The following is a 256,040-nucleotide window of genomic DNA, read 5'->3' as shown; positions in this document are numbered from 1 at the left end:
TCATAGGTCCAGCTTACCGCTCAGCTTAGTGTTTAGATTTGACACATCTCCCCAGCATCCTGTTTTCAGGCTGCCTTCTCCAGCCATCCCCCTACCCCGCCCCTCCCTGCTCTACATACACATCCAGACATCCCCAGGGGTGATGGTGTCAACTCACCTGCTGCTTCTCAGTGTAACTGTGGGGCCCCAGCTTTATCCCAGCTTTGCCTCCTGGGAGCCACCTGGCTGTCATCTGGCTCAGCAAGTTCTAACCCCAAGTCCAGGAAGATACTCCTTGTTGGACGCATGTGTGTCCTCGTCAGGACTCTTCACAAGACGTATTTGGGCCCTGCCTCAGGACGTTGTGGTTTATAAACCCCTTCATGGCCAGCTTGAAATTCTGGTGACCTTGAATTTGGGGAGGGAATCTGCTAGTTAGTGAACACCTATGCATTTATGCCCATATAAAGAACTAGATAAGCTGACCAAAAGAAACCTTTTTCCATCCTCATATAGCTCTAAAAGATGATGAAACCCTTCTTGAGGGTTGAATGCATCAACCTCATCCTAATGGAACACTTCAATTTTTGCAGCCTTGAGCTACTAACAAAAGTGACAGACTTCAGACCCTACTGGGGGGCCCGCAGAGTTGTAGCTGCTGCTGTTACTGCTGCTATAGTTGCCTCTCAGATGTACCTCCAAGGTTCCTTCTAGCCATAAAGTTAGAAGTATATGCTTTCACTTCTACTTCTGGCCAAGATGTAGTAATTGGTACTAGACTAACCTTCCTGCCATAAACAAGAATAAAACTAGACAAAATATATGTGGCAACTGTCTTCAGGCCTTTAACAACAGACAGTATGAGATTGTGATCCTTGAGGACAAGGAAACTCAAGGGGTAAGTGCCATTTGCCCTTTGACTTTGGGCAAATTGTACCTGGGGACGGTTTCTTTGGCCTCATGATATAGAACCCAGACAGAACATGGAAGTCCCTCTGAGCTGAGGAAGCAGAGATCAGAGTTAGGGGCTGCTGACATAGCTTGAATCCATGGGCTGGGGGACAAGATACTGGAGAAGAGGGAGCAGTGCGGACATCTTGATACTATGGGACGTGTAAATCAATGGGACGGAGTGGAGAGCCCAGAAATATACCCACACATATATGATTAGTTGATTTTTGACAAAAAGGCCAAAATAATTAAATGAGGAAAGGATAGTCTATTTCATTGTAAATATCCATATTGAAAAAAGAACTTTGACCTTATTTCATAACATACACAAAAAGTAACTCAAAATAGGTCATGGACCTAAGTGTAAAAGATAAAATTTTCTAGAAGAAAACACGGGAGAAAAATCTTTGAAACCTTGTGTTAAGCAAGATTTCTTAGGACCCAGAAAGCACAAAACATAAAAGAAAAACACGATAAACTGAACTTCATCAAAATTAGAATTTCTCCTCTTTGAAAGACCCCATTAAGAAAATGAAATGACAAGCCACATAATGGGAGAAAATAGTCTCAATGCACATGTCTGTCAAAGGACACTTCCCCAGAATATACAAGAAATTCTTACAACTCAATAATCATGAGACGAACAACCCAGTTAAAGATGGGCTAAAGACTTTGACAGATACTTCACACAAGAAAGTATACAAATGGCCAACAGCGTGAGAAGATGCTTACCATAAATCATCGGACAATACCAAGTGTTCTCAAATACGTGGATCAACTGGACCTCTCATACGGTGCTGGCAGGAGTGTAAAATGGTCTAACCACTTTGGAAAAGAGTTTGGCAATTTTTTATAAAGGTAAACGTACAGTAAACAAATGACCCGGCAATTCTATCGCTAGATATTTATTTGCCAAAGGTAAATGAAAACACATGATCAAAAAAGACTTATGAATGTTCACAGCAGGTTTATTCATAATAGCCAGATCAGGAAACAGCCCAAATATTCATCAACAGGTGAAGGGATGGCTGGGGTAGGACATTCTGTGTACCTGGATACAGAGGAGAGGCCGAGCTCTATAAGACTGAGATTTCTTTGGGACAGGGCTGGGCAGTTAAATCCAGGCTAACTTGCCTTAAAATGGGCTCATTTGACCCAGCAAGGTATTAGAAAAACTTGTCGCTCTTGGATTCACATGTGGTGTTTCATTTCGATAAGGTTTTCTGCCCTCTTTGTCTATGACAGTTTGCCTGGCAACTTGAGCCTGCCCTGCCCACAATTTGGCCCTCTGCCACTTACCTTATGATGACTATCTCAATAACAACGCCTGTCTGAACCTACCACCCCCTCCCATATGCGCACCGGTTTAATCACACCTGACCAGCCAAGCCAGCATGGTCTTCTGCAGAACCTCTCGCCGTGATGGCTCCTGCCTGCCAAAGGTTCTTCTGTTGGAGCCTCCAGAAGTAGGGGCCCTCCAGACCGAGTAGTTCTCTGCTGGCACCCGTGAGAAGCTGGAAGAATTTTGGACATTAAACTTATCCGAGCTCCTAATCTGAAGTATTAGAGCTGCCTCCCATCACCCCCAAGGGATTTCAGTCCAAGATAAGAACTGCAGATGCATTATCCTGAAGTTAAGCTCAGGGTTAGATGAAACTGGGTTTGATACAACTTGGGCAATACAATGCTTTGTTTGTCTTCTTAGCTCCTCTCTTAGAGAAGCCTTTCTGTCTGCAAGACTTCTATTTTGACTTTTGATTCCATATGTTCCTTTTTCGTTGGATTTTGGCTCTTTGGATTTTTTTCAAGTTAACTTAAAAACAGTCAGTGATGACAATATGTAGAACATTCAACTTGTCCCTTTAGGTGATTAGTTTAGTTGTAGAGTGTGGGCTTTGGCTGTAAGCAGAGCTAGATTTGACTGTCGTCTGTGTTATTTATTGGCTGTCTGACTTGGGGTAAGACCCCCTGCTCTAGTCACTCTGGCTTTCCTTTTGCTTATTAAACATGCCAGGCTCACGTCTCCCTCAGGGTTTTTGCATGTGCTCTTTCCTCTGCCTGGGACCCTCTTCATCCAGATCTTCTGAGGATAGTTTCTTCTGGTCATCCAGATCTCAGTTCAGATATCATCTCTTCAGACAGAACTTTCCTGACCACCATTTCTAAAGTACCTACCCCACTCCAGTCACTGTTACATCGTCTTATTTTAACTTCTTCACAGCACTTGTCCTATTTACTTGTTTACCATCTGCATCCTCTATTAAAACAAAAACTTCTAGGCAGCAGAGCAGGACCTTATCCATCTTCTTCACCGCTATATCCCTAGAGCTTAGAATTGTACCTGCACATACATAATACACTCTTAGTAAATACTTATTGAATGAATTAATGAGTTAGCATCTCTAAGCCTTAGTTTCTCCATCTGTAAAATGGAGATTTCAGTACCTCCTTATACTGTTAGTGCAGATCATACAAGAAAAGGTTTGTAAAGGGCTTAGCATGGTGTGGGCATGGTGCTATAAATGGTGGGCCTAGTATTATTATTTCTGCCTGTATTTCCTCCTTCCTCAGTTTCTAAGCTTGTCAAGGGCCCAGATCAAGTCTTACTTGTATATTTCATATTGCTATGCACATAGTAGACACTCAATAAAACTTTATTTATTTATTGGCCACGGCGTGCAGCATGCGGGATCTCAGTTCCCTGACTAGGGATCAAACCCGTGTCTCCTGCATTAGGAGTGCAGTCTTTATTTATTTATTTATTTATTTTTGGCTGCCTTGGGTCTTCATTGCTGCACGCAGGCTTTCTTTAGTTGCATCAAGCAGAGGCTACTCTTCGTTGCAGTGTGTGGGCTTCTCATTGCGGTGGCTTCTCTTGTTGTGGAGCACGGGCTCTAGGCACACGGGTATCAGTAGTTGTGGCACATGGGCTTAGTTGCTCTGCGGCATGTGGGATCTTCCTGGACCAGGGATCGAACCCGTGTCCCCTGCCTTGGCAGGAGGATTCTTAACCACTGTGCCACCAGGGAAGTGCAGGAGTGCAGAGTCTTAACCACTGGACCACCAGGGAAGTCCCAAAACTTAGTTTAAATGAAATTAAATTTCCTTTTAGTTAACCAGGGCTTCAGGTAAATGAAATAGAAAATACACTCACTTGGGACTTCCCTGGTGGCCCAGTGGTTAAGAATCCGCCTTCCAATGCAGGGGACATGGGTTGGATCCCTGCTCGGGGAACTAAGATCCCACATGCCACAGGTCAACTAGGCCCTCATGCCACAACTACTGAGCCTGCACGCCATAACTAGAGAGCAGCCCACACGTGGCAACCGAAGATCCCGCATGTTGCAGCTAAGACCCGATGCAGCCAAAAAGAAAAGAAAAAAATAATAATAATTAATTAATTTTTTAAAAAAGAAAATACACCCACTTCAGGTAAGCTCGCCTTTTTTTTGATGGGGGGGTGGTAAACTCATCTTTTAGACTCTGCTCCTGAGCCCTCCTCCCAATGAGGGTTTTCCAGATTGTCCCAACCTGGGGAGGGTCAGGGGATTAGGTAACAGTTCCCCATGCGGACTTCAACTAGAGCACCTGTACTTGTCATTTCATGCTTGCACTCATAAGGACGTTTTTCCTCTACTAGGCTGCATGTGCTCTGAACCTTACTTATCTTTATATCCTCACTGGCTGGTCCTGTGCCTCCAGGCATTTGGTGTAGAAGTGTTGAAGGAAAGGAGAGCACAAATAAAGTGGCATATGGGGAGTTCCCTGGTGGCCTAGTGGTTAGGACTCCAGGCTTTCACTGCTGTGGCCCTTGGTTCAATCCCTGGCTGGGGAACTGAAATCCTGCAAGCTGTGGGGCCTGGCCAAAAAAAACTACCTGGGCTCAAATCCTAGCTTCTGCCACTCACCCACTGCGGGCCTTCAGACAAGTTACTTAACCTCCCTGTGCCTCAGGCCCCTCATTTGTAAGACAGAATAACAAAAGTACCAACCTCACAATTATTGTAGCAATCAACAGATTCCCTACACATAGGGGAAATCTAAAAAGAGTGCCTTCGGATTTCCCTGGTGGCCCAGTGGTGAAGAATCCAACTGCCAAGGCAGAGGACATGGGTTCCATCCCTGGTCCGGGAAGATCCCGCATGCCGCAGAGCAACTAAGCCCGTGTGCCACAACTACTGAAGCCCGCGTGCCACAACTACTGAAGCCTGCGCGCCTAGAGCCCGTGCTCCGCAACAAGAGAAGCCACCACAATGAGAAACCCACGCACCACAAGGAAGAGTAGTCCCTGCTCGCCACAACTAGAGAAAGCCTGCGCACAGCAACGAAGACCCAACACAGCCAAAAATAAATAAATAAAAATAAATCAAAAGAGTGCCTTCAATTCTATATGTGTACCTCATTTCACATAGATATGCCCCAGACAGTTCTTGGTTCATAGTAGACATTCAGTAGTATTTATTGAATTAAACAGAAAAGCTGTGTGTAAATTGAAATTTAAGGGTAAATAAAAGTATATGTAAATGGACCAGAAGAACTTGCTATAGTCAGTCCCATTAGCATGCCTTAATCGATTGGCTTTTTTTCAATTGCATATTTATTCTATTAGATGCAACAAATGTGAAGTATATTTGAGATGAGATTTATACTTTTCTCCCAAATCAATTTACAAACACTTTCAAAGAGCAAATTACTTTAAGTAAAAACAAACAAACCAACTTCAGTGGTTACAGCTTGGGGACTCATTAATTTGAAGTGAAAATTCTCTCCAACCAGATTATACTCTCCATTTTCAGTTTTATAGTCTTCTAAGTTTACCTTCTCTGTGGATCTTTCTTAAGCTTCCTCTGGGCCTTAACTAGAACAGTAAAAACTGAGTTCAGCTAAGACTTTTAGAAATGTTAGAAATGAGTGTTCTCAGCTGTCAGTTAATAACTAACTTGAGTGTCACACATAATTGTTACTGGAAGTGAGTTATGGACTCCACATAAATGGGTTTTAAATGACAGTATCGAAAATCTGATTTGTTTCTCCTTTTCTAATTGCTTACCTTTAGCTATTGGGGGGGGGGGATATGTAGTAGCAACATGATTGCATTTATGTAATACTTAATTGATAATGAAACATTGTGTGCTCAGCTAAAAGGAATATCAAGAACTTTAAGAATTGGTCCTTTCCCCAAAGGAACTTTGGCCATGTATCAGTAAAACCGCAGTGTTTTTCATAGGCACCGTTTTTTTTTGTTTTTTTTTTTTCTTTTTTTGGGCTACTTTGGGTCTTCGTGGCTGCACATGGGCTTCCTCTAGGTGTGGCGAGTGGGGGCTACTCTTCATTGTGGTGCGGGGGCTTCTCATTGTGGTGGCTTCTTTTGTTGCGGAGCATGGGCCCTAGGTACGCGGGCTTCAGTAGTTGCGGCACGTGGGCTCAGTAGTTGTGGCTCGCAGGCTCTGGAGCGCAGGCTCAGCAGCCGTGGCACACGGGCCTGCTTGCTCTACGGCATGTGGGATCTTCCTGGACCAGGGATCGAACCCGTGTCCCCTGCACTGGCAGGAGGATTCCTAACCACTGCGCCACCAGGGAAGTCCCTTCACAGGCACTCTTGAAAAATATTTGAATAAAGCCCAGGTTTAAAAACGGTTTTAAATGGTTTTGAACTGCCTAGAACTCAGTTCATTCTGATCTAACATGGTGTATTTTAACAGAGACCAGGAGGAAATACATGTATATTCCTCCCAGTGAAATAAAAATCCCTTCACATTGGGGAGAACAAAGCCACAGCAGGCTCTGTTGATGGCCAATGGCCTTTGTGACACCTCGGCACTTGAAAGTGTCCATTTTCAGTATTTCAGGCTAGACTTCTCTTGCTTGCTAACAGTGAAGCCTCAGTTTAACTTTCTGAAGTAACATCAGGTAGACTGTCTTTCTTTTCAAATGCTGTGTAGTAATTATCAATATAGTCCTTTATGGATGATGACATCATAGACCAATCAGCAGAAGGGCAAGCACATTAGGTCTGTTTTCCAGCAACAGGTTTTTGTTCCATACATCCTTTCACCCTCATTCAACCAAAACCTCTTATAGGCATTTATGAGATGGCTTTTTGGGGTGATGAGTATAATTTATGGCCATAGGATTGGGAAAATGTGCAAATGATGGCTGTTGTGGACTGAATTGTGTCCCCCACAAATTTATGTTGAAGCACTACCCTCTGCCCCCACCCCCACCCCTGCCAGTGTGATGGTATTTGAGGGTGGGGCTTTTGAAAGATAATAAAGTTTAGATGAGGTCTTGAAGGCCCTCATGATGGGATTCTCGCCCTTATAGGAAGAGACACCAGAGAGCTTTCTTCCTCTTTCTCTCTCTGCCATGTGGGGATAAATGCTAAGACAGTAGCCTGTAAGCCAGGAAGAGAGCCCTTGCTGGGGAACCAAACTGGCTGGTATCTTGGTCTTGGACTTCCCAGCCTCCAGAACTGCGAAAAACGTAAATTCCTGTAGTTTAAGCCACATAGTCTATGATATTTTGTTATGGCAGCCTGAGCTGACTAATACACTGGCTTTAATCACATGCGTTACAGGCACATGAACAACTCATTCATTATTCACTCTTTGGTTCATTCAGTTATTCATTCTACTACTATGTACCAGGCCCCATTTTAGGTACTGAAGAATCAGTGGTAAACAAGGATGAGCTGAAGTCGATACCCTACAGTTTAAAGTCTCGTGGGAGAGAGAGGCATGAATTGAATAACACTAGCAACACAGTTCATCTAAATATTCATGGCATAAAGGTGAGGTCCTCAGAGCCATGCTGCAGTATGTCCTGGAAGAAGCACGGAGGGCGAAAGGGTCTGAAAAAGGATGGTGTGGCTGAGTCTCGGGAGGGAGGGGACTATACCTGGTAAAGATAGAGAATGGGCAGGGACGGACATTCAGGGCTTGGAGGCAATGTTAAGGAGAGACTTTAAGTAGGGTTGTCTACAATCAGACGAGCGAGAGATGATAGTGGCTTCAGCAGAGTGGTGGCGGTGATGGAAAATGGGGATTTTGAAGAAATGTTTAAGAAACAGAATGAACACAGCTTGATGATTGAATAGCTGTTGGAGATGAGGAAGAAATAAAGTCAAGCATGATTCCTGGGTTCTTGGCTTGAGAAAATGGATGAACACTTGTGCCATACACAGAGACAGGACATACTGGGGAGAAAGATTACATGTGTGGTTTTAGACAAGTTGAGTTTGCAATACTTTGAGACAGCCAAGAGGAAATGACTAACAGGCAGCTGGATATGACTGGATATGGATATGCAGCACTGTTCAGTGGAACTTTCTGTGATGATGTAAGTATTCTGTATCTACACTGTCTACCACTACTGTCCACTTACATTTAAATGAATTAAAATTAAAATTTTAGTTTCTCAGTTGCACTAGCCACATTTCAAATGCTCAATAGCTGTATAGGGTACGTGACTTTCTCATTGGACAGCTCAGTTCTAGAGCCCAGAGAAGAAGTCTGGTTTGGAAATATAAAAATTCATAGCATGTGTAGATGAGGTTTAAGGCTGGGGATAAGACTGTCGAGGAAGAAAGTAGTCAGTGAAAAAAGGAAATAGTTAGGATTGAGCCTTGAGGACCTTCAACATGTAGAGGCTGGTGAGGAGGAATGAGCTTCAAAAGACACAGAGAAGAAGCAGTGAGAGAGGTAGGAGGAAAACCATGAGAGCATTGTCCTAAAAAAGTCAAGGGAAACGGGTGTTTTGAGAGGGAGAGAATGAGCCACAGTTGAGTGCTGGTGAAAGGTCAAGCAAGAGGAAGGCTGAAAATGTTTATTGCATCAATGAAATAGAGGTCACCAGTGACTTCATCAAGAGCTATTTCAGAGGGGGGATGGGGCTGGAAGGCAGACTGGATGAGGGAGGGGAAGGTGAAGTATGGAGAGAGAATTGACAACAGAAGCTGAGGAACCAGGAGCCCCTGGTTCCATGACTTGCAGTAAGCAGGGACTTATTTAAACCAAATCAACATACAGTCCGTAGCCAGACAGATGTCTTCAAAGCACTGAGTTTATTCTGCAAAGTTACCAATTTCGAATCATTTTTTCATGAATTTGGGGAGGTAATTACTGTTCCTCTTTCCTACCCTGTCTCGGAGAGTAGGTATGAGCTAGACCAAGCAAAGCCTTGGAGGCCACGTATGGAGTATTCTTTACCCTAACAGCAATAGAAGGCAATGGAAGGGTTTTCTTTTTTCTTTAAAAAAATTTTTTTATTATCGAGAATTTAAACACAAGAAGACAGAAAAGTATGATTAACTTCTATGTACATTTATCACCTGCCCCCAATGTCCTTCAGACCTCAGTTCTACCCCATCTATATGCCCATCCACTTTGATTAAAGACCTTCAAGTATGGGAGTGACATGGTTACACTTTTGCTAAAAAGATCATTCTTGTTGCTCTTAGAGCAGGAGTGGCAAACTTCCTCTTTAAAGGGCCAGGTAGTAAATATTTCAGGCTTTGCCGGACATACAGTCTCTACCACAACTACTCAACTCCCCTGTTGTAGTGTAAAAGCAGCCACAGACAACATGTAAACAAATTTGTGTGGCTGTATTCCAATAAAACTTTCCTTAAGGACACAGAAATTTGAATTTCATATAATTTTCTTGTGTCACAACATATTCTTTTTTTGATTCCTCCCCTCTCCCTCGAGCATTAAAAAATGTAAAAGCCGTTATTTGCTCACAGGCAATACAAAAACTGGTGGAGGGCAGATTTGGCCTGTTGTTTTGCCAACTCCTAGGGTGAAGAATGGATTGGAGGAACGGGGCAGGAAGACCTGCCTGAGGCTATTGCAGGAATCAGGAACAAAACCTCACTATACCCAGCAAAGAGAAAAGAGAGCGTGGTAAACACTGATTAAGTACCATCAGTTCTACGTTTATTGAGTACCTACCACGCCCAGGCACAACGGTTAGGGCTGAAGATACACAAATAAATGAATAAACAAATAGCAAATAAATGAATAAACAAGTAGCTTTTGCCACTGAGTCTAGATGGGGAGACGTGGTGTTTTTCTATATCATATGGTAAGTACCATAATAAATAAATAATTTATATATATATATATAAATGGCTATGGAATATTGATGAGATATTGATTACTTCTGTTTGAGAAACATCAAACGTGACTTCCAAGAATGACGTTTAGGTAGGCACTTAAAACATGGGGCTTCCCTGGTGGCCCAGTGGTTGAGAGTCCGCCTGCCGATGCAGGGGACGCGGGTTCGTGCCCCGGTCCGGGAAGATCCCACATGCCGCGGAGAGGCTGGGCCCGTGAGCCGTGGCCGCTGAACCTGCGCGTCCGGAGCCTGTGCTCCGCAATGGGAGAGGCCACAACAGTGAGAGGTCCGCGTACCGCAAAAAAAAAAAAAAAAAAAAAAATGCTGAGCAGAAGTAGGGTGAGGGGGAAGCTATTCAAGGCAAAGAGCAAAGTGTGGATGGAGGCAAGGAGGTTTGAAACTCAAAATTCTGCCCCATCTCTGTCTTTTGGTTACTGCTAATTTGAAGGGAGTGTAGGAGAGAACCAAATAAACTTGTAGGCGAAGAAACCTGAAAAATGGAGTACCTGAGATTTCAAGAGCGAGCATAATGGGTGAAACGCACGGTCCCACGACATTGGCCTTCTTCCACCTCCCTGACCTCTCTTCTTGTTCACTCAGCGCCAGGCACACTGGTCCTTTCTGCTGGTTTTTCTTTTGGCTGCACCCTGTGGCTCGCAGGATCTGAGTTCCCCTACCAGGGATTGAACCCAGGCCCTCACAGTGAAAGCGCAGAGTCCTATCCACTGGCCCGCCAGGGAATTCCCTGCTGTTTCTTTAAGATGCCAGGCGCACTCCTGCCTCAGGCTCTTTGCCCTTGCTGTTCTCATTGCCTAGAGCCCCTTTCCCTCCCTCACTTCATCCCTCAGAGGACTTCTCTGACCACCCTATCCAAAACAGACACTACTCTCTTTGGTTTACCTAGTTGCTTTCCCCGCCCCACAAAGCATTTATTATAATCTCATTCATTTATTGTCTAACTCCCCGACTAGAATCCAAGCTTCATGGAGGCAGAGTCTTTGTTTTGCAGGCTGTTGTATCTCTAGAGTCTAGAATGGTGGCTGGCAAAATTCAGGCACACAGAGTGAAATGAAGAAGAGGAAGGAAGCGGAGAAGGCTGCATGATGGGTTGGAAGTGGAGGGAAGGCTATTGCAGGTGTGTAATGTAAGCTCCAATAGCCTCTATTTTATTGGGTAAGGAAACTGGGAGCTCATCTTCTGAGCCGGGGAGGGATGCAAGGTTTGGAACACCTGAGGGAAATGGGAAAGAAAGTAACATGGGGAGGAAGTTGGGAACTCGAACATTTGAACTCAAGCCAAACAAGTGATTAATCGTACAGTGCCTGGGGGTGAGGTGAGATCCAAAGAGAAGACAGCTCCTCCGCGCCCAGCTGGTGGTGATTTGATTTATGTTTCTCGGAGCTGAATATAGAATTATAGAGTCGGGAGAAAGGAGGACAGGCTCTCAGCAGAATAAGCAGGTGAGAGTGGGAATGAAGAAATAGGTGGAACTTTGGAAGGGAGAATACAACCCACCTGAGAGCTATATGTGATGGCACAGAATCTGAAGGAATGAAACCGAAGCATAGACAGGGTTTCATTGGTTTCATGCTCAACCCTAAAAAAGAAAAAAAAAAAAAAAAAAGGAAAGAAAGAAAACAAAACAAAACCCTCAACAGAAACATGCCTGCTGTTTGGCAGCAGGGAATTCTCAATTGACTGGAAGTGAGTTTGGGGACAAATCGCCAGCTGCTGTCCCCTTTTCTTCCCCTCCTCAGGAGAAACAGGCAGTAAAACAAACTGTTTGTGAGAACAGGCAGGAAAGAAATAGACCTGGGCCATCTTATTCCAATAATTCTCTCCTTTCTTCTACCGCTGTTATTATTTTTATTAATAATCCAGGGCTGCCGATGCTCCCTCTAAATATAATTTACTATTGTGTGTGACCAGTTTTGGGATGGCACAGAGGGATGTTTTCTCATTGTTGAGGATGGGAGGTTTAGTGACCGACATCCAGAATTCTTTTCCTGGATGACCTGGATCATGGCATCTTATAGTTGTTTCTGAGATTTCTTTGTTTGCCAGAAAATAATGAAAACCAGCGGAATATGAAGTCGGTTTTTTTGTGTTACATAGTCCCTGCCGGTTGCCGAAAGGGAGTCTTGCTTTCCACAAATGTGCTAAATTCCAGGATTAGGGTTTCTCTTATTTTTATTAAGATTCTCAAATTTAACATGATCGCCTCTTCCCTGCAACTTGCCACTCAGGATCTTCTCCGTCTCAGTTGGTAGCAGCTTCCATCCTTCAGGACAAAAACCTTGAACTCACCCTTGACTTTTTACTCTGCTATTCCATATCTATCCTATCAGGAGATTCTATGGGTTCGGCCTTCAAAACACACTTGATTTATTTATTCATTTATTTTTAAAGGTTTTTTTGATGTGGACCATTTTTAAAAATCTTTATTGAATTTGTCACAATATTGCTTCTGTTTTATGTTTTGGTTTTTTGGCCCTGAGGCACGTGGGATCTTAGCTCCCAGGCCAGGGATCAAACCCACACCCCCTGCACTGGAAGCGGAAGTTTCAACCACTGGACCACCAGGGAAGTCCCTGGACCACTTGATTTAAAATTGCACCTGTATGCCTCATCCCCTTAGTCCCTTTAATTTTTTTCTTATAACTAGATTTGGTAACTTAAGTATTAATTATTAATATACTCAGCTACTGATTTTGTTGTCCACCCATTTTTGTTTTCTTCATTAATGTAATGTATCCCAGCACTTAGAATACCCAGCACGTAGTAGGTATTGGATAAAAATTTACTGAATAAAGGGATGAATTCCCTTTACTTGACTTAGGACAACCCTCTTAAAAAAGCTAGACTTCAGATTTTTGGAGACATTTTAATACTAATCAAATTAGCCATAGTTTAATATTTAATATTTCCAGATATGTACCTGGGAGAGTAGGATAGGACTTTGATGGAGATTCTGGTAAGGGATATATTCGACAACGAAAGAATTGTCCATTCTTGAGGCTATAGATAAATCCAGGTGCTTCACTCCACTTAAGCTCGCTCACACGGACAATTTTGCCAAACTAAGGCTTCCTGGAGTTAGGGTTCCCGGAATCTGTCTCCCTGGAAGGTGGAAGAGGGTGCCTGAACCAGCTCTGCTCCTCTTTCGAAATGAGCCTCTGCAATTCTCCTAGGCCTTCGCTTAGCTCCCTGCAAAGGGAGCAGTGTGTGGTCACATCCGAGACTGTCCTGAGGGTGTAACAAGCACCCTTCAGAGAGGAAATCCAGGACATTCTTGAGCAACAGAAAAGCAGCGCCTCAGAAAGCTGCTTTGCGCATTTCAAACTTTTTTGGTTTTATTTACTTATTTTTATTGTGGTAAAACAGACAAAATTGACCATTTTAGTCATTTTTAAATGTTTGGGTTTTTTGTTTGTTTTTAGTTACAGAAAGTCACACGTGAGTTCTAAATCAGAATTTGGACGATGGCAAATGAGACGAAAGGTGACAGCCCGAGGACTCCACCAGGAACTCTCGGAATGCGCTGCGGGCTGAGACGGCCCCGCCGATCTCCATCTTGCTGGGACGAGGCAGTCGCCGGGCCTCCAGGGACATCGGCCGTTCCAGCCGTGCGGCCGGGTCCTCCCATGAGGTCCGGTCGCCTGGCCCCGGCCGAGGCGGGGAGGACCCGTGCAGGTGCCGAGTCTCGGCCCAAGGTTCAGCCTCCCGGCCCAGTTCGAAACTGTGGGGAGGTGACGGCCGCAGCCCCCGGGCTCCTCCGGCACCTTTCATTATTCCGTCTTTCAGAGGCGGCCTTACAGTCCCCGGCCTCGCCTACAGGCGCGCGCTCCGCTCGCTCCGCCGCGCGCCACCGGCGACGCGTCGTCCGAAGGCAAATAAAGAAAAGGTGACCCGGCGCCCGCCACCCCGGGCGCGAGCCAGCGGCCTCGCCTCCCTCCCGCCGCGGGCCCGCGCAGGCGCGCGCGGCTCAGTCCCCGCGGCCTCCCCTCCCCCAGCCAGCCTCGCGCGCCGCGGGCGGGGCTCCGCGCGGGGGGCGGAGCCGGCGCGGGCTCGGCGGGGGCCAGGCCCCGGGATTAGTTGGTTTCGGAGCAAAGGGGGGAGTCCGGGCAGTCGCGAGCGCTGAGGAGACAAAGCCGCGTCCGGGGGCCCGGTCGGAGGTGGGCCCGGGGCTCGGTGGCGCCCCAGACCACGGGGAGAACTCTGTGGACCCGCACGCCGCCCCGCCACCCGCCGTCGCTTTGCAACAGGTCCGCCGCCTCCCGGGCGGCCTCCCTCTGCGCTCCCCTCCCCCGCACCGCGCGACCCCCGCGGCGCCTCCACTCGGCTCCGAGCCGCGGTCTGGCCACCCGCTTCGATGCGGTTCGGGTCCAAAATGATGCCGGTAAGCGGGCTGGCGGGTAGGGGCCGGGGCCGGAAGTGTGCGGGTCGCGGGTGGGGGTCTGGTGCGCGCCTTCGTGCAGGTCCCGAGAGGAGCCCGGGGGCCTGAGTCCGCGTCGCGGGTGGTCTTTGCGTTGCAAACCTCGGGAGAGCTGCTGCGGTTCCATCCTCAGGGCTCTCCACCCCAAGCTCCTGCGTGCGGGAGCGGGGAAACCCTCAGCGAGGGGAGGGGTTCCAGCAACTGCTCCAGAGTCGGTGAGGCAGCCACTCGAACTTTTCTTTTTATCTCTGGTTGGGTGCTGACTTTTTGCAGTTCTTGAAGGTCAAGAACAAGGGAACTGGGAATCTTGTTATTTGCGTTGGCTTTAAACAAACAACTTTAAGTGCGAGTGAAATATACCTACTGAAAAGAGAACCCTTGCTTTATTTTTAGTCGAATTTCGATCTTGATAGCTGTGATGGCAGCCAAGCCACTCTGTCTCTTTCTGGAAACTGGTTTTAATAAATGCAACCTCAAAGTTTTTGATCGCAGTAAACGCATTTGCCTGGTTCCTGCTGTTTCCCACAACTTGTTTAGCGAGACCTCTGAGATTAGTGAGTTCTTTATAGGCCCTGTAGGCTTTTGACGTGGCCACCAGGACACAGGTGAACAGCAGGTTTGAGACATTTGAAATGCCCCTTTCCTTCAACGGTCGCAGAACCTGGAGGGTTGCAGTGGCTTATGCAGACTTCAGTAGTGTGTTTCCTTGAGGAAGTTGTACTCACACCTCTCCCACTGAAGCGGGATCATCTTGCAGTCATCCGATGTTTTCCTATGGCTTCATTTGTCAAAACAAAGAAACAACTTTTACTTTTATACAGTCTGTGGAATGAGTGGCGACAAATTTTGTTTATATGCAGTCACAGATGCAGAATATAATATTCTGTCCCCAGGCCCCCTAGCTTGTGTTTAAGGAGGGCGTCCTAAACTTTCACATACTGGACACACTTAATTTATTGGATTTGATAATTAAGTTTAGATGGTTTGGGATAGTTTGTCCTGCCAGGATTCAGGGAGTTTGGAAGTGTTAATAGCATTATGCATCCTATTTTAGTTTAATACCTGGTTATGAAGTTAGGTTTGTGATGTGAATGCCCAATATTAAAATACGGACATTGGATAAGGGTGAGGGATTTTGCTGTTAAAATTTTTTATTCCTTGGATTTACATTTCTTTGCCGTAAAATAACTTTTGCAAGTTGTCTGTGAATTCTTCTTAAAAATAGGAGCAAGACAACAAGTGTGAGCTGTTGCGATATGATTTCTTCCTTGAAGAAGGAAGGTATTCTTTGGGCTTTCTTAATGCTTATGAAAGTTTTCTTTCTCCCAACTACATACCAGATCATCACAATCTATAAAAATTTATGTAGCTCTTTAGACTATATCTAATTTGGCAGCATGTTTCTTCTGATTGCCTTTCCTAATGTTAATGAGACTGTGTGGTGTGATGGCATGCGCAGTATTTGCTCAGCTCCTACCTTTGTGACTGTAGCCTTTTTTCTTTTTTACTGATTGGATCCTCAATTTCACCATCTGCAAAATGGGAATGATAGTAACTCTTAGGGTGGTTGTGAGGATTAGAGTTACTGTTTATGAAGCAGTTAGTGCCTCATTGCCTCGCTTAGAATAGTTGCTAGATAAGAACTTCTCCTGAATTTGCAATATTGGTTAAACTGGAGATTCTTATACTTGCGACACACAGAAATATGAAACAAATTTTCATTTAGTAACCTCATGTTATATGTGTCTTTATCCTGTAATGTTTGGGGTACTTGAAAATAAGACTTTTCTTAAATATATTCTCCTCTTTAGCTTTTAATATGGATTTTTATTCCACCAAGTGAGGTTTTGAATTTATTACTTTGAAAAATTCTAATTTATCAGGAAGAGCATTATGCTTAATATGGAAAAATGGATAGTCTCAGAAAGTAGATAGTTGCCTTGATATGCTTTCTTGTTGGGGTAAAATGTACGTAACATACAAATGACCATTTTAACCGTTTTTAAGTGTATAGTTCTGTGGCATTAAGAGTACAGTTTTTTGATCTGCTTTTAAAAGCATGCTAAAAATAATTTGCTGTTGATATTTAGACTGCATTATATTAAAAATGTGCAAATAAATTGTGTTCATGTGTTTTCTCACCAAATGTTAGAGAATCAAGTTATTTTCTTCCATGTGGGACATGAAGTGCTACTTGGACCCCAAACCAGAAGGGGATGATGCATTTTAGTAGGCTAACTAAAAATAAGTAGACAAGCGCTGAGAATCACAATAGAGGTAATGATAGGGTACTGCAGAAAAGGGGGTAATAATTACACTCATTTTCAGATACCTGCCATAGTTAGTATGTCTGGTTCTGTGATATTTCCACAACTTGGTGAGGAGAAACTGATTTTTCTTTCATACTTGACACCTTATTTTTTCTTCATTAAAGAAACAGTCATTTGTAGTTTGACAGTATGGCTTTTTAGTGAGCCATTCTTACATGGTATTTACTTATCAAATAAAGGGAAATCATCATTAAAAGCAAAATTTCTCTGCCATTTAAAATTTTATCAGATATCTTTTTCATTACTTTCATTTTGTGAAGTGTTGTATTCAAAGAAGAATATTTTTATGAAGGAGCTTAGGCAGCTCTAAAAGCATTCACTGTTCTTTTTAGATAGAGTTTTATAAAAATTTTTGTTTGTACTTGCTGCTGAAACGTAAGTTAACAAAATGTACACACAAAACCACACACAGTATTCTGCAGTGCCACATGGAAGGCCAGAGGACTTGAATTTGCCTGTCTCAGTGGTTGATGTCACGTATTTGGCATTTATATCCAACTGTGATGGAAATGAACTGTATCTGTGCTGTCCAGTGTGGTAGCCACCAGCCACCTGCAGCCACTGCACTTGAAATGGGACTAGTGCGACCAAGGAATTGAATTTTTTAAAAAAATATATTTAATTTTAATTACATGGAAATAGTCACGTGTGCCTGGTGGCCACTGACTGTATTGACAGTGCAGTCAGTTTGACGAAGTGGCACAAAGGATAATTTTACATTTGAATCCCATATTGCAGCTTCACATTTACATTAATAGTGTAAATGAAATAGTGACGGCCTGTTTGTCCCTAATGACTTGGAGAATGGTTTTTCTGATTATTTAATTTAGTGTTCTGCTTAAACAAATTTTATCATGTAGCCCTAATACGGATAATATTTTCGAGAAAATAATAGCTTATTTTAAAGAGCTCAGTTGAACTAATCATGATTTATTTTTAGGTTTATGGCTTCTTATCTTTTGGTGCTTCAGTGGTATCGTAATTATTTCTAGTTATCCCATGATGCTGTGAAATAATATCTGATTATTTGAGCTTCTAGTCTGGGGAGTCTGGGACCAAAAAAATGGGATATTGTAGTAGCTCTTTTAGAAGTTTGATACCTGGTCAGTCGGATTGATATATTTCTAAAGGCAACTAGGTGCAGCTTCTTCAGCTGTACAGCCCAAGAGCTTAACTTCTGCTGAAATACTTGTATTATTTTCATGTAGAAGTGCTGGTTTTATTTGCACATATTTTCCCAAACTGAAATTGTGTTTTGAAATTACAAACCTTTCAAGTTATAGCATTGGAACATTGTATTATTATGATTATACTATGTCCTGAAATAATTTCTTTTTGTTGTTGAGTAGTAATGTAGTGAGTTAGTTTAGGTTTTCTTCCAGAAGAAAGTTTAAGGTAGGTTCTCTATAGAATTGTAATTCTCAAAGGTTGTTAAACAAATCATCTATTTTAAAAAATGTGCGAAGTATCTCACATTTCATGTACTGTAGTGAAATTTGTTGCCTTGTGACTTCTGCTACACTAATTAAAAGCTGAAAAGCATTTAATAATTTCTGTATTTTTATCTGTTTCAGAGAAACCAGATTTAGACTTTATAAAGAAACGTAGCACAAACGTATTCCTGCTTTTATTTAAAAAATTAACTTAGAACTTCTTTATCTGGGAGGGACACGGAGGGTCATTTATTCATACACTGCTTCTAGGAAGAAGTGTTTTCTCTCCCTCTTCACATTCCCTGCCCCCCAGCAGCAGACAGTAAAAACAAGAAAACAAAACCTCTCTTTTCTGGAGCTTTTAAGGAATACTGTAGACCTTTATCTCTTGGTAATCTACCATAGTGTGTGAGACTCCTTAAAACGTCTTTCTAAAGCTAACTTAACACTGAGCCGTTCTTGCAGCTCATGTGAGGTCCAGCCTCTCTCCAGCTCAAATAGGGTAACTGCGTACCAATACATGTTGGTATGATTTGCCATCATGTATTGTAAACCTCTCACCACCCTTCTCTACTAACAAGTGTCACAAAGAATATGAAGGATGGGGTATAAGAATTCAGGAATGCAGGGTGTTCTTTTCAGCTCATGCCATGTAGTCAAGTCAAACATTATTTAAATACTTCTTTTTTTTGACGGTGTGCTAGGTACTGAACAGAACATTTTCCTTAATCAGATGTCATTGCGAAAAGCAAACAGAGATGACAGACCATGTGAGAGGTATACTTATGCTGGAGTGGTAGGTGAGACAGTAAAATTTTTCATCTTGTTGGGGAGAGCCAAGAAGTCTTAGTCATTAGGAGATCCTTTAGGAGCACTGAGCATTAAGGAGGATTCTTAAAACGTTCTGCATACTGCCTTATCAAAAGAAAACTATCTTATCGAAGAAATGCAAATTCTCAACATATTTAGATCATGTGCAAGAAAAGTAGCTTCGCAGACTCAGCCACTGTGACCATTTTTAGCTCTTTTCTACATAAAATTTATTCAAAAGACAAATGATTTATTTGGTTAATGGGACCAGATTTTCATTGAAAATGTTTATGGGGCCAGGAAATACTGAACTTTCCCTTTTGAAATTCACATTTCAGTGGTTTTTCTAAAAACAGATTTATAACTTAGTACTATTTATTTAAATTTGAAACATTTCTACCAGAAATCCCTAAGGCGCAAGTTTAGGAAAGTTGTAGAATACCAGTTTAAACTGCTGGCGGTCAAAATAAAACATGGTCAAGGCAGTGTATTGGTCTTCCACAGTGGAATGAACAGTTTCTCTGTAAACCAGCATGGGTGAAAGCCCTGGGCTCTCATTTCCCACCCAGGATGGAGAGGGAGCTTCTCCTGGAGCCCCTCGTGCGCCCAACACCTGCCCTGACGTTAGGCTGCTCATCCCAGATAATCCCCTTACGACCCTGTGAAGCAAGGCTACCCCATTCTCATACAACAGATAAGGAATTTCAAGCTCAGAGGGTTTCGGTAATTTACTGCAGGTCACTTGGCAGAAATGAAGTGAAAACGAGGCCTACCTGTGAAGAAATGTTCTAGAATGGTTTTTTGTTGTTTTGTTTTTTTTTTTGGCTGAGCCACATGGCATGTGGGATCTTAGTTTCCCCGACCAGGGATTGAACCCATGCCCCCTGCAGTGGAAACGCAGAGTCCTAACCACTGGACCGCCAGGGAAGTCCCTCTAGAATGTTTTTTTATATACTGGGCAGGACAGTAGTCATGATGTTCTTTTGGCTCATGATAAACTTCAAATATTGCTTTTCAGAACATAACTATAATTATTTTTGGCGTAGAAAAGGGAAAACAGAGGTATCTTCCCATATTTAAATCCAAACTGGATTAGAAGATTGGTAAATGTTTCTTATCAAGTTTCGAGTCACGTGGAGCTGACCTCACCCTGTGCAGAGTAAACATCTCAGTGACTGTTATTTTTTTCTATGTCTAATACTTCCATAGAGATCTTAGTTCTTCCACATCAGCAGGGAAAGAGAAGGGGTGTAATGATTACCTTTTTTTTCCCTCTTCTTTTTAAAAAAATGTTTACCTTTTGTATGAGGGGTGTTGGATAATCTTTCTTTCCACGGTATCTTTAAACAGGGTGTGAAGGTGATGAGGTAGAAAAGAAAGGGCAGAGTAGAGTAGGCGTGTTGGGAGCCGTGGAGGGCAAGGAAAGTGTGGCGTCTGCTGAGAGATTGCCATCGTCATTGTGCAGTCATTTCCAGTGGCTTGAGAGGCACAGCAGTGACCTGAAGGAATGCCCGCTGCTGGTGGGACCTCCGGATGGGGGCAGGGTGACAGCATCTCCCCTTGCTGCCCCAGGGTTTGTATAGTGAGGAATAGTGATTCAGTTTAATCAGATGAATTTATCGGAAATAAACTAGGGACTGATGTCAAACGAAATCACATTAAATCATCGCTGTTCATTCTTCCTCATTAACGTGCTGGTTGCTTTTGGAGACAACATCTGTTCAACAGGTATTTAGTGAACATCCACTATATTCCAGCCACTGTTCTAAGTGCCGTGGACACGGGAAAGAAGAAGAGAGTTTTCAGGGAGCTTACCTTTCAAGAAGTTTAGTGTGGGGCTTGGAGGGGGGCGGATATGGAATGTAAAAAAAAACAAAGCATGAGAGTTCTGTAGGATTTAAATAGCATCATGTGACTGGGATGGCTGCTTTCGATTGGATGGTCAGGGAAGTGACATTTCGGCTGAGAGCTGAATGACGAGAAGGGGCTGGTCCTGTGAAGATTTGTGGGAGGGGCATATCAAATAGGCAGAATTCCCAGGGGCTGGTGCAGAGGACCGGAGGAGGCAATGGGGATGGTGAGGCTGGAGATTGGCAGGTGGGGGGCGAGTGGCAGGGGCGCCGTGTAGGCTTTCCTGGGCTGGGGCAAAGATTTTAGGTGGCAGGGGAGGGGATGTGTCAGCCACTGGAAGAGTTCTAAGCAGTAAAAGAGACATAATCTGAGAGATTAGAAAAGATCCCTCCGTTGCTGTGTGAGAATGGGTAATGGCGGTGCCAGAGCGAAAGAGCTGGGAAAGGTGCGAGAGACTGATAACCCACGTCATAGGAAGACTACAGAAAACCACCTAAGATGGATAAAAGCGTTATCACACCGAGGGCCCAGCTGTTAGTGCGAACTGGCTGTGAACTCGGTCCACGCAGTGTGTGACTTGCTCTAGGCGTTCAGAAGCTTCAAGGGTGAGAGAAGAAACAGTAACACCTGCCCGGGGTTGGGATTAAGACCAGGACAGGGATGGGGAGGGTAACATGTCCACAAGCTCCTCCTGTGGGACTAAAGAGAAAGCAGACTTTTTATATAATTAGAGAGCTCTGCAGAGCTTAAGAGAAAGCCGCCTTCTGTCCCTGTGATTCTTTAAAAAGGAGCGGGGCACGTCAGGTTTCTTACAGGAGCCGTAACCCTGCAAGTGTTTTACAACAACTGTGCCTTTGACCATGTGACCACGCCACCTTGGAAGCTTCTGATACTTTCACCTACAAGTTCCTTGACCTCCTCTTTTTTTTTTTTTAGCGCTGTGATAATCTTCATTTTATTGACAGATACAAATCAGCCAGCGATCTAGGAAATTCAAGTCAGAGGTGACTTGAATTCTAGAAAGGGTCTCCTCGTGCCAGTGTTTTTCTGCACCACAACAATATCTGGTTGCTAACTGATAGCTGGTTTGTGATGTGTAGGTCGGTTTTTTTGTAATTTATTGATCTCCTGGAAAGGGGAGCTATTTTGGATAACACTTTTATTTTAAAGGTAGATAGAATCCTTTCTCTGGTAGGTTTTGCTTGCTCCTTTCAGTGGTTGGGAGACCTGGGCGTTATCCTGCTTTCCTTCCGTTCTTCTGTTTTCTCCCATAATGGTTTCATCACTGTCACGGACCCCTCCTCTCCAGCCCCTGTGCTCCTCTTCTGCATTACCCCTCGCCTGCCCGGACTGGGGTGATCCTCTCCTTATTTATCTTCTTACCCTTACTGTTCTTCATGCTTTCAATCCATCTATACACTACTTCGTGGTGGTCTTTCTTACACTACTTCGTGGTGGTCTTTCTTTTTGAAAAAAAATTAATTAATTGATTTATTTTTGGCTGTGTTGGTCTTTGTTGCTGCACGCAGGCTTTCTCTAGTTGCAGCAAGGGGGGCTGCTCTTCGTTGAGGTGCGTGGGCTTCTCATTGCGGTGGCTTCTCTTGTTGCGTAGCACGGGCTCTAGGTGCGCAGACTTCAGTAGTTGTGGCATGCGGGCTTCAGTAGTTGTGGTGTGCAGGCTCAGCAGTTGTGGCTCACGGGCTTAGTTGCTCCGCAGCATGTGGGATCTTTCCGGACCAGGGCTCGAACCCGTGTCCCCTGCCTTGGCAGGTGGATTCCTAACCACTGTGCCACCAGGGAAGACCCCGTGGTGGTCTTTCTGAGACAGCAGTCTGTCTCTTCCCCCTCCAGAATTCTTCCAGACTGACTTGTATTACTTACAGACTATGATATAAACTCCTTAGCTAGATACAAAGTTTCTTTATTGTCTAGCCCAGTGGATTTCGATTTCAGCCTTTTTGTGTCAAGATAGACTTCCAGAATATTTTGCCTCTCAGTGGGCAGTGGAAGTGATTGAAAGACTCAAAACACAGAACAAGTCAGCATTTCAAACCCAGCACCCACCGTGGAGGGGGAGTAAATCGTGTGTTTGCTTTGTGCTGAATGGAAGAGCAGCCACCTCCTCACTGCTCAGCCGGCCTTCCGGGCAGTTCTGGATCTGCTCACCACCTCGCACGTGCTCCCAGGGACCCTGCGTTGGGACTGTTTGTGGGGCCTGATTTGTTTTCCTTTCGCTCATGGTAAGTTGCACCTTCTTGTACGTTGCCCGTCCACCACCTGCTCTGCACCATCTGACTTTGCCACAATTCTCTGTGTGTGTAAAACGAGGTTTTTTTGTTTGTTTGTTTGTTTTCTGCGGTACGCGGGCCTCTCACTGGTGTGGCCTCTCCCGTTGAGGAGCACAGGCTCCGGATGCGCAGGCTCAGCGGCCATGGCTCACGGGCCCACCTGCTCCGCGGCATGTGGGATCTTCCCGGACCGGGGCACGAACCCGTGTCCCCTGCATCAGCAGGCGGACTCTCAACCACTGCGCCACCAGGGAAGCCCATAAAACAAGTTTTGTACGTTGTAGGTTTCTACAGCACAGCTGCGGCCCACGGGTTGAAAAGTGACCTGACTCTCCTGTTTGTCCTCCCACCTTCCTGTTTCAGCAGTTCCAGGATTGCAGTGATGATAGCATGCTGGCTTTCTTCACGCCTTTATATGTAATGTTTTTCTGCCTGGATGGCTCTCTTCCTGCTTGTCTTACTCATCCTGCAGTTTTCGCTTCAGTAGTACCCCTTGAAAGGAGTGCTTTTTTTCCCTGTTCTCACTGCATGTCATCTGAACCTCCACCAGGAAGGTCTCCCGTTGTCACGTGTTTGCTGTGCCCCTGTGTTGCTCTGTGTGCTGCTTGGGTGTGCGGCCGGTCCTCTCGTCTTTGTGTTTCTAACACTGAGCACAGTGTTTGACACACTTTGGGCATTTAATAAATGTTGTTTGGGTGGTGAATGTTCTTACTTTGGATTTTCTTTGGTGAGGGTAGTTCTTGCCTATTTAAGTTTGTGTCCATAGTTGGGTTTTAAGCTTTCCCAGAGAATTTTACAGAGGTGAAATCTTTGAAAATGGAGGACCACTTCCATAGCAAAATGCGACGTAGAAAGGAAAGAAGTAGAAGCAGGGGGTTGCTTGTACTCATGGCATCATGGATGGATCTTAAAAATACACTGCTTACAGGGAGCTCTACTCAATACTCTGTAATGACCTATATGGGAAAAGAATCTAAAAAAAGAGTTGGCTATAGGGCTTCCCTGGTGGCACAGTGGTTGAGAATCCGCCTGCCAGTGCAGGGGACATGGGTTCGAGCCCTGGTCCGGGAGGATCCCACATGCCACGGAGCAGCTAAGCCCATGCACCACAACTACTGAGCCTGTGCTCTAGAGCCCGTGTGCCACAACTACTGAGCCGCGTGCCGCAGCTACTAAAGCCCGTACGCCTAGAGCCGGTGCTCCGCAATGAGAAGCCACCACAGTGAGAAGCCCACGCGCTGCAACAAAGAGTAGCCCCCGCTCGCCGCAACTAGAGAAAGCCCACGCACAGCAGCAAAGACCCAACACAGTCAAAAATAAATAAATAAAATAAATAAATTTTTAAAAAAAGAGTGGATATGTGTATATGTATAATTGATTCTCTTTGCAGTACAGCAAGAAACTAACACAACGTTGCAAATCAACTCTACTCCAATAAAAACTATTAAAAAAGACGGTGCTTAGTGAATAAAAGCAAAAGATAGAATGAGGTCTGTAACAGTATCTTTATGTAAAACAAGACACATGCCTACAAGACAGCAGTACTCAGTTTAGAAGAACGCATACTAACTAATGTTAAGCTTAAAGAATGGTTGAGATGGTGAGATGGAGAATGAACTAGTTGAATATGTATTTTTTAGTTCTTTTACTTTGTTGTTTTTCTATGACAGACATTTAAAGCAGAGTAGCCTAATGCTTTGGTGGAATTTGAAATCTGTCTAAATCAGGCTTCAGGCATAGTTGAAAAGGAGCGAAAAGATTTCTTAGGTTATCCCGAAGTTAGCAGACTACTTTGTTTTCTTCACTTGAGACACTGTCTGGCTCTGAGAAAGCTCACTTTGAAGTTATACCATGGGTTCGCATATAAACGCTTCTTACGCCTGATGACGTGAACATACTCTCTTCATGTCTGTCTCCTGTTCACCTTCCCATCTTCTGGGGAACTTTGAGTCTTTGAACCACGGTATCATCAGTTCAGTTGAACAAACACGTATACTGATTTGCCATGTGTAGTATTTTGCGGGGGGCTGAGAAAAATTGGGAGGAGGAAGCATTTAAGGGCCAAATCCCCTGTCCCAGAGGAATTTATAGATCAGTAAGACAGATAAGACAGGGATCCAAACAGCTATGATGTGAGTGGTTGTGTGAGAAGCAAAGAGAAAGTTTACTTCTGGCTGGAGGTGTATATGTGTGGGAGGGACGGGGTTGGAGGCAGTTTTATGGCTTTGAATTAGTCGAGAAGGATAGGGATGACTTGGACACTTGAGGAACAGGGTGGAGGAAACGTGAGCTATGCTAGGGAGGGAAGTGAGGAAGAGTGGGTTTTCTAGATTTCTCATTTGGTGATTTGAGGCCCTAACTGTGGGGCAGATAATTTAAAATGCATTTTGGGTCTTAGTATTTCTTTTTTTTAAAAAAAATAAATTTATTTATTTAATTTTGGCTGCATTGGGTCCTTGTTGCTGTGCGCGGGCTGGCTTTCTTTTAGTTGTGGTGAGCGGGGGCTACTCTTCGTTGCAGTGTGCAGGCTTCTCATTGCGGTGGCTTCTCTTGTGGAGCACGGGCTCTAGGCGCGCAGGCTCAGTAGTTGTGGCACACAGGCTTAGTTACTCCGCAGCACGTGGGATCTTCCTGGACCAGGGCTCGAACCTGTGTCCCCTGCATTGGCAGGCGATTCTTTTTTTTTTTTTTTTTTTTTTGCGGTACGCAGGCCTCTCACTGTTGTGGCCTCTCCCGTTGCGGAGCACAGGCTCGGGACGCGCAGGCCCAGCGGCCATGGCTCTCGGGCTCAGCCGCTCCACGGCACGTGGGATCTTCCCGGACCGGGGCACGAACCCGTGTCCCCCGCATCAGCAGGCGGACTCTCAACCACTGCGCCACCAGGGAAGCCCCTGGGTCTTAGTATTTCTTGAAATTGACCAGAAATTCCTTGAAATTCAAAATATACAAAGACAAATACCATTGTATATGAATCTGATTTTTAAAATTGAAGTATAATTGATGTTCCATATTATGTAAGTTACAGGTATAAAAGTCTGTGATGTTTTGACATTGTCACTGGGTTAACCATTGGCATTATAGTAGTTAATATACACTATACAGATTAAGGTGCACTGCTGTTATCTGTTGGTGAAACAACTAATGCTTTACTTTATTTACAGCACGTTACCCAGAAACTTAGCTTCATGTTACATCCCTGCTTATAACCCCCTAAGGCAGTGGTTCTCAAACTTCAGCAGGATCGCTGAGCCCCACCCCAAGGTATTCTGAGTCAGGAGGTCTAGGCAGGGGCCGAGACTTTCTGTTTCTGGCAAGTTCCCGGGTGATGCTGATATTTTTGGTCTGGGGACCACACCTTGAGAGCTACTCTAGTGACTTACCCTCATTCTTCAGCCCACAACCCTTATTCTTGACCTACAAGGCCCTGCATCAGCTGTTTACCTCTCTGCCCTCGTTCACACATGCCCGTATTCCTGATATACTGGCCTTCTTTGTGGTTGTGCAACAGGCCAAGCCCGTCCTGTCTCAGGGCCGTTGCATGGAATGCTGTCCCCGGATGTTTGGAGTGGCCGGCTCCTTCAGCCTCAGTTCAGCTGCCCCTCCCCAGATGCCTCCCCCAACCATGACTGGCCGCCTCCTCTCATCATCTGCATCACTTTCTGTCACATGACCTTATACACCGTGCTCTTTTGTCTATCATCAGTCTCTTCTTCCCGCCCCAAAGAGCGCAGGCTTTCTCGTCGCTGTGTTCCCGGTGTGACATTGGTTCTCAGTAAACCCTAATGGATGAGTGAATGAAAGATGTTGAAGTCAACAAGGAGTTGGGATTGAGAGGAAACTGAACCAGGAACTTCTTTAGAGTGACTGACGTTGATGGGATAAGAATCTTAGTCTCAGGGGAGGTAACTGTTCTGTTTACGTAGATGAAGTGGTTATGTAATCAGATAGCTAAGACCAGCTCCTTTTCAGTATGTAATGAATTCCCCCCCCCCCCCCCCCCCCCCGCAATTAAAGTAACCACTTCATATTTGCTGTGTCATTTTCCCCAGAATGGTAATTATCTCAGAAAATGATTGTGTACCCTAGGTGACACTGAATGGATGGCTAGGATATCCCATATGAGATGAACTTTTTTTTTTTTTTTTTTTTTTTTTTTTGTGGTACGCGGGCCTCTCACTGTTGCGGCCTCTCCCGTTGCGGAGCGCAGGCTCTGGATGCGCAGACTCAGCGGCCATGGCTCACGGGCCCAGCCGCTCCGCGGCATGTGGGATCTTCCCGGACCGGGGCACGAACCCATGTCCCCTGCATCGGCAGGCGGACTCTCAACCACTGCGCCACCAGGGAAGCCCGTGATGAACTTTTTTAACAGTACTGTTAAAATTGGTATTGAGACGAATGTGTCATTGATTTCTAGATTCTACTCACTTGCTGTTGTGACCAAAGAAATAGCTTATGATGTAAAAAAAAAAAAAAATCCATTGAATATGATTTTATAATTAAAAAAAAATAACTCAGATGTCTAATAGAAACTGATGGACTGATGTTTAAAAGATTCCATGCTAAAAAGGCAGCACATGTGGTGTATGAGTGGTACACTTAGTGTAGAAGTAGGTTTAAATATCATTGATCTTTAATACAACATCAGTAGATGTAACTCATGGTAATTGATGAAGATTTAATAAAGCAGTTTAATGGCCTCAAGAGTAAACTCTAGGCAGGAGAGATGGCTCAGAAGTCATAATAGGCCTCTGTAAGCAGTGATCATATGATAACTGTGATAAGGTTGGACTGATCACTGATCATCAGGGAGGCTGGAGAGTATCTCTTTGAGGGAAAGGACTCAAAGGTGTAGTGTCCCCGCTGCTCCTGAGGGAGGCTCCACAGAGACCTCTGTTGGGTTGCCCGCTGAGGTGGGGGAGAGGCCGAAGGGCCGACCAGGCTGGGATAACTGGGGTAATGGGACAGCACACTTCCTACAGAAGGCCAGCAGCCCAGCCCACCGCTAGGACGGAGTGTGTCCAAGATAGGGAGCCAAGTGGGCCACCGAGTGTTTCGGTACACGTTCCCCGCCAGCAGAGTGACCACGGGAGCAGACCGCCGGGACTCCGTGGAGCAGGACGCCGAAAATCCCGAAAGATGGGAACTGTCTGCATCTCATTTCTAACCCCCTTCCTGGTTGTAAGCCCTAGTTGGGCTGAATGGCTCTGTGCGTTTGAGAGATTGAAAGAAGCTTTGGTTGTTGTTGCTATGTCTTAATCAAATCCCCTTTCTGTCTGTATGAGTGTTAAGACAGGTGTTTTTCTTGACTAGTTATAGGAAGCCTAGTAGCAGCATCCTCTTCTAGAGGAGGTCTGGGGGCTTCCTTCATTCATTACATTCTTTCTCCACAGAGGAATTATTAAATACAAAACCCATCTCACTACTAGCATTATTACCTGGCTGTCCCTATGGTGAGTTGTAAGATTGGGGAGGATTTATGTCACTCTTTTTACAGATTGTTCATTTTTCTCTAAAGGACAATTTTTTTCTCCTCTTAATTCTCCCCCCCCTTAGGTAAACATAAGCAATTTGAGTTTTTGTAAATCAAAGCTCTGAAGGTGTTATTGCAAAGCTTAGTTTCCTTTCTCTGACAGGGAACGTCTTAAACTCTTAATTCTTTTTTTCTTTCTGTGGAAATTCACATGGTGTTTTTCAATCAAAGGAATAAACTTTGGCCTCTGACACAAGTAAATTTCTTGTAAATGTACTGGCCAGTTTTTTTTTTTTTAATTTCCTCTTGGAAAAGTCTTCCAAATTTTAATCTGAAATAATTCCTCTTTGAAATGAGTCATTCTTGTGTTAATAGCATAACATTATAGTTACAGTGAATACATGTCCTGTAAAAATGGAACTCTTAAAAATAAATCTTTGATCTATTCTTTTTAATTGAAAATGGTCTGTGACTTTGGATGTTTGGAAAGGCAAACCTTCCTTCAGACATGGCGGGTGTGAATTACTGTGCACAGCTTGTGGGGAGGTGTTGCCTCGCCCAACTTAACATAGTGTTTGATCTTTCCCTGAATCTTCTTTCTCTTCAGATTGATCACTTTAAGAATCGAACCACATTTACTATTTTTACTGAAATATATTCACATTCTTTTATCACAGTTTGTATTGTTATGTGTACTTTTAAATTGTAAATTACTGTAAAAATATATTAACATTGAGATTTAAACAAATTTAAAGTGACATCTATACCCGATCTCCTAATACCACGGATTTCACTTACGTATTCCATACAAGTCAGTTCCTGTGTTCGTATGTTTTAGAATTTTTTTTTTAAATTTATTTTTGGCTGCGTTTGGTCTTTGTTGCTGTGCGCGGGCTTTCTCTAGTTGCGGCGAGCGGAGGCTACTCTTCGTTGCGGTGCGCGGGCTTCTCATTGCCGTGGATTCTCTTGTTGCGGAGCACAGACTCTAGGCGTGCGGGCTTCAGTAGTTGTGGCTCGTGGGCTTCAGTAGTTGTGGCTCACGGGCTTAGTTGCTCCACTGCATGTGGGATCTTCCCAGACCTGGGCTCGAACCCGTGTCCCCTGCATTGGCAAATGGATTCTTAACCACTGCACCACCAGGGAAGTCCCCAGATGTTTTAAATGGTTACAATCTACAACTTAATATTACTGTTTTATAACTTTATCTTACCATTTTTCTAATGCTATACTTACAATAGTTGGTAGCTGGGTTATAGTCCTTCCAGCAGTTGTATTTTAACTTACTTTTCCATGCTTAACTTACTGGATATTTAGTTTTCTATCTTGCTGTTTATTGATCTAGCACCGTAGTGGAAATCTTCAGGCATTTAGAGTTTTTCTTCATTTTATTTATTTCTCTAGGGATAATTTATTAGGTATATATATAAATTTATGGTTTTTGATACATGATTCATTTTACTTTCCAAATGGGATTTTGAACAATTTTTAGTACCATCATTATGTCTGAATGAATCACTTTCCCACAACCTCATCTCTGTTAGATCTTTTAATAGAAGACTAATTTAATAGTTGTAAGTGATGCCTTGTTGTTTTAATTTAATTTATCCTCCCACCCCCAAGTTTTACCATTTGTATTGCCCTATGTGATTTGTCTGTTATAGCCTCTGCTCTTAAGTATACTCTAGATTTGACTCTTGTTTATTGGGTAATCTATTCTCTTTGTGGCTCATACTATAAAAAAATGAAGTTCTTTTTTTTTTTTTTTTTTTTTTTTTTTTGCGGTACGCGGGCCTCTCACTGTTGTGGCCTCTCCCGCTGCGGAGCACAGGCTCCGGACGCGCAGGCTCAGCGGCCATGGCTCACGGGCCCAGCCACTCCGCGGCATGTGGGATCCTCCCGGACCGGGGCACGAACCTGTGTCCCCTGCATCGGCAGGCGAACTCTCAACCGCTGCACCACCAGGGGAGCCCTGACCAGCTTTTAAGGGAAGAAAAGCCATCTCCTCTGTTCCATCCAAGCTAGACGTTGTGAGCATTTTCAGATGCCCCAGCAATTTATTGTCCTCATAGCCGCAGGTACAGCCGTAAAGGCTCATGTGTTGTTTTGATCTGATTATTGCTGCACTCTTTATGATGAAATTAATTTACGTCACAAGTTCCCAGGAACACATTTGTGAGTCAGTGAGAATAACTGGGTTTCTCACGGCAGCCTCCCAGGGGATTTAACTCTAGGGAACTCCATTTTCCTTGCTTCCATATGGGAAAGAAGCTAAGGAAGTCACCTCTATTTTCTTGAGAATATGGTGTTTTAAAAAATCTGAAGTGTCAGGAGGAGATGGCATTTTGGAAGTAAGGTTACTATAGATTATTATTTTTCTGTTATTTCTTTTTGCTGTCCATTAATTTATGCCTCTTTGTTGAAACCTCAGTCTACCTCGGATCACATTCACCTTTCTCCTTTCTGAATTTCCATTTTACCTACAGCCTAACTGATGTAATTTGGTACTAAATTGTTCTCTAATCTTTTCATGAGTAAATTTTATTTCTTTTAAGAGATTTTTATACTTCTCACATAGTAAGTATGTAGTAGGCATTTTTAATTGTGATATAATTCACATACCATAAAATTCACCCTACAGAGTATATAATTCAGTAGGGTTTTTTTTTTTTTTAGTATATTCACAAGGTTATCACCACTAATTCCAGAACATTTTCATCACCCCAGAGAGAAACTCCATCCTCCAGAGTCACTCCCTATTCCGCCTCCCCCCAGCCGCTGCTAAACATTAATCTAGTTTTTGTCCCTATGGATTTGAATATTCTGGATGTTTCTTTTTGTGTCTGGCTTCTGTCACTTAGCATAATGTTCTCAAAGTTCATCTATGTGTAGTATGCATCAGTATTTCATTCCTTTTATGGCTGAATAATATTCCATTCTAATGGACATTTAAGATATATTTCTTGATTGTTTATTTTTAGTCCCCGGCTAAAGTTAAGGCAGTATGGTAACCCTAGAAAAGCATTGTCAGACAGATATTTGCCTTACATATCTCACAGCAAGGGCCCAGGGAATAAAAATGGTACTTTATGTTTATCTTACTAATTTCATTATTGATTCCTTAAAAAATCAATTTTATTATCCACGTGATGTTTAATCATTCTAGAAAACTTAAGCACACATAAACTCCCCCAAATTTATTTCATAATCTTATCACCAAGGCATAACTACTGTTAATTTGGTGAATTTAATTCCAGGCCTTTTTTTTTTTTTTTTTTTTTTGCATGTATTACATGTATGTATGCACATATATTTTTCCATTTGTATAGTAAGATATGGTGAGTACTGTTTTGTAATGAAACAATACATAACTGACACATTTTTGAAAGTTTTGCTCTTTGTGCTTTTTCCTTCTAAAATGTTTTGGTATCAGATGCTGAAAACTTCTGAGATTTAGCAGTTTTATTTTTTATCATCAAAGATCATGAATTCTTGGCCACAGTTGTTTTCAGAAGGACTTAGTTGATAGAATAGGCTAAAGTTTCTTTTGTAAGTTTTCAACATGCTGATAAAACTGCTTCATCAAAACGAAATAAAAACAGCTTCATCTTGATTTTGTTTTATTTTTTAGGTAATTAAATTACATTTTGAAGAATTCTTTTATCTTTTGTAGCACAGTACACTTATGAAACAAAGATGAAAGGAAAGTAGCAATATAAAGAGCATGTGTGCCTACTTTTTCTCAGGTTAACATGATAGATTAGTTTAACCAGCCCTCTGTTTTGACCCTCTTCTCTTTTTTCTTTACATTCTTCTTTTATTTTTTAAAAATATTCTTTTCTATTACGGTTTATCCCAGGAGATTGGATGTAGTTCCCTGTGCTGTACATAGGACCTTGTTGTTTATCCATTCTAAGTGTAATAGCTTGCATCTACTAACCCCAAACTTCCGGTCCATCCCTCCCCCACCCCACCACGTGACAACCACATCTTTTTTCTTTTTTGTTCCTTTTCCAAGTAAAGTTAAGAAGAAGAGAATTGATACTTATTGAGAAAATGCCTGTTTCACTTCCTCTATAAAATTTGAAATAGTTATAAATTATCAGTAAAGCCCATAATTGTGGGCAGATTATAATGAAAAGATTTAAAATTGTAAGTGATATATAAATGCAAGTGATAGTTAACCTTTAGAACTTGGGGACACACTTAAAGTCTATAAATTTAAAGATGGGTGAAGTGAGTTTTGAGGGTTGATTTCAAATGGTGTGATGCTTTGTGTTCTAATCAGAATTTTCTAGGGGCAAGTGTAGCAGTTGTAGGTATTATAGCCATCAGGAACAGCTGGACCCGGTGGGTGGTCCCTCTCCCCCACCCCTTCTCTGGTGTGGACGGGAAGACACTTGCCCTCAGCTGCACATGAACTGTCGTACTGTCATGGCTCAGACACCTTCTTCCAGCTATCTCGTTGTCACCGTGCTGTGGTGTCCGATTAAGACGTCTTCAAAATAAAGATAAACTGTCTTTGTAACTTAGAAAGTAAAATAATCACTACAACAAAGAAAATCAGTGAGAATGGGACTGTGCTGCTTTGGCCAAGCCTGGCACGAAGTGTTTGTGGGTTCTCTGGGCGCAGACCACCGCTGGGCAGTCTAGGGAGAGGGCAGCGGCTAGAGGTGCAGATTCAGCAGCATCAACATCATTTCCTCTCTTGACTGGGTCATTCCATCCATTCAAGCGTCCTGTAAAAACTCCATGTTGAAATGAAGAAGAAACAAAGCACCCCCTTTACTCTGTCTTCTTCCATCTGTGTCTCCATGTTGTCTGTCTTTCTGTTCTGAGTCTCTGCATCCTTCCCTCGGGTTCTCAGCCTGTCTCAACCAGGCCTTCAGCCTCGTTCCCCAGACCGCGCTGGTCAAGGCGCCCAGCGGCCTCCGTCTTGCCGAGCCTGGGGACCGGTCCTCAGCTGTCATTTCCGAGATCTCTCAGCTTCATCTGAAGCACTGTCCTTACCTGGTCTCTGGCACTCCACACTCCTTTGGGTTTCTTTCTATTTTTTTGTGGATGGATCTTTCCCGGTCCTTTGCTGGATCCTTGTTCTCTGTGGGACTTCTGGACGAGACCCCTGACTTGTGGGCCCTACCCCAGCCTGTTCCTCCTTCCTACCCAGAGGGATTTTTAAAAAAAAGACATAAAAACGACTTCAATACCCTGTTCAGAATCCTCCAATGACTTCTTTTTTTAAAAATAAGTTGAGATATGAGGTACGTACCACCATTCTGAAGTATCCAATTCAGTGGTTTTTAGTGTGTTTACAAGATGGTACAACCATCACCACTAATTCCAGAACATTCTCATCACCCCCAAAAGGAGCCCTGTACCTCTGAGCAGTCACTCCCCCAGCCCTGGCAACCACTAATCTACTTTTTGTCTCTTAATGATTGGCCTCCAATGGTCTCTTAGATTAAAGTCCAAATTCCTCGCTCTGGCCTTTGAACAGTGGTTCTCAGCTTGTGGTTTCCAGAGCAGCAGTATTAGCATCACGTGGCAGCTCGTTAGAAATGCAGCATCTCAGTCCCCACCCTGGATCTACGGAATCAGAAACTCTGAAGGTGGGACCTAGCTGTCCATAGTTAAAGACCCTCTGTCCGCACCACATCTTGAGGACCGGTGTCCTCTCAGGTCTTGCATCTCTGGCCTCTTTGAATTGATCTCCTATAATCCTTTCCTCTTTGCTCTCTCTACAATGACCTTCCTCTTCCACAAATGTGACAAACTTGATTCCTCCTCAGGGCCTTTACATTTGCTGTTCCCTCTGCTTGGGATATTCTTTTCCTGTATCTTGTGTTCTCATTCTGTTTGGATTGTGGCTCAAGGACCCTCTCTAACCACAGAGAGGTTGAGTGGAGAGGAGGACCGGCTTTTGCTGGCCTGTCTCTACCCTGCTTTATGCCCCAGGAGGTTGACTTGTATAGACCACATGAATGGCCTCCCTTGCCGTCCGACTTCCAGTTGGGTTTGTCCAGTTGGGAGCGGTAGGATGGATGATATAAGAAGGAGGGAGCCAGGTTGGGGTATTTATTCCTCTGGGCTGGCTGAGTCCTCTCCACACAGTGTGCTCTCTCTCTCTTGAATTTTGTGCTGTGTGCTGTAATAACTATTTAGTAAAGATGATTTCTCCTTTAGAACTTAAACCATAAAATAGATGGCCTACAGGGAATTCCCTGGTGGTCCAGTGGTTAGGGCTCAGTGCTCTCACTGCCAAGGCCCCGTGTTTGATCCCTGGTTGGGGAACTAAAATCCCACAAGCTGGGCAGTGTGGCAAAAAGAAAAAAAAAACAAAAATAGATGGCCTGTATATCTTTCATGAATGAAAAGAACGTTGAAACAGAAGTAGGACGTAGCATGATGTAAACTTGAAGAAATGAGGAGAGGAAACTAATTTCTGTCAGTGCGTGTAGCTGTGCTGTATACTATCTGCGCTACCATCTGTCGATACCCGAGGGAACGCTTACTCTGAAAATAAATCAGGTGAATCTGTCAAGTGCAGTAACAGCTACTGGACGTATTCATTCATAAACACATACTTATTGTGTGCTTGTCACAGACCAGGCACAGATCAAGGGGCCGAGGATATTGTATGGAACAGAAAAAACCCTGGACTTCGTGGAGCTTATGTTCTAGCAGGGAAGACAGATATTAAAAGCAAGTGAAATAAATATAATATATGGTATGATGGTCACTGTGCCAAGGAGAGAGAGCAGAGAAGCACGTGTGAGCGCGGTGGTGGGATTTTAGGCAGGATGGCCAGGGAAGGCCTCTCTGGGAAGGCAGTGTTGGAATATAAAGACCCGGGGAGATGAGGGGGCAGGCCGTGCTGGCACACAGGGAAGAACATTTGTCAGGGAAGGTCATCAAGAAGGCGTGACCGTAGGTTTGACCTGCAAGCTGGACCCTGGCTTGGAGGCTGTACACCCGCTTTCCTGTCCTTGGAATGTGCACTCCGCCTGCCTTCCCCCGAGCTCGAAGCTGCCCAAGGACGCAGCCTGGAGACTGAACCCAGTTAAAGCCTATCCATAAGCTTTTTTTTTTTTTTTTTTTTTTAATTTATTTTATTTATTTATTTTTGGCTGCATTGGGTCTTCGTTGCTGCGCACGGGCTTTTCTCTGGTTGCTGCAAGTGGGGGCTACTCTTCGTTGCGGTGTGCAGGCTTCTCATTGCGGTTGCTTCTCTTGTTGCGGAGCACAGGCTCTAGGCACACCGGCTTCAGTAGTTGTGGCACATGGGCTCAGTAGTTGTGGCTCGTGGGCTCTAGAGCATAGGCTCAGTAGTTGTGGCGCACGAGCTTAGTTGCTCTGTGGCATGTGGGATCTTCCCAGACCAGGGCTCGCACCCGTGTCCCCTGCATTGGCAGGCGGATTCTTAGTCACTGTGCCACCAGGGAAATCCCCCCTCATTAGCTTTTTTTTTTTTTCTTCAGTACGCGGGCCCCTCACCACCGCGGCCCCCACCCCCGCTGCAGAGCACAGGTCCCGGATGCGCTGGCCCAGGGGCCATGGCCCACAGGCCCAGCCGCTCCGCGGCATGTGGGATCCTCCCGGACCGGGGCACGAACCCACGTTCCCCGCATCGGCAGGCGGACCCCCAACCACTGCGCCACCAGGGAAGCCCCTCATTAGCTTTTAATGCTCTTAAATTTAAACACCTTCATCCAGATTTTTTTTTTTTTTTGGCCTTAGTGGGAGGATCCTTTGAATAAGGTGCTGTTGTCTTATGTAATAGCCTTTTATTTGTTGATACAGTATGTTTCGTATATATACTGTGTATTAAATATTTCTGTAGTTTAATAAATGCCTCTAGGTCTCATATTTACAAAGAAAACAGTTACTATGTTTGAAGTGTTGAACTTCAAAGGAAGTATTGGTGTGGGTAGGGAATACTGAGGAGGAGTACTGCTTAATACTAAAGTGTAAATTATTTATCTCTCTCGTTAAATGCACTGTATATGTATCCAGAGCAGCAGCAGGGTGGAAACCTGTGTTCACTTTGTGTAACAGTTTGAAAGTGTTGACTAAGTTGAGGCCTAGAACTATGTATCTATCTTTATGTAGCACAGTTTATCAGAATGTGAAGAACCTGATAACAACATGAAAACTTCTGAGCTCATCCTGGCAAATTCTAGTTTGGTTTTTATATATTTTACTGTTTCAACGTTATCCACTTAAACATTTTTTCTGGGTTACCCTCTAGCTGTAATGGGTACCCGTCTCATGTTTTCTAGTTTTGGGGGTTACTTTCTATGCTACACATGTTTATGCGAGTTAAAGAGTTTTGGTTGCAGGAAGTGGGACTTGGCTTACCTTAAGAAATCACGGTTTTAGCGCAGGGAGGAGGTGGGAAGCCCCCGGGGTCTGAGCCTGTTGGCGCAGAGGGCCGTCTTCTCTCGCGCGTGTCGTCTTCTCCCCTTACTTGGACCGGATCCTTGAGGCACCCAGTCTGCTGTTTTAGCTAGTTTCCATCATAGTTTCCATGAGGCACTGCCTTCCCCCTCCTTCCCCCCCCTCCCCGCAAGAAAAAAGGAGAGCCTAATGCATCTGTCTCACTTCTGGGGTAATGGGCAGAGAGGTTTAAGCTGGGTGGGAAGCGCTGTGGCTGACTGTTGGCAGGTGCTACAGCTGTCGTACGATGTCCTTGTGTCAGTGTGATCACACGGCAGAGCCTATTCATTCTGCTTTGTTAGAGCCTTAAAACCCCTGTTTCCCCCAGTGTTTGGCATAGTCTCATTAATTATTTTTACAGAATGTATAATGGCCCATCAAATTCATGTTTCACAGGCTTTGTATTCTCTTTGATTAGAATTATTTTCACAGGATAAATTCTCACAGTGGGATTACGCTTTCAAGTTGTCTGGTTTTTCTGTTTGTTTATTGTTTTGTTTTATCCTGCTGCACACTGATCTTCCTGGCATAGGTCCTCACTGAGGGAATGAGCACGGGAGTGTGCTGACTTGCATTGCCGCCATCAATTTGTTTGTTGATTCACTCCGTTTCTTCAGTACTGGGAGTTAACAACGGTTTTTTTGTTTGGGTTATTTTTGGTTATTTAATAGGTATGAAAACTTGTATTCCTTTTTTTAATTGTCATGCTTTTTTTTTTTTTTTTTTTTTTAGATGTTGGGGGTAGGAGTTTATTAATTTATTTATTTTTGCTGTGTTGGGTCTTCGTTTGTGTGCGAGGGCTATCTCTAGTTGTGGCAAGCGGGGGGCCACTCTTCATCGCGGTGCGTGGGCCTCTCACTATTGCGGCCTCTCTTGTTGCGGAGCCCAGGCTCCAGACGCGCAGGCTCAGTAGTTGTGGCTCACGGGCCTAGTTGCTCCGCCACACGTGGGATCCTCTCGGACCGGGGCTCGAACCCATGTCCCCTGCCTGCATTAGCAGGCAGATTCTCAACCATTGCGCCACCAGGGAAGCCCTGTCATGCATTTTTATTTATTTTTTTAAAACTTGAATTCTTTAGTAGCAGCGTCTTTAAGATGCAGTATCGGGCTTCCCTGGTGGCACACTAGAGCCCATGCTCCGCAACAAGAGACGCCACGACAATGAGAAGCCCGTGCACCACAACGAAGAGTAGCCCCCAACTAGCGAAAGCCCGTGCACAGCAACGAAGACCCCAAAATAAATAAATTTATATAAATAATTGAATAAAACTCAATAGCAGTCTTTTTCCCAGTAAAAGTAGATACTGCATCTTTTCTTTTTTTATAAAAATAGACATCCCCGCTGTTAGAAGCAACACGTTTTGTTCTTGTGTATCCTTTCCAAAAGAGGCTTTGCATAAATGTGTGTGTGTGTGTGTGTGTGTGTGTGTGTGTGTGTGTGTGTGTGAGATCATCATCCCCTGATCATCTTCACAGGATTGATAAGAAGATCTATTTGTACTATGGGTCTGGCACATCATACTAAGAACTACATAAGTATTTGGTAAACAAATAACATGAATAAAATGTCAGAGGAAGATTTTTTTTTTTGGCCAAACCACAGGGCATGTGGGATCCCTGAAGCCGGCATTGAGCAGGCATCGAACCCACGCCCCCTGCAATGGAAGCACGTAGTCTTAACCACTTGACTGCCAGGGGATTCCCAGAGGAAAATTTAATACGACCTTTTGTGTGCACTGATTTGACTGTGCTCCGGGGATCCCCAGGGGCTCTGCAGGCGCTGCCAGGAGAGGGGGGCAGGTGTCCATCGGCCAAGCTCCAGGTACCTCCCTTCCTCAGGCCAGGGAACAGCCAGACGGTCCTGTTGTGCATTTGCACTTCGACTGAGACCATCTGGGGAAAGGAATCTGAGGCGAGTAAAAAGTGACCAGCACCAGTGTAGACAGTACTGATAACTGTTGTGTTTCTCCTTTTGTTTCCAGATGTTTCTTACCGTGTACCTCAGCAACAATGAGCAGCACTTCACGGAAGTCCCCGTTACTCCGGAAACCATCTGCAGAGATGTGGTGGATCTTTGCAAAGAACCTGGCGAGAGCGATTGCCACCTGGCTGAAGTGTGGTGCGGCTCTGGTATGCGTGCTTCGGTCGTGCCGTCTGTCATTATCATTGGTTTTAGAGGAGGCACCGTGTGCCGCACGCGTTCGTCCAGGGAGAAACTGCAGGATAGCGTGTCCATCAGATACAGTGTTCTCAGTCCAGTTCTGTTGCGACCTACAAAGTCTTTTTGCTGTTTTCTTTTTCTGCAAGATACCGTAGACACTACAGTATAAAAGGTCAAAAGATAGGCAGCTGATACACAGGGTGGAAGCTTCTGGGGTGTTACGGTAAAATGTACAGCGCTCACAAGTGTTTCTTGTACGCTTAAGCTGCACTTAACTAGGAATTTGAGGCGTCCTGATTATTTTGCCCTCTCTGAGGTTTTGTAGGTTTTTCGGGAAAGCTCTTCCGTGTTGAGTTACTGTGGTGACCGGAGACATAGGCATTATTTTAAGCCTTGACATCAACCCCCTTCCTTAGTTCTTTGGCGCCCTGAAATTGGACAGCCTGGTTTCTTTTTGGCCCCTCAGGAGTTTGTAGCTGCGGGAACAATTTTTCATGATTTTTGCTTTGTTTCTGTACAGCCTGGGTGAGCTCCCACTGTCTCCTTTTTCTCCCCGGGGGGTGCAGTGTCCCAGCACAAGTTTCCCACTGTGTTCGTTGCATTCACCCCGTTCACGGTATGTGAGTCCAGCTGAGCGTCCGCTGCTTCCCAGGCCAGCCCTCTTTACTCATCTTCCGTTGACTTCCCTACGGCTGCGTGTTCAGGAAGGTCTTCTACACTCTCCCCGAATTGCTTACTTCACATAGGAGCTAGATTAGACCATTCCCATAAAGAAACCCAAGTGATCCTTTTTAAATAAAAGTCTGATAGTTGAACTTTCCTGTTTAAACTCTTTGATGGCTTTCTCTTCTACTTAGACTAGAATCCAAAGTCTTGATCTGAGATTGTGAGGTCTTTGAGGTCATCTGGTACCATTTTCCTCCTTGCCTGCCTCCTGCAGCTTTTTTATATTCCTGGATAAACAACGCTCTTTCCCGCCTTAGAGCCAGTGGCACCAGCTGTCCCCTCTGCCTCTATTGCTCTCCCTCCAGATTTTGTCATTGCTGGTTCCTTCTGGTCATTTGGATTGCGACTAAAATATTGCCTCCTCAGAGATGCTTCCCCCGAGCTTCCTACTAAAGCAGGCATGAGGTTCTCTGTTATACAATTCCATCCTGATTTGATCCTCTGCATGAGATGTGTTTGTTTTTTTGTGGGTGTTTATTAGTTTATTGCCTCTTTAATCCCCGTAGCCTCACACGCACGCACGAGAATGTAAACTCCCTGAGAGCAGAGACCTGCTTGTCTTGTTCCTTGCTGCACCCCAGCTCAGAGGGAGTGCTCAATAAATATTTACTGAATGAATAAATGAGCTGCTAGTTGCTCTGGTGGCCTCCTTGCATTCTTCACATTACTTTCCCAAGGTGATTGACACCATGCATTGTGAGCTTCCTCAGTTTCCTTCCTCGGGACTTACTCAGGTTTCTCTGCATGTGTGCCTACTCTTCTGGCTGATTTTCTTAGAGTAAGAACTGTTCTTTCTCTTTGCCAAGGCTCACTCTCTGAGTTGAAACTTTTTTTTTTTTTTTCTGGGAGCCTGGCATGGTCTCCTTGTTTTTGATTATTGATGAAATTCTTATATTTATTTTAATAAATTTATTTATTTATTTATTTGTGGCTGCATTGGGTCTTCGTTGCTGTGCTCAGGCTTTCTCTAGTTGCGGTGAGTGGGGGCTGCTCTTCATCGTGGTGCGCAGACTTCTCATTGCGGTGGCTTCTCTTGTGGAGCATGGGCTCTAGGCACGTGGGCTTCAGTAGTTGTGGCACACAGGCTCAGTAGTTGTGGCTCACAGGCTTTAGAGCGCAGGCTTAGTTGTGGCGCACAGTTGCTCCGCGGCACGTGAGATCTTCCCAGCCCAGGGCTTGAACCCGTGTCCTTTGCATTGGCAGGCGGATTCTTAACCACTGGGCCACCAGGGAAATCCCGTGAATTTTTTAAAAATTATTTATTTATTTATTTATTTGGTTGCGCCAGTCTCAGTTGCGGCAGGCGGGCTCCTTCGTTGCAGCACGTGGACTCCTTAGTTGTGGCTCGCCAGCTCCTTAGTTGTGCCACGTGAATTCTTAGTTGCGGCGTGCATGTGGGATATAGTTCTCTGACCAGGGATTGAACCCGGGCCCCCTGCGTTGGGAGTGCGAAGTCTTACCCACTGCACCACCAGAGAAGTCCCCCGCAAATTTTTTTAAAGTGTCATATTGAACAGCTGTTTTTTTCCTTACTGATGTGAAATGTCACTTTGAATTCTTGTTATATCTCATATGAAGTTATGTTTCTATAAGCTTTAGTCAGTTACTTTTATTGTTTTCTTCTAGTTTTATGATAGGACCAAATAGTTTTAATTACTATAGTTTTATAAAAGGTTTGGTATTGTAAGGCAAGTGCTTATTTCATTGTTATCCTGTAGTACTCTTGTGTATTTTCTTTTTCAGATGTGTTTTAGAATTACCTTGAAACGTTCCATGAAAAATTCTTTGGGGCTTTTGATTGCTTACAGTGAATTCATAATTCATTTGAGCGTTGTTTGTATGGTGTGATTAAGATCAAGGTCTTAGGTATCTAAATCTTGTCTCTTTCATTTACTAGCTTTATAACTTCAGACAAGGTACTTAATCTTGCTAGTCCTCAAGTGTTTTCCCTGCAGAATTGGGATAATAACTGAATCTATTGCATAGGATTGTGTGAGGGTCTCAAGAGCTGACATTTGAAGGGGGTTTAGCATAACCCCTGTTAGCATAACATTTAATGTTAGCTCTCAGCAAGTAATAGCTGTTATGTTTTCAACTCCTCCTTTTTTGCTGTAAATTGTTCAAGGTGCCCCATTTAAAAAATAGTACATTTGGACTTCCCTGGTGGCACAGTGGTTAAGAATCCGCCTGCCAGTGCAGGGGACATGGGTTTGATCCCTGGTCCGGGAAGATCCCACATGCCATGGAGCAGCTAAGCCCGTGCACCACAACTACTGAGCCGGCGCTCTAGAGTCCATGAGCCACAACTACTGAGCCTGTGTGCCACAACTACTGAAGCCTGCGTGCCTAGAGCCTGTGCTCCGCAACAAGAGAAGCCACTGCGGTGAGAAGCCCGTGCACCGCAGTGAAGAGTAGCCCCCGCTCGCTGCAACTAGAGAAAGCCTGCGTGCAGCAATAAAGACCCAGTGCAGCCAAAAATAAATAAGTGAATAAATAAAATTTTAAAAATAAAAAAATAAGAATAGTAAATTTGTTGCTTCCACTTTGTTAGTTTCTCGATTTTCCCATTTCCTTTAACTGACAGTCTTTCAAAATATGTAGCTTTTATTTGCCATCTCCATTTCCTTACTCCCCACTCATTTGTTTGCTAAGAGAACATTTCTTGGATTCCTATAATGTACTAGGAACTGTGCTTGATTTTGAGGACTAAAGAGATGAAAGTGTCCTGCCTTCAAGTAAAAGCAGGAATCAGCAGACATTTATCATACAGTGCGATGACTGCAGGAATAGATGGATGGATGTGCTCCACCTGCAGAAGGAGAAGAGGGTGCTGGGGACAGTTCTCAATGCTAGGAGTGGCTTGTTCAAAGTCATATAGGCACGGATGCCAGGACAAGGGGATTGGTGTGGTCAGAGCATGGGGTGAATGGGCGGCTTTGAGACCCTTTGAAGTGTATTTCAGCGTTTGCTGGCCTAAGCCTGATTTTTTGTCGTCATAGGCCATCAGGACCTTAGCTCCTAGACCTTGTAAGACGGTCCAACCCAGCGTGGACTGGAAGTTACTCCACTTCCTTTGAATTCCCTCTTTGCTTATGGAACCTGGGACTTTCACTTCTTTTGAAATAAAGTGTGTGTATGTGTGTGTGTGTGGTTTTAGTTTTTTTGTGAGGAGGTGCAGGGTCTGCTGAGAGTTTCTTTTGGGAGGGTGTCTACTCAGCTATGGGTGTTTCCTTTTGCGGGGGGGTGGGGGTCTTAGTTAGAATTTCCCCAGTTTAGAGGAGAGGGGTATCTGTGTCAACTCAGTATGTCAAGAACCAGAGCTGTACTTTGTTGCAACCCAGCAGATTAAGTTCAGGGGTTAGTTCACAGAATTGGCTGCTGAACCCTTGGCTGCTCCATTCCCTGCCCGTGTTGTTTATTTCAGGTACTCAGATAGTGTCTTTGATTACTGACAAGTGCATTGAGTTTTCTTAGGCTGTTTCAACTTTCTTATATTAAGAATTATATCGATGTTACCGAAGTTCTTTGGTTTTAAACAGTTGCATCCTCAGACAGTATATTTGGTTTTTATATCCAGATCCCTTAAGATTGCAAGATTTGTTGAGGGGAGCTTAAGATATCTGGTTTCTCCTAAAGTTCCCATTTATTAGGGTATTTAGCTATGCCCTTCTTTTTGTCTCTAGAAAAGTTCTGACAGTTGACAGTCTCACTGGAAGAAGGGCCAAAGAAGCATATTTTCAGGGCAGTAAAGAGGCTTTTGTTTGGAAATGCATGTGTCTGATTTTTTTTTTAATGTAGTTTATAAAATTGTAATTAAAAAAAACCCGATAGACAGTAAGACTACACTATTTAGAAAGCTGTTTTTTAATGTTTCATTTGTATACTTAGAGAATCATAGAACCATTAGAGTTAGAAGGGACCTCAGAGACTGTCCTATGGAATGGATGACAGGAGCTTTGGAACCCGCAGAGCTTCCCAGCCTGCCTATGGCTAGTGAGGGGCCACTGAACTAGACTCCTGAGCTCCTGCTAGTGGCCCGGATCCAGTCCTCCCCCCAGTACTCCACCCACGTTTGACCCTGATTATATGGGTGGAAAGTTTCTAAGGGTTCTTTGAAAAAAAAAAAAGATGTAAGATGCTAAGTAACTTCTGCATTCATAATGCATAATTTGCGTGAAGGATAGACAGTAAATGATATGTTCGTCTTTCTTTTTACCTGCAGATAACATGATTTGTACCTCATTTATTCGTTTCTTTTAGAACGTCCAGTTGCCGATAATGAGCGAATGTTTGATGTCCTGCAACGGTTTGGAAGTCAGAGGAGTGAAGTTCGGTTCTTCCTTCGCCATGAACGCCCCCCTGGCAGGGACATTGGTAGGTAGCATCCTATCAATCATAACAAAGATCTGAAGTTTTATTTCATGCTTGGGTGTAGCACGTAATCAGGAGCCAGGTAATTTGGGGGGTAAGTGAGAGGTAAGGAAGTGGGAACAGTGAGGATAGACGGCTCTTCTAAGACCTGACTGGGGGGTGGGGAGAAAGGGGTGTGGTTCTGTTTGTTCTGTTTTCTTGGAAGATGGGGAAAGTTTGAGGACAGTTTTTAATGTGGGCGGGAAGGAAAGAGTCAGTAGAGCAGCGGGTTGAAATACAAAGGAGGGGATGCTCGATGGGCGAGTCAGCCAGTGGGAGGTGGGGGGGGAAGGGTCTCTCTTCCATTATTTTTTTATTTTTATTTTTAAAATTTATTTTTAACATCTTTATTGGAGTATAATTGCTCTGCAATGGTGTGTTAGTTTCTGCTTTATAACCAAGTGAATCAGCCATACATATACATATATCCCCGTATCTCCTCCCTCTTGCATCTCCCTATCCCACCCCTCTAGGTGGACACAAAGCACCTAGCTGATCTCCCTGTGCTATGCGGCTGCTTCCCACTAGCTCTCCACCCTATGTTTGGTCGTGTATATATGTCCGCGCCGCTCTCGCACTTCGTCCCAGCTTCCCCTTCCCCTGCTCCCCCGCCATGTCCTCAAGTCCGTTCTCTAAGTCTGCGTCTTTATTCTCTCTTCCATTTTAACTGGGTGGAAGGGAAACCTTGCAGAGGCAGGTAAATGTGTGCTCCCTCTGGGAGCGGTGGGAGGGGCTTCTCCTCTGAGAACATCTGTTTTCTCTGAGACAGGAGGCACAGCCATGTGAAATGATGGTTGGAGCCGTGGTGGGTACAGGAGAGAGTGCTGCTAGGGGACCAGGGTCCCCTGGAGGCCAGTTGAGACTAGAGACCAGGAGACCATGGGTGATTTTTCCCTAGTGATGCTCTGCAGCCCGGAAGGTCGCAAGAGGAGATGGCTGGATTGACCCAAGGTTGGGGTTTGGCCAGACCAGTTCAGTGGAGTCAGTGGGACAGGGAAGAAGAGGATGTTGGTGAGATGACGTCTAAGCTGGGTGGGGACGAAGTGAAGGCAGAGGGGCTGCAGGGCAAGAGCAGACCAGTGCTAAGAAACTGCACATCTCAGATTCATGCACAGGTGCAGTGAGAGGAAATTATGGTCAAAAAGTAGAAAGTCTGAATTTAAGATTTCAGGAGTAGAGCACTTCTAGGTGACGTGGTCCTGCACCGGGCCATGAAATGATCCTGAATTAGAGAGGAGGTAGGAGGCCACGGATCCGAGAGGTGAGCTTTCGGATGGTGAGGTCATCCAGCATGAAGGCAGGACTTGGCGTGGGGAGAACAGGGGGGTCAGGTGGTCTCATCTGCAGTGACTGAGGGTTGTGACCAGAGTTTATAGATGACAGCGAGGAGAGGGTAGAAGGTAGTATGTGAAGGTGGAGAAATAGTGGGCTGAAAGCAGCCCTAGACAACGGGACGCAGCCATCCCTGTGACCCTGGAGGTCTCATAGGACATGGGAGAAAAGGCAGTTTCAGGTCTGAGATCTGTGGGGAAGCTTTGTTCTCAGTGGGAAACCACTGGTTGGAGCAGGATTACTAGGTGTTTCTAAAAATGTTGGAACTTTTAAAATGGAAGGTTTGTGACTTCAGTATATATAATTCTTGGGAGTAAGAATGTCGGTAACAGAGGTTAATTATTAGCTATCACAGAATCTCAGTTTTATTCCTTTAGTACGCATGTCCACATGGTACCCAGCAATTAGACATTCAGACTGTGGGGGACCCCAGAATTGACTTTGTCTGGCCTCTTACTCTACAGATGAGAAAGGCTGATACTCAGGGGTTAAATGACTTGTCAGAGGCCACGTCCCTAGAGGCAGAGGCAGGAGTGGAACCCGAGTCACCTCAGCCAGGCTGGCTCACGGGCCTTTCAGTGTCTCTGGTGTCTGTAATTTTATTTTAAATAAGCATGCATTTTTTTTTTCTTCCCTAAAGCAGCCTTCTTTTTTTGTGGTTTTAAGTTGGCATCTGCATCTTATTTTTATTTTGTTCTTTATTTACATTACTGCATACATCTTCTTTTAGTAAATTAGATGAATTTTCCCCATTCATCTACTAGTTCAAATATCTTTATCGTACCGGGTAAATTATTAAACAGCCTCTCAACGGTGCAGTACGCAGTTTCAGTGTGTCTGTAATGTGAGAAATATAATCTGAAGATAAAGATGCTGTTTTCACATTGTCGCAAAACACCAGTGCCACATAGTGTCTAAACTGGGATAAAACAGGATTGCTGTTCTGTGTCAGCCTTTGTGGTGTAGACTTCTAGATTACAGATTAGGAGACTGTTACTGTATTCTTTTTCCAGTTTAACTAGGACCTGTGACCCAGAATGTATATGACATTAATTTTAAAGCTCTTGCTTTTTACTCTGATTATGTAACTCAACGTGCCAAGGAGAAACTGGCGGAGTGCTCGTTCTTTGAGGCAGCAAAGAAAGCAGTTATTCCTAAAGGATAGATTTTTTTTTTGTCTTCTACAGAAATACTGTCACAGGTTATCTGAGCTGTTTTGTCAGAGAGTTGAACAGTATTTAAAAGTAAAGCTAACTCATTGGAGTTAGATGTAAGCATGATACGTGGCCCTGAGGATAGACATTTATTTACTAGAAATTTGTGCTAAGCTTCCAGGCAGGTACAATAGAGATTTGATTCAAAAGAAATTTTAATCTAAAACCTCTTGGGAGATAATTTAATAAATTTTCTAACTTCTGGGAAGTACAGGTCTAAGCTTAATTTCACATATCTAAGAAATTCTCTTTGATATTGTTTCTTATAATTTATCAGTTTAAGACTATTTTCCCTTCATGATGCTTTAAGTGGTACTGAGAGATCCATATATTTGGGCTTGAAAAATTCTTTTTAGCCAGAAAAGCAGAATGCACAGTGTTTTCCAATTAGTACTTTCCCAAGCTAAGAAAATGGGAATTTTTTTACTTAAATAAATGGGGAAGTACTTGATAATACTTCGGAATTACCGCAAAATGACCAAATGTTCGAAATGCCACTTGTTCCGTTTTCAGTTGCTTCCTCCCCGTGTAAGGTACAAACTCTTTAACGAGTACAAGGATGGGTTGATTTAATTTTCACTTTTATTTCTTTCAATGAAACTATTCCCAGTTTCACTGCTGAATAGCTAAATAGAGAAGTGGGAGGAGCCACTTAAGCAAACGGTGTGAATGACTCGTAATCAGAAGTACATATGTTTTCTTAACTTTGCCTCCTGTGATATCTGACGCATGGGAATAGTTAGCATGTGACATTTTCTAGTGCTGACTATTTATTCACCGTTCCAAGTGAGGTTTTCCAGAACAGGCTGAATTACCAGACCTTAACTTCATTGCTACTAGAATGCATTTTAAGTATATTTTCAACTTAAAATATCAGAGAGCATTACAACAGAACTGAGAAATGAACTGGGACTTAAAATATCTGTCAACTCTAGTGTTAATGCCTGCTTTCTGAATTTTGTGTTTAGTGAGTGGACCAAGGTCTCAGGATCCAAGTTTAAAAAGAAATGGTGTAAAAGTTCCGGGTGAACATCGAAGAAAGGAGAATGGCGTAAGTGATCATTGTTACCCACGCCGTGTATGGTCCACAGTGATACTGCTTTTTTAACCTTTAAATCTCATTCACTGTTACTTTTTTTTTTCAGTGGGTTATTAAGGATGGCCCTTTTAAAAAGGCTTATTTTAAATTTATTTCTTCAAAATGATTAATTTTAATCTCCATGTCGAAAGACTTCAAATGCTGAATATACCATAAATTCAGAACAAAACAAATGCTGAGCAGGTTTGAGGAAGTGTCTGTTTTTTTGGTGATGTTATTTGTTGCCGTCATCGTTTTTAGCGATTAATGATATATCAATGCTCTTGCTACTGTGCATGAATTTTAGCAGGTATCCTTGGGATTCCTTGTAGGCATTTTCTTTTCAGAGCTTAGAATTTTTAATACTGTTAAGGATTAGCTAAATTACCTCTTTCCAACCTACATTTGCTTCTACTCTGCCTTTCCCCAAATTCTTTGTCCCCCCCCCCCCCAAATTCTTCCTGTTTCTCTTCTCTGATCTCATATTTATCTTACGGTGAAGAAAGGTTGATATGACGATAACAAAAATAGTCTCAACCATTAACAGGATTTTAGTGCATCTTGACCAATGTATCTTTCCCTGTCACTGGGTTTTTTATTTTTTATTTATTTTTTCGGCCACGCAGCATGTGGGATCGTAGTTCCCCAACCAAGGATCGAACCCATGCCCCCTGCACTGGAAACGCAGAGTCTTAACCACTGGACTACCAGGGAAGTCCCATCACTGGGTTTTTAAAAAACATCTCGATAGAAGTATAATTGTCATATAATAAACTGCACATATTTCAGGTATACAATTTGATAAGTTTTGACATGTGTGTACACCTGTGAAGCCATTACTATAATCAAGATAATGAACATATCCATATCCCCCCCCCCCCCCCGCAAACAAAAAAAGTTTCCTTATGTCCTTCTGTAATCCTTTCCTTCTTGCCTCCCTCCCCATCCTCAGGGAACTGCTAGCAAGTCTCCTTTCTGTCACTACAAATTAGTTACATTTTCTAGAATCTAGGATAAATGGAGCCATCCAGTATGTACTCTTTTTGTCTGAATTTACTCAGGATAATTATTTTGAGATTCATCCATTTTGCTGTGTGTATCAATAGTTGATTCCTTTTTATTGCTGAGAGATACTTCATTGTCTGGTTACAGCACTCCTTATCCATTCATCTGTTGATGGACATTTGGGTTGTTTCCAGTTACTCCGTATCAAGCTACAATGAATATTTGGGTACCCATCTTTGTATGGACATATACTTTTATTTCTCTTGAGTGAATACTTAGGAGTGGAATGGTTGGGTCATTTGGTAGATGTATGTTAACTTTTTTTTTTTTTTTTTAACATCTTTATTGGAGTATAATTGCTTTACAATGCTTTACAGCTTTTAAAAAGCTGCCAGTGTTTTCCAAAGTGATTGTTCTATTTTACATTCCCCGCCAGAGAGTTCTAGTTTTTCCACCTCCTTGCCAGCATTTGGTATGGTCAGTCCTTTTCATTTTGGCTGTCTAATAGGTGTGAAGTGGTATTACTTTGTGGTTTTAATTTGTATTTCTCTAATGGCTAATGATGTTGTGCATCTATCGTGCTTATTTGCCATTTGTGTATTGTCTTTGGTGAAGTATTTGTTCACCTCTTTTGCTTAATTTTTTCTTTATGGGGTTGTTTACTTTCTTTTTTTTTTTTTTTTTTTTTTGCGGTACGCGGGCCTCTCACTGCCGTGGCCTCTCCCGCCGCGGAGCACAGGCTCCGGACGCGCAGGCCCAGCGGCCACGGCTCACGGGCCCAGCCGCTCCGCGGCACGCGGGATCCTCCCGGACCGGGGCACGAACCCGTGACCCCTGCATCGGCAGGCGGACTCCCAACCACTGCGCCACCAGGGAAGCCCGGGTTGTTTACTTTCTTATTACTGAGTTTAAAGGCTTCTTTATATATTCTGGATCCAAGTTTTTAGTTAGATCGATGATTCGCAAATATTTTCCCCAGTCTCTGACTTGTTCTTAATTTTAATACAGTATAATTGATCAGTTTAGAAGTTTTGTAGTTTTAGATTTTACATCTAAGTTTATGATCCATTTTGCAGTAACATTTGCATATGGTGTGAGAGCTAAAGTTCGTTTTGTTTTTCGTATATGGATAGCAGTTGTACAAGCAGTATTTGTTGAAAACACTAAACTTTCTCCGCTCAATTGCCTTTTTTTCTAAAATCAAGTACCCCATGTATGTGTGGGTCTATTTCTGCACTCTGTATCCTGTACAATTGATCTATTTATCTAGCATGTCAGCAACACACTGTATTGGTTACTGAAACATGGTAAGTCTTGAAGTCAGGTAGTGTATGTTTTCAACTTCATTCTTTTCAAAGTTTTGGCTATTGAATGTCCTTTGCACTTCCATATGGAATTTTAGAATTTGGTTGTCAATTTATACAAAGATTGCCTGCTGGGATTTTGGTTGGGAGGCTGTTGACTCTGTAGATCAGTTTGGGAAGAATTGCTGTCTTGACAATATTGAGCTTTTCGGTTCATGAGCACCAGCTCGCCGTTTATTTAAGTCTTCTCTCAGCCGCGTTTTGAAGTTTTCAGTGTGCAGATCTGGCACATCCTCTGTTACATTTATTCCTAAGTGCTTCATGTTTTTCATGCTATTGTTAATGGTATTAAAAATTTTTTTTTTTCAGTTTCTGGTTGTTGCTAATATATAGAAATATAATTGATTTTGGCATATTGATGTTTTATCCTGCATTCTTGCTAAATAAATTATTCTGGTAGCTTTTTTGTAGATTCCATAGGATTTTCTTCATAGATGATTGTGTTGTCTTTTTCTTTTTTTTTTTTTTGTGGTACGCGGGCCTCTCACTGCTGTGGCCCCTCCCGTTGCGGAGCACAGGCTCCGGACGCGCAGGCTCAGCGGCCATGGCTCACGGGCCCAGCCGCTCTGCGGCATGTGGGATCCTCCCGGACCGGGGCACAAACCCGCGTCCCCTGCATCGGCAGGCGGATTCTCAACCACTGCGCCACCAGGGAAGCCTGATTGTGTTGTCTTCGTGGAAAGACAGAAAAGAAACTTTTTCCTTTTCAATCTGGATACAGTTTATTTCTACTTTTTTGTTCTATGGCACTGGTTAAACCTCTTAGGACCATGTCTAATGGATGTTTAGAGAGTGGACATCTTGCTTTGTCCCTGATGACCCAATGTAGCTTGAATTTTAAAAATTCTAGTGTCATAGTTTTAAAGGGTGTTTTGATGACTGTATTCTAGGTTTGCTGCCAGTGTCCCAGTATCGTGTTTAATATGGTCAAACACTGCCTTCCTAATTTAAATTAGCTGTAGAACGAGGTAATTCGAAATTGTTCCACCTGTGTCGCTGACTATTGAAACTAGTTAATTTAAATTTACAACTTAGAAGAGTGTTGGTCTGTATGTTAGTATGTTTTATATGTTAATAAGTGAATGTGGGGTATTAATATAAAAGTTAATGGTTTCTTGAATATTATGGAAGAAAAATGGCTGAATAATTTTGTCATGATTGTTCAGGTGACGCTTATAAATAGGCCTTTGAGGGAGGAATCTCTGAGATCATTTTGTACTAAGTTGGCTTGTTTGCATTGTTTTTTTTTTGGTAGGTTAATAGTCCTAGGATGGACCTGACACTTGCTGAACTTCAGGAAATGGCATCTCGCCAGCAACAACAGATTGAGGCCCAGCAACAAATGCTGGCCACTAAGGTAATATCGTGTTTTCAAAGACCTAACAGGCCACTCCTGTTAATGTGTATGTAAAGCAGTTTACGTTCCATCCTCACTAGTAAACCATAGATACGTGTTGATACCATCAAGCGGGAAGGTACCTGCTTTCTTCTCTTCACTGCAGCATTTTGTAGAAACCTTAAATCATCCAGTTGTTCCAGATCTTCCTGACCACCATCTGATCAGACTTAACCATGCTATGCTGAGTATCAGTAAAACAGGAACAGCGGGAAGAACCCTTCAGCTTTGCTTGTAGGCGCTACTCTGGGCTAACCTTGTCCTGAATCGTTACTGCAGCAAGAGGAGCTTGCTGCTCATGCAGACCTGTCCCCAGCTGCTGCTTGGCACGGGTAACAGGCTGCTTGCCTTTATCTGGGGACGTTCTTCACCCACCACCTAATTCTCATCCAGTCCTCGGACAAAGAAAACATGGGAGGCCTCTCCATTTCTATCAAAACCAGTCTCCCTGCCTCTGCTCCTGCCAGCCGTGGGCTTCTAGTCTAAACCAGATGTTGTCAGACTTTGTCTGTAAAGGGCTGAGATATTTCAGGCTTTGCAGGCGGTGCTGTCTCAGCTCTGCAGCTGTAGCAGGAAAGCGGCCATAGACGAATGGGTGTGGCAGTGTGCCGAGAAGACTTTACTTACAACACGGATAGCAAGCTGGATTTTGCCGCACTGCAGGTCTGCCAGCACCTGGTCTAAATACCCAGTCTCTGCCGCGTACCAGTCTTTGAGGGACTGTAAGTTCACTTGGGGTGAACAACTTGAGGGTTTGAGTAGCAAGGTCCCCAGCAGGGCTTTGAAGTGGTGGCCAGGGATTCTTTAAGGTGGTTCTCAGCATGCACGGTGGCCTTCCCTGTCATACTTCCTAGGGTTCCGATGCATCCTTTCTACTTTTGATGCCAGACACCGGCTTTTTCAAAATCATGGGTATCACTGCTTCTCAAACTTTAATACGAATACAGATCACCTAGGGATCTTGTTAAAAATGCATATTTTGATTCAGTAGGTGTGGGTTGGGGTCTCACATTTTGCATTTGTAACAAGGTCCCATGTGATGCTGACGCAGCATTCCTTAAGTTGCAAGGACATGAATTCAAAGAAAAAGGTTGATTGGTAACAGAATAACTTTCTACCCTCAGGGTCTTATTTTGAAACTATTTCTGTGTTATTTGTATGTTTTAGCCATACTAATCTGTGAAGTTTACCCTTGATTATAGATTGTGTGGCTAAATTACTCAGTTAAAAATTTTAATATAATAGAAATAAAACTGTAAGTTGCATCATTGCAGTTTTCTAAAGGCACTAAGTAGTTCTTTAGCTCTTTTCTAAGTGTATTGAGTGTGTACTAACTATGTACGATACTGTTCCCAGAGATTTACATTTCACATTGCATTTAATCCTCACTGTAGCCCTAGGAGGACTAGTGATCATCTCATTTTATAGGTGAAGACACAGACTTGTGGATTTGGTGAGATTATGTAATTTGCCCAAAGTCTCACACCTAATAAGTGGCAGAGCTTGGGTTTGAATCCAAATTGGACTTCGGAGGGTATCATTTAACAGCTTTCTTTTACTGGCTCCCCCTCTACAAGAGCTCCTTCTTAAAATTATAGCTGCAGCTCGTGAAAACTAGTTCAAGGATCACTGCTTGCTTGCTGCACAAGGACCACTTGGTTAAAAATACTGATTCCTGCATCTTACCCCCTAAGAGGTAGATTCTAGGCTTGGGCCCGGGAGAGTCTGTTTTTCACAAACTCCCCAGGTGGTTCTCATAGCAGCGTGTAGGACAGATGGTGAGACCAGAGCAACGCCACCTGTGTACCTCAGCCTGGGCACCTCAGGGCGTGGTTAGATTAATTGTGGGTTAGTGGTCTGCCGTTTAAAATGACATGTCTGATGGTGGCTTATATCTTCAGGAACAGCGCTTAAAGTTTTTGAAACAGCAAGATCAGCGTCAACAGCAACAAGCTGCTGAGCAGGAGAAGCTTAAGAGGCTCAGAGAAATAGCCGAGAATCAAGAAGCTAAGCTGAAAAAAGTGAGGGCACTTAAAGGCCACGTGGAACAGAAGAGGATGAGCAACGGGAAACTTGGTGAGTTGCTCCCATTTGGTTTACCTCAGTGCTAAATGCTACACTGGTAAAGTGTTTGCGTGTAAGAAAACACATTGGTATAAGAGAACACGTTGGTGTAGGAAGTTTATATAAATTTGCAGTAAGTAGGAAGAATAAGATGAGACTCTGTATGTAGATCAACTTAAAAGGATTTTTGGGGAAAAGTATAATTCACTGCAGTTTCGATGCTGCTGGTTCCCCCTGAATTGAATTCAGCTGTTGAATGTTTTAGACCAAGGTTTCCAAGTTCCCTTTGGAAAACGTAGTAGTAATAGTAGTTTCCAACCCCCCCCGTTTATTTATTTATTTGGTTGCACCAGGTCTTAGTTGCAGCTGGCGGGCTCCTTAGTTGCGACTCCAGGGCTCCTTAGTTGTGGCATGCGAACTCTTAGTTGCGGCATGCATGTGGGATCTAGTTCCCTGACCAAGGATCGAACCCAGGCCCCCTGCATTGAAGTCCTTTTTCCTTCTCTCTTATTTTTTGACTGAATATCTGATGAAGGTAGGGATTTTTATGCATATAATGGCTCCATCTATAACAATATCATTTTAATGAAACCTTTAGTGATTTGATTTAGAGATGTCTGATTTAGAGATGCTTATAAAGGAATAGGTTGATTCTAGGACATTTCTGAAAATTTTCTCTACTTTTTATGGGAAAGGTTATGGTACATTCTGGTTGCCCGGAAAGCAGTCCATTCTCATTTTTCTTTTCCACTACTGTTGCTTTTCTCATCCTTACTTTAGTGGAGGAAATTGAACAGATGAATAGTTTGTTCCAGCAAAAGCAGAGGGAGCTCGTTCTGGCTGTGTCAAAAGTAGAGGAACTTACAAGACAGCTAGAGATGCTCAAGAACGGCAGGATTGATGGTCACCATGACAACCAGTCCGCGGTGGCTGAGCTTGATCGGCTGTATAAGGAGCTGCAGGTAAACTGTGGGCGCCTGTGACCTTCAGTGGCACATCCTCTCTAGGACGACAGCATTGTCCACATAAGGGGCAGGAAGTCCTGGATTTCGGCCTCTTTTCCTTAAAGCGGGGAGGGGGAGGAAGACCTAAACCCTGCAGAATCCAGAATAAACTTTACAATACCTCAAACAGGAAATCGGAGGTGTTCCTTATGACCACAGCTGGGAGTCCAACACTTAATTTTAAACCATGAGACGAGAAGTGTGGAGGGACCTTACATTTTTAGATATTGTATAAAATAGCGGACCATGTGATGATCTGTTGGAGAAATTTTTCTTCCTACTCCTTGGCTACCTTTTATTCCCTTAATTTTGTTCAGTTAAGAAACAAACTGAACCAGGAGCAGAATGCCAAGCTGCAACAACAGAGGGAGTGCTTGAATAAGCGCAATTCAGAAGTGGCGGTCATGGACAAGCGTGTTAATGAGCTCAGGGACCGGCTGTGGAAGAAGAAGGCGGCCCTGCAGCAGAAAGAGAACCTTCCAGTAAGTGCGCCGTTGGCAGGGGTCGGGAGGAGGGGACGATGACCATCCCAGTGAGGTCAGCACTTGCAGCGGCATCTCCAGAATCATTGCTCGGTGCGTCCTCCGGAAAGGGACGGGACCTGTGACTTCTTGAAAGAGAATCCACTGTTTTTATACTTCTAATATCATCACCTACGTAGCTCTGCTCTTTTTTCTAATTCTTGTAATGAAGTGTGGGTGAGAGTTCACCATGGGGTGTTTTTGTTTGGGGACATCTCTTGTAGATTTGATGGCTAGATCCTGAAAATGCCGATTTTTAACAAAATTATGAACACGTCACGGGCTTTTCTGAGTCAGATCCAGCCTGACTTGCAGTACTAAAGGCTCTGTGCTCTCTCCTAAGGTTTCGTCTGATGGACACCTGCCCCAGCCGGGGGCGTCGGGGCCGAGTCGAGTGGCTGCGGTCGGTCCCTATATCCAGTCGTCGACTATGCCCCGGATTCCCTCGAGGCCGGAGCTTCTGGTGAAGCCAGCCCTGCCCGATGGGCTTGGGGCCATGCAGGCTTCCGAGGGGTCCATGAAGGTCCAGACACTGCCCAACATGAGATCTGGGGCCGCTTCACAAGTGAAAGGTAAAACCAGGCGTTTCCAAGTCCTTCCAGGGTTCAGCTGCTCCCGTGCTCACTATGATTTTCCCCCAAGTTTGAGTTAGTTATTTATTTGTTTGTTTGTTTTTGTATACCTTTCATTTATTTGTGTTTCACAGCAAGTCTTTTTTTTTTTTTTTAGATTTTTTTTTTTTTTCCTCCAAGTTTGAGTTTAAAAAGATGTCTTCCTATCCCTTGTTCATCTGGCAATTCTAAGAATCTCCTTGTGTTCTTTGGGGTTAAGAAATGATAATTTTCTTAACCCTAAGTAATATAGGGTTCTGTTCAGGAAACAAAATAAAACATCAGGTTCTTAAACACCTGGAAATTGTTTTGAATTCCTTCTCGTTAATAAGGAAATGTTGATCTGACGTTAATAACTTGAGAACTCTCCTTGTGGTATAAAAACTCCTGGTGTGTTAGTGGTTTTGTCTCCACAGAATGCGAGACAGTGGGTCCATTCTGTTGATGTTTGCTATTCGTATATGTTTCTGTGTGAGAATTTGCCTGATGATAATTTTTAGAATAAAGGTAAACGTATTGGGAGATAAAAGTGAAAGTAACAGAAGCTCCCTGTGTCAGTGGTCTTTGCATTCGGTATGTAGTCCTCAGATGCTTGGCGGGGGGCGGGGGGCAGGTACAAGCCAGACTTTTATAATAGGAGGAAAAAATGAAGGGAGAGTTTTAGGAAAAGCATTAGGGCAAAAAACATCCCTTAATGAGCTTATTAAACTGACCCCTGGAGAAAAAATAATAGAATCGTCTCTTTTCCCTAACCACTATCATGTGTAAATAATAGCTAACTTAAAAATTATTTATTATTTTGCAGTAATTACCACTGTGAAGCAGCAGTGCTGCGTAGTCTGGGTTTTATTGTAGAAAGAGTTAGTTTTGTTTTTTTAAGGAAAAATAAAAGCTATGGCTTTGAAACTTAAATGCCAGTGTAGAAAAAACCCTGAATACTCTGATTTACCCAAGACTGTGGTCAGAGTCATGGGCTGGAAGTCCATGTTTTTGCTTTTGTTGTGTGTGTGTGTCACTTGTGGTGGTTATGTAAGACACAACAGAGAGCCCTTGGTCTGCTAGGTTGAAGTCGTTTTCTGGGTGGGATGGTGACGTTTTCTTACCTGGTGAGGGGTAATGCGTCCTTGCTGCTTCAAACAGACTTTCTGTTGATCGTGATTAATTTGTTTGAGTCAGCAGGAAAACTCTTAAATTACAAGTATAAAATCTGATGTTTTCTAAGTAAGTTTACTGGGGTTTTTGTGAGTCTGAGATTTAAACCCATTTTTTTAGAGATTTAACTTCTTATCAGTAAAGTGAACCATTAAACATCTCCTTAGAATGCCGGGTTATTGCAGTTGCTTTTCTGTGTTCTAGGCTCTAAAATCCATCTGCTTGGCCCTGATTGGACTCCTCCGAATGCAGATCTTTTCTCGAGCCAACAGGCCTCTGCTTCTGTGTCCAAAAGCTCTGGGAACGCTTCAGACCAAGGTGAGGTTTACTTGTGCTGTTCCTGAATATTCTGTTTTGGCCATCTAAAGGTTCTGTGTATTCTTTTTTCGATAGCTTATTTTCTAGTGTGTTAAGACCAGGGACTGTGTTTATTTCCTGAACAGCTTCATTTAGCCAGGGAATTAAGGTACTAGCATTGTAGTGTTGGGTTATCCTTTAATCAACTTAATTTAAAAATAGAAGAGCATTTAGTGGGTATGCGTTTGAGGAGAGAGAAACATGTGTGAATAAGAAATTTTATTACAAGCAGTTTGATTATCAGTGTGATTCTTTTTTTCTCCTGTCTTCTTCAGCTGATGATGGGGAGGTTCCGCTGAGGGAGAAGGAGAAGAAAGTGCGTCCCTTTTCAATGTTTGACACCGTGGACCAGTCTGCTGCCCCACCCGCCTTTGGTACCCTGAGGAAGAACCAGAGCAGTGAAGATATCTTGCGGGATGCTCAGGTACTTGAGAATATCCCAGTTTTAAGATTTGGTGGTAATTCTATATACATTTTTTTTTTTTTTTTTTTTTAGAAGAGAGAAAGTATTATGTAAAGGAGAGAAAAAAACCAAAATCTATCTGGAAGATTAGAAAATACAACAGCATGCTGTTACTTTCAATTCTGTTGCTTGAGTATATTTGTGGTCTCACATTGTACTGGAACATGACTAACATGCTTGCTTCTGGGTCACGTTTTGTATGATTCTCTAAAAAAATACTGGTGCATTGAAGTGCATTGAAGTGCATTGAAGAACACTTCATGTGTGCTGCTCAGTTACCTTGTTGCTTCAAAATTTGGAGCTTAGGTTACGTCAAGCAATCTGATGATGGATCTTCCATAACTGTTAGCATCCCAGCCTTTGATAACCAGTCCATGGCTGCATGCTCCAAGCGAGGAGTTTTTTTTAACCACGTGGCCCAGATTGTGTGAAGTTCCAATGAACGAGAATGGTTCTCAGTTACTGATGCCATCCGTGAATATGTAAAATGGCAGTTAAAAGTTTTCAAGTGGCCACTTAAAGTTGCCCAAACAGGAAGGGGCAATGCGGAGGAAATCGTACGGGGCAGGAATTGTATTGCATCACTGAAGTCCCTTTTACGTGGGATTTAGTTGAGAGATTTAAAAGTTTTTAATGATTTTTAAATGTAGAGCTAGTCTTTTCAGTCTGTACTTACCATTTGTGAAGTTTAGGTCGTCTGCAACATCCTGTGTACCCAGTTACACAGTATTTTAATCGGCTCTTGTGTGTGTTTACAGGCTGCAAATAAGAGTGTAGCTAAGGTACCACCTCCTGTTCCATCAAAACCAAAACAGATCAATTTGCCTTATTTTGGACAAACGAATCAGTCGCCCCCAGACATTAAGCCAGATGGAAACCCTCAGCAGTTGTCAGCGGCTGTTGCATCCATGGGAAGCAAACCCAAAGCAGCAGGGCAGCAGCAGAGGGCCCTGCTGGCTGCCAGCATGCCTTCAGTTGGCCAAGCAGACCAGACCCTTCCTCCAGGTTCCAAGCAAGAAAGTCCCCCTGCTGCTGCTGTCCGGCCCTTCACGCCTCAGCCTTCCAAGGACACCCTCCTTCCGCCCTTCAGAAAACCCCAGACCGTGGCTGCCAGCTCCATATACTCCATGTATACCCAGCACCAGGCTCCCGGCAAAAACTTCCAGCAGGCCGTGCAGAGCGCGTTGACCAAGTCCCACTCCCGAGGGCCCCACTTTCCGAGCGGTAAGATTCTTGGTCTCATCTTCACCTGCGTGGATGTGTTTCCATCCTACACCACAGCTGCCATCGATCAGTAAACAGCACAGTGACTTGTACCTCTTCTGACTGCTGCTTTTGTCCTAAGAGATTTGTTTCATTATGGCTTCTGTCCTTCTTGGGGAGTTTAAAAGAGTTTGTGCTAAATGTCAGCTACTGTAGTAGCTGAAGACGGTAGGTGAATACAATGAAATGTGAGTAAAATGAAATAAATACGAAAATTGATGAATGAAACCTATAGCGGTGACATAGCCTTCTGTGTTGAATTTCCTGTGTGCGTTTGTTTCCTGCTCACGGCCGAGCTCCCCGGTGAGTGGGGAAAGGTGCCTGCAGGGGATCGCTGCGCAGGGGGATGTGTCTTCACTCTAGGTCTGACCAGATGTCCTTGGTGCATAGAGGATTAGACAACTGCCTCTGTATATGTATTTTTTTTAAATGTTCTCTACTATATTTTAAGTTGTTCTAATGAGGACACAGTTACTAGTTAAATATAAAACACAAAAAGATTACTTTGTGTTCAACATACATAATTTGGTAACTTGTTGGGTACTTTCTAAGAGTCATTAGTTTATGGGACTGGAATAAAATTCACTATGTTTTAATGGAATGAAAATGGCTTTCTAGTTATGAAATAAGCTGTAATTGTGGCCCAAAATGTCATGAAAGTAATTACACAGCAGAGAATTAGTATATATGCTACATCTTACTCTTTTCTCATGAGTCTGGTGAAAACTGCTAATATACTAATTCGGGAATTAGATAATGATGATGTAATCACAATGTTTAAGGAGAATAGTTTTGGTAAACAGAAGTGGTTATTAATAATTTTGTAAGCCAAATGATTTCTCACACTTTTGAAAATTGTGAAAGATGGGATAGTGCATGTTTAGTTTTAATCTGGACACGTGAAAGGATCACCAGTTTTCACTGATTCTAAATTCTTATCACATTTTGACATTTTATTTATTTATTTTTATTTTTATTTTTACATTTTGACATTTTAAATTTGGATACTACGGTCTGTGATTTCTTACAGTTATAATTGACAGCATTTTCTTTCATATCGGTACATAAAATAATGGTACCTCTTTACAATCAATGAGGGTTTTGATTCTGTAATAAGTTTATTATGCAACAATGGAAACCTTGCTTTATCGTTTGCTATGTTTAAAAATTAGTTGTATTGAAGGGTGTTGTGTAATAACTGAAATTAAAAGAGGCTTTAATTATTGTCAGCTATGTCTGCTATTTGCTCGTTTGGTTTAATTAATACTAATCAGGGCTTTTTTTCCCCATTTCCAATTAGTTTATGGCAAGCCTGTGATTCCTACTGCCCAGAACCCACAGCAGCTCCAAGAGAACATTTATTCCAATACCCAGGGCAAACCTGGCAGCCCGGAACCTGACACAGAGCCCATTTCTTCAGTTCAGGAGACCCATGAAAACGAAAGAATTCCTAGGCCACTGAGCCCAACCAAATTACTGCCTTTCTTATCTAATCCTTACCGAAACCAGAGCGATGCTGACCTAGAAGCCCTGCGAAAGAAACTGTCGAACGCACCACGGCCACTAAAGAAACGCAGCTCTATTACAGAGCCAGAGGGTCCTAATGGGCCGAATATTCAGAAACTTCTGTATCAGAGGACCACCATCGCCGCCATGGAGACCATCTCCGTCCCGGCACACCCATCCAAGTCCACTTCTGGGACTGCCAGCCTGGAAAGCCCGATGGAGATCCAGAATCCATATTTGCACATGGAGCCAGAGAAGGAGGCGCTCCCCGTGGCCCCTGAGCCGGTGTCCCCGGGGGAAGGAGGGAGCGCCAGTACAGAGAGCAGTGACCTGCCCGCTCCTTCTCCGGGCCTTGAGTATGAGCCTGAAGGAGTCCCAGACAGCAGTCCAGGTTTCCAGAACAACGTGGAAGAGCCAAACCCAGAGGCTCCCCCTCTGCTTGAAGTGTACCTCGAGGAGTACCCCCCCTACCCACCCCCGCCGTACCCGTCTGGGGAGCCAGAAGGCCCAGGAGAAGACCCCGCGAGCCTGCGTCCGCCTGAGATCACCGGGCAGGTTGCTCTGCCTCCTGTAAGTACTGTGGTGTCTTGTGGTCACTGCAGAAACCTTGTGTCTGTCTGGTCACAGCTTTCTAGGTGGCTAGTTGTCACTACTCAGTGAAACACCAGTGAGTGCTTACAGCCGGCCATTCATAAAAGATGGTCTGTGTTTAAACTGCCTATTGTAGCAAATGTGTTCTACAGCTTGCCCTTTATTTTACAGTTCCCTCGGCACAGAGTGGATCTTATAAATGTTATCAAAACGCAATATATTCAGCATCGCAAACGTTTTAATTTGGGGGGAAGAAACCCCTTTCTTTATGAAGGAAACAGTTTTGCTCTAATACCTATAAACACCGTGTTCGCTGTTTCTTTAGCTGGTGTCACATATTATGGAAGGCAACACTGGGAATGAAAAGACCTGGATTTGAGAGTTTCGATCACTAGTTTAACTCTGTGAAATCGGGCAGATGGTTTAACTTCTCTCATTGGTGACATCACTCTTTCAAACTTCTCCTTTTCTAGCAGTGAAATTTATTTTCAATGTCATAGTTAGGTGGAACCTCAAACTTCCAATGCTGATAAAATTGGAAGGGTTCTGGATGAATGGGGGCTGGGGGAGGTAACTGAGCAGAGAGTGGGGTGGACCCTCTTTAGCCTCTTCCTCTCCTTCAGCCGGGTTTGAAGTCTCTGGGTATCGTGGCGATCCCTCAGGTTTCCTTGTGCTCTGACATTAAGTTATTCTATTTCAGTACTTGTAACTGGTCCGTTCATATTTTCTATCTCTTCCTGGTTCAGTCTTGGAAGATTGTACCTTTCTAAGAATTGGTCCGTTTCTTCTAGTGTGGACAGTCATTTTATTGGCATGTAGTTGCCTGTACTAGTCTCTTATGGTCCTTTGTATATCTGCGGTGTCGGTTGTAACTTCTCCTTTTTTATTTCTAATTTTGTTGATTTGGGCCCTCTCCCTTTTTTTCTTGATGAGTCTGGCTAAAGGTGTATCAGTTTTGTTTATCTTTTCAAAGAGCCAGCTTTTAGTTTCATTGATCTTTTCTGTTGTTTTCTTCTTCTCTAGTTCATTTATTTCTGCTCTGATCTTTATGATTTCTTTTCTTCTTCTAACTTTGGGTTTTGTTTATTTTTCCATCTCTAGTTGCTTTAGATATAAGGTTAGGTTGTTTGAGGTTTTTCTTGTTTCCTGAGGTAAGTTTGTATCACCGTAAACTTCCCTCTTAGAACTGCTTTTGCCACGTCCCATAGGTTTTGGATGATGCTAAGTTATTCTAAAGCTTTGTATGTTTTGACTTGGCGTGTCTTCTGCACTCCTTCCAAATATTAAGCTTTTCTTTGGAAGTTTATTATGTCACTTTGAAATAGGTGAGAGAAGATCAGAATCCCAAAATGTCTTTAAAGTTGGTTTTTTTCAGAGTTTAGTTTGAAGTCATTTTGTTTCAGTAGGATGCCAAGCTATGAATTTTTAAAACCTGGGCAAAAGCACGATAACATATTGTAAGGATTTTTTTTTAAGTGCTTTATATGTTTGATCCCTTATTACGTCTTTTAGATGTGGTAGAAGTCAAAGATAATGATTATCCAAAGTTGCATCAACTACTAGTTTACAGTCGACGTTTGTTTAAAAATTGTATATGGTGAACATTGAATTCTAGTGAACAAAATTTTAAAATAGAGGTTAACACTTTTTTAACAATTCTGTGCTTCTCCGTCCTGAGGCGTGATTCTCTTTGAGTTAAACATGCGAGATTCTGTTAGTCTCTTCCTGGGAAAGTGATCTATAAACTTTTTCCTTCTTGGTTCAAGTAAAATAGAAGCCACTATCTTGTACTGTTGTTTGAAAGTGGGTATGATTGTACTGTTTATGACTTGTATTATCTCAGCCATGTAATATTTACTCTTGTTTTCTTTTTTTCAAGAGACAGAAACATTTTAGCCATTGTACATTTATGAAATATATTCATTGCTACCTAACGTTTTTCAAAACTCAGTAGTTTTCCACATCTGAAATAAAATAAAGAGAAGTATGTGCAGCATATCATATCCTAGGAAATGTTTCCACTCCATTGGTTGTGTTTAAGAAACCTATCTTATAGGATGTTAGATCTAGTTTTAACATTTGCCTTATTTTTTTTTTTTTTTTCGGTATGCGGGCCTCTCACTGTTGTGGCCTCTCCCTTTGCGGAGCACAGGCTCCGGACGCGCAGGCTCAGCGGCCATGGCTCACGGGCCCAGCCGCTCCGCGGCATGTGGGATCTTCCCGGACCGGGGCACGAACCCGTGTCCCCTGCATTGGCAGGCGGACTCTCAACCACTGCGCCACCAGGGAAGCCCCTGCCTTATTTTTTTAAGCCTGACGTATTAAAATGTAGAAAAGATAGTTAATTTACCCATGTGTCTTGGAGTACGGTTAAATTTTTAAATATAAAATAGTGATAGCATTTTAAGACTTGTAGGATTCCTCCCTGGTATGTCTAAGACAGACTAATAATCTCTATTTTTTACCTTCATAATATGCTCCACTCCCCTTCCCCCTGGAGGCATTATGTTGGATATGGTTAAAAGGAGGGGCTTTGAAGAAGCCAGATTCCTTGGATTTGATTTCCAGCTCTGATGTTTTCTGGCTGTGTGCCTCAACTTCCTTATCTGTAAAATGGGATAATAGGGTTTTCGAGAGGGATAAATGAATAACCGTTCAATAAATGTCAGCTCTCACAATTCTCAGTCTGTGCTCTTGCCCAGTTTAATAATGTGGGGTTAGTGCTACTGGGTTAGGTAATTAAAGACCAGTCTTGGCTAATTTTGATCCTTGATGGAGAACCAGCCTACTTCCAACTGCAGATTATATTCTTCACGTGTGTTACCCAAACCTAGTTTTCACTAGGCTTTAAAGAGTTATTAGGTTCTTCCTACTTAGGTACGTGGGTTTATTCATTAAGCGCTAAATATATATATATATATATGTATATGTATTTTCAAAGTTCCTTTTACTATCTCAGCTGAGGTATTATTCCTCCCTTTTTGTTGTTTTTTGGTCTCTTGCTTAGACCGGGATCCTTAACCTTCCATGCATTTCTTTTGCAGGGCAAAAGGACAAACTTGCGTAAAACTGGTTCAGAGCGGATTGCTCATGGAATGAGGGTGAAATTCAACCCCCTTGCTTTACTTCTAGATTCCTCTTTGGAGGGAGAATTTGACCTCGTACAGAGAATTATATATGAGGTACGGTTGAATTAGTACATTTCTTATATACCACCTTGTATTTTGTTTTAAAGCTCTAATCAGAAGGCTACTGTAGGGAAACTGTACTTTTGCATTGTTTTCTCTTCTGGGAGGTGGGGTTGTTGAGAGGAACTCTTGAGCTTGCTCCAAAACCAGCTTCTCTGTTTTAAAGGTGTGGCTGTAACACTTTCAATAAATAGTGTGGAAGTTCAGTTATTCACTGGGGGTACTTTCCTTAGGGACATCATGACCCTCCTTTAAAAAGTTGCTCAAGTATGGATTTGTACTCTGCAGTGTTAAATTACAGATGTGGTCCCTACTTTTCAGAAACCTGCTATTTAAAATATTTTTAGTTGACCTTTCTTCCCTTCCATGGCAAATGTGACTTCTCCTTAGACGCTAATCTGTGGTGGGAAGTTGGAGGATAAATAAACAAAAATGACTGTAAGGATATATAGTTTCTGAGACTTCTTCAGTTTTTAAAAACTTTTTTTGATAGGGAGTGCCTACTTAATGTCGTATTTCTAGAACTGTTCTTGGTATAGTTTTCTTGGCTCCTGAAGGTTTTAATTATGTTTAAAAAAAAGAAAAAGACTACAAGAGTCTCTTTCAATTCTCTTGATCCTAGAGCCAGTTAATAGTTGACAGTTAAGGTGACAAAAAATTTGAGTGATGATCACCCTTCTTCTTACTGATGTTACAGGTTGATGACCCAAGCCTGCCTAATGATGAAGGTATCACAGCTCTTCACAACGCCGTGTGTGCAGGACACACAGAAATTGTTAAATTCCTGGTACAGTTTGGTGTAAATGTCAATGCCGCTGACAGTGATGGATGGTAAGATTTTCTTTTAAACTCCACTCAGACTTCAGACTTCACTTGTATCTGCTGCGTAGGCAACGAGTGAGCAGTGTTTAGACGCTGTTTAGAAGGGAAGAAGTATGTCAGTGCGTGTCCTCATGCTGCTTAATCTAGAAGGAGAGACGTGGGAGACATTTTTAAGGAATTAATATGTCTTCATGTAATAGTCATCTCACTCCCGTTCTGGAAGCAGATAGAGTTTTATTTTATTTTTTTATATAAAAAATTTTTCTTCGGCCGCACTGCATGGCTTATGGGATCATAGTTCCCCGACCAGTAATTGAACTTGGGCCCTTGGCAGTGAGAGTTGAGAGTCCTAACCACTGGACTGCCAGGGAATTCCCCAGATGGAGTTTCAGAAGTTTAGAAGTTAAATAATAAAAATAAGAAATGTCCCAAAGTGGTACACAGTTCATTGGCATGCTTCAGTGAATATGAGAAATGCTGATTTAAGCAGGGTCCCCCCACCTCCCTGAAACTACTGTGTGTCTGAGAGGGGATTATAATTTGTAAACTTCTCCCAATATTTTTGACCGTGGAATCCATTTTTCATGGAGCATCTTGTGGAACTGGTTGGTGTGTGGCTAAAACCCAGGAGATATTATTGTAAATGATGAATATTATTATTCCTAGGATAATGATTTAATGATTATGATTATTAATTAAATTATGATTTAATGATTAATAATGATTCCTAGGAAAGATTTACTTCTTTCTATATGAAAAAAATTTTTAAAGTTATAATCACACTATATTTACTCAACTATTTTAATTTTACAGCCTGTATTCTCTCAATATGGAAATAATTATAATATCAAATTTACATGTGTACACATATAAGTTGCAGACACCCATATGCATAGATTTGAAAAAGCCTCGTCTCTTACCACATGGCTGTGACTCATTCATTGTGGCTGTCTCCTTCTTGCTAGACGTTTAGATTGCTTTCCAATTCTTTGTTTGTTATAAATAATTCTTGGAGAAGCATTTTTGGTTGCACATTTAAAAAATTATATTTATAAAAGTAATGTTGAGCCCATTGTGGAAAACGTGCAAAATAGAGAAATTAGAGGAAAACAAGCCATTTGTATCCTACATTCTAGAAGTAAACACCATCAGTATTTTAATATATTTCCTTCAAGCTCATTTATATATATGTATAATTTTTTATGCCTATATATACTTTTTAGTTTAGCTCTCAATAGATTTTTTTTTTTAACTGAGGTATAGGTGAGTTACAATATACTAGTTTCAGGTGTATAACACAGGGTCAAAATTTTTATAGATTATACTCCATTTAAAGTTATTAAAATGTCGGCTAAATTCCCTGTGCTGTACAAAACATCTTTGTAGCTTATTTATTTTATACATAATAGTTTGTACCTCTTAGTCCCCGATCACTGTCTTGATCTCTTCCTCGCTTGGCTTTCCCCACTGGTAGTAACCACTGATTTGTTCTCTGCATCTGTGAGTCTGCATGTTTTGTTCTCTTCATTCGTTTTATTTTTCAGATTCTACATATAAGTGATAACAAACAGTATTTGCCTTTTTTTATGCCTGCTTTTTTAGTTTACCTTCACAGCATAAGCAGAACAAATTCTTAATGTGTCACAATGTCTTTGTTTCCTAATACTGGGAGTTCAGATTATGTATAATTTTTTGCTATTAAAAAAATTAAAAAGCCATGCAGTTAAAAAGTCCGTAGTAATATTCACCAAATTATTAGTGATAGTGTTTGGGGTGGGGGTGGGTGGGAAATAAATTCCTTTTGTGAAAGACCCAAGTGGAATAACATGAAAAGGGGAGGGAAGAAAAGGGTAAAGAAATCTCGTGTGCTTCAGGGCCTGATTAACGTCCTCCAGCCCATCTTCTGAGTTTGGGCAGTGGTCCCGGCTCTTCCACCTTTACCGTGAATCTGGAGTCATTTGTATAATACATTATAAAACATTTGAGATGGTGGAGAAGATTCTTCATCATGGTATTCCTAAGTTCCTGCCAACCAGTTGCTAATATAGATTGAAATGTGTATTTTCCAGTCATTTTTCTGGTCTGAATTGAATTGGCAGTTTTTTTTCCAATTAAAATTGAATTAGGATTAAAAAAATATTGGGTAAAGGTAGTTCTTTTTATGTGCAACTTAATTCCTTCAAAATTGGTGGTGATAAAGGGACATTTACAGGCATGTGTTTTGAGGGGAGGCCTATCATTTAATGATGTTATGTCCTCCATCCTGGCGGAAATAATCAGGCTGGATGCTCCAGAACGTGGAACTAAAATATATTCTATCCTGCTTTAGATCAGTATACAAATTGCATGTCCTTTCACTCATGTCCTTGATCTCTCTCACCCACGGTGCTGCCCTGGCCCCAGTGCCGTCCCGACATTTTTCTTTGTGGCTGGAATTCTCGGATGGGCTCAAGCATCTACGTTTAACTCATTTTTTAAAATCTGTGAGAGCGGTTTTCAGGAGAAAGGTCCTGGCGGGTGACAGGCTGGAGAGCTCTCCCTGCGGATGCTGTGTTGCAGCAGGTGTCACCCCCAGCCCTTGCTGTGCCCTTGTCCGCAGGACCCCGCTGCATTGCGCTGCGTCCTGTAACAGCGTCCAGGTGTGTAAGTTTTTGGTGGAGTCCGGAGCCGCTGTGTTTGCCATGACCTACAGTGACATGCAGACGGCTGCTGATAAATGTGAGGAGACGGAGGAAGGCTACACCCAGTGCTCGCAGTTTCTTTACGGTACGGAACAGTTCGATTTACGCGCACTGATTACTGCGTTCATTTATCCTTTATCTCCAGGGCATCGTTCCAAAGGTTTTTTATTATTTGGGAAAGCATTTTGTGTTGTACATAGTCCTGGGCATTGAAGACAGGGCAGCCTCGATCACAGACATGAATGCAGCTTTTGTGTGTGCCTAGAAGCGGCTGTTATCAGGGACATCTTCAAAGACAAAAGACAGTGATGCAGCCTTGGACCTAGCGGGCTTAATAGCTTTTGACCATCGAAAGATCCTCTAGTAAGACTTCAGTACTTAGCGAGTGATGCTGTATCTGTGCAAATAAGTAAACACCGCCCCCCCCCCCCCCCGCAAGATGATCAAGAGAAATGCAGGATTGGAATAGGAATCCACAGATCCAAGTTTTCCTGCTAAATCAAACTTGTCGCAGAGGAAAAGAAAGGCAACGCCATATTTTAGAACTGATTTTTTTGACTCTTTTGTTCTCTTGTTTTTGAGTTTATGATTCTGATGCATCCCATCAGCTCTGTCCCTAGAGAAAAAAGGACTTGAAGTTTTAGACAGATATATGTTGGTTGGCACTGTTATTTACAAGGAAAATTTTTTTTACTTACAAGTCTTAGAAGTTGAGGTTAATGTTTCTTTTTAGTCTGGCTTGAGAGAAATGGAGAAGGGGAAAAGACAGAGGCGAATGAGGAGGTAGGTCCCAGGACCCCAGACCACTCAAGCATCAGGCATGGAAAGATGCCTGAGGTGAATTGTCTTCTCTGTTTGACTGTTTTCTGAGTCTCGCTAGGCCTGTTTTCAGGCTCTCGGAGAGAAGGGAGAGGGTTCAGAGGGAGAACCACAGGCCACAGGCTCTCTTCTTCATCTCTCAGCTCTTAGTTTTTGTCGTTGATATTTATGATCGCTCTCTGTTTATGTTCTGAACTCTATGTCAAAGAATAATTTTGACATATGAACACATTTTGAAACCAGTATGTTACATTAATATGTATTTTGTTACATTAAACTTATTGGTGATCGAGCTATATGTAAGTATGGGATATGATTTTTTAAAAAAACATTTAGGGACATTTGATCAGAGATTTTTTAAATTTATGAAATATATCGTGGATACCGAGGCGTTTCTGACATAGATGTGCAGTTTAAGTAATGATGATACTAGATTAACACAGTGAAACATCCAAGTATCCAGCTTGGGAAACAGAACGTGAGCTCTGTCTGCCGTCAGCAGGGGCCCTGCCCTGATGTAGCTCCTCTCACCTCTGTGGTGTCTGCCCTCTTGAATTTATAAAAATAGGTATATCACCTCTGTATGAATCCTACAACTGATATTGTTTAGTTCTGCCCGTTTTTGACCTTCATATAAAATAAACCATACTGGTGATTCTGTGGCTTGCTTTTTTTCATTCACCATAGTTTTTGAGATGCATCTGTGCTGTTGCATGTAACTGTTATTTTTTTTCCACTGTGCTCCTGTTCCATTTGGGGACTCTACTACAATATATCTTCCATTCTACTTTTGGCAGATGTTGGGTTATTTGTTTATTCATTCATTCGTGCATTCAATTGTAAACATGGCTTCGGCCACCATTTTTGTCCTCGTCTTCTGGTGTCTTCTCTAGAAGTAGAATAGCCAGCTCACAGGAATGCACATCGAGCAGAGTACGTTTTGCTCTGTGTTCTCTTTGACCTTTGGTGGATTTGGAATCCCGTCTCACTGCGCCTTTCGTTTGCATTTCCCAAACTGCCAGTGAGATGGAGCGTGTTTTTAGGGCCCTCAGAAACTTTTGAAAACTGTTGATTCATAACTCTTAGTTGGGTAAATAGCAAAGTAATGAGAAATTGTCTTCCACGCCTAATGGTTTCCTGGAAATGGGACTCAAGTTGTTATGTTGAGTGCACCATTCTGAACCCAAACAGATAACGAGTCTGGCGTGCTTTAAAACTTGGTGGAATTACAGTTATATCAAGTATAACTTGAAAGTTGGAAATTTACTTGTCCCCATGACTAGAAACCTGACCATTTAGATAGTTAGAGCCTTCTTTTGGAAAAGAACGATTTAATTTCTTGTTTTGCCCAGAGTGAGAGGTAGTGTGTGCTACGTAATATTAATTGACACAGGAAAAATAAGTTCATAATAATTTAGGTTCGCGTAAGTTGAGAAACCCAACTGTTCACAGGCGAGCAGGTATTTTCCTGGCTTTTCTAAAAAGGTGACAATGAAAATGACCTCTGACTTGCTCAGGACGTTGTTGTCTAATTCTTCCTCCCCTTCCCCGTGTTGCCTGCCTGTTGATGATTTGTGACTCTTTATTAGCGTTGCCTTATAGGATAGGAAGGTTATAAATGGAGAAAGGTAAAACCTAAAGTCGTAGTTCATTCGCAGATCTGTTATTAACTCTGGTAAGAAGTGGACATTTGGGGATTCTTTTTCCTTCCCCAGTTTGTGGATTTCAATATCTTTTAGAATTCTGATGCTCATCATTTTAGAGTTGACTATAGGTGGACTTTTATATCCTGTCTAATATACCTGGCCATAGTTCGATATTCTGACATTTTATAATTTTTTTTCTTCTATCTTTCCCTATTTGGAAATTGATAGAGGCCACTTTAATAGGCACGGCACCCTGGTCATTTTTCTCTGTCTGCTTTAAGTTTTAGGTAAAGAACAAAAATGATTCCAGAGTTCCTTGGTCGTTACGCTTAGTGAAGAGGCTAAAATTGGACAGATGTTTCATTAACTTTTTTAATATCCTAGACTGGAACAGTTCTTTTTTTTATTCCTGGGTTTGTAATCGTTTTGTATTCTGAGTAAAGAGAAGTTTTGAGAGCTGCTTATAAGGTGTTGGTTGGTTTTTAGAGCTGGTTCAGAGCTGATAGCATATGTTAACTTGTCTTTTATAGGTTCCCTCTGCACGGCTGGCCTTCCTCTGCTCCCCAGGCCCCGGGAAGCTTATTTATTGCGTGTTTAATGTAGTCCTTCTACGCTTCCAGCAGGTCCCCATTTCTTCTCATTTGGTTTTAATAGAGTGACAGGTTCTGAGCGTGGTATCCTCTGGGCTCCACAGATTCTGTTCTGTCTCTTACGTGCTTTCAGGCGTTCAGGAGAAGATGGGAATAATGAACAAAGGGGTCATTTACGCCCTCTGGGACTATGAACCTCAGAATGACGACGAGCTGCCCATGAAGGAGGGAGACTGCATGACCGTCATCCGCCGGGAAGACGAAGAGGAGGTCGAATGGTGGTGGGCCCGCCTGAGTGACAGGGAGGGATACGTGCCGCGCAATTTGCTGGGAGTAAGTGAAGGAGGTTTTTTGAAAAACAATTTTTATTTCTTTAATGTTGTATCTGTTTTATGTTACTTATTTGTTTATCTTTGGCTGCATTGGGTCTTCCTTGCTGCGCGCGGGCTTTTCTCTAGTTGGGGCGAGCGGGGGCTGCTCTTCGTCGCGGTGCGCGGGCTTCTCATCGAGGTCGCTTCTCTCGTTGCCGAGCGCGGGCTCTAGGCGCGCGAGCTTCAGTAGCTGTGGCTCGCGGGCTCTAGAACACAGGCTCAGTAGTTGTGGCGCACGGGCCTAGTTGCTCTGCGGCATGTGGGATCTTCCCGGACCAGGGCTCAAGCGAGGGCCCTGCATTGGCAGGCGGATTCTTAACCACTGCGTCGCCAGGGAAGTCCCTGGGTTTGTTTAAGTCAGGATTTCCGAATCTGCTAGGGAGCTTGAACAGGACACCAGAGACAAGATTCTTTGTTCTTCCTCTGCCGTCGGATTTTAAGTTTCATGAAAGCCAAGAAAATAATCAAATCATATCAGCACATGTAATCCAATCACATGTCTATATTAGTCTGAAGGGACTGCTGTCAGTGGGCAGACATTCTTGGTGGGGGGTGGTATTTTCAGGGAAAGCCTATTGTAGTTGGACAGAGTCTAATATACAACAAATGGGAGATATTTTCGCTGTATTTTCATCAGCTGTCAGACAGACATGGTCTGTGCCCGCAGAGAGCTTCTGTCCCACTCGAGGCCCTGAACCAGGGCTCTGTCTGGGATCGTCCTGCTGTCTGGACATTACTGTCTGTGGAGCTTGTTAAAATGACCCCGGTGTTGGGACCTGGAGCTTGTATTCTGGCCCGTATCTCCTCCTCCTGACTCTTCTCCTTTGTGGTGTGATGTGCAGTATAAGTGACATCATATATCCTGACTGCTGTCTTCCTGGTAGCAAAATTTACTACTAAATAAGCATTTGGGGTTTGGACAATATTCATTCGTGTGATCATACTATAAATGATAAAGAGTAGTGAAAATGAAAATAACAGTTAAGCCATGGAGCCCGTTAAAAAAATCTTTCCAATGACCGGACGAAAGTAGAAATGTAAAGGGAGTTCTCTTTCGAGCCCTCCTGTTTGCTTCTACAAAGTCTTTAGCGCCAGAGAAGCAGAATCTCTTGCGTGCAGCCACTTTCCTTCTTTAATGAACATCAAGAGCAAACAGGCACGCACTTTTACTTTTTGTAGTTTCCTATCTGGGAAAAGCTCTACCTCTTAGAAGTAGCGGCTTATTTGAGTCTTAACTTTAATTTTCTGACAAAGAGGTCCAGTGGTGAATGAAACATGGGGAGAATGATTTGTTCCCAAGTGTGGAAGCAGCTGGTCAGAGACCAAGCTCTGCCTCCTGTGTGACTTTCAGAGGTTCTGTAATCAGTGGACTGGATTGAAGATTTTCATTTTAATCGGACATTTAAATATTCTCGGTTCTTTGGAAATCTTTCCTGGGTAGAAGTGGCCTTTACACAACTTCCTTGGGTTCCTTTTGAGGTTTTTTTTAAAAAAGGAAATTGCATAAATGTTTTAGTCAGAGGCTCACATACAAGTGTAGAAAATTATATTGGCTAAAATATCTTTCCTCACAGCGAAAAACAATCCTTGAAATAACATTGATCCCTCAGTTAACTTTTCAGTTTTGGCTGGAAGTCTGACTTGACTTTCTTTCAGTAAACCTTTTTTTCCCTTTGTCTAGGGGGAGGCGCAGGACGAGGAGGAGGGTTTTTGTTTTGTTTGCCAGTTGACTGACTAGTTTGACTTGCTCTTGGCTTCATCAACACTCTCCTTGCCGGTTCTTGTTATGGAAAACACAAAACCACCAAATCCTAAAACAAAAAACCCCCCTTATCCTTGCTCAAATCTGTAGACTTTTAGTCTGTGGCATTTGGTTCCTGATTGTCTCAAGTCCCATGACACCGTGTGACGTCCATTGTGAATAAAGTTGAAATAGAGACCTTTTAACCTCTTATCTTTTCCCTTGGAATGGAAGCTCCCAGCATTGGCGCTTATAGCGTATAGCACATCACCTCTAGTCCTTTGTGGTCCTTGCTGGACTTGATTTACAGTTCAATAGGCTGTGTAGATGGAGCTAACGCTCAGAGCATCCTGGATTTTATACCACTGCGCCATGGCGTTGTCCCTGTTGAGGGAACCCCTGTGACCTCTGAAAGTCCTTTGCACAAGAGTTGGTAAAAATGAATCTTTGGGCAGCTCTGGGTTTTTCACGTGGCAGAGAGTTCTTTCTTTGGTTTAATTTCTTTCCTGTGACATCAGCACCCGTCCCTACCCCCCCATATTTCTTGAAAATGTGTTATACTCCCACGTCTGTGCGGTATGTAAATATTTAAAAAATTATTTTTTACAGCTATACCCAAGAATTAAACCAAGACAAAGGAGCTTGGCTTGAAACTTTGCACACTTTTAGTTCATGAAGAATTAATCTGTTACCAATAAGAAGAAATAATATGATCGTTTGTGGCAAAAATTTCGTAAGACTTCTTTTAATGACAAACTAACTTGAAAGCAGTGAAGCACGGCTCTGGAAGCAAATGAAGGCTCGGAGCAGCCCCTGCAAGTTGGTGGGGGACGCTCAGCGCGACGGAACGAACGGAGCTCGCCAGGAAGCCGACCACTCCGCGCCGGATGCAGCTACTCACCGTGTCACGCTCCGAAAGGTACACGGTGACCGTCCTGTTCTCTGCAAGAAACGGGACCACTTATTGGGCTACTGGGAGGTCAGCTTCACGGCCTGCTTAAGTGGGCGTTTCTCCAGTGCCTGCCCCTGTCCCTCCCTGTCCTCCCACCAGAAGGGGCAGTGCCATCGTGGTGCCATCTCAGATTGTCCCCCAGCACCAGCAGGCCCGTGGGGGACTCACATGGAGGCTCGTCCGTGAAGAACGGACGAGCCTCCATGTTGGTTGGTTGTCGGTGAGCAATAACTCTGTGGTATGAGTTCTTGTAGCGTCACGTATTCAAAATATTGAAACCACACTACACTACAGGTAATTAGATTGAGACTCTTGTTTTTTAGGCTGAAGTTTGAATCTATATTTATTGTCTTTTGTATCTTGGAAATTAGAGACTTGCTATATAGACTTACCCATGATATTTGTCAAGATCATAGCTGACTTTAAAAACAATTGTAATAAAGTTAAACTTTTTGACTCTAAGCTTTTTACTGGCTTTAGTTTTTCATGTCATGTTAACAGCCTTGTTTAACTAAGTTCCTGAGCCATTGGAATATCGTACCCTGCTGAAAAATAATAAGAATTTTTTTTTTTTACCAGCCATGTGATTAAACATAAGTATTGCTTTGCTCCGTTTTGCAATTTGTGAGTTTTGTGGCGGTCTTTGTTATAGAATTAAGACATCTTTTAAAGATCCTAGAAGCCATGGTGCTAGAAACTTGTACCTTTACCTAGAGCTTCTGATAGGCTGTTTCAGTGTCCTTATTTTATTTCAGATTCTTCATGGAGTTATAGACATTTATGGGACGAAAACTTATGTAGACACCGTCTGCACGTCGTTTTATTAATATGTTACCAAGTTGGTGAATTTTGGGTGAACTCATTTTGCTTAGTGAAACTGTTTCATTTCATAGAAGATACAGGTGAAAAAAAACCAATGGTCACTTTTCCTTATACATTTTTATGAGTAGCTAACTTCTAGCAAAAAAGGAAGATAGATGAATGACGGAACATACGATGCCTTTCAGAGTAATGCAGAAGTGGTGACGACGTGGCTGAAACATCAGAAGACCTGTGTGGTAGACAGAATTCTAACGATGCCCCTCCAGCCCCTCATATTCCTGTCCCGTGGTGCTAGCGACTGAATGTTTGTGTCCCCCTAAAATTCATGTTGAAGCGCTAACCCCCAGTTTGATAGTATTTGGAGGTGGCGCCTCTGGGAGGTGATTAGGTTTAGATGAGGTCCTGGATTAGTGTCCTTGTAAGAGTCTAGTGCACTATGTGAGGATACCCCAAGAAGGCTGCCATTCTCACCAGACACTGCATCTGCTGGCACCCTGGTCCTGGACTTCCCAGCCTCCAGAATCATGAGAACTAAATGTTATTTAAGCCACACAGCCTGTGGTATTTTGTTACAGCAGCTTGAGCGGACCGAGACACCTGGTTATTTAACCAAGCACTCATCCAGGTACTGCCGTGAAGGATTTTTCAGATTTAAATTAAATTTACTAACCAACTGACCTGACAGTAGGGGGATTATCCTGGGCCCATCCCAGGTGGGCGCAACTTGAGGCCTTCAAAGCAGGAGAGAAGAGGCCGAAGGGGAGGTCAGCGAGATTTGAAGTGAAGGGATTGACCTGCCATTGCTGGCTTTGAAGGTGAAGGGGTCATGAGCCAGGGAAGGTGGAAGCTGGGGAAACCCCTGGCTGGCAGCCAGCAAGGAAACGGGGACCGCGGTTTTACAACAACATGGACCTGAATTCCGCCAACCTGAGTGGGCCCGGAAACAGATCCTCCTCCAGTCTCCAGCAAGAATGCGTCACCCGATAAGGGAGGTGTTGGACTTTAACCTACAGAACTGGGAGACGGTGGGTGTTCTCCGAGCCACCGAGTTTGCGCTAACACGTTACAGCAGCACAGGAGCCAAAAACATAATGGATTCTCGTCCTGGGCTGGTGCACTTACTCATCGACCCTGTGACCTTGCCCGGGACCCTCAGCCTTGTGTGTGTAATCTGAGATGGGGTCGAGGGAAACCATACTAAGGACTATACGTGAAGGTACCTGGAAACCCGCAACAAATTGCACCAATGTATGAAAAGGGAAGATGGGAAAATTGGGAAAACGTGACCATCTCACTTTTATTTCCTTAGTCCGAAACTTAGAGCATCATTTGTTTTTATTCTCCCTTTGGGGTTTTTTTTACTTGCTTGTTTTACTATCAGAATATCCGTATATTAAAGTTCCCCATAGGGAATTCCCTGGCAGTCCGGCGATTAGGACTCTGTGCGGCACAGCCGGGGGGGAAAAAAAATAAAGCTCCTTAAAAGTATAAAGAAAGGTTATGAAGCTAGGGGGGAAAAGACCACTCTGGAGGCAACCATAACTAACATTCGGGCCGCTTTCTTTCTAGTCTTGCCTATGATTTTCTCTTCACATAGCTGAGGGCACACTGTTTAAGTAATTCTGTATTGTCCTGTTTTATGCTTCACGTTGCATCACAAGCATGATTTTTAATGGCCGCGTCGTATCCCACCACGTCATTCATCCAGTCGTTTGTGTTGAATGTGTGGCTGCCTTTCGCTTGTGTTATCGTCGATGCCGCGCTCACGTCTTTGTGGGAGCAGAAGTTTTAGATTGTTAAAAAAATAAGTGGGGGTAAAGCAACTGGAGGATGGGTCCTGCCAAGGAGGGTAGGGTGTAAACTCTAGCTGTGCTCGGAGTCTAAAGGCAGCGGAGCCACCGAGGGGTTTCAACCAGGGGAGTACGGGAGTCAGCCAGGGAGGCAGGCGAGCAGGACGCCAGCCAGAGCGAGTGTCCGAGAGGGAGAGGAACGGCAGGGACGGCAGCACAAAGTCGGGGAGGGTGACGGCAGATCCGTGTGCATGGCTTTTGGCGCTGGGAGGTAAGTGGGGATCATCAAAAGCAGTTTTAGGAGATTGGTCAGGCCCATTAGCCAGATGGTAGAAGGTAAAGGAGTCACTGAAAGATGCGGGGGCGTAGCTGCTGGGGAGGCCTGGCTCTGGAGGAAGGAGGGGAGGCGGGGAGGGGGCGGGTGGTCTGTGTGTTACCAGGTGGCAGGCCTAAGGCACCTGAAAGAGAGTGTGAAGATAGAGAGGGGCCAGCTGATAGGCTGGGACTGCAGTTCAGAGCAGAGGTGGGGAGGGCTTTGCTTTTGGACCGGAGGGAAGGGAGCAATGGGGGTTTAGATGAGGGTGACTTCCTCGGGGCAGAGGTCTGGGGGGGGGATTTTCCTTATCATCTGGTTCTTTTCCCCTCCCGTGAAATCTCTCCCCTTCTCTTTTAAATCTTTTCTAAATTTGCTATGATAAGCATATACCATATCTTTTTTTTTTAAGCATTATTTCTTATCCTGTGACTAAAAGTGAAGTTGTGAACTCCAGCTTCTGGCGGCGCGCAGGTCAGAGTGCACCAGGAGGGGCAGAGCACCGGAACGGTGGGAAAGGTTTGGAGCGGCCTGGGTGGGGCCTGGGTGGCTCGGGAGAAGCCTGCCTGCCCTTCCCCGCCCAGTTCCTACCACTCCTGTATTTCAACCGCCTTAGCGCCCTCCTCTCCCCTGCCAGTGCTCAGCCTACCCTCCCCCCGCCCCTCCCATCGCAATCCCGTGTCACTGGGAGCTTCCAGCCCCCCCAAACCCGGTTCTACTGAATGGAGATCACACACAGACCCCGCCCCCCCCACAGACACCCACGCGTACACACACACACACCCGGGAAGTGCTGCCTGAGTACACACACACACACACACACACACACCTGGGAAGTGCTGCCTGAGTACACACACACACACACACACACACACCCGGGAAGTGCTGCCTGAGTGTACACACACACACACACACACACCCGGGAAGTGCTGCCTGTTCACACACACACACACACACACACACACACACACCCCCGGGAAGTGCTGCCTGTTCACACACACACACACACCCAGGAAGTGCTGCCTGTTCACACACACACACACCCGGGAAGTGCTGCCTGTACACACACACACACCCGGGAAGTGCTGCCTGTACACACACACACACCCGGGAAGTGCTGCCTGTGTGTACACACACACACACACACACACACACACACACACCCCTGCCTGTGTACACACACACACACACACACACACACACACACACACACACACACACACACACACACACACACACACACACACACACACACACACACACACACACACACACACACACACACACACACACACACACACACACACACACACACACACCCTGCCTGTTCTTGGTTCCCGCTTCCTCTGGGCCCTGAGATGCAGGAAAACTTAAAACACCTGCGAGTGGATTGGGGCAATCCACCTTCCTCGCTTTTCATGAGATAGTAGGCTGGCGTTTGCCTCTCTCTAGTCATCTGACATCATCTTTCCCTTCTACGACTCCGCAAGGGTCCCCAGCAGCCGAGCAGTGGTTTAGCTGCACGTCTTCTTCCTGGCTCTCTCTCGTCTCCTCCACCAAAGTGACAGGCGGGTGGCGGGCAAAGCACAAAGAGACCAAGCAGCAGCAGAAATTGGAGCTGACTTTATGGTCAATCATCAAAGCTCCTGAACTGGGTCTTGAAAAAGCTTTATAGTCCCACATTGAAATGGAGGTCAGCTGCCCTTTCCTGTCAATGCGGGCATTTACGGAGGGAGGAGGGAGGGAGCGCGCGCGCCTGGCTAGAGCGGGACGGGATGTAATTGGTGCCCACCGCCGGGCCCTCCAGGAAGAGCAGCACCCACGTGGGATTGCCTGGGCGACTCTTTATTGGGCAGCGCGTCGGGAAGATGAGGCAACCAGGCAGTATTTGTGCCGTGTCGCTAGCATCTACCCAGGGTGAAGCCAGGAAACACGCTCGTGTGGCTCCCACGGACGCCTCCCCAGTCCATGCACCAACGCTAGCGGTGAAGCCTGGGGAAGGTTCGAGGCGGGCAGCGAACAGCTGTGCTGTCTTCCATCACCACGGGCTTGCAGACGGGACCCCTGGGTTGGGTCATCACTTCAGCTGAGCAAGAGGGGCGTCCCTTCAGTACCGTCACGCTCAGTTTACAAGAGCAGACGTGCTCAAGGACTTGGGTTAAGACAGACTGTTAACCGATCAATTTTATATAAAAATCTCTTATTTAACCCAAATGACAGAGATGTGCTTCTCACCTGGCCTCTTCAGATGCCTTCGTGATGCACCATATGTTTCCATTTTACTCAAGGGAAATGGATTTTACCATTTAATCCCTGGACAGCTGTTTGGTACATGTCACAACTGTATTTTTAAACTCAGAGTTGCTTTAACTGTTGCCGGCAAGGACCTTATGTCCTTTAAGGTTGACTGAATGTTAAATTAAGCTCAGCTGTTAAATAGCTCCCTGCATTTTTTTTCCTGATTTAATATTTTTATAAACCGGAAAGTGTGTAAAAGTGAAGTGTATACTATGTACAGATTGAAGGTTTCCTCTAAGTTTTTCAAGGGTTAAGTGACTCACTTGCATTTAGTACGATTATACTAAAATAATATACTTTGATATCTGAAAGTTCTGCTTTCTCAAGTAGATAGTATCATCATTTTCAGCTCTAATCATCAGTTTAAGTAAATGTTCCCATAATTTCAAGATCCAGATAAAAAGTTTCTCTGTGGAGGCTTAGTCCTTGGCTGATTTTCTTTCATGAGAAGTCTTCAGGCAGATTAGTTATAACTTCAAAGTACTGAAAAACACAGCCACTGTGGGGAAGGAAAAAAAAACAAATAAGTTCAGTGAGCATTCTTAAAATAAAAAGGCTATCTAAGTACCTATCGATTGTTCTGAAAGATTGACTGTTGTACGAGAAACGCTGATCAAGGGTTATGATATCAGAGTATTAACTCACATTTTTTTCTACCTGATTTCTAGAGTCTAGCTTTTTACAGGGTCGTAAAAAGCTGTTATCTGAATCAGGTGGTCATGAATAGTATTACAGGGTTGACTGAAACACATGAAACGTGAAACCTGGAAAACATGAATTAGCATTTCTGTATCCCTGCCTCAGCGTCACATCAGAGGTTCGTTGGGACAGCCCTTAAACTCGTGGTTTTCAGCCTCGGTTCTCTACTGGAGTCATCTGGGAACTTTAAATCAGACTCTAATGAGATTAGCCTGGGATGGGCCTGGACATCAGGACTTTCGCGAAGCTCCCCAGGACTGCAGCCTGCAGGCGAGGCTGACACTCCCCGCAAACCGAAGGAGGGGTCTTCTTCTGTTGCAGCCTCAGCGAAAAGAGGGTTGAGTGTGGGAACTCCAGGGACCTGCGAAAGGCGGGGCTTAGAAAAGGCGGGAAAGCCAGCAGGTAAGATGTTTCTCAGAGGAAATGGGAGGGTGGTCTGAGTAGGCCGGCCGCATAAAATAGTGGGAGCCGGGGAGGAAGAAGATTTCCAGCGAGAAGGATAAAGGGGGCTACAGTTCCCCAAACTTCACACGTGGCATGGCTAGGTCCTCATTGTACTGCCTCTACCTTATTAGGCTGCAGTCTCAGGGGAGGATTATTTCCTGAGCTACATAGAGTTTTAAGCAAGTTAGTGTTCTTTGGAACCAGCTAAAATGTATTTTGCAGTTAGCTCACGTTACTTTAAAATGCATAATACCAGAGTGAAAGAGCTATTTAGTTGCTGGCTTCCTCCAGAGTCCAAAATTCAATGGAAGGAGGTGCCTGCCGGTCCCTTACCCTTGACCTTCTTACCACTCTGCTCCTCTCTGGTCCCTGGGACTTGGTCATTCCTACCTAGCACTGGCCACCCAACCCCAGTCTCTGTAGCCTGTGTTGCTCCAAGCTCAGTTCCCCCTTGGACAGAGGAAATGCAAGCTGGAGACGGGCGAGGGTGAAAAGTAACCCCAGCTGGCTTCCTTCTTTGAAGTGAGAGAACTTTCTGTCTTCGGATGACAAGAGAACATTTTGCGCTCTGCTTTCTGTGGAATTGGCATACCAAGTGAATTTCGATTGATGATCGTTTCAGAGGCGGCCAGTGCTGGGGTTCCAGACACATGAGCACAATCATTATATATGGTAAGCTTATCTACTATGGTTATTGTATTTTTAAAGGTGGAGGAAGTAGAGAAAAGTAATTTGTGCAGAAAGTATTTTAAGTAGATCTAAGAATGACATCTTCCAAAGACCCACTTAAATTTCATCCAAAGGGTTTCTCTGCATAATAAGCATCTTCTCCCATGCATGCTAATTAGCAGGTCGGTCATTTTTCTAAGAGGGATTCTGCAGCCACCCTCTTCTTATTTTAACCTTGTGCTATTCTCAAGGCAAAGCCTCTGGGAGGAGTGACCAGGTGTGTTTTCTTGGACTCGAGAATCAGTGGGCAGTTGGGAAATGACTGCCAAGAGGTGCACTGTGGGATCTTACAACAATTTACAGCCCGACCCCGACAGACCAAAAGCCACAGATCTCTGTCGCCCAAGTAACAGCCCTTCTCCCCCGCCCGTCCCCTAGGAGCAGGGGCCGGGAAGCTGCTGACTTACAGAGATAAGGTCAAGCTGGATCATACCAGTATCCTCGGGGTCCAGCTGCTTAAATATCCCTGTGGAGGCAGAAACGGGATGTCGTGTAAGTGAGCTGCAACAGAGGTCACATTATCATTTTCCCCAGCCTGGCAGCTGATTTCACTGAATGTCACAAGTTATGACTTCTTCCCTCTGTCCCCAAATTAAAGAAGGATTTTCATTCTCAACTGGACAGACACGTCTCTGGCTCAGGTGGTTTCACACGTGGGGAAAGGCAGGCTGCTTTCGTACCGACAGAACTGAAATGGGCCTTTACCCAAATGGGCACTTACTGAATAGGGTTTCCAGTCGAACCAAACACCTAACAAAATTGTCAAAATCGATGATGAGCTGGTCGTCTGCAAACCGAGCAACGATGACCTGGTGGAGCTGACAGGGCATCTTGAAACCTGCAGTTAAAGGAACGTGCAGACCGATCGCCAAGTGTTCGATTGCACCCTGGGGCTCTGTTCATGGGCTCTGGACCCGGCAGATGACAGTTATAATTGCTTTGGTCCCCTGGCTGCTCTGCTGTGAGACTGTTTTTATTTTGCAAAGCCAGTGCTTTCTGCCATTGCTTCTGTTTCCAGACTGTTCGCCTCCACCCTGCCTCTCTCCTTTTCGGTTTTTTGGATTTTTTTTTTTGCATTTTATTATTTATTTAGGCTGCGCCGGGTCTTAGTTGTGGCATGCGTGTGAGATCTGGTTCCCCGACCAGGGATCGAACCCAGACCCCCTGCATTGGGAGCGCGGAGTCTTACCTACTGGACCACCAGGGAGGTCCCGTCTCCTTACTAACATGTAAGACTTTCCTTGCCTGTTCCTACTTTCATGGTCAGGCTATTTCACGCTATCGATCCTATCTCCGTTTCTGTTGTCTCACTCTGAATCGCCTTGGAGACTCGATTCCTCCTGGATGTATGTGGCAGAAACTGTTCATGCTAAACTAATACTGATTCTCCCTTTTTCCATAGTTGTGGAATTTTTAACAGGCCGTGGCTGCCTAGAATCAAGACTGCATTTCCCAGCTTCCCTGGCAGCCCTCTGAAGCCTTGTGACTAAGTCCTGGCACTGGGATTTGTGTACAGAGTGACATGTGCCCTTAAAGGCAAGGAGCCCCTCTTTCCCTCCTTCTGTCAGCCCATTGCTAGAACGTGGTTGTGGTGACGAGCCGTCCCCATCCTGCAGATACGGGTGATGATCTAAGGGCTGGTGACACAGTATGATAGGAGCCTGGGTCCCTGACAGTAGGAGACACCATCTGGCCTTGGACGGCTTGAGCTTGAATCGCTATGTGAGAGGAAGGTGTATCTTGTTTAAACCACTTACTTGGGGTCTCTGCTGCAGCATTACATCCCAACGAATGGACAACCTCGTATTGTCATATTTGTCCCCTAAGCACACCAGTCTCCCACTCTGCTGGTCTCCCACAGCTGGTGTCCCTTTTACTGAGATCACGTGCTGCTAAGGACTCACCCAAGGGTGGAGCTGGACATCCACTTCTGCCCGACCAGCCCTGCACCTGAGCGGACGAGGGCAGGGTGTGTGGGTCTGCTGAAGACTGGCTTTGCCTGCGACCCGCTGGGGCCCTTGGAGGGAACCTGAGATTCCAGAAGGCTTAGAGGGCAGAGCGTCCTGGACTCCATTTCATTTTACCAATTAGTCTTGAAAAGGCGAATGAAAAGGATGTGTTTGTACTGAACCAGCACCTACTCTATCTCATAGCTTACCAAACTTTGTATCGTATGGAATAAGTTTTCACATATTCTACAGATAAAAGAAAGAAAATACAGTTAGGGAGTGTTACCTGCTTCTTCTAATGCTTTCCGCATCTCATAGGAGTTCATGGTTCCGGACCTGTCCACGTCAATTTCCCGGTAAATTTTCTGGAACATGCAAAATAGTTAGAAAACCATGACCCAAAAGGTGGCAAGTTACCTCTCTGTGCTGTGTGCTAAGTGGGGCTGAAGTTCTTCCAGCTCCATGCCTCTAGTGTGGCCTTGGAAGCATCACCCATGTTTCTTGCCTTAAAGAGTATTTTGCCTCTCTCCATGAGCTAGTTTATAAATATGCCCATCAAATCACGTAGCCAACTGCATGAGCCCCTGTTATTATCTTCTGTAATTTTTGTACTTTAGCTGTCAAAAACCCAAACTACAAGGGGGCTACCTGGCCTTTTCAGGACACTTGACGGTGGCTTTTAGATGACCCCGTTTCCGGTCAGTAAGGCAGGGAGTAAACCACTTAACTTGCAAAGTCTTTGTTTTTCCTGTTTGCATTTGCCCAGCCCTGTCTTCACCCAATCTGAGCTCCGTTATGACTACAGTCCCCACTGCTTGGAGATGCTCCTCCACCGTCCTAAAGAGCTGCTGCGTCCAAAAGTACGTGCATGGCGTGTTGCCCACACAGAACCACCGCCCCTGCCGCCCGGCCCTCCTGGGCTCTTACTTGGTATTTCTGAATCTTGGTCCAAAGAATGTAGAACTCCTTCAGACCCAGCTTGCCACTCCCATCCGACTGCCTGCAGTTAAGGAAAGCTCCCAGAGTCTGGGTTCACGTGGGCTGTGGCACCTGGTTTGTCCTCTCCCCTGGAGAGTCTGGTAACCACAGCTCGATCACAAGGAGCTCTTGCAGAAGGACCCTTTTCCTGCTCTTCACACTGGCTAGACCTCCATCTAAGGGTTGGTGGAAGGGCCCAACAGAGACCTGCCGGTCCCCCGACTCTGTGTGCTGATGGGTCTGGGCGTGCTATGCAGCAGGCCCCAATTCCTGCCAAGGAGCTGTTGGAGGATATGCAAAGGCTTCAGATGGCTTCTAATGGCTGCGCCCTCGCCAATTGAGGGAGTATCATTATTTCTAAGAGGCCTTTTTGTGAGGGGAGCTACACAGCAGGTGCCATGAGCCTACCAGATGAAACTTCATAGAAGCTTAAGCCATCCAGGCCATCCTTGCCCAGCACCTCTCAGAAAGCAGCAGGGACAGCAGGTGGATGATGAGTCTGGCCTCAGGGCCGGGTGGTGGCCTGGGAAGGAGCCAGAGCAACGAGGAAGGAGAGTGCTCTCGGAGGGTGGGCCCCTATCTTATGAATCAGGAAGAAAATCGTGACTGGGGAAAGCATTCACATCAGAAGTATCACGGTAGGGACTTCTCTGGTGGCGCAGTGGTTAAGAATCCATCTGCCAATGCAGGGGACACGGGTTCGAACCCCGGTCTGGGAAGATCCCACGTGCCGCGGAGCAACTAAGCCCGTGCGCCACAACTACCGAGCCCGTGCACCTAGAGCCTGCAAGCCACAACTACTGAGCCCACATGCCACAACTACTGAAGCCTGTGCGCCTACAGCCCAGAGGAACCACCACGATGAGAAGCCCGCGCACTGCAATGCAGAGTAGCTCCCGCTCGCCGCAACTAGAGAAAGCCCGCGCGCAGCAACGAAGACCCAACGCAGCCAAAAATAAATAAATATTTTTTAAAAAAAGGAGAAAAAGAAAGGCGTATCATGGTTTAGGGACTATTTCCCTAGAGGTAACACATCCAAGCTGCCCTGGGCAGAGAACGGCAGGCATGCTGTCGGGTATTTCCTGCAGGAACCCCTCAGCCTGTGGCATCTCACGTTCCCCAGCTGGAGTCCCTCGAATTTCCCTACCAAGGGAGGTCAGCGCTGACAACAGTCCTGCACCTCAGCCAGCAGGGACAGCTGGCCGCTGTGAAGGGGAGGAGGCCTGTGTTTGTATCTTCCTGGGGTGAAGTTTCAAACTCTCCCAGCCTCTGTCCTGCGGGGCCCATTAAAGGATACGTCAAGCATGTCAACCATGATTTTGCAGGTCTCTATGCTGAAGCCGTCTGACTTGATATCTTGGCCTAGGAGACAAAGTAAGTGTGACAGGAACATCTTCTAGAGCAGTACTTGTCCAATACAACCTTCTACGATCGCAGAATATTCCGTATCTGCACCCTCCAATATGGGAGCCACTCAAATTGTTTTAAATAGCCACACGAGGCAGGTGGCCACCATACTGGGGCAGTGCAGAGGCTGTGTCACATTTGCCTGACTTCTCTGTGTATTGGCCACGGGCATACGAGGTTATGATAAGTGCTTTTTAAATAAATAAGAGAATGGTAAGAGCCTGGGCCTTGAAGTGCTCTTAAGATGCAAAGTCACCCACGGAGATAGCGGGGGCCCCGCGTGTTAATTCTAGGCAGGGCCCTGAGAGAGGAAGAGGTTTGCTTAACTGCCCGTCTGCAGGCATTTAGGGGGCCTCTGTGTCCCCAGCTGGGTTAGCCTGAGGGCCAGAGCCCGTCCGCAGCCTGTGCTCTCCTAGGCGAGTCACTCACTGGTTGAGTCCCGTCCGGTTGGTGGTCGACAGGTGGCGTGAGAGCCTTGTCACAGATGTGAGTCTGTTCCCACAGCCTTCAGGGGAGCCCACCCTCTTCAGCACGTCCTCGTGACCGGTTAGGACGTAACCTGTCTCAAAGCTGCTGTTCTGGGCTCTGACCCCTTCTCGGGTGTGGGCTGTGCCTGGGGCCCTTGGGCAGGAGTCGTCACCGGGTGGGGCGCGGGGAAGGGCACTGAGCTCCGGGGCCGGGCCCCCAACAAGCAGCAGCTGAATCCGAGCGAGCCGTGGCCGATCCCTCCCCTCCCCCTCTCCCTCCCCGCATCTGTGCAGAAACAATGGGGCTCAGTGTCCCTGGGTTCATGACAACCACACAGCTTAACAGCCTGTGACCTCACTCGTGCCTGGTGGCCTCGAGGTTAAACACTATCTTCTCGTCACCCCCAGACTGGAGGAGGGGTGCCGAGGACCAGGGTCCGCCTTGGGGAAGCCCTACCCTGGTCGCTGGACCCCCTGGCTGCAGCTCTGCGAAGCAGCTCAAATGCAGCCATTTGTTTAGAGGCCACCGGGCACGGATCGGTCACGTGTGGCTCCTGTGAGGGACCACGCGCGTGTCGTTCACGTTCACTGTGACGGAAGAGCCCACTGGCCTGGATCCTTCTTTGGCTTCAGGAGGAGGATTTTTCTCTCTTGGGGTTGGGCCAGAGTGAAGTCCACGGGACTTCTGGAGACAATCCGAGGCTGGCGCTCAGACCTGACGACATATGCTCTCGTTTCGGATCCGGGCTGAGAACTCCTGACACCGTACAGACCCCTGCTCAGTGGACTGCTGTCTTAGCAAAGCAGCACGGTTCCGGTGGTAACTTGAGGGGGAGAATAGCAGTGGGGGGGGTGTTCCCCCCACCCGCTGCGGCGGTGATCAACACCGGGGAGGTGCACAATCCACCCTTTGATACTTTTTGCTTAAGAAGCAGTTTAACCTGAAGAGGTGCGTGAGGACCACGGCCCTCCAGCTCCTTCTCAAGTCTCCACCCAGTGCTGTCCGTGCTTTATAGACGCCCATCCGCCTGGGCTGAGAGCAGGCATTTCTGGAGCCTTGAAGCCACTTGCCTGGCCCACTGGCTCAGCTGAAGTGACAGCTCTCCCATCAAGACCTGGCTCGACCAGGCTCCCTTAAACACACATTTGGGAGATGAACCTTTCCATGCCATCCCCTTAGCTGGAGCGGAAGACAGACCACGTATTTTTCCATTCTGGCTCATCAGTGGGCTGTCGTCACTGTCAGTGGTTCCCCACTAAATACAGCCGGGAATCCAGGGACGGGGGTGCCTTCTGGCTCCCATCACGCTTTTTCTTAGCGATTAATCATCCTAAGAGTCAACTGTACACAGAGGAGCCCAGGCTTTGTGCTAGGCAATTCCTACACGTCATCTCATCTAAGACTTTCAACCACTCTGAAGAGGTTAAGTAATAATATGCCTATTTTGCAGATAAGGAAACAAGAGTCAGGGAGATTATCTAGCTCGGTTTAGATCACAGAGCTAGTAAGTCGTGGAAACCTGGATGTGATCTTTGACCTCTAGACTCCAGAAACCTTCGCCCTTTTTTATCACATGAGAGAACCTCCTTCGTCCGGTTCTTTGGTGGTGATGGTGGTATTTAAGCAGGAGTGGGAGTGACGGTTCAGCCACAGCCGCTGAGCCGGGGAAGGGGAAGGATCCCCGTGTCCCCTCACATTGCAGAAGGAGTAGGATGAGGGATGTGCGAGGAGTGGGTACTTACGCTTTGCCAGAACTCTTCTCAGGATTGTCTGCAACTCAAAGGCGGAGATCTCTGCATCCTGTGGACATGCAACCACAGCGTCGTTATTGGCTCCCTTGGGGCTGCGTGAAGCATGGAGCAGCTGACGTGTAACGGGTGTCTGCTCTGGCTGAGCCCACGAGGTGCATGAGAGCTGGGGCGGGGAGGGGTCTGTGGATGTGCGTTTCTAACAAGCCCCCAGGATATGCTGCTGCTGCCCCCAGACATTACAAGGAGCACAGCCACAGCCCAAGTTTTTGATAGTGTTTTAACGCACACTGTGCTCCAGGCAGGGCTCATTCGCCATCGCTCTGCTGTAGAGAATATAAAGAATAAATTCTCCATTCTACCCATGTTTGTGGTCTTTTGACTCAGTTCTCTATACCCTTCCTTGCGCCCAGCGTGCCTTCCTCTCCCTTTAAAACCCAGATCTGGCTTCCTGCCAAGCTGGTTGGGACCGGCTGTCTCCAAGAACTGGCCCAGCACCTTTTCTGTGGCCCTAGATGCCAGGGCTCCTCAGAAGTGGTGTGGGTACCTCTGTTCACTTACACATATTGTGTAACTGGGGGACAAGCCCCATTATTTAAGACCAAGACTGACATTGTGCGTTCCTGGTGTGTGTGTGTGTGTGTGTGTGTGTGTGTGTGTGTGTGTGTGTGTGTGTGTGTGTGTGTGTGTTTCAATCAGTGGTGAACTGTGTCTCTATGATGCCCCTTCCTGGGTGTGTGTGTGTGTGTGTGTGTGTGTGTGTGTGTGTGTTTCAATCAGTGGCAAAATGTGTCTCTATGATGCCCCTTCCTGGTGTGTGTGTGTGTGTGTGTGTGTGTGTGTGTGTGTGTGTGTGTGTTTCAATCAGTGGCGAAATGTGTCTCTATGATGTCCCTTCCTGGGGTGTGTGTGTGTGTGTGTGTGTGTGTGTGTGTGTTTCAATCAGTGGTGAACTGTGTCTCTATGATGCCCCTTCCTGGGTGTGTGTGTGTGTGTGTGTGTGTGTGTGTTTCAATCAGTGGCAAAATGTGTCTCTATGATGCCCCTTCCTGGGGTGTGTGTGTGTGTGTGTGTGTGTGTGTGTGTGTGTGTGTGTGTGTTTCAATCAGTGGCGAAATGTGTCTCTATGATGTCCCTTCCTGGGGTGTGTGTGTGTGTGTGTGTGTGTGTGTGTGTGTGTGTGTGTGTGTTTCAATCAGTGGCGAAATGTGTCTCTATGATGTCCCTTCCTGGTGTGTGTGTGTGTGTGTGTGTGTGTGTGTGTGTGTTTCAATCAGTGGTGAAATGTGTCTCTATGATGCCCCTTCCCTTAGAAACCAGGAGGGAGGGAGGCAGACAGGCAGGCGGAGGCGTGAGCTGGTGGTGCCGGCTTTAACTGTGATGAGCAGGCCCAGGTAAGCCGATGGTGGACACTTGAGAGAGCTAGTGTCCTCCGTATATGGAGGAGAATGACTTTGTTTGGAGTCGCTGGAAGAAGAGGCCTGCTAACTTTGTAGCGGGCGGAAGCCTAGATGCCTGAGGGATTTCTTTTTTAAGCACAGGGAAGGCTGACACTCTGTTGCTTGCACCCTTGAGACTGAAAACCCTCCATGTCCCCAAATATTTTTGTGGCAATCAAAGAGAAGGGGCTGAGTTCCATGTCTCAGTTGCAGTGGCTCAGAGCAAACAAAACAGCCACAAGGAGAGGCCCAGAGTCCTCAGGCAGGAGGATCACAGCCAGAGCCAACCCCCGACAGCAGAAGCCCCCGGTGACTGACGTGCAGAGGCCCTGGGGAGGCCTTGGGCAAGGAATCTGAGCGGAAATCCCAGTTACGTTTGTAATTCCTCTTTGCTTTTTGTTCAGTTTGTTTCCTCTCCCCCCTTAGACCGCAGTCTCCTTGAGGACAAAGACGGTCTCTTTGCGTCAAGCAGGGCGCACAGCACAGAGGTTTGGGGAACACTTACCTCCCCTGCCAGCTGGGCAAACAGTCTCCTGAACCCGTCATCGATGTCGTCCTCGCTGACATCAATCTGGAAGGCGAGGCACAGAAGTGAGACGCGGTGACCAGCAGGCGCCTGCCCTCCCTTCTGGGGCGGCCTCCCGTCCCCACCCAGTTACCCTCTCTCCCTCTCTCAGGTCTGAATTCTAAGGTTACCGGGATGGAGACAAAGGACAGTGTGACGAATTCAGGAGATTTTTTTCCAGTTAAAACACATGAGAGGGACTAGAAAGTACGTGGCAAGGAGTTACACTCTAATTTCTCACATAGGCATCTTCTCCAACATTCCACCAAAACGGCCTTTTATGATCTAAGTAATGGGGACTCAGAAGTGGAAAGACTAGCTGCCGCGGTCTGCAACGACCCTGAACGTGGCGAGAGCACGGCCGTGAGCCCCTTGGAAGTTGTTCCATGTCTCACTGAGGACACAGAGCTTCAGCAGCTGAGGAATAGCAATCCTCAGGCCGCTGCGGGCACCAGGACAGAGGGAACCGCGCTCCTTCCCACTGGTGTGCTTTCCTTCCTCGACTCTGGACTCTTAGGTTGGGTCTGGAATTCCTGGGTGGTAGTCCTCAAAGCCCTCAGGATCTACCACTGAATCACAACTCCCAGAACTCTAGGGAACCTGAAAAATCTTGTCATGCAACGTTTCCATTTTGTTGATGAGAAAACTGAGGTCCAGGAAGGGGAGGGACAAGAGCGCCCCCTGCTCAGAGCAGCCTGGTGTCCCATCCTCCGGGCACCCCGTGCGTGCGGGCTACATCCAGGGGACCGTCCAGCCCCACGCAGAGGCCACAGTCGGTGCAGGAGGCGCTCTCGGACTCCCAGGCCAGGGCTGCACCCTAGTTTCAAGCTGTGCTCGTGAAATCCTAGGGGCCTCCTAAACCCTCGGGGTTATTTGCTGCTCCGCTGCTCCTGGGTTGTTCAGGACAGAGCGGGTGGAGCTCAAGCAGTACGGTACCTCTTCAAGGTTGGCCTCGATTTCATCGTCGACAACTCTGGAAACAGAAGGAAACTGTGTGTTACTGAAAAGGGAGTGTTGCAGAAATCCCGGCTAAAATGGAACTGCGCCGTTAAACCCAGCATGGGGTGGGCACGAGGAGGGCCGAACGACCTACTGGTAGTCAGCTTTCTTCTCGGAAAAGACCCGGATGCAGAAGTCGCCGTCCTTGTTGGGCTCGAAGGTGGACGGCACCAGGACGTACTCCCCGGGGGGCAGCTTGAAGCGGTTGAGCACCTCCCGCAGGTTGATGAAGGTGTCCGACCGCTCCCTCGCCCGGTGCGTCAGGAAGAAGCTCTTGCTGAGGTGGATGTTGGTCTGTCCCGTCAACTGGGGAAGAAACACGAGCAGGTGGGAGCGGGGGGCGGAAAGGGCTCCAAGCACCGTCCCCTCCACTCATCGAGACAAGAGGCTCACGGCAACAACTCCGCATCATCTCACGAGAAAAGCTAACCTTCCACCCCAAACGGGAACTCAGAGGCACACACAGCAGGGGACCCACATTCACCCCAGCTTCAGATGCCCCACCTCTCCACTCGGACAGAGGTCCTCAGCCTTCCCCTTACGCCTCAGGGACGCTAAAGTGCCCTCGGCCGGGATCCACTCAGTGCCGCGTGGTACAGACAGACACACTGACACAGGCAGCCAGGACTGCGGCCAGGAGGGGGCCCAGCTCTCAAACGTGGGGTGTCAGTCTGACCACGGCATCCACAGAGGCCCAGCGTGCCACGAACTGCCCTGTCCCGTGTGTCGACTTGAAGAGCTGTGGCCTTTAAAAATACACACTGCGACCGTGTGTCTCACCAGCTCAGTTAAGCCTAACTGTGGGCCTACTAAGTGCTCTCACACATCACAGTGCATCCCAATAGTCTGGCGAGGTGGGTGGTTGACCAGTTTTACTGACGAAGACACTGAAGTCCAGAGAGGACAGGTTAATTGCCCAAGGTCACACAGCCTGCAAACGGCAGAGCCGGGAATGGGGTCCAGGCCTCCTGTGCTCCCCCATCTTCTCATAATACCACCGCAGGGCTCATCACTTCCCTTTAGGCCTGTTTTAAGAGCACTACAGGACTCCGGGAAGAGTCTCCTGCAGCCCCAGGACCACGGACCCTCCACCCGGGCCTAAATGTGTGCAGCGGCTTTGCCAGGTCTGGGGAGACAGCACGCCCCGTGGCGACTGCCCCGGCTGCCTCAACCTGTGCTTAGACCCTGGGATCTAGGACCTGAGCAACCTCACCGGGGCCCAGAGGGGCTGGGGACTCATCCTTCACCGCCACCAGTCCCTGCCCAGGCTTCACAAGACCCCCGAGCCAGCACTCTAAGCCTTCTCCTTGTTGGTGAACCTGAGTCCCCAGGGACGGCGGCTGACGTGAGCCAGACGTACCTCCTCGGGAATCTGCAAATAAAGGAGAACACGCTGAATTCAGAAAATTCTGGAAAAGCTCCAGAAAGAAATGTCACCACTGAGATGGTCTCCTTTGCTACTACCCCCCTTTCTCTGTAGCTTTAGCAATAGGAACTAAGTCAACCCGGTAATTATTTCCCAAGGAACTCAACGTATTCCCACATTAAAAAAAAAAAAAATCTTATGAGCCGGCGATAATGTGCATGAGCCCTTAGCACCGTTCTTAACTTATAGAGCAAGAAACCAAGGCCTGGAGCTGTGAAGTGACCTGGCTGACCTGGCTGAGGCCACCCAGCTGCCTGCAGCAAAGCCCACACCCCACCCTCGCCGCCAGGGAGAGCAGGGCTGGAGGAAGCAGCACAGGGGCACAGCTGCGCTCGGGGCCGGGAGCCAGCAGGTGCTGGTTCTGAGCTTCTGCCGGCCACATCCGTCTGTACTTCCTCAAGCAAGTCATTTCCCTTCTCTGGCCTCAGCCCACGGCTGGATTTCCAAGTCTGGGCTGTGTGTCACAATTCAGTCTGCATTTTCTTGCAGCTATTCTGTCCCAGATCCAAAGTCCCCAGCTCCTACTTCGGAGACTGAGCAGCTTGGAATCACGTGCAGTTTTACTAGTGACGGTGCTCGCCCAGCTCCACCAGTTGGTGGGTGAGCAGGCAGACCGTCGCCCCAGGGGCGGCAGCCGCGTTTCCCTGTTGAGTGAAGTGAGCAGACAGCCCTCTCCCGGACACTGTGTCTGACTCCTCGGTGCCGTGCTGGGAGCCCGGCCCTCAGGGTTCGGTGGGAGACCTGATGTGCAGGATTTGCTGATTCCCCCGCCATGGCTGTCTGCAGGCTGCCCACGTGACCTCACTGAATGTGGGGCTGGGAAGAGAGGGCCAGCTCCAGCACATCATGCGGCCCACCCGGCACAGCAACGTGCGCCCCACTTGAGCGGCGGCTCTGAAGCCTCCCTTGCACCCCGCGTCTCCCACCGCTCGCCCCAGGCCAGGGGCGGCTCTTCTCTGTGCCGGAGAAGGGAGAGGGGAGGGGCCCCGGCCCGGCGTGCTGGGGCAGTTGGGTCGGAATGAAAGGACATGGGGGCAGTGAGAGCGCCAGTGTTGGGTGCGGGGCTCCAGCCGGCCGAGCCCTGGCGGGAGCACAGGACCAACCGCTCCCCAGCCCTGGGCACGGGCTCCGCCCAGTGGGACGGGACCTGCTGGCTCAGTTCCCGCCCTCACAGTGGTTCCTGACACGGTCCGGCATACTCTGTCCTCGTCTTACATCTGTTCTGTACTTCGGAGACTGGTGGCCAACCAGAGTCCCAGGCCTGGGGCAAGTGAGAAGGGACACGGAGACCATCTGAAAGAACGGGACTCGCCGCAAGCCGGCTGCTGGGGAAGGGGGGCTCCTGGTGACCCAGACCTACTGCAGGGACCTCCCTGCGTGAGTCCCTTAAGACTGGCCTGGCCCGTGGCTTGGCTTTTCCTTGGCCAAGCTTCCGGCCTGGGGTCCCATCTCCAGGTCTGCCTCTGGGGTTGGCCTTCGTCGCAGGGGCTGACACGAGCCAAGGAGGAAGGGAAGGAGGAGCCCCAGGCCTGTGGACGCCCCCCCGTACCTCATAGATGCCGAAGCCTATCGTGTGCATGTCCTCGCCCATCTTCCTCTGCCGCCGCCGGTGCTTCTGGATGAGACCCACCAGGAAGGTGCAGCCGTTCTCCCCGTCCTCCTCGTCCTCGTCCTCCTCCTCCAACTTGACCAGGTACTGAGGGTTCATCCAGAAGGTATCTGTAGCCAGAGGGGGCGGGGCTCGGTCACTCAGAACACCGGAGCCCAGCGTGAACAGGTGTGAACGGGCGGACGAGGGGACGAGGCCGCGGCGGTCGCAGGGCTTGGAGGCTGCTGGGAGGGGGGTGAGGATGGGCGGGGTGGGGGCTGGCAGAGCAGAGGAACCAGAGACCTGGGCCGGCTGGCAGCCCGTCCGGTGGGAACAGGCCACGAGCAGCGTAGGGCTGGGGGTTTGTCTGGACCTCAGGGGAACCTAAATTAGAAACTCCCCTTTGCAGTTCTCTCTCGCTCGCCCCCAGGCTGGCCGGGCTTGGGAGGCACTCCTCATCCTGGAACAGGGTGGTCAGAGCTGAGGCCCAGATTTCCCTTGGCTCAGCTGTGATATCTCCCCGTGGTATCTTCCCCTCACCAGGCTCTAACTCAAGGGGTCAGAGATGGCCCAGCTGGCCTGGCTGGGGGGACTTGGGGACTAGGTCTGCACCCCCCTCAATGAACCCGGGGGCCAGGAACGTCCTGTGCCAGTCTCAGCCTCTTGTTCTGGGTCCCCGTCCTCCTGGGCCTGTCCCCTTTTGCCCACTCGTGGTGTCTCTGCCCTCCCCACTTTCAAAACCTATTTGCAGGAAGGAGCTGAGATTCATTCATTTTAAGGATAATTAATGTGATCTCCTTCCTTTACCTAATAACATTCTACTTGTGGAAAGAAAGGTATCTAGTGTAGGGTTTGGCAAACTACGGCTCTAGGGGCTGCTGGCTGCCTGTTTTTACAAATAAAGTTTTATTAGAACACAGCCATGTCTAGTCATTGAAGTATGGCTGCCTTCGGGCTACAGCAACAGCTGAATAGTTGCCACAGAGACTAGATGGCCCACAGAGCCAAAAGTGTCAACTATCTGGCCCTTAAGAGAGAGTCTGCCAACCCCTGATCTAGTGGGTAGGAGACATAGTCTTATCTGAGGCAGAGGACCATCCCAGCACCCCTGGAACTTGCTTGGTGGCTGCATACATGAGGTGAAGGATTAAAAGCACCAGAGCTGGGCTTCCCTGGTGGGCGCAGTGGATAAGAATCTGCCTGCCAATTCAGGGGACACAGGTTCGATCCCTGGTCCGGGAAGATCCCACATGCCACAGAGCAACTAAGCCCGTGTGCCACAACTACTGAGCCTGTGCTCTAGAGCCCCAACTACTGAAGCCTGTGTGCCTAGAGCCCATGCTCTGCAACGAGAGAAGCCACCGCAATGAGAAGCCTGCGCACCTCAATGAAGAGTAGCCCCCGCTTGCCGCAACTAGAGCCTGCACACGGTGCTGTGCTGCACACAGCAACAAAGACCCAATGAAGCCAAAAATAAATAAATTTTTAAAAAAAAGCACCAGAGCTAGAGGCACCAATCCGCTAGTCCCGGTCTGACTACTTGCTCTGTGGCCCAGGTATGCCACTGAGAGCCTCGGTTTCCTCATCTGTAACAAGAGAATCAATATATGACCATGACTTGCCACTGCAGTACTTAAACACTGACTCCACAGTCAGCCTGCCTGGGTTCAAATCCCAGGCACAGTCAAGGCTGTGAGGCCTTGGGCAAGTCACTTAACCTCTCCAAGCCTCAGTCCCCTCATCTTAAAGATGGAGATGATAATAAAGTGCCTGCCTCAAAAGGCTGTTGTGAGGATTAAATGGAGTAATATATTAATAAATCACTTAGCACAGTTCCTAGCACCCAATGTATGTTCCATAATTGGCAGATGTCTTCACGATGGGACAATTTCTGAGTGGGAGAGGGCAGGGGAGGACTGGGCCATCAAGGCAGAAGAGTCAGGGGAATAAACAAAGGATAAACCAGAGGAGGAATCCTTGCCGCCGTCTGAGCAGGACCCCATCAACATCTGCTGAGTGAACTGGGCACAAGAGGCCTGCCAGGCAACCAGCAGGGCCCAGTGGGTGAGACCCCCCTGCTGGGCTAGGCTGTGTGGGCTGCGTGTGGATAAAGTAGCCCATGGGTGTGAAGTGGGACGAACGCTGCGCTGCCTCCGTGGGCGTGGGCGAGGCCGTGGCCTCAGGGAATCTAGGGCCTGGGGAGGAATCACAGAGATGGCACGCCTTGGGCTCTGCGTGGGCAGGGAGGCAAGTGAGCGCGGAAGGCAAGGGGCGAGGGGACAAGAGGCGTGCTGAGGTGGAGACTCCGGGAGAAGAGGCAGAGGGTCCCGGCGGGTAGGAGCGGCCGGGATGGGGCGCGGCACACCGGGGGGCAGGGGGGGGGGCGGGGGGGGTGCTCACTCGGGTAGTTCCTGCAGCCGCCCGCGGTGGAGCCCCGCCTCCAGTTCCCATCCATCTTGGTGAGTTTCCACTTCTTGTAGGTGTCACTGGTCAGCGTGTCCGGGGTCAGGTTGCAGATCTCCAGGCGGGAATAGTGCCTCAGGAAGTCGCTGAAAGACATCCTGCCAAAGCAGGGACGCAGCCCCCACGTGACCGGAGGACACACTGATGAGCCTGGACCTTCCGCCCGAGGCCAGACTAGGGCCCAGCGAGGGCCAGGCAAAGCTGCCAGGAGACGGCACCTCGGGGCCACGTGGCCACCGGGCCCGCCCCGGGGAGGTGCCAATTCTAGTCCTGGTGCTACCTACCACCTTCTAGCCAGGTGACCTTGAGCAAGTTACTTAAGCCTCTGTGAAACTCAGAACTCTCATCTGTAAAAGTGGGGGCCACGTATATCAGATGAGACAAAATACGGCTGCTCACTTGGTAAGATGCCAGCACTGTACGGACGTAGGTGGCCCCAGAGTAGCAGAGACACAGCCGCGTGGGCCCGCTGCTACTATCCAGGGGACCCATTTCTTGGGGCCTCGGGATGAACCTCTGGGAGCTGGTTGGGAGAAAGGCCCATCTTTCCCCTCTTTTCTCTTGGGTGGACCTGAACATGCCTGCAGGAATTCTTAGGCTTCTCTGCTGAGCTGCTCAGCTTTGAACGCCTACTGCTGAGATGGACAGATTGAAGAGGTTCAAGAATTTTTTTTGTTCAAGGTCTTATAGTGAATTTAAAACAACGACAAAACCAGGATTCCCACGCTCCTGGCTCCCTCAACACGATAACGTCACTCGTTTTCTAGTAAAGATCAGACGCCTCTTGCCCTAAAGCCTAAGACTCTTACCAGAATTCCCCATCTTCATGCCGTCTGGTCAGCCTTTCCCTCACCTCTGGGTCAATAGTGGTCCAGTTTGGGCAGCTGGAAAACCAAGCAATGGGAGAGGCATTAGAAACTAGTGTGGGACGACGACCTCTCCCCAGGATGCCCCAAGCTGAGGACCGGGGACATGCTCTCCCACCTGAGGGCCCAGACCCCAGCAAGGGAGGGGAGTGACACACAGGTAGGTGGCTGAGAGGTGCAGGGCAGCCAGGTGAAGAGGACACATTATCCTGGAAGATGGTGGCAAGGAGGATTCCAGAACATGAACACAGCCCATCAGAGACCTGAAGTAGCATCAGTGGCCCAAACTGAGATGGGCCTGTCAGCTCTTTTAAGGGGCGGCTGGAAATTCGATGTAGGGGAGTGGCGCTCATCTTGGCCTCTGCAGCTGACCTGCAGGCCCCGGCAGGCGTCTCTATGCCATGGCAGAGGCTGCCAGGGAAAAGGTGAAGAACTGTGGGTGCTGGGCTGCGGAGGAGGACGGGGAGACGGGAGCGGGGGAAGACCATGAGAGGGGCTCACAGAGTTCACCCCAGAGAGTCGAAGGTCTAACAGGCCTACCAGGAACCCTGGACACCAACAGAAGGACTTCTCTCTGGTCACAGGCACAAAGTTTACATCCTTGGGATAGAACGAGTGCTTGGGGGAGGAAGGGTGTATTTTTTCCCTGAAGATCCAATAGCAAGGTGACGCCGAGCTCGGGAAGGGAGGAACCACGAGGTGATCAAAGGATGAGCATCCCAGGAGCCCCGGGCCTTGTAAAGGCACCCAGATGGCTGGAGTGCACTGGTTAAGAGCCTAGAGGGCCACCAGCCCCAGGGGTCCCACTCGGGGTGGCCTGTGCTCTCGGGGCTTTGTTCTCAGCACGGCGACCGTCCTGTCCCCGTCCCCACCCCCCAGCTCCTCAGCGGCCCCTGGAAAGAGTGCCCCTACCCCGGCTCCTGACCCAGCCCTCCTCACTTGTCGTTCCACTGCCCGGTCCACTCCACCTCTCCCCAGGGGTTCCGGATACGGATCAGCTTCTGCAGGCTTCCTCTGCTTTCCACCTGCAGGAGGGGCGGGTGAAGGAGAGGAGAGAGATGTTGAGTTCAAGCCAGGCCTGGAGGTTCTCCGGCCCAAAGCCCCTTTTCTCCATGAGCCAGGGGAGGGAGGCGTCAAGTCCACGTAATAAGGGGGATCACAAAAGGGAGAGGGCCTTGACTCCCAGACCCTCGCGGCTGCTCAGCTTTGGCAGCTCCCAGGGTCTGGCCCTTGGAGGACCAGGGCTCTTTAACCTCTATCCTGAGTCTGAGGCATAAATGTGCTTGTTCTAGACTCTGCATTGGCACGTCACCTCTGAACCTTAGTTTAACTAACTATAATAGGATGCACTTTCGTCACAGGAGCTCCATCAAATGAACACTGGTGCTGACAAGCAAATGCAGTGCATGAATCTTGATTAAACCCTGGGCTGGGGGCATTGAGGGTTTATAAAGGACATTTTGGAGCAACTGGGAAAATGTTTACATGGACTATATATTAGATCATGTTACTGAATTAATGTTTATTTCTTCAGCATGAAAATAGTACTAGGATTACATAAGAGAGTGTCCTTATGGGTAGGAGATAAATACTGAAGTATTCAGGAGCCAAGCGTCTGTTGTGACATCTGCAATTTACTTCCAAATGGCTCAGAAAGAAAGTACACATACATAGAGACAAAACAGATGTGGAAAATTTCAACCATTGTTGAATCTGGAAAAATAGCATATGGATGTTTATTATACTGTTCTATCAACTTTTCTGTAGAATTGAAATTTTTCAAAATAAAAAGATATATGCGGGGGTGTTAAATAAAACAAAGATTCATGGTTAAAAAAGAGAGAGAGAGAGCACTGCCCATGTCAGAAGACCTGGGATCTAGTCCGGGTTTTCTAATTAACAGTGGATGGTGGCTACCTAACAGTATTTATAGTATATATTAAAAGAAAAAGAAACAGCAAAGTCCAGGACAGCGACCTGCTTAGACCCAATGTGTCAGGTACAGTCTGAGCGCTTTACATATATTAACTTGTTTGAATCACCTCAACAATCTGCAATGGATTTTTTAAAAATTAATTAATTAATTTTAATTAATTTTTGGCTGCATTGGGTCTTCGTTGCTGTGCACGGGCTTCTCATTGCGGTGGCTTCTCTTGTTGTGGAGCACGGGCTCTAGGTGCGCAGGCTTCGGTAGTTGTGGCACGTGGGCTCAGTAGTTGTGGCTCACGGGCTCAGTTGCTCTGCAGCATGTGGGATCTTCCCGGACCAGGGCTCGAACCCGTGTCCCCTGCATTGGCAGGCGGATTCTTAACCACTGCGCCACCAGGGAAGTCCCTACCATGGATATTATTATTACTGTTTCTAATTTAAATTTGAGGAAACTGGGGGGGTGGGCAGAAGAGAGTTTAAATAACTGCCCAAGGCCACATAGCTGGCAAGAGGCAGAGTCAGATTTGACCACTACAGTAATTGGGGCACCAATGCTTCTGTGAGATCAAATGTGAAAGCACTTTGAAGAGGATGGAACACTACACAGATGCAGTGTTGTATTATCTTAGCTGGTCCAGAAGAGCGAGACAATTCTGGAACTCAGTGGCACAGAGGGCCTGGACCGACCCGCGGCCAGCAGAGGGCAGCACACGGCCGGCAGGGGCTGGGGAGGGCCGGCCCATCCCCTTGGCCCCGAATTTCAGCGAGGACTGGGGAACGCGGGCCCCACCCTCAGCAAGCAGCAAAAATGGCTTTCACCATCATGTGAGCAAGAGAAAGACCCCCGAGAATGCCTGCCGGGCGTTACCTCCTCGGCGCCGGTGACCGAGTACGCGTGCCCCTTCACCAGCTTCTGGAAGGTGATGGCCTCCGAGTCTGCAGCACTGGTGATCTGGAAATGCGGGAGAATCAGTCCCAGCCCAGCCCGCCGCATCCCGCCTCCTCCCTCCCTCCCTCCGTCCGTTGCTCAGGGCTCAGCAGGGCCTTGGCCCGGGTGGAGGGCTCCCGCTCCTGCCTGGAGGCCCTCCTACTACTTCTTTGAGGCGCTGACCGGCTATTCACCACCAGAGAAGAGGCTGAGGGCAGCCCTCTGGGAGAGCGGCACTTGCACTCACGTGTGTGCCCGGCGCGGTCACAAACTCCCGCAGGAAAGGGCACGCCGTGGAGGGGACTCAGGACACACACCTGGACGGCGCCCGCGGCCCAGGCGCGCGGAGTCCCCTGAAACCGCGAGGCTGCCCCGCCCGCTGCAGGGTTTACACTAGGACAGTCCTTCGTTTCTGCCTGACTTCAGAATTGGCTTCTGTTCTACTAGAACTTCCCCAGTCATTCCTTCCTCCATCTGTTCTGATGGAGGTTGTTATTTTTGTCTGGGTCAATGAGAAGGGCTGCGTGGGAGTAGAAAGGGTCTCTGCCATGCAAACATGGTTTGCAGAGAAAGCCTGAGAATCCCTGCCTAGGGTCAGACAGACTTGGGCCCCCAGAGCCAGACTTCCTACCCCTGTCCCCACAGGGACCAGAGCTAGGACAGGGCTCCAATGCCGGGCACAGGCAAAGCCTGGAGGCTCCTTGGGGACAGGGGTTGTGCCCACCCCCCCCTTCCTCTGGCGACGTTTGCCAGCAAGGCTGGCACGTGGGAATGGTTCCTTCCTGTGCCTTCTGAAGTCTTCCCCCGGGCCCCTCAACCCTGCAGCAGTGGAGGCAAGGCTGCTGGGCTCCCTCCGGTCATAGGCCCTGCACGTGGGGCAGAAGGTGTCTGGAATGGTCCTGCCTCGGGCCCAGCAGAGGGCAGGGGACTCTCAGGGAAGCTGTGGTCCCGGGTGGTGAGTCAAAGGAGGCTGAGGGTTGTAAGTAGGCTGGAGAAGGAAAGGTTGGAGTCACCATCGCCCCAGCAGTTGTACCCCAGCCAGCCTGGGGGTTGCCTAGCCAGCCAGGGCTCCAGGTGACGTGCAGTGTGGTGGACAAAGGATGTGCTAAGCATGGGGGGAATGAGGGCAGTGGGTTTCTTTGGTCGCTGTTGGAGGAGGCTCACTTCAGCTAGAGCAGGCGGGGGTGCGGCCAGGGAGGGAGGCCCGGACTTACATCGATGGAGCAGCCAAGGAGAGAGCCTTTCTGCAGAGCCTTCTGGATGATCTTGAACAGGTTGGGAGGGGCCTTCCTTAACTCATACCACTCGGCGATGCCTCCGGTGAAGTCCTCGAAGCCCTCAGTGGTGGCACCCCCAGAGAGGGCTTCGTAACACCCATTGATCCTGCAGGAAGGGGACAGACGCCGCTGCCGGCCGCTGCTGACGCCTTCTGATTCTCGAGGTGCCCCTCCCCCCACGCCTCTTCTGTTGGATGCTCCAGGGACCCCCTGCTCAGTCTTTCCCTGGTTTGTCTCCACCTCGGGGTGCCCACGAGGGCAAGTGACCGTCCCCACAGCTACCACTTCCTGGTACTTTGTGAAGTTTTTGGAAAAACCTCACAGAACCTTAGGGTTGGAAGGACCTCGGTGTTTATCTGTCCCAACCTCCTGTATTGATTCTTTCTACATCCTGGCAGGAAAGGGGAGGTCTGCTAAATTGGCTGTTTGGCACTTATAGCTTAAAAGAAAACAGTTCAGTAATGAAAGCAGCTTCCCTGGGCTGTGTTAGGAGGGGCTGGTCTCTCCCCATGGCGATGTTGGCGCCCTGTGGCTTCCCTAACTCTACTATTAGCGCATAAGACTTAGTAGCCTCTCAGGCCCCAGGTTCTCACAGCTGGGTGTGTGACTCCTCGCCCTCCTCCCCGGCAGGGGCTGGAAGGAACAGAAATCCTCCTGATGCCTGAGAGCCGGTCATTTTCCTGGAGGGAGCCCAGGCAGTAGGGCCAGGACCAGGCCACTCTGGAGGCGGGCCGACGTAAGCGTCCCGCTGAGAATGGGCAGTGCTGAGCGCTGGGTGGGGCTGGGGCCCGGCTGGGAGGGCTAGGGAAGCCAGTTTTACTCAGCGTATTATGTACTGTGGGCAAGTCTGCGTCATTTTCGTACCCCTGCAATGGATAGTTTTGCCCACGGGCAGCAACTCTTTGCTGTACTTAGCTGACAAGAATGTTAACATGACCTGCCAAGGAAGCAGAGGTCCTTCTCAAGGCCAGCACCATCAGCCCCATGACTTGCTCCTGTGCATTTGGTTAAAAACGGCAAAAGCTGGGTGTGTTATCTCCTAGAACTGAGAGCCCAATTTTGTCGAGCAGTCCTTCTGTACAGTAGGACTTCTCTTCAGGACAGCCCTTGACTAAATGACTCCCGTGTTGCTTCCCAGAATGCAGGGCAGCCGGGGGCAGGCTGCGGGGGGGGGCGGGCACGGCAGGCACTTACTTGGCGTAGGCCTTCTCCAGCAGCGCGCTCCAGAACTCGCTGCCCTCTGCCGAGTGCACGAAGAGCAGCTCCCCGTCCTTGGAGGGCAGCCTGTCGTCCACCACCACCTCCACCCACTCGCCGTACTGCCAGAACTGCGGGGGGAGGCGGAGGTGGCAGCGTGCGGGGCCCGAGCCTCAGCTGCAGCTGGCTCCTCCCTACCCGGCCCCCCAAGCCCGTCGCATCCCCGAGGAGACGCTCCCCTCCAGCCCTCCTCCTGCAGGTACCACCCGCTGAGAAACGAGCGCAGAGGCACCTGCCCTTCCCTCCCAGGCCACACCTGCCCCTCCAGCACTCCGCCCTGTGCCTTATGCTTTTCAAAATAGTATTCCTCCTTTACGGGCGTAAAAGGAGGACAGGGAGTAGTACTTTAACATTTTGTCTCAGACCCCAAATAATCAACTTTCTTTAAAAAATGTGGGCACTACTTCCTGAGTACCGTGCCCTACCGCCCTCCTCCCCACCGCTGTCCTTACAGGTTCCCGGGGCGACGACGGGCCAGGCAGCTTCCTGCTGTCTCTCGGTGTCCTGCGTAGCAGAGTACTGTCCCTGGCCCCCGGCACCTGCTCCTAGCCCTCAGGATCTGTTCAGGAGAAGCTCGAGCCCACTCTTAAGTTACCTGGAAGTGGAAGATCCCCGCGTAGTTCTCCTGGAAGCTCTGGTCCAAAGGGACGACTCGAGCCAGGATTTCTTCATTCAAGGTGAGGGAGGCAATGGCTGCCAGTAGCCAGCAGTCACCTGTGGACACGGTGTAAGGAGCTCTCATCAGAGAGGCCTCAGTGCCGGGAGGATGTTAAACCTCTTGTTCCCACCTCTGGCACTTGAGGCCTAGGGCGAGCCCGGCACAGATGTTCCCCCCACCCCGTCCTCACATGAGGGCTGTGGAGGAGGGCTGGGGTGATGCTTTGAGGGAACGCTGAGGGAGAAATGTTTTTGCTGTGATAGTCGAGATGGGAGAATTCATTCCCCGAAGGGCCCAGACCCCTGTGATGGCTGGACCGTGTCCTCACAGCCGGCTCCGTGCCTGGTCCACCGAAGGTGCACGGCAGCGAGCGTGTGTGGAGCGAGGGCTCCAACTCAGCAGCAGAGGCTTCTGACAACACAGGGTCTGAAAGTGGGCGAGTCTGAGGGAGAGGAAGAAGACACCGGCAGGCAGCCCCACGGACACAAACGCAAGGGCTGAGTCTGAGAAGGCACCCTGGGCCGTCTCCCTGAGGACGGGCGGGGAACACCGCTGGGCGGGTGTGTGGGTACCACACGTGGGAGTCAGGGATGGGGACGGTCAGATGGTCGGCTGTCTGGCGGCCTGGCCTCCCCTTAGCCTCGGTGCCCTCCTCTGCGACATGTGAGTAACTGGGGGGCATTGACAACAGGGGGTCAGAAGAAAGCTGGCAGCAGGGAAGGCTCATGTTTACCATGAGATAAAAGGCCCAACTGATGGGGGCGTTCTGGGAGGAGGATGAGGAAGTTTACTCCATTCTTAAGGAATGTGCACTTAACTTGCCTACAGTTTCCCATGACAAGATAGGAAATCGCCTCAGATGAGTTTGGTTTCCATGGCTGGGTTTATTTTTATTAATTGGCAGGTCTATTAAAAGTGTTACTTAAGGACTTCCCTGGGGGCGCAGTGGTTAGGAATCTGCCTGCCAACGCGGGGGACAAAGGTTCGAGCCCCAGTCCAGGAAGATCCCGCATGCCGCGGAGCAACTAAGCCCGTGCGCCACAACTGCTGAGCCCGCGCTCTGGAGCCTGCGAGCCACAACTACTGAGCCTGTGTGCCACAACTACTGGAGCCCGTGCTCCGCAACAAGAGAAGCCTCTGCAATGAGAAGCCCGCGCACCGCAACGAAGAGTCGCCCCCGCTCGCCGCAACTAGAGAAAGCCCGCGCGCATCAACGAAGACCCAACGCAGCCAAAAATAAATAAATGAAAATAAATAAGTAAAAAAAAATTTTTCTAATGTCAACTCTTTCTAAAGAGTGTTACTGAAATTCACCGCAATCTTTGAATTCTGCGGACTAGTTGGTGTCCTGAGAGTTGCTGAACCGACTGACCTGCTAACACTTACCAATGATGGGGGAACAGCTCTGAGGCCTCTAGGTGCTCAAGCCGGCCCCGTGGGAAGTGGAGGCACACCCGTCCCTAACCAGCCAGTCAGTAGCCAAAGGAAGTTACATCCCTTTGCTCCTTAAGTTGGGCGGCCGCTGTGGGTTCATCGCAGTTTTCCACTCAGCGGCCATCTCTTCCCTCCTGGCGCCACCAGTGACCCTCCGGGAAGCAAGCCTCCCTGCCTCCTCCCTGCCTGAGAGGTTTGGGTGGCGCTGGCCCTGCCCGCAGTTCCAGAGGTGGATCTGCGGCAAGCTAGGCTGCACGTTCTCTGGCTTCAGTGGTTCGCTTGGGGAAGGTTCTGTAACCCAGCCAGAGCCAGGGAGGTATGAGACCACCACTCCTGGGGCTTCAGAGAGAGTGGACAGGTGCCCTCGTTGACTGCATTGGTTCTACAATGAGGGGCGGCCTAGTGCTGAAGCCGTCTTGCAGCCAACTCGGAGGAAGAGGGGCTGACAGCTGGAGAGAGAGAAACCATGTCCTGGTGTCATCACTTGAGTCCCTGTATCAAGCTGTACCTGAAGCCACACCTGCCTTGGACTTCTCAGTTCCAAGAACTGCTCACGTCCCTATTTCCTGACCCATTAGCCAGGGCTACCAGTTCCTGCCTCTTGACTGCTAGGGGAGCTTGGGCAATAGCCATTACTGATGAGGCCTTCTTATGTGCCAGCCACCGTTCTAGGAGCTGCAGGTTCCTCATTTCATTTATTTCTCACAACAGCTCTATGAGGATGGTGCTACGACCATCTCCGTGTTAAAGCCGAGGACGACAAGGCTTAGGAGGTTAAGTGCGCTGCCAATGGCAGAACACTGCAAGGTAAAAGGTGTGGTGTTTGTCAGATCTCAAGAGACAACCTTTTGGGTCAACTAGATCTTTATATAAACCACACTAGAGACTCTTTGACACACTGAGAATAGGAGCTTGCAGAGAAACTTGGCAGTGAGGGTTTTAAGCACTGGCCCTGGGGAAGGAGCCCCTGGTTGGTGAGGATGGAAATCTATGTAGAGGAGCTTTTCCCGGCTTGATTCCATACGCCACCTTGCGGGAGCCAGACCGTCATTGAAACAGACGACATTCAGGCCTTTTCTGAGCACCCGCCCCTCTCTCACTTAGACCTTATCATACTCTCCGCCCTGGAGGATGACTACACCAAGGGACAGCTGCTCCTCAAGCCATGAGATCCTCCTTTTCAATCTACTCCCCTTCCTCCAACTTCAGATCTTCGCCTGACTTTAGTCCTTCTTTGAGAACCTGGAGATGACTGTGATTCCTATTTTTCTTGAGGTTATTTGAGATTTTCTAGGAATCTTGGAAAATGACTTGGGTCTGTCAATACATGGAGGCAGACAGGCCTGTGGATAAAGTGGGCCCAAGTGTAGGAACTTCAGCGACATTTGTCCTGAAACCAGTTATTCCCATGGTTCCTGTAGCTCTTCTGTCCAATCCTCAGAAGAGCTGCCCCAGTCTCTCTGACTCTGGGGGGGCCATTCTAACGCCCTCCTGGCTCCGTTTCCCTTGGTTCCAAGAGTCGATGCCTTTACCTTGTGCATGTGTGTAGGCATCACGCGAGTGTGTGTCTGCAGGACCTGTCGATTGCTTTTTAATGTCGGAGGTCACAGCTGACTGTGCTGCTATTCGTGGGACAGTGACTGAATTCAGGTAGTGATGACCTTTCATTTTTTTTCTTTTTGTGGGTCATACATCTAGGTCAGTGCTGACCGTACATGTGTCTCAGATTACCGCTCACCACCAGACCTGGTCGTTCTTGCGACATCCCAGAAATCGGTGGCCACGTTTCACGGCTCCCTGTTTTTTTCCTTCATGCCCCAGAAGTATTTTTCCTGGTCACCCTGGGAGGAGCAAGGCCTCATCTGCCCCTGCCCTTCAGAGAGGATTGCTTTCTGCATCCCTTCCTATTCCAGTCTAACACGTTTCCTCTGAAAGGATTCATAATCCTAGAATGTCTCCTAGACGACAAAATTGTACCTTTTAGAGATTACGTTACAAAAAAAGGGGGAATTCCCTGGTGGTCCAGTGGTCAGGGCTCTGCACTTTCACTGCTGGGGCCCAGGTTCAATCCCTGGTCAGAGAATTAAGATCGTGCCAGCTGCACAGTGTGGCCAACCAAAAAAAAAAAAAAAAAAAAGAGAGAGAGAGAGAAATAGAGATAAAGTTACTTTCTTGAGTTCACAGGTTCCTGGAAAGGCAGAGCAGGGACAGGAATCTAGACTCTTGACTTCTGGTCTGTGCTCCTTCCACCAGAAGGAATGAAAGAAGTAACAAGTAGTTAACATTGTATATAATACTCTGCAATTTACAAAGAACATGGTCCACATTTTATTTGATCCTTACAGAAATCTTATGAGATGATTATCCTAATTATTATCACCTTTTTTGGATGAAGCTCAGGAAGTCTATGTTCTACACAGTTAGCAGGTCTTACATGTAAATCCTCTGAATCCAAATCCTGGGTTTTGTTTAAAAACCATACCTTGCTGAAGATTTCCTTTGGTTAAGAGTATCTGATTCTTCTAACTAGGGAAAGACCCCACTTCTAACTAGGAAAATCCAACTGCAATTCAAATTTAAAACTAAGGGGTAACAAGCTGGCAGCTTCCTGAAATCCTATATTGTATCTTAATACCCCAATATCCTTGGCTCAGAAATATTAAAACATATCACCCATTCAGTGCAATGCAATTCCTTACAGCAACAGGAGGATGGCCTGTCACTGCACAGCCAAGACTCTGGCACTAAGATCACAGCACAAGCAGGAAGAAACGAGAGTTAGATGCATTTTACAGTCAAAGGTTCAAAGTTTTTTTTATCAGGTCTCCAAATTCTGGAGTTGAGGGAGACTTAGAGCCACTTAGAAGAACATCTTGATTTCTAATAAGGTGGAAGCATTTGAAATCCTATTTTATTATTCTGATTTCTTGACTTTCTCCCTCACCCCATGCAGCAAAATATTTTTAACTAAGTAGGGAAGCTCTCTTATGTAGAGCCCTTTTTTTTTTTTTGCGGAACGCGGGCCTCTCACTGTTGTGGCCTCTCCCATCGCGGAACACAGGCTCCGGACGCGCAGGCTCAGCGGCCATGGCTCACGGGCCCAGCCGCTCCGCGGCACGTGGGATCTTCCCGGACCGGGGCACGAACCCATGTCCCCTGCATCGGCAGGCGGATTCTCAACCACTGCGCCACCAGGGAAGCCCTAGAGCCCATTTTTAAAGTTTATTTAGTATCTGCTCATACAAGCTTTCTCCGTAACAAGATGTGAAGACAACGGTTATCGCAGTTTACACTCACGGAGACTTACTGTGTGCCAGGCCCTGTGCTAAAGTGCTTTACATGCATTGCAAACAACAACAACAAAATGCTGCCTGTCATTCCAGGAAACAACCATGTTGCTGCCATCAAGCCGTCAGCCACCGTAGCCACCCAAACAGCGCACCCTGCGGGGATTCAGGCTGGAGAAAAACGGGTCCTAGATGGTTAAGATGCAGATCTAGGGAAAAATTTCAATGAGCCCAGACTCTTGGATCCTCCCATACAGAGAAAAACACTAAAATCATTAACTTGAGATGTCTGTTTTTTTGTGATTAGCAGTAATCTTTTGATGTCCACTACATAATTTTTTTCAGTGAAAACTCCTATATATCTTGCTCCTCCCTTACCACTCTGGAACAGGCCCTCAGAGCTACCAGGGAGGCTGTCCTCCCAGGCTATAGTCCTCAGTTGGGTCCCCGAATAAAACGTAACTTGCAACTTTTAGGTTGTGCGTTTTTTTCAGTCGAAAGCATCACGAAGTCATCTCATTTCCTCGCCACAAAGCAGTCTGGGGTAGGTGGGTACTATTACCGCCCTCCGCAAGGAGACCGGGTGGCTCATCCCGAGGTCCCAGCTAGTGAGTGGCTGTCAGATCTGCCTGAGCAAAGCACGTGCTTTTAATGTATATTCTGAACAGTCTCCTCTACAAGCAGGTGTCAATTTCTAACTCACCCCGTTCACAAAACGTGGTCTTGGGGGCTTTTGTCCTTGAGAGGCGACTCCATTATGTTGCAGTGCTTGGGCTGCACAGTGTTTCCTCTCCAGCTTCCTGCTCGCTCCGCCTGGATGGCCAAGTCCGCCTGAGGGTTTTCTCCCCACGTGCAAACCCGGTCTACACCCTCATTAGCTGTAGCCTCACACAGTACCACTCCTCCGGGCTGAGGGTTCTCCCTACCAAGGTCAGAATCTCCTCTCCCTCAGATGATTTATGAAAACCCGTCTCCTCTGGGTAATCCCATGGTGATCTGCTTCTGCAGAGGTGACCTGGTGGGAGAAGTCACTGGAGTCTCCTCCTGGCACAGCCTGTTCGGGTCAGTCACGTCCCGGTCTGGATAAAACCAGGCCAGCTGGTACGGGCCAGGCAAGACAACCCGTTGACCTCTGAGGCTCCAGACCACTTGTGGTGCAAACTGGTTTGAGAGGGTGCCTGCCAGTGACCGAGGCCTTTCCTGGAATGTTGCCACCTGGATGGGGCTTGAAAAAGAAAGATCCGGCATCTAGTTTTCTAGGGTGTTTAAATCATGCATCTGTAAGGGACTCCGGACTTCAGCAAGCATTTCTTCCTTGTGTTGTTTGTCTGTCTGGCTCTGCTCTCCAGCCACACAAGAAGATATTTTGGCAGGGTTGAGGGTGGCCGCCGAGACGGCTCGGGGGATGTGTCACTGAACACTGCACCACGAAACTCCTGCCTTCCCTTCCTGGTGGGTTTCCCAGTTGTTACATGATTTTAGCCTTCCTGCCCGGGTACGAAGTCCTTTTAGAAGGAGCAGACGGGGGTGATAGCCTTCTCATCTTTATTTACTCCATTTATCTCAGAGCAGCAACAACTGTCTTGGGGGCCTGAGTGCCGGACTGTGGGAGCTGGAGGTGCGGATGGGTACCTTCTGGTTGCCTCCCCACATCCAGCCTACACCCTTTTCCATCCTGCCCTCTGCGCCAGAGCTGACCTCAGTGGATGAAACTGTGGGCTCCCGGGGCCTCTGGCTGCTGGGAGGGTTTGGCCAGCGGGGAAGCCCTAAAGACCAGAGGGAGGGAGGAAAGTGAGACTAGTGTATTTCTTCCCTGGCTCCTTCTTTGTGAGCTTGGCTCGAGCTATGTCCCTTGGCTGCAGGCACTGTTCCTTCAAGGTGGCATCTGTACACGACCCGGTTCTAGAATCCTGACAACTGCCTCCGACTCACATCAGGGCTCTCTTGAGCTGGGAGGGATGGTTATGCTTCCTCATTTGATTACAGAGGTTTCCAGCCACGCCGTTTATGTCCAACAGTGTTCAAGACTTCTCTGACTCGTGTGGTCTGTCCTCCACCGGCTGTTCACCCTTACAGCTAACTCCAAGGACACCATCCTGCCTGGAGAGGCGTAGACAATCATTTACTCCATTTAAAAGGCGGCCCGCATTCTTGGCTAGAAAGATTCATCATAAAATTGGCACTTCCTCTTAAGTCAGTCTATAAATTTAATGCAATCCCAATAAAAATAGCAAGAGGATTTTTAAAAAATTGGAACGTAGCTGATCCTAAAATTTACAAGGAAAAAGTAAACATAAAGCCTAGCCAGAAAAAAATCTAAAGGGAGCAGAGTCTAGCTCTATTAGCTATTAAAACACATATAGAGCTAAAATATTTAAAATAGTACAGAACTTGTGCAAGAGTATACAGAGATACATAAATGGCACAAAAGAGAAAGCCCAGAAATAGTTCCAAACATAGGAATTTAGTAAAGATAAATTATTCACAACTGGAACTGGAACAACTGAGTAGCCATCTAGAAAAAAATCAAGTTCTAGCTCATCTTGTCATGGGGATAAATTCTAAATGGAATAATATTTACATAAACATAACATTATATATCTTAACAATGTACTTTATATTATTTATATGTTATGTATAAATATAAATCTAGCCATTTGTATTATTTACATATTTATTATTTATATATTTATATGATATACTATATTTTAATATGTTCCCATTATAAATATAATATATTTACAAGTCTATATATCCTAGAAGAGGCAATGGGAGAATTCTATTATAATCTTAGTGGTGATAGGCTATCAGATTGTACCCTAGAAGCCATAAAAATTTTAAATGATAAACTTTAAAGTAAAAAAAATTTGCATGGTAAAAAAAAAAAAATCACAATAAGCAAGGTCAAACTAAAAATTAATAGGGAAAAATATCTGTTATTCAGATCCCAGACCACAAGTGACATATAAATCTTCCTAGTATTTAAAAGGAAAAAAATTAAAGCTCAATAGAAAAATGGGCAAAGATATAAACAGAGTTAATGGAAAAAGGAAAAATTAATGTCTCTTACACATATTAAAAGGCATTTATCCCCACTCATCATAAAAGAAACATAAAGTAAAACTATACTAAGATACCATTTTTCACCTTTCGGATTGCAAAGGTCAAAGCATGATCATTTGGAGAGGCCGTGGGAGAACGCACACGCTCAGTCCTGACAAAGGCAATTTGAGGATATCGTCAATATGCTCCAGCAATTCCACGTGTAGTAATCTTCCTACAGACCTACTCACGTGTGAAAATAATGTATGTGTAAGGTTATTTATTGCAGCATTGGTTGCAACAGAAAAGACTAAAAGGTAAATGTTCATCCATAGAGAACAGGTGAAACAAACTATGTTCCCTCTACGACAATATTCTGTGCAGCCCTAAAACGAAACGAAGATGGTTTCTGTTGATACAGAACAATCTCCAAGATGTGTTAAGTGAAACAAAGCAAGGTACAGAACAGCAATAACAAAAAGGGGGAAATAGAAAAAAGAAGAAATGGGCAAACATAGTATTGGCTCCCCTTTTGTAATTCATATCTTCACAATCTGAAGTTATTTTTGGATGATTTATTATACAGAACATGTGTCCGTCTATGTGCTTAAATTGTAGTTTTATTACCAGAAACTCTAGTTTATTGCCTTCGATAATTGGTTATGTCAGTATTTGCAGTAAAAAAAAAAAAAAGTAGCTTAAATATCAGGTCTTCTAAATGAAAATGATTATTTTTTGGTAAAGTCTTCCATAATAATTGGTCTCTAGTCAGTAAGAACAAACAACCAATCAAGTCACTTATTTCTGTGTCCCCTAAAGTGTGTTGTGTAGAAACTAGTTCCTTGGGGTTAACAGATGCTCCTTGAGAAAAGGGTTCTGTGGTCAAGTAAGTTTGGGAAATACAAAGCTAACCAGGTCAAGTGTGGAGACACCTCAGAGCCTTTCAATAATTACACACTGTGACCTTCCCAAGGGTAAGGGGAGTGGGGTATAATATGAATGTTACCCAAATTTATTTGACCCCAGAACCCTTGCTGTTGACATCTCACACAGGCAGGGACCATGGAGCTCGCTGGAGATGCTGGCTTACCTCGTGAGGGCACAGGAGCCGCTGGCTCACCCTGGGAGGTTCTCCAGGAGCTGGGCTGCTTAGAACCAGATCTTCCCTGGGGGCCCAGTGAGCGGCTGTCAGGCATCAACGCTAGTTGCAGGGCCCACCTCTAGTGGCTGAGGTCCTTCTGACAGCACCCATGTGCTTTTTCCTCTCTCCAGGTTTTGACATCCTCTTCTTTCTGGATTGTCTATACTTTATTTATTAATTTAATTTATTTTTGGCTGCTTTGGGTCTTCGTTGCTGCGTGCGGGCTTTCTCTAGTTGCGGCGAGCGGGGGCTACTCTTCGTTGCGGTGCGCAGGCTTCTCATTGCGGTGGCTTCTCTTGTTGCGGAGCACGGGCTCCAGGCGCGCGGGCTTCAGTAGTTGTGGCTCGAGGGCTCTAGAACGCAGGCTCAGTAGTTGTGGCACGCAGGCTCAGTAGTTGTGGCGCACGGGCTCTAGAGCGCAGGCTCAGCAGTTGTGGCACGCAGGCTCTAGAGTGCAGGCTCAGTAGTTGTGGCGCACGGGCTTAGCTGTTCCATGGCCTGTGGGACCTTCCCGGACCAGGGCTCGAACCCGTGTCCCCTGCATTGGCAGGCGGATTCTTAACCACTGCACCACCAGGGAAGTCCTGTCTATAGAATTGATTATTTTTCTTTATAATATATGGTTTCATTGTATGCCTTTTCTTGGGGGGGGGGGGTGGTTAGGCCAAAAAAATTTCTGAGGAATGAGGCGAGGCATATCTAAACACTTAACACCTTCTGACTCACCACCCGTCATCTGCCTTTCTCATTCTGGGAGCCTGATACCTGCCTTGGTCTGTCCAGAGCCCTGCACACAAGCAGGGACAAGTATCAGAGCTGGGTCACTAGAGGTCCTTGACCACCCTGGCTCCCTGCGACATTTCCTTTCAGCAGGTGGCTGCTGGCCCCGTCCATCACTGAGGCAGCACACAGGGCCCTGCTCAGAGGTTCCTGAACCACCCTGAAGGCCTGCCAGCAGGCTCGACAGGCTGACCGCCCCCACATCCGGGCTCCCCCGACACCCAGCTAAACTTCTGCCCCTCCTTTCTGTCCTGGGAGACACTCGGCCAGTACAGGCCTGTGAGGCTGGGGAGGGAGGCTGGGGGGTCTTCTGCCCTGCTGCCTATCCTAGAAGCCCACCTGGGTGCCCCTCCCTCTGCACCACGTGCGGACGAAACTCCCGGGACAGAACAGTCCTCACCCTGCACTGAGGTGGGACCTCGAACGCCAAGTACCGAGGGAAAGGGAACTGGGAATTTACATGCCCTAACGTGAAAATGACCGAGAGCAGGTTAGTGGGGAAAAGGGAGAGGTAGGGTTCTGGGAGTCTGGAGCCGGGGTAGGGGTGGAGCAAATAAAAAGCACGAGAGAAAGGAAACCAGCGGAGGCCGGGGAGGGGGGCGGTCCATGACCTCACGCCAGACCTGCCCCTTGAACTTGGACTTAGGTGGGCGCAGAGGTTCCCTGCCCTCCCCAGTGGGGACCTCTGGATCCCTATAAAAGGCGTGTCTCGCTGGAGGCTGTGTTCCTGCCCGTTCCCGTAAAGAACTGCCCTCACTGGCTCCTCATCTTGCTTTGCACCTCTTCCCATGCACCTTTCTGCCTCCTGGCACCAGCAGGTCCCTGCACCAACTCCACTCTCTCGGGGTTCCTCAGATGCTGGCTCTCGGCTGCCCTGTCAGCCCCCTTTGGCCGGGTTTGTCCCTCCAGCGCAGGCCCTAGGGATCACCCTTCCTGCACAGGCCCCTCTACAAGTCCACTCCACGGTGTCCCGGGGCTCTCTCTGCCAGCACTGAGCTAGGAGGAGGTGCACAAGCCCGCTGCAGGGTGCCTGCCCACGGTGAGTGCTGGCCCGCTGGATGAGAACCTGGGTGCCGTCGGCCTGGGTGCTGACGGGTCCCAAGTAAGGCTGCGGCTGGGCTGATGTGCTAACCCACCACGGAGGTCGGAGGGGGAGGAGCGCCTTGGCTGGCCTTCCCAGATCCCAGGCACAGGGCAGGGGCTCCGCAGGAACCCACAGCCCCGCGGGGCCTCCAAACCAGAAGGGAAAGATCCCCTGGATAGAGCTAGGAGGACTGACCTGCATTTGAATCCTGATCCCGCCACTTAAGATTGTGTGATCTTGGACACATTTCTTAATTTCCCTGAGCCCATGTTTTCTCAGCTGTGGAAGGCGGATATCCTCAAAGGGTTGTTAGGATCAGATGAAAAAGGGAAACTGGGGGTCCTGGATGGACTTCAGAGATCTGGAACCCGAAAACACTGTGTGCACATTTTGCATGTATGCAAATATATGCATTTTCTAGGGAGAAGTCAGGTTTCCCTCCCACTCACAGCCCCCAAATTAAGAAACAACAGAGCAAGAACATGGAGTTCAAATTCCGGCTCTGACTCAGGGCAAACTACTCTCTTTGTGCTCATTTCCTCATATATACAATGGGTTTCATGATAGGAAATGGCCTCACAGAGTTGAGAATTAAACGGGAGGAAAAAAAAGTCAAGCATTTAGAACACTGCCTCTGTGGGTTTGCTCTTTTTATCTTCTAAGTTTATAAGGGAGAAAACTGAGGCCCAGAAGAGGTGAAGTCTCCACCGAGGATGAGCTACGCCCTGTTTCGGAAAGGGTGACAGCTCAGGATGCGGGTGTGGGTAGGTGGGAAGGAGGAGGGAGTGAGACGGGGGAGGATTGTGACCTGCTGAGTGCATTTGGGGCCTGTCTCATCATCTTGAGCCCCTGCGAATCTTCAGAAGCAAGCAGGGGGCAGGGGGGACGGTAAATAAAGGTAAAGGATGTGCACTGATGAGGATGTAGACACGAAGGAACGCATTTACTCAAAACCCAAGAATGGCCCCTGCAGTGACGGAGCCCCTCACCTTTACCCCTGCCCGTGCCTCACCTGGGACTGTGGCCATTGCCCCCTAAGCCCACCCCCACCCCAGCGCAGGACCAGGGGCCCGATACCCGCCCCCTGGGCTGAGGATGGCTTCGGAGGCTCTTCTCTGCTGTGTCCCCTCACAGAAGACAAGGCAAGAGGTTCCTTTGACAACCAAACTGCCTCCCCCCCCCCCTGCAGTTTGATACTCACTTTCTCTCCCCGCACGCCTTTCCTGTGGGTTTTCGCACAAAATTTTACTGTTTTTGTGCCTACGGCAGAAGAGTATTCATGCATTAATTTTGAACTTGTTCACTTGTTCAATGACTATTTAGTGTCATTCTCTCTGGCCCACCCTTGGGCACCTGCTGGATCACTTAAGCCACTTTTCTCAAGGGACCTCAGGGAATCCCCTCCTAGTTCAGACCTCCTCCTCCCCTTCTGATTTGCTTGGGGAACGGAGGCTTGAGTAGGATCTTGGCTTGTTCGTTAAGCACAGCTGCCTCACCCTCCTGGACTCGGGCACCCAGGCTGCCGGGATAAAGGTTTAGCTGTCCCCAGCTGGGCTGTCCTTGTCCGGCTCCTCTGCAGCCTCCCTGTGACCGTGACCGTGTCCACACAGGCTTCCCTCCACTGCATGCACCAGGCATACCCAGATCCCCACCCTCTGAGCACACAGCACCCACGGGCAGACCTCGTGAATAGCTCCTTTAAGCTCCAGAGCCCTCTGCTAAAAAGACAAATTCATGCAGAGCCACGTGGGTAAATTGCCAGAGCTGTGCTCCCCGGGCCTCTGTGTCCAGTCCCGAGGGTCAGCGCTGAGCACAGGCCGAGGACGCCCGGGGCCCACTGTAGTGGGGAGGGGTGGAATGGGGCTGGAATGGTGATGAGGGTTACACCCGTGGCTGCCGGAAGCTCTCCCAAGAGGGGAGCGTCACATTTGCTGTGTGCGTTCTGTGCCTTCCCCTCCCACCATCACTGTGTTTCCTCCACCACCGGGAAGTGGAGCAAGAACCCAGGAGCTGCCGGCTCCCGGCCCACCTGTCCCGCCGCAGCTCCATCACTCTGGGGCGCGGTGCCTGCTGGCAGCCCCAGGAGGATGGCAGCTCTGGGAGGGCAGGGACCCTGTCAATGTGGAGCACGTGCTCCATGAAGCAACACAGGCTGAGGAAGCTCTTCATCTCGGAGGAGAAAGAGCGGACAGGACATGAAGCCCGGGGCCAGCCTTGCAGGGCTCTATACCCCCAGCCCGGCCTCAGCACCCCTCGCTGCTGCCTCCCGTGGCTCCTTGGGCACACCAGCCGCCCCGAGAGCCTCTGAGCACCTGACTGGCGTACGTGCTTCTCCTGCCTCCCATCTGGTCTCAGACGTCCCTCCTGAGCCAGGTCTAGAGAAACATGCTTCTCACTCTCGAGCTCACCGGCCGGCGTGGGGAGCAATGTGGAAACGCGGTCAGAGAAGACACTGGTGAGCGCCAGGGGTCAGGTCCAAACAGGGCGCACGGGCTGTAAGGGCATGGGCTTCGAAGAGGGGGGCCCCGGACTGGTCCTGAGAGCAAGGTGGAGGAGCGGTGGGAAGCGCTTGCAAGGGAGACAGAAGGTCAAGTGCGGGCACCGGAAGGTATGGGGGGCGGCGTGGCACCGTCCAGGAGGGTGGGGAGCAGGGCAGAGGGGGCGCGAGGACGCCGGGGGTCAAGGGGGGGCAGAGTCCGGAGATGGGTTACACTCCCGGCAGAGTCTGAACGGACCCCGGGGGAATTTAAACGAAGGCTCCCCTTTCACCCTTTCTTCTTCTGCACAGACCCTGCAGGCACAAGAACATACCACTTGCACTCTCCAGAGCGGGCTCCTTCCTGCTGGGGGAGCACCCGCTCTGCTCTGCTTCCTCCGTCCCACACCTTCCCGCCACCTCTCTCCCTAGCCGTCCTTGGGGACTGTCCCATCCCTTGCCGTCCCCCTCCTGTGTGTTCACACTGCATCCCGGCTGACCCCTACTATGGCGTGATCAGAACTTATATTTAATTTGTCCATTTAACCGCTTCCCCCACTGGCCGAGTTCCCTGATGACAGGGCCTCGGCAGTAACGTCAGAACGGACCGGGGACAGGCAGGCACCCAGAGCAGGAATCCAGGTGAGAACTCAGGCCCACCGCGGAGTAACGGGGGGTTGGTAGGTGGAGAGGCTTGGAGAGGTGTGAGGAGGGACTGAGGACCCAGAACGCAGAGGGCCAGACGGATGTGGGGCGAGGAGCTGGAGACAGGAGAGTCTGGTGCAGAGAAAGGACCGCGGTGTTTTCAGTTGTTGTTGTTTGTCTCCTTCTGCCTAAAGTCACAGCCCGCTGCCCTGCGGGTCCCAGGCACCCAATAAAGCCGGCCGCGTGGAAGCAAAGGGCCTCGGGGCCCAGCAGGGTGTCTCAGGAAAGCTCAGCAGCTGCAGGGGGTCCTGACGCTGGCAGCACCAGCCCAGCCCGCTGAGTGCCCCTCCGCCCTGCATACTGGGAAGCCCCGGAGAACACAGAACACACCTGCCCCGACCACGATGGGCTGGCGTCCGAGCGGCCTTGGGTCACCGCCGGTGAAGGACAAGGCCATTATTCAAAGGGGAGGAACCGTGGCATCTTCCCAAAATGGCAGCCACGATATTTCTGGTTTCACATGCTCTTCTAGAACCTTGCCCTTCCCCACCAGGGGGTGGAATCTACAATCCCTCCCCTGAACCTGGTGGGCCTCTTGTCTGTCTCAGTGAACACATATGGCAGAAGTGATGCTCCGTGACTTCTGACGCGCTCTCTCTATAACGTCTGTGTAAGAAGCTGAGCTCCCTTAAAGCCTCCATGGAAGAGACCACACAGGATGCAGGAAGACCCCGGGGATTCAGCTGACTAGCCTCCAGCCCAGGCACCAAACACATGAGTGGGGGGCCTTCGGGTGACCTGAGCCCGTCCCCATCTGACTGCAACCCCACGAGGGACCCTGAGAGAGTCCCCACCGCCAAGCCCAGTTAGCTGTCCTTCAGAACCACAGGAGAGAAGGAGAAAATGATTGCTGTTGTTTCAAGCCTTTGACGGTGGGGCAGATTGCTACGCAGTAGATACAGGTGCAAGGAGACCGGGACCTTCCCGAAATCTGTGCCTGGCCAGGGGCAGTAAGAGGCACCTGCCAGCTGACAGAGTCTGCCCCTGGCGGGGGATGTGCCAGCAAGAGAGCAGTCAACACGGAGAGATGCCGGTGCCAGGACGCCGTGCCCAGACACCCAGTCACTCTGCGGTCCCTGCCAGTGCCAGGACGCCGTGCCCAGACACCCAGTCACTCTGCGGTCCCAGGGGCACCCCAGGACCTGAGGTGCAGCGCACATGCCTGCTCCGGGAAGCTGATGAGACAGACGGCCCGCCAAGGGGAGCATCCCGAGACGCAGAGAGGGCGGATCTCCTCCTCTGCTGCAGCAGCTCCCCGGGGAGAGGGGGAGCTCCTCTCCATGGGGTCAAACACCCCAGCCCTGCCGCCCTGACGGCAGGGCAGCTCGATGTTTCCTCCTTCCCCAGGACGACGCGTACTCCTAACTGTGCATCTAATGGGCGGAGGCTGGGAACGCTGCCACGTATCCCGCAGCACTCAGGACAGCCCCAGGATGGAGATGAGCCGCCGCAGCCACCCGCAGGCCCGCAGCCACCCGCAGGGCCGAGGTCTGGAAACCCTGCTCCCTCTCAAGTCCTGCTTGTCCTGTGTTTCATCCCTGCAGGGCTTTGTGCCTTTGCTTTCCAGGGTGACAGCTAGATAAATGATAAAGGGACCGAGATACTGAGGCTGCTTCTGGCTAAATTTGACCTTTCCCGAGACACTGGTATTTAACAGTCTCCAGCAGACCTGAGACCCTGCTGACAGAATAACTCTCTCCTGGCCCAGGCAGCCGGGGCATCTCAGCTTTGGAAGGAAGTCCTTGGGGGCCAACAGGCACTCCCCCAACCCCGGAGCTGCTGGTGTTCCCCAGAGGAAGCGCACACCCTGCCAGTGCCCGGCCCTGCGCGATGGTGGCCCGCGATGGTGGCCGATGAGTCCCACAGGGCCGTCCCTGGAGCAGCCCAGAGAAGGGTACCCCCGAAGCGGAATGACCACCCCCCACACAGTCACGTCTCATCATATGGGCTCTGTCAGGGGGAGGGGGAGGTGCTCCCTTCTGCTCACATCCCAACCCTGGTAAACATGGGGCTTCAGCCTCCTTCCGCGAGCTGCAAGCAGAACTGCAGCAAGAACAAATGATCCAAACCACATGGGTGCCCTCTCCCTCCCTTCCCCCCCGCTGCTCCTGAGGACGGGGGCCCTGAAAGGGAGAAGGAGAAGGGAGGATGGAGGGGGACGAGGACGCCGAGGCCTCAGGGTCACACTGTCGCACACCGAACTTGCATGGCCCAACCAGACTCTCGGAAGGGAGGCCCTGCCCCGAGCCGCCCTTGGCTGCCCTGGACCAGGAGGACGCAGGCTCCCGGTTGTAGGTGTGGACTCTGCCCCCGAGCTCCCTGCGGCCGTGGACGCCGCGGTCACTACCAGATAGCAGAGTGACCAGCCAGCTCTCCGTGGCCCTGCGTCTTGCTGCCATCCACGTCCACGTCCTCGCCTTCCTCCCCAACCCCTCCGTGCCCAGCGGCCCCAGCAGGCGAGGACGTGGAGCCAACCCCATCTTCGATTCCTAGTCCTCAGAATTCCTTCCTCACCTCCCGGAGGAACCAGAGGGTGAGGAGCTACTTTCCCGGTTTCCCGGGGGCCTTCACAGTGTTGAACTAAAGGCAAAGTCTCACTGCAGCTGGGGCGGCAAAACACAGCGGGGAGATCACGTCGGGCATTGCAATAAGAATGAACGTCAGAGGTTTTCTCACTCTGGTCCTGATCCCCAGAGAGAGAGACACCATCAGTCACACGGCCTTAAGGTTCTCCGCCTCATGGGAAAAGGGAAGGACAGACATGTCACCTTGTTCCCATTTCACAGGTGGGTAAGTAGAGGCCTGAGACTGGAAACAGCAGGCGCGCTACAGGCAGAGCGAGTGCTGGGAGAGGAGAGGGCCCAGGCGCGGTGGCAGTGAGCAGCCTCCTGGCCTTTTGGGAAACGTCAGGGAGCAACGGCCATTGCACGGGCCCTGAAAGTCGGAGCAGGAGACTCCACCCAGTTTCTTGACCTTTCCTCCAAACACCAGCGCCTTGGTCGCCTCCTAATGCCAAGTGCTAGGGACGGACCCCATTGGTTGCTCAAGACACAGCAGGGCATGCTCCACCTCCCCTCCCCAGCCTCATTTCCACACTCCCCTCAAGCCACACTCTCCCCAAAGGCAACTTGCAATTTGCAGTTACTAAACCCTTACTAAGTGTCAGCCTCCGGCACTCTGAGCTTTCCATGCATTATTTAATTTCATCCTCACAGCCCTCTGAGGTACATACTACTATCCTCCCTGTGTTATGGATGAGGAAACTGAGGCTTAACGAGGACGGTGATTTACCCCATGTGGTAGAGCCAGGAAGTGGCAGAACCAAGAGGCCAGCCTCTAACTGATGGACACCCAAGTCCTCACTCTGGACCCTGCCATTTACAGATGTTTACTGATGTACGTGCCTTGCTTGGCTCTGTGTGGACACCGTCCCAGCCCGGAGAGTCAAGGATGGGAGGCGCACTCCCAGCACTGCAGTGGCCATAACGCACATGTGGCTTTTCATGTTCCAACTGAGGAAGATTAGAAGTTCCTTGGTTGCATTAGTCACACTTCAAATGCTCCACACGTGGCGTGCGGCCGCCACACCGGGAGTGTAGAATGTTCGCATCACTGCTAAAGGTGCTGGTGGACAGTGCTGGTCCAGAGCCTGCCCCACTGCACACAGGCCACCCCACGCTGGCCCAGCCAGAGCAGACTGCCCTCCTCGTGGGGCGTCCTCGCCCCACTCTTGCTGCCCAGGACCCCACGGGACCTCACAGAACACACGGCCCTTCATTTCTGAAGTCCCCTGGATGGGGGCCTGTCTGCGGCTGATCCCGTGGGGGACGACCTGAGCAGGGGTCTCAGACCCTGGGGTGCAGATGTTATTGCTCAACAAACACGGTCTGCAGCCTGGTGCCGGCGGGGTGCGGTGGGGACTGCCGGTGGAAGTCACAGAATGTCAGAAGTAGTGAGACCTCACGGAACTAGGAGCCAATCCCCTCCACTCAGAAGCAGACCAGAGGCCACACAGGGATGTGGCCCGGTCCCGGCTCAGGGAGCACCCGAACAAGCGCAAAGTCACACTCTGATCCACAGGCCCACGGGGCGCCAAGGAACCGCGCAAACTCTCTGGAAGTTTCCTCTGGCTTCAGAGGAACATGTACGTGACGATGGGGGGGGTTCTTTGGGGAGGATTCCCACTGACTCTCCTCCCTGGGGAGAGGAGGTCAGGGACAGCCAAGGAGAGATGTGCCCAGCTTTAGGCCTCGGATGAGGCAGGAACCCTGCTCTGCGACTGCCAAGGCTGGGGCAGCCAGGGCAGGACGGGGCCTCCGGGAGATTCGTCCCTGGCCCGTTTATGGGCCTGTCTCAGGTGCAGCCCGAAAGGAAGCTGGCAGCACAGCCAGCAGCCACAGGGGAGAAAAGCTGTGAAAAAGCATTTATAACCAGAAGAGCTGCCGGGGAGAGGACAGGAGGACTCGCAGTCCGCACACATCTGCCCCAGGAGCTGGGAGAAGCCACTGGGGTCGGGGGCGGTGAGGGCAGTGTCGGGGCTGGCGGTGAAGCCACTATTTTAAGAAAGAAGAAAAAATATATTTATTTTCCCCACCAAATCAGCCAACACTTATTTTCTAGTTTTTTTTTTTTTTTTTTTTTTTTTTTTTTAACTACAAGCACTCTTTTTTTAAAAGGCACCTACAAATTCCAATAGAGGGGCGTCCTACAAAATCCTGGACCAGTACTCCTGAAAAGTGACAAAAGGTCATCCAAAACAGGCTGAGAAACTGTCACAGCCAAGAAGAGCCTTAGGAGACGTGACAACTAAATGTAATGTGGTGTCCTGGATGGGATCCTGTGACAGAAAAAGGACCTTAAGTAAAAATTAAAGAAAGCTAAAGTATGGACTTTAGTTAATGATAATGTATCAATACTGGTTCATTAACTGTAGCAAATGTCCCACACTTAATAATGTAAGAAGTTACCAGTAGGGGAAACTGGGCTGGTGTGTATGGAATTCTCCGTACCATCATCTCAATTTTTCTGTAAACCGAAAACTGTTCTAACAAAGTCTGTTAAAATGTTTAAAAGGCACCTATTAAAATGGCTTTTTTTTTTTTTTTTTTAACCCCATTACGCGGGCCTCTCACTGTCGTGGCCTCTCCCGTTGCGGAGCACAGGCTCCGGACGCGCAGGCCCAGCGGCCATGGCTCACGGGCTCAGCCGCTCCGCGGCACGTGGGATCTTCCCGGACCGGGGCACGAACCCGCGTCCCCCGCATCGGCAGGCGGACTCTCAACCACTGCGCCACCGGGGAAGCCCCTAAAATGGCTTTTAAAAACTATAATTTAAGGGGGTTAGACCCAGGGCTGAGGCAGGCACCCCTCAACCCCCGTCTCAGTGGGTCATGCCCAGGGTGGCAGCGGGGGGCGAGTGACGGGGCAGTGCCCGCGCAGGAGGCCATGCGGTTTCCAGTTACAACGCAGGGATCACAGCAGACGTAGCCGCCACAGAAGCAGTATGGCATTACCTCTCCCATCAGCTTAGCAGCCCCCAAGGAGACTGACTGCCTACTTACACAGAAATTAATTGAGACCCTGAAGCCCTTTGGCGTTTTTGAAGAGGAAGAGGAACTGCAGCGCAGGATTTTAATTTGGGGAAAATTAAATAACCTGGTAAAAGAGTGGATATGAGAAGTCAGTGAAAGCGAGAATCTTCCACAATCTGTAACTGAAAATGTTGGTGGAAAAAGTTCTACGTTTCGATCTTAGAGATTAGGTGTTCATACAAAAGGTGCCGATATTGACGCGTTGTGTGTCGCACCAAGACATGTTGATCGAAGTGATTTTTTCACCTCGTTCTATGATAAGCTGAAATTACAGGAAGAAGTAAAAGAGCTGTTGAAGAGGCATTTGTACCAGTTATCAAACTGTGTTTTGATGGGATAGAGATTGATATTTTGTTTGCAGGATTAGCACTGCAGACTATCCCAGGAGGCTTGAGCTTAAGAGATGACAGTCTGCTTAAAAATTTAAATATAAGATGCGTAAAAAGTCTTAATGGTTGCAGGGTAACCGATGAAATTGTACATCTAGTACCAAACACTGACAACTTCAGGTTAACCCTGAGAGCTATCAAACTGTGGGCCAAACACCACAACATCTCTTCCAATATATTAGGTTTCCTCGGTGGTGTTTCCTGGGCTATGCTAGTAGCAAGAACTTGCCCGCTTTATCCTAATGCAACAGCATCAACTCTTGTACATAAACTTTTCTTGGTATTTTCTAAATGGTATGTGTTTAGATTATATTAAAATAAAATGGATTGTAGACACTGAAAAAAAATTATAATTTAAGAATCATTTAAAAAGTTATTTACAGTATTTAAAAATGGGAAAATAGGAAGAGGTTGAATTTGTTCAGGATTCTACAATTTGCCAATGTGTTTGCCTATATTAATCGCATTTTTCATCACAGCCCTGGGAAAGGAGTATTATCATTATTCCCATTTTATAGAAGAGGAAACTGAGGCTCAGAGAGCTTGGGTAACCGGCCCAAAGTCACCCAGGCTCGTAAGCAGGGGAGGAAGCAGGAACTGGAAACCTCCTTCCTGCACGCTTTTCCCACTGGCCCTGCCCTTCCCCACTCTCTGCTGAGCCGGGCTGTGGGGAGGGGCACCCTGTAGCCAAACATCTCCCAGTGTTTGGGGGCCCACGTGACTTTTAGGGGTAGAGGCAAGGTGATCCACCTCTGAGGGGCCAGGTTACAAAGACAGGGGGCTGTGCGGTTTCAACAGCTCTGACAGCGTTGGTAGCCTCGAGCCTTCCCCCAGGAAGCCGAGGGCCGATGGGGGCACCTGGCCAGGGCAGCTACCTCCCTCTGAGAGCTTTGAAGGCTGTGGGGCCCATGGGGGGCTATGAGGGGGCAGTGGTTAAAGCCCAGCAGTGGCCCAGTGAAAACCAAAGGTAGGAGGAGCTCAGCTCTGGGATCTCCTGGGCTCCTGGGGCCACTCCATGGCCATCACCTGTAAGAAGAGGCTGAGAGCAGCAACTCCAGAGCCATATTTAGCTGTAGGGCCAGCCTGGCCGAGGCTCAGCCTGGGTCTCCAGCCCTTCCTCCAGATGGGCAGATTTTTCTTCACTGACTCAATGGTGAGCACAACCAAGGCCTGCAAAGCAGATGGCTCACGTCGGAGCAGTTCTGCAAACGTGGTTGGAATTACTCTGGTGAGGCTTCCAGCTGACTCTCTGGGAAAGTGGGTGGGAGCTGGTGGATTAACCATTGCCGGGCAGCCCTGTGAAGTGAGGCAGGAGGCTGAGAAACATACAAGTCCCAGGATGGGCCCCACCCAGGTTCACTGGTGAACTGAGTGAGTCTCAGGGTAGAAAGTACAGGCAGGAAAATAAATTTTGCTTTGAGAGTTTTTCCTCCATAATCCCTCAACATAGCCTCATGGCCACTCGTGATGGGAGTGAGAAGGGCGTGGAAAGCTTTAAAATCAGATCAGGGTTCTCTCCTTTGGCAATTTTTAGCTTTGTGGCCTTGCATGGGCTCCCCCACCCCCGTCTCAGTTTTCTTATCTGCAGAGAGGGGATGAAAATATTTACTTGGATGATTACATGAGACAATGCAGTGAAAATGCTCCATGAGTTGCATACTGTTACACAGTGATAGGGGCTGTTATCATTCCTGCTCTGAGATAAGAGATCTGCCCTGGTGCTTTGATTCTCTAGCACAAGATTTACCCTCAGTGTCAGCTGTGAGGAAGGACTCTAGAATGGCTGGCTGCCCCATCGCAGGGGATCTCTGAGGTCACCCCGTTGACTCCCCCCCTCCCTCCCATCTTCAGGAGAGACTGAGGTTCCAAGTGATGACATGCGCACGGTCCGCCAACTAAGAGCTGAGCCTTGACTCACATCTCTGCTCGTGTGGCCAGGTGTCGCTGCCGCGGCTCCCCTGTTCCTGATGCTCCTGAACCTGCCGGGACCTGGTGACAGTCACCACCCCACGCCCACCCTGTGTCCGGATGCCAGAAACGGAGTGAGAGTTCAGTCCACCACGTTTCACAGGTCGTAATCAAACCCAGATCCTCCAAAGTAAAAGGCCAAGAAACAGAGTGGCCAGCGTGGTGTAAGAAAAACCCTAGAAATTACAGACCTTTTAAAGGACTTACACTTAACCTTGTTTCTATTTGATTTGGCGCACATCATGGGGACTTTTACCCCAGGACCGTAAGCTTTGCGAGTCTCCTCTTCAAACGGCTTGACAGTATTATTTATTTATTTATTTATTTATTTATTTTTGTGGTACGCGGGCCTCTCACTGTTGTGGCCTCTCCCGTTGCGGAGCGCAGGCTCCGGACGCGCAGGCTCAGCGGCCACGGCTCACGGGCCCAGCCGCTCCGCGGCACGTGGGATCTTCCCGGGGCACGAACCCGCGTCCCCTGCATCGGCAGGCGGACTCTCAACCGCTGCGCCACCAGGGAAGCCCGGCTTGACAGTATTTAACCAGGACTTAAATCTTGCAATGTTGGCCCTTAAGATATCATTAAACTTTAAAGTAGATGTTTAGTCTAGGTGTGGAATTTAGCCCAGGTATGACAGTTGTCATTTTTGTTTCCAGATTTCCTAAAGCCCCCATGGTTGGTCCAAGTCTCCATCAACTCCCAGCCCTGTTAACTTCCATTTTCTCTAACCAATGGATTTTCCTGGAGCACGCACCTAGGTGCCCTAGGCCCCCTGGGCATCTCTCTTTTGTGGGGGAGAGAAAGTGGGAGGTGGGAGGTATGTTTTCTGTGGGTAAGCATGTGCTCTGGCATCTCAGGAATCTGCACACAGAGGCTGAGCTCAGAGGGCGGTGTTTGCACGCCCAGCCCTGGGTCATGCTCTTGGAGACCCATGTCACAAGGGGCTCCCAGTGTGCCTGTCCTAACGATGCACACAAATGCCCCAACATCCCTCAGAGACTGAAAGCTTTCCCCGCCCCTTCTGGGGAGCCTAGCTCAGGGTTTAAACACACAGACTGCCTGCATCTGCATTCCAGGCCCGCACTTCAGCTGCTGGATGACCTCAAACAAGGCATTCCCAGGACAGAACCTCTGCTGGGTGGGCCCAGAAAGAAGGTACAATTCAAGATGATTAATTTTGTTACTGATAGACTAGTCTGGAAAGCAAGTTGAAGCTGATGGCTCGAAACAAGTTTTTGGTTATTCACAGCAAATAGTCTGCTCCAGAGATCATAGGCCCCTATCTATTATGAGTAAAAAAAAAATGAGCGTGGATTCTATGAGAATCTTAAATAGTGGTCTCAGGCCCCATCGTTAAGACTTCTTTGCAGAAACCTCGGGTCCTGTACAGCAATAAACAAGGTCCTATTGTATAGCACAGGGAACTATATTCAATATCTTATGATAAACCATAATGGAAAAGAATATGAAAAAGAATATATGTATAACTGAATCACTTTGCTGTACAGCAGAAATTAACACAACACTGCAAATCAACTTTACTTCAATAAAATAAATTAAAGAAAAAAAAAGAAAACTTGGGGGCTTTCATGCCAAAGCTGGAGCAGGTTCCAATCTCAGCAGGCACTATGTCCAGAAAATCAGAGCTCAGCTACAGAGAGCAAAGTTTCAGACCCTCACGATTCAGCTACTCCAGTTAAACTTACTTAAATGAACATTTCAGTTGCCTCTGTGACAGTAAGCACCACGTTCGCTGTTGTGATACCATGGTGAGCTCGTCCCGCAAACACTGAGAATGCCCTGGTACGTTAACTTCCTCCCAGCAGTAGTGTCAGGGTTTCCTCTTCCTCCACACACTGAGTCACCATCCCACCACTGAACCCCAGAGAACTGATGTCTCAGTGCCGCAACCGGGCCTGGGCTAGTCCTCCCACCCGGCCCTCAGCCCAGAGCCTGACTGTTCCATGGGCCACTAGCAACACTGGCCCCGGGACGTACAGGCACCAAGGGTGGCTAAGATCCAGAAGCTCCTCCGTCTTCTAGTGGGAGTGTCTTTGTAACTTCAGCAACTAACTCGCCCAGTGCAGGGGACACAGGAGGCCTCACTGCACATCTGTGCATTTGTCTGCTGCAGCACGGGGTCCTCAGGGGATAAGACATTCCAGGAAGCTTCTAGAACTGGAAATTGCCAAACTCTTTGGCAAGGGAGCGGAGCCATAGATCATCCCTCACCCCTTCCATCCACCGCCTTTCAGACAAGCCCCCGTAGCCTGTTTGAGATGCCATCACTTACCCAGGGCTCCTTGGCAGATGTCTGTGCGAGTGGCTCCTCCGATAATAAATTGGGGATCATCGCAGATCTCCTGGAAGTGAGACCCACAAAGTGCTGTCAACCCACCTGACACGTGCGTCTGTGGTCAGGACACCTCAGTTCCCAGAAGGTGCATCGGACCCCCTCCGCCCCTTCCCCTCCCCTCTAGGGAAAGCTATGCAGTGACACTTAGACTGCCATGGGACCCCGACTGCTCCACTGGACCCCAACACCCCACACTGCCTACAGCCCACTTCATCACGCCACTTCCTAGGGCCAGGGCAGCGCCAAGTCCAGCCTCCTCTGGGGGCCTTGAGACGGTCCACGCTCTGCAGCTGCCCTGCCCTCCATGCTGGTCCCTCTCCTGTGTGCCTGCATGGAATTCCTCCCTCTCCCACCCTCTTCTCTCCTTTTCCACGTCTTACCGTATCTCAAGACCCACCGCCACCAACTCCACGAAGCCCTCCTTCACAGTCCAGCCCTCACCCATCCTTTTGATCCTGAATCCCAGAGTATGTGTACCCTGCAATTTAGCAGCTAGTCGTGTGCTATGTGGTGGTGCTGGGTACCAGTCTGTCTTCCTAACACTCACACGCTTCTTGAGGGCAGGGGAAGGTATCTAGCCTTCTGGATTCGTCTGCAGGCCATGACACTTGGGGGTCCACGTACCCGTGAGCCTGCTGTGTGTCAATACTGTGTGTGGCATTTTACCTCAGGCAGCCCTTTCGGGAACACAGATGGACACCGACACCACTTCACAGGTGGGGAAACAGGCTAAGAGATAAAGCCACATGTCCCAAGATACCCTGCTCGTAAGCTGTAGATGGCACTGGGACTTGAACTCACCAGTGTAAACCATATATTCTTTCCCTCCTGCCCTGCCCCTAACGGATTACTAACAAGTCTGCAAGGGCTGTCCCACAAGTCGCCTGCTGGAACCCAACCTTGAACAGTGCTGGCCCTTCTGCAGCCCTCTCCGAGTATGTATGCTTCCTGATGCTGAAGAGCCCCACCCCAAAACCACAGAGGAAGTCAGGGCATAAATCTGGGCTTCCCTTGGCCTGGACCCCTCGGTTCGTAAGAGCTCCACCCCATCGCGCCCAGCCCCCTGCACCCATCCCCCACCCCCCTCCCGGTCAAGCAGAAGCTTTTCTTGGGTGAGGCCTGGATCTAGGCCCTGGCCATCCCGGCTTAGGCCGTAGAGGCTCTTTTGGAATCCGCAGCAGGACACACTCCTTCATGCCTCTGCATTGTCCCTCCCCCGTTCAGGCTGGTCTGTTTGGGGGAATGACAGGGACAGTGAGGATGCTTTTCTGCTGAGGCAAATGAAGCCAGCTTTGCCCAAGGCCTGCCAGCCAAACACTTATCCTGCTGATGGAAGAGACTGGGTTTGGTGCTGGGAGCCCAGAAATCGTGCTGATAATCCTCAGTGTCCCAGGCTCTTTACCCCAGAAGGATTTTTCCATTGTGTTTGAGAAACTTCCTCACACCTTTGGCACCCTCTCCAAAGAAGGCAAAGTTTAGAGTGGCCCTTAGAGATGCTTCAGGAAATTGAAACTTGTACACAACATGAAGGGCACGGAATTAAATACAGAACTTAACAGTCCCAGGAAAGGGGTTGAGGGCTTGGGCTTTGGAGTCAGACAACCTGGGTTTGAATTCTGGCTCTGTCACTTCTTATATGGGTTCTATGACCCTGGCAAGTTACTTCACCTCTTTAAGGCCTCAGTTTCCTCATCTGTATAATGGGGATGGCGCTGACAAGTGTACCTACCACATCAGGTTGTTCTGAGGGTTAAATGAGATGACTGTGTACACGTGCCTTGGTAAGCGCTCTATAAAAGTCACCTGCTATTAATTATTACTGGAGGAGTTGATCATAATCACTGAACTTGAGGCAGGAGATGCAGGTTTGAGGCTGAGTTCCGCCAGCTGAGTGTAAACAAATCATAAAACACTCAGAGGCCTTAGATGTCTCAGGGTAAGGTGGGGACTCACACACCTGCCCTCGCTCCCACCTGACTGGTGTCACCCTCGGATGGTGCCGGCTTTTTCCTCGCTGTGCCTCTGCGTCAGCCCACAGTGACTTCGGCCACGTGCTCTTCAGCCTCCTTCCCAGCCCCTAGCCCTCCGTGGTCAGTGCCGGGAAGCACCCTCTGAGGAAGAGCAGCCCCTGCTCCAGGGCTGGCCTGCTCCCCTGCCTCCCTCCTGCAACCCTACTCTCACTTCCTTGTGGCTCCGTGTCACCGTCTCCCCCCTGCTTTTCTCTCTGGGGCTTGACATATAACACATTCCAATTGCTCTCATCTGAAAACCAGCCTGTCAAGCCCCAGGTCCCACTCTCCCTGACACTTCTCCTCCTCTCCTTTCACAGGCACCCTTCTGGAATTAGCTGGGCACGCTCTTCATTTCCAGTTCCTTACTTTGGGGTCTACAGCCATCTGGCTTCTACCGCACTGCAATTCTAAGCCATTGCAATTGCTCTGTTACAGTTACCAGTGACTTGCTTCCGTCTAGATCCAGTGGACAGGTGTCTGTTCGCCTTGCCTGACCCGAACCCCAGCTGTGTTTGAGAAGGCAGAGAGGGCGGCTGTGAGCTGTGGCTCTCGACACCCATAGGCTGGACACAGTCCTGGCTCCACCCCAGACACCTGTATGAGCGAATAGTCAACCTTCCCCAGCCTCAATTTCTTCAGCTGCTGAATGGGACAAGAACAGCTACCCTGCCCCTTGGTTGTGCAGTGCACACCCTGTCCCGCCCTAATCTGGGGCCCTAAAATGGCCTAGGATCTCTATTTCCCCATCTGGAAGTCCTACAGGCATTTCCAACTGTTGGGTGACCTGTCCGTGTCCCCTCACTAGCCCCTAAAGCCTTCAGAGGCTGAAACCATATGCACTGTGCCTGGCATACAGTAGGTGTTCAAGATACGCTTATAGAGTGAATGAAAGAATAAGCAAAGAAGGATGTAAATTCACTCTCTAAACTGTAAAGTGCTATACAAATGTAAGGCGAATACACTTTCGTTTATCACTTTCACAGCTGTAATTCTGTTTGAGGCTAATTACAGTCTTGCATTCACTCATTCACTCAATCCACAAAGAGTCACAGTCTTTGTTCCCAGATGTATCCCAAGCATTTAAGACACTGCCTGACATATAACAGGCACTCGGTAAGTATTGTGCAATGAATGAATGAACGAATAAATGCATACTCTGAATGCACTGGGGATAGACTAGTGCACAATACACACATGGTCCCTGCAGTTCATTAGGAAGGACAAACAAATATATGTAATTGTATTTATAAGTTGTGAAAATGCTATGAAGGAAATTAGCAGGGTTCGGTGATAAAGAATAACAAGATGAGAAGGGGGCTGCTAAGGATGATCAGGAAAGATCTCTTTGGGGAGGTGACATCTAACTAAAGTCCCAAAGAGTAAGTGAGCCAGACTCCAGAAAACCAGGAAAGAGCATCCCTGCCAGATGAGGCAGGAAAGAGCTGGGTGCCCTTGAGAAACTAAAAGGTACTGGGCCTGGTGCGCCAGTGGGGAGAGGGAACTATTTAGGGATCACCTCTTCTTTTAGACGAAGAAACGGAGGCAGGGAAGTTAAACGGCTCACGCAGGTTAGCAAGAAACGAACCCAAGTGCTCCAGGCCAAGGACACGTCCTACTGAACTTGCTGCCTACGGGCTGGGTCTGGGGTAACAGAAGGTGACTAGCGGGTGGGGGTGAGGGGCTCAGAGGAGTGGAAGCAGGGCAGGAATGTTTATTTCCCTAACAGGAATCTAGAGGCTGTATTTCCCAGGAAGCCTCCTTGAGGTTTGGTGGGGGAAGATCGGTGAGGCGTCCCATAGGACATGGGGCCAGGAGGGGTTCCAGGGGGAACAGGAGGGACAAACTGATCAGGAAGGAAACGGTTCCAAGGCCTGCCAGGGCAAGGAGGACAGACAACCAGCGGGGCGGGATAAGGGAACACCGAGGGTCCCCTGAGATGCCGGGGTGAGGATTCCAGGAGGGTGAGTAAGGAGCAGGAACGGGCTCCTGGCTGCATCTCCCCTGTCCTTTTGATAATCACCAGGGTAAATGCTACGGGGAGGTCGGCCCCCATTTGGAAAAATAAACAGGAAACTCCGACTGGATAAATCTAACCGTCGCTGCATGAGACAAAGTCACAAAGGACCAGGCCAGGCGTGGACTTTCTCCATTCCTGAAGCAGCCTAACCGAGTTAAGAGACCGACTTTTCTCGGTTAGATAATGTCCCACTCACCCCCACCCCCGGCACCCCGCCTCCCTTCTCTGCAGACTCTCTCCCCACCGGAGTCCAACAAGTTTTCTCCAGGTCCCCCTATATCAACCGAGTTTTTATAAGTTTTTGCTGGCGGGCCTGCTAGTGGGATTTACGGGCAGCAGGCACTTCGGCCCGTCCTGCGGGCGCCGTGGGTGGCAGAGGGGACACGGGCGACGGCGGAGCTTCCCCCGACCCCGCGCCTGCAGAGTCCCCGGCTGGGCAGCGCGGGGACGGGGCTCCCGGCTGCGGGGCTCGGCTCTGCGCGCTCCCCGGGCTCCCAGCGCGCTGGGCCTCGTTCTCGGCTGCCGCGAGGCCCGGTCTCCGCGCCCCGCCCGCCCCGCATCCCGCCGCGGGCCCGCCGCCTACCGTGGGCCGCTTCCACTCGATGCCCCGGGTCTTGCTGGAGTAGGGTCCCAACTCCTTGAAGCCCAGGGAAGACGGGAGGGCCGGGAAGGACGGGTCCTGGAAGAGCGTCCCGGCCTCCAGGCACTCGTCCCGCAGCGCCGCGTAGTCCTGGTTGAGGTACTTGACGGCCCTCTCGTGCGAGCCCAGCCCCTCGGCCGCCTCCCGGTCCCTCGCCAGCTTGACCGCGATGCCCGCCATGGTCGCCCCGGTGCCCGCGCTGCCGCCCAACGAGCGAGTGAGGGTCTCGGCGGCTGCTCAGCGCGGCGCGGCGCTCCGCAAGGGCGCGGCCAGAGTTCGGCGCGCGGCCAGAGTTCGGCGCGCGGCCGCCGCGGGCGATGATTCACCCGGCAGGGCAGCGTCCTCCGCGCGTTGGGGCGTGGCCTGGCCGCTCCCGGCCGGCTCGGCGCCCCGCCCTGGACCCTGCCGGCCCGCTGCCAGCTGCGGCCGGCGCCTGGGATGGCCGAGCCGGCCCGCGCCGCGCACCTGGGCGTCCTGGTGGAAAAGTGGGGACTCAAACCCAACCCCGACAGACGACTTCCCACCAGTTGGGGAGGCATGCTGGGCGAAAGCCGAGGCTGGGGCTGTCCTGACTCTCCAGGACACACCCTGTGAGTCAGAAGATTGGGGAGAGAGCTCCAGGGGACTAAATTAGCTCTGTGAGAAGGTTGTCCCTCCGCTATAGGCCCCCATTTGACAGATGGGAAAACTGAGCATCAGAGAGGTTCAATGACATCATCCAATGTCGCACAACTAGAGGCGAAAGAGGGATTCTAAGTCACCAGAGGCGTGTTACAGTCATGATGCTTCACACTACTACTGGTTAGCTATATGATCACAGATGGGGTGGCCAGATTTGGCAAATAAAAATACATCCACCTGTAATAGGGAAGAACAAATCTGACTCCATATTAGGTCTCTTTTGTTGCCTGTGTTTAGTCATGCTGGCTCTGAACCTTTTGTAAAAGAATGTTATCTACAGCCTGAAATATACAGGCTAGCCTATTCTCAGGGCTCTGACCTTTAAGAGTACATTCATAAAGAGATAAAAAGTTGCAGAACAGAGAATAACTTTTGTTTCATTGGAGGTTTACAGGAACATCTTGACCTGAGCAACATGAACAGCTACAAGAAGGAAGGATTCCAACACCAAGAAGTTTTCAACAACTAACCACGCCCCTCCCTCATCTTGCCTTTAAAAGTGCTTTGCTGAACTCCTTGGAGAAGTTTGGGGCACTTTAAGCATGAGACAGCCTTCTTGCATAGCCCTGCAATAAACCTTTCTCTGCTCCAAACTCTGATGTTTCGGTTTGTTTGGGCTCACTGTGTGTCAGGCACATGAACTTGCGTTTGGTAACACACCCAGTTAAATTTGATTTTCAGGTAAACACTAATGATTTTTAGTATAAATATATCCCAAGTATTGCACGGGGGCATACTTAAACTAAAAAATTATTTCCTACGTAGGGGAACAACATTTGCCATCCCAAAATGTCTCTCTGGCATGCAGTTTATTTTGAGCTGAAAACAGTCAAGGCCCAAAAGACTCAGGAAGAAGTTTTGACTTTCCCGGTAACTGCCTAAAGAATTTAGATAAAGGGCCTGTTTCCAGAAGAGAGCCATCACCAGAGATATGTGCAAAGAATATGGGCTCAGTGTGGTGGGGAAAACTGCAGGGCCTAGAAACCAGATTCCTCTCTGTGTCCCATTGTCTCCACCTGGCCCAGCAAACATCTATTTACCAAATATTTGCTTTTCCATCTCCAAGTCAATTGTCTTCGAAGTCCCAAACCCCTACCAACAACATCCTCATTTGTCTTTAGCTGAAGATGGTGTTTAAGGAGAGGGCTTCAGCCAGTTTGGTGAGTTACTCAGTTTTTCTGGATCTCTCCCATGTATACATGGTATTAAACTTTTATTTGATTTTCTTTTGTTAACCTGCCTCATGTCAATTTAATTTTTAGACCAGCCGGAAGAACATAGAAGGGTGGAGGAAAATTTCTTCTTCTCTAATTGCTATTTATCTGAAACTCACTTTTAACTGGGAGGACGGGAGTCCATATTGGTAAAGCCTTTAGAACACTGCCTGTGTTAGGGGCCACTGTGACCATTTTGCTCGTTGAAGAGGTAGCGTGAGATTCTTGGCTCATACACAGGAATGGGTGTGTGCCAAGGAGAGCGGCTGTCCCTTCCTCTCCATCTCTGCGCTAACATGGAAGAATTCGTGTTGCAGTGGAAATCTATGCATTGTTTAGAGCAGTATTTCTTTTTTAAAAAATTTATTTATTTATTTTTGGCTGCGTTGTGTCCTGGTTGCTGTGCGTGGCATTTCTCTAGTTGTGGCGAGCAGGGGCTACTCTTCATCGCGGTGTGCGGGCTTCTCTTGTTGCGGAGCACAGGCTCTAGGCGTGCGGGCTTCAGCAGTTGTGACATGAGGCTTAGTAGTTGTGGCTCGCGGGCTCTAGAGCGCAGGCTCAGTGGTTGTGGTGCACGGGCTTAGTTGCTCCATGGCATGTGGGATCTTCCCAGACCAGGGCTCGAACCCACGTCCCCTGCATTGGCGGGCGGATTCTTAACCACTGTGCCACCAGGGAAGCCCTAGAGCAGTATTTCTTAACTGGGGGTGAATTTGCCCCTCCTCCCGGCCTTGGGGGACATTTGGCAATGTCTGGAAATAATTTTTGTTATGATGGGGTGCTTTAGCCAGGAATGCTGCTAAACATCTTGGATGTCTAGGAGAGCTCCCCACAAAACAAAGAATTATGTGGTCCATGTCGAGTGTAAAAAAGAAAGAAAAAAACACAACGTGAGAGCTGTGAGTTAAGATTTTGGGGGGCAAAATGAGAATTATAGCCTGGGAGACAGCCTCTCAGCTCTGAGGAACTCTCTGAAGAAGTAGGGAGGAGGATACATGGACAGTATACGTGTGATTTTGGTGACGGGGGATACATACAGCCAAGCTCACATCTTGGCAGAAGGTTGCAGCTAGTCACAAGGAGCAGATGTCTCCATTAATGATTTTAGTGCTTTCCTAGATGTGAGAAGATGCAAGAAATTGGGCTCATAAAATCTTCTCCTGAAAATATCTAACTGTCTGAAGGCCTGTTCTGCCAGTTTGTTCCAGAGCGCAGAGCGCCTCATTCCTGATCTCTGCCCTGAACTCCTTTCAGGGGGTGTTGAAGGTCAGGAACTGCAGTGGCTTAGTGAGAACCAGATGGGAAGTGACAATTGTTAGTCGAAGTCCAAAATGTCAGTAACGCCGAGGCTGAGAAAGTCTGGTTTACAGCACCTCCTCCCAGGTTATCTGATTCCAGCCTTTCACTGTTTTTGAGTCATTTTACAACCCAAAGTTGAAGATAACAGTAGCAGTGCAAAATAATTTTTCTCTATATGCAAATTAATTCTGTTCAGTGCGGGGGCGGGGGATCTCTCTCCCCACCGTGGAGAAGCCAGTTGAGTCCATTTGCACATTCATTTCAATATTCTTTATTCTTTATTTCATATAAATCTGTGCCTCTTTGACTATTCCTTTGAATCAGTCATCATGTATGCTTAGTTGCCTCATTTAATGAATAAGTTAAATAAAATCTTTAAAACTTGTTCATTTTATATCCATCTGTGAGTCATGATTTTACCTTTTTTTTTTTTTATTAAATTATCTTTTAGTCTGCGGAGGACCAGATAAAGTGGCATTTTAGTCAATCTTGACGGACAGTTTGAGATTTGAATATTCAGGATTTTTTAGTGAAACAATGATCTGTCAGGAAAAACTGAAAAGTCTTTGGAATTAAAAAGTATTCCTGGTGTTCTATGGAATTAGATGAGGCCTAGTCACCCTGCCAGGGGTCAGATCTGCAGCGGTCTGTGCCTTTCATAGTCTTCAGGATATTTTACTACTCTGTGCATTGTAGAAATTGATAGTAATGCAAATAATTATTGTCCATGTGTATGCAAATGAACTTCTTTGGGTAGACGTACAATCAAACGGATTCCCTCCCTCGGTTTTGCATCTACTAACAAATGCCATTCAGCATTCCTAATTGTTCTTTTGGATTCTCCTTTAAACTTTTTTTTTTTTTTTTAATATCTACTGGTTCCCTCATTTATTCATGAGTTAAATCAAATCTTTGCCATGTAGTTATTTTATATTTGTATGAGAGTCATTATTTACTCTTTTAACAGACACTTTGTGGACAGGCTCTGTTATGTCATGTGCATATTATCGGCTCTTAATAAATGATGGAGAAATAAATAAAATGGGTGAGAAATAGTCAAGTAAAATAGAGGCATTTTTCTTGGATAAGAGATGGATATTGGGCGCTCAATGCTCTAACCTCAAGTGTTTACAGGATTGTCCTGGAGAAGAGGAAGTGTGTTCATTCTGTGTTGCTCCAGAGGGAGAAGTGGAACTGGTGATGGACTTAAAGGGGCACAGATTTTAATTCAACATAAAAACTAATTAAAGAGTGGCTTGTGACGCGGAGATTCCAGCAGCACTGGCTGTGTTCAAGGGGTCAGGGGTTCCCCAACTTGGTTGAGTATCAGAATCACTTGGGGTCACAGTGTTTGGTCTTTAATGATTGAGGGCTAGCCAGATGGGGGTCCTTCTGCTGGAGGGGCCTGCAGACATAGGGGCTGGTGACCTATGGGGTCCTTTCATAGCCAAAGATTCCATGGCCTGAAGGTTTGCTGGCAGGTGGTATGAGCGAGCCCTGTAGGTACTTTTCCATCATCCTCAGGGGGCCAGCTTCCTCTTAGCTTTAAAGTCAGCACTGGCCTTGTTCTTGAGGGCCACACACCCATTCTGTAAGTGGGGGAGAGTGGTTTGCAAATGAAGGAGCTACTCTGCCCCTCAGAATCTTTGGGGGATTGCCATTACTCCCCACTTTCTAAATTAACCAGATAGGAGGAGGAGTCATAGGATTTTCAAACTGCATTGGCTGCCATGAGTATTTATTCACATTTAAGAACTGAGCCCTTTGCACCAAGAGCTTCAGGAGTGGAATTCCCAGGCACCCCCTTTCCATGGAATCAGCCTCCATTTGTGTCTGGTTTTGTATTCACCAATTTTATTCCTCCTCCCCCAATCTATCTTGTCCTTGACCAGGTGTTCACGTGTCCGTTTCTTAGACTCTGCTTGACCAAACTTTAGTCAGGTTTCTCTCTTGCCTCCAAGTCTGAGCAAACACAGAAAAAGTGGACCAGGTCCCGCTTATCAGCTTCTCCTGGGAAACCGCCTGACCTTTTCCTATCAGACCCCATTCTTTTCCCCTTGTTTGTCCAGCTTCCCCTCCAAAGATTCTGCTTATCTCTGTTGCCCCTCCTTTACCCTATTAAATAACAAACTGTTTTTTTTTTTTTTTTTTTGATTTTGAGATCCTTGCAGCTTTCTGAGACCTGAGAGTTCCGCCTGTTGCAACAGTCCTATCTGATTAAAGTCTTCCCCATCTAAGTCTGGACGTGTTTTTACCTGACATCCTGCATCTCCAGTTTGCACTGCCCGATGGACAGGTACTACTGCCACCACCAGGCTCTGCTTTCTGTACCCTTGGATGAAATGGGGGACACAGGCATTCATTCCTAACTCAGAGGTTTGTGGTGCAAGTGTTTTATGAAACCATCCCAGTTGAGAGCGGAGGAAAGAGACAACCCTTCCTGGAAGCTGTTAATTTCCTTCACTGTCCGATTTCCCCTGGGCCACTGAGCCCTGGGCTCTTGGGAGAAAGCTTGTCCACCAGTCCAGCAGCAGAGTGGGCAGATTTCTCCTCCAGCCGGTCTGCTGGAGGACAGCCCATCCTGGGAAAACACCTCCTCCCAGGCGGGTGGCCGAGGTTCCCCTTCCCTGGCCTTTCAGCAGCAAAGGCAAACCAGCCCTAACAGACGCTTCCTGCAGCCCTTCACAGAGGAACCCCCTCGTCACCTGGGAGCACCGCCCTCTGGCCTGGGCCACACCCTCTTCTCTGCAGTCCTAGCAGATGATTCATCAGCCTTCAGGGCCTCTGCACACAGGACTCTGCTCACAAAGGAACTTGGCGGTCCTGAGCGACTCATATTTACTTGTAGTTACCCATGATGATGACCACACCCGCCACTGGACAAGGTCCAGTTTTGTTTTTTTTTTTTTTTGTGGTACGCGGGCCTCTCACTGTTGTGGCCTCTCCCGCTGCGGAGCACAGGCTCCGGACGCGCAGGCTCAGCGGCCATGGCTCACGGGCCCAGCCGCTCCGCGGCATGTGGGATCTTCCCGGACCGGGGCACGAACCCGTGTCCCCTGAATCGTCAGGCGGACTCTCAACCACTGTGCCACCAGGGAAGCCCAAGGTCCAGTTTTTGAAACCTGAATAAACACTCCTCTGTACTTTTCAAAGTCTCTCACGTGATTCTACCTCTCTGGATCCAGCAAAATCTCATCTCTCTCTGACGGCACAATCCCTTCCACAGGAACTCACCGGTGCAGACAGACAGACATACTTCCCATCAGCCTCACTGATGCAGTGAGTCACCCAGCCCTGAGAGCAGGGGTGAGTCAGAGCAGCCGGGATTACCCACAGCTGCCTGGGGGCCACAGGCCTGTGTGCCACTAGGGGTGTGTGTGCGCGTGCATGTGTGCGTGTGTGCGTGTGTGCGTGCGCGCGCGTGTGTGTGTGTGTGTGTGTGAGAGAGAGAGAGAGGGAGAGAAGGGGGGGAGAGAGAGAGAGAGAGAAAGTGTGTGTGTCTCAGAGGACCAGAGCAAAGGAATCTCTTTTTGTAGATTTTTCTTTTTGTTTCTTTTTCTTTTTTCTTGGCCAATATTGTGTTTTTATTGGAGTAGAGTTGATTTACAATGTTGTGTTAATTTCTGCTGTACAGCAAAGTGATTCAGTTATACCTATATATACATTCTTTTTTTTTTTTTTTTGCGGTATGCGGGCCTCTCACTGTTGTGGCCTCTCCCGTTGCGGAGCACAGGCTCCGGATGCGCAGGCCTAGCGGCCATGGCTCACGGGCTTAGTTGCTCCGCGGCATGTGGGATCTTCCCGGACCAGGGCACGAACCCGTGTCTCCTGCATTGGCAGGCGGATTCTCAACCACTGCGCCACCAGGGAAGCCCTACATTCTTTTTTAAAATATTCTTTTCCATTATTGTTTTTTCATAGATACTGAATATAGTTCTCTGTGCTATATATTCTTCTTTTTGAAGAATTTTTTCTTTAGGTTATTTTCTCCAAGTGAAAAGAAGAGAAAATAAAGGATCTAGGTCATACCAAGTCCATAGCCTGGATGCTTAAGAGGTGTTAGGGGCACAGTCTGCAGGTCCCAGGGATACTATTCCAAGCCACCTTCTTAATTGAGCCCCTCCACGTGCATTATACACATTTACACATTTAATCTTCTCCATTGGTCAAGAAAAATCTTATTTCCTCATATTATAGATGAGGAAATGGAGACCCAGGAAAAGGGCAGCTAATATGTGATAGAGCCAGAGTCTTGTCCAGTCTCTTTGCCTGGCTTAGGAGAGCAGAGGGGCTGATAGGGGGCCACCTCTTTCCTAGGGCTGAGGCTGAGGAAAAGCCAGTTCTGTCTTCTCCTCCGTCTTTCAGGTCTGTGATCAGAATCCAAAAGAGAGCAAGGAGAATATGAATTCCACAGTGTTATAACATACGGTTTTGTTTAAAGATGTCTCCCTGGCTGGAGCTGTTACAAGCCTTAGTCTTTCCTTATGACTGTAGAGTGAAGGTTGGATAGGCCTGTTGGATTCCATCAATGGGATGGGGTGTCCTGCGTGTTTCCAAGGACTGATGGGATGGGCTGTCCTTGGTGCTGCAAAAGCTGGGAGGTGCTAAGAGTAGGAGGACGGAGGAAAACTCCAGAAAGAAAGCTTCAAAAAGCCCAGACAGTTTCCTGGGCCCCGTGGTGATTTTACTTATCGGCTGGAGCTCAGGATATTATACCTGACCCTCGCCAAGAGGCCAGAGAGACAGGGCAGCTGCTGCTTACCCACCAAATACCATCTCTGGGAGGAGTTTCCATAGAAGGGGTCCCCTGGTGATAGCTTTGCTAATAATAAGTTATATCTTGTGTTTGTGGGGTCCTTTGCAATTTTCGAAACACTAACCATCAATTCTCTCATATCTTCAAATGGGGAGAAAATATCTACTCTGCAGAGTTCACAGAGTTGTTTGTAAGCATTGAAATCACGACGTGTGTGAAATTGCTGGAACTGGACCACCTCGGGTGCTGTCACTGTTCTCATCAGCAGCCGCATACCTTTCTCCTAAAGACCCTTGAGTCCCGGACACGTGGGGAGCAATTCCTCTATTTTCACGCTGCCTGCTGCAGGGAAGGAGTGTAGGGTAGTGTGTTCTCTCTGTAGGAAGTGATAAGCTCCAGTGTCTGCACCAGGGGTGTTGGGAGAGGCGCTGGCCTCACCCATCATTTCCATCAGCAGAACCCCCAAGTGCCCCAAATAAATACATTGAGCCAGAACAGGGGGCTTACTAGGCAAAAAACCTCAGGACGAACCCCAATGCACCCTGCTTCATCTACCATCCACATTTTCATCCCCAAGTCCTCCCCACCTAGAAATTGTAGAACTGCCCCATATATGCTCCAGCTCACACGATGAGAAGGTGGAAGTGGCCCCCTCCGCCCTCCTGTGTCTGCAGGCTTGGTGGTCGCGGTGCAATTCTCCCTACTATGCCAGCTGTGGCAGAAACCAATTTCCCAGTAATGTTTACGGCTGTTCAAAAAAATGGTAAACATCACCGGTGCTTGTTTGTTTACACTGTGATTCAGGTAACCACATTTTGAGAAGCGTGGCTCTATCTGGACTCTTGGATTCATTACTTCTCTCAATTCTGTTCTTTTCTTCAGCCAATCAGTTAACAGGCTTGTTACCAAGAAATGAAATGGAAAATGGTTAATAACCACTGTGGCCCGATTTACCCACCCATTGGAAGGGAAAGTGATGCCAGCACTGGTGTAGGAAACCTCTGCTGAGTTAGGTGCATGGATTGGAGCGGTGGCGGGGGGGGATCTGGGGATCGCAGAGAAAGGGCTGGGGGATAAGGGGGGCTAGAACAATGGGGGCAGGGAAGGAACCGATCCTGTTGTCATAAAGGACAGCCACCCACCCCTATCTCCTAATCCCTTTGGATCTCCACATTTCCCGCACTCTGTTACATTTGTTGTTTGGCAGTTTCGACATATTTCAGCATTTTTTCTCCTCTGTGCAAAGTTGTATTCCAACCTGGGCTCAGACACAGCTCTCTTGCTGTTACTTTTTATCTCTTCCCTCCTTCGGGCACAGGGCTCGGCCTAGTGACGGCTGGTTTTTGCTGTCATCCAACTTATTCCTGGAACCTAGATTCCAGGAACCCTTCCTTTCCCTTCCCCTTTAGGCCTTCCATCAATGCAGCATCTCAGACTGACCACGACTCAGTGCCAACACCAGGAACTCGAGTGTGGATCTGAGGCAAGCATCTTAACCTTCCTGCGTCTCAGTTATTCCATCTGTAAAATAGGGATGATGACATTGGTGGTATTAACAAAGTGCTATGTGCCAAGATGGGAGGAGACTCATAAATGTAGCTTGGGTTGTTGATATAAATCAAGTGAGGCCTTGGGACTTGCTTTCTGTACAATGAGGCCCTGGATGCACTATAATTATTGAAGTGTTTCACATTTTGAGATCCATGTGACAGAATCCAGGGTTGGATGGATCTTGAGAGGTCTTCTTGTTTAGTGTTTACAAAACTTTACTTAGGGGAATTCCCTGGAGGTCCAGTGAATTAGGACTTGGTGCTTTCACTGCAGGGGCCTGGGTTCAATCCCTGGTCAGGGAACTAAGATACTACAAGCTGCAAGGCATGGCCAAAAACAAATAAATACATAATAAATAAAGATTGAACCAATGACAGCAGCCTTACCTTGAAAAATATTTTTTAAAAAAACACCGGCTCTGGGGCTTCCCTGGTGGCGCAGTGGTTGAGAGTCCGCCTGCCGATGCAGGGGACGTGGGTTCGTGCCCCGGTCCGGGAAGATCCCACATGCCATGGAGCGGCTGGGCCCGTGAGCCGTGGCCGCTGAGCCTGGGCGTCCGGAGCCTGTGCTCCGCAACGGGAGAGGCCACAACAGTGAGAGGCCCGCGTACCGCAAAACAAAACAAAACAAAACAAAACAAAAAAACCACCGGCTCTTCTTAAGTTAGTGGTGGAACGTGGAAGAGCTGTGTCCTCCGAAGCGGTAAACCAGCACCTCTGTTTGTTGGTTCGCTTTGCCTCAGTTCCACCACTCCAAAGCCACCCACCGAGGACTCTGAATCTGTCCACCCCGGGCGAAGCGAGACTTTCCGGCTGGGTCCCCCGGATTCGGGCCAACTCTGCGCCTCCAAACAACCTTAGCATGATGTCTTATCTTAAGCAACTGCCTTACGCCGTCAATGGGCCGAGTCTGACCACTTCAGGCATGGACTTGCTGCACCCCTCGGTGGGCTACCCGGCCACCCCTCAGAAGCAGCGGCGGGAGAGGACGACGTTCACCTGGGCGCAGCTAGATGTGCGGGAAGCATTATTTGCTAAGACCCGATACCCAGATATCTTCACGCGGGAGGAGGTGGCGCTGAAAATCAACTTGCCCGAGTCCAGGCTACAGGTGCGGTTTCAGACTCGAAGAGCTAAGTGCCACCAACAGCAGAATGGAGGTCAGAACAAAGTGAGACCTGCCAAAAGGAAGACGTCTCCTGCTCGGGAAGTGAGCTCAGAGGGTGGAACAAGTGGCCAGTTCACTCCCCCCTCGAGCACCTCAGGCCCAGCCACTTCCAGCAGCAGCATCTCCCCACTGTCCACCTCCTCTTCCTGCATGCAGAGGTCCTACCCCCTGACCTATACTCCGGCTTCAGGTTATCGTCAAGGAGATGCTGGCTCAACTTCCTACTTTGGGGGCATGGATTGTGGCTCTTATTGGACCCCTATGCATCACCAGTTGCTGGACCAGGGACCACACTCAGTCCCATGTGTACCAATGCAGTCCCCAGCTTCTCTTTCCACCCAGGGATATGGAGCTTCAAGCTCGGGTCTTAACTCAACCACTGACTGCTTTGATTATAAAGATCAGACATCTTCGTGGAAATTCCAGGTTTTGTGAAGACCTGCAGAACCTCTTTTTCTGGGTGATTTTTAAATACACTGGGCTGGACGTTCCAGTTTTAGCCAGGCATTGGTTAAAAGGGTTAGATGGTGTGACTCTGAGACTCGTCTTCTGATCAGTGTCCTGGGAGGCATAGAAAGAAAAATGAAAGGCCTTGTAGGGGCCTGTCAGCCAGCTACGTGAAATGGACAGACCAATACACTTAAGATCCTATCCTAGCTTTAGATCATTGGTTTTCCTGATTCGCAAAGTGATCGAAAGCATTCTAGCCACGTGCAACCAAATACCACCAAAAGATAAACAAACAAAACGAAATTGTGAGGGAAAAGAGGGAAAGACATAGCCTTCTTAAGTAGAGGTGTTCCAATGTCTTAGCCAATCCTTGGATGAATCTTAGGAATGGGCAGGGTCTCAGGCTCACTCACGTTTCATGACCAACTGGTAGTTGGCACTGAAAACTTTTCAGGCCGTGTGAATTATGCAACTGATTGTCCTAGATGCACTACTTTATTTAAAAAATAATGTTCATAAGGAGTCAATATGTAGTTTAAGAGAAAATCAGTGTGTGTCTTATATAAATGGTACATCTGTGGTTTTTAATCTGTGCTAGACTTCAAAACTGTGATCTCCTGTTATTGTATGCAACCTTGAACTCCACCTCTGCAGGGTTTCTTCTATGATTAAAGACCTTATAATCATAAGTAAATTCAGAGCAACTGAGTACTTATCTAAAAAGATTACCCTTGGCTGGAGGTGAGCTGCACTGAAACTTTACAACAAAATGTCTCTGGACAAGGAGAGTGAGAGAAGAGAAACAAAAGGACACTAATTCATCTGTAATTTGCTGTTGGTAAGCCTAGCAGTAAAGAGACGTTGGTCAATTGCTCTGACTCTGATGAATTTATAAACTGAGATCTTCCTTGTTTATGCTTGCAGATGTTAACTGGAAAAGTTATATATGCATAAACCTTTCTTCCTGGATTTGGCAGATATGTATAATTATATTAAAATGGTTCTAGCACAAAAAAAGAAAAGAAAAGCAAACAAAACAAAACAAAACAAAAAAACCAAAACTTTACTTAGCAGATCATAAGTTCCATGAGATGTTAATGGATGTTCTATGGTATTGTGGCTGTGTGTGGATGTTAGCTTTTAGTGATCAAATAAATTTGGGAAACACTTCAAATTATGTTCCTCTCTTGAGAACCATAATGTATATTCTTACATTAAAGGCTCAGGCAAGTCCTGTAGCAAAGAATTCTGTTTTACCTAGTTTGTCAGTTTGGGTCCTCCAGGAAGCAAAATGCCAACACAAAGTTAGACGTGCAAGAGATTGATTGGGAGTGATGCCCGTGAAAGAGAAAGGGGGGAGGGAGAAGAGGAGGTAGGGGAGCCTTCGGACCACGGTGCAAGCCTGACACCCGTGGAAAGAGAGAGAGAGGGAAAAACAGTGGGGTTGGTGGGCCAGCAGTGCCGCCCGAGAAAGCCCCAGCCAACCCACTGGGGACTCCTGAGCAAAGCAGGCCTCTTAGAAGTCAGCAGTGGGCAGAGATGGCCAGCCCAGTGCCTCTGCTGTATTGTCAGTGTCTGGAGCAGCCTGGGGAGAGCTCGTCTTCATCTTGAATGCTCTACACATATTTTTTCATTTCATTGATGGGTCTTGTCATTTTTTCCACATTTACAGATGAGGAAACCGAGGCACCATGAGTTTCAGTGGAGTCGGAATTTGAACACAAAGCTGCATTTGGGAAGCCCTGCCCTAGACACGGGGCAGTGTGGTTTGCAGAGCGAATGGGGAGAAAAATGAACATTCTGACCCTTATTTATCAGCATGCTGCAAACTGCAATGTCCACAGTCACTGATGGCTTCCAGATCCTCAGTCAAGGATCTAGTTCCTCCTCAAGGGCTAGAGATAACATTTTGAGCCATACTCTTGGAGCTGTTTTTCAGATACCAAGCCTTCCCTGTTTTCACCTTAGGTACGGTGCGCTGGCTTTTCCTGCCCCAGAACCTGCCTGGTCCGTCATCTCCTCTGTTTCCAACTTCCAATCACAGGGGCCACTTGTAAATGCAGCCAGCACTGGGGGTAGAATAACCAGGATATTTCCACTGCCTGAGGCTGCTTCCTCCTCGGTTGTTTGTTTGTTTTCTTTTACACGCACGCACGCACGCACGCACGCACGCACGACTTTTCAACAGACTTAGAGATATTTACTTTCTAGAACATTAATTTGGGCTTCCAGGCACCATGAAGCATAATGGTGCCCAAGGCATTCTCCATAAAATTTATAACTTAAATTTCCACATGATTTAAAGCTTGGAGAGACATTCCTTTTTTAATTCTTTTTTTTTTTCCCCCCCGACCAGGGCTCGAACCATCACGCCCTTCAGTGGAAGCGTGGAGCCTTAACCACTGGAACGCCAGGGAAGTCCCCGGAAAGACATTCCTTAGCCTCAGTCTCTTCTGAGGATGAGGCGGTCAGCTACAGAGCCCATGCCAGGCTGTCACTGCCTGGGTGTTGGGTGCCCACGTTCTTCCTCGGCCCAGAGAGAGGCTCTGCCCAGCACCTCCCAAGAGAGACCCTGCCTGGGGCCAAACAAGGGAATTACAAAAGGAGCCTCAGAGCCCTGTCTGGGTCTGAGTCACCTCTTAGTGATGTGGTCACACAGCATCTGACTCAGCACGGAGATTCTTCAGCTCCTAATGGCAAGGGTGAGAATCACAAAGGCGACAGGCTTAGAGGTGGAGAAGAGGGCAGGACCATTTCTTCTCATCTAATCGCTGCAGATGTGAAGCCGGGGCCAGGGAAGGGCTGTGACAGCTGAAAGGTCAGCAGTCGTAGGGGAGGGCTGGAGCCAGCACTGGGGCCTCTGCCTCACGGGGGGGTGGGTTTCCCATCTTGCTGCCCGCTCCCCAGGCTGTGCCCAGCCTCTGGTTGTTGGAACATGTAGTGAAGGCCAGTCACCCCACCTCTGACCGGGTTATGCCTGGGAGGCCTCGGCTTCCTGACTCATACTCAGAAGGGAGTGTTTTGGAGGAATTTCTTTCCACCCAAGCAGTCTAGGTGTTAGGGGAAACTGGCTGAAACCGCCCGCCGGGGCCAGGCAAAGATGGCAACAATTTGCATGAGTTATTTAACAACACGAGGTTCTGGTTAGAAACACGGAACCAACAAGCCACCGCCAACCAGAAGAATACGGGAAAGGTCCAAAGGAGAGAGGAGACACCTGTCCACATGTCTTACCAGGCTCCCAGAATCCTCCTCGCTGGAATCCATCTTGGCTGAGCGGTTGTGTGCACCACCAGAAAGGGCCCTGAGTCAAAGTGATTGGCCAGAGACAACCCCAAACTAATCCCATCACCATGAAACCCAAGGCTGCGAGCCGCTTGACAGAGCGGTTCTCTCAGTTTGTCAGCACGAGTGTCTCCTCGGACAATTCATTTCCAAGCGTTAGACAAGAGCCCACTGTCAGGCCCTGGAAGGGGTCCCCCTTCCTGCAACATAGGCACTGATCAAAAATGTAAGTCACGTGAAGACATAAGTGCTCTGTAATGTATACTCTGTGAATGTGGCTTTGAATGCAAATCAAAAAACACAATAATGGATAATCAGAGCTATTACCTTAGCACTTTTTGTGTCACTTCTTTTACGGTGCTTATAACCAGGTGCGACAAATACTAATGGGTCTGATTCCCTGCTAGCCTGTAAGTTCCTGAACTGGAGAACTGTGTCTTTCTTATTCACCCTGTGATCCTGGCACAGTGTCTGGCACCTGGTGGGTCCCTGGTGAAGGTCTGTTGACTGAAGGAACATAGACACAAAGCTTACCCTAGTCAAAGCTTGCTGGTATCTCCCATGGCTGTGTCACCTATACAGGGTGGGGGAAATGCTGCTCAGGGCCCTGTGTCCTGCTAAAGGGGTCCCTGAATTGAGAGTTTTTAGGAGCCCAGGCTTAACAGCCATGAGGGTTGTGTCTTGTGTCTATCGTGGGGTGGGGTGTAACATCCCTCTCTACAAGAGATCCAGAAGATCTCTGTCCCAGGGTGGGGCGGCTGTGATGTCTACACTGGGAGAAACATGAGAAGGTTCTTGGTCAAGGTCTTGCAAGCATTTCCTGCTGACTCTCTCCTCCCCTCACTCTCCTTGGCTGGACTGGTCCATCCTTCAGATGTGGGTGCTGATGCTGGCCTATGGGGTTGGGGAGCCCCGAGAGTCTTCAGGGAGTCTGCCCGGGACCAGACTGGCCATTACACAGCCCAGTCTCTCCATCCCATTTCCACCCACTGGGGTGTGCAAATGCCCTGGGGCATTCAGGGCTGATTACAAAGTACTGCAAACCAGGAGCCTGCCTCTGCAGGGCCTTGTAAGGGCCTTGAGGGAGTCATCAAAGGGTTAAGGAGGTGAGGGTGAGTAAGGCTGGGCGGGGGAGGGGGCGGGATCTGGGTGTGGGGGCCCCTGAGCCCCATCACAGGAAATGCCAGGAGCACTGACGGCTCCTTCCAGAAGCAGGACTCTGGCCAGGATTGCAGAGCCCCACCTCTCAGTCCCCAGGGCCTGCTCAGCCCTCAGAGGCGGGCCCTGAGGAAGGAGTACCCAGCTTTTCTGAAGACAGCAATTCCCCAAGGTTTCTCCTCGTTCACAGTGGAGCAGCCTTCTCACTTATTAGCACAATAGGCTGACACGCTTTCGTGGGAGAGGAAATAACCCTCTCCACCCTTTTGTGGAGCTGGGATGATTTCTCTGAGTCTCAGAGAGTTGTAAATATTGCCAAGATTTCCCGAACAATGAAGACAAGCCCCTAGTAAAGTCTTTACACCACAATAATGCTGTCCACTGTCAACAAAGGTAGGTGGTATCACCCCCAGTCTGATGATGGGGGCGAAATGGCGCCTCTGAAGGCCTCTTTGGTGTCGTGCTGGCGCCACCACGTGGCAAAACATAGTACTGTTACTTCAAAGCCATAAACTCCCAACCTAGCCGTGGAAAAGGAAATCTCTACCTCAAAGGCCTTTGATACTTTTCGGCCATCATGAGTAAAACTGACAAAGTGTATTGCTATGGATCTCAGGAAGTCATGAGTCCAGATTCCAAAACCCTCTGGAATTTATACTGAGTTGTTTGTTCGTTTACCTATTCTCTATCATCTGTCTATCTATCTATCTACGTATCATCTATCTAATCATATTTCTATCATCTATCACCTATTATCAATCAATTATTTATCTATTGATCCTTCTGTCCATCTATCCATATCTCTAGCATTATGTGTGGCCAGGTGTAATGTGCCAGGTATAATGACAAGCACTGAGGCTTCAACCATGAACAAGACACAGTACTGTCCTCAAGAGGATAAAGACAAATAAACAGGAAATTATAGTTCACCATGGCAAATATTATGCTGGGAAGTGCATTACTGGAGCTCCTCAACCAGACTTGGTGAATCTTGGAGATTTTCACAGAGGAAGTAGTAAACAAGCCACGCGGGAGAGCTGAATGCAATTCACGTTAAGGGGGAGTGGGTGGGTGGGAGAAGCACGTGGAAGAGGAAGGGTAGGAAGGGGAGAGCCTTCCAAACTGATGGGGAGGATATTGGGTTGGAGGAAGTGAGGGAAGTTTGAGGGGCTGGCATGTAGGGTGCAAGAGGGGAGAGCCAGTAGGAGATGAGGCCAGAGAGGAGAGCAGGGGCCAGAACCCACAGGGCTTCGTGAGTTATCTGGAGGAGTTCAGACTCAGGTTAAAGTGCTCACCCACGGCGTTTAACCTCAGTGTGACACGTGGCCTAGAGGGGGGGAGAGGACAGCTAGGAGGCTGTTGCAGTGATCCAAGGAGAGGTGGGGTCAACGGACTGCCGGGGGTGGTGGTGAATGGAGTTGGTAGAAGCAGACGGGTTTGAGGGAGAGTTAGGAGGCAGAAAAGATGGGACTCAGTGACTGAGTGACAGTGATGGTCAGGGTCCCGTCTTGAGAACAGGATATTTTCTGAGGTAGAGAAGCCTGGAGCAGGAGTACGGCAGAGTAAACAGGAAGACAGTGGGATCTGTTTGGGACATGTTGAGCTTGAGGTGCCGCTGGGTGCAGGTACCCAAAGGGCAGGTGGAAATGTGGAGACGACTTAGAAGAGCAGGAGATGAGGGTGGGAGATTCTTCAGCATGAGGTGGTCATGGAAGCTGCGAGCGTAGATGAACCTGATGTGGGCGAGATCAGAACCCTGAATGTCACATGCACGAAAGAAGTAGGCAGAGAAAGAAGAGCTGGGGAAGAGATGGAAAGGCAGAAGGAAAAACCAGGAGAGCCAAGCCAGTGGACGTGGAGGGAAGAGATGTTTTCATGGAGACAAAGTCAACAGCAGATCAGAGATCACCAAGGAAGATGACCGGGGAGGGGTCGCTGGACTCGGTCACTGCTGCTTCATTGAAGTGGTGGAATTGGAGGCCAGAAGGTTCAGGGCCTCCCTATTCTCTCAGCAAATCACATTCCCTGTGTCTTTAGCAGCCGTTTCCAAACCTCGTCACCTTCCAAGCACCAAGCTCCTTCATTTCTTTTATATGCATATAAAATGCATATAAACGAATATATGCATATATCATTATGTATGCATACATATATATATAAAATACATGAATGTATTTTTTCTGAACCACTTGGGAATCAGTCGCAGACATTGTGTCTATTTGCCCCTAAATACTTTAAGGAGTAACAAAGTCAGAATATTTAACATTGATACATTGCGATGATCTAACTATCCAATGAAAGTCCTTCAATTTGGGTTTGTCTGATGTTTCTTCATGATCAGATTCAGGTTATGCATTTTGGCAATAATATTACAGAAATGATGTTGTGTCCTTCTTAGGACATCAGGAGGCACATGATATTGATTTGTCCCATTACTGGAAATGTTCATTTTGATTACTTAGTGAAGGTGGTGCCTGTCAGCATCTCCGTTGTAAAGTTACTATTTTTTCCTCTGTAATTAATCAATCTTTTGATAGGAAATATTTTGACACTGTATAAATATCCTGTTCCTTATCAAACTTTCATCCACTAGTAGCATTCATTGATATGTCTTGCCTGAATCAACCATTACTATGAGTATTACAAAATAGTGTTTTTTCTCATTTTATTATTTCTTCTACCTTTATTGGCTGGCATTCCACTGTTAGGAAGAACTTTCCCTTCTCCTCCAGTTATTTATATAAAGACACACAAATTCTTATTTTGCTCAATGGATTCTAATCCTTTACTATCATTATTTATTTCAATGTTTAAATTGCCCCAGATTTGGTCAGTTGGAGTCCCTTCAAGCAGGCTCCTGTGTCCTTTTAACATGCCCTCACCATTCTTTGAGCACTCCTTTACTTTCTGGCACATAACTACATTCCAGATCTCTCTTATACGTTTTCTGCCCTAGCTCTGTAATTAACTATTACTTCATGGAGTGATGGAGAATGGTGTTTAGAAACCAAGATCCTGGTGCTTGCTTATTGCTACTGAAGTAGCAATGTTTCCTGGCCCTCATGGCAGACATATCTTGTCCTCTCTATAAAGGACACTGTCCATTTTGCAGCTAAAGGCCCATTCAAGGTTTTTTTTTTTTTTTTTTTTTTTTTAGGGAAATGTACTTTTGTTTGATTTGTTATTCACCATTGAATAGAGCCTAGACTGTGTAAGGTTACATGTTAACATGCAGATTTTTGTCTGGTACTGATATAAATCATTTCTTTCAGGTAAAAAATAAAACAACAAAAACCAAAGAAATCAGAAACAAAATCCCCGGGACTTCCCTTGTGGCACAGTGGTTGGGAGTCTGTCTGCCAATGCAGGGGACACGGGTTTGATCCCTGGTCCAGAAAGATCTCACATGGCGTGGAGCAACTAAGCCCGTGCACCACTACTGAGCCTGCACTCTAGAGCCCATGAGCCACAACTACTGAGCCTGAGCTCTAGAGCCCGTGCTCCGCAACAAGAGAAGCCACTGCAATGAGAAGCCTGCGTACCACAATGAAGAGTTTTCCACACTCGACACAACCAGAGAAAGCACGTGAGCAGCAGTGAAGACCCAACACAGCCAAAAATAAATAAATAAATTAAAAAAAAAAAAAAAGAAAGAAACAAAATCCCCAGATTCCAAAGGTCACAGCTTCCTTGCCCTTTATGACATTAACCAGTTTTGTATCTAACTCAGAAGTCCTATTCTTTATTCCGTGCCTATAATATTATAAATTTTTTTTATTGAAGTATAGTTGATTTACAATATTGTGCCAATCTCTGCTGTACAGCAAAGTGACTCATACATGTATATGCATTCTGTTTTGTTTTGTTTTATTAATTAATTTATTTATCCATTTATTTTTTTCTGTGTTGGGTCTTTATTTCTGTGCGAGGGCTTTCTCTAGTTGTGGCAAGCAGGGGCCACTCTTCATCACAGTGCACGGGCCTCTCACTATGGAGGCCTCTCTTGTTGCAGAGCACACGCTCCAGACGCGCAGGCTCAGTAGTTGTGGCTCACGGGCCTAGTTGCTCCGCGGCATGTGGGATCTTCCCAGACCAGGGCTCGAACCCGTGTCCCCTGCATTAGCAGGAAGATTCTCAACCACTGTGCCACCAGGGAAGCCCTGCATTCTTTTTTTATTTTTTATTTTTGGCGGTACGCAGGCCTCTCACTGTTGTGGCCTCTCCCATTGCGGAGCACAGGCTCCGGACGCGCAGGGTCAGCGGCCATGGCTCACGGGCCCAGCCGCTCCGCGGCATGTGGGATCTTCCCGGACCAGGGCACGAACCCGCGTCCCCTGCATCGGCAGGCGGACTCTCAACCACTGCGCCACCAGGGAAGCCCCTGCATTCTTTTTTTAATATTCTTTTCCAATATAGTTTATCACAGGATATTGAATATAGTTCCCTGTGCTGTCCCTAGAACCTTGTTGTTTATTCATTCTAAATGTAAGAGTTTGCATCTACCAACCCCAAACTCCCAGTCCATCCCTCTTCCTCCCCCTCTCCCTTGGCAGCCACAAGTCTGTTCTCTATGTCTGTGAGTCTGTTTCTGTTTTGTAGATGGGATTCATCTGTGCCATATTTTAGATTCCACATATAAGTGATATCACATGGTATTTGTCTTTCTCTTTCTGACTCACTGCACTTAGAATGATCATCTCTATTTGCATCCATGTTGCTGCAAATGGCATTATTTCATTCTTTTTTTATGGTTGACTGGTATTCCATTGTATATATGTACCACGTCTTCTTTACCATTCATCTGTCGATGGACATTTAGGTTGTTTCCGTGTTTGGGCTATTGTGAACAGTGCTGCTATGAGCATAGGGGTGAATGTGTCTTTTGGGGTTTTTAAAAATAAGTTTCAGGATTTTTTAAAAAAGATTTATTATTTATTTATTTTATTTATTTTTGGCTGCCTCAAGTCTTAGTTGCAGCACGCTGGATCTTTGTTGAGGCATACGGGATTTTCGTTGTGGTGCGCAGGCTTCTTTCTAGTTGTGGCATGCGGGTTTTCTCTTCTCTAGTTGTGGCGTGGGGGCTCCAGATCGCGTGGGCTCTGTAGTTTGTGGCATGCAGGATTTAGTTGAGGAGCGTGCAAGCTCAGTAGTTGTGGCATGTGGGCTTAGTTGCCCGTGGCATGTGGGATCTTAGTTCCCTGACCAGGGATTGAACCCGCGTCCCCTGCATTGCAAGGAGGATTCTTTACCACCGGACCACCAGGGAAGTCCCTGTCTTTTTGAATTATAGTTTTGTCCGGGTATATTCCCAGGAGCAGGATTGCTGGATCATATGGTAATTCTATTTTTCGTTTTCTGAGGAACCTCCACACTGTTTTCCATAGTGGCTGTACCAACTTACATTCCCAAGTGCCTAAAATATTTAATCTCTCAAATTCTCTTTGAACCACCTTTGCTACCCTGCTGGTTTTCTTTTAATTAGGTAAATAAATTATTTTTAAACATTGGGTAAATAAATTCATCTTCACTTTAGAGTTATGAAAGTGAATGAATGAAATAACATTTTAACTTATTAAATATTATACCTTGCACACGAGTTCCCATTGACCTTGAATTTCCAAACAAACACCACATGAATTTGTTTTAAAGTTCCCTCTCTCCATACTTGCAATTCCCTTCGCCAACAATGAAAAACATGGCTTCCATCATTCTTGATATATTTTTTCATTTACTTAATCCAAAAATACACAGAAAGTAGTTTTAAATTGCTAACCCATTCTACTGTGAAAATCAAAACTACCAACCAGTATTCAATATTTGTTTACAGTTGTCTTTGCTCAGGATATATGGTCAAAATGCTGTGGATAAAGTCTCTTGGATTAGTTTTCCTTCTGTCTGACAGATCCTTTCTGAGTCTGAAATCTGTTTATAAAAGGACTGGAACAGTTTATTCCATACCTGTAGCCAGAGTGTTGTTAACTGTACAAGTTCCTTTCACATGAAAACAGATTCTTACTTTTTGTACAAAGGAGCCATGTAAATAGAAATATCAAATGCACGTGGAACAGAATGTCAAAAAAAAAAAAAGGTGTGACCACTTCCCAGGAGTTGTACATTCAATTTACCAGTGACATATTTTTACTAGCCTTTTGCTGATATCCTAACTACACATTAGTTCTTTCTGCCCCACATGGAAAATGACTGTATCGGCACATTTTAATTAACTCCAGATATTTTTCTCTATTTAGAACTCTGATTAGTTGATATCCCTTCAGAGAACCCCAGGTAATAAAAAGCGTCTCCAGTTCTCCAGAGTTGGGCGATTCAAAGCCAGTTTTAAACAAGAGGTTGAAAGACGTTTCTGATTGTTCACTCTTATATGTGGTGTCAGCATTCTCCTGGGGGTTAGGGAATTTTTTTATGACTCATATAAACGATGTCTTAATTTTTAGTTCTTAATAGCTGGGCTGTACGTTTTATTCACATTAGCATCAAGAATAAGAGTCTAACAAAGCCTAACTGGGTACAATATTTGGAGTTTATCTTTAACCCCTGACCCCCATTTCATCACCCTTTCCCACCTCAATGGTATTCTTTCTATTTTCCAGGTATGTAGTGCCCCTAAGCTTGCTTCTTACATGTTTTAAGATCTTTCATAAAAGGATCCGAAATTCATTTACATTAAGGGGTAAATGACAGATAATAGCTTAAAGTATTACTCCTCTTTTCCAAACTCCAGTGGGACAACCAAATTAGCGGCACAGGATCTCACCCTCAGGGCCTGCTACATAATTTACAGGGCTCAGCACAAAAAGAAAATGTGACCACATTCTCAAAACCCAGGAAAAAAATGCTGTTAAAATATAAAGCTTTTGGGTTTCCCTGGTGGTCCAGTGGTTAAGACTTCGTGTTTCCACTGTAGGGGGCATGGGTTCAATCCCTAGTTGGGGGAGTTCTGCATCCCGTGCAGTGGAGCCAAAAAAAAAAAAGAGTAATATATGTATAATATATATAACATATATATAAAGCTTGGTAGGTAGTCTTGGTCAGATGGTGAAGTCAAAATGTGATACAGCTGAGACCAAATTTTGGCCAATCCCATGGGATGTTCTGGACCATCCATGGCCCATAAGAAATGCTGGGTTGGGCCAAAATGTCTTTAGACCTTTGTCTCTGTCAGTCACTGGATGTGGGCTGCTCCAACGGCAGGGAGCGTGATTAGCCGAAGGTTTCCAACTCTCAGCTCCTTTAGGGTGTGTTTTAGTTGCAGGAGGTCACCTCACCCAAGGACTCGCCCTTCCCACCTGGACCCACATCCTGCTTTGTCTTCTGAAGAGAATGTTAACAAACCCGATCCAGCCATGTACATACGGTAATAATCACAATCAACAGCTTGGGTCTGTTCCAAGAATAAAAGGTTGGCTTAACATTGGGGAATCAGCGAATCAATCACGGATTGACTGATCTACATTAACAGTATGGTACATAAGCTTACAGATAAGAAAGGGTGAAAATAAAATGATGGGAAAAGGTATATCACGTGTCAATGATAAATTAATCAGTTGGTCTAAGAAAGGAATGGAAAATTTTATTGAAGCCAGAAAGAGGATTGTAACCAGGGAACAGCAACTCAAAAAGCTCCAAGAACTGTTTCATCCATTAGAAGTCAATGCACAGTTATATAAGTTTTTTGAGACAGAAGGTTGTGTATTAAATGATGTATTATTGAAAGTTTACACAATCCAGATCTAAGTGTCATCATGGCCACTTTCAAGATCAAGAAGGAATGTTATCTTTTAAGGAGTTGTCTTGTTGATGCTAGGAGAATGTTGTTCTTTATAGCTGAGCAGGTATTTCTGCCGGTGGGGCAGGTTTGGTGGATGCAAAATCCAGATACACAACGCACAGTAGAGGGGAGAGAGGAGGCTAAAGGACAGAGAAAATGTTTTTATGTTTAAATTTTTCTTGTATTGCCATAAAACATGAATTTCATTTCAAACATGTAAACATTAAAGAGAAGGAAGTTGGCATAACTTTATTAATATCAAACAAAATAAACTTTAAGGTGAATAACATTATTAAAAAAAAGGGGGGGGGCTTCCCTGGTGGCGCAGTGGCTGAGAGTCCGCCTGCCGATGCAGGGGACACGGGTTCGTGCCCCGGTCCGGGAAGATCCCACAGGCCGCGGAGCGGCTGGGCCCGTGAGCCATGGCCACGGAGCCTGTGCTCCACAACGGGAGAGGCCACAACAGTGAGACGCCCACGTACCAAAAAAAAAGAAAAGGGGATCACTTTCTAATGTTAAAAGCTCAAATCATGAGGATATTGAAAGGATAGGAAGAAGGATGGCTGAAAGGAAGTGTGGCAAAGAATATGGAAGCTCAAAGCCTCCTCATACCTCTCCCACTAGTAGCAGATAGATATTTCAGTTTTAATTTTGTCATTGTATAGTTGAAATTAAAAAATTAAAAATAAATGAAGAAAGAAAGAAAGAAAGGAGTTATCAAGATACAAAAAGACATGGAGGAAATTTAAATATGTTTTGCTAAAGAACTCAATCTGAAAAAACTGCATATTGTATGATTCCAACTATGTGACATTCTGGGAGGGGCAAAAATATGGAAACAGTAAAAATATGGTTGACAGTAAAAATATGACTGGGGGAGTGAGGGAGCAATGAATAGGTGAGGCATAGAGGATTTTTAGGGCAGTGAAACCATTTGCTATGATAGTGTAATGGTAGATACAAGTCATTATACGTTTGTCAAACCCATAGAACATGCAACACAGAGTGTACTCTTATGTAAACTATGTTAAAATAATGTATCCATGTTCGTTCATCATTGGTAATAAATGTACCACACTAACACCAGATGTTAACAATAGAGGAAGAGGCAGAGTCAAGATGGCAGTGTGGGAAGACACAAAGTTCATGTCTCCCCACCACAGGGTGCCTGCCAGCCGCTGGTGGGGGACTCTGACGCCCAAGGAGACGGGGGGAACCCCAAAGTGAACTGGTAGCATGTAAGGGGACTGAGGGGAGAGGCGAAGTGGAGGCCCAACGGGATGGGTGCCCCTGAGGCCAGGGAGATCAGGCAAGGCAGGTGGGAGGGACTCTCCAGAAAGAGTGGGAGAGGAGCAGAGGGCGATCATCTGGCCCACTTGGATCGGGGAGCCTGCTGAGCTCACAAGGTGGTACCCCTCCTCCAAAGCCCCCTCCAGACCATGTGGGTCCTGGGGGCATAGGAGTGGGCCTGGGGAGATCTGTAGAGGCAGATGGGAGTGGCCTTCCCAGACTGGAGGAGCAGGAGAGGAGAGGAGGGCATTTGCCCCACCTACTGGAGCCCAGGAAGCCTGCTGGGCTCCCAGGTGAGGTCCCCTGCCCTCTGAAACCAGGGGTGATGGGCAGGCCTGGGCCCCTTCTGTTCCGTGAGCCTAAGCCCCGCCCCCCACAGTCCCCAGGGCCTTTTCCAGCCCTGTGGGTCCTGAGCATTGGCCCCGCCCACTGCCCAAACCTGGCCCTTACTTAGGCCCCGCCCTCCACAGCCAAGACGTTTTCTCCTTTTTCTTTTCCTTTTCCCTCCTCCTCTTTTTCACTATTGTGGTATTGATATACCTTCCGGTTGTTGATTCATCTATATTTTAATTTTTACATTCTTCCTAACATATCTCTTAGTTTCCTAGTCTAATTTTATTTTTTACTTTGTTATTGTTTTTTTTTTTTTTTGCCACCCCATGCAGCACCAGGGTTATCAGATTTGAGGCTCCTTGCACAAAATTCCCAGCCCATAAATATCTCCCCTTCTGCCTGCTATGGGAATATTTTTTCTGTTAATGTCCAAAATTAGATTAATTATAATCTTTGATTTAGGACACAAGCTCATCATTAGTCCATGCATGGCTTTCTTTCATTTCTTGTTCATAGTATAATGAACGCCTATGTATCCACCACCCACCTGAGAATGAAAACATTACCTAAAAGGTATACCTCTCTTCTACTACTCTCCCACTCCATCTCCCTCGTCTTCAAGATGGAAGGAAAAACCCTTCTAATCTTTGTGTTTCTCTTCCCTTTTTTGGTGTGTTTTATTTCGTATACTTTTATGTATGGGTTTTTCTCCCCCACATTCAAAAATTGACCCACTAAAATGAGGACATTTGAACTTGGAGACGAGGAAATACAAAATCCTTCGGAAGAGTCTGGCATCTTCATAAATATATTTCTTTATTTTTATTTTTGGCTGCTTTGGGTCTTTGTTGCTGTGCGTGGGCTTTCTCAAGTTGTGGTGAGAGGGGGCTACTCTTCTTTGTAGTGCGTGAGCTTCTCATTGCGGCGGCTTCTCTTGTTGTGGAACACATTCTCTAGGCTCACGAGCTTCAGTAGTTGTGGCACACGGGCTCAGTAGTTGTGGCTCGCGAGCTCTAGAGCTCAGGCTCAGTAGTTGTGGCGCATAGGTTTAGTTGCTCCACGGCACGTGGGATCTTCCCGGACCAGGGATCAAACCCACATCCCCTGCATTGGCAGATGGATTCTTAACCACTGCACCACCAGGGAAGACCTTAAATATGTTTCTTATTAAAAACCTAATTTGCCTTACAAAAAAAATCTTTGAGTGAAATTGAGAGTCCAAAAATAAGATATGTTTGTGCTCTAGTATGTCACCAAGCACCCTGGAGGGCAGACGGCCCCGGTTAGAGAGACACTTCTGGCTTCCGAGACTGCTGTCAAAGTGGGCTCTGACAGCCTGAGAGTAGTGCATCCTTCAAACAGAGAGACACAGGGAGGGGCTGCTGGCAGGTGACGCTCATCAGAGCCCAGGTGCATAGAATGGTGACAGGCTCCAAGCGGTATGGACAGAGCATGGACTTCATGGGTACAGCAGCTAATCCCTTAAACTGGTCAATGACATAGGACTCATGTGGCCTGGCTCCAAAAGGGGAGCTGGGCCAGTTAGATTTTCTCTTGGGAAACTGGACTGGGAAACACAGAAGGAATGATTTGCTAGTTAGTGGTGGGTGTTTCACTTACTTGACAAGTCAAGAGAGAGAGGTGGAGCTGGAGAGGACATGATGGGCCGTGGGAAACTCAGAGTTGTACTGGAGCAAAAATGATGAGCAGTCCAAGGAGGCCAGCTGATAGCCAGACAGAATTAGATGGTTGACCAGAACAGAGGCTTGCGAACAGGAGAGCAGTGGTGGAAGGAGCCACAAGTCCTGATACCGAGGCTGGGGGAGCTATGAGTATCCAACATTCAGCAGAATTCAGCTTCTGATCTCAGAAAGGCTGGTACCATCAAGACTCTGGTTCTTAGATTTCCTGTTCTCAGGTGTCCATAACCGTGTTTAATCCAGCTTTCCACCTATTCTATGCCTGCACCTGCACCTGTACCTGCACAGCCGAACATGACTGGAATAAAGAATACAATCAAGCTGTCACGGTTTAAAAATATGCTCACAAATTCTTTGATACTCCTCCCTTTAAGAGGTGGAGGCTAATTCCCTCCTCTTACGAGTGGGCTGGACTGGGCTTCCCTGCTGGCGCAGTGGTTAAGAATCCACCTGCCAGTGCAAAGGACACGGGTTCAAGCCCTGGTCCAGGAAGATCCCACATGCCGCGGAGCAACTCAGCCCACGTGCCACACAACTACTGCAGCCCGTGCTCCTAGAGCCCGTGCTCCACAGCAAGAGAAGTCACCACAATGAGAAGCCCACGCAGCGCGATGAAGAATAGCCCCCGCTCACCGCAACTAGAGAAAAGCCCGCGTGCAGCAACGAAAACCCAAGGCAGCCAAAACTAAAAATAAATAAATGAATTAATTTAAAAAAATACTGAACAACAACAACAAAATAAATAAACAAAATCAGAAGACTTAGGGTCAGGTTTGCCATGTGAGTAACTTTGGGTTAGCCTGACAGTACAATCTACCCATAGACTTGTTGTGACCCTCTAATGGGTCATGGACTTGAAAGTGCTACCTCTATTCAAAGGTAAGTTTTTTTCTTTTCCGGTACGCGGGCCTCTCACTGTTGTGGCCTCTCGCGTTGCGGAGCGCAGGCTCCGGACGCGCAGGCGCAGCGGCCATGGCTCACGGGCCCAGCCGCTCCGCGGCATGTGGGATCCTCCCGGACCCGGGCCCGAACCCGTGTGCCTTGCGGACTCACAACCACTGCGCCACCAGGGAAGCCCCAAATGTAAGTTTTTACATTAGTCACACTGGGTCCGCAGGATCTGGGTTGGCCACTGGGGGGCAGTCTCAGCTAGTCTCCTAGCTGGGCGTGAGCGGATCCGCCCTTTCCTGCCAGGGATGAGAGACTAGGGTGGTGTGCGATCCCACAGACCTGGAGAGGGATGAGCCCACACATCTGGCCTTCCCAGCCTTCTGTTTTCTCGGGGCTGGTTAGATAAGGTTCAGTCTTACAGCTCTGGCACTCTTTGGAGTGATGGGATACTTCCTGTCCTGGGCAGACAGTGAACCCGTCTTTTACTTAGAGACGACTAATGAACGCGTGGATCACAGCAGGCCATCTTCTCTGTAATACTATTTTCTTTCATTTAAAATTTTAATTGAGGTATAATTCACATAATCAAAACTCACCATTTTAAAGTATACAATTCTGTGATTTTTTTCATTATATTCACTATGTTGTACAACCATCACTGCTTATCTAATTCCAGAAAATTTCCATCACCCCGATAAGAAACCTCATACCTTTTCATAGTCAGTCCCGGTTGCTCTGTCTGCTCAGTTTCCAGCAACCAGTAATCTACTCTGTCTCTGTGGACTTGCCTATTCTGGATATCTCATATAACTAGAAGCATACAGCTTGTGGCCTTTTGTGACTGGCTTCTTTCACTTAGCATAATATTTTCAAGGGTCATCCATGTTGTAGCATATGTCAGTATTTCATTCCTTTTTATGGCTGAATAATATTCAGTTGCATGGCTATACTGCATTTTGTTGGTCTATTCACGTGTTGACGGACACTGGCCTGTTTCCACTTTTTGGCAACTGTGAATAATGTCTTAAGAGCATCGGAGTAGACGTTTTTGTGTGGACTTAAGTTTTCAAGTCTGTTTCAATTCCCTGGAGTGGAATGTTACTAGAAGTTACTCTGTCACTCTGTGTTTAGCATTTTGAGGAACTGCCAAACTATTTTCCAAAGTGCCTGTATATTTTCCATTCCCACCAGCAATGTACGAGAACTCTGTAATCCTCTTGACACTGGATTCACCCCATGCTTGCCTTAGAATTCTGAAATGGGAAGGCCCAGGAGAGAGACTGAAGTTAAGGTTCTGCATGACAAAGAGCTTTGCAGACTTTGTCTGAAAAGCACCCTTGGGCTTTGGGGTGATTTGTCTTCCTTGCTGAGGGCACGGTGCAGCCTTGTCCTTCTGGCCGAGAGGAGCCGCTGTGGATAAGCTGAGTGCTCTGTCTGAGCTGCACTCACCAACGCTGTTTGCCAAGAAGGGTTCTTACTAATCGGTGCCGACAGGTGTGTTTCTGCCCGGCCTCATCGGCCTCTCTTGTGGATCCTGGGCTCCCTGGGTGGAGCTGGCAGTGGCTCTTGTGGGGTGTCTGAGCTGTGAGGCTGGGGAGATGTCTGTCCAGGTTGACAGGGCCAGCGGGAGCCCGGCTGGGTAACGGGAAGACGTCGGCTGTCAGCTCAGGTGGGGCTGGTGAGCAGAGACGGCTCCTGGCTCGGGAAATGAGGGTTCTGTTCCCAGCAGCTCAGACCTGTCTGCCTAGATGAGGATGAATTTGTTCACGCAGCATCTGGACGTGACAAGGGGGGTGATTTAGGCAGGTGGGGTGGGAAAGAGATTGCTCGCCCCAAAGGACACCCTTATGGAGAAGGAAAATTACCAGCTGTGCTTACTCTGTGATTAGATGGAGAAGGGTTTGTTCATTTCAGTCAGTCTAAAGGGAGTGTTTCCGGGAGGCTCGGGGAGACACGGAAGCAGGGAAAACAATCCCATGAGATCCCTGCCTGAAGATGCTGGGTCCACTATACCTGGTATGTATCTATCCAACCACTGGGCGTCTTATACCTGTGAGTGTTTATTCATTCAGCAAATATTTATTCAGTCCCTACTATGCTCCAGGAGCTTTCCAGGCTCCAGCGATACAGTGATGAGCAAAACAAACGCAGTTGTCCTCAAGGAGATCAGAGCCTGGTGGGTGGAGGGGCATTCATTACATGATGCTGGCGGGGCATCGCAGGCTGCTGTGAGAGCGTATGGGAGGGGGATGGCTTTGCATGGGGGGGGGTCCAGGAAGACTTCCCTGGGGCATTGGGGGTCTGAAGGCAGAGCGGGGGTGGGGAGATGGCATTTCCGGGGGAGGGCACAGCAGGAGCAAAGTCCTCAAGTGGGACAGAGTACGCGACATTCGAGGACCTGAAAGAGGCCAGGAGGTGGAGAGCAGAGAGGGAGGAGGGGCATGGGAGAGGGGCGGGGAGCCAGCAAAGGGCCAGTCTGCTGAGGGTCTTGTAGGCGTGCAGGCCCTCCCTCCCCCTTGTTCTCCTAAGAGCAATGGACAGCCGCTGGGGGGCTTTAGTCTTGGAAAGGACATGGTTGGATTTGTGCTTGAAATGACTGCTCTGAGTAGAGAAAGGTTGGTCAAGGATGTCGATCACAAGCTCCAGATAATTAGGCAGTAGATTCAAAAGTAAAAATAAATATGTCCTTTCCTTTCCCACACAGAGTTGCTAGATTTCTCCTGGAATCCAGTGTGTTTGAAAGGATTCTGTGTTGACTGAATGGAGGAATTATGGTTCTGGTTTTAAAGGAGGATGGGGCACCCAGATGAGAGCAGGGTCAACTTTGGGAGCTGGTGAAAATGTAACCATGAACTTTGGATGAGCTTACTAGTGGAAGGAGACATTGAATCAAGGGAAAAATGGTGCTGAAGAAACACAGGGGGGGCTCCCAGAGGGACCAGGGCCATAGTCAAGTCTTTCTGATGCTACCTTGAGCCTCTGAAGGTCATTTTGGCCTTGAATTTCTGGAGAAACCATGTTTTATCCTGGACATGTGGGGAACAGACCCCTTCTTTCTGCTTGCCAAGACCTGCCCATCTGGTGAAGTCCTTTACTCACAGACCGTTGCTGACTTAGAAGGTTGGAACCAGGGCCCTCAGGGGTCAGCTTGTTCAGCGCTTCCCAGAGCGTGGACCCTGGACCCCTGCGTCTGGCATCGTCTCTGGGATAGCATTTTAAAAACTGCAGACTTCTGGGTCCTACCCCACACGCACCGAAGCAGAACCTTTTGGGGGTGGGGAAGCAGTGGTAAGAATCAGCATTTTGAGCGAGTGGTTCACGGGATTCTCACACATACTGGATTCCTTTCCTGAGGCTGCTGGAACCAGTTACCATGATCCTGGTGGCTCAAGACAACCCAGATATGCTCTCTCACAGTTTTGGAGGGCAGAAGTCTAAAATCAGTTTCCTTGGGCTGAAACCAAGATGTCGGCAAGGCCATACTCCCTCCAAAGTCTCTGGGGGAGGATTCGTTCCTTGCCTCTGCCCGTTTCTGGTGGCTGCTGGCATTCCTTGGCCTGTGGCAGCATCACTCCAGTCTATGCCTCTGCGGATACATTGCCTTCTCCTTTTTTGTCTGTTGTCAAATCTCCCTTTGCCTCTGTCTCATGAGGACACTTGTGATTGCATTTAGGGCTACAATAATCTCCCCATGTCAAGATCCTTAACTTAATCACCACTGCAGAGATCGTTTTTCCAAATAAGGTATGTACTATTCACAGGTTCCAGAGTTTGGGACTCAGCATCTTTGGAGGACCATTTTTTCAGCCACTCCCCCTCCCAGTTTCAAAAATCACTGATGTTCCACATCCTTAGGGTAAACCAGGCCTCGGAAATTGGAACCCTGAGAAAAGCGATTAATGCAAGGTCCCAGAGCCCATTTCCCTTCTGCGATTAGAACCCACAACTCTTATTCCCCAGGCCTTCTCTTTCTGGTCCTGGTTCCTAGGAATAACGATGGCTGGCACTTCCTGAGTGCTTCTTATGTACTATTCTAAGCAAATTCCGTGTACTATCTCATCACCCTTCCAAAGAACCCTATAAGGTAGGGCCTCCTATTACCTTTCATTTTACAGGTGAGAAAATTAAGGGGATGAGAGGTTAACTAACTCGCCCAAGGTGACAGAGCTCATTGCTGGTGCTGTGGGGATAGATACCCAGGCAAAGGCCAAACCCTTCACTTGTAGGAGGGACGCCTTCGCTTGGGGTTACCCTGATCCACTCCATGAATCACCCTTCTCTGATATTTTTGTCCTTCTAGCCAATATGGGACTAAACTTTCCTGGAAGGAAAGGAGACCCCTTTAACCCCTTACCCTCCTGCTGAGAACCAATTCCTTGGAAAATACTGGCCTCGAGCTGCCCCCACGGGCCTTCTCGTCTCCGCTGATGGGACCAATGGGAAGCAAGCGGGTCTTGCAAAGAGCTGGGGATGGGTGGCTGTGATCCTAATGGATTTCTTAGGCTAATGGCCTGGGAGGGGCCCTGGAAGTTTCCCAGCCTCCCAATTGTCTGCTGAAAGCAGAAGGGGAGGGTGGGGCCGATTCATTTGCACCTTGGGTACAGATTGGCTCCTGTCTGTGACTCACTTCCCGCTGGAACAGGGCCTCAGGTGAAATGTTTACCTGCTCCTCCTCCCCTTCACACTGCCTTATAGCTCCCACCCCCCCCAGTGGGGCAGATCTCTGACAGCACAGAGCATCTCTGCCCTTCTGTCTACCCCACGGAGCCCTCGACCCGCGGCAGCGCTGGCGGCTAGAGTATCCAAGCAGCAGGCGGCAGCTGAAGGTCTTGGCTCCAACCAGAAAGCCGTGAAGTACTTGGGCCAGAACTTTGAGACCCTGAGGCAGAAGTGCTTGGACTCAGGGGTCCTGTTTAAGGATCCAGAGCTCCCAGCATGCCCATCAGCCTTGGGCTACAAGGATCTTGGACCATGCGCCCCCCCCCAAACTCAAGGCATTGTTTGGAAGCGGCCCACGGTAAGGAGATGGGTTTGCTGTTGAGTGTCAGGATGGAGGGCCCTTGCTTCTGGTCAGAAGTAGCTGAGGGAGAAGTTATGGTTCTTGACCCTATGTTCCTGTATCCCGTATTTCAGCCTACCCCCATCCCTCTACTTTAAAAAACATCTTTTCAGAGGTGATCAGGTATAGAGGGAAGAGCATGCACTGGCTTGGGAACCAGACACGTTAGATTTGAATCCTGCCTCTGACTGTGTGGTCCTGGACAGACAATCGCTGTGGTCCTCAGTTTTTTCATCTGTAAAATGGTGCTACTGGCATCTTATTTTTCAGTGTTGGTACAAGGACTGGAGATAAAGGTCAGAGCACTGTGCCTGGCACGTAACAGGCACAGAAGGCGTGGCAGCTATTGCGTAGGACCCCTGGGCCAGTGCAAGATGGAAAAAAACCAATGCTAGAAGTAATCCGTCCTGGGGTACATTGTGACGTCGTTGCTGAAGTGTGCAGGGCTGTGAATTGTCATTGTTCTATTGGGGCTAGGGAGTGGAGAGGCGGGGCTGGGGGGTCTGTGAATACAGATGGGAGTGAGGGACTCTGGGATGCTGTCACTGATACTCCCCCCCCCACCCCACCAAATCTCAAGGGCAAGGGATGTAGAACCATCCCCCCAAAACCTGGGCCCATGACCTACTGCTCTGTGACCCTTGTCAGTGATTTAACCTCAAGGATAGGAGCCCCCCACACAGAGTGGTTGTGAGAATTGAGATGATCCTTTGAAGCGCTCTGCTCAGTGCCTGGCCCACAAATCTCTTATATAAGAGAACACGCTTTGTGACCCTTGGCCAGGGGGCCGTTTGTCTTCTAGACCGTGATGGGAAAATCAAGCCATGGTCCTTATTTTCTTGGCAATGGTTGAAGAGGGAGGATAAGGAGAGAATAACTCCTTGGATGTGGTCAAAATCACCCTTTAACTCCAGCTGTCTCTACCCCTTCTCTTTTCATCCTATCGATGTTACACAACAGTTACCACCTCTGAGCATAACTCCTTTGCCCCACTTCCCTCCAGACACCCATAGCCACCTTCCATGACCCTCTGGAACCTATGTGGGTGCTCTGGGCTGTTGGCAAAATCAAGGTTGGGAGCCATGGTTTTGTATTCTAATATCAAGAGCTGGCAGCCCCATTCATTTCAACAGGCAGTTTTTTTAGGCCTCTGTTTCGGGCCAGGCATTGGCTCTGCCCTGTTTGGAAAGGTGGTCGGGGAGAAACTGAGGAACGAGCAGGGGTCTCGGCTCTGAGGGAGATTGTGGGGAGGCAGACACGTGAACAAAGGACTGACATCCCGGGCAGAAGGAAGGAAGTGCTAACAGAGGCATAAACCGCGGGCATGGCGATGTGGGATGTTAGGACTGAATGAGGGAAAGAATTCGAGGAGCAGAATGCATTCGAGTGGAATTGAAGGACCCCAAGGAGCTTGGGGGAGGGGAGATGGATATGGGGGGGAAGGGAGAAGATTTCACTCTGTGTCCAAAGTCAGATATCTTTAGCCTTTGCCTAGTTTTTCTCTTGCCTTTGAAATCCTTAAAGCCCTCACCTCCTCAACCACATTTCACGTTCTCCCCCAACCTGTGTCTTTACCTGGTCTCACCGTCCACGTAAACATGGTCATTTCGGGCTGGAATTTTGATTTGTACCTGTCAACAAAATGCTATAAAAGCCAGACCATGAGGTAGTAGAACCTGATTCATGTGGAACTGAAGTACCCCCATTACTGGGAGTTTTCAGGTGAATAAAATAAAAGCTTGTTAGAATGCACCCTCTCCACCCCCAAGCATCAGTGAAGGATTCTCACTCAGCTGCTTTTGTCCAGGCTGTGCTCACACATCACACGATACATTATAGGACCCAGTTTTATCCTCTAAGATCTTACAGATTATTGAATAGACTCCTGAGTTTGTAATGACCCTGATTCTATCTCTATTGCGGATGTGCCTTGGAATCTGGGAAAACTCAGCCTGTTCCTAAATTCTTCATGTCTTTCTTCCCTTGAAGTCTCTCAGGGGCCTGCCGGAAGGTTGGGGTGTCCGGAAATGAGGTGCACCAATGAGTTCATTTGCTCTTCTTTCCTCCCCTTCCCTTCCCTCCCCCTCCCACTCCCTTCCTTCCTTCCTTCCTCCCTCTCTTTCTTCTTTTTTTCTTAAATTGTGGTAAAATACACACAACGTATAATTTACCATCTTAGCCATTTTTAAGTGTATAATTTCAGTAACAGTAATTTGTTGTGCAATTATCACCACCACCCATCTCCAGAACTTTTTCATCTTGCAGAACGGAAACTCTGCACTCGTTAACTCCACATCCTTCCTTCCATTTTACTTCTGGCTTTAGGGGTTTCACTACTCTAGGTACCTCATATATAAGTGAAATCATGCAGTATTTGTCCTTTTATGACTGGCTGATTTCACTTAGCATAATGTCCTTGAGATGCATACATGTTGTAGCATGTGACAGCACGTCCTTCGTTTTCAAGGCTGGACAGTATTCTGTTGTATGCATATCTCACATTTTATTTATCCATTCATCCATCAATAGACACTTGGGTTGCTTGCATCTCTTGGCCATTGTGGATCATGCTTCTGTGAATATAGGTGGGCAAATAGCTCTGTGAGACCCTGCTTTCAATTGTTTTGGGTTTACATCCAGAAGCAGAATTTCTGGATCATATGGTAATTTACTTTTGATTTTTTTAAACATCTTTATTGGAGTATAATTGCTTTACAATGGTTTATTAGTTTCTGCTTTACAATAAAGTGAATCAGTTACACATATACATATGAGATACATACATATCTTCTCCCTCTTGCGTCTCCCTCCCTCCCACCCTCCCTATCCCACCCGTCTAGGTGGTCACAAACCACCCAGCTGATCTCCCTATGCTGTGCGGCTGCTTCCCACTAGCTATCCACCCTACGTTTGGTAGTGTATATATGTCCATGCCACTCTCTCACTTCGTCACAGCTTACCCTTCCCCCTCCCCATATCCTCAAGTCCATGCTCTAGTAGGTCTGTGTTTTATTCCTGTCCTACCCCTAGGCTCTTCATGACATTTTTTTTTGCTTAGATTCCATATGTATGTGTTAGCATATGGTATTTGTTTTTCTCCTTCTGACTTACTTCACTCTGTATGACAGACTCTAGGTCCATCCACCTCACTACAAATAACTCAATTTCTTTTCTTTTTATGGCTGAGTAATATTCCATTGTATATATGTGCCACATCTTCTTTATCCATTCCTCTGTTGATGGACACTTAGGTTGCTTCCATGTCCTGGCTATTGTGAATAGTGCTGCAATGAACATTATGGTACATGACTCTTTTTGAATTATGGTTTTTTCAGGGTATATGCCCAGTAGTGGGATTGCTGTCTCGTATGATAGTTCTATTTGTAGTTTTTTAAGGAAACTCCATACTGTTCTCTATAGTGGCTGTATCAATTTACATTCCCACCAACAGTGCAAGAGTGTTCCCTTTTCTCTACCCCCTCTCCAGCATTTATTGTTTCTAGATTTTTTGATGATGGCCATTCTGACCAGTGTGAGATAATATCTCATTGTAGTTTTGATTTGCATTTCTCTGATGATTAATGCTGTTGAGCATTCTTTCATGTGTTTGTTGGCAATGTGTATATCTTCTTTGGAGAAATGTCTGTTCAGGTCTTGTGCCCATTTTTGGATTGGGTTGTTTGTTTTTTTGTTATTGAGCTGCATGAGCTGCTTGTAAATCTTGGAGATTAATCCTTTGTCAGTTGCTTCATTTGCAAATATTTTCTCCCATTCTGAGGGTTGTCTTTTGGTCTAGTTTATAGTTTCCTTTGCTGTGATGGAAAAAGATATTCCATGCAAATTGAAATCAGAAGAAAGCTGGAGTAGCAATTCTCATATCAGACAAAATAGACTTTAAAATAAAGACTATTACAAGAGACAAAAAAGGACACTACCTAATGATCAAGGGATCGATTCAAGAAGAAGATATAACAATTGTAAATATTTATGCACCCAACATAGGAGCACCTCAATACATAAGGCAAATACTAACAGCCATCAAAGGAGAAATCAACAGTAACACAATCATAGTAGGGGACTTTAACACACCACTTTCACCAATGGACAGATCATCCAAAATGAAAATAAATAAGGAAACACAAGCTTTAAATGATACACTAAACAAGATGGACTTAATTGATATTTATAGGACATTCCATCCAAAAACAACAGAATACACATTTTTCTCAAGTGCTCATGGAACATTCCCCAGGATAGATCATATCTTGGGTCACAAATCTAGCCTTGGTAAATTTAAGAAAATTGAAATCGTATCAAGTATCTCTTCCGACCACAACGCTATGAGCATATTCTATAGTTAGTAGTTGAAACCACGGGTCTGGATGATGTCACCCAGGGAGAAGTTTTCGGGTATGTTACTGCTCTATGTAATGGGGTCATGCGGAGGACTGAGGACCCAGCCCAGGGGTTCCCTGATCCTGGGGAGGAGGAGAGCAGGGGAACCCTTACAGGAGATTGACAAGGAGTAGAGAGGTGAGAAAGTCAAGAGCAAGTAAGGACACAGAAGCCAAGAGAGGAGGGTTTCAGAAGGAGGGAATAGGCCACAGTATCAAGGGTGAAGAGCAGTGAGATTCAGGGGAACAAAGCTCTTTCCGTGATTGCTGGTGACTCAGGTGAGAAGAGTTTCATGAAGCCGTTGGAGATCGGAGCCAGGTTTCAGTAGACTGATGGATGCATGGGAGATGAGGAACAGGATACTTTTTTTTTTCCAGTCACTAGACCGCTAGGGAATTCCAACAGGAGACTCTTTTAAGAAGGTTTTAACAAGAGAGATTCTGCTAAACCTCTGTTCAACGTGCTCCCTGCCCTTCCTTCTCCATGAAGCAACTTTTTCCTTCTTCTTTTTTTTTTTTTTTTTTTTTGCAGTACGCAGGCCTCTCACTGTTGTGGCCTCTCCCATTGCGGAGCACAGGCTGCGGACGCGCAGGCTCAGCGGCCACGGCTCACGGGCCCAGCCGCTCCGCGGCATGTGGGATCTTCCCAGAACGGGGCACGAACCCATGTCCCCTGCATCGGCAGGCGGATTCTCAACCACTGCGCCACCAGGGAAGCCCTTTCCTTCTTTTTTAAAAAACAAACTACATTCAACATTTTTGTCTCTCCATTTTTATTTATTCAATTTTTAAGTCTCTCCACCTTTTGTCTGCCGAGAGAGGATGTCTGGAGACGGGGAGCTCTCAAGCACCTGGGCTTAGAATTTGCAGCTGTCCACTTTTAGAACCCTTAGTCTGACTCATGTCACTTCTCTCTTTAAATTGCCACTAGAGATGACAAGAGATTGAAACAAACGAACATACAAACAAACAGAACTAAGTCCCGTCGTTGGAGGGCTGACTAAATAACTCATGATACTTAGAATGAAATGATAAAGCTCTATATGTGCTAAGGAAAGATGTACAAGATAAAAAATGGATATATATGTAAGTGTGCTTTTAAATCAAAAGACGGTTTCTGGAAGGATACATAAGAAATGTTAACAGCAACGAATGTGAAGTAGAAGGAATTTTTTTTTGTTTTACAGCATTATTTACTGTTAGATTTCTTTTTACCCATATGCACATATTTTTTTTAATAGAAAACAAGTTAATGAATTTTTTTAATATTTGGAAGAAAAAAAAAAAGCCAGTCCAAAGACACTGTCTTGGCCCATTTAGGTAGGAGCTAGCAGCTTTATACAAGGCTGTAGGGCTGCCACTTTGAGGTAGGTGAGCGGGGGTAGCATAGGTCAGAGGTGGGAATGGAGCTGAGTTCTCTCTGTATAGGACACTTCCTGACTCCTCCGTGTTTCCATCAGCACACGGGGTCATCACTGAGTCAAGTATTTAATGAGTGTCTACAGGGTGCAGGGCATTTTGTTAGAGTACTAAACATTAGCCTCATGCTCTCCCTGTACATAGGGGTGTTGTCTGAATGGGTGAGATCATAGTTCCTCATGTCATTATCTCCGCCTTTGCCTTTCTCCTACCCGCCCCCATACCCGCTTTCACACCCACACACCCACACAGTATGTATAGTGATAAAGAGCTGGCCCGTGGGCTCCAGCTCCTGCTCTGCCACCCCCGGCTGTGTGACTGTGGGCAGCTGTCCTGCCTTCTCTGGGCTTCCGCATCCTCAGCAATAAAATGCGGTATGTGCAGTAGATGTTCTCCTAGGTCTCTTCCCTGAATTTTGGGACTATCAAGTTCTTTCACGCTTGCTGCCACCATCACTGGGCATCTTGTGACTTGTGTTTTGTCCCCAATTTGCTTTCAGGAATTGTGTCCCAGCCCTCAGTTTATTGTTGGTGGAGCCACGCGTACAGACATTTGTCAGGGTATGCTAGGTGAGTAACTGGGGAGAGTCCTATGTGATTTGGGAGAGGGCAGGTGTGTATGTGTAATGAGTAACATCAGATCACCCTGTTAGAGTTGACCGACTATTTTATGTCTGTGACTTGTCCATATGGGTCTGTGTTTTGAGACCGCACTCTCCATTCCAGACTCCATTCTGGGTCTGGAGTGCTGGAACTGCATTCAGTTCCTCCTAACAGGAGATTTTCCGTATACGCTCATTTAACCCTTTTAGTGCTGGAGTCACGACCCAGAGTTATAGGCATGCAGTAAATAACCATGCTGCGCTGTGTTTTGAGAGTAGTTACCTTTAACTGGACGTAATTTGCCCTGTGGAATGGCCATGTCTATATAATTGTGGGCTGTCATAATAGATGCTCTTAGCATGAGTAAGAAAAGAAGAATCCCAGCTTTCCAGCCAAGCTTCTTTCCAGCCCGGAATCCTGGGATTAAGAACCTTCACTTCCCAACCTTTCATATTCCCTCCAAATCAGGCTCAGTTAAGTTGAGGAAATAATTTATTTTGTGAGTTCTAGCCTTAAGTGTTGGAAACACTTAAGTGTTCTCCTTGATAGCAGATTAGCACTGTTGATCTCACAAGCACTCCTGATCCCAGGGCATCACAGTTTCTTCATTGAGTGGGACAATACTGACGTTTCAGGGCCAACTTGGCTCTGAACGGAATTCGCTGGGCTTCCAAACGGCCAGCCAGTGACCGCTGCAGGAAATAGACCTGGAAACGAAGGCAGGAGGAGACAAATCCTATTTGCTGAAAATTAGCCAAACAAACAGAATCTCAGCATCCATGCGGCCCCGATCACGCTTTATTCTTCAGGAGATTTCCCCTCCATCTTTTTTCTCCTTGTTCCTCCCGTTCTCTTGAGCTTGTTGGAAACTTTCCTGATTTTGAATCACCGGCATTTATTTTAAATGCTTCCAATGTCCTCTCCTTTAACGAGTATAGCCGATATCCCCTCAGCCAGAGCTCATGGTGCTTGAGCACAGAGCAGTGAGAACGATTCGGGTACCACACAGATGTGTGCCCTCTTTCCTGAAAACCACGGTCTCCATGTCCTAAGCCTTTGTGTGAGGGCTCACACAGGGGTAGCGTTCTGACCTTTTCTGGCTCTGGATGAGGGTGCTGTGCCTTTTTACTTCCAGCTAGATATTTAACCTAATTTAGCACATGTCTCAGGGAAACACAACTTCTAATCTCTGCTTTTAACAGCTTCTTGTTGTAGATGTTTTGACTTTGGAAAAGGTATTTAATAAGTGTCTTTTAATTGATCAACTTGGATAGATCTTCCTTTGAATAATTTTAAGCTCAGAGAAAAGAAGGGTTCCCAAAAGAGTCCTGAGCGTTACCATGGTGAGCGTGCGCTGCTGATGGAGCCTGCAGCTAGAGGAGCAGTAAATGAACCCGATTCTCCCAATCCAACTCACATCAAAGGGAGGGGGCCACGCCGTGGAGGCCGCGCCGGGTTAGCCCTGCTGCAGTGGTGGCTTTTAATGAGCAGAGTGGAAAGGGGTTGTTGAGTCCAGTTTCCTGAAGGGTGTTTGGTACGGGGCCGGAGGGCCTGTGGACCAGATGGAGCCTCAACATGTATTGAAGTGGGTACCTGCACGCCAGGCCTGCAACTCAGCACCAGGGTGGTTGCCAGGAGCTGAGTGACAACAGCCTGTGCGGCCTGTGAGACTTGAGCTCGGTGGCGTTAACGATGGGTGGATCGTGGCGAGATTAAGAAGAAAACTTCCTGATCAGAGAACCAGGGGGTGTCATGCTGCACCTGTTGAATCAGGGCGTGACAGGGATTCATATTTGTTCAGTGCCTTTCAGGCTTCACACAGTCCAGCTCAGCGCAGTGAGGTCTATTCCAGGTTTAAAGCATCTTTGTTAGTATTTTTTATTTATTATTTTTAAAAAATTTTATTTATTTAATTTATTTATTTTGGGCTGTGTTGGGTCTTCGTTGCTGTGCGTGGGCTTTCTCTAGATGCCGCGAGCGGGGGCTACTCTTCATTGCGGTGCGCGGGCTTCTCATTGCGGTGGCTTCTCTTGTCGCGGAGCACGGGCTCTAGGTGCGCGGGCTTCAGTAGTTGTGGCTCGTGGGCTCCAGAGCGCAGGCTCAGTAGCTGTGGCGCATGGGCTCAGTTGCTCCGCGGCATGTGGGATCTTCCCGGACCAGGGCTCGAACCTGTGTCCCCTGCATCGGCAGACAGATTCTTAACCACTGCGCCACCAGGGAAGTCCTGTTATTATTTTTTAGCAGTTGATCTATATAATGAAAATGATGTCCTTTACACAGTTTTGTGTTACCGTGATTTTATTATTATTTTGAATACACACTGTTCAAAACTGAAAACAACTGAAAGGTCCCCCGTGAAGACTCAGCTTCCTGTCTGTCTCCATCTATTCCACTGCTTGCTGTCCTGGAACCTCTTTTTTCGTATCCTTTCAGTGTTTCTTTATGCAAATTCAAGCAAGTCTAAATACATATTCTAATTTGTATCCCCTTCTTGCCTTGAAGGCAGCATACTGTAAACATTGTTTAGCACCTTTCCATTATTTGTTATTATTTTACTAAATAAAATGTCTTGGAGCTCTTTCCATATCAGCGTACGAAAGGCTTCATTCCTTGGTAACCACTCAGAATATTGCAGTCCATTGTGCGAAGTACCAGTTGATTTAGCCTGTCTCCTACTGATGGACACGAGTTCTTTTCTCTCTTCAGCTATTATAAAAAATGGTGCAGTGAATGTCCTTCTCCGCAGTAGTGTGTGTGTGAGGGTTTTTTTTTTTTTTTTTTGTGTGTGTGTGTGTGTGTGTGTGTGTGTGTGAGGGTTTTTGTCAGCAGGTTTGAAGTGTGGCTGCTTCAGTCACCATGGAATATCTTTCCCTTCTATTTGACTCCCAGTGCTTAGTGGCCTCATATTCGGTCCCACTATCACCACTGTCTTATCTACTCTGAGGAGAGGGCCCAGGACAATCATTTACACTTTAGTGTGAATTTGAGTCAGTTCGGCTACCAGAGGATTTGTATATTGAACGTTATCTCCGGAGCATGAAAGAATTGTACCGTTACATCTTTAGTTACACCAACTCTCACTAACTTATTTCCTTTTGGTATGAATGCAGACAATGAAGCACAGTAATAGAAATCATGGATTATATTCATATTACATTACAGTTGTTGCAAATAATTCAAAATACCACATATTCATCATTACCTCATAATTATGGTGCTTATTAATCGCCACTCCAAAACTTTTATATAGAATGTTAATAAAGAAGCACGAACCTTACATATTTTGATAACTATTTCAATGTAATTGTATTTTTTTTTTTTTTTTTTTTTTTGCGGTATGCGGGCCTCTCACCGTTGTGGCCTCTCCCGTTGCGGAGCACAGGCTCCGGATGCGCAGGCTCAGCGGCCATGGCTCACGGGCTCAGCTGCTCCGCGGCATGTGGGATCTTCCCAGACCAGGGCACGAACCCGTGTCTCCCGCATCGGCAGGCGGACTCTCAACCACTGCGCCACCAGGGAAGCCCTGTAATTGTATTTTATATATACAATGTATTTCTCGCCAAGCCAGCCTTCATCCTCCCCATGTGAGCCCCTTGGCTCCCACCAGAGTCTGTGCTCATGTAGAGTCCAGGAGCTAACTTTCTCTGGAGACATTATTATAGGAAGAAAGACTGGGAAGTCTGCAATGCTAAACATTCAATTGCTCCAGATAATTCTTACTGTGTAATATGACTTTCTGTTGGGTGACTCAGTCTCGGCCTGAGGGCAGTGTGGTTTGTCTCCACACAAGTAATCAAATGGGTGTCTGTTGATGAAACAGTCCCCAGGCAAAATCCCTCCCTGGATCCCCAGGCCTGGAGCTCTTCACCCTGACACACTGAGGAGGGGTTCCCTGCAGCCGCAGCCTTACCACGCTCAGTCTTCCTGGCAGAGCCCACGCTCACCGGATCCAGCAAGGGCCACACACACAGCACCCCTCCAGTGTGAGGAGGTCTCAGGGCCACACCATAGTGAGAGGGGGTAAGTTGTTAAGTGTGGGGTTATACCCCTGTCGGGCACGTCTGCGGTGCCCATTTCCAGCGAAGGCTCATGGTTGGCGCATCACACAGGGAGCTGCAGGCGCCTCGCTGGCCCCTGGGCTGCCCGTCCCAGCACCGTCAGTCTCTCCTTTGCATGTTGGCCCATGCGTGTCCCTCTGAGGCCTCTGTGTCCATAGAAATAGATTCTGTCCCACCACGAAGTACGCGTTTCCCCAACCAGCTTAAAGAGAAAGGAGAAGTTATTGGCTCAGCCCGCTAGACCACGGAAAGGGAAGGGCAGTGCTGGCCTCAAGGAGCCTGGATCTAGGGATCTAGGTGTTCCTGGAGCCCCCTCTGTCTGTCCTGTCTCCTCTCCACCCTCTTCCCTGCCAGGAGGCTTCGCGCAGAAGGAGAGATGACCACTAGGGTCCCAGACTTCAACGTGGTGGTATCGCAAACCACCTTTGATTTTACAAATCTCAGAAAAAGTCTCTGACCTGGTGGTTGGGATCTTTGCCCACTCCTTGGGTTCAGTTATTTCAGCCAGAGGGGTGAGGTACTATTTGATTGGCTCAGCTTGGGTCATGGGCTTGCTCTTCTGACTGCCAGCCTCCCCCCAAACCACAGGGGGGGGGGTTCTCCAAAAGAAGGGGGCAGTGTGCAGTGGGCCGACAGAATGGAGAAAGTGTACCTCAATATGCCAGTGGGGTGGGTGGCAGGGACCAGGTCTGGCCAGACTGTGCCCTCCCCGCCCCAGGTCACCTCTGCTCTTTGGACTCACTGGTCCTGCCATCTTCTCCCTGCCCCTGAATCCATCACCCTGCAGTGCTCCAGGGCGTGTCCCTCCCTGAAGGCTGCTCTTCTCTTTCTCTGGATCTGTGCTACCAGCAGTGCCTAATTCAGCACCCCGAGTGCAAAGAGCCCCACAGGGAGACCTGGGTCTTCACGGTCTGCCTGTGGCCTCGCCACCTCAGTTTGCACAGCTGTATAGTGGGCATGTCATCAAACCCAGCCTGCCAGGTGGTTGTGATGAGTAGAGAGTTGACACAGCTCCTTGTCCTCCCGGAAGTGGACACCGTCATGGGCGGAAGTGGTTGTAATAACCCTGGGAGCCCTGCCTGTGTGCTCCATGGGACTGACTCTCTTCTGCACCTCCATAATCCACCGTGCCTGGGGTGTAGCAGGGCTCCGTGAATGTTTACTGGACTTCCGATCTGTTACCTAAACCTTTGCCTTGTATCATTATTTTTTTTTTTTTTTTTTTTTTTGCGGTACGCGGGCCTCTCACTGTTGTGGCCCCTCCCGTTGCGGAGCACAGGCTCCGGACGCGCAGGCGCAGCGGCCACGGCTCACGGGCTTAGTTGCTCCGCGGCACGTGGGATCTTCCCGGACCGGGGCTCGAACCCGTGTCTCGTGCATCGGCAGGCGGATTCTCAACCACTGCGCCACCAGGGAAGCCCTGTATCATTATTAAATCATGAAAACAGGGGTATCTTAAATCAGAGGCTACTTGGGTTTTTTCTTCCTTGGCCATCAGGCTGGATCAGGTATTTTGAATAAAAAAGTCCCATTCTGCGGACTCCCCTGATGGTCTAGAGGTTAGGACTCAGCACTTTCACTGCAGGGGTCACAGGTTCGATCCCCGGTTGGGGTATTAAGGTCCTGCAAGCCGGGAGGCACCGCCAAAGGAAAAAAAAGAAAAACAAATTCCCATCCTGAAGGTGACTACATGTCTTTATTTTTAAAGGATTTCAAAGTGCATGCAAATCAGCACATTGGCTTATCTATCCTCAGGTCACTGATACCCCTGGGAGGAACATAAAGGTGTTTGAAGGTGCTTGCTGGTCCTTGCCCAGGAAGGATGTCCCAGGGACAGACTAGGAATGACATTGTCCCAAGGCCCTGAGGTGGCTGTGAGTAAAGCAATGCAGGGAGACCCCTCCACCTCCTGCTCACTGGATCCTGTGGCCCCCTGGGGGGGGGTACTCTGCTCTGAGCCTCTGAGTCAGCCTGTCTCTCCCAGGCTCAGCAGGACCACACAGGTCCATCTCCCTTACCTTGGCATGTCCGCAGGCAGGGGAACACTGAGATGGGGTATCATTTATGCCTACGGTTGTGAAAATGCAACAGAACTCGATACATCTTTGGGCACCTTTTGCCACCTGCTGTTTTCAGGAATGAGAAGCAAGAGATTTTCTTCCTTAACAAATGAGGAACAGAGACTTGCAGAATTTAGCTAGAAATTAGAGTGCTTTCTGAATAACAAATGCTACAGTGTTTATCCAAGCTTTTGATCTAGTGATGTTTTTTTTTTTTCCCATGCAGAGCAAGGATTAGCCTTTGAAGGTTTCAGTGAGTATTGGGGTTTCTCTCTTTATCCTGCTGTTTCCCCCTCTTTGTCTTCTACTCTGTGTGTTTGTGCTTGTGTGTGCTTATCTCTTCCACCCTTCTTTCTCTAGTGACTTGGTGTTTTCTCCTCACCTTTATGGAATTGATGTCCTTTTCATCTTTGTTGTATTTATTGAGTAGAATTTTATATTCTGTATTTTGAAAAGGGAGTGATTGGACAGTTTCACTTGTCTCTATAGATAAACAAAGAGTGAACAACCACGCCTAAACCCAGGTGGCTTCTCTGATGCAGCCCTTGCATCCATTTCCCTCTGTCAGCCGCGCTCCCCCATGGAGAGGGGCCTGCTCTCCTGCAACAAGGGCCAAGTATGCATCGCCCTCAGGTGTCCGGACTTGTGTCAGAATCTTCACAAGCATTTTTCTAGATACCTTTTATCTGTAGCATTCTTCCAGGACTGGGGTGAGGTAAATCAATTTACTAGGACTGAATGGTTACTTTTAATGAGCAATTAGGGGAAGCTTCAGAGAACTCAAAGCAGCCAGACCCCCTCATTGATTCTGGAGAGTGCAGGGTCAGACTTCTGGGAGGCAGGAAAATGGCAGATGACAGTTCCTTGTGGCCCAGTCATAAGGGACATGGGGAAGTTTGCTTTTGTTAATACAGTCTTCTACTTTCAGTGATCCGCCCCTCCCCCTCTTTTAAAGTGTAAACATCTGAGAGTTATTTATTTATATATATGTATTTTGGCCATGCCATACTACATGCGGAATCTTAGTTCCCGTGAGCAGGGATCAAACCCATGCCCCCTGCAATGGAAGGGTGGAGTCTTAACCACTGGACCGCCTGGGAAGTCCCAGTGATTCCCTTTCTCTGTGGAATACCTTTCCCTTCTATTTGATTCTTAGTGCTTAGTGCCCTCATGTTTGGCTCCACTATCACCACTGTCCTATCTATGCTGAGGAAAGGGCCCAGAACAACCATTTACACTTTAGTATGAATTTAAATCGCTGTATTACAGGAGAATTTGTATAGAGAACATTATCTTAAGAGCACGAAAGAAGTATAGTGTTACATCTTTAGTTATACTAACCCTTACTAACTTATTTCCTTTTGGTATGAGCGCAGGCAATGAAGCACAGTAATAGAAATCACGGATATAATATAATCACGGATGTAATATTCATATTACATTACAGTTGTTGCAAATATCTCAAAATACCATTTATACTCATCATTACCTCATAATTATGCAGTTTATTAGGCCCTACCACAAATCTTTTATATAGAATGTTAATAAAGAAGCACCAACTTTACGACATCATAACCTTTTTTATTTTTTTTGCGGTATGCGGGCCTCTCACTGTTGTGGCCTCTCCCATTGCGGAGCACAGGCTCTGGACGCACAGGCTCAGCGGCCATGGCTCACGGGCCCAGCCGCTCTGCGGCATGTGGGACCTTCCCGGACCAGGGCACGAACCCATGTCCCCTGCATCGGCAGGCGGACCCCCAACCACTGCGCCACCAGGGAAGCCCCCTCGACATCATAATTTAAAAAACATATTTTGATAACTGTTTCAATATACTTTTTGTAGTCCTATTTTTTTATTTTATGCATTTAGGAACATTACGCTGAGATCAGCTCTTGACTTCACTAAACTGCCAAAGGGTGCAGGCACAGGAAAGATTAAGAACCCCCACATTACAAGAATGTTAGGCTGCTTCTCCCAGGGGGAGATTTCTTTCTGCAGCAAGGGAATTTTATCAGTAATCTTCAGTTTTACTAAGAGATGTCCTGACTACCCCTCACTTCCTAAGACAGATGTAAACAATGCAGGCCAGCCCCTGAGTCCCCAGGGAGACAAACTCTTGCCCTTGAGGTTACTAACCTGGTAAGGAGATGGTGAGCAGTGCCAGGCCAGTGAGGGAAGCGCTCTCTGAGCTCCCTCTTGGCTGAGCAGCCTGAAGTTTGGGTCTGAAAACCAAGTTCCAGAGCGTGGCTGATTCCTACTCAGAAGAGTGCTGGCCGAAATACTTGGGTCCTCTATTTTTAGAGGACAGTCATTTTAATGTAGTCCACAGACCCAATAGGATCCCCACTGTTTGGGCCCGACCCCATGCCTCCATGCCTGACAGCTCAGGGCACTCGCCTCAGCTTAGCTTCCCACTTTGCAGACACCAGGGCCCAGGGACGATTCCTCCCTTAGGGACAGGCTGTGAGTCTTGGGCTCCTCCAGCCCTCTCTGACTTCTTAGGGGCACACCGCCACCCCCGCCTAACGTGGCTGTTTAAAGGGCATCATTACAGGAGACCAGGGCCAGCTGCAGACAGTGCAGTCGATGGAGCACTGCGGATGCAGCCTCCGGGTCCCCAAGGCCGCGGAGAGCCTGTGTGTGCCGGGTGCTGGGGCTCCTCCCGGAGAGATCAGAGCCAAGGTGGAGACTGGTTGGTGCAGGAACAGGAAGCATGAGGCTACAGGCTGTGCTTGGGCCTCCGTGAAACTTGGTTCCGCCTGGGGCGTTTACTAGAAGCTCTCACGGGAGCATTCCAGGCTGTGGTTCACCGGCTGCCCCTTCAGTTCCCACCACTCACATTACAGAAGCGTGGGTCCTCCCTTTCCCTCCCTCTCTTAGCCACAGAAGGCTGGTCCTCCCGGAAGCAAATCCGTGCCACCTACTCACTGGTGGAAGGACAGATGCTTCCTTTGTTCTAAGAGGCTACACTGATTTGAGGAACTGAAACAGCAGAGTCTCCGTTGCACCAGCTGAGGCCATTTTGCAAGCCCTTCCCAGAGGCCCCTTTCTTTCAGGGGCTTTCTCTTGGCCTTGTCAGTTCCTGTCCCCTCCCTCTTGCCCTCTCAGCTCTTGCCCTTTTGCCTGCTCCTCTAGGCCAGGAGCGGGTAACAGCAGAGACTAGTGGGACTGTAGACTGTAGCAAACTAGAGAGCCGGCCCTGCCCGTGGGGGAAGCCATCCCCCAGCTTGAACTGGATGTTACCGTAAAGAGCTGGGAGGTCCGTCCCGACCGCTTGACCTCTCATAGCAGCCCCCTACTCTTACTACCCCAACCTTGCTTTCCTTTCCTTCATGGCATTTACCACCACCTGGCACAGGGATTTATTTATAGTTTGTCTTTCCCACTAGAATGGAAACTCTATAACATCAAGGCTTTTTTTCTCCCACTGTTGTATCCTTAGGGCCTGGAATAATACTTGGCACAGAGTAGATGCTCAATAAGTATTTGTAGATTGAATAGATAGAGGAATTTTGGCCAGATTTTGTAGTGTTTGTTTGTTTGTTTTTTTGTGGTACGCGGGCCTCTCAGTGTTGTGGCCTCTCCCGTCGCGGAGCACAGGCTCTGGACGCACAGGCTCAGCGGCCATGGCTCACGGGCCCAGCCGCTCCGCGGCACGTGGGATCTTCCCGGACCGGGGCACGAACCGGCGTCCCCTGCATCGGCAGGTGGACTCTCAACCACTGCGCCACCAGGGAAGCCCTGTTTTTGTAGTTTTTAAGAGAAGCCAGAAATCTGGTTGTTTATGTGAAACCTCCCAATTCAAACTATGCAGGCCAGCCCTGCACAAGCCAGAGAGAATAGATCAGGAAACCAATTGTGACGGGTTTATCCCCTTCACTCTACACCAAGGCCCTGCTGGGCTTCAGTTATGGCTCTGACCCTTTGGACTTTCTGCATTCTGATCGGCTTTCACCCCTTCTGAGCTTCTTGAACTGCTGCTAGCCGTCCTTACTTTGGTCTTTGGAGAAATGCTGTTCTTTTGTAGATGAGCCCCAGGCACACCTACACTGGCTGCTGGTGGAAATTGCTTTCTCTGTGGTTGCCTGCCACCCACCTGGCCAGGGTCCCCTCTGCCCCTCCCCCTAAGAGCTTTGATTCCTTTCTGTCTTCTTTTGCATCTTTTTGCTCTTAGGCACTGTACTCAGGATATTTCCCCAGCCTAAAAATACATTGTTTTCTGTTCACAACACCCCACTGGGCTCCCGGGCATTTTATTGATATATCTGAGCTCACTTCACCTCATGTCTTAGTATGTGTGAGGCTGGAAGGCTGTCCTCATCCTGCCATGGAGACTCTCCATTAGGCTGCGTTTCATGTTTGTCACATTTTGAGGATCCACACGTACATTTGGAAGCCTCAGAATCCCAGCACCGATTTGGAGGTGCCACACCATTTACCATTGTTTTTAGAGGTGGGAGTTTGACAAGCTGTATATTCTGCCTCAGCAAAAACAGTTAAGACCGCTTTTTACCTCATCATGTATGTTTCAGCCTTGGCCAGAGCTAATGATGAAACTTAGTGAATAAAAAAGAATCTTTTTATTTCTTTCTCCATTAGAACCTGGTCTCTAGCATTTGTCTTATTTTTGAATCCAAAAGGTATCATAATTAAACTCAGTGAGCAAGCTACTTCCTGGAAACTGGCTCTAAGATGTACTTACATAAGACCCCAAACGTATTTACTTACTGATTTTTTTCCCTCCAGTGTATCAATTCCATTGTTATAGTCTACCAAGAAATTTCCCCCTCTAAATAGCATTAAAGTTATGATTTAAAGTAGGGGGTAAGGATAGCAAGTCCTCAAGCAGTTTCACACCATCAAGCCTTATTCCTTTAACAATGGCAGAAATTAGATGAGAATTGGCTTGGTGGGCTCCGTGAACAACTAGAAAGAAATTCTGAAATAATTGAAATAAATTCCCTCAACTGTCAAGAGTTTTCTTTTTTTCCTTTTCCTCCCCACTGATAACTTAGAAGGTAAAGCAAGATGGCCTCTGGTTCAAAAGATGACCCACCAACCTTTCCCATTTTTTCCTCTTTTTTGAAGTACATTAACTCTCTGGGATGTTCCAAGCTCCTGGAAGCTGAAGACTCCCCCAGCCTAAAATTGTCCTCGGCCAAATGCTGCGATGGGTTCTAGCTGCCCTCTGCACCAGGCCCTGCTGTCAGGTGCGAGGGCCGCCTTCTGGGTAGCCACGGGAACCAGGAGTGGAGACGAGAGCCGACCTATGTGGGGGCACAGAGGTGGATTATTTAGTGTGCTTTATTATATGTAGTGCAGCTTGAAAGGAGTGATTTTGAAGATATAAAAATTGTAGTAGCCATAAGGAGTCACACCGCCATTGTTCAGAAGAATACTGGTAGGATTTGGGGCTCATCTTTGAAAATGTATTGGTGACACTCCTCCCGGGGTGTCTCCAGTATCCCACCTGCTGCTGAGAGCTCCTGGACATTCGAAATGCTAGGGATTGATGTGCTCTGGGATCTTGCTTCTAGAACAATGGTAGCTTGCTCTAATGCAATCATAAAATGAAGAAGATATTCTAGTAAGGTGTGATAGATTCTTTTTTATTTTATTTTTTTTTGCGGTACGCGGGCCTCTCACTGTTGTGGCCTCTCCTGTTGCGTAGCACAGGCTCCAGACGCGCAGGCTCAGCGGCCATGGCTCATGGGCCCAGCCGCTCCGCGGCACATGGGATCTTCCCGGACCGGGACATGAATCTGTGTCCCCTGCATTGGCAGGCGGACTCTCAACCACTGCGCCACCAGGGAAGCCCTAGATTCTTAATTTACAGATATAGGAGGAGGTGGGGATCACATGGCAGATTCAGGGATGGTTGGCAGTGGGTTAATTCCAAGAGATGTGTGTCTTAACAGACATTTGAATTTGTCAGAATCAGGAAGAACTTTCACAGCTCATTCCTTCATTTTACAAATATTTATTAAAGTGTCTTCTTTGAACAAACTGGCACTGTATCTCCTCTCCCAGTAAAGAGGGTTCCAGGCAGCAGAGGGAATATGAACAAAGGTCTTGCAGCTAGAAAGAGCGGGGCACCGGGGAGGACTCACAGGGAGGTGGCAGGGCTGCAGCACAAAGGCAGCAGGGGTGCAGAGGCTGGGGGTGGAAAGCGGGGAGCCTCCAGACTGGGCAGGGCCGTGATGCTGGGGGAAGAATTCGGGACTTTAGTCCTGGGCTCTGGGGCAGCATGGAAGCTTGTCAGTAAGGGCAAGTTCAGCCAGACATGCGGTAGTGGGGAGAGTGCAAATGCCCTGTGGCAGACAACTGCAAGATGAGGAACCCTCATTATCTGGGGATCGTATTGGAGGAAGGCCACATTTTTTAGTAAACAGTTTCTGCAAAGGTTTGGTTAATATACAATTTTGAAAAATGGTACAAAAAAATTCTGAAAAAAAAATTTTCTTAAATCTCACAATGCTCACGTAATAATTGCAGCTTTGTGCTAGATCTTAGAACAAGGAATGAATCAATTGTTTACTTTTTTTTCCCATTTTACTGAGCTTCACTTTATTGCACTTTGAAGATACTGCTTTTTTTTTTCTCTTTTACAATTGAAGGTTTGTGGCAACCCTGTGTCGAGCAAGTCTATTGGCTCCATTTTTGCAATAGCATTTGCTCACTTCGTGTCTCTATGTCACGTTTTGGTAATTCTTGCAATATTTCAAAATTTTCATTATTATTATACTTGTCATGGTGATCTGTGATCACTGTCTTTTTTTTATTGGAGTCTAGTTGATTTACAATGTTGTATTAGTTTCTGCTGTACAACCAAGTGAATCAGTTATCCATATACATGTATCAACTCTTTCTTTAGCTTCTTTCCCCATATAGGTCATTACAGAGTATTGAGTAGAGTTCCCTGTGCTATACGGTAGGTACTTACTAGTTCTCTATTTTATATATGGTAGTGTGTGTATGTCAGTCCCAATCTCCCAACTTATCCCTCCCCCCTTACCTCCTGGTAGCCATAAGTTTGTTTTCTACATCTGTAACTCTATTTCTGTTTTGTAGATAAGTTCATTTGTACCCTTTTTTTTAGACTCCACGTGGAAGAGATGTCATATGATACTTGTATTTCTCTGTCTGACTTACTTCGCTCAGTATGACAATCTCTAGGTCCATCCAATTGTTGACTTTTGAGGGGTGTGTTTTTTTCTGCAAAAATGACGGGACAGCACGATGTGGCACCCTCCACTTCTCCCTTGACTTCCAAAGCAGAATCATGGCAATGTTCAAGGCTTCCCCGCTTTCCCCAAGGTCCGTTTTCAAACCTTTGATGTTCACACCGTTCCCTTGAAGTGCCCAGCGTGCCTGGAGCCCGGTCTGTCTTCTCTTCCTCAGCTGTCACTGCTGTCACTCTGCCAGGTTCTCCTCCAGTACTGGCTTGGGAGCAGGTCTCCAACGTCACTTTCATCAACTTCGTGAAATCCTGCAAATTTAGCCAAATGTCCCGTGTCCCTTTGCGACCCCTTTGCATGGCATTTGCATGTGAGAGTGGCCTGATGGGTAGGGACAGTTACTAGTGTTAAGTGAGGAGGATGCTGAAATGCAAATGCGTGAATATTTTCACATCATGGCAAGTTTGTTTCTTTCTGCAGCCCCCTAATTACAGCTCCTAGATAATGAATGTTGGGGGAAAGATGGTCCGTTATAGTCCTAGTGGGAGAGAAAGCAGTGGTAAGGGCGTTAGAGAGGAGAAGCTGGACTTGGGCGCTATATAGGAATAAAGTCAAAAGCACTTAGGAAGCAGTTAGATAGCAGTGGAGTGGGGGGGAATTTGGAATCAAAATGACTCCCAGGCTTGAGCAACTGGGAAACTAGTGGTGTGATGCTTGAGAGAGGAAACAGGGTGGCGCGGGGCGTGCGGGGTCAGGTGGGTGGGAGCAGGATGGAGAGGCCTGCCACTTCCTAGAATAATTTTCACTTTCGTTTTCTTATAGAGTAGTAGATGCTCAATAAATGTTGGCTGATTCGCTTCTTTGGGCTCCCCTGTGGTTTTGATTGTTTTGTGTTGGGTGGTAATTGCTAATAATAGGAACCTTATTGAAGGCTTTTCTCTGCAGCGGGCGCCAAGCTAAACACTTTCATAGATTATCTCATTTTAATCTTTATAACAACTCCAAGAAGTAGCAACTGTTTTATGCTATTGCCATGTAAGTAGCTGCTACGAGATGAGGTAGGTCAGAAGGTGAACCAAATGTTAACGAGGGGTGGGGGAGGAGTAGTGAAGGCAGATTTAAAGTGAGGATGAGGAGAGGCTAAGGAGAAGCTGCGTGTGGTCTCAGGGGAGGCGAGAAGTTTCCTGAAACTTCATGATCGTCTTGCCCAGGGGTCTAGGGAGCAATATTTCATATAGGGGGATAATCCCATTTGCTTCGGCCTCCGAGGGCTCTGCAGGGTGTGGAAAGGCAGCAAGCTAATCATCCTGCTGCACTAGACCCGGCTCTGACACTGACTGACCTTGAGACGGCAAGTAGCTGCTCAGGGCCTCAGCTTTACGGATCTGGAAAGTGGGGATTAAATGCCCCCTTTACCTGGTGCAGAGCCTGAGAGGTTCAAATGTAGGAAGGCACTCTCCTTTCTGGGGGGATGCTGATGATTGCGGGGGGGGGGCTTATGTGATTTCAGGGAAATTCTTGGAGGATGAAGGGCTGAGCTTGGGGTGCCTTTTTGTTCTCATCTCCATTTTGTAAGAACGCACCCGGCCCAAAAAACATTGGATTAAGCTACTTTGGGATTTGGCAGGATTTATCACGGGCCAGGCATGCACAGCCCATTAGCTCAGAGTACATCTGCAGGCTCCAAGAAGGTGCAGAGAACAGGCACTTTACACGTAACTCAGAGCGGGAGGTGATAATGCTTAATGGACCCGGGCAGAGCAGGGTCCATCGTGACTTGTGAGTGTGACTTGTTCCCAGACGCGTTTCCTTTGACTCCGAGTCTGTCTGAGGGAAAGAGACCACTGCAGACAGAGCCTGAGAACCACCACCTACTAGTCCAGGGGACACTGAGGCTCCTGTTTAGCCCTGGATACGGGAAGGCCACTGGAATTGTCCCTTCTGAGCAGAAGTGTCGCGTATCGTGGGAGACTTTCTGAAAGCTCATCTCAGACAGCTCCTCTGGAGTCCCTGGGAGTGGTCCTTAGCACAAGTCTGATCTAAAACTGCTTTCATCTTTCCCAGGAGCCCTGCCTAGGGAAGTGGGGAGCTAACTAAATTTAGTCCAGTTCAACTTAAAACTTTGTCCAACCCAGTAGTTGAAACAGTCGTTTTTGGTGTAACTCGGTCCGTTTTGGGTAACTCTTTAGTCTTCCAGATTCTTCTCCTCTGTCCTCTCCTTCCCAAGATGGCCATATGGGGCCACCTGGGCACTGGCCATGTCTGCTGAGGGGTGGTTGGTCTGCTTCCTGCCCTGCCTTCTGGTGGTATCACACTGGTGGCCTCTGTCCTTTATTTGCTGAGGCCACAGGGGAACACAGGGGGTTTCCTGAGAGTCAGCCAAGCATCTCGGTCCATCACGGCTCACCAGGCTCTTAATTCTGTGGGCGCTGCCCACGCCTTCTCTGGTGCAGAACTCCTCCCCACAATGGTTTTCTCTCTGAGTCCCACCTGGAGAGGGTCCAAGAGACCCTGTCCTCTGGGCTCACCTCACCCCATTTGGGCCCCTCCTCCTTGCTCTGGACTTTTGAAGCCCACCTCTTCCTGCCCATCACTCTCTGCTCTCCCTGAAGCTGTATTGGCAAGTGGGGTCACGGTAGAGGGAAGCTGGCTTACCCATAGGGGACCATTAATCAAGATACTCAAGAGGCCCCCTAAAAATGTGTCTGCTGTTACATGTACATCCATGTGCATCTTTTATATTTTTTATGTCCTGATGTCCTCTCTTGCAACTGGAGGTTGATATTTCTGTATATTCTTAAACATCTCTCTTGTTGCAAATAAGTCCTTTTTGCTTAAATGATCCTATACAATAAACTGTGAGGTACGAACCAATTTTACAGGTTAGAAAACAGGATCATAAGAGTTAAGGGTTGGCTACAGGTCACTCAGTAGACAAGTCAGGGCCTGAGGATTTAAACCCGGGCTTTCTGAGGGCAAAGGCCGTGTTATTTTGACTTTTCTAAGCTTGTTGGCTCCCTGAGGGCGGGGACCATGTCTTTGACATCGCTCTTGTCCCAGTGTCCTACCTGAGCAATGATTGCTAAATGCTGGTGAGTGATGATGGCATATAAGAACTACTTCCCAAACCTGAAGGAAGGGAACCTCCCAAGCATATGTTTTCCAAGGATTGTTGGAGGCTGGTACCAGATAGGGGAGATTTACAAATGATTCGAAGAGGACAGGAATGTAAATGGAGTGTTCTGCTAGGAGGTAGGGGGTATGAACATGGCTGATTCACTCACTCCCCTCGCCCTGTGCACAGCCCGGCCAGCCTGGGTAGGCACCCCTCCAGGGAGTGATGTGGCTTGGGGGAGCAGGTAACAATAATCTCAGAGTAAACAGGAGCCCTGAGGATGCCAAAAGGCAACTGCAGAGCTGGAGCCAGATGTCTATCTGTGCTCCCGGGCTAAGCCTGGGGAGAGGGCAGAGGGGTGTCCGGGATGGAGGCTGGCTGCAGGAAGGGGGCTGGGGGCATCCAGTGGAAATGATGTCATCCAGATTCAGAAATGTCTAACTTTGCCTCTGCTTGCAGAGGTGAGGGCTGGCATCTCTATGATTTGCAGGGAAAGAGGAATGGTAGAATGATATAGCTCAGAGGGGTACGCAGGAGGTCAAATGGTCACTCTTCCAAATCCAGGTGGGTGGGCCTGAGTCTAATCATGCTACACCTGAGGTCTTGAGAGGAGCAAATGTTGGAAGCTGGGTAAGATGACACCCTACTCTGGCTTGGGTGCCGACCTTGATGAGCGAGTCAGAGCCTTCCTTTGGCTGTTATAATTTTCTTTAACCAGAGCAGACAGGAGTGGGAGAAGGAAAGGGGAAGCAGAAAGTGGTTCCCAGAAGACTCTAGGAGTAATAGACTAAAAAAACATCATTAGCATTAGCATTTTCATACTGAGCAGTTGTTGAAAACCGGAGACTTATGCAAAGCCATTTTGTCCAACCTCCCTCCAGTGCAGACTTTCCTCAACCCCTGAGTTTACTGTGGATGTTCTGGCTCCTGAGGTCTCGTGGCGGGGGGATGATCCTCCACCCCCCAGTCCCTGAGATGTTTGGCAGTGTCTGGAGTCATTTTAGGCTGTCACACTGGGAGGCAGGTGCTACTGGCATCTAGTGGGTAGAGGCCAGAGGTGCTGTTGAACATCTGTAGTGCACAGGAGAGCGCACAGCACAGAATTATCCAGACCAAAATGTCAGCAGTGCTCAGTTAGAGAAACCTGCTCCAGCTGGATACACTATGTTATAGGAGCTTTTTAGTTTAATTTTTTTTAGTTTTAATATTTTTTCCCTTTTTAATTGAAGTATAGTTGATTTATAATGTGCTGTTTTCAGCTGTACAGCAAAGTGAGACAGTTATATGTATATATATATATACTCTTTTTCAGATTCTTTTCCATTATGGGTTATTACAAGATATTGAATAGAGTTCCCTGTGCTATACGGTATAGGTCCTTGTTGTCTGACTATTTTATAAATAGTAGTGTATATCTGCTAATCCCAAACTTACAGGAGCTTTATTAACTAAGATAGTAGCTCTAAATTCTCAATCTGGATCTAGTCTTTTTAAAATTTTTAATGTCACATTTCTTTTTAAAAAAATTAATTAATTAATTTATTTATTTATTTTTGGCTGCTTTGGGTTTTCGTGGCTGCATGAGGGCTTTCTCGAGCGGGGGTTACTCTTCGCTGTGGTGCACAGGCTTCTCATTGTGGTGGCTTCTCTTGTTGTGGAGCATGGGCTCTAGGCTCACAGGCTTCAGTAGTTGTAGCACACAGGCTCAGTAGTTGTAGCACGCAGGTTCAGTAGCTGTGGCACACAGGCTTAGTTGCTCCGCGGCATGTGGGATCTTCGCGGACCAGAGCTCAAACCCATGTCCCCTGCACTGGCAGGTGGATTCTTAACCACTGTGCCACCAGGGAAGCCCCTGATTCTAGTCTTATACAGTATTAATGCATGCTGTTTTATCTCTCCCTGTTCGAGATATCAACTGCAAAATGGGCTAAGCCATGAGACTTTCTTGCTGGTAATTAGGATATGAATTGTCAGATCCCATCTGACACTTTACTACCTACATGACTTCGTTCTGGGAAGCATTTTGTGCCGGGGCCTCCAGTCAGCTCTCGGTCTAGCCTGAGAGACGGGAACTGTCAACAAAGCCAGCACGGCCGCAAGTGTGTGTGTATGTGTTTTAATGTCATCAAAAAGGCAGGAACTGAATGCCAAGGACTGGAAAAGGCAGGTTAACCCACGGGAGGGAGGGGAGGAGCGAGGCTTTGGTGATTGCTTGGCACTAAGGTGCAGAGCGAAAATAGCAGCCTGAGTATGAAACACCGCGGCCGCCGTACCGCGAAGAAGGGACAGAGGAGGCCACAGCTGTGACAAAACATTAGAGATGGATTTTTGGAAAACAAGCACACATTAGCAGATCAGAATCTTTGCGTTCCGTTCAGATGTGCAGTCACCATGGCATCCTTTACCTTCCTTGACTGCCCTTGGCTTGCTGGGGAGCCCCAGTCTGCACTGGCCATGAGTTGGGGGGAAACGTCAACAAGCCAATACAAGGTATTTTCTGCCTCTGCCTGTTTCGGGTTCTTGTCTCTTTCGGATAAATATTCCTCCTCGGCCACTCTATTTGGGGGCTTTCTTGCTTCTTCAAGGCTGGCCCCTCTCTGGCCTCCCCAGGACAGTGCCTGCATGGAAGGAAAGGCTGAACGTCCCCCAGCCTATGGGAGAAGAGTGGCTGGCCCTTGGGTGCCCGCTGCTGTCCTCTGGGTCCCACTGGTCCCCTGGGACTAGCGCATGGTGTGGTCTGTTCTGCTGGTGCTGTCGGGGTCCAGTGGACCTTCCCTGGCTGACCGAGGCCCGACGCAGTCACTCCTCGGGCCTGGCCCCGAGCCACGCGCTTGCCGTGGGCCCTGTGGTGGGATTGACCTGCCTTCTCCTCCCTGCCCTCAGCTCAGTCCCTATCTGACGGCAAAGGCAGACTTGGTGGCGCTCTCTACCACCTTCTCTCACCTTCTCTTCACCTGAGCACTCCGTGATGCCATTTTTATTCTGCTCCCGTGTCCGTGTCCCCCGGGGGAAGCAGGGCGTAAACCCTCTCGGCTTTGGCTTCCTCTTTCATCTCTCTGTGGTTTTACTATTGTTCCTGCTCTGGCCATTGTTCAGCCTCAAGGTGGAAGAGGGGCCATGGAAGCAGTTCCAATGTCTGACCTTTTCTCTTTTGTCCCGTCCTCTCTCCTGCTTGCAGTCCAGAAGCATGTCCACTTCCCCCCCACGATGTTTGGAAAATTCTCTTAAGTCATAGCCCAGGTTCTTGCTACGTAGGGTTTATCGTAACACTAGGTGTTTAGATCAGCAAGCTTTGATAACATGTAAATGGAGTTTTTGAATTTAGAGTTGTTTTTTTTTTTTTAAGAAAAACGGACTCAGGATTATTATTTCTTGATTGGCTTAAAATGAGGGTTTTTGTTTGTTTGTTTTTGTTTTTTGTGGTATGCGGGCCTCTCACTGTTGTGGCCTCTCCCGTTGCGGGGCACAGGCTCAGCGGCCATGGCTCACGGGCCCAGCCGCTCTGCAGCATGTGGGATCTTCCCGGACCGGGGCACGAACCCGCGTCCCCTGCATCGGCAGGCGGACCCTCAACCACTGCGCAACCAGGGAAGCCCTTAAAATGAGTTTTTGACAGAGCAAAGACTTCATTGTAGCGCCTGGGGTCTGCCTGCTGTTTACTAGAAGCCCTGAAGCCTGCTGATGCAGTGGGTGGAGAGATCGAGGGGAGGATTATTTCAGTGGAGTACAAAAATAAATCAGTTTGTTACAGGAATAAACGTTAAACCCATTACATATATAACCTGAAGAAGGAGTAAGAAGAACAAAGCTCAGCTGGTCGCAGAGCCCCGGTAAGGTCAGTGACGCAAAACCCTCCCCCTCCAGCTCCCTGGTCAGCCAACAGTCTAACCAGGACCCGCCCTTGCTGGAAAGTGGCCGGAGAGGAGGGCATTGTCCATCAAGACTCTTTCCCAGCTTTTCCTGTGCACCTTATTCACCACCAACCTTAGATCCAAGAGCCTCTCAGTTGCCTTTGGAAATTAAACTTATGCTCAAGGGCCAAGCCGTGTGTCCACGGAGGAGAACGTGATGAATGTGTACAAGCATCCAGGCAGATCCCCAAACACGTTTCTGAAACGTTTTGAGCGAAGGCATAAATGTCTGTCTTCCCAACAGAGCTCTCAGAAGAGGAACACGCTCATTGGATCTGTGCCTTAGAGAAAGCATCTTTGTGATGACAGGGCGTGCACACGTTACGGAGTCCCTGGCAGGCATCCCAAAGTCCGTGTACGCCCTGCATCTCCTTGCAGCTCTGTGTTGGCCCTGAGAGCCAGGTGGACCCTGGGAAATGGCAACAGTGAGGCAGACGAAGAGAAAGTTAAACTCTCTTCCGGCTGGGCAGCCCCTTTTGATGGCAGCAACCGAGGGACACTTTGTGTCCGTGCCATGAATTGTAACGTCTAAGGGATATTCCAGATGGGCTGTTGGAAGCAGCTGTGTGGGAGCAAGAACGTCAGTATCAGAAGAGAACCAGGGCTGCACCTCGTCCTGAGGGCAGGTGCTGCTCTGATCTCAGTGAGAGGCCACCTGTCGCAGGGAGGGTTGCAGCCCAGTCATCGGCCCCGCCCCAGAGGCCTGCGCCTCTGCCCCCGAGCTCTAGAGGCAGGGGCCCTGATGCTGGCTCAGGTGGCCCCTGTCAGATTCAATGCGTGTCCTCATTGGGCTCCACCTCTCCAGACACCAGGGAGATTCAGGTGCAAACATGTAGGGGCTGTTGGGGATTTGCACAAGAACAAAATATGAGTCATTGATTCATTTGGTCACATATTACTTAAAAAAAATTTTAAGGGACTTCCCTCGTGGTGCAGTGGTTAAGAATCCACCTGCCAATGCAGGGAACACAGGTTCGAGCCCCGGTCTGGGAAGATCCCACATTCTGCTATTTAAAAGAAGCCTATAATTGGGACTTTCCTGGTGGTCCACTGGTTAATAATCAATCTTGCAATGCAAGGGATGCCCATTCAATCCCTGGTCAGTGAACTAAGATCCCACATGCCGCGGAGCAACTAAGCCCGCGAGCCACAACTACTGAGCCTGCGCTCTAGAGCCTGCAAGCCACGGCTACTGAAGCCCGAGTGCCTAGAGCCCGTGCTCCGCGACAAGAGAAGTCACTGCAATGAGAAGCCTGCACAGTGAAGAGTAGTAGCCCCCACTCGACACAACTAGAGGAAGCCTGTGCGCGGCAATGAAGACCCAACGCAGCCAAAAATAAAGAAATAAATGAATACTTTAAAAAAAAGATGATGAAAAAATAAATAATTTTTAAGTCTTTTTCATTTTTTATTAAAATATAGTTGATTTACAATATTTGTGTACAGAAAAGTGATTCAATTTTATATATATATATATATTCTTTCTCATATTCTTTTCTAATATGGTTTATTACAAGATATCGAATATCTTGTCCTACCTGTGCTATACGGTAGGACCTTATTGTTTACCTATTTTATATATAGTAGTTTGTATCTGCTAACCCCAAACTCCTAATTTCTCCCTCCCCACTTCCCCCTTTGGTAACCATGAGTCTGTTTCTATTTTGTAAATAAGTTCATTTGTATCATATTTTAGATTCCACATATAAGTGATACATATCATATGATATTTGTCTTTCTCTGCACATATTTATTTTTATTCATCAAACAGTCATTGAGCCCCTACTATGTGTCAGCCACCTGCTGGGGATGCCAGGATGGGGAATCCACATCCCTGTTCTGCAGGAAGAGATTGCAGAGACAGTCTTGTTCAAGTGGCCCAAGGAGGTGCTGGGGGCTCTGAGGAGGGAGCACACGGGACGGGACACCGAAGTGGGTCAGGGATTGGATCGGGAAGCAGCTTGTGCACAGGGAAGTATCAACAAGGTCTTTGGGAAACACAGAGAAAAAGAGGTGACCTGTGGCTGGAGGATGAGAGGCATCAGGGGAGGCTTAGTGGAGGAGGGGAAAGGGGGTGGTGTTGCAGCAAGGACTCTACAAGCCGAGGGGATGGATGAGTGAAAGAGTATGCTGGAAAAGACCAGGGCGTGGTGTGTGCAGATCCGAGTTCGACTGGAGATCAGACTCATGGTGGTCGGACAGTGGGAGGCAGGCTGGGGGAGTAGGGTGGAGGCATATTGTGAAGGGTCTTGATGCCCTGTTAGTTTTTATCTTGTTCTTAAGCAATGGAGGAAGTTGAAGATTTCTGAGCCGAGAAAAGAGGTGATCACAGGTGTTGCCAGGAAGAAGGCTGGAGTGAGAGGAGAAAACCTGTTATTTTATCCACTCTTTGGAAGCTGCCTTTGAATGAGGTACTGCCCCCCTTGAGTCTTCTTTAGTGAGAAGCCACAGTCCTTGCCTGCTGTACCAACGCTTATCTCCTCCGACAACCGGCTCTGGCCCTGCCTGGGGGCCCACTGCCCTCGGGAGGAGGGCGTTTGTCAGGGAAAGCAGAAGGCAGGAGCAGGGCTGGCTTCTGGGTCAGAAAAGCTCTTCAAAAAGTAACTGCGTGTGAGAGACGGAGAGGGAGAGAATATATGAGGCTGGTCGGGGAAAGGAATTAATTTGGGACCGGATCATGAACCTCTCTGTTGAGAGAGATGAGGGCAGAGAGAGCAAAGGGTTTTCTAGGATAACCTGGTGATGGAGCCGTGCTGAGCGGAAGACGGATCCTCAGAGGTGGGTTCCTGTGTCACAGTGTACTGACTACTTGCTCAGGCAGCCCACGTCTGAGAGAACCGTAGTGTGGCTCATCCTGGACCATGTGTGCGGCCTGGACCACAGCGTGGAAAGAACACAGAGAGTTAGACGAGGCCCTCAGAGGGTCTCTGAATGGTTGAAGGGGCTTTGATCTGAAGATACAGTGAAGAGATTCCGATTTTTTTGTGTGGACAAGGTGAAGGCTGAGACACACAGGCTGGATTTTGGAGCCATTTGATTGGGATGGGAATGGAAGACACTTGTCTCCAAATCCTAAACTCCTAGAGGTAGGGCTCTGGAGTGACACTGGGAAGAGGCAGCTGTCGGGCCAGGAAGATGAAATATTCCTTCACACGATGAGCAGCACACGTAAGAATATTGAGATCTCAGAGGTTGTTGTAGAAGAAGTCTATAAATGAGATGTGGGACAAATTTACATCCGTTCCAGGAGGACAGATCCACCACAGGATGCTAAGGTCAGTAAAGGGTGTCTGGGGCTGTGCTTAATCTTTTGAAGTCGACACCACAGGGGATAATGGTGCCTTCCGTGGAGGTACTGCTCAGGGGCACGGGTCTGGGGGGTCCCGACTTGTACAGAAAGCAGTTTTCTGTTTTCTTCTGCATTTACTTGGATCTCCAAAGTGACCAACACTGAGCCCTAACATTCTGAACCTCTCTTGATTTTTATTTCTTCTGACTAAAAGTATGATCTTTTCATGCTAATCAATATCTCAGGAGTGTTATAAGCGGTCATGGTGAGCTCTGAGACATAAAAGGGCCATCCTCCAACAGGCACGAAGAGACAACGCTCCGTTATCCAAGGTCAAGCGGAGCAAGGAACACACACACACACACACACACACACACACACACACACAACACACACACACACACACACACACACCTGCACGCATCCTGAGCTGGCCAAATAGCTTCAGTGTTTCCTCCAACCACATGTTTTCTTAAAGTTGTTATTAAGGAATCAAAGAGGATGATTTTTGCTTCTTCCTTTCTTTCTTTGCACCTTCTACTCCACCGATTGAGAGCTTAGGACATGTGGAATGGTCACCAAGTGGCAGGTGGGGGGAAGGGAGGAGCTGAGAACTTCCAAGGAGGCAGCAGGACCTTCAGACACGGGAGGAAAAGAGTCCCAGACTATCTGACCCAGAAGGGAGTCGTGTGACTCTGGATTGAATGGGCCAGTGAGGGTCAGAGAAAGCAGGGACCCTGCAGGCCTGGCCTGACCAGTGTGTGTCCCCCATGACATGGTGCAGGTGACTGCTGGCTTCTGGCAGCCATTGCCTCCCCCACCTTGAATGAAGAGCTGCTTTACCGCGTGGTCCCCAGGGACCAGAACTTCCAGGAGAACGACGGGGGAATCTTTCTTTTTCAGGTATCCTGCCTTGCTCACAGCCCTTGACACTACTTTCCATATCTTGGGACCCATGCCGAGAATCAGAAATCTGGGTTTGGGGCCCAGTAGCCTAGGTTTTAATAATCGCTCCAGGGGATTCTGATGCGTGCTTGAGTTTGAGAAACTTCGCTTTAACATGTCCATCCAATCATCCACACGTGCATCCCCTCCTGCCTCCCCCAGGCCGTGTGGCCTTGGGGAAGGCCCCTTGGAGGGAGGGTCAGGAGATGGGAGCTCTAGTGGTGTCGCTGTTGCCACTGCGTGATGCAAGTTTTCTCATCCGCAAGCTCAGCCACTGGACCCGATGTTTCCTGCTTCTGCTGGCATCTCCTATGGGCACGGAGAAGCAAGACACAGATCCTGCTCTTAAGGAGTTCATTAAAGGTCCAAGCCTGGAACATTGATCAGTACAGACACTCCTTCTGAGGTCCCCTGAGGACGCTGACTCTGCCTCTCAGCTCATCCCTGTGAGCGGGCTCTGTGTTTCCCTCCCGCAGTTCTGGCCGTACGGAGGGCGTGTGGAGGTGGTGGTGGACGACGGGCTGCCCACCAAGGACGGGGAGCTGCTCTGCCTGCACTCGGCAGAGGGCGGTGAGTTCTGGAGCGCGCTGCTGGAGAAGGCCTACGCCAAGTAAGAGGGGCAGCTAGGAGCTGGGAGGCTCCGCAGGGGACGATTTTACCTGCCCCTCCCCAGACTCTGGGTGCCAAGCCCATGGTTCCCAGGCCCTGCACCCCGTGTAAAGTACCCCCTCCGTAGCTAAGAGAAACAGAAATTCGGGCTACGAGTTAAAAGCTCAGCTCTGTCCCACATGAATGAGTGAATTGGGGCCACCGCTTAGCTTCCTGGTGTCTCAGCTTTGTCCTCTTTCAAACCCCCGGGTCAGTTCTTAGGTCAATGTGAATTTTTAAAAGAATGACAACGAAGGAGAATAAAGCAAATGTACTTAGATCCCCAACTCATCCAAGTCTCTACCCTCTGCCTCGGAGTCATTCTTCTCACTGGCCTTCAATGTTCAAAGTCTTCTTTGGGGTTCTTGGAATTCGTTTCATTGACTGGTACCCTTTTGTGCAACCCTTGTTCCTTCCCAGCCCGATTCCCAGAGCAAACCCCAAGGGATACCTCTCAGCTTTGAGGGAGGGTCCCCCTCATCCCTAGCCATGCCCCCAACCCCCAGAAACCCAAGAAGCCAAGGTCAGCTCTGGAAAGATTGCACTTTGGTTTTTCAAAGAGCACATGGCTTGGTGAGAGGTGATCTGAGATTTGCTCCTGGAAAAGTGCTGAGCTGGCCACGTGAGACTGTGCCGAAGCCCCTCCCTGGCCCACAGACAGAATTGGCAAAGGCCCTCCTGTACCTTCCAGACCACACCATGTCCTACCTACCCCATCTCATGGGGTCCCCTCACTGGGGTCGCTAATGGCTCTGGATGATGCACGTATTTTTTTTTTTTTTTTTTCCAACCGGCTCAACAGTTCTTATGAGGCTCTCGCTGGAGGGTCCACAGTGGAGGGGTTTGAGGATTTCACAGGTGGCATCTCTGAGTTTTATGAGCTGAAGAAGCCACCAGCTGGTCTGTTTCAGATCATCGGGAATGCCCTCCGAGCAGGGTCTCTGTTAGCCTGCTCCATGGACGTGAACCGGGACTGTTTCTCTTTGCTGCCCCTCCCCATGTGTTGTAGGGAAGGAACCGGACAGGGGCCAGAGGCTGGGAAGGCTTTGGGCCAGAGCAGAGTCTAGGACTTACAGGGCAAGTCCTGTGACATATTTGTCCCTAGCACGTGGGAGCGGGTGGGAAGACCTAATTAATGGGTAGGAACTGGAGTTGGTCTCATAAACTCAGAAACCATAGGAGTTCTAAGCGGTAAGCCCCATTAGTACTGCAAGAATTGCCCTAAGAGTGCAGAATTGATCCCTGGATCCTGGGCCCTACCTTTGCTACCCCCTCGTGCTAAGTAATCTTGGGATTTTGGAAAACAAATGTGGTGATTGACAATACACGATGGGCCTTGAGATCACTGAAGAAAAGGGAAGAGGTTCTGAACCAGGGGTGGTGCCCTGTCTGGGGGCTGGCTGTATGCGGTTCCAAGGTAGGGTGTAGACCAGAGCCTGGAGGCCACCAGCCACGTGCTCTGCTGTCACCTGCCCCTCACCTGCTCTTTCTCCTTCTCTCGACCCTTACCTGGCGATCTCACACACGTGAATGACAAAGCAAGAGCAACCCCCCCCACACCTTCTCCTCTCTATAAAAACCCCAGCAGGATATGTGTATTTTTGGTGGAGAAGTGATGTGGGGTCTGGGGAGAGGGAGGGGCTGTTGAGGAGGGACCCCGGGGACACCCACCGCCACTGGCGAACCAGGGCCAGTCCAGACAACTGTCATGGATAATTAGTCTTCTGCAGGCAGCATGGGGTCCTTCTTGGAGAATAAATGGCTTCCCGCTTCCTGTGTCGTTTCAAAGGCTGGTAAGTCGTACTCCAGGACTGGCAGGCAGGCCTGATCAAAGAGGGTTTGGATGGAGAGAGCTCTATATACCTGAGGTTAATTGCTGCACCTGCCCCCCCACCCCAGCCCTGCACTGCGGCCCTGTGGCTGTGTAGCATGTCCTTGGAAAGCACTGTAGGACTGGCCCCAACAAGGTCAGGGTCAGCCACTCTGAGTGGACTTTACTCTCAACTCAGGTCTCCAGTGCAGCTGCAGCAGAAGCCATCACCAGCCTGAAGCCGGTTAAGAGTCACGCATACTCTGTCACTGGAGTCGAAGAGGTAAAATTGGGCATGGGGAGACGGAAGGGCAATGCGTAATGATACTACCATAAATCCCTGGCATCCTCGAGAGAAAGAGAGGGAATCACCACCTAGCCCTTCCCTGCCCTGCTGGTGCAGCATCTCTGATGGCACAGAGCCCCTGGCACTGACCCACACTCAGCTCTTGCTTATTACAAGGGCCCTCCTACCTCTTACCCACTCAAAGATGGATAACGTAACGTCTTTGAGCTTCAGCTCTATGGGTTCTAACTAAATGCAGGCTATCCTCTGAGATGTGGCCAGGAAGAGGGACAAAGTTTTGGAGGAAAGTTGTAGAAATTGTCAGTTAGATCTATACTCACTCTAAGAAGGGTGTTTGGGCTTCCTTGGTGGTGCAGTGGTTAAGAATCCGCCTGCCAGTGCAAGGGACACAGGTTCGAGCCCTGGTCTGGGAAGATCCCACATGCCGCGGAGCAACTAAGCCCATGTGCCACAACTACTGAGCCTGCGCTCTAGAGCCCGTGAGCCACAACTACTGAGCCCATGTGCCACAACTACTGAGCCTGAGCTCTAGAACCCGTGCTCCACAAAAAGAGAAGCCACCGCAATGAGAAGCCCGCGCACCGCAACGAAGAGTAGCCCCCGCTCTCCGCAACTAGAGAAAGCCTGTGCACAGCTTCGAAGACCCAATGCAGCCAAAAATAAATAAATAAAATAAATAAATTGAAAAAAACCAAAAAGCATTAAAAAAGTATATCTTACTGTATGTTATATGGCCAAAAAAAAAAAAAAAAAGTATGTTTGTACAGGTAAAGCAGTGGAAACCCATAGGCTCTCCAAAGAGAAAAAGGCAATAAAACCTGCCCCAGCTTTCAAGGTGGGGTGTGATAGTAGGAAGGAAAGCAAGTATTCCTTACGTTCCACCCCAGGGAGAAAGCATGGGCTGCACTTTTCATTATTTCTATTTACTGTAGTCTGCCTACCTCCGAAAAGGATGTGCAGTGATTTACAATGAAAAGCATAGACACAATAAAACCATACAACAAAGGTAAAATACACCAGACAATCTAGGCTAAAGACAGTGCTCCAGTTGAGCAATTAATTTTGTTTTGGGTTTCCTGATGGCCAAGGCATAAAAGGAAATGCAGCGGTTGTCTCAGGTTTTGTTATTTATTAAAAAGGCATTAATGTTCATTACGTGTGTTTGTGTTTCACAAATACACTCTCTTTTTTTTTTTTTTTTTTTTTTTTGTGGTATGTGGGCCTCTCACTGTTGTGGCCTCTCCCGTTGCGGAGCGCAGGCTCCAGACGCACAGGCTCAGTGGTCATGGCTCACGGGCCCAGCCGCTCCGTGGCATGTGGGATCCTCCCGGACCGGGGCACGAACTCGTGTCCCCTGCATCGGCAGGCGGACTCTCAACCACTGCGCCACCAGGGAAGCCCCACAAATACACTCTTTAATGAAGTCAATTCCCACATATGAATTGAGCACATATATGTAAACACTGGGCGAGGGCATGACGGAGGATACAAAAGAAGGTCAGACACTGAAGACAGAACGGTCCATCGTGTTTGCACGGGTATGCAAAGGCACACATGGGGGCTCCTGGTGAGTGTTCCGTGGATAATAGGGGAAGGTGGATGTATGGATTTCCCACTATGGGCTTTGAGACAGACTGCCTGGGTGCCTGCCCTCCATCTACTACTTACTAACTAGGTAATCTTGCATAACTCAACCCCTCTGGCTGGGTCTCAGAGGTTTTTCTGTTTGCTTGTTTGTTTTTTAAAATTTTTATTGGAGTAGAGTTGATTTACAATGCTGTGTTAGTTTCAGGTGTCCAGCAAAGTGAATCAGTTATACATATACATATCTCTACTCTCTCTGAGTCTCAGAGTTTTGAGAGAGATGAAAATGAAGGTAATAACAGCACCCAGTTTATAGGATTGTGGTGAGGTTTAAATGAGGTGATAATGCATCTGAACTGCCCAGCTCCATGCCTAGTTCATACTACCTGCTCAAAAAATGCTAACTGCTCTGGTCTTAGTATTTGTTGGAGGGCACTGATTGTCAATAGGTCTCATATATCAAGAACTGAGTCAGTCTTAGTCATCTATCAAAGTTTAATCCAAGTTAAAGCAGATAGACACTTGTTTTTATGCTGGACTTAACTACTGATTCAACCAGATTGTGGAAAATAGAGCAGTTAGCTAAGGCTTGAAAACATGTGTTAAAAGAAAATATAAGTGGTTGTTTAGGGGCATTTGAGGAATTGAATGCAAGTCCGCTCAGGCGAGGACATGAACGCAGGGCAGCAGGGGTATGCGCGGTGATTCAGTTGCCTTTGTCCGTGGCCCTTGCAGGTGGATTTCCGGGGCCATCCAGAGAAGCTGATGAGACTCCGGAGCCCGTGGGGCGACGTGGAATGGCTGGGGGCCTGGAGCGATGAGTGGGTTCTTTCCTCCCTCCGTCCGTTCTCACCTCCTCCGCGGGAAAGCATCGTGCAAAACACGCAGTGATCGTGAGACCCACAGTGGCGTTTCCTCGGCAGCACTTGCCGTCCACAAACCACACAGCCCGTTCAGAAAGGACTGTTCGATGTTTCCAGGTGGGGAAAAGCCAAACAAGACCACTCAGCTGTAGTCTTCGATTCCTTGCTCTGCTTTGGCATTTGCAAGTTTGACAGCTCAGTGGCATTTCGCTGAGCGCCCGAGGGTTGGCTTGTTTTCTACCCGCCACCGCGGTCATCCAAAGGCGAGACCCATCACTCGCCATCGGATTCTTTCCGCTCCACAAAGCCTGGTCACTCTGACAAAGGCCAAACCCCTCAGCGTCAAGAAGAAACGTGCCTAGAAAGAGGAACTGGATCCTACGAGCCACTGGCCGCCAGAGGCAGAGAGGATGAATGGGAGTGGCGTCCCCCGCCTCCCCCCGCCCCGAGCTCATTACGGGCGGATCTCCCCCCACAAAGCCGTTAATGAACGGAGCGGCCAGACCTCTCACAGTGGAGAGCGGCAGCCGGTCAGAGATGGTGCCTGGACACAGCGGCTTCCTGTGGTGTCCTGGGACAGCTGTGCCCTGGAATCGATGCCACCGTGGTACGGGGGGATGGAGAGAGCACGGCCCAGTTTCCATCCCAGTTGGCGCTGCTGGCACGGGGGAGGCGGGTCGGCGCTGGGGAAGGATGGAGAATTGGCCGGTGTCACTGATGCAGAGCCACCAGAAGTAGGACTGGTCATAATAACATCTCACCCCCCCCAGCACATCCTTAAGCCTCGTATGTACCCCATACGTGCTGTCTGCACCGCATGATGCCACCAGGGCTCTGGAAGGGAACTTTATTACATTTAAGAACGAATCACACATCCTCAGTGCATGTAACTGGTACTTCGCTTGAGGTTTGTGTCATGAAGAAACATGTCCCCAGGGCCATGGATCACCTCTTATATTAAAGATTTTTCATTCTCCTGCCTATGATGAAGCAAAACCCCAAACCTTAGTTCTGAAAACTGCCCCCAAAGGATGTCATGGCTGAATGAAACTGAAACCCCAGTTTGGGCCATTTTAAGCAGCAGCTGCTTCCCAAGCTGCTTACGGGGCTTATATGACTTTGTCTCCTTTCCCCGATGCTGCTCAGTCCCTAACAGGCTGGGGCAGGTCCACGGGTGTGAGGTGATGACAGGCAAGCCCCACAGGCTCCATCTGGAGACGCAGCCGGGGGTATTTATACATGGCTGCTGGGGGAGGAGGGTGCTGCATCCCTGAGGTAACATCCCTAGTCTCAGCGCAATGTCTTTACATTAGAACTTTTTTTTTTTTTTTTTTTTACGTTTCAAAAAAACTAACTGGGAGATTTAGGTCAGATCTCATATTCTCCAGCTAGTCCCCTGATCTTTGTTTATAACAAGCACATTCTGAGGTTTGGCTCTTCTATTTAAAAAAAAAAATTATTTATTTTATTTATTTATTTTTGGCTGCGTTGGGTCTTCGTTGCTGCGCGCGGGCTTTCTCTAGTTGCGGCGAGCGGGGGCTACTCTTCGTTGCGGTGTGCGGGCTTCTCATTGCGGTGGCTTCTTTTGTTGCGGAGCGCGGGCTCCAGGCGTGCGGGCTTCAGTAGTTGTGGCACGTGGGCTCAGTAGTTGTGGCTCGTGGGCTCTAGAGCACGGGTTCAGCAGTTGTGGCGCACGGGCTTAGTCGCTCTGCGGCATGTGGGATCTTCCCGGACCAGGGATCGAACCCGCGTCCCCTGCATCGGCAGGCGGACTCTCCACCACTGCGCCACCAGGGAAGCCCCTGAGGTTTGGTCTGATCCAATGACTATTTCCATGAACTAAATAGGCCCTGGGTGATCCCCTCCCTGATCCCTAGGGGTCCTGAGAGCCCCCCTGGAGGAAGAGGCAGGGCTTGGGTATGTCCCCGCTTTTATGCAGCGACGGGGAGGTCTTCACGTTTTGCTGAAAGCAATCAGGGAAGGGATTTTTTTAAAGATGGATCTGGATACTGCTCAATTATTTAGCGTTGCCTACATATTTCAGGGAAACCTAACTTCTTAAAGGTCAGGTAGCTGGAAATGGCATTTCAACAAATTATATGGGTGTTGCCATGGAAAGGCTGCCAGCAGGAGGCCTCACAGGGTGACATTACTTCATGGAAATTGTCACAAAACTGGACCTGGTTGTCATCTTGCAGGCTCAGGAAGGGGACCGTGTTCATGTACCCAGAGATGCTCAGACCCTCTCACAGTATCTTCACTTCAGACCGATAGATAAGTCAGAAGGACGTCTCACCAATTGAGAAGGGGTGGAGAGGCCTGTGACGGCCATTCTCACAGCTCCTGCCTTGGACTTGGCCAGGCCTGTGATCAGGGCCTGGGGGCGCTGAATCAGACATGAATGTAAAACTTGCCTGGAGAGTGAACTTAGAGCGAAGCCTTGGCGCAGTGTTCCTGCTGCACGTCTGGGGTCACCCTGCTGGTGCCCGTGGAGTCCTGTCCCTTCCCCAGGCGCCACACCCCTCCCACCCCTGGCTATCATTTCGGTATTCCCCATTTCTCAGGGGGAAGTTGAGATGCAGTAAACAGCTTGCACTGCAGCAAACCCTTCAGGAATGATCACCTCTGCTTCCTTTAAAAAAAACTTTAAATTGTATTCTTTCTTTCCCAGTGCACCAGAGTGGAATTCCCTAGGTCCCAGGCAGAAAGAAAAGCTGGACAAGGAAGCTGAGGATGGAGAGTTCTGGTGAGAGTCACCTGCGCGAGTGCTGTCCCCTTAGTTGTGGGTCCATTTCTGGTTCGCAGGGGGGCAGCTCTCTCTAGGTGTTCCAGGAATTCAACATGGTTCCCAGCCAGGAGGGCTTCTTTCTCCTCCCCCTTCTACCCCAGAGTAGTTCTACCTCCTTACCGGTATGTCTAAAGCACTGAAACCAAGATATCTGGGCCTCAACAGGGATTAGCTATCAGCTTGTCTTCCTCAGTTTCCATATCTTTCCAGTGAAATAGGAGCACTGATCCTATCTCTTTAAGTCCGAGATTTAGCATAGCATCAAAATAAGATAACTTCCTTCACTCATGGGCTAAGGAAGGTAATGGGGACACCGCTAAGAATAGCATGTGGTTTAGGGACCATCCCTAGGCTCCAACTTTAACACCAGTTAGATGTAAACAGGAGGGAACTTGGAGGTGGTGGATTGGTTCAATTTACCTGCCAGGGTCTCTCCAGTTTACGGTTTCGTCTCTTTGCCTGGTCGGTTAGATAGGAGAGGGGGTTCTCTAAGAAAAATGGAGACACTGACAATAGTGCGGAATGTGGTCAATGACCCCTGCATATTGGTACAGTGGGCTGCAGAAAAGATTCGAGCTAGCCCACGGCCTTCGGCCCGTCCTGTGCCCAGGGGCACGCGTTCCATCACTTTTCCAGCCCAGCTCTCTCGACTGAGAGCCCACCTGCCCCTCTGCCCCCAGGATGTCTTTTTCAGATTTCTTGAGGCAGTTCTCTCGCCTAGAGATCTGCACCCCGTCCCTGGACTCCCTGAGCAGCGAGGAGGTACACACGTGGAACCTGACTCTGCTCAACGGGTGCTGGATACGGGGCTCCACTGCCGGCGGCTGCCAGAACTACCCAGGTGAGGCGGGAGCTGCCGCGCTCACCTTCTTCTGGCTTGTCCTCCCAGAGCTGGGCATCCTTAGGTGTTAATCCTGGGACAGTGCCTTTGCACTCTGTTCTCTGGCTCCTGGCACCCCTCGGTGGCCCAGCTTCTTTCTGGGGCTTGGAGGCCAGGGCAGCAGTGGTAGGTGGTGGCTCCGCAGCCGTTCACCCGGGGCCTGATCTCGGGTAACATCATTCTTCAGCGTCTGTGTGTTCAGCCTATCTCTGCTTCACCCACCTGCCCCCTGCCCCCCAAGGCCATTCTTCTTCGTACTAACCATGCTCTTGTCACCCTGCACCAAGGCCTCTTGTTTTTCTCTGGGGCTTCCTCCATCCCCCTGTGGCCCGGCTGGCTGGCAACCGGCCCACTGCACCCTGGGACGGTGGCTAATGGTGCGCTAGAGGGACACGGGTTCGGCATCACCGTATCAGTAGACCGCATCCATCCAAGTGGCCATTCTGCTTTGTTTGCATCTGAGTCAGCCAGCCTGCGTCAGGGGTGGCCACTGTCTGCTCCCCTGGTCGTCATCAGAACTCCCTCCCTGGTAGGGATAGTCTGGCGCAAACCGCTGCCTCTGCACTAACCCGGGCTCTCGACTTATTAAAGGTGAGAAGCCTTCCCTGTTCGTGGGAGACCACTAATATCTACACATATAGGCTCCTCCTAGGTTGAATCAGCTGAGGCAGCCCCAGAGGAAGAAACTCCGAAAAACGACCCCACATCTCTAAGGAGAAATGAAAGAAAGCAAAACCCACCCTCTCCACTTCCCACCTCCCCAGGTCCCATGTCCCCCCTGGTCTGATGTTGACATTGTTAGCCGACTTCGACTTGTAAGCATTGGGCCTTGTTCTCACGACAGAGCTCATTGCAGGCCTGTGCTCAGGGCGTGGAAGCAGCATTAGAATAAAATCCCATGTGGGTGCAGTCCTGGGTCCTGACCGGGTCTCTTCTTCATTACCCCCATCCAACCCGAGCTCCCATTTCTGACGGCGGAGGTGGAAGGAGGGTGGTCCTTTCCTGCCACTGTGGCTCAGATGCCCGGTGCGACAGCTCTGGGACCCTGGGAGGGTCGTTTCCCTGTTCTGAGCTTCAATTTCCCAATCGTCAAAGTGGAGGGATAATACCCACCTTCGGAAGCGCTTTGTAAATGGTGTAGTGTTATACAAATGGGATGTATTATTTTTATGACCCATTTTCTTCTTCTAGCTCTGTTAAGGAGTAAACAAAAAATGTAGGGATTGCAGTAATGTTGCATTTGGGAGAAATTAAAATATGCTCACCATTAGCAAGCTCTTAGAAAATGTGTAGGAAATTTGCATGGATCCTTTTGGGAGCTTGGAATTGTAGGGGGTACCTAAGGTATCTGTCTGCACGAAATCGCTACCCCATCTGTGCCGTCAGCTAGCTGTCGGGAAGAGATAGACTGTTCCTGCCCTTTGGTAATGACGTAAGTATAGAAGATTACAGAATTGTCTCTGGCTCCTCTGGAATTGACAGATATTTGTTTTAAAATCTACACACTTGTGCCTTAGATTAAAAAAAATCTGGAAGTGGAAGTTCTGGGAAGGTGGAATTGAATAAGTAATTTTATTGTTAAGAAAATATAATAACCAGTGGCTCTTGGTCACCTGTGAATGCTTTGTTATTGTATCAGGTTGGACCCTTATCTAGAGGATCTAAGCACTCCCTCCTTCCCCCGCCCCTTTCTTCCCCCAGGGCACATGATTATTGAAATTATTGAGGCCCTGGCATGGAGATGGCTGTCAAGCCTATCTTCCTCAATCATACTCTGCCACTTGAGCCTGTCATAGAATTGCTGTGTGCCCCTGGATGACTCATTTGCCCTCTCTGTGCCTTGGCTTGTACAGTCACTATTTGGAGAGATTTTTTTTTTTTAAGGTCATATTTGAAATGAAGCAGTGTTTTAAAATATCCGTAAGTGGTATGGCAGGCCTGCTTCTTAAATTGCCAATTATTATTCCTTGGGCATTATTAAGTGATGTACTCTTGAGGGAGTGTCTCTCATCACTGGCTGCATTGCTGAGCCATCTAGTGGGGCCCCTGGATCAATGGACAGAAAACCAGCAATCATGGCTGTTTGGGGCTGTGCTCTGAAGCAGGGGCCCGTCAGACAGGCTTCCCAGGGGGCAAGAGTGGTCATCTTTTTTTTTTTTTTTTTTTTTTAAACAATATTTATTTCTGGCTGCGTTGGGTCTTCGTTTCTGCGCGTGGGCTTTCTCTAGTTGCGGCGAGCGGGGGCCACTCTTCATCGCGGTGCGCGGGCCTCTCACCGTCGTGGCCTCTCTTTCTGTGGAGCACAAGCTCCAGACGCGCAGGCTCAGCAGCTGTGGCCCACGGGCCCAGTCGCTCCGCGGCACGTGGGATCTTCCCAGACCAGGACTCGAACCCGTGTTCCCTGCATTGGCAGGCAGACCCCCAACCACTGCGCCACCAGGGAAGCCCTGGTCATCTTTTTATAGTCTGTCAGGAGAGGCCTCCTTGGTAGCTAGTCTTTGCTGGACTTTGTCCTCATCTGTTTCAGGGACCTGCTTTTTCCCCCAGAGACCTCCTTCCTCCAGGAGATGGGTCCATCTTCACAGGCCAGTTCTTCGCAGGCTGAGAACAAGGAGATGTTAATCATTTCCCCAGAAGACTTGGAGTTTCCTTCCCAGGGGGACCCAGTGTAGCCCTGGGACCACGGGACCTTGAATATCCCGTCAAGTATATCTGGGCCCTGGTTGATCAAGTGGACAAGTGTAAAGTTTCCACATGCTGTGGGGTGTGTGTGCTGGTATGTGGGTGGGGTAGGGAGGTAGGAGGAAATGCTGACCACCTTGTAAAGCAAACTTGCCAAGGCCTGCTTACCCGTCACAGTTTGGCCAGAGTTATGCTTTCCTTGGGATGATCAAAATTCCTTCCTTTCATATTCTATTTTTCCAGATCTCCTCACCCCGCCTGGGGGGAACCACCATCTCCTGGGTGACTTCTAGCCACTTACTGGACCAATCCCCAGTTCAAAATCTGTTTGGATGAGGTGGACGACCACCAGGAGGAGGGCACTGGTGAGCCCTGCTGCGTGGTTGCTGCTGGGGCTGATGCAGAAGAATCGCAGGCGACAGAAGAGGATGGGACAGGGCATGTCCAGCATCGGCTATGCTGTCTACAAGGTACTCTGGAGCTGGGGTCAGCCGTCACGGCACGCCTGATGTCTTCGGTCAGAATAGTTTGGCCAGCAATTGAAGCGAATCTTTCTTATTGTTTGGATGTCCCTAACCAAGCATTTTCCTTGCTCCCCAAAATGCCTCCCCCAGTGGCCTTACTGAGGCCTGAATTCCACAATTAGAGATTCATTCCTCTGGCTTAAATCTCTACTGTTAACACTGAGACGTGTAATTCATTAAGCTTTGTCTGTCTGTCATTGAGGGTTCAGTGTAACTACACTTATTAGACTCTCTCCAGGTATAGGCTTCTCAGGGGACAGGGGCCAAGAAGGTGGCACAGGAGTATGAGGACATCCCAGAGTGGGGGAAGGGAGCCAAAGACAAATCCTCTTTCTCCCTGGGCAACCTTGAAACACTTGTTGGGACACACAAGGCGTGGGCTGGGGTGAAAGGAGCCCCAGGTCATTTTCAGTTCTGGTGTCTCTGGATTGAAGGTCACAGCTGGCTCTGGGCTCAGGCTGCAGTGCGTGGCTCAATACCTCAGTTTGCCCTGTAACCACCCCTCTATAGATTTCGCAGCCTGACAAGTAGGTTAAAGCGAGACCTCTGGGTCTTGACAAGCCTAGTCAGGATCAAATTGGAATCCACTTATTTTGCATAGGCAAAGACTTTTTATAACGAATTCCGGAGGGATTCATGGTGGTTGTTTTTACAGAATTTTGTTAAAAGTGAATTTCTTGGGAAAAATACAATTCTAATCAGAAACACCAAGAGCTGGCTGGAAGCCCAACATCTCAGTATATATAAGTGCACGAAAAAGAAGTACTGTAATAAGAAACCAGTAAGGAAAAGTGCAATTGTCAAGCTCATGTGACCTCCAGACCCTTTCTTTCTCTTACTTTGGAACTTAGAGCTTTAGACTTTAGTGTGTGTGTGTGTGTGTGTGTGTGTGTGTGTGTGTGTATTTTGTGTTGGAGGAATGGGAGTTGGAAAATAATTGCTGCTTGATGGCTGGAGAAAAGTATTTCAAATAAATAAGCTCCAATTCTACTCCAGCTTATCCCTTCCATCCCCACCTAGAATGTAAATAGCACCAAAACAGATTTTTTGCTTATAGGGATAAAAAACCAAGAAAGCACTTACCCTATGCATATCAATTCAACGCTTCTTTAGTGCGTATCTGCCACGTGCCAGGTACCAGTGCTGAAAGCTGAGAGCCAGAGGAAGAGCGCAAGGTTATTGACCTCAGGCTGCTCACAATCTAGAGGGGCAAACCACACACACATTCCACTAGCTACTGGGCAGGTCAGATCTGCTATGACGGGCACCAACACGGTGAGCTGAGGTCCCCTCAGAGACGGATAGCTTCGTGGAGGAGGAGAATTTGATCAGGGCGTCAAAAAATGAGCAGGACTTCAAAGGTGGATGAGGGAGAACATTCCAGCCATAGGGGACACCATGTGCTTCTTGACAGCTGGAGAGGAAGTGACAGTTTGGGAGAGCAGGCAGGAGGCGGGCAGGGCCAAAGCGTGGGCTGAATGGGGACTGTGGCCACCAGCTCTTCATCCACCAGCTCTACCTTCTCTAACCAGATCAACAAAGCATTCTTTCACAGGGACGTGAGCTAACCCACGGAAATAGCTTTGTGGGCATGGCGTTTGCTCTCGTAAATAATATATACGGCATGTCAATTTTTCAGGCATTAGTTTACAGCTGCTTATAAAATAACCCCATGGGCTTCCCTGGTGGCGCGGTGGTTGAGAGTCCGCCTGCCGGTGCAGGGGACGCGGGTTCGTGCCCCGGTCCGGGAAGATCCCGCATGCCGCGGAGCGGCTGGGCCCGTGGGCCATGGCCGCTGGGCCTGCGCGTCCGGAGCCTGTGCTCCGCAGCGGGAGAGGCCACAGCGGTGAGAGGCCCGCATACCGCAAAAAACAAAACAAAACAAAACAAAACAAAACAAAACAAAAAAAACCCCATGTATGTGATCCGTGGACCTTCTTCTTATAGCCAGAGGCATATAAGTTAGAGCATGACATCTGTGAACACAGCCACTTTAACGTTAGCGTGAGGAAGGTGTACAGCCCTGTAGGGAGTGTCTGTGTCTGGGCTTGTGGAAAGTACCTGGTGTTGGAGAGAGGGCATGTAGGGATTGCAGGGGGGTACCGTTCTCTGACCCCTGGAACTGCCTCTTCTGGCTTTAACTGTCTGCAAACTGGAGGCTGGTTTGAGGTGGGAAAACTGACACTGACTGAGGAACAGCCAGAGACCCCCAAAGGCTAAAAAGCCCTGCTTGTCTGGCGCCCTCTCTCTCCCCTGTAATCTTCCTGCTGTGACGACAGGCTCCTGGACGCAGGCCTGTCCTTTGCATTCAGGATCTTGCATTTCAAAGGTGACTGTCGGGCTTCCCTGGTGGCGCAGTGGTTGAGAGTCCGCCCGCCGATGCAGGGGACGCGGGTTCGTGCCCCGGTCCGGGAAGATTCCACGTGCCGCGGAGCAGCTGGGCCCGTGAGCCATGGCCGCTGAGCCTGCGCGTCCGCAACGGGAGAGACCACAGCAGTGAGAGGCCCGCATACTGCAAAAAAAAAAAAAAAAGGTGACTGTCCCTTTCCATCCATCAGTGGGCGAGGCGACTGAGGGCTTGTGCCCCCTGAGGCCTGGCTGGCTGGCTGAGTTCCTGCCTGAGGATTCTTGGCAGTGGATTCAGAGCATATTGCCTGCGGCGGTGGGCGGGGTGAATGCAAAGACAGCCTAGGTGGTTGAGAGCCCCTGCCCAGGGGCTGAAGGCAGGCAGTTGGGAGGCAGATCCCCCAGGACCTCTGCTCTCCCAGACAGCCAGGGCCTCTGCGTGCGGGGATTTTAGCTTTAGATGCAAACTTAGAGGAGTGACAGTGACTGCAGACTTTTCTACCTCTGCTGCCAATTATAAACGGGGGCTCCAGCGTGAGGATGCCAGCTGATCCAAATTTCCCCTAATTTTTTTCCCTCAGAGTTGGCAGCTGCCCACAGACCTAAGCCACAAACAATGCCCTTCCTGCTCTTCTGGTCAGAAGAGCCTGCTTGGGAGGGGCAGAGGTGGGAAAAGGACTAGGGGGTATTGAACCCTCTTCGGAGTCTTCTCTGGCATGGGAGGACTCCCACTCTGCATCTGAGATCTCCTGTGGGCATCACCATTTCCATTTGCAAATAATAGGACCTAACTCCACCTAGACTAGTGAGAAAGGAATTTACCAGCTCATGTCACCAAACCCAGGGAAGGACAGGGATGCTTAGGACAGGGCACGTGCCTGCCCCCAGGACCCTTTCTCTTCACGTCTCCCCTCTGGTGTCAATGCCATCTTCCTGGTCTGGCTTTCTGCACAGTCTCTCTAATATCACCCACTTAAAACAAGGGGGCCCCTTCCCTTAGCTCCAGTTTGAAAATCCTAGAGAAGTCTGGGATGGACTCAGCTTAGGTCACGTGCCTATTCCTGGACCAATCCCTGTAGCCAGTGGTGATTAAGTTATGTCTCGAGTTGAGTGAGACCCCTTTCTGGCCAAGCCCTTGATCTGGAGGCCAGGTCTGTAGGTCTGTAAGATGCTAGCTCTCATTTAACCCCCAAGGTTAGTACTCCTCAAACATTTGGGATCCTGGTAGATTATACAATATGAAAATAAAGTAGAACCTTTTTTTTTCCTTTCGGATTTCTAGGGCTCAGTAGTCTACAGATGGTCTTGAAAATTCACCAATGACTTTCCGGTTTCAGAAATGCCGATGACTCTCACTTTAGCACAGAATTCCTCTCAGTGTTCCTGGACTGCACGATCCGTGGGCCAGATGTGGGGAGGGACACAAAGGCACAAAGGGAGGCCCACGGCACCCTCAGGTGACATGCTCTTTTCTCCTGCCCTGTAGGTCCCCAAAGAGGTATGTGAACACTGACGGAGACGTCCTCCTTGGTAAGGAACAGCTGGGCTGCCTTCGTGATGGGCACCCGGTGGCCTGCGCTTCCTCTGATGGAAGCCGGTTCTCCCACATACCGACTCCCACGGGATCCGGTGAGCTGCTAACCCTGAGAGAGCTGGTAAAGACGCTTGGGTCCCACCCGCCAGGAAGGGGACAGTGCTGACCTTTGCCCCTTGTGTGCCTGGTGGTCTGATCCAAACAAGATGACTGTAGCTCACTTAGGCTCCTGTTTATCTAGCCGACAGAAATAAAGGCCCTGATATCTGATAAGAGAAGGAAGCACCAACTTTATCTTTTTGGCTCCCAGCTTTTCCTGCATCTCCTCAGTGATTTACAGCTGGGTTTAGAGAGGCACGTCATCAGGGTCGTACTTACATCTGGGGTCTCCTGCTGCGGTCCCAGGCCTCACCCAGCTATCCCGGCGGCCTCGTGGGCAGGGGCTGGCGGGGGTTGCTGTGAGACTGCCTCATGCACGCGGCTGGCACACAGCCAGGCCCCAGCTCGTTCCAGCCCAGCGAACCTCTCCTCGGCTGCACGCTAGGGACACCTGGGAGCTCTTGGACATCTCCATGCCCAGACCAATTATGGCAGAATCTCTGGGGTGATTCCAATGTGCAGCCGAGGTTAGGAACCGCTTGTTCTGTCTGGGGCTACCCCAGCCGGAGTCTGTTACTCTAATTATGTAGGGGTACGTTTGCCCTGCTGTGCTAATCCCTGCTCCCCCGGCTTCTCAACCTTGGCCACCTGGTAGCATGTGCCAGTGAGGCCCACGTTCACAGCTTCCAGCCTATGCCTTCTTCCAAGGCTGCTGATCACTGGTCTACCCTGCCTGCTGGCTCCCAAATGCATATTATTGGTTATAGAGGCAACAGACAAGAGGGTATGGATGATTTAGAGCATGCCCCTCTTCACTACTCAAAAGTAATTAAATTCAAACGTGCGTTAAGTCTGATGGATGGTGGCTCCCATCAGAAGCGGCCCGTTTATGAGAGCGAGGTCCTCTGCACACGCAGTGGAGCCTCCGGGCGCATCTCCCGGTGCTCTCCGCGCGTCGCCGTGGAGCCTGTGCTCTGCAAGTGCCGGTGGGTCTTTGGTCAGCGATTCTAAGGCCTGGGGGCTTGTGAAAGCACAGGCTGCTGGGCCCCAGCCCCAGAGCCTCTGATGCCGCAGGTCTGGCTTGAGGCCCGAGGACTTGCACTTTCAACAAGCAACCCCAGGGGCGCTCACGCTGACCCTGGGCCCACACACTCATGGCTGGGCCAGGCCACGGGGAGGGGCGAGAGCCAGGGCCCTGGTGGCACATGCCTGTGTGGAGTCCCCAGTAGGACAGAGGTGCCCCGGCTCCCGCCTCCGTGCTCTCCGCCTCTCACTCTGGCCTCCCAGGGGAGGCTTCTGCAATCTGTCCCGCCCCTGGGTTCCTGCGAGAACTGTTTGCCCCGTTCCCTTCCCACGTCCCGCCCCACGCTTCTCCTTCTCCCCTGCTGGTTGCCCGTTTCCTCCCCTGGCAATCATCAGGGAGGGCAGGAATGACATGTAGCCCCTTAACACTTGCACTCAGCCAAGGCCTTGCTGGCCATGCCCCCAGCACTCTGCTCAGAGTAGAAAACTTCTGGTGGTGGTGGTGGGGGGATCCCAAGGCTGTGGCTGCTCTAGTGCCCAGGTCAGCGGGGGCAGGCTCGAGGGTCCCGTGGAGTCCTGACCAGGGCAGTGGATGGACGCAGGTGGCCCTGCCCTCCTCCCCTGCTTAGCAGACCTGTGATCCAAAGAGGGTCGGGTGACCATGAATAGACACTGTCTGCCCTGGAGTGGGCAGTCCAGCTCTGGGTCACACAGAAGTCACAGCCCTTGCAGTTTACCAGCACCTGTGCTCTGTCACAGGCATCTAGATGAAGACTGGTCATGAAGATACAGTGCAATGGGGAGGCTTCATTACAGCAGTAATAACACCGGCAACCGTGTTTACAAAGCACTCTGTAGCCGCTAATTAGCCCATGGCATATGACCACAACCTCCCTCTCCCCCAACAACAAACAGATGGGTCTTGGGGAGCATCTTGTCCCTCCCAGGAGGGCCAGGCCTCCCTCGGGGTGGCCACCCCCTCTGTCTGCCTCCCTGCCCTGCCCCCCTCCCCCAAATCTGCTCACCCTGGTTACCTCACAGAGCAGTTTTCCAAGCCAGGCCGAGGTCAGCAGGCCCTTCTGGCTGCTGTTGCTTGGGAACCAGGATTGAAGCCACAGGCCTGTATTGGGGAGCTCGGTGCCACACCCCCAGGTATAGCTGCGGAGTGAGAGTCTGTTGGATTCAATGAGGGATGATTCATGAGGACAAATATCCAGAGAGAAGCTGAGCACACCTGCTGTCCAATCCTTCATTTAAGCGGGAAGAGGGCAGGGGGTCTGGCCAAGGTCAGTGGCGTAGTCAAGGTCAGTGCCTCAACCTCGGCCGGGCACCCAGAGGTGCTCTGAATACACTTGATGGTGGACACACGGTGAGCTCACGACAGAATCCAAGGCTTCCTGATTCTCAGCCCGGGGTTAAAAATCAACCGTCCCTAAATTAGTGCGATAAAACCCAACTCTGGGGCCTTCATCTTCCAGGATTTCATAAGGCATTGACCCTGACTGTTGCTTTGCCCAGCTGGAGAGCCACATGGATGAGCACCTGGGCTGAGACTTCTTCCTGGGCCGCGACTTCTTCCTGGGCCGCCAGCCTCCGCCCGCTCCAGCACCTACGTCAACCCGCGCGAGGTCTCGGCACGTGTGCAGCGGCGCCCCCCGCCCCCGGGGAGCACGCGGTGGTGCCGTCCACCTTCGGGCCCTGCAAGGACGGCGACTTCTGCCTGAGGGTGTTCTTGGAGGAGAAGGCCAAGGCCTTGGGCGTGTCCTTTCCCCCCGGAGTGGCGGGGGTGACAGAGGGACCTGGCTCTGCGCAGAGGCCCTGTCGCTGTGCGGGACCCACCCCGGCTCCCAGAAGAAATTTGTAGAACACCACAGATCTCAAGGGTCCTTCACTAGGTGTCCCGCTCCTGCCCCTACACGTTGGTCTATAGGCCATGGGGGAGTTTTCCTTAAAAAAGGTCAAGGCTAGAGAGAAAGGGCAACAGTAGCAGCCGGGTTAGAGCGTTTTCCTCACAGCGGGGATGGGCACTGCATAGAGGAGGATCTAGATGAGAGCACCGCCTCTTCCCTTACACACCACACACACACACACACACACGCACACACACACACACACCACAGACACACACACACAACACATATACCATACACATCCACAACACCTACACAAACACGACACACAACATATACTACACAACATACAACACACACACACACGTGCACACACACCACAGACATACACACACACACCACATACACACCACACACACACACGCACACATGCACACACCACAGACATACACACACACACCACAGACATACACACCACACACACACACGCACACACGCACACACCACAGACATACACACACACCACAGACATACACACCACACACACACGCACACACGCACACACCACAGACATACACACACACACCACAGACATACACACACACACCACAGACATACACACCACATACACAGATCACACACACAACACATATACCATACACATCCACAACACCTACACAAACACGACACACAACATATACTACACAACATACAACACACACACACACCACAGACATACACACACACACCACAGACATACACACCACATAGATCACACACACAACACAGACATATACCATACACATCCACAACACCTACACAAACACGACACACAACATATACTATACAACACACACACACACACCACAGACACACACACACCACAGACATACACACCACATACACAGATCACACACACAACACAGACATATACCACACACATCCACAACACATCCACACACACATGACACACAACACATACTACACAACATACAACACATACACACACCACAGACATACACACCACACACATCACACACACCACATACATATACACACCACACACACCACAGACATACACAACACACACACCACAGACACACACACACCACAGACCATACATACTACACATACATACCACACACACACGCTGTACATACACACAGACCACATATTACCACACACATATATACCACACACACATCACAAACAGACCACACACACCTGATGTACCTTACACATACCATACACACACATCACACACACCACACATATATAACACATATATAGCACACACATATACACCACACACATTCCACATACCACATGCACACACAAATACCACACACACGGACCCCACACATTGTATAAACCCCCCCATCCACCACACACACGTTACACACACACCATACCTATACATCACACACACACACGCCATACATACACACACACCACATATACCACACACACACATACCACACTGTACCACATAAACCATGTACGTGTGTGCATGGACACGTGGGCTGTGGGCTTGGTGGCTCATTCCTCAGACACCATTTCAACAGGGATTCACATAGCTGGGTTCCTAGGGGAAGATGAGAATAGTAACTGGGGCAAGGTGGGGAGAGAATTCCCCAGAAGAGTGGTCCACCAGGGGGAACCTTCTAGATTCCATGAGGCGCCCACTGAACTTGGCAGCTCTTGTCTCTGGTGAAAAACTCAGGGTGGGGGGAGGTTGGGGAGGTGAAGGGAGGGATCCTGGTTCAGTTTATGCAGTTTGGCGCTAGTAGGAACTGAAAGTCTTGCGTAGGAATCCAATCCCTCAGCAGAGTTAAAAACTTCCTAAAAGAACCTAGCCATTAGCTATATGTTTTACTTACTCATATTTGTTTATTCTTTCTTTGTGTTTTAGGGAAATTGGGGATGTAGTAGCTGGAAATCCACAAGAGGTATGCCACATTTTAGTATGCCAAGCTCTGACACTGATGCATAGTAGTCATTTGGGATTTCTTATTGATTCATAACTGCTCTTTATATATTGAGGATGATAACTTTATTCATCAGGGCCACAACATTTTCTAGGTCCTGGCTCTTCCTGACAAAGATGAGATAGACGCAGCACCTGGAACCCAGGCTTTGTAACACATTCCTACCCTGTAGGGGAATCTGAATGTCCCCCACATTCAGGCAGGTGGATCCTCAGAGCACTTGCTGTGAGCTTGAGCACTTCTGGGCAGGATGAAGAACGTGATGGGAGAAAGAGATCTAGTCCCTGCTCTTAGACAGACCTCCAGTCTTTTAGACAAATGACAGAGCATATGGAAAAAGATGAAGGGCAGCTCATGCCGGAAATGGATCTAAGCCTGTGTGAATGTAGTCTGCGGGGGCTAGAGTGAGCACCTCCTTTGGGAGGCTCCATGGGGGAGGTCATTTCAGAGCAGACTTTGGAGGAAGAAATGCGCAGAGTTTGTGGGTTCACCCACCTCACTCCCTCCCTGCCCTCTTTCTCAGATGCGGAGCACAGAGGCAGCACGTTGAGTGTGGCTGTTTTGTGAGGGGAAGTGGTAGTATTTGGCATATATCAAATCTGTAAGCTCATATTTCTGCAGATGCATGCAGAGGTGCCGAAGATGGACCCTTCTTGCCCTGGGGGCGGGGCAGATATGCCGTGAGTCTATTAGATAGAAAATGTGTGCCCCATTGTCTGTTCTTTCTCATTCCCATTAGTCTCTGAACTGGACTTGGTGCCCAGTAGTTAAGCTAATGGTCAGTAGCGGCCCCTGCCTTGAGTCAGCTGCAATTCCTGGCACCAGAGGCCCTTTCTGTGCTTCTGCCGCCGGGTGGTCCCAGCTGGTCAGCTCTCCCTCCTGCCCCTTTCCCCTTCCGCATGGCAGGTAGATGCCAGCTCAGCCTCTTCACTGCCCCCCAGGCCTTGTCTCTCACAGTAGCTGCTCCTCCTAGTGGCCCCAAGTGTGTTAGAAAGGCCACTGTGCCAGTGTGGAGGGTGTGGATCTGAGTCCACGATTCAGGTGGGGAGAACTCTCCTTCCCCCCCTCCCCCTTTTTTTACCCTGCTAAATCAACTCAAAACTGACTCTACTACCATCATCAAAAATTCTACAAATAATAAATGTTGGAGAGGGCGTGGAGAAAAGAGAACCCTCCTACACTGTTGGTGGGAATGTAAATTGGTACAGCCACTATGGAGAACAGTATGGAGGTTCCTTAAAAAACTAAAGATAGAGCTACCATATGAGCCAGCAATCCCACTCCTGGCCACATATCCAGAGAAAACCTCAATTCGAAAAGACACGTGCAACCACAATGTTCACTGCAGCACTATTTACAGTAGCCCAGACATGGAAGCAACTCAAGTCTCCATCAACAGATGAATAGATAAAGCAGATGTGGTATATATGATGATGAAATATTACTCAACCATAAAAAAGGATGAAATAATGCCATTTGCAGAAACATGGAGGGACCTAGAGATTATCACACTAAGTGAAGTAAGTCAGACAAAGACAAATATAATATGACATCACTTATATGTAGAATCTAAAAAATGATACAGGGCTTCCCTGGTGGCGCAGTGGTTGAGGGTCCGCCTGCCGATGCAGGGGACGTGGGTTCGTGCCCCGGTCCGGGAAGATCCCACATGCCGCGGAGCAGCTGGGCCCGTGAGCCATGGCCGCTGAGCCTGCACGTCCGGAGCCTGTGCTCCGCGACGGGAGAGGCCACAGCAGTGAGAGGCCCGTGTACCACACACACACACACACACACAAAATAATAATAATAATAAATAAAAAATGATACAAATGAACTTATTTACAAAATAGAAACAGACTCACAGACATAGGAAACAAATATATGGTTACCAAAGGAGAAAGGAGGGGGAAGGATAAATTAGTAGTTTGGGATAACAGATATACAGTACAATACATAAAATAGGTAAACAACAAAGACCTAGTATAACTATACTCAATGTCTTGTAATAAACCATAATGGAAAAGAATATGAGAAACAAAGTATATACATATACTCTTTCTCATACTCTCAATACATATATTTGAATCACTTTTCTGTACACCAGAAACTAACACAATATTGTAAATCAACTATACTTTAATAAAAGAAACTTACTAACCCCCAATTTCAGGATTTCAATCTCAGTCACTGTCGGGGTGCACCATCTCCACCTCCCATGGTCTTGGGGTTTTCTGAAACACCAAAACAAAAGGAAGTCTGTACCAGTCCTCACTGTTCTCCCTTGAGATGCCCACTGTCTCAGCTCATAGGTTCCTTCATGTCTGGCAGCTCTTGGGCTTCTGTACTAGGTCTGCGGCTTAGAATCTTTGGTAAACTAGGAGTCGCCAGGCCAAGGGCACAACCTTTCTGAGGTCCCCAGAGCACCATGTATGGAGCCGTACAAGGGTTCCCATATTTCAGGGCCCTGGGAACTGCCAACATCTTCTTGGTCTCAGGGAAACTTGGCCTTTTCGCTTTAAGGTACCCCTCCCCCTGACACACACACACACACACACACACACACGCACGTGTGCGCGCGCCACAGGGATAATATCTTCAGGGGACTTAAGACTTTACAGGAGACAGGAAGAGCCATTGCCCTTGCCTTCAAGAACTTCTGTTTTCCTCCCTCCAGAAATCTCCAAGACTTGGACAGCTGGACATTTAAAGGGCCTGCTTGGAATGGGGTGGGGGAAAAGAAAGCAAATGAACAAACACACTAGAGAAGGGTTGCAAAGATGCTGTCAACATGTAATATGACAACAGTAAAATAATACCTGTTTTTGCCAGATTGCCTTACCATTTACAAAGCGTTTTCATGTATATTTTCTCAGAGCAACAGATAATTCCACTACGTTAAGGTCCTTGAGAGCAAGGACCATGTCTTGTTCACCACGACATCTCAGACACAGATACAGAACAGTTCCCAACATGTGCCAGGTGTCCAGTAAATAGTTTTTTGAAGGAGTGAACGAACTGAATTACCGTTTGCCATACCATGTATGCCATCATTTAAAAGTGTCTTTCTCCCTGGTATCCAAAAACTCCATGTGCAATGACATCCCCTAGTGGTGAAGTACCTGCTATGTACCTGTTTGTGCCCGTGTCCATTTTTTTCTCTCACTTTTTTAGCATAAATTTTTATTGAAGTATAGTTCCTTTACAATGTTGTGTTAGTTTCTGCTGTACAGCAAAGAGAATCAACAATACATATAACCCCTCTTTTTTGGATTTCCTTCCCATTTAGGTCACCCCAGAGCACTGAGTAAAGTTCCCTGTGCTATGCAGTAGGTTCTCATTCATTATCTCTTTTATACATAGTAGTGTTCAAATGTCAATAGCAATCTCCCAATTCATCCTGCCAACCCCTCTTCCAAGGGGGGCTTGAACTTTTGTATTTTTGTTTTTTTTTCGGTACGCGGGACTCTCACTGCTGTGGCCCCTCCCGTTGGGGAGCACAGGCTCCGGACGTGCAGGCTCAGCGGCCATGGCTCACGGGCCCAGCCGCTCCGCGGCACGTGGGATCTTCCCGAACCGGGGGCACGAACCCACGTCCCCTGCATCGGCAGGCGGACTCCCAACCACTGCGCCACCAGGGAAGCCCGATGCGGACCATTTTTAAAGTCTTTCTTGAATTTGTTACAATACTGCTTCTGTTTTCTGTTTCGGTTTTTTGGCCACGAGGCATGTGGGATCTTAGCTCCCTGACCAGGGATCAAACCTCCACCCCCTGCGTTGGAAGGTGAAGCCTTAATCACTGGACTGCCAGGGAAGTCCCTCTTTCTCTTTCTTCCCCCAGCTTCCCTTCCTTCCTTCCTTTCTTTCCAGTTCATACTTATTTTCCCTCAGAATAAGAGACTATTACTCTATGTTCAGAACTTGTAGACTTCACACTAGATTCAGGTTATCGTATATTTTATTACATGGACAATATAAAGCTTTTATTCTACAAAACCACTTTAAAATCATACATGTGTGATGAGAACTATTTATCATTTCTTCTAAAAACTTTAGATGTATTTTCGGATTTCCTCTTCATAAATGTAAACAGTATGATAGGCAGTAAAACCCCCGTGTTATCGACGAGGAAGCAGAGCCCTGGCGAGGCTGAGTTGCAATAGGGTGTTGAGAGCATCTGCTCTGGGGGTCAGACTGGTGGCTGGTGAAACAGCGCACGAGCTTGACCTTGAATCCTGCCTCCACCATGTACCAGCTGTGTGATCTTGGCCTATTACTTAACACTTTTAAACCTCAGTTTCTCCATCTGTGAAATGTGGATAGCAATGAGACCAATCTCACAGAGTACTCATGAGTATTAAACGAACCTGTCTATGTTTAGTACCTGACAGGTAGTAAGTGCTCAACAAAGGTAAGTACTATTACTACTGCTGCTACGCTTAATAGTACAGTATCATTGGGCCAGATCAGACCTTTTGTACTTTCCTGAGTGATGGTTTTGGAAGAAATTGACTTGGTTTTCTGAAACTCTTCAAGACATCTGGGAAACTTGTGACTTCTCCTTTTCTGTCGGGTGATGACACTTGAGGAGTTTCATTCCATTTTGGAAAGAGCCCACGGTCATATCAGAAAGTCTCTGGACAGTCATTCATATAACGATTAGCAATTTTCGAAGGACTTTGACACGCATTAGTTCTCATTTGATTCTCAAATGACCCCATGTAACAAGCCTAGTTAATTTAACACTGGACTTGAGGAAATGGATGTCAGAGCCCTGAGACGGAGTTTCGGAATTGGTCAGTGTGGTGTTTGAACTCCTGTCTTCTGGCTTCCAGTTCTGCTGTTTCCATTAGGCTGTGATTTTAACTCCTTTTTAATCATGTTGCTATTTCAGAATCTGGTGAAAGCTAAGAAAACACAAGTTGACATTACTCCCAATTTTCATGCAATATCTGAAGTTCACAGACCCCCTGAAGGTCATCAGTGAACCTCTTAGGAGCCCACAGAGCCAGACTGAGATTCTCTGCTGTCAGTGTTGCCACTGATCTCTGAAAGCGATTCAGGGTTGAAATCAGAAATTCAGGCTTTGTGGGGATCACTTCCTCACATCGCTGAGAGAGGAAGCCCCGAGACCCCTGGCCCTTGCTGGATGGAGAGCTCCTGGGGCCAGGACCTTGGACCTCTCCCGTTTACTGCCATGTGCCCCCATCCACCCAGGGTCCGACACACAACAGATAGGCGACAGATGTAGTGAATGGCGAGCGAATGAATTTTAAATCTTTGTTTTTCATTCTCCTCAGCGAGTCCCATCTTAACTTTGCAATTGCCCTGCCTTTTAGCCACAGCCCAGGGAGGCAGTTCAAGAAGACGGGCCAGCTCTGGAGCCTGCTTGAGAAGCTTTCAGGGAAGGTGAGTAGAGGGGCATAGACAAGCTCCCAGACCGGCAGGAGAGAGCTCTGGAAAGCTCAGCTCACCTGAGTCTTTCCCCTCGCATCTCGTGAGTATAAACGATGAGGCCGCAGGTCTCCGGTTCCCCCAACTCTGTCTGTTACCACTTCCTGTCTTAAACCTGAGGCCTTTCCTGCACGGCTGGGGAGACGAATGTTGGGGCCAAGGCCTTTTTTCTTGCTGTGTTGACTGCTTTTTGAGAAAACAGAAGATCCGAATCTCCAGGTCCTGCCCAAAGCCTTTCTGTGTGTAAACTGGCCCTGTCGGATCAAAGTCCTGACTTTATAAAAAGCGGGGAGGCAAAACTTCCTTATAGCAATATCCTTCAGAGATGAGAGGAATCGCTCAGCCCTGGTGGCAGGCGGCCTGGGATTAGAGTTCACCGGCCCGCCGCCCTGCCTGCCCTCAGGGACTCCAGCGGAGCTTGGGCTGCGGAGCCACCGCTCAGGGGCACACGGAGCCAGGGGAAGACGCCGGTGTGCCCCCTGCTCCATCCCTCCCTGTCCTGCTGACTTAGCTTATTGTGATTCCAGTCCTGTGAGGCCGTAAGTCAGAGCAGACCCAGGACTGCAAGTGTCACAACTGGCCCCATAGAGACAGTGAAGGCACTGCTCTTCGGAGGAAGGCATCCGTCGTCTTGGGCTGCCATTAACAATAAACCACAGACCGGGAAGCGTATGAAACAGAATAAACAGAAATTTATTTCTCACAGTTCTGGAGGCTGGAAGTCTGAGATCAGGCATGGTTGGATTCTGGGGAGGGCCTTCCTCTAGCTGGCAGACTGTTGAAGTCTCACTGGGTCCTCACAAGGTGGAAAGAGGGTGAGGGATCTGTCTGGGGTTCCTTTTATTATTTTTTTATTTTTTAATTTTTTTATTTTTTTGCGGTATGCGGGCCTCTCACTGCTGTGGCCTCTCCCGTTGCGGAGCACAGGCTCCGGACGCGCAGGCTCAGCGGCCATGGCTCACGGGCCCAGCCACTCCGCGGCATGTGGGATCTTCCCGGACCGGGGCACGAACCCGTGTCCCCTGCATCGGCAGGCGGATTCTCAACCACTGCGCCACCAGGGAAGCCCTGGGGTTCCTTTTAGAAGGGCATGAATCCCACTCAAAAGGGCTTCACCCTCATGACCTAATCACCTCCCCAGAGTCTCTCCTCCTAATACTATGACATTGGAGATTGGATTTCAACATGTGAATTTTGGGGAACACAAACATTCAGTCCATCACAGAAGGGAAAAACAATGCTCTCCACCCTGCAGGGACGCTCAGAGCCACTTTCTGGACTTGAGGATAGAGTAGAAGAAAATACAACAGAATTCTTGCAGAAAATAAAACCTGGGAACAAAATTCCTTTATATAGCCATTAAAAAAAGCTTTCGGGCTTCCCTGGTGGCGCAGTGGTTGAGAGTCCGCCTGCCGATGCAGGAGACACGGGTTCGTGCCCTGGTCCGGGAAGATCCCACATGCCGCGGAGCAACTACGCCCATGAGCCGTGAGCCGTGGCCGCTGGGCCTGCGCGTCCGGAGCCTGTGCTCCGCAATGGGAGAGGCCACAGCAGAGAGAGGCCCGCGTACCGCAAAAAAAAAAAAAAAAAAAAGCTTTGCAAAAATGAGTCAATCTGTGTTTTAGATGGGCGCTCAGACCAGTGTTTTTGCTAACAAAACCTTGTCGCCTTAGCTGCCAAGGGACCATATTTTACTTAGAACATCAAGACTGATAACAAAGTAAAAGTTCCTATTTGTATAGTTCTTCATGTACCTTATCTTTTCTCCCCGGCCTGGTGGGACAGTATCGGTCACTGTCCCTGCTCTGCGGGTGAAGGGTCAGGCACAGAGAGTTGAGGAGCTTGCTGGGGCCCAAGGCCCGGTGAGGGGCAGGCCAAGATCTCAACATCCCATTCTTGGCCTGGAGGCTTTTCAGAGGGGTCCCCAGGTCTCATTATTGGGACTGACCGTGCCCTGCTTGAATGAGGCCAGCTGTGGTCACAGGCAAGCCTGCCCTGGGCAGCTCCCACCTCCCTGGTTTCCAGTAGAATAGCCTGGGCCTGGCTGCTGGAGGCGGGGAGAAGTGGGGCCCCATGGGGACAAGTGATAAGACCACACCTCACCAGAGGAAGTGACTTGGCTAAGGTCACATGGAGAGTAAGGGACGGAGTCACGACTGGAGCCCAGACCTGAGTCCAGCATCGCTTCTCTGAGCCTCATGTATCATCCTGCCCGAGGTCTGCCCTCCAGCTCAGAGTTAAGGGACGCATCGTCCCGCTGGCTCCGTGTTTATCCCAAATGCACGTGGGAAATCCTACTCCCCTAAATCTCTACTTCCAGTGTGAGATGGGCTATGCGTGAAGTAGCAGCTCCCACCGGTGCAGTGGGGCAAGTGGGCACTTTGGGGTGAGACAGTCTTAGGTTTCTGCCACTGGTGGCTGTGCAGCCCCAGCAGTTACATCACATGGAAACGACAATTACATGGTGAATGGGTGTGGGGTTTAGCCATCACAGTTTCCTTAACTCTAACATGGGTGCAGAGCTGTTGTGAGGGTTTGAGGATGTTCCACCTCAGGCATGTGGCCCGTCAGCGCTGGCCCCTGTTATTGCTTCCTGCCATGTCTTGGTCTTGGGTTAGGCAAGCCAGGAGAAAGGGCAGCAGGCACCGTGTTCAGCCTTCTGCAGAAGAGGAACCCCGCTCACGCCATTAATTATACACTTCCCACCCGGCTGTGGGGGCCCCAGAGAAACTGTGAATTGGAGTTTTTTAAAGATGTCGCAGCCTCTTAAAATCATAGAGTCAGTGGACCTGGTGTCTGACTCTACATGAATTTAATATCTTGAAACGCTTGTCAGGGCCTGACGTGATTTGCATTGGGGTTCCTCTTTCTAGGATTCTGAGATCAGTGTCAATGAACTCAACTCTGAATGAGGTGTTTTCCAAACGTAAGTTCTTCCTTGGGGCTTTTCAGAAAGTCTGGGAGCCTAAGACAGATGCTGGGGCTGGGGTGGGGTGAGGATGGGTGCAGGCACTGGGCCAGGGGCACTGCAGATGGGGACAAGGGGCCTTTGGCCTCTGACCCGGGGCCCTGATTCCCTCTGGGCTGACAGAGCATCCAGCAGGTGGGAGAGGCTGGAGCGGAGGGGTGCTTGGCAGGATGGAGGCGGGGCTGGGGCTGGGGCCAGCCGGCCCTGCAAGAAAGAGTCCTGAGTCTTGGGAGGAAAGAAGTCGGGCTGAGAGTAAGTGAAATTTCCCCCCCAAATTAATAACTTTGATACTGTGGGAAACTGCACAGCTTGAAGATCTTGTTCTGTAGTGCGTCCCTGGGGAAAGCGTGTGGAGGGGAGGATTCTGACTGTCCTAGATAGTGACAGATCTCCGCCTTTAGACTTTAGCAAGCCCCGGGGGCTGTCAGAGGATCAAGCTGCACCCAGGAGGAGGAAAGCCTTGCTCCTTCCCTCTGAACCGCAGCCCCATGTAAGCTGGCACGGAACCGGCTCCTGGTTGGGCCCAGGGATGGGCCAGGTTCAGGCTTCCTCCTGGCTCAGTGATGGGCATGTTCTCCCATGGCAGCAGGACAGGGGGTGAGCATGCAGGATGCGGGGGCGAGGCCGGTGTGAGCGGCTCCCCAGGGCTCAGAGACACCCCGCCCTGCTCCAGCTCTCCCTCCTGCCTTGCAGAGAAAGAGCCCAGGGTAGAGGAGAGGATTTGCAGGGTCTTTGGCTCCTTCCTGCCTCGGCTCTCAGGTGTGGGCAAGGTGAGTAGGGAACCAGGGATGGCTGTACCTCCCAGGAGATACCTGAAATTTAGCAGAAAGGATAACAGCTGCCGTTTGAGAGGCTGTGCGTCATGGTTGAAAGCTTGGGCTATGGAGACGGGTGGCCTGCGTTTAAATCCCGGCTCTGCCTGGGTCGTGTGATCTTGAGCAAATTATTTAATCTCTCTGGGCTTCAGTTTCCTTACCTATAAAATAGGGATGAAAGTATCTCCCACATGGGGTTAGAAGTACAGTGCTTAGAACAATAATACCTAGCCAATAAAAAGTTAGCTGGTTTATTAAGAACTTGCCATATACCAAGCACTGTGCTTAGAAGTTCACTTAGGTTATCTCATTTTATCCCCAATTAGCTTTGGGGGCAAGTACTGTTCTTTTTTTTTTTTTTTTTTTTTTTTTTTGCGTTACGCGGGCCTCTCACCGCTGTGGCCTCTCCCGTTGCAGAGCACAGGCTCCGGACGCGCAGGCTCAGCGGCCATGGCTCACGGGCCCAGCCGCTCTGCGGCACGCGGGATCCTCCCAGACCGGGGCACGAACCCGTGTCCCCTGCATCGTCAGGCGGACTCTCAAGCACTGCGCCACCAGGGAAGCCCGGCAAGTACTGTTCTTACTGATGGAGAAAGAAACCAAAGCTCAGAGATTTTAGTTTGCTGAAGTCCCGGTGGCTTGTGAGTAGCAAAGCGGAGGTTCAGACACCGAACCCCGATGTCAGTGCCCACCTGTACCACCCACAGGGGGCCCTGCCCAGGAGCCCGCCGCCATGCTCTCTTCTTTTTGTGGCGCTCACATTTGGTTCCGTACTCTGGCTGGCGTCCTTGGTGGCTTCCCGCCAGGCAGATTATTTCCGCTGCCTTCAAATGATCCCGATTCCCTCCCCTCTTTTCTATTTAAATATTTAGGAACAGACATCAAATTCGATGGATTCAACATCAGCACTTGCAGGGAGATGATCAGCCTGATGGATGTATCCTTTAAATGTCACATTATTTTTACTCTGATCCTGATTTTCATGACTCCTCCACCTTTCCCGGTGAGACGGAGGCAAGGGAAAGAGGGAGAAGGGAACCAGCATTTTCTGAGCATATGGCAGGTACTTGCTTGAGCTGTAAAGGAAAACGTCATCTCATTTTTGCTCCTCAGTAAGCGCGAGATGATCTGTTTTACAGGTGAAGAAACTGAGGTGTGCCCTGTTGAAGTGACTTGTTTAAAATCCTTTAATTCAAAGACCGCAACTATGTGGCATTTGTGACCCGCCTCCTGTTCATCCCAGTATTCCTCCCACGAGGCTCCTCCCACGAGGCTCCTCCCATGAGGCTCCTCCCACAATGCTCCTCCCTCCTCCCTCTCCCTGGCTCTTTCTATCCCCATCTTTGTCTCCCCCTGTTGACACGGCCACCGCCAGTAGTTGAGAAATATCACACAGGATAAAACCTGTTTGTCACTCTGACCCAGTTTAACCCTCGCTGTGTACTGAAGAATGAGTAAGAGACTTGGGGAGGAATGGGGAAGGTTAGGACATCCTAGGCGGAAGGAACAGCTTAACTGAAGCGCAGGGTGGGGAAGAGTGGAACATCACTTACTTGAAACTTGGCCTCAGGTGGGTCCAGGTTACCGTTCTCCATGGTGCTGCTGGTGAAGGTGATTTCTCTGAAAACTGGAGCCTGGGAGGGCGCTCCGCAGTTCCGAGGGCTTCATCCCTGATGGGATCTGACGACCTTTGGGGCGGAAGGAATGAACTGTCCTTACACGGTCGTCATGCAGAGGGGTCCTGGTAAGCCAGCACGCGTGTGCTGACCTCTGCCGGGGGTGTCAGCCACAGAGAGCGGGTGCTACCCCTGTGGTCCCAGAGCTTCAGATGCTGGGACTCTCCAGCCCAGTGTCCTTCTATGAGCTCTGCATGGTCCACGGTTTAATTCGTGAGCCACAAAGAACTGTTAAGCGCCGATTCATTTTTCTACAGAAAGTTCCTTGATTTCTGAATCATTCTTCTCAAACTTGCCCATAGACTTTAACTTAGATTTGAGGGTGACCTTGTAGGCAGTCACTCACTCATTGTTCCCAGTGGTATTTGCATTTTCATGGCTCCAGGAGGACTGTGACTCAGTCATTCTTCAGGAGGGTCTGTTCCATGGTTTGGATGCTTTGGGGCAGTGGTTCTGAACCAGGATATGCAGCAGAGCCGCCCATGGAGACTTGTGTAAATATAACAGCTTTACTGAGATATAATTCACATACTATTCAATGTACCGATTTATAGGGTACAGTTCAATGGTTTTTAGTATAGTCACAGAGTTGTATAAACATCACCACCCATTTTAGAGCATTTTTGTCACCCCCAAAAGAGACCCTGCACCCATATTAGCAGTCACTCACCTTTTCCTCTCAAAAACCTGGAACCCTCTGCCCTACAACAACTTTGTCTTTATAGATTTGCCTGTTCTGGATATTTTCATGTAAATGGAATCATATAACATGGGTCCACTATAGCATGTATCAGCACTTAAAAACCACGGGGTTTTAACAATCCAGTTGCCTGAGTCTCACTCCTGGAGATACTGATTCATTAAGTCTGGATGGCGCCCGGGAGTCCGTAGGCAATTCCATCTGGGATTGAGGATACACTGGTGCTCTGGGACAAGGGCTTTGGAACAGACAGGAGTCCAAGTTCTGGCTCCACTACAGTTATTGAATGCCCTGAACCTCAGTTTCTTCTCCTGGAAAATGGAATAACAATATGTAGCTTGTGAGGATGAAATGAGATACAAGTATACATGGGACTAGCTAGACCAGAGTGTTAGCCCTCTCTGTAGACTACTCTTCTCAGGTATGTTCGTTGAAGTATTAGGATTTGAAGGCTGTGGTGCATCCAACACTCAGTGTGGATCGTGGAAATAAGGACACAGACTTTCTTAAAGGGTGAGGTTTATACTCTTGGGTATAAACATGACTTTTTGTTTAGCTAGTTGAAGGAGGTGGGAATGATGTTCTGTTTCAGAATTTTAACATCTGAGCTGTAACACACTGGTGTCTATTGATTAGTTGGGATGGCTGAGAAAAGGGTAGAGTTTCAAAGAGACTGTACTTCATGAGGGTAGGGACAGTTCAAAGCCAGCCCCCCAGGTCGAGCCCAGTGCTTAATCAATATTGCTGGACACAGAGAATTGCACACACCCCTTGGCCTGTTTGGGTTGAGCAATGGCCTATGATCCAGCTGTGCTCCTGGGACCATGTCCCAGGGTCCCAGGAATCAGTGTTGAGAAGTTCAGAGCCCCTTCAGGACACCAGACAAACACGTGTAGACCATGTGGCAGAGAATCCCAATCCCGTGCTTCTGAGGACTCTTCTGAAACATTTTTTAAAAAAAATATTTATTTATTTGGCTGCACCGGGTCTTAGTTGTGGCATGCAGGATCTTCGTTGCCGTGTGTGGGATCTTCCTTGCGGCATGCAGGATCTTTAGTTATGGCATGCGGGATCTTTAGTTGCGGCATGTGAACTCTTAGTTGCGGCATGTGGGATCTAGTTCCCTGACCAGGGATTGAACCCAGGCTCGCTGTATTGGGAGCACCGAGTCTTAGCCACTGGACCACCAGGGAAGTCCCTCTGCTAACATTTTGTCATCAACTATCAATGGCAGACATTTAAATCTGGAAGGGAATTTACAACAGACTATACAGCTCAACCCCTCAGTGACCCAGGATGAGGTCACTGAGGGTGCTGGATGCTAATGAATGGAGGGCATTAGGCTCCTGACTTGCCCTTTGCTCCTAGCTCTGTACCTGACCTCAAAGGAGGGCCTTGGTGAGTGTTTGACTCTTTAATCTTTATTTGAATTTGTCTCCCACCAACCTTTCCCACCGTGACCCCCAGGGCCCTGCTTACTACAGACACGGATGTTCACTGAGGTTTTAAGACACTCACTGTGCAAGGTCACAAGAGAACAAAATCCAAAGAGCATGTGGAATCTGGGCTTGATCATGTTGGCCTTTAACCTGCTTAGAGCAATGGGACGGGCACCTTGGGGCTGGTGGAATTCAAGATGCTCTGGTTGAAGATTCAGAAGTATCCAGTAACCCTCTCTCCCTGTTGTGCATACTCTGGGCTCTTGTCACTGTCCTCTGTTCTGTTTCTAGACCCTTGCCTTCCGTGACACCCATTCCTGATCTATTTGCTGCCCTGGTCTGACCAGATCCTTCATCATGGTCAAAGGCAACACCAAACCTGGACATACTGTTCAGGAAGGACTAAGGAGGCAATGAGACATTGCCAGTGCTGTCAACGGAAGTGATGTCAACATGCCAGTGCTGTCACAGGAAGTTCCCCTGTTCACAGGGCAAAAGGACTAGCACCGGCCCTCAGCCCAAGCTCTTAATTTTGTTCTGGAAACTTCTTGGGAGGAATCAGTGAAGCCTTCTCTGAGGGTGTCCCTGGCCTTCTGAGGAAGTGGTGGGGTGGAGGGAGATGGTTCTGCAGGGGCCACAAAAAGCTGTTTTCTACCTGGAAATTTTCTCCTGCTCTATGAGATCTATCGGAAAACTGTTTATAACCACTCGGGGACCATTGATGCCGACGAGATGAGGACAGCCCTCAAGAAGGCAGGTGAGGGGCTTCTCTGGTGGCGCAGTGGTTGAGAGTCCGCCTGCCGATGCAGGGGACACGGGTTCGTGCCCCGGTCCGGGAAGATCCCACATGCCGCGGAGCGGCTGGGCCCGTGAGCCGTGGTCGCTGAGCCTGCGCGTCTGGAGCCTGTGCTCTGCAGCGGGAGAGGCCCGCATACCACAAAAAATAAAAAAAAAGGAAAGAAAGAAAGATGAGAACAGCAAACCAAAAAACAAATCCACTAATGATAACAAGCGCTGAAAACTATACTAAAAACAAAAACAAAAAACCAGACAGACAGAACCCTGGGACAAATGGTAAAAGCAAAGCTATACAGACAAAATCACACACAGAAGCATATGCACACACACTCACAAAAAGAAAAAAAGGGAAAAAAATATATACCGTGCTCCCAAAGTCCACCTCCTCAATCTGGGATGATTCGTTGTCTATTCAGGTATTCCACAGATGCAGGTACATCAAGTTGACTGTGGAGATTTAATCCGCTGCTCTCGAGGCTGCTGGGAGAGATTTCGCTTTCTCTTCTTTGTTCGCACAGCTCCCTGGGTTCAGCTTTGGATTTGGCTCCGCCTCTGCGTGTAGGTCGCCTGAGGGCCCAGGTGGTGTTAATCTGATGCTCACTAGCCAGGTACAAGTCCCTGACCCACCCCATTGTTTAAAAATAAAGTACTACAAAGCAGTTCTCCTTTACATTCCGAATATAGCATGGCTGCCTAAATTGAAAGACTGTGTTATAATCAGCTGGCAACAGGTAGTTTTATTTTTCAGGCCTACAAGCTACTTCAGGGAATAGTCTGGTAAGCAAAAAAACCAAACCATATAAAAAAACCCCCAAAACAGTTTAGCTACAAAATGGATTTGCTTTGGGGCTCCCAGTCCCAGGGAAGTGTCCTGGGGACTTCTTACCAGTACAGCCTGTGAGGCCCGCTAAGGATCTTAACACTGCATAGCTTTCCTGTTAAACACCTGAGAGTTTGCTGTATACTCCTTTCTGCCCGCTGAATTAAGGCAGCAGAGGTGCTGCTTTTTGGTGTGGCCTCTTCGTCGCCCCTCTATGTGGCTGCGCCCCTGATGGATGGTGGCTTCTCAGCGTGGATTCCGCAGGGAGGCTCCTGCGCTTCACCGGCCGAGCCCCCGCACCCCACGTTATCGCGTTAACGTGTTTCACGTCTTCCCTGTTCCTGTGCACGGTCTGTAAATGCAGAGTGTTCCGAATTCCCCCAAAGCCTAGAACAGCGCCTGGCACAGAGTAGGCGCTCAGTGAATGAAACCCATGTCCTTTCCTTTGCACATAAGGAGGTTCTGTAGCGCTTGGGCCCCACTTTGTTTTCCCAGTGGAGAGGATGGGTTTGCATTGGTCCCTCACAGCAATTTCCGGCAGCCCCAGAGGGCAACTGCTGATGTTTGGATGTGTTATAGCCAGCCTCCGTGCCTGGGTGAAGGGCTGGAAGGGGGGAGGGATGGCGAGAAGAAGAAGATGTGTCCCCTGCAGGGTCCCCTGCTGAGCTGCTCCCTCCCCAGGCCCCTTCCCACCCCGTGGCAGGGGTAGAGGGACCTCTTGCCTCCCGTGTCGGCGGGTCTTTGGTTTGTGCAGAGAATCTGCGGAGGCTCTCGGGTTCCCCACTTTCTGGCAGGAGAGTGAAGCAGCTCAGCAGGAGGCTTGGGGCAGCTGTGGGGGTCAGGGTGGTCCTCCTTCCCTCGGTGCCTCTCCGTCCTCCCTCGCCTGCAGGGCCCCGTCCCTTCTCTTAAAGGCCGAGCTTGTTTCCTCATTAGTAAACGTGAGGACACACACGCCAGCCACCATGCCGTCGTCCCCAGACTCAACCGAGGCCTCCGGGAGCATGGAACCCGACACTGCGGCGGGAGGTGGTCAGGGTGTGTCGACGATTCTGGGTAATTGCACGCCAGCAAGTCCACCTCTAGCAAGTCCCCTTGCCCGTGAGAGCTGCGAGTCACGCAGTATTAGCTTTCTGCTCACGTCACCGGCCCAAGCAGGGCTTTCGGTAATTATGCACAGTCGCAGAAGCAGCGTTGACCAGGGCTGGGAGAAGCTGGTGGCCCTGCCACACGCAGCAGGGGGCTCTTCCCGCCGAGGTCCCGACCGCATTCTGTGCGTCCTGCCCGGGGCGCAGCTGGCGGAGGCCCCCCCCCCGCCCCGCCCTGCTCGGGGCTCCCCTCCGTTCCTCACCGCCTCCCTAAAGCCAGCAGCTCCTCCGGGCTGGGGCAGCGGGGCACAGAACAAAGTCCTGCATCAGCTGTTCTCGCTCTGACACCTAGGCTGACTTCTCGCCTCTCACTCCAAGCCTCACGCTGTGCAGCCTCTCAGATGCCCAGCATCTTTTCACCTTTAGATGTTCCAGTTTTCCACAAGCCCTGATCCTGTCATTGCTTCCGCTGTGGCCCCAGGACACGGCCAAACCCCATCTCCCCAGCCCACGCTTCTCTGCTCTTCTTCCATGGGGGATCCCATCCCCCAGGTCGACATCTCCCTTCATACATGAACCTTTCCCTTTTTTTTTTTTTTTTTTAACCCTTCCCTTTGATTGATGGGCTGGGTTGACCTCGAAAGTTCATGTAATTGGACAGTGGACAACCAAGACACCTTGCCCCCAACCTCTCTCTGCACTTCAGAACAGACAGTGTCAGGAAGGACCTAGTGCGGGGACACCTACCTGCCACCGTTGCTGTGCTCCGCAGCTCCATGTTATAGATAGGGTGACGTGGAGCCCATCTGTGTGATACAGACAAGGATGGAGGGAAGCATCCTGAATCCCACCTGCCTTCAATCCTATCTGGTGCGTACCTGTCATATCTGAGCTGCAGTCTTTGGGAAGGAGAGCAGTGGTCACTTCCTAGTGGCAGCTGTGTGGAGAAGGAGGGCCCATCAGCGGGGGAAAGGGTGATGATTTGGAGTTTGCAAGCTGTAAATACACATGTTGACTCCTTACAATTTTGGAAGGCCTGTGTTTGCTTCACCCGTTGATTAAACATAGGGCTTTATGAGGGATGGAAACGAGGCAGGGGATATGGTCCCAGCCACTGAGTGATGAAGGTCTTGTAAAGGCTGATGGCGCTTCTCCCAGCTCCCTGCCGTGCCCTGGAGCAGAGCCAGGGGTGCAGGCACGTGGAGACCCAGCAATTTACTGCCGTCTGCCGAAACTTGCTTTTGCTTTTTAAATATTTGTTGTATTTACATTCTTACGTTTTAAAATGTATTTCTATTAAAATGATTGTATGTATTGTTATTTATTTATTGTTATACATTTATGTTTATGTACACATTTACATATTTATACATTATCGATATATAATAATATATAAAATCAATATATATCAATAACATATAAATAAAAGGACTGTATACTGAAGTCCCATGTATTATCCATTACAGTGAATGATTTTTAATATTTTACCATATCTGTTTTATCATTTTTGCTGAAGAAGTTTTTGTGAAAGTAAATTGCAGATATCATGACATTTTACCCTATATTGTGCAGCTCCAGCAAAGGACATTTTATCACACAGCCACAAAACGATTATCCAACTTAACAAAATTAGCAATAATTCTTTAATCACATCTAATAACCAGTCTATATTCAAATCTCCTTGATTGACTTAAAAATATACTTTTACGGTTGGTTTATTTGAGTGAGGATTCAACCAGGGTCTTCATTTTTCCGGTTTTAATCTACAGCCATCTTCCATTTTTGGGGGGTATTGAATGATTGATGCATAATTGCAGCTTTAAGAAAGAACATTGGTGATATGAATCTGCTCTATCTGCTTCTCAGTCTAATTAAATCTCACGCAGAGTGCCCCTCCCCTCCGGTTTCCTCCCTCTCCCCGGGACCAGGCAGGATGATCTATAGGGACTGAAATCTGGGAAAAGGGCGTCTAGTTTTCCCTCCACTGCGGTTTCCATCCAAGCCCGCCCGTCCCGTCGTTGCCGGTGGCATTGCCTACCCTACCGGTGGCCCGTTGGCTCCAGAACCATCTGAGCTGGAGCCTCCCCTTCTGGGCCACACCTGGTTTTTGTTCAGGTCACCTTGTTCTCTGACCCTGAGGTTCATGGCTCCTTTCAGCCAGTGGGCCCGGGGAAGCACTCATCCTCACCCCGAGGGCACCAGGCCCCCGGGGAGGCCTGCAGACCAGCCATCTGCCTCTGAGTATTCACAGAGGGGACCGGCTCAGTTAGTAAAAACACAGGAAAGCACGTGGGAATTGTCTGGGATTTAGAAGGTATTGTGGTTCTGTGCATGGTGTAAGCCTTCAATTGTGGCTTGTTGAATTGGATTGAATTCAGCAAGGAAGAGAAGATTAGGAGATGAGAGACATTATCTGGTGATGAAATTCAAGCCCAAATGGTCTGTAGTCACAGTTATTCTACTTATGATCTGGGAGGGATTGGCAGGGAGCCCGTTCCAGAACCTCACAGACACTCATGTGTGGGTTTGCACAGTGGGCTTACCCAGCGGGCATGAGGGGCTTCTGTTTGGCCCCTAGGCCACTCCTGGAGACCTGGAGTGGAATCCCCTCAGCCTCCTGAGGGCAGTGGGGTGGGTTCTCGGGGCGTGGAGCCGTGCTCTTCAAGTCTGCTCAGTAATCCGATCGGTAAACGTCTTAAGCACCAACTGCAAGCCAGGCTCAGTGCTCGCCCTGGGAGTTGTAGGGGCGGTGAGGTGGGATGGTGGGTGGTGCAAGGATGAATAACAGAGGTCTCTGCCTCCCAGAACCTTCCAGGCGAATGGGGGAGACAGACTCCTGCACAATTTGAAACAGTGTAACATCAGTGCTGGAAGAGAGGTACAGAAAAGACAGGCCACAGGAGAGACATTAATGCTGTCTCAGGAAAGGGAGCAGGTTTCCTGCAAGATGGGTAGGAACTGGGCAGCTGGGACTTCATTCAGTCATTTGGTAAATATTAATTATGCATCAGCTATATTCTAGGTATTGTGCAGGCACCAGTAAATGAGAGGGAAAGGTGTTGCAGATGGAGGGAACAGCATAGGAGAAGGGAAGAGAATAGGAAAAGACAGAGCCTGCTTGGAAAAGCCGGGGCTGTGACTTGGAGGCCGTCGCTGCATCCGCCCAGGACCTGCTGGACCAGGAAGCAGCCACCTTCCTTCCTTGCTTCTTCCTGTCCTCTGTGCCATGATCTTGCCTTGGGTGCTTTGTCTTTCTATATCAGAGGGAAAGAATTTCAGGCTATTCCCCGGAGAGGGCAGTATCCTTGGCCTCCTGAGGTTCAGGTTGCTGTGTAACATCCACGTCCTCCACTCCCTGGGCCGGAAGCACCCCCAGAGCTCTTTGGGCGGCTGAGAGCCACCTTCTGTGGCTGCTGCCCAGCACTGGGTCAAAGCACCTTGATGTGTAGCCAGCTGTAGCTTCTGCAGCTGTGTTCTCACCACCCAGGGTGAAGAAGAAAAGGCCAACGCCCAGAAAGCCCCCGGGAGAGGCCAGAAACATTCCCCTGGAGCTGAAAGCAATCCAGATGATTAGCGGGGGAAGTGCAGCTGGCCTCCCGCTTCTACCTGCATTCTAGAAATATTTGCTACTAATTAATTTCTGAATTACACAACAGTGCACTTCCTAATACACAGGGGAAGCACTAGCAGCTATAAAGGGGTCCTTAGGTATTTCACAAGTGATTCTAATAGATGCTCTCCCAGAAATGAGAGGGTCGGACGGGCTGGGGGAGGAGGAAGGAGAGAGAGAGAGGGAGAGTTTGGATCGATTGAGACAGAAGGAAAGCCTGGCTGGCAGGTCCTCCTGGTCTCAGAGGCTGGAGTCGTCCGGAGGAGCTCAGCTGTTTGGGGAACTCAGCAACCCTTCCAGGAGACATGCAGCCGTCTCTGGCCTCAGAAGGTAAGCTTCCTCCGGAACCCTGCCAACTGTACAAACACCAACCAACACGGAAACGTAAATAACAACACGCAGACATGGTGCAAACATAATTATAGCTGAACATTATGAGGAGAGAGACTCACTGGGGACAGCCATGTTTTCCTGTCTGTAAGTCCCATTTTGCATTGTGGTGATTAAAGCAGACTAATTTTTTTTCTCTCTCTCTTTTCTATTTTGTTTTTACTGCCACATAGAATTGTGTGTGTGTGTGTGTGTGTGTGTGTGTATTTATAGTAGATTGGATAGCACATTAAAACAAGTAAGCGGCTTTCATATCATGTTGGAATATGATTATCAAATGTTTATTAGGCTCATCTAACTTATGGAACTCCTACTGTGTGCAGGGAGGTATGCTGGCCAGTGGGCTACATGAATAAGGTAGGATCCCTCCTGTGGGTATGTCTCTATAGTCTGAGGAGAGAGACACGTGTAAAAACAAGTGGTTTCAGCATGTGGTGGAGACAGGGACAGGGAACCATGAGGGCACTAGCTGCACCTTGGAGTTCAGGCAAGTCTGTGGAACAGACGAGAGTGTGAACAAGGACTTTCCTCCGCTCTTACCTAGATCCTGAGGGCTGGAGCCCTTCCCAACTCTCAGCACCTGGTTTACAGATCAAAGGCCAGGTGTGAAGGCTGTAGGCTATGGGTGGTTCTCCTGAGGGGTGAGTTGTATCTGCCACAGTCCATCGGGGGACAGAAACCATAAGTTACTTGAACAGAAAGAATTAAACGCAGCAAATTGTTATCTAGGTAAAAAGTTATAACTAGTAATTGAATGGATAAAAAGAGTGCTTAAAGGTACCGTGGAGGTAGCAGCTGTGGGAAGCAACTGCGTCGGGCTGAATGAACAAAGGGAAGAGGCTGGAATTATTAAAACACAGAAATTTAGAGAGACCCCATCAAGCTGAAACTCAGACCTCTGAGAAGCTGGTGTCTCTGGAAGGGCAGGCTGTACCACAAGGGGGCAGGTTTTACGATTGTAGGAGTAATTGCTGAGCGGGTTCACCTGCTGGGGGCGCCCCCTGTTGGCAGAGCTGAATATAGAGCCAGTGGACAGAGATTCAGAAGGTGGGGTGGGTGGTCCCGTAAGCTGGAGATTCATTCGTTCAGCCTAGAGTTTTGAGTACCTGCAAAATATCAGGCATTTTGTGGCGTGGACCAGCCTTGCAGCCGTGGAGGTGGTGAGGAAAGCTTATAGGATCTGCTGTCGGGTTAGGTATGGGGTATGACTGGGAGGGAAGAGTCGAGAATGATTACAATATTTTTGGCTGGAGCCGCTGAAGGATGGAGCTGATGGTAACTGCGGGTTTTTAAAAATATTTACGCTGTCGATGATTATAAAGTTATGAAAAGATTCTATTTGAATTCACCGAGTAAATTAATCTGAAGAATGCAGTCTTAATAACCTGAGATGTATAAACCATTTTGAATAATCCAGGATATTTGCATGTTTCCTCTTCACTACTCTTATGAAATTATTATTTTCCCAGACAGGCCCTGGGAGTGGAAGTGGCCTTGTACACTCTGGGGCTTTACTTTCTCACAAAAAATCTTCTAGAGTTTTTTTGTTTTTGCCTTTTTGACTCCTGCTATCTACCCATGGGTCCCCCCCTGCTCCCCGCCCATTGCTAGCTACCGGGCTCGATATTAACTATAGTCACCAAGGGTGCTACCTTTGCTGGGGCTCTTCCTTCCACCTGTGCTTTCCTTTTGTCCCTCCCTGGCCTACAGATGCCCCACCCACCCTGCCCACTTCCTTCCACCCCCCCATGAAGGTGAAGAAGAGGACAGTTTCTTTACTTTTTTCCAACATGCCCAAACTCAAATTATAGCCCATTCAGTTCGAGCCTCCCAGCCAGGCAGAGAGAAGTCCAGGGCCATGGACCAGAGAGGAAGGGTCTGCAGGACCCTAAACTTGAGCCCCTGAAGGCCCATCTGCCCACCCCAGTGGGAAGCTAGGAGCCCAGGGTCATAGGGCCCCTTCCAGTGGAATTTACCGTTTGGCCTTTCCTCTCCATCCCACTAATGTGCAAAATTAATAGCAATAACAGCTAACAGTAGTTGAGTTTTTCTATATGCCAGAATTTCTATGAAATGTTTTATGCTTTATCTCATTTAATTGACAAGGCATAGTGGGCAAGAGCAAGGGGCGTGGAGGTGACCATCCAGCTCCAGAGACCAGCTCTGCCACTTGCTGGCTGTGTGGCCTTGGGCCACCTGGTTATTATTTACCTTTCGGATCCTAATTTTCTCATCTGACAGTGGGAATAATTATGGTACCTACCTCATAAGGTTGTGATCATGGTTAAATGAATTTGTCTATGTGTTCAGAACAGTATCCAGCATGTGGTAAATACTGCATTAAAATCTAGCTATTAACACTACAAATGACAGCCTTCCCAACACTCCTACCAGAGGGTACTGTTATTCCCGCTGACTGCTGAGGAAATTGAGGCTTAGAGAGGCTAAGGGTAGGTGGCAGTCTTGGTCCCTTTGAGCTGTTGTAACAAAATACCATAGACTGGGTGAAACAACGAACATTTACATCTTACAGTTTTGGAGGCTGGGAGTCTGAGACCAGAGTGTCAGCATGGGTGGTGCTGGGGAGGTCCCTCTTCCAGGTTGCAGACTGCCATCTTCTTGTTGTGCCTTCATGTGATGGAAAGAGGGTGAGGGAGCTCTCTGAGGGGGGGGGGGTCCCTTCTATAAGGGCACTAATCCCATTCATGAGGGCTGCACCCTCATGACCTATTTATCTCCAGAGGCCCCACCTCCAAACACCATCACACTGAGGATGAGGTTTCACATGAATGTTGGGGGGACATGAACATCCATCCATTCCAGTGGCCAAGGAGGAACTCCAGCCCGTGACTGTCCACATGCGTCCGGTGCTCCTGGATGGGTCCTCCCTAGCTTGCTCCTCAGCACAGGGTCCAGGGTCCCCTTCCCTCAGGGCACTGTCTCCAGCTGCTCTTTGAGACTCTCAAATTGAGAGGAAAGTGGTTAACAAGTCAATTCACAGATTTTCTCCTGGAACCAAACAGAGAGGCAAAGGGCAAAGCAACCAGTGAGGTGGCCTTTCCCAGCCTGATGCAGCTCTCAGGGCTAATGGCTGTGGCCCGGGAGCGGTCACGGGCAGACCCAAAGCCACGTTGCCGGCCACAGACTTGAGCTTTCCTAATGCACCCAGGCTCCCGGCGCCAGCCCATGTGAGCTTGTCTCTACCCGGTGCGCCCACAAACATTCTGGTTTATCTACAGGACTAATGAATTCTGCCAATGCCATAATCAGCAGGAATGGAAAAGTCAACCAGAGCTAATTCTTTCTAGGGTGCCATGTAATTACTTTAAAATGACTTATTTAGTGAAATGGGAATGACGAGGCTAATGTCAAGATGACGAGCCTGTTCGTTGTATGCTGCTTCGGGGTGAAGCAGGGGTGTCACACGGAAGTAGAGGCCGTCCTGCAGGGTTGCAGGTTGATTGCTTCTGCTTCTCCTACAGAGCAGCGGTAGGAGGCCACTTCACGGCCTCAGTGCTGTGGCCCCTAGGGACAAGCCCACTGCAGCCAGGTGGCCTTTTCTCTAGTCGCCCAGGTGATACCACTGTGGCTGAGAGAGGCTGATGGATGCTTCTTGTTCAGGAGGAAGTCCGGGGGTCTTTTAGACTTAGGAAGCGTCTTCTGTTCGGGCAGGCCTAGCTTTACATCTCATCTCCACCTTTCCACCAGCCGGCCATGTGACCTTGGCTGAGTCACTTAACCTTTTGGTCAGTTTCCTCACCTGTCAATGGGAAATGTCAATACCTGCCTCAGCTACTGCTCGTGTCCTCCTCTTATCGGCTACAGGGGATATTCGAGGCGAGGCTATGGCCCAGGCCGAGCACAGACTTTATGGACACACTTGGCTCTTCATTCTTGGTTTATGTGCCCTGTTACTTCTCTTTCTTTTTTGCTTCTGCTGTTAATTCATGCTAGTTGGCCTTTTATGTAGTCTCATAAGGCTTCTTAACCCATTTCTGGAGTAAAGTGGAGGATAACTTACAAGTAGCAGGCAGTAGAGGATTAAGTGACAATTGCAAAGTGTCTAGCACTTTACGTCTTTCCCTCCCTCTCTCCCTAATGGGATTCTGTTGTCTGCTTCTCACTGGGGCAGGGTAGGGGTAGGGGGACATGGACCCTGAGGGGGTGTGGGGTGTGGGCAGGGATAGCCAAGGAGCTAACGCTGGAAGCAGAGTCTGAGGGGGCCAAGGTCTGAGCTGAATGGATGGTCCAGAACTAGGTCACCACAGAGTCAGATACAAAAGGCCGAGCCAGGGAATGAAGTGGAGGTCCAGTGAGTTTAGGGGTCGCTGCTGACGAGGAGGGTCCAAGTGGGTGGTGTGGGTTTTCGAGCTGAGGTAGTTACAATGGTGGCAGGTGTTTATGGCGTGGGTAGGGTACTTTAAAGGAGTCAGAGTAGGGGAGCCAGTTGGGAGCCCATTTGGTAACTATGGGGCACAGATAATCTGGGAGGGTTCTGTGTGTCCAGGAGGGATGAGAGAGGGGGTATTCTGGGGGCAGGGGAGGGGGGACTGATTGACCCCAGAGGGACAGGGCAAGTGCTGTAGGCCGGTGGGCAAAGTCTAGGGGACCAGACCAGCCTAATCGAGGTGCAGCGAGCTCTTCTCAACAGCCCCAATGGCCAAACAAAACTGTTGGCGTGGGCTTCTCAGGGGAGCATGCCTGGAGGGCTGGGTGCCACCAGGCCTTCAATCTCAAATGGTCCAGCAACATCAGCACGCTGGACTCTGACTCACCTTGGTAGAGAAACTGTCTTCTGGAATTTGCCCTATGGACCAAGAAATAAGTGAACATCTAAATGGATAGAACATTCTTTCTCTGGGCGGAAGTTTAGTTTTCTTAAAGCCTGACAAAAATTAAGTATTAGAAGCAGTAGAAATAGAGAAGGTTTAGACAAGATTGCAGAAAAAAGTCAGGATATATGTTGACTCAAAACTCAGGCTCTGAGTCAGATAAACTCAGAAGCCCCATTTCCTAACCATTTGATCCTGGATGAGTTACTGTCGATAGAAAAAAAAATGCGCAACCTAAAAGTTGAGAGTATGTTTTATTCAATGGACATTTTTAGGACTTCAAGCCCAGGAGACAGCATCTCAAATAACTCTGAGAGACTGCTCCGAGGAGGTGAGGTGGGGAGCCAGGGTATATAGGAGTTTTTGCAACAAAGAGCAGGTAGTCGGAATATGAAAAGATTATTGTTAATTAAGGGAAACCAGATATCTCAAGTTAAGGAATGTAGTGCTTTTCTTTTTCTATTTTTTTTTTTTGCGGTTCGCGGGCCTCTCACTGTTGTGGCCTCTCCCGTTGCGGAGCACAGGCTCCGGGCGCACAGGCTCAGCGGCCATAGCTCATGGGCCCAGCCGCTCTGCGGCATGTGGGATCTTCCCGGACCAGGGCACGAACCCGTGTCCCCTGCGTCAGCAGGCAGATTCTCAACCACTGTACCACCAGGGAAGCCCTAGTGCTTTTCTGTGTTTGGGAAGATGCAACAGTCTGGGCTCACTAAATTTATTCCTTTGATATGCACCTCAGCTATCTGGGGCCAGGATCCTGTGTTTTCTCATCCTGAGTTCCCTCAGGGCTCGCCATCTGGGCAACTGTAATGTAATGGCTTGATGGCTGCAACATCCTTTGTTTACTTGATATGGCAGGCATTATTTTAGTCCTCATTACTTAACCTCACCAAGCCTCAGTTTCTTCATCTGTAAAATGGGGCCATAGTGGCTCCGACTGGCCACTATGTTGCTGTGAGGGTTAGACGGGTTAATGTATGTTCAGCTCTGGGTTCAGGAGTGGGCCCCGATCACACTCCATCAATGTTACCACTTCTCATTATTAAAAGAAAAATCCCATTAAGAAAATTTGGAAATGTTTTTATCCTTTAAAAATACATTTTCTTCCTCTACCTACTTGACATCGGAAGGCACTTAATGTAGAAAATACAGTACCTTCTCTGTATGGTAATGTATGGTAATGTTCACGACTTCCACTCTCCTTTCGCTCATTTCTCACAACCTGCCGAAAGCTAAGAGAGGCCAGATTGCTGAAGAATTCAGTTTCTGAGAGCTCCATTTGAAGTGAAAATTTAAAACATTTTGAAGTAAATTCTATTACCTTTAAAAATCTTGGGCTTCCCTGGTGGCGCAGTGGTTGAGAATCCGCCTGCCGATGCAGGGGACACGGGTTCGTGCCCTGGTCCGGGAGGATCCCACATGCCGCGGAGCAATTAAGCCCGTGAGCCATGGCCGCTGGGCCTGCGCGTCCGGAGCCTGTGCTCCGCAACGGGAGAGGCCACAGCAGTGAGAGGCCCGCATACCGCAAAAAAAAAAAAAAAAAAAAAAAAAAATCTTGTGTGACTGGGGACTCATTTACATCTAATTTACCAAATATAATTATTATTTTTAAAAATAAATGTATTTTATTATTTTATTTATTTATTGTTTCTGACTGCATTGGGTCTTCGTTGCTGCGTGCAGGCTTTCTCTAGCTGCAGCGAGCGGGGGCTACTCTTCGTTGCGGTGCGTGGGCTTCTCATTGTGGTGGCTTCTCTTGTTGAGGAGCACGGGTTCTAGGCGCAGGCGCAGGGGCTTCAGTAGTGGTGGCATGTGGGTTCAGTAGTTGTGGCTAGCGGGCTCTAGAGCGCAGGCTCAGGAGTTGTGGCGCACGGGCTTAGTTGCCCTGCAGCATGTGGGATCTTCCCCAGCCAGGGATCAAACCCACGTCCCCTGCACTGGCAGGTGGATTCCCAACCACTGCACCACCAGGGAAGCCCTATAATTATTTTAAATGCCAACAAGTTAGACACAATCTGTTTCTCTATTTCCTCACACCTATAGGAGATTTAGAAAATCCACCCTGTATGAATAGCAGGGTCTCATGTCTGGGCTGTAGGGCCCAGGGGAGGGATGGAGTGGGTCTGGGCGTGCCCTGTGGTTTGGTGGGGGAGCGGGATGGTGCTGGCACAGCAGCCTTTTTCCAGCGTTAGTTATTTCCCCTGGGGCAAGAGCACACACGGAGGAAAGGGGTGTCAGGTGTGATGTCGGTGCTGGGAAGAAAAGATGGTGTGGGCCTCACACTCTGGTCTCCTCCCCCACTCCGTGTCGGGAGCAGAAGTGCTGCCATTTTGGGGACAGGGAGTGGGTTGCCAGGAAGTGGAGGGCCTTCCCCTACCAGGGGGCGGCTCAGAGAGCATGGAAGAGAGCCATGGTGTTATTTCTGCCCCTGAGTGTTCTTGGCTTTGGGAGCACCCCGGGAGAGCACAAGGTGGACACCCCAGGCTTCTCTACAGAGGCACCAGGCACAACTGAGCCATGGCTCAGGGAGGAGCTGCTCTCAGGTGTCTTTTGGGCAGTGGTCATCGAAAAGGAGGAGGCGTGGGCCAGTGGTGCTGTGTGACAGGCCACCTTCTCAAGACTGCTCAGTTACCTACTACTTGTGCCCCTGATTTGCAGCTTCTGGGTTTGAAGTCTTTTGCCTAAAAAAATCCTTTGGGGAGAGGGGGCTGTATGGGAAATCTTTGTACCTTTCCCTCAATTCTGCTGTGAACCGAAAACTGCTCTCAGAAATTGTCTTAAACACACACACACACACACACACACACACACACACACACAACAGAAGAGCTCAGTGGAAATGAACAGCAGACCACACAACAGGGCAGAAAAGGGATTAAACCCGACCAGTGGCAAATTTAAAAAAATCCTTTCCTGTGGTTTTAGTGGGATTTAAGGGAGGGAAAAATGTGAGAGACATGTGTTCAATCCACTATCTTTACCCAGAAGCATGCCTTCTATTTCCTTTGAAGTCAGTTAAATTGAAGAAATCGTTCATTTCATCCAAGTTTTCAACTTTATTGGCACAAAACTGTTCATGCATTTTCTTACAGTGTTTAAGGTATTTGTAGTTATAGCCTGTTTCCTTCCTGTTGTATGTTATTTGTATTCTCTCTCTCTCCTTGATCAAGTCTTGTCTATTTTCTTGGTGTTTCAAAGTGTTGGCCTTTGCCTGATCCCTTTGTCCCACTTTAGATCAGGCTTGGCTTATCACCAGGATGGGACTCTTTTTGTTTGTTTCAAGCTCAGAGCTAGGACACCGAAGTTGTCCCACTAAAGGACTGTGGCGCTGACTTTTATGCAATTGTATTCTATTTCTGAGAATTTTTTCACACTGAGAATGAAGCTGACTCAACACCGTCCAGTTAATCATAGAGGGAATAGGTGGGGCTGCGGAAGTTTGGCCTTGAGCTGTACTTGTACACGACATCTAACTAATGCTAAACGCCATGCTACTGGGGGAAAGAAAACTCCCCTTCACAGGCTCCATGGCGCTCAGAGAATAAAGAATTAGTGACCACAGATAGGATGTCAAAATAATGGTTATGTTTGATCATCTCACTCTGCAGAGAATTAAAAGCAATCATAGGTAGAATCAATGCCACTGTAAGTTTCCCACATCAGGGCTGTTTTAATATTTTAAGTGGATTTTAGTGCTGGTGAATTTTAAAACACATGCACGCGTCTCCTGCTGACTGCTTGTGGCAACCGGGAAATGAAGATGAGGGACAGGGTCCCTGCTGACATTTAATTCTCAGGACACTGCAGGTGCTTTACTCCCAGAGACCTGCTTTCCTGACGTGAATGTGTGTGTCTCTGCCTCTGGTGATAATTTTTTCCCCACCATATCTAGTGTTTTATATATATGATAATCACCTACAGGACGAGTTATTTACGTGACACCTTGCAGTGCTTTAAAAATACAATTGCTATTCAGTTATCCCTTACAATTCTCTTGTGATGGAGATCATGTCTACACATCAAGCTTTAGAGGATCCGGAGGCTTAATGCTTCTTGCTTGAGTCCTATAAGACGTCACAAGCAGGAACCCTGGCTGCCACCCCAGGGCTGCCCAGGGGCTCTGGGTATCTCTATTTGTGCTGGAAGTTTCCTCTGAAGGAGATAGTTCCAATTCAAATGGGAGACTTGTGGGGATCAGGACCGAGAAAGCAGGGTAACTGGTGTTTGGCCAGGGCATGGTGCTCAGGATAGCCAAGGACACTCATCCAGGAGCCCAGGAGCTTTGGAGCAGAAGAGTTCATCTCTATAGACAGTGACTTCCCTGAGGACACTCTTCCAGATTGGTCCACGTGGGCTCTTGTTCTCACTTAGATCAGCACTGACTCTGCAGCATAACTGGGACATGGGCGGGGCCTATCCAGGTACTCCCAGGGAGAGGTGGGAAGGAGGCGGGGCTGGTGTCCTTAGTCTGTGAAGGCCAAAGCTGCTCCCGCCAGGTGGTTGGAGCTGGGGGTGGGGACAGCGGCCCCCATGAGGGCAGGCCTGGGGAGGGTGGTTTGGACGGAAGGAGCTGGGACCTCACAGCAGCAGCTGTGCCTCTCTGTGGGGTTAAAGAAGAGATGGCTCCCAGCCAATGGGGTGAGCAGGACCGCGTCTGTGATTCCTCCAAGGAACCGTCCAGACTTTGGCTGATGTTCCGAGTTGGGGGACTCATGGGTGGGGTCCCCTGCCTGCCTCATCCCCCCTCAACTGGCAGGCTCAGAGCTGTGTTGGGGAGAGAAGAACATCTGTGCTGATGATGTAGAGCCTCCTGCTGCCCCCAGGAGCCCCGAGGCCGAGTGGGGAGAGGGGTTGGAAGGGGGATGGTCACAGAGATGTCCTGGTTCGGGAAGATCCGCCCCTCCCCCCCGGCTCATCTCATTTGAAGCTCTCGGCAGCTCTGTGCAGTCGACATAATTAACTCCATTTGACAGATGAAGAAACCAATATTCACAGTGGTTATGCAGCTTGTCCAAGATTGTACAATTAATTAGGAGAGGAGAGTGGGCTCATTAGCCTCTCCAATGAACCAAAGTACCTGTGTGTCTCTCTTCGCGGCTTCCGTTTCCTTAGGTATAAGATGCATGCCTTTCCCTCCTTCTGCCTCGATGGTCTGCACCCTCTAGGCTGCTCCAGCTCTCGCCACAGGGTCAGCTGGGGCTAAATCCATGTCCAAGCTCCTCACTTGCCATGATCTTTGGTGAAGTCTCACTTTCCTCTGGTTTCCTGGAGGAAGCTGAGTGGACACAGAGAGAACACGGGTAAGAGGCCACAGAGCTACTGAGATCAATGCGATTTTGTCACCATGGCAAGTGGAAGAGGCTGTGACATTTTAGTTAGTCCCCATCTGCATCTTGAGGAAAGGGAGAGTGTCTAGCCCACAGGTCCCCGCTAGGGATGGGGACCTCTGCAGTCTGACACCTTTTGCCTCTGAACTACAGTTCTCTTCTCTTGAAAGCCATTTGGATTCAGCTCTTCTAAGGGGCCCTGTGTGACACATTTGTTTTAACTCAAGAGTGCTGTCCTCCATTTCCCTGGGAATGTGAACAAGGCCTTTCTATTTCCTGATCTGAAGGCAGGCCTCCTGAGGTCAAGCCCGGGACTGGCTCTCTCCTCTTCGCGGGGACAATTATGCTCCTTTCAGCAGCTCTTCTCCTGCGGGGTCTCTGGGCTTCCACTGCCTGGGCGCATGGTCTCTTGCAGGAGATGGGAGAGCACGATAGTGACAAAACACAGAATGGGTTCCTTTACTTGCTTACCAGCTGCTTCCAGGACAGGAGGAAGGAAAATGGGGCTGGTTCTTGGTGCCTGTGAGGGAGGCTACTGAGCCTGGACATTGAGATTGATTGAGTGAGCACTGGTCCCAGCTGGCTCTTGGATATTTTATTTCTTAGCTTGTGTCTACTGAGCACCTACTATGTGCAGAGCATTGAGCTGTGGCTTCAGGAAAGAGAAGAGTTGGTTACTGGTTGCTGAACCAATAACATTTCCCAACCTCCTCCTTCCTTTCTGGTCAAGCACACCACACATGAGACACAACCTTGATGACGGAGCCAGCAAGAAAATTCTTCTAGGGAAAGATTGTCTCTCTGACAAAAAGAGAAATGGAAAGAGAGGTTGTCCTCCTTCTTTCTGATGTGATTGCATTAGGATGGGTGGCGGGCAGCCATCTTGCCACCTTGAGGGGACCGGGCAGACACTGAGGATGGCAGAGTGGAAAGGTGGAAGGCAATAAGTCCTTGATGACTTCATTACACTGAATTAACCAACCCTAGACTTGGGAATATTCCCAGACTTCTTTATTTATTTTTTTGCAGTATGCGGGCCTCTCACTGTTGTGGCCTCTCCCGTTGCGGAGCACAGGCTCCGGACGCGCAGGCTCAGCGACCATGGCTCACAGGCCCAGCCGTTCCGCGGCATGTGGGATCTTCCCAGACCGGGGCACGAACCCGTGTCCTCTGCATCGGCAGGCGGACTCTCAACCAGTGCACCACCAGGGAAACCCCCAGACTTCTTGATGTGTGAAATAATCAATGTCCTTATTGTTTCAGTTATTTTGACTGAGATATTCTGTTTCTTAGAGCCGAAAGCATTCTAACCGATAAACACAGACAACAGAATTTTTCCCTTTAGGAGATAAGCATCCAAGGGAGATGGGAAATGCACCCATGAAGCCTCTGGAAAGCACTTACCAGCCCATGCCATACCCATAATGCATAGCTGGGTCTTTTTTCATAAAAACGATGCATTCATAAAAACAATGTGTTACACAAATTGTAATTCTCCAGTGATTTCATAACTGCTTCTGAGATACTTCACCTAATTAATAATTGGTATTTAACTCACAATAGCTCTTAATACTGTAGAGTTTCTTTCCTCTATTTTGACAAGTGGTAAATATCTGGAAATCCCTATTATTCAGGTGAAGTGTTTTATAAACAAGTTATCCTTTACCAAATGAGTATTATTCTTTAATTTACCTCCTTTAATTGCAGATTTTGGAAATAAGGGTCCCAAAGAGAAGGGTCTCACCTGAATATCAGGCTGTATGATCACATCTATTATTCCCAGACAGAAGACTGGGGTAAAACATGGAATGATGTTCATACCTTCATTATTCCAAGTGTTTATTGTTTCCTAATTGTTACATATGTAATGAGATATTAAAAGGGTGCTTGTGGCGGAAGCTTGTGGACCATACATGCATCATTCAAAGGAGTGGTGAGACTGTTTGCAGGGTTTGCCGTGGAGCTCTCCAAAATCCAGTCACATGAGTCTCAAACCCCTCATTCTTAGTGAGGGCATCAAAGATTGGTGATGGAAAATGAGGAAGTGGATTCCAAGTGAGAACTCCTGCTGAGCCCAGGGCGGGGAGTCGTTCACCCAGCTCTAGCTCTCTTCTCTTTAGGAGTCTAGAGGCCGCTTCCCAAACTTGCTTGTTTGCAGAGTGGTTTAATTCTGCTAGTGAGATGCCCTGTAGCTAGATTTGGAAGCCAGAGTAGCAGTCAGAGCCATTCTCTCTCCTCCAGCATGGCGGCAGGTGCGTGTGGTCTGGCCAACATGAGTTTTCCCAGTGGATTCTCTGTTTGCCAGCCAGTCTCCTACCTCAGGGCTATTGGGAAGATGTGAACAACAGCAGTGGTTTCCATAATTTTCAGACTCCAGGTAGCACAACAACTTCCTGATCTTTGGGATCACTGCCATGGTGATAAATCTGAAATTCTATGGTGGGCTAGAGAGGCACTCCTGAATCTCTCTCCTCTGGCCCTTCCAAGAATTTGACCAGCACCTGATTTCTGCAAAAGTTAGTCAACTGGGAAGTTAGAGAGGACAGTGTATCAGACTGCTCCCACTTCTGACACCAATTATAAGTTCAGGAGGTTCCAAAACCACCCTCAATTTTGATAATTCACTAGAAGTACTCACAGAAACTCACTTATATTGTTTTATTCACAAATGTGGTTTATTACAGGAAAAGGGTATAGATTAAAATCATCCAAGGGAAGAGATGCATGCTGTAGAGCCCAGGAAATTTCCAAGTGTGGACTCTTCATTTTCTTCTCCCCTTGGAGTCGGATGCATTACTCTCCTGGCATGTGTGACAACACACGCAGAGTATTGCCGACAAGGGAATTTTCACTCTTTCACCCTTTTTTCACTAAAATAACAAGTGATTTCTATTTTATTATCTGAAAACCATGACCAATAGAGGGCATGGAAAGTATAGCCTCGTTCACCTCAAGTCAAGATGGAAGAGTTTTAAATACATCACCCAGAAAGGTCAATATGGATCTCCTTTAGTTTGGGAGACAGAGCGGTCCATGGTCTGAGTCCCTCTGAAAAATCTAGAAGGCGAGAGACAGGCTCACCAGCAGCTTTGTGAGGGGAGGAGCAAGGCAGAAGTTTCTGCCACACCGGGATTGGGCTGCTCTCCTGACATCTGTCAGGTCAAAGGGTGCAGGGTGATTCCCATGGACCATTTTGGCCATGTGTGAGAGAGGGCTAGTGTGGGCCATCTTAGGACCTGTCCTAGAGGGTCACCTGGAGGGCCAGACAGACACAGCTGAAAGGAGCTGGAGGGATCACTGATAGCTTAGAGACTGAGGAAAGAGTAAGGAACAAACATGAATAGAGGTACTTTGACACAGGTCAAGGGAACTGATAGCAAGAGAGCCCAAGTTTTGAGGGTGTCTCCACATGTGCCCTCATAAATGCACATGAGACAAGAATCTTCCCTCACTTAGGAGGAAGTTTGTGCTAGATCACCCAGCAGTGCCAGTCAAGGGAGAACTTTCTTCTCTCCACTCCTTGTTTCTCTTTCCCCCACCTCAGTCCAGTTCCAGTGGGTCTAAAGCTGGACAGGAGGAGTAGAAGCCCATGATTGGGGGGCTAGAGAAGACCGTGACCACATCCACCCAGCCAGCCTCGCTGCCTCCAAGGCGTGAGATCTGGGAGTGGAGGGAGGGGTCTCCAGCTGGGATCAAGAGTGGAGTCTTGACTATTCCTCTGGGCTGGAATTTTAATTTTTTTTTTTCTTTTTTTTTTTTTTTTTTTTTTTTGTGCTACGCGGGCCTCTCACTGTTGTGGCCTCTCCCGTTGCGGAGCACAGGCTCCGGACGCGCAGGCTCAGCGGCCATGGCTCACGGGCCCAGCCGCTCCGCGGCATATGGGATCCTCCCAGACCGGGGCACGAACCCGTGTCCCCTGCATCGGCAGGCGGATTCTCAACCACTGCGCCACCAGGGAAGCCCTGGAATTTTAATTATTAAACCAAGACTTGTGATTGTGAGGACTGGAGAACTCATATTATGACCAGGAGAGCCATGGGGCCTGCCATGGGAAAGTGGGCTTCTAGGAATACATTTGCATAAAACTGGGAGATAAAAATAGAGTTGCTCACTCCATGTAATGGTTACACAGATTTGCTCTCTCCTCTAAATGGTTACTTGACTGTGGGTGGAGGATGTGTGTGTGTGTGTGTGTGTGTGTGTGTGTGTGTGTGTGTTTCATTTTCAAACCGCCAGAAGTTGTGCCTAGTACATTATAGCCATTCAATAAGTGTCTGGGGGCTGAGTGACAGTTTCTTTGGGTTGCAAGGTACTATATCAACCAGCTATTGCCACAGTGACTCTGCGTAACAAAATACCCCAAGCTTACTGGCTCCAAACAAGGAGTATTTATTTCTCGCTTATGGGTCTACAGGTTGGATGGGTTCAGCTGATCTCGGGTGTGTTTAGCTGGGCTTGACTGCAGACTGTGAGGTGGGTCCAGGTCTGCTTTATGTGTCTCTCCTCTTCCTTGAGACAGGGGCCACGCAGGCTGTGTTCTTCCCATGGTGACAGGCAGGTGTGCCAGAGGGCAAGCCCAGCTGTTCCCATTGACCAAAGCAAGGGACACGGATGTGCCGAAAGTCAAGGGGCAGTGAGGTGCACCCAGCTTACTGCGGAGGTCAATACGCGGGTGGGGGCGGGGGTGCCGGGGGTGGGGGGCGGGCAGGGGCAGTGAGAGATTAGGGCCAGTAATTCAATCGGCTGCGGGTACCATGTACATTTTTTTGTCCGCACTTAATCAAAGATAAGGGATGGCCTTGAGTCCTTTGCTTTTTGCGATCTGAGGTCTCAGCTGCAGGAGGGAGTGCTTGGGCCCCTGCTGGGAACTGATAGTCACTGAGGACAGTTGGCCTGGCCTCGGGAGCTCTGAGCTCTCGGCCTCGCACTGCCGAGTGACCCAAAAGAGAAGTGACATGAGGCCCCCGAATTCTCTGGGCCGAGACTCTTGATTACAAAATAAGAGGGCCTTGGTCCCTTCGGCTGAAACTAGTCCTGGTCAGGTCCCATGGGCATGACTCCTGTGCCCTAAGGAGGGTCCATATTTGGTACAATGTTCTGCTGTCGCCATCTTGAAATACTGAATCATTTTTGGAAAGGGGTCCTACCTTTTCATTTTGCACTGGACCCCGCAATTTATATAGCTGGACCCGCCCATGGGGATGCAGGTTTCCTGAAGATTTACTGATGTAATTCCATCCTTGGAGGGACTGCAGCTCACTCTGTGCTCATTTATTCAGCAATAATGACCAAGATTACAGCTACCAATTTATCCAGCATCCTGAAGCACCAGGCACTATGCTAATAAGGGTTTTACGAACATAATTCCAATCCTCATATCAGACTTCCAAGCTTTTCACGAAAATGAATGTCATTGTAACGTATAACTCATCCAAGATCACACAGCTGGGACTTGAGTCTAACTTCGTTTCTCTCCCATGCCTTTCCGCCAGATGATTTTGCTGTTATGTTCCACAAACTGGATGGAGATCTGGGGATGCAGAGTACAGTCCCTACCCTCAAGGGTTAAACGTCTTATTAACAATAATTGCAAACACCTACATGGAACTTGCTGTGTGCAGACAATGTTCTAAGCAATTTAGACATATTAAGTCATTTAATCTGTACAGAAGCAATCCATTGTTTTTAGCCCCATTTTATAGAGGGGAACACTGAGGTATAGAGGACGTGAGTACCTCACCAATGGTCATGGGGCTGGACGGTGGCAGGGCCAGGTTTCAGGTTTAACCCCTTGCTATACCTCCTCTCACCTTGGTGCAGCCAGGCTCCTCTCTGCTTTGGTGACGAGGGGAAAAACATAAATGAACTCTTCCTACCCTGGGTCAGATTCTGTGGATACAGTTGAGAACGTTGTGGGAGTGGAAGGGAGACAGGCCCTGGGCCCTGAGACCTGGGACCCTTTACCAGAGTGCTTGCACCTGGACAAACGCCTCCTCCAGCAACAAAATACAAAGAAACTAAAAATAACTGCAGGTATGTGCAGCTGGGGCAACTATAAGCAATAAGATACAAAAAGGCCACAAACCAACTGTCACTTCTGAGGTGTCAGGAGCAAATGCAGGGGACTCTGCATGATCCCTGCACACAGCGCCACCAAGGGGGTGGGCAGACCACCTAAGCTCCGCCTCCTGCCCAACCCAGGGACCTGCATCTGTCGTAACTCCGTAACTCCATTTAAGGAGCCAGCTGGCACCGTCCTCAGGGAGCGGGCAAGGGCAGGTCCTTGCCCTTGCCTGTTACTTGTTTTTGCTCTTAGTACCGCCTTACCTGGATTTCTTGTCTGGACTCTGACTGATTTCTAGTGATTGAAGAGTCCAAGGACCTGGGTTGGTAAAAGAAGGGAGACAGGAGGCAGGTGAGCGCAGAGGCTGGTACCCCGGTGTGAGATGATGGGGGCTGTAAGGGGGTGGCCGTGGGACATAGGTGTCACCGGTTCACCCAGACATGAGGAAGCAGGCCCTGCACACACAGCGGGAGGGAAGCTACCCCGTGACTGGGATTCAGAGCTGTCTGTTCTGCACGCACCGACTGCTTGTTCCGTGTTTGGATCCGGGGAGATTCCTTTTCTCACCTCTCTTCTCAGCATATGGTCCGATTAGGCTGCTCCCTTTTGAAGGGAAATGTTTCCATCCAGCCATCCTGGATCTGTTGGTGCCATTTTTGCCTCCCCAGTGAAGCTAGACGTGAGGAAAGGCTTAGCCAGGCAGAGCTGTCTCCAGACCTGCAAGGACCAGGCTGTGGCTCCCTGCAGAGTTTGGGGGCTAGACCATGATGCCCAGAGGACGGTGGGGTTCTCTTCAACGGGGCTTTTTGAGAAAGATTACGCCCTGCGGTAAATATCTAGGGCAGCTCTGTGTTGCTGTGCAGCCCCAAGACAGAGCGCCAAGACCCAGAGAGGCTGCTGGTTATTGTTTCCATCAGGGCTGGGAGCTGGCCCTCCTGGATGGGCAAAAGCCCTCTCGTCCCCCAAATCTCTGACCACCCCTTGTCCTGGGTGCCATCTCCAGGCACCTTCATCTTGAGAAAGGGTGCCCAATGTCACATGGGCTCTTCCCTGCCACCTGTGCAGGTCCCCAGGTCCCCTGATGGACGAGGGCTGTGTCTCTCCTTCGAGGTGGGCTGCCTCTCAGCCCGGAGCATGGAGTAGTGGGGCAGCCTCAGAGCGCAAGGGCAGGGAGACGCAATTGAAGTCATTTTCCCTCTGCTTCTGTATCTTTTTTTTTCCCTTTGGGTAAAGATTGAGGCAAAGTCAATTAAATGGAAAAGTCAGTATGCTTGGGTTGAGAAATTAAACAGAAAATCAGACTGTGTAAGCATTATGGTTCTTACAGGAATATTAATTCAACTTAATGGTGGAGTTTGGGCTGTGTCGTGGGTCTAGTAATTTGGAGGCCTGCAAGAGGACTGTATATTCATGATACAATTTTCATCGTTTCATATCGAAGGCATTCCTAATACAGTTTTATGAGCCTTTTGGCCCAGGTCACTATCGTAAATGACAAATTATTCCCAGAGGATCTTATTTGGGACAGCAAATGGATAAAAGTATTGAATTTATTAACATCTAAATTTAAAAGTCTGAAAAATGGAGTTCTAATTAATCAGCTTGCAAACAGCTACCCCCAAGGATAAGATAACAGAGCTAGTGATTGGAGACATATTATTTTTCAAAACAATAATAATATTTCCACAACAGCTCCTATCTTAGGAGTTCAAAGCCATCCCGTAATCGTTAATTATTTAAAGACTTTCTAAAATGGAAGCAGATAATTGATGCTCTTTCGGGCTTTCTAGTGTGGAAATGGGGCTAAGAGGGGAGGGTGAGTGCCTTCGTCTAGCTGTGGTGCCGGCTGTCAGGAAATCAGGAGGTGGGTGCAGTTCTCTGAGCTTACTCCGCCTCTGGCCTCACGCCCTCTGGCTTTCTGGTTCCTGCTCTGCACTTTGGGCCCAATCTCCTTCCCATCCAGCCACCCACCCCCCCGTCCACCATCCTGTTCAACAGCCCCCAAGCGTGGCCCTGTCTTCACACCTGGGACATCTTAGGTGTTCATCAGCCTCCCAGGACCTGTCCCTGGACCCCAGCTTCCCCAGGGACCACAGCACCAGGTGAGACACATACTCTGCTCAGAGCCTCCCTTCCACCGCGGGCTGCTGGGAAGCTCAGCCTCCAGCCATCTCTGGTAGGGGCGCTGGTCTTTAGAGAGGCTTTCCCTCCTGCTCCCGTCTGGTTCATGGACTCTGCACTCTGACATCTGGTCTTCTGGGCTGCCTTCCTGGGGCCTAGTCCTTCCCCGAAGGGCACGGAGGTGGGCCATCCCCTCTCCTGAGCTTTACTTGGAGCTAGAGGTAGCTCACTTACCAACAGGCAGACGGGAGTGTAAGATGTCAGAGGCCTCACTGACCTGTCTGCTTTGGAGCCGACTAGCAAAATCATCACGCTGGGTCCTAAGTCACTGACACACATGCCACGGGAGGCCAGCGAGTGCTGGGAAATCGACGTCGCACTTTCCCCAGGAGAATGATGGGGGGAAGGTGTGTCCCACGGAGATATAGGTCACAGAATGTCTTCGTATTTGATACCTCGTCTCACTGGCACCCAACCCCTGTAAGGTAGGGAGAGGCAGGCAAGACTAGTTCTATTTTATAGATAGGGAAGGAAGCCAGTATTTTTTGAGTAAGATTGTTTTGGACAATTGGGCAGTTTATATATGTTATCCTATTATGTTAGGTAAGGTTTTTTTTTTCTTTTTATTTTATTCTATATTATATTATTTATTTATTTATTTATTTTTAAAAAAGTGATGGGACTTCCCTGGTGGTCCAGTGGTTAAGACTCCAAGCTTCCGGGGCTTCCCTGGTGGCGCAGTGGTTAAGAATCCGCCCGCCAATGCAGGGGACACGGGTTCGAGCCCTGGTCCGGGAAGATTCCCACATGCCGCGGAGCAACTAAGCCCGTGCGCCACAACTACCGAGCCTGCGCTCTAGAGCCCGCATACCATGCCTACTGAGCCCGTGCGCCACAACTTCTGAAGCCCGCGTGGCTAGAGCCCGTGCTCCGCAACAAGAGAAGCCACCGCGATGAGAAGCCCGCGCACCGCAACGATGACCCAATACAGCCAAAAAAAAAAAAAAAAAGACTCCAAGCTTCCTATGCAAGGGCTGTGGGTTCAATTCCTGGTCGGGAAACTAAGATCCCACATGCTTTCTTAGTGACCATTCATCTTCTCCTTCATTCATTCGGTTGCTGTGTGAACTTGCTGCATCACTTAGCTCTTTCTTGGTTTCCTTATCTTCGAAATGGCTACCTCATAGTGTTGGTATGGGGTTAAATGGGATAATGTGTTTATACCACTTAGACAATGCCTGACACATATTCAGTGCTCAGTGAGAATCAGCAGTCATTGGCATTATTATTATCATTGGTGTTATTAACAACTTCCCTGAACCTCCATTTTCTCAGCTGTC

The 256,040-nt window shown here is 48.3% G+C and overlaps 3 protein-coding genes and 2 pseudogenes across 6 annotated transcripts; 4 read left to right on the top strand and 1 right to left on the bottom strand.

Moving 5' to 3' along the window:
• Nucleotides 1-14,096: 14,096 nt before the first annotated feature.
• Nucleotides 14,097-85,640, top strand: TP53BP2 (tumor protein p53 binding protein 2). Of its 3 annotated transcripts, XR_010839501.1 has the most exons (23): nucleotides 14,097-14,446; nucleotides 39,080-39,227; nucleotides 44,245-44,358; nucleotides 47,909-47,991; nucleotides 51,643-51,744; nucleotides 53,685-53,859; nucleotides 54,628-54,809; nucleotides 55,169-55,333; nucleotides 55,716-55,944; nucleotides 57,340-57,453; nucleotides 57,768-57,916; nucleotides 58,714-59,179; nucleotides 60,519-61,294; nucleotides 64,360-64,497; nucleotides 65,201-65,334; nucleotides 67,925-68,091; nucleotides 71,195-71,394; nucleotides 77,463-77,569; nucleotides 78,541-78,743; nucleotides 80,017-80,449; nucleotides 81,015-81,163; nucleotides 82,623-84,029; nucleotides 84,837-85,640. XR_010839501.1 is itself a non-coding variant. In XM_067028205.1 (18 exons), exons 1-18 carry the CDS (start codon nucleotides 14,420-14,422, stop codon nucleotides 77,484-77,486), a joined length of 3,393 nt encoding a protein of 1,130 aa, XP_066884306.1. In that variant the 5' UTR covers nucleotides 14,097-14,419; the 3' UTR covers nucleotides 77,487-77,771. The 3 variants fall into 3 exon arrangements, 2 of the variants coding, with proteins under 2 accessions (XP_066884306.1, XP_058925321.1); XM_067028205.1 differs by lacking the exons at nucleotides 78,541-78,743; nucleotides 80,017-80,449; nucleotides 81,015-81,163; nucleotides 82,623-84,029; nucleotides 84,837-85,640 and having other exon boundaries at nucleotides 77,463-77,771; XM_059069338.2 differs by lacking the exons at nucleotides 77,463-77,569; nucleotides 78,541-78,743; nucleotides 80,017-80,449; ... (1 more) ...; nucleotides 82,623-84,029; nucleotides 84,837-85,640 and adding an exon at nucleotides 73,783-74,734.
• On the bottom strand, nucleotides 79,217-132,417 carry CAPN2 (calpain 2). 2 transcript variants are annotated; one of them, XM_067028288.1, is made up of 21 exons: nucleotides 132,030-132,417; nucleotides 127,355-127,424; nucleotides 103,103-103,221; nucleotides 102,445-102,578; nucleotides 101,188-101,356; nucleotides 99,914-99,997; nucleotides 98,056-98,141; nucleotides 97,060-97,134; nucleotides 96,188-96,348; nucleotides 93,749-93,918; nucleotides 92,134-92,145; nucleotides 90,868-91,079; nucleotides 90,711-90,747; nucleotides 89,715-89,780; nucleotides 87,765-87,822; nucleotides 85,445-85,509; nucleotides 84,097-84,165; nucleotides 83,456-83,534; nucleotides 81,942-82,058; nucleotides 81,628-81,686; nucleotides 79,217-79,847 (listed from the first exon to the last, which is right to left on the bottom strand). In XM_067028288.1, the coding sequence occupies exons 1-21, from the start codon at nucleotides 132,264-132,266 to the stop codon at nucleotides 79,824-79,826; spliced, it is 2,103 nt and encodes a 700-aa protein (XP_066884389.1). In that variant the 5' UTR covers nucleotides 132,267-132,417; the 3' UTR covers nucleotides 79,217-79,823. The 2 variants fall into 2 exon arrangements, with proteins under 2 accessions (XP_066884389.1, XP_066884382.1); XM_067028281.1 differs by lacking the exon at nucleotides 79,217-79,847 and having other exon boundaries at nucleotides 81,580-81,686.
• LOC131759919 (poly(A) polymerase alpha pseudogene) lies at nucleotides 122,559-123,411 on the top strand (annotated as a pseudogene).
• Nucleotides 132,418-142,448: 10,031 nt separating the features above from the next.
• Nucleotides 142,449-143,189, top strand: LOC131750942 (homeobox protein OTX2 pseudogene; annotated as a pseudogene).
• Nucleotides 143,190-163,112: 19,923 nt separating this feature from the next.
• On the top strand, nucleotides 163,113-232,701 carry CAPN8 (calpain 8). Its single transcript, XM_059053970.1, is given in 25 exon segments — nucleotides 163,113-163,118; nucleotides 164,359-164,664; nucleotides 171,019-171,088; nucleotides 195,518-195,636; nucleotides 196,155-196,297; nucleotides 197,129-197,288; nucleotides 198,336-198,419; nucleotides 200,763-200,848; nucleotides 203,562-203,636; nucleotides 204,359-204,519; nucleotides 207,534-207,625; nucleotides 207,627-207,710; nucleotides 211,597-211,608; nucleotides 214,285-214,357; nucleotides 214,360-214,424; nucleotides 214,427-214,527; nucleotides 216,529-216,565; nucleotides 221,941-221,970; nucleotides 221,972-222,010; nucleotides 224,929-224,957; nucleotides 224,959-224,981; nucleotides 226,711-226,775; nucleotides 229,812-229,880; nucleotides 230,335-230,410; nucleotides 232,427-232,701. Coding segments are annotated over 25 exon segments (2,280 nt in total).
• Nucleotides 232,702-256,040: the final 23,339 nt, after the last annotated feature.

This window comes from Kogia breviceps, chromosome 1 (genome assembly GCF_026419965.1).
Source record: "Kogia breviceps isolate mKogBre1 chromosome 1, mKogBre1 haplotype 1, whole genome shotgun sequence".
Classification (NCBI taxonomy): domain Eukaryota; kingdom Metazoa; phylum Chordata; class Mammalia; order Artiodactyla; family Physeteridae; genus Kogia; species Kogia breviceps.
Note: the sequence above shows the minus strand (reverse complement) of the source record. Positions and strands in the feature narration are given on the sequence as shown.

Coding starts and splice junctions, on each gene's coding strand:
- TP53BP2 (XM_059069338.2), top strand. CDS start 14,420: ATGCGGTTCGGGTCCAAAATGATGCCG. Junction 47,992..51,642: donor ATCGAAGAAAGGAGAATGGC/GTAAGTGATCAT, acceptor TTTTTTTGGTAG/GTTAATAGTCCTAGGATGGA. Junction 53,860..54,627: donor GATGAGCAACGGGAAACTTG/GTGAGTTGCTCC, acceptor TCCTTACTTTAG/TGGAGGAAATTGAACAGATG.
- CAPN2 (XM_067028281.1), bottom strand. CDS start 132,266: ATGGCGGGCATCGCGGTCAAGCTGGCGAGGGACCGGGAGGCGGCCGAG. Junction 98,142..99,913: donor CGGTCACCGGCGCCGAGGAG/GTAACGCCCGGC, acceptor CCCCTCCTGCAG/GTGGAAAGCAGAGGAAGCCT. Junction 96,349..97,059: donor CATGAAGATGGGGAATTCTG/GTAAGAGTCTTA, acceptor CTGCTTTGGCAG/GATGTCTTTCAGCGACTTCC.